We start from the raw sequence: 256,255 nt of genomic DNA on the forward strand, positions 1-256,255 counted from the left end.
TAGATTTTATAGGAAAAACATATAATTGAATACTTTTCTATATATACACATACAAAGGCCTACTCTCATAATCCTATAGCTTTATCCCTCATAGATTAAAAAAAAGTGTTACTGTTACGTTTCTAAAGCACACCCTGTATAAATATGTACATAAGGCTGTTTGCACAACGTCGACACGGTCGTGCGACATTCGTTACCAAATAACTAGTGTACACTCGGTCGAAATCACGACCATTCTAATTCGTTGGTAAAACAAAGACATCAGTATAGTAATATTTCTCACTGAATTATATTTCTATGACCTATGATTTAAATATAATTCTCAGACGACCAATATCAATATTAGGTACTTAGGTATTTTCTATAGCATATACGAGCTGGCAGCATAACTCATGTTAAGTGAATACCGCTGCCCATGAGAACCCGCAACACTAGAGAGACGCATGTGAGAGCCGACTTTTTAAAATCTAAATATGCTCTGTTCTTGAAGGCTTCAATATCGTATCAGTTGGACCCACTGCTGGGCGGTGATTCAACAACGTGCAATCACCTGCCAGCAAACAGTTCCTACAAAACCTTACGATGGACGATCGCCGTTCATCCGGTTACCAGAATAGTCTTTTAATTTCTAATGGCTTGTGCAATGATGGATTTTAGCTGGTGTCAAAATGAAAAATTCTTTAGAATATTTGCAATGTGTCTTCGCAATCCCAAGTCAAGTCTGACAAAAAGACGTTGATAACCTGTTTAATTAGGGAATTTTCTATAATAACAATGAAAATTGTAATCAATATACTTCTTTATTTTGAAGCCTTAAATACTTGTACTTTAGGTACTTCCAACCATTACATCACTTAAAAAAATTTTAAAACTGTATTTCAGTAATAAATACGACAATATATATTTTTTCTCTACAGTTCGCTTATGGTCTCTATATTATTATGTATTTTTTAAATTTTGATTTTTACATTTTGGCGCCAAAATATTTTTTACTTTTATTTATCCACACTAAGGAACATCCTATACAGCTATATTGGTATTATAAACTTTTATTATTATTTTTATCAACATATAAATCGTAGGATATTTAACATTACCACTGATTATATTCGATTTAGATAATGAGTTCTGAATGCAATAATGATACAACTCAGTATAAATTGTGTTACCCAAATAAAGATTTTTTAATGCGGTTAAATGGAAGTATATAATAATAAAAACTACTTAGGTATATACTTATAAAATATTAGGCCATTTTTAAAGTTTTAATCTAAAGGATTTTCTATATAAATATATTCCACATTTCTAGTACTTGTAGTTCTTTATAGATCGTCTAGAATTTCAATCTTGTATAAATAATATAAATCATAGCGGTGATTTTTCTATCAATCTTTTACCTTACGTCTTATACTATACACCACCCAAAGGATTTATAATAGCCGACGTATTGATAAATCCATAACACAAAATAATATGGCATAATAATTAAACAGAGACTGTGTCAAGTGCACGGACTCTATATATAATTTCAGAACAATAATGATCTAAATGTAAGCGTTCTGTATATAATACGTTTCCTATTTTCTTATTAATAGATATTATAACTTCGTCGAAATTTATCCAGCTTATGTAGTAAACGTAGTAAAGGTTCCGCTATTATAAAAAATATTGTCCCTACGTTTAACGGCAGTTGTGTGAAATCATTGTATGTAGGTACACAGACAAACCCACGAGTCCGGCTTAGTCTCTTGTATTCCAGTATAATTCGACATCCAATATAATTCAATCTATTGTTGATAAACAGACGGTGTACACAAACAGCTGTGCGATTATAAAACCGAGCTTTTGGGATAGATGGAAATATCTTTAAGGTATTTTTTCTTAACTTTTATATTCACAGAATTGTTGATAAGATATCTTTAGCCAGTATAATGTTTGCGATTATATAATGTATACATTTTTTTATATATTTGTGAAACATATTAAGAATGTAAACAAAACTAGGGTAACAATATATCATCAATCACCAATCATTATTTATTATCAATATTTTAAATACGAAAGTGTATCTGTCGATTTCGGTGACATTGAATCTTAATAAAATCCAGAGTGACGGTAGATTGAGATTTATTAGAAAAAAGTAGACGAAGTTACAGCAAACATTTAGTAAAATACAAAAATTCTCAACTTAAAGTATATTGGAATTTATAAAAATATACATCGTATTAATTGATATACAATTATCATAATATCACAAATAAATGTGTATTTATTTGTGATGTGTAATTATAGTTTTACATGTGATACCATGCGCATGTTTCTCCTTATTTAGTTATATTTGAAAACTGTGATATCAATAAATCAGTCAATCACTTTATTTTGCTGGATACAGGGTTGGCAAGTAAATTTAACAGTTTTCTATATTCTGTATAATGTTTTCTATAGTACGCGTGCAAATGTTTATTATGTTTTTAAGATCGTTATACATGGGATCACAGTTAACTGTACCTTAGGTTAAATTTACCGATGAATACTCATTATTCTCCTAAATATATTTCATAAAACCGTATCCCTTCAAAGTTTCATCTACAGATAAGATAATAATGACATGCATTGCTACTAATCGAATTTATTAAGTAAATTACATATATACATTCACCCAGTCTTAAAATCTTTTACATTTACAATATTACTAGTAATTGAGACTAATTATTATAAAAGTACTCTATCAGATCAACCTCCACGCGTCTTAACTGTTATGATTCTGTCGTCATTCCATCACCTTCCACTGATGTTATCACACTATCTATCTATATGTCTTGCAGTAAAAAAATAGTAGGTAACAGTAGGTAAATATTTAAGTAGATATAATTAAATTAAAGCCAGTATTACGTAATATAATTTTAACTAGTAGTTTGAAGAAATATTACTGCTGATAAAGATTTAAAACTAAAGATATTGATTTAAAAATAAAAATAGTGAATATTGAAACTGTCCTTTCAATCAGTTTACTTATTAATAACAATATATATTTAGATACGAAGTTTCAAATAACCTCTTTCTTATCGAAATAAATTAAGGTTCTGTAACAGGAACGCACCTTTGTTACCGAAAACCTTGTAAGCGTCAAAAATATTTTTAATCTTTCCGTAATATTACTGCGATGAAACTTAATCATGTAATCTCTAGAACTTTGGAATAAAGATCATATTTCCTCGTTTATAATTTACCATAGACAACATAACGTGGCTTACCTATACAGCCTATGTAATCCGAGGTCTATTGTCAACGCTAATCCACAGACAATATGCTTTTTTTTAATTCGCAGCAAGGTCTTTGTCGATAGATTCGTACCAAATTGTAATTCAATAGGCGTTAAAGTTTTGCTTCTTTCTATTAATATTTGGCGGTTTTCAATAGGATTTTATGGTAAGCATAATAAGTAATTTATTGTGGGCAAAATTTAGGAATTAATCTTCACGGTTTTCAGTTTCAACGGACTGGAAATACCTTACCAATGTAAGGTTAATAATATTCGCAGAAAAGGGAAGTTGCTAGTGACATGGTAGAACCGTTAATAATTAATCATTGTTATTGTTTCAACAAAGCAATTACCATTAAGATTATATGTTACTGTCCTTATGAGATTAAAAACAAAATTTAATTTAAATATGTATAATAATGATAACTTGTAATTATTCTAAAGAAAAGTGGTTGTAATATTAACTTATCTGAGGTATCACTGCTGGCTTGTTCATGCTGACAATACTATAAAAATTAAACTACACAAAGAATTGCTTGCAAATATGACGTGTTAAAAATTACTACTTAGTACTATTTACTCTATGCTACAACAGGTACATATAATTAAAAAAGGTGTAAATAAATACAGAGGGTTTAATAAAAAATAAAATTTCGCATTGACATGTTAATTTAATGACAGCGATCATGAAGCTACTAAGTTTTCGTCCACAGTATAAAAATTAAGACCCATGCCATAATTTTATGTACCTGATAATTATTCTTACATGCATTTCTAATAGTATTCTGACATGCAACATTGCTGTATTGGTAAAATGTGGCAAAATTGGTGGCCAAATTGGTAGCGATATAAATACTATGTCCGATTGACTTCAACGAAGTCTCTGCTGTTGACCATTTGGTGAATACTCCACGATGGACTCATTAAACTTACATCATGCTTATCCTATCATCCTCCACTGTTGCCCCGCCGGTGTCTATAGTTAGCGCACATAGGTACACTATACCATATTAGTTCATTAAAAAAAAACATAGCAGATATACATCTTCAAAATACTAGTTAGTAGTTACAAAATACTTCATATAAGTTACTAATCATAGTAATTATGAACGGTACACATCAAGTCTTTACCTAACAAAGCATCTTGTCAAAAATAAAAAAAACTAACAAAACCAGGAGACGTCACACATACCGTGAATGTTTGGTTAACAGGAAATGTCAGTCTAAGGTATGTAAAAATTAATTCAGTACCTATCTCTTATTTACAAAACTACCGTTTATTATGTGAATTCATTTCTTGTTGGTAACATATATTTTTTTAAATAATTTTTAGCTATATATGGCGATGTGTGGCCCTAAATTACTCATTTAAATGGTTTAAATCTTTTCCCGTGTCTCCACTTGATCGATTATACCACCACTGAATCACCCAGGTACTATTACAATGAAAAGAGGACAGCATTCACAAACCTCCGTTTTGTAAAAAAAAACTCATGTGACTGGCCTTAACTAACCGAATTCAAACTCCTTTGTAATATTTTTAAAAAATTGAACTCATTTGAAAAAGGAATACGATGCTTTGAATGAATTTCCAATTTAAGTTGATCCCTCGTAATCTAAAGACTACGCTTGTCTAGTTTAGAATTGATAGAGCATGAAGGGTCATCGTAAATTGACATTTTTACGCACGTCCATAGATTCAAGCATAGAGAAATAACTTTTTATAGCAATAGAATCAGGGTTTATTCTGCCAAATGTTAAATAGTCATTTCGAATATGTTAGTATAATATAAAAGTAGTATAGTAAAAACTGTCGGATTTGTCTATAATTTAGATTAATTATTAAACTTTTAATGTATAATTATCTAGCGCCTGTTTCAGCTTCGCACGGATATGTTTCAAATCTTCAAATTTATCAGTTTGTTTTATAACATAAAAAATAAATATTATACATATAAATTCTATTGAATCACCCTATCTATTGCTGAAAACTGCATTAAAATTTGTTGCGTAATTGAAAATATATAAGCGAACGGACAGCAGCGGTGTTTTGTTTTATACTATGTAAAGGTACAATAAAAGAACTAAGATATAGCATTCAATTATTATATTATTATTACTATTACTCTGCTCTGATCAATGAATTATTTTTCAAAATTTAAAGCCGTAATTATAAAAAAATTTTTCTTTAAATATACTACGTAACAGATTCGTAAATGAGTTGCTCAATTATTGCTATTGTAGTTAAATTCTTACTACCTATAAAATAGGACCCAGTTTGGTCGATATATTGTTATTGAAATATACAAAATTAGAACAATTAACATATAAACGCAATTTGTTTCAAAACTGCATATATTATAAAACAAACGACTATTTATTTTATATAAAGTATTTAATAAAACAAACAATCGTTTTGAATAAGTTTTATATGAATATTAATAAAAATCACAGTACGCTGCACAATCGATTCCGGTATTTTCAATACTAAAAAAGATTTCATAGCGTAGCTAAGAAAATTAAACTTTAAAGTGAACAGGTAGAATTTAATTTGCTTCCTCTTCCCGTCAGTCATTTACATAGTCGCCATTGATACGTTTTTTATATAATTCAACATCTATGATGTCCGTCTATTTCACTCCATTAACTATTGAAATTGAAATATTCGGTATTAATATAATTATATTAAAATGAGAGTCTCAACCCACCTCCTACTTACTATACCCTGACATCTAACCCCTACCTTATTTCCATAAAAATATGAAGTACAATATTTTTAATATTATTAAGATTGTTAATAAATCTTGCACTTTGAAACTGAGATAAAGCTCTCACTTTCAAAGTCCAAGTTTCAAAGAAATTAAAGACATGTCTTTAATTTCTTTATCTAAAATTCTATATTTTAAAACTTACATCCTGGCTGAATTGTATCCAATTATAATTGTCTAGGCATTACCAAAACAAATTAAAGTGAAAATTGGAAGCTAAAAATTATTATCCTTAGACTATTAGGTATAAGTGTAGTATAAATGTACCTTCCATATATACTCGTACCTATACTGTAATGTAATATTAATTCGTATTAAAAAAAGTGAAATCCTTTAAAGGACCCTTTTAATTTCACAGATTTGCTCCTACAATGAACAATTTAAGGAGCCCTCCTCTCCGCGGGTGTCCCTACAATGTTATTTTACCCTTTTCCGCCCAATTTCCCTGATTACTAAACTGATGAATCAATACTACTTTGACCCCTACTGAGCATGAACTAACCGTGATGAAATATCAAATATGTTACGGATGCTTAGACGGAGATGACTATACTAGTTACAAATGTAACTTATGGTTTGACATATGTAGAAGCATGTGGGAAAAGGAATTGTTAGTAATGGACTAGCAGGCTAACCTTCACTCTGGAAACCATCGTGTTTTCTGGTAGATTCAGTACGATAGGCTGCATTTTGATATATAATCTTCCACTGGTACCCCGGCAGCCTATTCATCAATATAGGCACACCAAAATCATCCAAAAATAATAAAAAATAGTATTTTCCTTACACACGCAGTCGTAAGCGCAAAATATACATGAACATTACTAGTATTCTATTATTTTTCAAAAGAAACAATAGTAGTGTATATACATTCAGCCTGAAACTATTCAAAACATATCTTTTAGGTAAAATCTACTGTCTTTAACACACTACGCGTTCCCTTTCTTCCATCTTGCAATTTCCAGTCATATATATATTTTTAAGATAAGTATATAAAAAAATAAAACCTAAACTCATTACGAACCTAACCTATAACTTAATTCTATAAGTATGTTTGTAACGGTTAAACCCCGCCAGTAGACTCGTATTTCCGAGAACACGTTAACATATTTTTTAGCTTTTGCAAGAAACCAACCCGACCATTTCCTATTTAATCATTAGATAGTTATTCGATTTATCTAAGCGGAAAATGTTACAAGTTTTTTTCTTAATTACCTACAAGGAACCGCTCGTTGCACGTTTATATTGAAAACCGGCTATCTGCAGTTTAACCCAGTGAAACGCTAACTTATAATGGCGTTTCAAAAAACTTCAGTGGTGCTAAGTTCACTTGCATCTCTGCTAATTAAAAGAAAGCTTTCTGTAACGTTTTCTTTATAATTTATTTAAATCTTCACCGACACACTTTAAATAATTTCACATATCTAAAAATATTTTATGCATATATTATTTTATTTTAATGTAAAATAATATATGTATAAAATATGTGTGTATATATGCTCTCGTCTTCCTACTCTTGTCCAATTGACCATTTAGTTAGAATTATAGTACTATTTTCCATATTACTAAAATAAAAATCTCTAAGATTTGACTTTCATTTTATAAAATTGACGGTTCGAATGTTCCGAATTCAATCAAATACATGTAGAAATCGACCGAAATAGTGGACGATTTCCACATTACTAATAATTATATTAAGTCTAATCTTATTATTATTAACTAGCTACTCGCCCCGACTTAGCCCCCTTATTATATACATAAACCTTCCTCTAGAATCACGCTATCTATTAAAAAAACCGCTTCAAAATCCGTTGCGTAGTTTTTTTTATATAAAATCAAATCAGCCAGGATCTAATACAATACATGTGTACTATTATTATGTAGTGACGTAGTATACTATTATTTAATTTAGGTATACTGTTCTAAAACAGTTATACCCATATAATTGTTTTAAACGTTCTAAAGTTTTACAAACATAGGTACCTAATATTTAATTTAATATATTCATAGATACTTTTTATTTAATTATTATCAGTGACTTGTTATTAGTTGTTATAATTTTATTTGAAAAATATTACTTATGACACAGCATCTAGCATGAAAGAAAGGAATATAGTAGACAATATAAAAATGATACTTAAACTAAATTTGTCAATGTACAATTGGAATTTACATTTATTCAAAAATGCCTGAGACATTAGAGAGTTATAAATATGATAATTATTTATTAAGACATGAATTTGTCATTGCATAGATCGTGTAATGAGTAAATACTTTTAAAATCATTCATAAGATAAGTATGTTCAACGTTTGTAACTTGATTTTTATATTTGTATACATAAAGTTATAATAACTGATCTACTGCGAAAAGGAGTCACACTATGAGGTTCCATACATTCATATTGAAGCAGTATCCCTAATTTATTTAAGTATTAATAAATTATTTAGGGGATTTTCTCTAGATACTGTATAGTATAGTATCCCTATGGTCGACCTCTACGCTGACTCCCCTGGAAATCATCCTGCTTAACTCTTATAGAAACTCCTCAATGATCTAACTAGTCTGATTTTATCCTTCAACTATTCACCACTAGTGTACGAGTATGTCAATAATGTGGGCAGTTGATACATTCCATTTTCAATTAATAAATGAACCTACATAAATTTAGTTAATTTTTCTCAATATAGCAAAGTGCGATAAACACTGAGGCTCACAAATAAGATGTTATTTATTAGTATCTAGGTTAAGACGCAGTTATAACAATGTTAATTTAAATTTAAAAGATATTTAAAACTATAAAACTAACATGTTGTTATCAAAAATAGCTGATATCGCATAATTTTCTAATAAATCACACGCACCTTTTGTTGCTCATTTGGTTTAACACTTTCACTAGAAAACTTGTAGATTAAGGTGTTGCTACGAATACCATTATAAAAAACTTCCATTCCCTTTCATCCATTTTAATAATATAATAATCTTCTTAACGTCTAGAAAAATAATTACCTTTTTAAGTAACTCATGTATCTTATTATTATAGTGTATATAGTGAATGTAGTCTTATTGATTGTCATGTGGTAGACCACTACCACGAGAGATCCTGAAGACACAGAAATGGATGTCGAATATTTTACTACTACGACTATTTTTTTATAACGTATGATATTTGACCCGCCTGCGCTAGCGGTATGCGCTGACGGAACACCAGTGGAGGATGATAAGATGACCATGAAGTCAGGTCAGTTGGCTAGCCCATCGTGGCAAATTCATCAAGCAGGAAGGAAGTTAACGTGAGGGTTTCCGGGGGGAGCTGCGTGGTAGTCAACCTGACATGGTGCATTTGCGTTTGCATTTGTAATGACAAACAATCCCCTTTCCCCTACTACGGGCATTATTTCATAGTGTGATGTCCATGTTTGTGTTACCACTTACCATCATATAGGCTATCTCCCTGTAATTCCGAGTACACAAAAATTCCATTTATCTATAACAAAACAACAATAATTACCGCAATTTAGCAAAAGAAAATGAATAAATATGATAATTTCATACTAATAAACTACTATAAATACAATTTTGTGTCCGTCTGTTAGTTATCTTTTCACGACTAACCTATATTAATGAATTTTGATATTAAGATAGCACATCAAACCAACCTCGCTATTATAATTTAAGATCATCCTAACTCACACAGCTAACTGAATAAATACATAGCCAATGTAATCCAATAATGCACATGTGCATACTTCACTTAATAGATTTGCACTTGTGCACATTCATTAAACGCAACATAAGCGTTGTTCCGTTCGTTCGATCTAGTAGAGAAACCATTAATTCATACTTCTATATTGATATTATAAATGCAGAAGTGTGTCTGTCTAACCCTTTTCACGACTAAACGACTCGTTAGATCTTAATGACATTTGGCATAAAGATAAATTTTATCATTCATTCATAATTTAATAGTCGCGCTCTTGTCATTTTCTTCTATTTTCCAACAATCTCTTTAGTTGTTGATATGATACGAAATTTTATTACAAAGTAGAAATAAGTTACATTCGTAAAATAATCTGACAAGGGGATGAAATAAAGGACGAAAATTTGTGCAGACGATGTTTCTAATAATGTTATACTATATATGAAGTTCTTCTATACATAGTTTACTCTTTCGGTTCATCTTTACTATGTCTTTGTCGCTTATATCTTTTAAATTACACAACGGTCTTTAATGCAGTTTTCAGTAATCCATAGTGTTTCAAGAGGGAGATTTATATGTATAATACCTGTTTGTTATAATATTTGAAATCAAAATGTTTGTAATCCTCTCGTGCGAAGCCGGCAGGTCGCTAGTATTTGATAAATCGTGGATTGGATGTAATCACAAAACGCATCGTGGCATTTTGTAATGGCCGTGATGATGTTCTTCTATGTAAACAGCTGTTGATACTTTCCATCGGGTGTTTTACTAAGTCTCAATCTTCATATAAACGCGAAAGTTTGTGAGTATGGATGATGTTTATTACTCTTTCAAAAACTACTGAGCGGATTTTGATGAAATTACATTTATATAGCTTATACATCAGAATAACAAATTGGATATAATTTAAAAAAATAGTATGTAAATTGGGCGAAATATAACAATAAATGTCAAGTAAGTGTCAAGCAGACGAAGTTGTGCGAGTCAGCTAGTTATCTATAAATTCAATGTAAAAATGGAATCCACATTCTTGGGCGTATAGTTATCTATAAATTCAATTAGAAAAAAATGTAAAAATGGAATCCACATTCGGCTTTTTTCCAGGTCGTTCCAATCCACGATTGCCGGCGAAGGACATTCGATTGCCGGCACAGTGCAAACATTTACATATATTCACGAGTATGATTATATTGAGATCAGTATTATCGCCAATTTGCCATGAATACAACGACAATATTTTTACAGAGTATTACGTTTGGAAATCGACGTGATAGGCGTCTCCTAGCAATGGGGCTACTAGTGCACACTATTTTTTGAATGAATTATAATTAATGGTGCATCCAGTCAGGTCACGTCGTGACAACTTCACCAGAAATTTATGTTGGTTTCTAGGTTCCCCCTGGAGTGGAGGTCAATCTGACATGGTTTGCTAGCAATGGAGTCATTAACTAACATTACTAATAATCCCATTGCCTCCCAAGTTATTTTCGTAGATAAGATAAATCGCCTTCCATAAGGCTAAAATTAAATATTATGCTCACCACAAAATTCATACAATTACTCCATTTGGAATTATAGGTGTAAAGATATTTTGTTCTTTATATGTCTTACTAATAGTATGGTTTTAATAGTTTTCTACGGATCCCTAAGGAGATATTAGTATAAAACTGTAGTAAAGAATACCTGCTGTGCCAAACTGCACTAAGTGATTTCTGTTATTTCTCTAACTATATCTAATTAATCAAGATAAATAATTGTTGTTTGTACATTGAACTGGGATCTTTTGGTTTTGATACTTACTATAAATATCTACATTATCCATTTTATAAAATAATAATAAATACAATATAATATAACATAATTATAATGGTTATATTGAATTTATTTTATGTAATTGTTTTTATGGATGATAACATAAAGATACATGTACTTAGACTGTGGCTATCCTCTCATAATTATTGTTTTGGGATATTTCCTTAATTTGAAAAAGATAAAACCTTGTAGTATATTATAATATACATAGATTATATATAAAATAGATTTATACCTTACATGCTGTTACCCGCAACTATGTCTACTTTTTACTAATACAACACACAATACAATCTATTTACATCTTTTCAATACAATAATACAATCTATTTTAATATCAAATATAGTTAAGATTTGTTTGTTCCCTCTCCTATAAGTTACAAATGTTCTGTCATTTAAACGTGTAAAATCGTTTAAATGATAGAACATTTGTAACTTATAGACAAACAAACAGGGAGAATCACTTTTAAATTTGCAATATTAGTATGGACGTATATACATATATTGAGCGTTAAAAATCAAAAACTAACATAACAAAATAAAAAAATCTGACCTTGTTTTTATTAGTCTATAGTAAGCTTAAATTTTGTCGAATAAAAAATAAAAGTACCAAGATGGGTCGAGTTTGATTGACAGATGTTCGGCTATTGAAGCGTGGATGATTATATTTAAAGCGATCGCTTTTGAGATCATGCTTATATACATAAACAAACATTGTAGACAGGTATAGGTATGTACCATATGTATACCACAATAATAATAATATTTTATTTTGCACTTCATGCCGCTCATAAAGATTTAAATTTAGAATGTTGCGTTTTAAAATACTAGCTTTGATTTTATTCAAGCAAAGTTTTTTTTTGTTGGAAACAAGAAGATGTTAATTCTAAGATTGAAGGATTTTGTTTTATCCTTTGTATGCAAGTGGGATGTTAATTAAGTTGGCGGACTTGTTGATGGTAAGTGTTTATCGTCGCTTATATACAGATACAGTTCAACGGACATAACGTCATAATGTGACGTCCTTAGTACTTACTAAACATTCAGGCGATAAAGGAAATATAGAATTGTAGGTAGAATATACATATATGTATGTATATTAGGTACATATAAAAAAATACTAAAATTAAGGCACAATGGAAAGTACAAAATGCAACTCTCAATTTAGTGTTCTAATATATTAAAAAAACTGTAATTCACATATTGCCTAATATGTCATATCTTCATATCCTGTAATTTCACTGCATTATTTCACCCTTTAACACAATCGTACGTTATAACAATTTTTTTTAACAATAAATTGATCCAAATAAATATTTAATACAACCTACTTTAACGGTGATTAACTAGATTACTTAGAAACTTTCGTGTATAATACATATTATTAAGATGTGTGTCTTTATGGTCTTTGTTGGACAATTAGGTGGCGGTAGTTGAAAAAACTGCTAACATCTACTGACACAGCTGAACTGTCAGCTTATTAACTCGGCCAGTGCAACCTAGTCAAAACGGCGCGGCGATCGAGACCTTTATTTGCCATAAAATTATTCGTGTTAAGACCTGATTTATTACATCAATAGTATGGAATCTATCATAAAACACAAAACTAATGAATCACCTAATCTTTCCATATTTAAAAAAGTTTTCATGTAACATATACTAAAAAAATACAATCTAATTTAAAGATTGTTTTTCATTTGAAATCGGTTAAAAACTGTGAAAAACAACACCGCAATTAAATTAAAAATGTAAATAATTTATGGTCATTGAAATGACATTAGCTGTCATACTAATGTGTGATAATTTATGATATATAAAAACAATTTGGAATTTCTGAACGGTGGCCCCGTTATTACGAACTAGGCGTTAAAACAGATATATTAATTGAAATAGATGACTTACTAAACTGTTGATAGAGCTGTGCGAACGGAGATTCTCATGAATGAGGTCCAAGTTCGTTTCTGACTTAAAAAACACAATTGCCAACTTCTTTAATTGCTTTTTATTTATCATTGAATAATATGTAAAAATAGGTAGAGACAATGTATAACAAAATCTAAAATAATCTAATCTTTAACTGTGAATATATTTAACAAAATGTAGAATATAGTATTGAACATACATAAAACTTATCCAATACAATTTATATTATACATAATTATTATATTTGTTCGATTTGAAAGAAGTTTTATTACTTTCTTTTTGGGGTCATTATACAATAAAATTAGGGAAAATAAATATCTTATTGGCTTCATGATGGCGGTAAATAAACAGTCTATATTTTATACTGATGTATAAGCTCTATATTACTGTAAAGTTTCATCAAAATCAGTAGTTGTGTTAAAAAGTAACAAACATACATATATCCATCCATACTCACAACCTTTCACGTTTATAACGTTAGGAAGTGTAAGATAATTTCCTAAATAAAAAATATACCAGTTGAGCTTTTTGCAAGATATTATCTGAACTGAAGTAGCGGTCCAAGAAAACTGTCTGTGGCAAGAAATGTTCTATATGAAAATATATTTTTGACTTTGACTATATTAATAAAACATATTTCCCAAATATCTCAATAGGAAAAGTAGCGACATATCATCCGTCATACCTACCTCGTCTAATATCCCATAATATTCCGTTACCTTTATTGATTTTAAAGCATATTATGTCAATAAATATTAATAAATTTCACGCTTATCCGAGCCCACCACGCTCGTATTTAAAAATATACGCACATCAATGTATGAATTTGCTAAAAGAAATGCAGAGTGATATCCTTTGGACGATGTTATGTAAGATGCCGTCAAGATCCACGCTCATTGGCGCGACGGTTGCCACTTGTAAATACTATAACTAAGTAGAACACCTTATTATTGGTCGCAGCTTCAATTCTCGTACCATACAAATGTTTGTACTCATCTGAGTATGTAATATAATTATTTGTATTGGTTTATAATTTCTAAAATGTATTCAAATATTTTAATCTATCAGTTTGTTATAGCATAGTTTGGTATTAGATGGCGCTATATAACTTGTCCGTTACTCTTTTAATTACGTTTCTTGCGAATTTCCCAATTTCAAATATTATTGGATGAGATAATACATTTATTTAAATATTTTCATATGTAAATAATATAGCATGTTAGTGGTATAATATGCAAAAAATGTAGAAATACAATTAAACTCTAAAACCATCTAATAAGGATATCATATTAAACATTTCTCACAAAATCATTAAAAGATCATCGCTATAACATTAGGGTATTAAATGAGAGGTAATTAAATATTAATTAATAAATTGTGTGTTCTCGTGTATGCCTTTCCATTATAAACACACACAGAAATAGACGGCCAAGTTCATTGATTTCAATAATAAATTAGCCTTATTTGAATAATTTCGCAGTTACACTAGACACTTAGGTATAATAACTATAACTTAGATGAAAGATCGTGTCCGGATGAGGCAACTCTACGAAATATATGAGAAACTAACATTTTAAGACAATCCCTAGCATTATCCTTGTAATGCCATTACAATAAATGTTTTTGTAAATATATATATATTTAAATGAAACAATTTATCAGCAATGTCCACCTGCCCATGCATTTCTTTAATAATTTGAGGTAATCTGAAATAATAACGAATTTCACATATCCTCATTATTACATTACGGAGTTCAACTTCATATAAATAATGTTTTTTGTGCTGCTGTTCATAATACATATTCTATCTTATGTAACTTGACGTAAATAGGGTGGATAAATAAAGTTTTTTAAAGTAATGATATAATTAGTCGGTCTCACGCATGCGCACGAAATAGTAATTTAGTTATTTTCATTCCTGATATATATAATTCCATAGATATAATTACTGTAGACTAATAAATTAAGAAAAATACTTATACGAATTTGGAGATCATAAATAAGATAATTATGAACCGAAAATTTTGTCAACTTGTGTTGTTCATTAGTACAAAAAAAGAATTGAGAGGTAAAAGAATTGTTTGTAATGTCTAGAACAAGTTTAATATTTTGTTTACATCTTATTTTCGTAACTCTATGTTCACTGCCATTTGTCAACATGGCGACCGACGCCATCTTGGATGAATAATGCGTGAAAGCACCAGTTTTGACTATCGAAATTGAATATGTTATTCTTTTCTCACAACATTCATTACTGTAACATACAATTTTCAACCTTACAAATATTATGAATAGAAAATATTATTACTTAACACACGAAGAATGTATCAAGCATAATTTTGACTAATTCAATCTATTATGAGATGGGTTTTCACACACTACATTCATATTATTATATTATAATATTTGAATTTGTTTGTTTTATTGTTTATTTTATAATATATGGACATCATTTGTCTTTATAATTTTATCAACAGCGTTTGACGCTTGAGAAGAGCGTTATTTTCTTAGAAAACAGCTCTTTTAGAAATGTACATATATATAACATAAACTTGAGTTTATACATATGAAACACAAATATTATTTAGTATTTGAATACTAAATAATATTTGTGTTTTCAGCATTTGGTTACTATTTAATATGGTGTACAAAAACATTTTATATCAGTTCAGTTGGCAACGTTTCATATGTAAAATCGTATTCATTTGTTAAAGGTGATTTTTCTTCCCTTACGCACAAATGTATTATTATTTTTTTTCACCGAATCCCACCGTTTATATTCTTTAAGTAAAGCTTTCTATTGCGTTAAATAAGATAAAGTACAACATGCTATTTTAATACCCTTGTTTTTAAGTAAGTGCATACTTTTACAAATACCGGAACATTCTGGGCGCAACATACGATTGTCTTCTGCTTGAACATTAATCTGCTGAATGTAAATTTCTTAACAATTACTGTAATGTTAAGCAATGCATTAATAAATAAATTACACGGAACTATATAAACGTTATAATGTTTGTTACAAATTAATGTATACACCTGTGGATGTAATATAGATAACAATAAAGTTCTATTCATAGAGTGTTATACTTAAACCATTTGTAAATTACGAACCTACTTGTTTTTTATGCTTGTACAAATACAAAATTAATAGAGGTATATATATAATATTATCTTATCTGTGGTAGTTGTAATGACTAACGTTATAGACAATGTTACAAATTTCATAAAGTATAAAAATAGCACGAAATTATTGACAGATATTTTTACATAAACATGTTAAAACATGGTGTATATTATACGCATGTAACTTGTCACACGGTAGGTCGACAAGACAGGCCGCCACTTAACTAAGCTATCGAGCGACGCGTCAAACAGGACGACCTCCCAGCAAATATGGACTTTAACATAGATTAAACTTTCACAGAATAGACAATCGAATAATTATGTCTTATAACAGAGTCTCGCCCAAAACGCCCATAACATCTATGGCTGACCACAACGCTAATGATAAATGATGCTCTATATGTTCTATGTGCGTACCAATAATTTTCTCTGCAATTAATTAACCAATGTGTCATGTAGTTGTATAACTACTAATATTAATTGAATAAAACCATTATAGTTTTGGCTCTTTAGTATTTATTTCCAACCATCTCTTTTGTACTAATGATATAAAGTAAATCTATGATTACATTACAATCGATAATGTTGTTCCAATGTTACTTTACAAAGCTAATATGCAAATTTTATATAAATCGCATCCCCAAGGTAATCTTATCAGATGTCAACAGATGACAGCCAATATTGTCAATTAGATCTATTGATCTAATTGACAATATTGGCTATTGTTTCATAATTCACATATTCATTAGAATAAATGTTAAGATTGAATTTCCAACTTGTATAAATTTGTCGTTACATTTGGAAAAACTAGGTACAAATAAGACTACGTGCGCGGAAGCATAATTTCGGGATAACTTTTATTTTTCGGATTTCTGTAATGCTGTTGGCCGCAGTTGGCCTTTATAGCTTCACTGAACCGATACCGGACGATTACGTATAACGTAATCGTCGCATGCCCACATGTGGGTCACTCCGCAACGAAAACAAATTTACACGTTGGACCGGGTGATCACCCGTGGGCACTTTAATTGAAATAAATCTAAATATACAAAATTAACAATGAAAAAAATGCCCATTCCAATATGAAAAATAAGATTTTTCAATGCGGTCTTCAACGTGTTAATAACAGAGTTTCATTTTTATTCTACAGTGCGATAGGTATTATACCTATAAGCCTGATGTTATTCCCCTGTTAGTTTTTACTCTGTGATCAGTCACTCCATTTATCGCGAGGTTTAAGTTGTTGATAGCGGCGATGATTCATTTGCTGTGCTTTTCTGTTTTTTTCGTTAATGTACCTGCCATTAAGTAGAGTCCTAGCAGGACGGAGTGACAACAAGTTTGAAGATCCACGGATATATGTAGAAACCCATTTTTATAATTTGTCATTACTAGGTATATGCATCATTCGATGCTATTTCAAACTCCTTATAAAAGTAATGTGTAGAATTGTACAACAATCTCGCTGTTATAATCTTAGCATAACTGCGTGGTTACATAAATTTGTTGTACAAATTTCAAGAGCAAATAGTATCTACATGTAAGTACCCCATCTATTAGATATGCAATGATTTAGAATAAAGATTTAAAACCAAAGAATTCTTAATAACAGCATAAATGATCATTTTATTTGTTTGATTAATAAATTAAAAAGAAAATTATGACAGTATATTGTATTATTATCTTGTTTATACATAAGGAACCCAACATATTTGTAGTACACACGCTTGCCCGCATACCCACCTAATCGGCCAAAGTCCCGGTTTAAGTACGACTTAAGTGATCCCAATAAAGGACACTGTTTTATTATTTCGTTTCTGTATTTATCTTTTGAATGTACGTCACATCGTAACTCCGGAACTTCGTACAGAGTGATTTTAAATATAACCTTACGTTGACATTTTTATCTATGTGACGCATAATTTTTACCTGCATGGGGAACTACAGATTATGTTAATATATATTTAACAGACTTTAAAAATTATGAGTATTCAATTATAACTACAATTTTATTTTATTATATGTCAGGCTTGAGCCTGATATACCTTTATTTCATTAGGAGTATTTCAGTAAAATATGGCACGAGGCGCATCTATAGCTGTTTCTCGAATTAGTTTAATTTGTCATAGGTTTTTCCATCAGTGAAAGCCAGTCATCAAATTTATATTTAATAAATTTACACATAAAATGTTTTAGTACCGTTCATATTGAAATCCATGATATTTCGGTTTAAGATATGCTAGTAAACTACTACACCACGACGCTCTCACACTTTTGCATACCTTTCAATATAATTCAATATTTTAAAATAAGAATTTGATTCAAAATTGTATTGAAATTTAAATAAAATTGTTCGAAGTTAAAATATTTTTTGTTAATGTAGCCAGTTATCCAGTAATTTAATGGCAATGCATTAGAAGTAGCTATGGCGGCACAGAGTACTTTGTAATGTTTGTGGAGCTGTTCATGTATATAAGATTATGGTTATTTACTATTCATAAAAATAAATTAAAAAAGTATTTTTAAAATTGGCCAATTACGTTACGTTTCAGTACAGTCTATAGATTCGGTCGGAATTCATCAGCTGCACCATCAGCTTATTTGCCATTTTATATAGTCGTATAGAAAAGTAATGATTCCTTTTAAATAGTAGGTCCTTACATATAAAATTGACGTTTTATCGTACTGGCCACTTTGATCTCAAATATCTCCTCTTTGGTTAGAAATTACAATTTCACATTTATACAGGTCATGCATTTGTTTTTCGAAAACTGTAATCCATATATTTTTTCCATCTTAATTTTTTTCTTAGCGTTACTCAATTTACAAAATGGAAAACAAAATATGCGTTATTTACAAGTACGATTTCCGCCGTGGCACCAGTGCAACAGAAACGGCTCGAAGGTTTAATGATGTGTATGGCGGTGGTGTAGCAAAAGAAAATACAGTGCGTTTTCGCTCTGCGAAAAATTTCGACCTGCAAAACAAGCCCCGTGGGTGGCCAGAGTCCAAAGTAGATGATGAAGAATTGAAGGCCGTTGATCAAAATCCGTTCAGTAGTTTTTGCGTGAAAGAGTAACAAATATCCATCCATACTCACAAAATTTCGCGTTTATTACAATAAGATCTTTATGACTTAATGCTTTCTTTTTAATGGAATGACCCACCTGTGCGATTTACACTGGCTGGGCACCAGTGAAGTATGATAGAATAAGTATGATAAAGTCAGTTGGCTCACCGTGACCAATTCACCAGGAAATTATTGCGATGGTTTACAGGACTTCCACACGTCAACCTGACTTATATGGAGTAATTAGTTCACATTACTAACAATGCCTTTCCCCCCTTTTTCTACGATTGTTATTGAATAGTTAGGGAAGTGATATTTTAAATGTTAATTACAATAATGACTAATAAGTAATATACTCACTTCACATATAACTAACAGCTTCACCTATTGTTTAGATTCAGCATATTATATTTGTTTCCACTTTTTTTCAATAAATCTATGAATTAAGTGTCTCATGACTATTATTTCAAGTTAAATAGTTTACGAATCTAAATCAGTCTTCCGATTGTAAGTAGTTCTGAATAATTTTTAGATATTTTTTTAAGTTTCTTATTGTCCAATTTTATTAGTTTTAATCTTAAATTATTGTCAATTATTAGGCTTACTTTGTTTATGGTAGTTTAGAACTTAAGTGACATCGTCGTCATCGATCTCTTAGTGTATTATTTTTACTAATAAAGTTATAACAGAATAGCAGAGATAGTGGACTCACTGCCCGCTCAGAGTTCGTTTTATCTCGTTAATTATTTTTAAATTTTATTATTATATAAGCAGCAATTGTATTAGTTTTTATTTGAGGCAAATAGCGTATTATTATTATTATGAGTTTGTTTTGTTATCAAACCAAACCAATGTTTATTTGTGTCGACCAATTTTGTACCTTCTGACGTAAGTCAATTCATTCTCTACTTGTTGCATTGTTCAAATAAAAATAAAAGAATATAGGGGATATATTCATTCACTTTTTCTATATCGAGTTCATTACGCATTTATTCTTCTCTCTCACTAACCAATTCATTCATAACCTTTTCGAAGATATTTATAATGATATTATATATCGAGACAACCTATTATCTGCATTTTAACAAATGTCTTCTACCAATTATCTCATAAAGTTCTTCATAAAGATGTCGCTTTATTTGTATAATTTTATTTATTAAACTAAATAAAATTTTAAAATATAAGTAGCCTAAGTTACTCCTATATTAGCTGTCTGCGAGTGAGAATCTTGTCAAAATCGATCTCGCAGTTTCAATTTATACCGCATATACTTTCAAATGCATTTAGTGAATAGCTGTTAATTTGAAATAACAAACAGACACTTTAATTTAATTGGTATGTATTCAGTATCTTATACTAGGATATTTTCTATGTGCGTTCACTAAAATCAGTTGAGCCTTAAACGAATGATTGATCAAGAAACATCTATACATATATCACGTTTAAAATACCCGTATTATCCACATAAAATTAAGTAATAGGTTTCCCGTCTCTGCAACATTTTATTGGTTGGGTGTTTTGTCCATCAATGGGGCCAATATTGAACGCCTGCCCATCAGGTGGTCCATTTGTCCTACACCACGAGAGGAGAAACTAATTATCGAGCATTGATTTACATTACAAATATGTTTGACAAACCGAACCCGGTAGGCGAGACGTGCTCCGAATGGTTCCTACAGCTTCTCTTAAGGCGTAGTAGTTGCGTAGTAATTTTAAAGGCTAAGATCTACAAAAAAGTTAAAATAGAACATTACGTAGATATATAATACTTTAAAAGTACTATGGAAGTCGCACAACTCCTATTTCGTTACATTCTTTATTATTCTTAGAAAATACAGTAGTAAAATTATATTTAAATGTTTACCCTACCATGCACTTCGGCATACAGATTCAATTGAGAAAAACTGGCTAGACTTAACTGAATATCTTGTTTTTTAAGTTATTTTATGTAGGTACTGTTTATTTAGGTACAAAAGATGGAAATAACCCTAAAAACTATGCTTAAAACAAATAATTGCACTTTTAGATACGAGTCGACATGCAAAATCTCATTTAATTAAAAATGCACTTATCAAAACTGTTAAATGGGACAAAATTGTCAGCACACATAAATTGTCTTTTAATAAAGTAATGCCTATCACCAATAATCTTTTCAAATTAATAAGTTGCCATTATCAATTAAACAAATATTATCAATGCATGTTATAATCATCACCTCATTAAAACTCTTTCGCGATTATATTACAAATTATAACTCACCACATTTAAATTGGATATTTGGGTTTATATGACGGTTTTTACACATAAAAAGAACAGTTACATTATTCAGACTTTAGCTTGTAATTAAGTAGTTTTCATCTTGAATTTTTATTAAACAAAGTTAAAAAGCCAAACTTTTATAGGGACCAAATACAGTACCTGATGTGTTTAAGGTTTTAACAGATTTAGGTTACTATATTGGCGCTGCCCTCTTAGATTATGTGGTGTTTTCGTATTCATTACACTGATTATCCTATATATAGGTTGTCCTACATGCTGTTTAAATTACTCTTTACGTACTCAATTCTATATTGATCGTCAAACTATGGTGCATATTTCTAGTTCCCTACAGATATTTCAAAAATAAAATAAAATAAAGTTTCTGTCAATAATCTAGAAGACACACGTCTTTCTCTATCACTTAGCTACTGTTTTTTTAATCCGAAATACATTTTTATACTATACTATACATTTTTATATAATTACATTTTATAAAAATCTAAATACAAATATCACGTGTATGTGTATATTTTATATACTTAGATGGAAGAAGGGGCTTCCATCTATTTTTCAACCTCTTTTTAGTCTTTATGGGAATGAATTTTAAGAAATTCCTTTTGTACCATGTATTATGCAACAACAATTTTACTGCAATTATAAACAAGTATAATTTCAGTAATTTCGACTCAACGATGACGATTCAATTATACCTTTGCAATAATAATATCAAAAAGTTCTATTATTTATTCATTTATACCTATTTAGAAATATAACTTTTCGAAAGGTTTTACAGCTAATATTTCTAAAGATTTGTTCCCAATTTAAGATAATACGAGTATGTAATAAATATAATAATGTCACTTCGACACACAAATATTCACAAACGTGTCCTAATTTATCTCAATCCGAGTTACCCTTGCCCGTTATACCCTGTCAAATAAATCACTCCGCAACAATAAGCTTCTACTTAACAAATTAATTATGCATACAGTAGTTACGGCCCATCCAAATATAAATAACAAAAGACACACGGCTTTTGAAAATTCATTTATTTATTATAATTACATATTTTTTACATTTATTTACATATTTCAAAGGCTGCCGAGTAATGTAGCGTAGTTGTTTATTTTAAAAATTGATTTGTAATAACAAATGTTTAGACTATTTCTTACAATATTAGTTCATATCGCCATGAAATTTAGAACTTATACTGTGTTATATAAAACTTGATTTACACGAATCAAAGTAAATTAGTTTAATAATACAATCGGTTTAAGAAAGTCTACTAGTTTATTGATATTACATTTTCAGCAATTGAAGTAATAGTTATGTTGTAATATTTAAATGTAATAAAAAATGAACCCTATTAGGATTAGTATCAAACAAAAGTAAGAATATGTATTAGTTCTTTAAAAATGTAATTTCACTTCGGTTTTATAATTCATAAAGGCACCAAAATATTCAGAGGAATATATAGCACTAATTAAATATGAGAAATTATATATATTATATAAATCGTATCTTATTTCTTATTGTAATGTGGACAGATATAACATATAATAGTAATAATCAAACATCTGTAAAAATTTTAACTAACGCTACAAATCAGAAAGCCACTTTAAAATTTACTAAACTATATATACATACAATAACAAAAATTTATAATCCTAATAATTTAAATATCACGTTGTTATAATTATACACTGGCACAAATACAATTTTTTATATTTTACAATAAATTAATTTATTTGGTATCGAAAAATGCTTATATTATCACTTTTTTGCATCATATATCTTAAACACAATAATTTGTATTTTTAACGTTGCATAGGATTTATCTCAATCAAATTGTTGTGTTCAAGTGGGATGCCACTACAAAACAGCTATCTATATTTCTGCTCACATTTCTCAATTTGACTTAGAACCTTGCCTATCCTCTCATGTAATATTTTAGCATTTTTCTCTGGCAACGGTGGCAGAATATCTCTTATTACCGCATTATTTTTCCTATGAAATATATCACTAATTTTGGTCTTTATCGACTGCTCGTACAAATTGTTCAAAGCGTCTACAGTCTTTTTTCTAAATACACACAAATTATCTAACATTAGACTATGGTACACGTTATATTTTTTTAATAATCTATAACCATGTAATAAACCAGATTCATTGTCTAAAAATATTAATAAACCGCTGTCCATTTTCCTAGCCAAGTTGTGTGCTGGCCCATCCATTATATTAATGTTCCATTGGTAATTAAATAAATTATTTACAATCCTATCTAAATTTGCTGTTAAATAATCGAAAATTATGAGATCAGACCACTGTGCGAGTTCCACAAAAGATATAATTGTTTTTCTACTCAATGTCATATCAATATGTTCAAAGTTTTCAACGTCGTTTGTGGTTGACTTTAAATTGTTATTCCTCAATTTTTCTATTAATATTTCTTTTGAAGTATCAACTGTCTTATTTTCTTTCAAACACATTTGTAACACATCATTTTTATTCAAATGCCTGTTAGACGGTTTAAAAATATCTGGAATAGTAGCTGGTTCTAAGCTTGGTATATACTGAGTCAGAACAACAGCTCTATTTGTATTCCACTGTGCAGAAGCAATGTCAGTAGCCACATTTCGCCACAGCTTATCTTTGACGTCTACAACTTTGACAACAGAGGGAGCTAAATTGGTCAAGTTTAGTAACTGACCTACATAAAAACTAAATATTTCTCCTTGAATTTGATCTGTGTTTTGTCTGTATCGCACGCAGGCCTGAATACCATCTTTGAATGTTACTAAACGATTTTGCATGCGCCCACAACCTGGCTCTATTTTGATAACTTCACTTTGTTCTACGTACTTTTCCCATATTTCTGCAGTATTTTCGCCATAACCTTGAGGCATCATATCTTCAACTTCTGGACCCCAAAAAATATTGTCATACAAAACAGTATATTCATTAGGAACATAATTTGTTGCATTATTAATAACTTTGTTTATTGAGTGTTTATGATTGGTTACTTTGTTATCTTTCAAAATATCTTTCATATCCTCTGTTAACCCTTTCGGGTAAATATCTTTTTTATATTTATGACTTTCGCCAGTAAATGACACAGGAGCAAACTTGATGTCTTTTGTATTAACTTTATCGTACACGTCAATTTTATTTTCAGTCTTGTAAAAACTATCATCAACTTTTAAGCTATTCAAAGTCCTTGAAGTTACTTCTCTAGTATTATTTAATCTCAATATTTTTCTATCATAATTTGGATTTAAATGTGTTTGGGAAGACCCCATTAAAATAACACCTATTATTAATCCAAAGATAAAGCTAATAATTACACTTAAAAAACAATAATTGTAAAAACTATAATCTTTTTTTATCATATTTCTTCTTGATAGTTCTTCTTTATATTGAAAATTATTATACAAAATATATCTAGGTTTCTTCATAACCAAAAATCTTGACAGATCAATGGGAGAGATTTTAATTCTGTTGACTGTAACTTGTTCCTTTTGTATCTCATCTATAGTTGGTATTCTTTCATTCATGTCTTTTAATAATTTCTTCTCGCCTTTTGTAGAATGCACGTCTGGCTGGTTGTCCATTTTTTTCGTATTTACTTAATGCCCATTTTGGAAATCTGTAACAAAAAGAGGTATCTTTTAGAAAGTGTAAAAATATTTTTTTTTACAAGTAGGTATAGAGTATTTCGTTTAATAAATATACATACATATAGTTATATGTAAAGATTATTTGTAAAGAATTCCAGAAATTAATAGGTATACCGAGTTTTATAGAGATCTAATTTATAAAAAAATCGGTTATAAATAACAAAATAATAAATATTATTAAAGTATAAAATCTATGAATTTTACATTATAATATACCTGTACAATAAAGAAAATTGAGGTGATAAAGAAGGTTGCTCGATAGTACCGCATCGAAGATGATAATTTCCCAACTTCAGAAATTTCAGTGTACAATTTTGTGATCGAATATGAAACAATTCAGAATCATAAACGAAATATGGTGACATCGGTCAATATCAATCCTACGTATCGTGAACAATCTAGTGATGGTAGAACAAGTTGCCGACACCTAGCGACATTGACATCGGTGTCCTCCAGTCAGCCAATAACCATAGCTATGGTTCAACCTAGTAGAAATGTCGGGAAATAGGTAAAAGGTAAATTAATAAAAAAAAAACCTTATTAAATTATTATAAAATTATTTGTGCCCCCCCCCCCCCCCCTCTACCCCCCTCTAACTATATTGTGTATTAAAAACGCTAAAGTTGAAAACACAACTAAATCATAATCTATGGTGTCTTATCCAAACAGATTAGCAAGCGACACATTCTTGATATTTTTTATTTGTTAAACAAAACCATTTCCTTTTTCAAATGTTTCATATAATCATAGTTTTGACAGCGCAATATTAATAAACAAACATACATTAAGATGTCTACCTGATATAGAGCAATTAACAGATTAAATATACAACATAAAAAATGTAGAAGCCATTTTGCGTCAATCACATGTAGGATTAAAGTAACTAGTTTATTCAACTTGCCTCACTTGAGTGCACACTGTTGTTTGCAAATGGAATAAAATATTATGGATTAGTGTTATTAGATATGTTTATTTCCGGCGCTATTAATATATATGGTACTACAAGGGTAAAATCCATGCCTTATTATATAGCCTTATATAGAATTAATAGTAACTAATTAATGAATGCAAAAGTTAATTTCTACGTACCTAATTTAGATTTATAAAAGCCCGGCTTTTCCCCAGCTATATTACTATTACCTATGATTAAAATAGTCCTAACAACTTTACTTGCGTATATAATTAAATCAGGTGTTCATTTTTAGAAACAATCATCTAATCGCATATACCAAATAGGGAAATCTACAAATTAAAAACCAAATATTTTTTAATATTTGGTAGATGAGCGTATTTTATATTGTTAATAATAAAATAAATGATTGGTTGAGAAGCAGTTACGATATACGGATAAACAGTTGAACGCCTGTAGTCAGTCAGCTGCAGAAGTCCGACGACTTAATACCTCTTGAATCCGTCAGTATTAATAATGGAAAGACACAACTCCTCATATATATTTTTTATCATAAAAATCCGGTGACATAATCACCCAAATTATACTAATAAACGTTTAAAGTCACTTGCAATTAGTAAAAAAATGTTAAATTCAATATTTAAAACGGAAGCGCAGCAATAAAACCACAGATATAAGAAATAAATTGGAAAATAACACGGTGTTGTTATAACCCCCAATTATTATGTTAACCGCCACTAATAATTCAATTAGGATCGCCCATGTGTAATCGACTTTACGAGCGTACGCCCATCCGAAACAAAAAAAAACATAAGGAGGAGCACACGATTTGAAATAATGGACACTCGTAATAATTTTTTTATCCATAAACTTACGATTGTGGACTTTATTCGTCGAATTTTATGCAAGCAGTAAGAACCTCGTCAATATTTAGATATTTTCGGTCGAATTCCAGTAAATGCTGTCCACAAATTTTCATAAATTATTTTTTATCAGTGACGGCTGAATTTTTATTACTTTACTTTAATAAGTAAAGTCACTTAAATAGCTACGGTCCTTCAATTCGATTGTATATTTTATGTACATGTAAAAGAGCTATATTTCTAAGCCAATACATACATGGAACAACAAGAAAACTTAATATAAGAAGTAAAAAATTTTTTTAAGATTTTTTTTTTTTGTAAGAAGAAAATAAAATAATAAAACAATTGCGAACCAGTTCTTGTGCAGATTATTTTTAACAAAACTGAAGGCTACGTTTTTGTTAAACAATCTCTTAAATTATTAAAAAATATCACTTGAAATACCTAGTAATAACAAAAAACCACAGCACTTGACGGATCATAACGACGTCTCCATTCTTTTTGACGAAGAGGGGCTCTTAAGACTCGCTTAAGACTAGGTTATTTGATTCATACACTCAACTATAATTTACTAGGGTCTCATTTTAAAATTTATTCATATCAATCAAATTTACGTCGATTGATTAAAACCAATTAGCTCGAGGCCAAATTTAAATTGGTACAAAAAAGGTGGCTATGACCCGCTATAAGCTCAACCCAAACAACGCTTTTTGTCGGGCTCAAGTTTTATATTTTTTGTCCTTTGCCTCGCTACTTTTTTTTATTTGAAACTTGTAAATTTCTGTGGAACACGCTCTATGACATTTTTTTGTTTTGTTCACTCCGGCGACATAATTTAAGTCAGGTAGTAAACAGGAAAATTATCTAGAGGAAGTTCCATCGAAAGGACTTTGCCTACCCTGACACTAATGGGGTATATTTTACCTTTCTTTGCGTTACATTGTAAACTGCAAAAGCCGTGCAAATTTTATACATTAGTTGCAAAAGCAAAATACTATCTGGTATAAGAATAAATTGAGAGATAAAATCGTCTGTCTCAACTACACCGACTGCCAAACCGCTTGCTTTGTGCAGGATACGAGGCATGAGGTCCTTTACAACGGCAACACATGAGTGGTATCATGGGGTGATATCATGATGTCCGTAGTGTTAATGTTATCGACACGACTATAGGCGACGGTTACCGCTTACCATCAGGATGGCCTTAAGCTTGTTTACATAAAAAATTAAAAACATGTATTTTATGGTTTTGGTATAATGGTGTATGCAGATAAATGACTGAACTAATTTTAAAGAAAAGAAAACTAAGTAAATGCTAAATGTTTTTTACTTTTTTAACATAGATTTAAAACGAGCGACCTCAATTCTTTTCTATACTTTAACGAATATCGACCTAAAGGTGACATTGTAAATTGTCATCTGTGTGAGTACCTTTATCTCACCTATTTCTGTCAATGTTTTTAATCGTTTATTTCTGCCGCCAACCAGCTTTATTTGCAAGTGGTTTTCCGGTTTAAAAAGTCAGATATGAGAGGCCTTATACTTTAGCTGTCGGGAATGGCAACGCTTGGTACTTATACTATATTTCACAAAACTTGCCGTCAGGTCAGCCGTAATTTTTTGCCATTCCATCTTTGTTAAAAATATTTTGATTTGTTTCCATACTTTTTTACCACTGTACACACACGTACTTAACTATTTGTATGTACTAACTATGATTGACACTATAATATAAACAAATAGACTGTCTTATAAAATATCTTTAATTTACATTCAAATAATTACTCAAGTATTGGTGATTAAGAATGATGACATTACTTTTCGTTATCAAACACATAATTCAATATGGAAAGTAGGCACTTGACCCCAAAATGACTGTCTATTGATCATAAGTGAAAGTGTTTGTTTAGTTTCCGAGTTTCAGAAAGGCATTTACGGGATAACAAGTCGTACTACAGCAAGTGAGACTTGACGTATGTAGACCTTTAAACTTACACCCGAGCCACAAGTCCCGGTAAGTGCTCGGAGATTCCCTCTCTGCCATACGATGGGCCCGGCACGGTATATGGAATGGAATCCATGGAATACTAATAGTTCGTCTCATCTATATTGGAACTAAGAGATTGGATATATTTGTGTAGAAATAAAAAAAGCTTATTATTAGCACTGATTAATATAAGTAAGCTAAATTACATCAAAACAAATCAATTGAGCACAACTTCATTGGAATTGTACAGTTTGTTACAGAGGTTCTAGCCACCTTCCTTTTCCAACTAAGTTGATCTGAGCTTATGTTACCATAATATTGCAGTGTGACCGAACTTACAAGTTTGCCTACCTACGTGTAAATATTGTGATATTTTTTCCATTCTTTCAATTCGGACGATCTTGTCGGTCATGTAAATATCTATAGGTAAAATGCCGATATTTTTTATCACAAATCATTTACTGTGCAAACTATTAAGAATTTTCTCTCTCCACTACATATATTTTAAATATTTTATGTATTTTTTATGGAATTTCAAATCACCTGGTGAATCTGGTAATTAACATCATCTTATACCTATATCATCATTATGTGACGTACGAAATATCCCTGATGCGTATGAGGGATATCTCGTCTACCGACTAGGGTAAGATAAGATAACACCTCCATACCCTGTGATTTCACTGTTATGCCTCATCCTTTAAAGCTTATGGAGGTGACTTTCTTTATTTGTAAATATGTAGATGTCAAACCTGTTTACATATTTTGTAGAGAATTATAAAGGCAATGTCCAAAATTCACTATTAAAAACAATTTGAATATAAACCATACTTAACTACTGATCTACAGGGGTTATCAAAGAACCTATCACTATACATCAAATATCATCACGACAACAATATTCAAAGGGGCCGACGTATCATACATTACAGGGTCAATCTCTGAACCGAACCTTAGGGTCTAGATTAAGCCCGCATTGTTGATAACAGATCGTAGATATGAAGAAACAGTTCATGTTTTATTGTTTATTGGATGTCTCTGAGATGGGAAAATGATACAACAATGGTTTTGATCTATTGAAGAACGGGCAGTAGATTTACTGAAATGATTGTGCATGCGTTAGAATTTACTGTTTTGTACTATGTAATATGGGTAATGAACTCAAAGAAAACGTAATATACGTTTATGCAATTTTCAGCAATAGATAGAGAAAAAATTATATATATATATATGCAGTTATAGTATAGAACAAGCCGAGAAAATCAAAGATTTGAAATGCATCCGTCCGATACCGAGATGGATCGCTCGTGTTATTTAAAACAAAGTAGGTACCCCGTAGATCTATGGATGTTCGCTAAAATCTAAAACTACTGAACAGAGTTTTATGCTGCATTCATCCACCAACATAGTGATTCTGAGGAAGACTTAGGTGAATAAGTTTTTATGTAAATTCATTGAAATACCCGTACAAAGCCAGGGCAGGCCCTAATTATATATTAACAGAAGGATTTAAATTAATAATAATAACCGGCTAAGGTATCATTTCGTTCACATATTATACTTTTCCGAATTGAAGTAAGATGCAATTAAAGAAAAAAGATAATTTATCTTCTCAATGCAACCTTATATTATTAAATTACAAGAATCATATCTCAAATTCAATGTGTGATATCTCAAATTGAAAAAATAACATTTCAAATCTATATATAAATGCCTACTCGCCCCCCCACTGATAGAAGGCGTGATATTTATGTCCCTTTCACTAGTTCACTGTAAAATAATTTTATTAAGCCAATATTGAATATGGCCATTGTTGGCTCGCCTACGCGTCCGTATCTCGTAAACTATATTTTCGGCTTTGTATTAAGTAGCCGTCTTCTCAGGTTTCAGAAACGAATTTATATAAATTGTCAATTTAGAACTATCATTTATATGTCAGAGATGGAACGTATAATTCAACTGACTAACTAACGGAGAGATATGCAATTTGACGATTTTTTGGTATGATATCTATCTCCCCCAAAAACAGTGTTAATATCGATGATAATTCTTGTAAACAATACGGTTAAATTTGCGAAACATAATAGATACACTTAGATATTCAAGACTGAATCTTTTATTAAAATGTCATGGTAAAAGCACAACTCAATGAAACTATTTCAAATACAAAAACATCATCAAAATAATTTTCAAACTGTCAAAGATATCGCTTCAAAAACTAAAACAGTAGTCGGATTACTAAGATTCAATATTTAAGTCTGTTCAAAACGTAAGATGTTAATTCGATTTCTGAACAGTTTAGGTTTTGAACAGCAGCAATTATCTTTAATATAGCATTTAATAATTGTTTCTGGTATGTTAAATCTTTTGAAATTCTGAAACCCATATGCTTCATTTACACAAAGCATTACATTGTTCGCCACGCTATAAAGACCATTAAAGCCACTGCATCTCTGTCTAAAACGAAACAAAATTGTCATAACCGTAAAATTATGAATTATTATAACAATGATAGTACAGTGAATCTATAAAAAATTGAAAATAATCCTACGTATCAGTTATTTTAAATTTCGAACGTCACGGTGACTGCGCGCATGCGCCCGTTCCTAATTCAAATGATTAATGATAACCGCCACGATCAGCCATAGACTAAAGGTCTTTATTTTTTTAATCTGGCAAGAGTTTATGTCGGCCATTTCTAGCCGTCTGAATTTAATTTGCTCGCGTCATTATACTAGTTAATTTGTTAGTATTGAATTTTATAAATTGAAGATAATTATTAAACGTTTATAATGAATATGGTCTTTTCAAAAACCATAAATAAGGTCTACGGTCAGATCAGAAATAGGTACATCGACGTTCGAATAGTTCAAAGATTTTACAGAAGTAGAAATAGAAAGCGTCACTTTTAATAGAATATTTTTTTATAAAACTTATAGAGTGAGCATAGAAAATATTAAACTATTCCATGTCGTTTCGTCCGATCGGAATCCGAAGAAAGATGTCATGAAGAAGTAAGAAATAAGAAATTAGTGTATATAAATAAATAATTTAATTAAACATGTCTGCAACATTTCAAGACTTGTACAAAATTTACTATCAAAATTATTTCAAAATTTTCATTTTTACATTTATTCAGGTAACATGCCGCTGGCACAACAGTATATTTTGTGACATCCGTAGTGTCAATAATGTAATTACATAGACTACGATTACCAAACTCACCATCACTATTAGGATTAAGGCCTCAGGTAGTATGCCGTTCTAATTACTAATTATACAAAAATATAATTTAACAAATTCTTTATCATTAGAAGAAAAGGGGGAGAAGTTTTATTTTTTTCAATTTTTGGAGCCTTTATAATTTGCCGCACGTGCTTACCGTTCCATGGCGTGTTCCAAGTCCAATGGCGGGTGCGTATAGTGGCACTTTTATCGTCGATGGAAAATTAAAAGCATCTTCATAATAACTGCATATCTTTTATTGCCCTGTCATAACATAGTATAACACTACAATAAATTACAAGAACACTAGGAGTGTTCCTGTAATTTATTATATGTATTGGAGTTAAAGATACTCAAATAATTATCATCATAAATTCAGGTATTCATCATTTTGTTATTCAATAAAAATAGCCTACAACAAGTATATAATAATATGAAACCAACACGGTCATAAGCCTAAGCTATTATGTGTAATATTAGAATAAGGATTAATAACAAAAAAAAACATTGAAAAGAAATTTTACCAATTTCTTTTTAATAATTAGATTTTTAAATGTAACGGTATAAAATTTAGGAAAGGGCACCCATCCCTTGTTACACAATGTTACACTGCTATCCCTCTCTCCCCCCGTAACATATGCCATAATTTGTGGATAACCTCTAAAGTAGTAATGAGAGACATTTTACCTACTTATGCGTCTGCGCAATTGATCTATAAGCCACAATACCGGTCCCAATGTCAATGTTCTGGGTGGAGCCGTGGTCCACGGATGTTTAGATACCATCACTCTTGTTATATGATTTTTAGTATAACTAATGACTCAAAAAGATTTGAACATACACAAGTGGTGTATTGCACTTCGAAATCTCTCATTTTTCTACCAAGTGCCAAAGAATAAGTTTTTATATTGGTACATATTTTTATGTGTCTATATTAACCTACATTCTTGCCAAATCTGAACTACTTTTGGTGATTCCTTAAACATTCGATTCAGTACCTTCCTTTGCTGGTTCGACAAACAATTAATACTCATTTGCGGTTCTTTTTAGTGACACAAACTGAATGAAAAAAATATGTGATATTTATTATGTAGTAAAACACTTTCAAAATATACAGAAATAATATAGTAATATTATACTATGTGACATTAACACTTCTAGTGAGGCGTCAGTTTATCATTATTAACATTTGGTTTCCATTTAATTTAGTTAACAATGTTTTATCTTTTTAAACGACGTTAATCCAATTATACCCATCTTTACAACTTAACGGTAAAAGTAAATATTTCTCATAACAACAAATTTATCTACATAGCTTAATTTTTATATACTTATACTGGTAAACAAATAAAATATATTTATAATTACGACTATGTATACCACTAGGATCTCTCTCAATATATAGATATAGGAACATAGCAAGAAGAATGTATAAATATAAATCACATAATGAAATAATACTCGGACTTTCTTTCGCATTCATATTGGTTAATATACTAACCTCTAACAAGCATTGAGAGATTGAACATTTCACAATCGGCTAAGTAATATAAGTCGTTGCTTAGACGTTTCGCTATATGCCCCATTAATCATTAGTGGCTGGAGTACAGCCATTGTGGATTTTATGACGTCGTAAAAGGAGACAGGAGGAATGCTGGGTGGGCAGATGGGCGTTTAGACTTCGAATTAGACCATCACACATCCTAACGCTGCAACACATAATGACTTTCGACGCTACCGTAAAAGACACATAAATAATATCATAGGTTTAATCCCTAATTAAACTAATAAATTTATTTTAAAATAATGATGAACTTTTTTTAAATTAGCTCATATTTGGTAAGGTTGAATATTTTTTAGACAAAGGCTGTGGTTTTACTCCAGACGTCTACGCAAAAGACAAGAAGATTGCGTTGCTCTTACCTCTTCCTACTATGATACTTATAATAGTAGAGTTCTTATCGATAATATGCCTACTGATTACAATCATAGTTGAGATGAATTTATGAAGATTTATCTATGAAATACTACGTGAAGATTTGAACGTATCTACTTAATTTTGTCTGTTTACCCCTAATTTATTTACAAGACAACAGTAATAGTATTAATAATATTAGTAAAGTAACAAAAATAAAAGTAAGATTTTTGTATATCTTGGACTGATTTTTATAATCTGATCACTCGATAGAAAGTGATAATAATATATAAAAGTAATTATTAAAAAGAAATAAAATAATTATTACATATACATAACGGTGACATTTCTGCATCTATTATTTTACACTATCATTCATACGTCATTTTCAAATCATCAATACACTTATATTTCTCTAAATTTATAAATTATTAATTTTTGTGTTCAAACCGCCCGTCTGCAATGCACCTAACACTAAACTGCAATACTTACCCTAACGTACATGATTAAATTATGGCACAACGCACAATTAGCCTGATCATAACTCACGTATAAATACAAATATATATTTATTACACTTCAAATGAATCAAACGAAATAAGAACATTTTGAACTAAATATCATAATTTAAAATAAAAAATATATATGTAATTTACATGGTAAGGCCATATAAATATATATTTTTGATCATTGACCACTCCTAAGCATATCTTCATGATTACAGTATAATAAAGTGTATCTCCAGAGGGATAAGTATTGTCAAAGATAACTGACTCCATTACAGGGGAGGATGGATTGTTAGTAATAACTTGTAGCATGACGTTCTCGGTGCAAATATTTGTATTCATAAGTATGATCGTATGAGTTCTATGTATATTATGTATACATTTACAAAAAAAATGTCCGAATATTTATATCAGTTGTCTAGAATCCAGAACAAAAATTTTGCTTACCGTGGGACTAGATGGCGCTGTATTAATTGTCCATGCTTATTTATTAACTAGTATTAGCCATATTACTAGCAATATACCTTATGATCCAGGCCGCTCTGGAAATCATTGCAATAAATTCCAAATGAGCTCTTGGCTGACATTAGTAATATATATAACAGTTTGCATTGCATTATAATAGATTATATAGTATTATTTATAGTATTGTACTAAGGTCGATTCATAATCATCAAATGTATGTCAATGTGCTTATTAGACTCATTGGCTGTGGAATAAAACGTATAATTCATCACATATAAAATTAGTATAATTGTTGGTAAGGAATAGTTATATTGTAGGTAATTGTGATGAAATCAAGAATAGATTGTATTTACTGCTATATATCCACTGAATATCTCCATCAGTACTAGACCACCGCAATTGTCAATATTTTAACATAAACATCACATTCAACCAAAATGGCCTTGTAGTTCGTAGTAACAGTACAAAACGTTCAAAATCTCGGATTTGTCATTTCATAGAACACCCGTTATTTTCATGAAATTAATTTACATATACGAAAGCAGGGCTTATACATAACGTGACCATTTGACCATAACCACCATACATTCTTTGGCTCAAAACAGGATATTGGTTTATCTATGTCAATTAATAGGTATTCAATATAAAAGTGCTTTTTTTAAGTTATTTAGATAAAGTTAGCTTAAATATACCAAATAAGTAAACATTTTGTTTAGTTATGTTTGTATTTTTCGGAGGAACGAATTTGCTTGTATATACAGCTGGTGAAGGTTTTAAGTAAGAATGAAACTGTTCACATATCTTTTCATATTACCTTACTTATTAACTTCGAAATGGTCCGCCTCGACTACCTAAATCCTCGAGTAATTTTCGAAAACGGGACAATTTTGCTGTCCCAAAGTTCTTTCCGCGGACACGGGGACTTGTAATGATAAAAAAAGACAGTCTCGTTCAAAACGGGACGTCTGGTCACGTTACTTATGCAAGATGCATGAACTGAATTATTTAGATATTCATGTGATAAGTAGGTAGTTAAAACATATAATGTCGCGCTATACCTACTTAACCGGAATAGGTATTGTAATCAAGGCGCCGTGCCCAGAGATTTGATATTAGAGATTACAATTTAAATCTTTGACCTTGCCGCCACCTGCTCTGCGTGTAACCTTTTCAACTGATAAAGCAGTCAGGTTCTCAGTTCGATTTTTTGTGTATGTTAATTATATAAGTTAGCCAAAACTGTTGTATCCACATGTATTCATATTTATTTATATTATATTATCTATTTATTTACAATAATAGATGTAAAATTGTAAGTTTCTGTTTATACTTTTAGTTAGTAGATGGATAATGCCACACGGCATTAAGTATAATAAAGATTAAAAAACTGAACTTACTAATCTATTATAAAATTAACTTTATATAATTAAAGTTAATTTTATAATCGATATTAAAATCCGTCATTTTTATATATGAAAGAACTATACGTACAATTTTTCGTAAATATCACGTGCAGATGCACACCATCTGTTCGCTATCTACCGAAATTTGTTTTCAAAACTGACCCTTAGTACATTCAAATCCGTTGCAATAAATTACAATTTTTGTTTAAATTTACATGTATTTATTCGATGGTCGTCTTAACAGTTCAAAGCTTTCTATTTTTCTTTAATTTGTAGTAGTTTTAAATATCCGACAAAAACACATTCTTATGAATAATAATTATTTAATCTATAATATAGGTCTGAAATTTGCTCAGCAGCCTATATATCCAAATATCCAAATGTTAAAAAAAAATTGGTTTATTAAATAAAAAGTTTAAATCATATCATTTAAAATAATCATCTCTTAACAAAAAGTACAAAAATGTACCTACGTCAAAATAACTTTGCATATGAGAATTTACGATGAAAAAAAGATCGAGCCACTCAATCGATCACGCTTGACACATTTACGTAGACGACAATACGAAATAATCGTAAAAAAAAGTGACCCGTAAGTCCAACACGTAAGTACTAATATCGAATGCCCCCATTGTTCAAGTTTCAATCCGTTTTATTCAATAGGAGAATTGGATTGTAAATGATTTTGTACCTTGAACTTATGGAATTTAGGTGTGATTATTGTGTGGCGAATTGTTGTATGCTTTTTATACTTTTTTGTCCCGTTTCAGTCCATTTGTCCCGTGATGTTGTATACATGTAGAAACATGCCAGGAGACATGTTGGTTTGATGTGGTTATTAACTTGGTTTTAACGGTCGGGTTGCTTGAAATTTTGTTACAAAACTATTAATTACTCCCTTGGTACCCATGTAACAAACAAAAAAGACATCTGTGTGATATTTATTTCAGAAAGGGTAGACAGATATGCATTTTATAGATTGTTGTCATAATAAATTGCCGGTAATTTACCTTTGTTAGGTAAAATTATAGGTTTGTCCTTTGCCACCACTGTCCAACCAGTGATTTCTGTTCTTACCTAATGGTTAGCTGATAGAGACTACCATAAGGCAAACAGCTCGCTAAATTGTATAATTTTATAAGTTCAATAAAAAAATAAATAAAAAAAAGCCACAAAATGCGCATAGTGCATATTTGTTATATTCATATTTTAAAATTTATAACTATACGTACCAATATTAGGTACAAATATGTCTGCCAGTTTGTTGCCTTTTTATGAATAAATAACTAAATGGACATACTGAAAATTACATGAAGATAATAACAACGACGGACATGGGCTATCTTTTAATGTCAAAAAAAGTAGACAGAATCGGGGGTTGCAACTCCTAATCTATATAAATTCTTGGTGTATGCCAGCGTAAACTTCAATACATTAGTCGTAGCACAGACTGTCCTGACAGTACAGGTACAGTCGCCTGCAAGTAAAAACAGGTAACAATGACTGTAATGTGATCGTAGAGCTTATACCCTGAGGTCAAGTTACAGGTCGATGGCACTATAGAAGTTAACAGGCGGTTAACTTCATATTACTTTTAAATCGAATTGTTTAAACTGTTCTTAGTTACACACATGTAAAAAATTTACAAAAGCAACTACAAATTTTGAAAACTTCTAGCAATATATTGAAATCTCTTTGACAATTGGATATAAAATTTCATCAATTACCGATTAATAAGTGTATCCATAGATTAAAATTACAATGTAGGTGTTCCTTAGTATTCGTTCTATCTTTAATCAGAGACGTTACGTCTCCTCTCACCGGCCGGAGGAAGAGCAAATAGGGTGTGTGGGATTTTTTACTCCTAACTCCACACGATGCGCTTCCGAGCCGCCATTGTCGGAATCTTAATATCATCCTAATCCTAATAAAATGACTGCCAAAAAATCACAATAATTAGTTGTCATTCTATATAGTGTGATATAAAAAAATATTACCCAATCTAGAATCTATCTAAATACCTCATTTCATTTATGAAAGACCAGTAACTTTCTCCCGGCTTCGTTCCAGATATAAAACATGTTACTCGTTATAATGTAGCTTTTTATATTAAATATTTGTGAAATGTGCTAAGTACAAACAAAAAAATCTTACTTATATCTTTAATCGGCAACTAGCTTAGACTACTATTGATAACAATAATGACATCTCCAGTCAAATAGAACAAAACCATTAATACATAATAAGGAAGAGCAGTGGTATACAGTATGTACTAAACTACCTACCATTTTTGGTGGCAGTTTGACTCCTGTTAAATTTTTGATCACTCTCCGTTTAAAGACACATGTAAACCGGCTTTCAATTTTATAGTTTCCCCTTCATAAAAGTCTACGATGTCAATCCGGGGATAAACGTTTGCAATCATTTTATAAGAACATTAGAGATTCTATTTCTAATACCATAGAGTTACTTTTAATTGTTTTCAACTGTATTCAAGATTGAAGTGTACTATAAAAGTATTTAGTTTTGCTATATTAGGCATTTTACAATTTGTCCTTTAGTTTTTTATTACTAAGTGTAGCTTTGTAGCGCGGCTTCACTCGCTAAGTTCTAAGGAAGCGAGTGAACATTCCGCGTTGTTGCAATAGCTTGATAGCTTTACATAAACCATTGGTAGACGTAAATTCCTACATACTTGAAATCTGCATTCTTTATACTCGTAGAATATTGTAGAACTCTCAGCGTATGATAACGTGTAATTAAAGAGATATTGAAAATACACTACATTTTTTATGTAATAGAAAGACAATACTTTTTGTGTTTAAATATTTTGAGCTATTATTGCATACTATAGAGACCTGTAGCACAGCGATTTGCACAGATCTATTGTGCTTGCCCTTTTTAGAGTTCGCTGTCTTTGCCCGACATGGACATGAATTTATTTGATTTAATGAATTTATTTGTAAATTCCTAGAAGCGATGATTTTATCTTCTCAATAGATAGAAGAAAATAATTAACATTTAATTCAATTTTGGAATACCTTTTTTTAACCGTTGTTTTATATATGAGTTTTTAGTTGTTAAAATGTAATTTTTATTGTTATATAAATATAGAGTTTTGCAATAAAAAATATTATTAGATATATTACATGACATAAAAAAAACACGATATGGTAAAACTATAAAAACCAATGAAGCATATTCTAGATGTATACAAATGCCTATTCAACATTATATTATATACGATACGATTTCATCACCAAAAATAAAAAATATATATTTCTAGTATCTTTTTGTAATCATATTATGTTCATTTTATTTCCCTATTGGTGCAATATAAAGCCTCCGCAACCCATAAACTCTAGTAACACGAAATGTATCACTCGGTATGACACCAAGATCTAAAGTCACCGTACCCAGTGATTTCACTGTCATATCTCTCGTTTCAAACAGGAACACGGGTTTGTAAGCTTAGCTGCTTGGTAGTAGAGTTAACATGGGTCATACCGAAGGCTTGCAACGTCCACACTTTTTGTTAGTATTCAATATAATCATTACTATAAAATAGCATACCTATATATGTATTTATTTCATTTGCTTATCTTAAATATGTATTCTATTATTTAATATATGTAAAATATAATATAATACATATACGGGACAGGATAATTATGATTTTCAAGTAAATACACGTGTAGATTTACTGTCTTAGCACTTTAAATTAAGACATACCTTGGTTTCAATATCAAAGTTAATCTGGCTGAAAAGAAACATACAATTACAATAATAAAGACATAGACACGTAGCAGAATTGTATACCTATACTAATGTCAAAAAAGAAAATATTTGTTTTTTCTATACCATTATTTATTGGGTTGTAATGGATAAAATAAAAAAAAATAACGGATTTTTAAAAACATTTCACCTATACAAATTTTTGGAATATTTTGAGCTTAAATTCTTCTTGTATCTAATATTAGTGCATTTACATAATATGAAGGAGTTACAGGTACATTAGTTAATTACGAGTATATTTTATCTGACACATGTTATTGTAACTGTCCACCAAGTCCGTCAGTATGATTATATATATTATTTGGCATGTTATGGAGACGACGTTCTTACGAGAAGAATCCCCTTAATTTCACTCGGCGCAGAAAACTTCACAATATCGTACGATCAACGATTAGTACATAATTATCGTAAAAAACGTTCGTAGAATTTAAATTATTAATTCCATAACCGTACTTGAGATATAAAAAAATATGCAAGATATGAAGTCAAGGGTGAGTGGAGCAGTCAATGGTTCCTTACCATATTACAAATGTAACCAGCTAACAATTATGAAGTACTTATACTATTTAGTAATCACATTCATTTTATATTTGAATGCATTAAGAATGAGAGCGTAGCGGTTTATATGTTGATTATCGCATGCCTCTTACTTGTTATTATTATTATTTATTTGACATAACATTTATTCAAAAGATCAACATACAGGTTTCATTTTCATTTTTAATGTAATGAGTCTGCGTTTGGAATAAGTGGTAGAATAAAAAAAATATGACTATTCAAAGATGCTTATATTGAGTTTATTTGAATAAAGAATATTATTGTGGTTGACTTTTGGTAAATTCACAACTGGTATCTCAGCAGCTTTTACCATTAGCATAGACACGAGTACTAATCCATAATCATTCATTAAGAAAAACAGTACAAAATCATAATAATCAAACACCATACAATTGGAATTAAGTAACCAAAATATATAATATATTTTTTACCAAGGTAGACTTCGTACATAATCGTACGATGTCTATAGTTCATGTATATTGGCAACGATTACCACTTACAATCACGTGGGTCGTTAGTTTGTTTCCCATTTACATAAAAAAAAGAAAAAATCTTTTAAATCCACAGTCGAAGCTTACAACTTCACGGCAGGTGGGTCACACACTGCAATATAAAGTTGCAAGTCATGCTCCATATGGTTCAAAACACATGCCTACGGAATCCTTAAAAAGGGTATATTGGCAATGATGCCTCATACGATAAGTTACGCTGAACATTATATACTCGCATTAGCGCACCGATGGCTAACGCGAGCTGGAAGAAAAAAAGAAAAAAAGTTAAGAAACACAGGTATATGTATGAGCATGAATGATATGGCCTGACGCTTTGTCGTAGCGTTCGCAAAAGAATTTAGAGTTCATTTTTATAATGTGAAGAGAGCCTCGTGCTCTGGTAATTCACTACTAAATTTACTATTTACTCCAAATGTCGAACGTTTCAATCTGAATGATATCAACATTTGTTATTTTCAAATATCTACATCTGTTCAACGAAATGTAAGCATTACAAGTGTTACATTCACCACAACGTTCTTAATACTTATGACTATCTGGTATTTTACAGGTGAAAATAATTATTACAAATATAATAATTGACATACTAGTATTTTTAATTCAAAAATTAAAAAACAATATATGGCCAAATCACCTTAAATTTTTGTTAATACTCGTCAAATGGTTTTTATACTATCCATACCCACTATCTCGACTGGAAATTTTTGGAATACCGCCGACCGGCGGCCAGGGAGATGCTATCTGCTCGCCCTAAACATAGTGGATTCGAATCCAGCCGCGCAACCGGTTCGTAAAATAGATGTCTCTATCTCATTGAAATTGAATATCATTGGGTTTAAAATTTGGTAATTATTGAAAATAAAAATTAAAGGATAGTAATATTACTACTACAGATTTAATGACGACAACTATTATTATAACAATATAATTTCATTACTAAAGAATTTTATGAATGATTTTTTAATTTTCTTATTCGTATGAAACCTGAAAAGCATGATAGCTCTTGTAGATGTCGTTGTATGTTTGTTATATTATATTTGGTAAGCTGAAAGCTCACTTTATATACAGAAACTAAGGATAACACAATATCATATAACAACCGTGTTACCATGCATACGTTGCCATTCTAGAAGACTACGATATCTTGTCTGTGAACCTGTAATTTCACTGCCTAATCTGCACCCTACAACTGAAACACAACTTACAAAGCAAGCTGCTTGGCGGTTGAAACTGAGTTACCCACGTATACGACTTTCTACAGTATACCTCTAGTGAACATGTGTATTCTGTTTAAAGACCACTGTACTAACTTTTAAGTTTTACCTTTATAGGTCCTCTATTACATGAAGTTGCTGCAAATCTAATTCTAACCTATGTACTCATTACGATATGTACTTTTGATATTACAAGATTTACAGACAATTTCCCTTCTCATAATGAGAATGTTCGCTGTTTACAACCAACTAGGTCGTATACATCGCTACTTTTGTGGTCATAAAAAATATATGTTATTATAGATGGTTTCCTACTGAGCGCACAATCTATCCGAAACATCCGGTCAACATCTTCTCAAAGGGCGAATTCCTAAAACGCGGGCACGAGCAAAAACCGCTCAAGTTCTCAGCTAATGACCATGGAATCTTATTGTTTGTCGTGCTACTTATTCTGCGAACGGACGATCGAAACAATTAGAAGTTTTGTATAGAATCGGATGGGGCTTTTTAGAGCACTCGCGAATTAAGAAGCCATGACACGCTTCTATTTATTAAACTTCGATGCAATTTTTATTTATAAGGACTGTAGTGTAATGACGAGGTAAAATACAATGTGAGCACATTTGACCCCTAAAATGTAAAAGTATGTTTCTATGTATATAGATTCGAATGGGTTTTAGAACTCTCCCTAATTAAGAAATATGCGTCTTACTTTTTTTAACATACCATACCGTCACGACCTATATCTCGGATGGGATAGTTAGACCTCTAACTAGTACTATAGTCAATTATGTACTATTTGTTTTTAAAAACAAGAAACGCAATCATATGTATATTAAGTGTACATAAAGATACTGTGAGTATAGTTTGCTTAAATGAGTGTAGAGCGATTTTCAATAGTAGCAATAATATTATCGAAGACGTGTGAAGGTAAACGAATATATCTACCCATAAAAGATTTTATTTACCATCTACCCTCTGCTCTTCAGTTTACCTGTTTTCAAGGCGGTTGAATCATTGTCGAAATATAAGGAACTCGAGAAATATAATTAAAACGTGGTAAGATTACGTGATTTTTCCGCATTCCGATAATTGTACGCATTGTCAATTGTTGGATCTTGGTGAAGTTGACAATCGCACATTTCGCTGGATATATTTTGAATCTAATGTAGCAATGTAGTAAGTAGGTAGTTCTGAAGTCTCATGGATGTATTTTTGGTTTTGTTATAAGTATTTCTTTCACAGGAGAGTCATTCAGAAATATGTACTAACTTTTTTTAATATATGTCGGACAGAGTAGTACACAGGGCCTGTTCAGCGTATTCAGGGTAGTATACCATTAGGCGACAGCGCTCTCTAAACGTTGATTTTAGATAAAGAAATTTAAAACCAAAAATAATTACAATATTTCTATGCAATATCCGTCAACTCTACACATAATATATACACCACAATAGTAATTTATCTCTAATCTTTATGGATACGAGGAGAAAGGCGATGTCGTAAATATACAGTATTTACTGTGCCGATTCTGATAAGACTCCCATTCGCGGACAGATTAGACGAAGGTGAAAGCTTTTTGCGTGTAGACATAATAATAATTTTGAATACATTGTTGCGTCAGCGCTGTTTACAAGAGAATATATTGTTATAAGCTCGCCTTTTATGGTTGCGTAGCCAAATAACCAAAACTAATGTATACTTACTACAGAATACATAGATACATATAGTTATGTATTATATGTCTGTCAGCCCGTCATATAAAAAATAGGCAGATCTCCTGGTATAGAGTTACTAAGAATTGAACAAGGCTCCCGACATTATCACGCATTGTTGTTTTAGTCTATCAGGAAAAAGTATCAATTGCTCAATTTTTAATTATTATTTTATTAACAGCATTATAGCTTAGACATATACTATTCTGATTTACAGATCTCAAAGAATGAAATACCTTAAATAATTTGTAATCTGACTTTCGCCAAAATATATATAATAAGAATATCGATAACAAACCTAAATTGGTTTATCTGATCTGACAAATTTCGTTAAGATCGCGAACTGACATGTCGACATATTAAAGAAAAAATAAATAAAACAAAGATGTATTAAATTTGTGATCTCCCTACTCAAATAAATATTGTACTATGAAATCACTAAGAGTACCGGCAATAGGCTGTGCCCTAGCAATTTGACCTACGATCCATCGTAAAGTCCTATTTCGATTACAAATACCACGCACCACGAACGCCACCGACCATAGACATAATAGACTATAAATTCTATCCACAGACTAAAACACTATGTAAAAAAAACTAATAGAAATAGATTAAATAAAAATCACGTAGTGAAAAAGTTAACACTTCTGATCAACAGTCCTATTAGAAATAAATTTTATTTCACACAATCACATTGCCGTAATATTTACAGGCCAAATACAAATGACAATATTTTAAATCAGTGTTATATTTTTAAGTGACAAATCACCTTAAAAATTACACGATACGCGTAAAATTGTATAGGAATTTGAAATTGGCGACCGCCAAAAACTAGTTTCGCGAGATGGCGCGACACGATAATAAATCTGTATTCGATATGAATTTGTCCATTTTTATCATTCGACTTCCTTTACGTAATTATGCAAGATAACCGAACTATGAGAAAATGGTAATAATAATGATAGCAAAGCCTAAGAAATAATGTATAATTAACATATACTTGTATAAAAAATATATGATTAATTATGATTCTGACTAACAGCGGTTTAAATCCAATCAATTGCAAAATAGAATCAACAAAACGACGGGTCATGACTTAGTGCGACTAATTCATTTTATTTCTTACGTACATTACATTTATTTTTTATTATATATGTAGTTTCATTTTATAATATAGTGTTATATTTTTTTTATAAATTATTATTTAGCATTATTGTTCATTCTTCTCAACTAAATGGGCTCTCCCTCCGTATCCGGCCGTCAATTATAAAAAAACCGTTATTCAAAATACTTATTTTTGTTTAAAAAAGTGATATTAAAATATTTGTACATAGATCACATAGTAAGAAATACGGACGTTAATAATTAAAAATAAAGATAGTTCTCAAAACCTAACACGCTTAACAAGTGTTATTTTATTTTATTACACGCTACTTATATCAATAAATTTTATTGATCAAACAAAAATAAATACAAATTAGGCAATAATGTATAATTTATGACTAAACCGGTTTTATATTACCTATAGAGTATGGCAGTTTATTTATCACCTTGTAAAAAGTTATAGACAATTTTGTAATAATAAAAACCATTAAAATAACTAAATATAAGCTCGTCTCAGAAATAGATATGCTTATACAAAACCAATCAGAATAATATATATGAATCAATAGAAAAACGTGGGTCCTTGCTTAATTTAGGAGGAGGTAATGTTTGTCTTAAAAATATACTTATCAAAATAATAAAATAAAATTGAACATTACACACCAAATATAATATTTATACATGCTAATATTACAATGTTATTATATATAATTTATACATACTGATATTCATAGATTCACATAATTTATGAATATATATATATATAAAATATTAATAAAACACCACTTTTAATCCTGCTGGATTTATCTGTTGCAAAATTCTACTATACAAAATTTATCTAATACAATTTTAAAAATATTACGTAGGTAGGTTACATCCTTTGAGTCTGTAACAACTTAATATTTGTCTATTATTTAATATAAAATCGTGTATATATTTTTCTTATTTCATTTCTCTGTAAACAAACCAAGCAGAAATTTCCTATCCAACACATGTTTACAGAACACGATAGCGGAGTACAAAGAAAATCATCGAAATCCGTCCAGTTTTGGCAAAGATTACGCGTGACATGATAAGAAGAAGTGAGAAGAACTAATACACTCGAAGTGAGAATCTTCTTTATTTAAATCTATTGTAAATTCATCAGTCCATTTTTTCCTATACATAGATTATTCAAGATATATTTTATTTATTCCATATAAGCAATGCAAACCAGATCCAAAAAAATAGTCTGTTAATTGACGTTTACTAAAAAGATCAAAGCTTATTTATTGTTAGGTACGACCATAATTTTGGGCATAGAATTGTAGATCACAGATAAAATATTCCATAATGATTAAGCTATCCGAACAACTATCTTGCTTCATTGTTGCGAAATCACGAACAATGAAGCAAGATAGTTTTTGTCATTCCCAAACGCAACTCGTCCGTGTCAAGGGTTAAAAGATTAAAAATAGCTGTCTATGGTTCAAATACGGCGGGAAAGGTCTTTTGTGAGAAAAATTGTCTCGTGACCCCAAGATTACAAGCTCGTGGGTCAAGATGTCACGAACTTTTTTGTTAGAGGAACGTTTTGTTAGAAAAAATCGGGTATCAAAATGTCACGGGGACTGCAAGATAGATACTACTTAAGAAAAGTACTATTTATAATAATCTATAGAGTAGCAGTTTTCGACTTAAAACTTTAGAACTAATTACAGCGCTACATTTCCGTGATATTTAATATTCTCTTATGTTTAAAACCAATATAAGTACAAGGCCGTACATCTCGATGACCTGCGTATCTTGGCATATTAATATTATAAGTGCGAAAGTGCGTCTGTCTGTCTATTTTTTACCTTATCATGACTAAACCGGTGAACGGTTCAAACTAAAGATTGGTTGTACCATTAAACGGACATAGGCTATATTTTCCTCCAAAAAAAATTATTGAGACAATACCTACATATAAAGTTAAAGCTGAGTTGACCTTCACATTAAACCGTTTGTTCAACTTACCTTGTTACATAGCAAGTTATACATATATAAATTCATTAATTTTAAATGTGATGTGTAAATATTAAGTAAATAGATCAATTTTAAAAGAGCACCGTAGAATTTCATTTCATTTCTGTATACTAAACTGCTAGCCGAATTATGTAGTAAAATGTAAGAAGGTAAATATAGGAATGAACATTTAATTATTTAATATAAATTTATATAAATTAGTTAATCTGAAACAAACAAAATTTATTTTGTTATGAATTAAACAGGCCAAACAAATTTGCCTGATTTACAGGAAGCAAATAGAGCCATGAGTAATAACTAGTGAAGTACCTATATAAGAAAATGTTTAAGTATCCCTTCATAGCCGCCGATATCAAAAAGGAGACGGTTCTACACAGCGGGGCATAAATTTATAGCCTACTCAGCGTATGCCAGAACCTGATTGTGGTATCAAGGTTTCTTTTTACTGAATTCCTTAAAAAAGATTATTTTGAATTCCGTACGTTATTATACCAAATTTAATAAAACTATACTCATACTAGCATAACTAGCACATAAACACCAACAATCTTATATTTTACTAGCGGACCAGTCAGACGTAGAGCCACCAGAATCCAGTGGTGTTGTAAAAATAATTATTGAAATAAGCTCTTTACCTACGAAACATTTTCATGAACCTTTCAGTAGACTAAACTTGGGTGTTTGATACTTCAATTGTCTCGTACTCGAGACAAAAAAATATTGTATTGAACGATAGAAAAATTGTAATAAGCTATAGATATTTTACTGTGGTTTAGTGGTCATCTTCTATATGTTTATATGTATATATAATATTTCACTACCATTATCATCTACCTTTACATGCAGGTCTTCTTTCGTTCTACCTATTGTATAAAGGACCTTACTACAAGATAAAGGGTTTTTTTTTATTGTAATTAGAATAACAAACAAACTGACAACCCACCTGTTGATATCCATGAATGGTAACCATCACCTATGTGATGCTCGTGGTACTAATCAAGATGATCAAGATCCAACCTCCTAACCCTGTAATTTTACTACCCTGTCTCTTCAATTGAAACACATCTTACAAAGCAAACTGCTTGACGGCTGCAATTTGCGAGACCGAGGATGCTGCAGCTTAAAGGATCTTGTTTGTACAGTACATCAGGACAAAATATATTTTCTAAATTTGACTCTGTCTTTATATAAGTGTAGAATTTAAAAAATTACGGAATCTCACGGGAAGGATATATTTTCTAGCCAGATAAATTTATTACAAGCATTGTCAATTCTCATCTATGTATTTACAGTTGTGTATTTGAAGTTATTAGTTTATTCATTCTCCATTACATACCAGTCATTAAAACTAAAGATTTATCTAGACAATGCCCAACTATTTGCGACCCCATTAGGTATTAGAAAGGAGATTGCGAAAGAAACATGATAAATGGTTATTTGTTACGTTCTAAGTATGACTAACTTGGTTTATTCTTGCAAAACATCGCCCTCGGAATGTCTTCAGATAAATAAATCAATTGTTTAACGCAAATACATCTCATTTATATGTCATAACATCCAAATTTCTACGTAGGTTGTCTACGAATTTCAAACGATATAACTAAATAACTGCCAGATTTATTCGTTGTCCAGTCTTCGAATGGATTTTAACAAACATATACCTACATATATACCATTTATTTTATGGCATAATTCATTAGGTATTGTCACCTCAGAAAAATACAAGTGCATGTATTTTCTTGTGTTCAAGATGTAACTTATAAAGGTATTAGGTATATTAATTTTTAAATTTTCGCGTTTATTTACCATAAAATTATTCGTGAAATATAAAAACATATTACGACGATCCCAAATAAATGGGATAAGAAAGAAGCAGATGACGAATATTATTCGTGTTAAAACTGTTTAACTATATAGATCTACTTTATTAACATAAGTATATTAATAATATATATGCTGTTTTTATAGAACTAGATGGTATCTGTTCAATATACTGGGATTTACACAGATAATATGCTAAATAATTAAATTATTTAATTCTCTTGCTATAGTCCTGAAGCATTTAAGGGGTTCAAGATATATGCTCAAAACAGTAGGATGCGGTGATAGCGATTTTCATATACAAATCTCGCTTTACCACTGTTACCGTAGCGAGAAATGGTTTAATTATATTAGTGACTATAAATAGAAAAAATATGTATAATATAAGGCAAGATTTCACATACATTCGTACTTTATTCCCGTTCTCACCGAACAACCGCCCACTGTATCAAAATCACATTTTTAACTTTAATTAACGTACTTAACATATTCTGTGGTAATTAATTTGACAGCATAATTAAGAAGTAATGGTCTAAGATGTTATCTGTTCATTGTTTAACACAAGTGAAGCTTAATAAGTAATTAATTAAAACAAATTTTATAAGATTTAGATTTGTGTTAGTTATCGTAATAGCGGTAGTGTTCATATTTACACAGGTTAGTGGATTCGTTTACTTTATTTGTATTATGTAATGTGTTATTTTATACTTGTAGTGTTTTATTTTTGTAAAGTTTCTGAGCGAAATAAGCAAATGGTTCGTTCATACGTCAAAAATTGACAATACTCAATAGATTACCCCCTTTGAGATAGCAGTTATTAAACCAACATTGTGCTAAAAATATTAAAAACAAACATAAATATCAGAAATTGGACCTCGTATGGACATTTAATGTACTAAAAAATTTAACCTAGGCTGAATACGGATTGTCAGTTTAAATTTCATGTGTTTGTTACAGTATGTGTATTATTTTCCTTATATACGTCCTATTCTATATTATATTTTATTAAACAAAATTAGGTACATATATGCAATATATTTCAATTATGATATTATATCTCTTTCGGTATCTCTCTCCTGGGGAAACAGCTCGATTTGATGTCCTATATTTGAGTGTAAGCTATGCGACATAATTCATCAAAATCAATATTCAGTTTACTAAATATATCGTAATATATCCTCCTACTTTTTAAATCGGTATAAAAAAGGAATTTAAAGTATATTCATATTTTTATATGGAGACAATACCATCTTTCGGGTTGTGTTACCAGGAATCAAACCCGGAACTTCATTAAAGCGAAATAACCTCAACTACTGCGATGCGGCAGCTATTATAAATACATTATTTTATCGATGTACCATGAATTATGAGACTGTACTTGTCTAAGGTTTTATTATCATAATAAATTTCAGGATTAATAATACACAATAATAATAAAACGAATGGGTATAATAATTATAGTTTTTTTTTATTTTACTACAAATGACCATCAGTCCGACACTTCACATGATGGCAAATATGACGATCGGCATTAAAACTACACGTTATTTTTTTAATGTCTCATTCATTCATTCATAATTTAAGAGCCATGCTCTTGTGAGTGGAGCTCTCAATCTTTTTAATGTAGCATAGCATAAATAACAGAGTAGGTACCCACAACATTTTTTTTATACTACGATGGTGGTAAACAAGCATACGGCGTTTCTGATGGTGAACGGTTACCGTAGGCCATGGACGCCTGAAACACTAGGGGTGTCACATGCGCGTTGCCGACCCTAAAGAAACCTTAATATACCCTTCTTGAATACATCTTAGCATGAGACCCCTCATTCAATGTGGACGTCATTTGATGAGGTGGTGAACAGGCAGTTTATGGTTATAAGCACTTTGCTGCCACATTGCCACTCACCATCAGGCTAGTCGTCAGCTAGTTATTTCAGTTACATAATAAAAAAAGCAAAACCGCCTATTACCTTCACCGGATAGCGGCGAGTGCAGATGGAACTCCAAATCATCTGATGGACTTATGGCGCGGATGAAGGCCAACTCCTGCCTAATGGATGAGACTTTAGTCTGAGGGCACCACTAGGGGTTCGAACCTCGATTCAGGCCACCATAAATTCCATCCCCTTTTGAATTGACCGAGGGAGTGATCGGAGTGCAAGTAAACGACTTTGTAGACAGTGACCCATCTGTGCCACCCTCATACTACGTTACTCCTAAAGATTTTTATATTCCACAGATGTTAGCAATATTAATTACTTAAAGATATTATATAGACTTATGTGTTAGATCTACGCCGCAATTTGATACAGTCAATAAAGTATTACTTTTGTATCCATCATTGATAGCTTTCATCCAGGAAATAACTATACATAAGTTACAACGTATTAACGGGGCGAAATAACTGATTTATTTATTATATTAAAGAAACTCTATCATAAAAAATATTATATCATCGCAAAATTGAACGGGATCCTACATTATTTTATACTAATAAAATAAGCATTGTTGTATAGTAATAAAATTTAATAATAGTAATAGTGTTAAATATGGCATTGTAAATAAGTTGCATCCCATGACTTTGCTCCTGTAAATTAATACCTATACTTATTTACACGACTCTCCCAATATTTTCGTTAGTCAACTATATCGGTATTTTAAATTTAATAACAGTGTTTAGGTTAATAGATGAAGCATGTAGGTATTCTGTTTCCGTCATTGAGTTTTGATATTTCATGGCGTATAATAACTAACAATATTGGGGCACTTGATACGAAACGACAAACTAATTAATAACATTATCGAATGAAAAATAGATGGAAAGAGAGGAATAGGAAGACCAAGACACAGCTATATCATCCAAGTTCAAGAAAAAGTTGGAGTCGTGTCATATAAAGATTGATAGAAGATCGTGGAAGGTGGCGTGATCTCCATCGACAAGCTCCATTTCACCGATAGATAAGTCGATATATTCTTTATGCGATTTACTCGGAAAAACTGCGCTTATTTGATAATTCTTTTCCCAATTACATAGTAGGTCTGCTCCCATACTAGCAATTTAAGTCGATTGTTATTGTAAAAAACAAAATATTAAATATTATGTTATAAATAATATTGGTCATTATAAGATATATGAACTATGTAGATATAGTTATAAAATATTTTGACTTTTTTATGGATTATAATGGAATGATGCATGCACCTGCGCTATCGGTTTAAGCTGGCGGGGGGGCAATAGTGGAGGACGATGAGCATAAAGTCGAGTCTGTTAGCCTCTTGGCAAATGGCAATTTACCACGATAGTATCCAGAGGAATCGGCGTGGAGTTCAACTGACATGGTATTTATTGTACGTTGCTAGCAATGGAGTGCTTCCTTCCTTGGTTCTTAGTGTTCTTACTGACTATATTACTTTACTTTGAAATGATTAAGCTAAAATGTATTAAGCTAAAATAATATTAGAAATATGAAGTTGTCTGTGTTTCTTATTTCAAGACAACTGAATAAATCTTAACGAAATTCGATATGAAGATAGATTGTTTCAAGAGAACAGACATAGGCTATCTATAACAAAAAACAAACGATTTCGCCGGCATCAACAAGTGAGAGTTGGATATTGAACAACCCACCCTTAAATATCATTTTTATTATAAAATCTAATAACAATCTATAATCTCATAAAACCAGTGCCACGGTGAACTTTTTATTCCATCTCTATACTAACATTCTAAAGTAATATCATTAACATAAAAGCATACATTTTATCAATATTTGTACATTAAAATTGATTTGATCGGATATTGGAGTAATATAAAACTTGGTATATTCCCACAAGTGACTCCGCAGTGGGTAATAAACTTGTAAACATAATAATAAAGACACCAGCACGACAGACATAAAACAAAATAATAATAAAAAAATGCTACAAACCTTCCATAAAAATTCCAAACGTAATTTATATCAAAAGTTTCATATTATTCCACTGCATGTAAGCACTGTCACAAACACTTTATAAAAAGTACAAAATAGTTTCATAAAATATAATTTAATATTACTATAACACTTTTACCAGCGTCCGTTTAGTAATAAAAAATAAATCACAAAAAACCCTCGTAAAAATTAGTCAATAATATTTAAATCACATTACAGCTTTTATTTTAAAAAGACGTCTATATCCTTATGCATCCAGCGCAAGACTGCCGACTAAACTACAATGCACACTTGAATAAGAGTCACAGCCGTCTCTTTTTAACACTCGTAGCGACAAGTGAGTGAGCAGAACGGATATAATGGCATGCATTATGGTATCGCGTCTCGGTGTACTTTTTTCCGATTTCTTTGAAGGATCTATATATGATCTATAGATCTTTACAGCGCGTGAGTTATGCCTCCATCCACGCAGTGATTCATTGATACGCTGCCATTCCGTTCACTATAAAATTATAGTATTTGATTTTTTAACTATTATGGCTGGACGGCTGTTTAAAATTATGGTAAACAAGTTGTAACTGATATTTGATCAGTGTACAGAATCTCAGGTAGACTATAAAATACGAATTTAGAAATACAGTTTTTCATTAACGATCATTTTATTATATGCAGTAAACGTGAATACGATAATGAAGTGCTATTTTTGAAAAAAAATATTTTATAGCGATTGCTAAAAATCAAAATATAAGTATACTTTCAACTTTTTTATGAAAATAAATTTGTACACAAAATATTGAAGATTTTATGTCATGCAAAAAATATTCTGTGCAAAAAAAAATATTTACCTAAGTCCACCTATCTTGCCTTATCGAAATTTTGCCCATATAGGCTTACTTCCTGTCACACTTCGACCCGTTGGAATGTTTTGTGTTTTCCTCTACTCCACCATATTTAATATTTTACTTATTAGCCTTTTAGTGTCATGCACTTTGAGACATCTGTAGGTATGTATAGTTTTATAGTCGAGTAAACATCAAGTGTACAAGAAATAAAAAAGAAAAACAAACGTAGTTTTAATGACATAATTAGGTTTCGGCTAAAGTACTAGATAGAAGGTAATAAAGGTGTATGAGAGAAAGATAGTGAAATATGAACATGTTTATTTTAAATATAAGTTAATGTTACTCTAAAATAATATTTTAAATATAGATAAACTGTATACGTATGCTACAGTGAGAACAGACATAGATATTTTATATGTTCTCACTGTACATACAAAAAAGGTGTTTCTGTAATTTCTGAACTACGAGCAAAATTTACACAGAAAGCTTGAAGGTACACACATATCGCGTTACTCAGTAAATTTCAGTCTGTTGAAGTCTTGTTTTCCATAGACACCCTTCTCCATCAATGGCCTTCCAACCATATCATCAGAAAAGCACATTATTGAGACTAATATTATAATTTGAAATACATAAACATATAATATACATAAAAGTAATAACATAGATAGTGCCTTAATTGTTTTTTATTTCAATTTAAACAAAAATCGAAGCTTCTATAATAATTGCACTATTGTGAATCTAGATAGTCTTACGAGAAATAATGTAATTTCAAACGATTTGCAAAGAATATATCATTTGATCAGATATCAGTTAGTGTTTAAAAAATAGATTACGTGCGAATGTATACAAACTATAACAAACCTGCTTTGTTACACAAACATTAGGTGTGCCAAAAATAGTAGACTTATCACGGACAACTTCACTGGAAAAAATTGATTTTAATATTTTATATCACTTCTACAATTAGACGAAGTTAACGATGCCATGTTTATGACTGTAAAAAATACAAAATTGACAAACAAGTTGACGGCCCGCCTGATAGAAAGTGCTAACCGTCGCCTATAAACATGAAAAACTAAGAATATCTTCCAGTGAATTATAGTATGACGCCCATGACACCCTTCAAGGGTTGCCACTTTTCTTACATTTCTCAAAAACGTACTGACTATTTTGCTCAAAGCGAAATTAAAATAGCGTAACTGTGTGTGTGTGTTAATTCATAATAGGTATAGTCCGTATAGTCCATATATATTCATGATAAAAAGCTGGAAAAAATTACATATCTAATGGATCTGATTTAGTTTTACATAAAATATTTGCTAGAAAAATTTTAGAGGACTTTATGAATCACTTTGTTGATTTTATATATATTAATATACAGCCTAAATGTGTTACTTCCTATTACTATTATGTACTTTGAATCTTGAAATGTAGATACATTTCAAAGGAAAGCCGAAAAAGCAACCTACAATTCAGGAACCCATTTAAATATAGACTCGAAATTATGTCTAAATAGGTCCAGCCATTTAGGAGAATTACGTGACAATAAACGTATGTAAGATTTAAATATATTAAGATAGCAAACAAAGTAATTGAATGAAGTTATTATTTAGGTAGGATGAAATAAACAACCTCACAGAACTATGAAACTACTACAGGGCTATATGCCCATACTACATCTCTGGAATTTTCAATTTGTGACTAAGTCAAAGTTATTCTTAATTCCCACGTACGAAACTACTTCTTACCATGTGACTGTAAATTTAGGTTATCATAAGACCCCGAGAGAGACCCACATACGTTGTATTCTGTTTATACACATCAGTTCACTGGTCGATCGGTTTTTTCTATATGTTTATATAAGAAATAATTTCCGCCGTGCCGTCTCGCCTCAAGTGTTGTTACTGGACTGTGGGTACGCAGCTAGATTTGAACAGTCACGGTGAAAAGTGTTGAATTTTTAAATACAAATAACTAAGATTGTAATCCCAAACGAGGTAGTCAGCAGCATTCATGCTTAGAGAGTTAGCAATCGAAAAGTCTCTCTTAGGAATTGATCTCGATACTAAAATCTTAATAATATTAAAATTGCGTGTCGCCTGTATAGGATATCGATCGGTTTAAATTGACATGTAATGTAAGTCCACTATAATACGTAAGTGGTAACCATCACCTGTATACATGAACTGCACTGCGGATATGACAACAAGTGACACCCGTGACACCCCTCAGGCGTCGCCATCCTGGAGGACTAAGATGTCATGCCTTATCACCTGTAATTTACCCTTATCTCACTCTTCAGTCGAATCGAAACACTGCTTACAAAGCAAACTGTTTAGTACCTGAAATAGGTATGGGGTCATCTGTGTGGATACGCAAATGACCTTTTACTAAGTGTAAGTCGGTACCCTAAAGTTTTTTAAATTGTTAGTATAAATATATATTTGTAATATTCCTGCATCTTATTATTACTATACACGCAAATTTAGTGAGCATAACTCACTGAAAAGATTTTCATTAAACAGTGACGTGTTTCATTAAAATGCCATAAAAATCATTAATAACACAAAGTCAACGACCGCGTACAATACAGATGGCTTGATTTGTTTTATTTATTTTGCAAGTCTAATTATATCAATGAATTGGGAATGCACAATAATGATTGATGAGTAAGGGCGTACGCACACGATGTGTGTTTTTAAAATTACTTACACTGTAGCATAATAAAAACTTGAACATTTTCACAAAATTAATTAAAATATTTAAGATAAAGAGCGTATTTAGCTGATAGTGGAGTTAAGCAAAATAGAATTTAGAATTTGTTGACTCGTTTTGACACAACAGTACTGACATTAAAAAAATACAAACAAAGTAAACATATGTCATATTAAAAATATTTACTAAAAATATAAACAAAAGGGACTAAACCTACTACCTAAATAGAACATTATGTAGGTAGTAGGAGTAATTCCTTTTTTTATCTCCCATAATATTGTTGGATTGTACTAAAACAATTTGTATTGCACTCGGCTGCATTTGCTTTTTAAAACTGATAATAGATTAAAAAACTACGTCTAAAATTCAAAAGTGCTTAAAAATAAAGTCCTAGTTCAAGCGATTGCATTTGGATTAAAACTAATATCAGACAAACACGGTAGTAAAATTTATCGATTAATAATTTTCATTAAAATCAGTGCATAATTGGTTACATATATCGCTTAAATATTGACCACATAAAATAGTAGAATTTTCGTACATAATTTTTTATTATTACTGATTAATAAATATGAAGCTAGTACAATCTATAGAGGCACTATAATCCTCAAAAATGGTAAAGCGTGAGGGGTACCCACCATATATTCAAAACATATTCTGTGCGGTCTATGGTCTTATTTGTGTTTATAGGCGACGTTTACAACTTTTTGTCAGTGAGGCCATAGCTTGTTTGCTATTTATTGGCAGTAAAATAAAATAATATATTCACAACAACGGTAACTTACTACAAAATATGTGAAACTTATAAAAGTACGATGCAAGACGTTAATTGTCACGGGAAAGGATATAAGCCGTAGGCACTCAATACTCTTTGTATATCCCATAAGCCATATATTCTATAACATGGCATAAAAGTTATATATACTAGCTGTTACGTGCAACTTCGTGTGCTTCTTTTAGATTAAAGATAGCCTATATCAGTCCTATACAACTAGTCTTCAAGTCTTTCTTTAAGTTCAACCTATTTATAGTACCTAGTTGTAACAAGGTAATATGGACTCACTGTACGAAGTGTTTGTCTCCATGTTTGCAATAGTATGAGTGTAATATTCGTATTATTGCGAACATGATATTAATCGTTTATAGTAGTGGTCTAAAAAATTGTACATTTTGGTAGATTATTGATTTTTATGGAATGAAATAAACACTTTAATTTTATTTAAAATTCATTTGTAATTCGATTCACGCCGTGCTGAGAAGTGCTCAGAAATCCATCATATCCACAACAATGTTAATTTGACAACGCTCGTCCGCCGCGAGTATGACTCCAGTCTTATTTCCTGTAAAAATTCTGAATATTACCTGCTGTTTTATTAATAATTATGAGCCTCCAGAGGGATTTGAATATTTCCTGGTACTGAACTTTCTTATATGTTATATAAGTTTAGAATTAATACCGAAAAAATCATTTGGTAGTCGCCTAAGACTGCCATCATATATTGAGACCTTACATTTGAAAAAAACTTTTTACAATACATTTATCAATTATTTATTTATTTTTACTTCGTAATACACTCTATCATAATATCAAGTTTAATTATGATTAATTTAGCCGTTTAGTCATAAAAATATTTGTGTTCATCTGTCACCCAGTTTTATTGCTCAAACTGGGTGACAGATGAACACAATTTCACATTTATAATATTAGTAACGAGATGTAATATTATGTTATCTGTGGTATCGATAAGAATAGCCAAACTGACTTTTCATCAGAATAAGGTCAAAGTAAATTGGGCAGTATTAAATGAATATATGCAATTTATATAGAAAAGCTCTTTTTAAAACATTATATTTGCAATCTTCTGACAAACAACCTCTATGATCACTATTAAATTCTTTAACTACAAACCACCATTTAAAATTAATATATTCGAACAGTAATAATATTAAGAAGCAAGAGAGCTTTTGAATTAAAATTATATAGTAGATTGAAAGAAGTATAAATAAGCAAATATAAAAGATAGATATAAAAGATAGTTTCATTGAAATATTAATCATAATATAAAGAAAAAGAAAAACAGTTATTGTCATTAAGTCGAACAACATAATGTGAGCCCTTACTTTACCAATTAAGCAGAAGCAAACCTGTGCACATTTCAGAATAATTTAGTAGAGTTTATTAAAAATATTAGCCAGACTCGAACTCTTAACCTTCACCTTTCCTAAATTATAATATAATAATGTACTAAAACACTATACCAAATGCTCATAGCAAGTATTAAATTATTAAAATCATAATACAATCTCAGAATATAGAAGCATAAAGTAACATACCATAAAAGTATGGTACATTACTTTATGACTCCACACGCTGTGTGCACGGCTTCTTCCGCTTAACCGAGACGTAATTAATGGAGAGGGATAAAAAGCAGCCTGTGTTTTCCGTCGTAAGTTAAGCCATGAAAGTGGCAAAAATTAACAAACAAAGAAAAATCCCCACTTTTCTTATTAGCGGCCCCTTCGCAAGTAATTAATTCTATTAGGGGAGGGAAGGGAGTTGTTAGTAACGTGGACTAATAACTATGTCAGATTGACCTGTACGCAGATCCCCTGGGACACCATCATGGTAAATCCTTGTAAATTTACCACAATGAGCTAACTGGGACCAAGGGAGGATAATATTATATAATATAAGGGAGGATAAATTATCATATCATATCTAATGGGCTGGCGGAGAGACCATTATATATACATACATTAAAAAATTCCTGGTCTACTATCCACGATGGGCTAACTGACCTGACTTCAATGTTCCTCTAATGCTCCACTAAACCACTACCAGCATTTATCGTTAGCGCAGGCGGCTCCACCAATCAATATTTATCAATTAGAAAGAAACTATAAAGAATTAAACACTTTACTCAATATTGTTGTAGACTAAATATTTTGGATTAAAAATTACTGTGATACGGATAAGAACATAAACAAACTGAACGCCAGAGACCCAATATGTATATGTGTATAATAAGTACTTATTTATTACCAGCCCATACACTACCAGCCTAGATGCATATATAATGATGACCTCCAATGGTCTCCAATGGTCTGTGAGTGAGGCTAACAATGTGTGAAGCCCATGAAGAAGCCACCAGTTTGGTATAAAAACTCTTTTTCCACTATGCCATAACTTCATCGAACAACTACCAAATGCATCAGTTCTATACGCGTTACAAATTTAAAAAAGACGGTGTCGTTATCCACATTTTTAACGGGAAACAAAAACGCAGGTAACACTAAGTCATTGACTAATAAACAAAACAAAAACTGTTTACAATATTGACGACTCTATTTATAGATTGTAAAAATAACTGTTATTTCATAACGGTCCCTATTATTATAACACCCTCTATTGTTGTATGCTTTCTACTCAGAACGGCAAGAAAGCTGGATGTCCATTTTAATATATATATTTAAACAAAGGAATTGTTCCTTTATTTTATTGTGCTTTAACAAATCGCGTTACAGTTAATACATACGGTTATTGACCATTCTACTGTACAATTACTGTAACTGTAATATAAATATTTATACAATGTTTTGTCCATACTTTTATAACCATTTAGAGACTATTAGAATGCATCCGTCTTCTTAAATTATTAATTACTTTTCCCATGAAGCAGTTTAGATTATACTTGTGTCTGCGATTTCATATTTGTATACATTTGTAAATTGTCATATGTTAATGATAATTGAAATATAATAATAAATAAAGCTACTATTCACATATATAACTTGCCGTATATCTTATTAATATTGCTAATATTATAAAAGCGAAAGTTTGTGAGTAAGGATGGATGGATGTTTGTTACTCTTTCGCACAAAAACACTGAACGGATTTTAATGAAACTGTACAGTAATATAACTTATACATCAGAATTACACAAAAGCTATAATTTAAAGAAATATTATGCAGACAGCTAGTGATGAATAAATTACTAAATAAAATTGAAATTTATTTCTTTAAACAGTTGTAACAATTTCAATTGGCCAAGAGTAATTCATGTGAGCACCTGTTGAATTGCCTTAATTGTATGTAGGCATGCAAAAATTTTAATTTTATGAACATTAATAATATTCTTACATGTATTTTAATTATCGATTAAACATTATTATGTCCAATAAAATAAAAATAAAGTAAATTAGTATAATAACTAACAATTTTTATATGAACAAAATGTAATTTAACTCTGCATAAAATGTATTAGAGAAAATATCTAAAATAGTTACTTTTTTCTTGATACTGGCACATTACAGTAACAAAATAGTTTACATACAAATATTATTTAAAAACTCTCTCATAGCAAAGATTTCATTGAATGTCAAAAGCGTTCCTGTACACGACTGTCCATTAGAACTGTTATTTTTCGTCAGTGAGCGATGTCGATAACACTTTAAGTGTCTCACTGTACTTCAGTTAAATACTTTATACTATAACTATACTACTGAACATATATCGCTCCAACTTAACCAAGTAGTAAATACATATATCATTTATTTTTATTCCACAAAAATGTTCTGGATACTATAATATGATTCCAGATCACAGCAAATAGGAAATATTTTGGGCCATTTTTTATAAGCACTATCTATCTATGTACATCAAGATTCAATTGTTTTATTCGTTAGCCCTTAGTTATCGTTCCATCCAACTACTCTGTAAAAGATCTGCCTGAAATATAGAATCAAACTTTATCTATATATATATATGTATTTATACTAATCATGAATTTGTCAGATTAGATAGCCATAGTGATCAATAACAACCAAACCATTTATACAAGTAGATCAGTTAAGTTGTTGATACTCGTATAAAAATATTACACTGAAGGCTGACATTATTATATACTAACTACCTAACTCCAGCCAGTGACTCCATTTATCTGATACCCGTAGGATTTTCATTTAATACCACGGGATACGATCTTTCAAATGACGCATGATCATATACCTACGAGAAAATACCCACCTACAGTGAGTTCATTAATTTAATACTTAACTTACCACACTGAGCTAACTGACGTGACCTCATGCTCATCTTATCATCCTCCACTGCCCCGACAGTGTAAACAGTTAGCGAGTGAACCATTTCATTATCAAAACATAATGAAATGGTACATAAGAAAAAAATCTAACTTTATACAATAATAGTATCTATAATACAATGGTCGTAATGGGGGGAAGGGATTAATAGTGATAGGTCCCTATTATTATATTATAGTCAAATTTGCACTGCAACGCAAATTTAATTTGCATATTTCATATTTTTTTAACAATTTGACATCCAAACTATATTAATCTTCGAGACAAATACAGACAACTAGTCACAACTTGAGTGTTTCCCATGCTAACAATATTATCTATCGTCATACACGGTTTACGACAAAAAAGGGACAAACAAACAGACAAACGGATCATTAACTGGGGACTGAACCATCCCAGCGCATTCTATACTTCGGTATGTCTTAACATTGTAGAGTTAAGGGGAAGCGTTCTCTAATCCATTTAAATTTATTTTACAACTTCATCCGGATTGTATTTCAGTTTTATTTATTTATTTCAATTTACCAACTGCATCATAATTTATCTGACTGCATGTGATACAACGCATTGCAGATTTTTTACTAAATGTTTTGATTGTTATAAAGTTAACAAAATGATACATGAAAACTTATCACACGTGGGAATAGATTCATATTACTTTATACATATGTACCAAGAAGTAAGTAAATATTTTTTCACTCGGAATATGAAAATATAGTATTTTTCATATCATCAACAAAAACAAGAGAACTATGAAAATTGTCAACATGCCTTCATTACTAATAGATGATAATAACACCAAAGACATCACAGAATTACAATGACTCTCTTGCGTTCTCCCTTGTATTGAAGACGTAGATAAATTTAATAAGCACTCGTGTTTACTGAAAATCATTTAAATATTAATTTAAGGTTTTTTTTAAATAGGAAGCTCATAAAAAGTGCATAAAAAAGTCAATAAAAATTAAAGGAAAAACATAAGTGTGCGCTCCTTAACAATCGATGGTCGAAGGCAAGCTTTGTTCGGTAGGTCTTTGAGTTGGTATCTCGCTGATTTATTGTCTACCCGTCTGTTCGTAACGGTAAACACTCTTTGACAAGCGATAGCGATTCTTATTAATGTAGTGACAAAAATATTTCTCAATATGCGACCCTCAATCCGTGATATAAATATATTAAGGTATCTATCAGAAAATAGAATTAAATTATAATTTTACAAACAGGCAATCAAGTTGGGCTTTAGTTTTAAGTCGAATACTTACCTACAAGGCCGTCTTGGTCAACACAAAAAGATATACCCATGAATACTTTATTGTATTGGGATCAAACCAGTCACTATCATAAAATGGGACAGTGGACCAAATTATCGCTACACTACTCGTTACGTAGCGGATGTAGAAGAACTCACTCAATTGTCATTATCCTACCAAAAAAACCCGCATCAAAAATATATCAATTATTACATATTTGAGGAGAAAAGTAAGTTCTATTTTATTTAAAAAATAATTTTATTTTCAGATAATTATAACTTTATAACTAAAATATGAATATAACAACGTCTTCCGCTCATCGCTTAGCTACTCGCTTTACCACCATCTCTGTGACAGCTTCCGTAACTGCCGTGTCCACTAACACGAGTTTTTGTCTGTCCGTTTGTCATAATAGCTGGTTATCTATTTAGTGGCAGCATTTTGGGGTGTGATTCAGATGTTTTAGTATTGTATATTGATTTAAATATAGCTGGCTATACATTATTGCACTATGGCGTGTTTATACTACATAGTATGTTATCTTTTTCTGCAATTAAGGAAAACGGTGCGATAAATATAATGAACAAGATAGACAGTGCAATATTGAACATGACAGTTGATGATAAGTATGAATTTTCAATTTTAGGAAATTGCAAGTCATTACAGAGTCGGCACTATAGATACAAAAACTGTTTGTTGCTTACCAAACAGCTTACTATGCAAGCTATATTAAACATAAACCGAGAGGATAGTTCTGGTCTACTGAGATGCAAGCTTCGTGCCTAGTTCAGTTCATAGAATCACAAATTGTTTATGAAACGTGTATATGATTGTGGCTGAATAATTGTATTATTATTGTATTTGATGAGGTGATATACAGTTATAAGGTAGTTGTAATTTCACTACAATTCTACCTCCTGAATGCCACTGGCGACACATGTTGAGATGATGTCTATGGTGCTGCTCATATAAGCAAAGGTTGTCACTTACCATCCGTTCGACCATCGGCGTTTGCCATGTCTGTTACATAAAAAATTCTATACATAAAATATAAACATGTGGGTGGTCGCTAAATACGGAATATCTGATCCTTTTATTTCATTTTCTAATAGCATATATATAAAATGTTAAAATAGGGTGAGTCGTATGACTTCATTGTTGTCAGTCATATCACTGCGGGTTTTTTGGTGATGACTTCATCATATTTCATTATTTATAGCTGCATTAGAAGCATTGATACACTATGGTTCAAACTTGTTTCTTTTAAATGTTACAAAGAATGATTTTGTTTGCGCCGAGTAACCGGTAGAATTCAATGAAATAAATTGTAAAGGTGATAAATTCAAATATTCATACAAATATGAATAATTCGAAAGTGGAAGTACCTATTTTCTCTACAAGCCGACTATCCTACCAGACATACAACATTTGTATGTGGACAACATTAGAATACATAATATTGGCAGTGAATTGAAATCATATTATTTTTTTATAATAACCAGTCATATTTAAAATTACTTCTCGCTAGTGAATTCATTATAAAAAAGTTAGCAATATATTTAATATAGGTACAAATAGTACTTCTATATAAATATTACTAAATTAAACTCTCAAGTTTTTATGCTATTTAGAGAGATTCGAACTACTGAAGAAATTGAAATAAAACAAAATGGGTACTTTTTTTATTAATTTTTTTGCACAAGTTCGTACAATAAGGGCAGTTTATTTTTTTATGTCGACAGCTATGTAGATTTGTAACTACCTACCTCCTAGCCTATGTAGATTTATAAGGTCTTTTTGGAACCTTAACGATGCACTATATTTACTAAACCAATATTTAAGATGCTTCTATGCACGAAAAATTATAAATTATCCGAAGAATAATTTAACAAATATGTAGACGAGATTCTTATGTAAGGAATTATATTATTTTTAATAAAAGAATAAACGAGAAATGAAGATATTTTTGTAAATCTTTTTTGTAAGTCCCTACGTAAGTATTTTAATGTAGACGTTATACTTAATACAAGCTACAAAAAGCAGTAGAAAGCGCCACATTCAATAAAAACCGTACTTTTTTTGTTTAAACCATACCATTGCACAAACAAACCACTTACCAACAGCAACTTCTCAATCGTAACAACAACTTGAACAAAGATTTGTTTTTATAACCATAAAAACAAACGGAAGGCGTGTCGGCCCTCGTGTTATACAATGCAACTCAATTTAAAAATAACATTATTGTTTCTATTACTTCCAGCAGTTCAATATATACACTCCCATTTTATTATTTTTCCTTTTCTATCTAGTGACGTACAATGAAACAAATACACTGTAATATTCTAGTATATTTTTTTACTTAATGATAATGACAAATAATCTCACGCCGCTTGGTAGAAGGTCATCTATGAAAACATGTTAGAAATAATATCGTTTCGGTAGGTATGTGTCAATTACTATCTTTTTCTGAGGACAAGTATTTTCAAGATATTGTAACAGATTGCAATGTCCTGTAATAAAAATAGAAATAGTACCTACTACCTACATTCACTTCATTATTACCTATACTTATCATTGAAGTGAATCTAGCGTATATCTTGGTTATCTTGGCGAAACTACTGAATAAATAATACTTAATAAATCATATAGTATCGTGTGATCCCAGACTAAGAAGGGTACTATGGTAGACCCATAGTAAATACAATTGATACATATGTACATATACTTAATACTTTTGTGGTAGAAAAACACATACATATTCTTCACATATATGTAATAGGGCAGCTCAATTTAATACGAAACATATTTAAAATAAATACCAATATTAGTATGCATTTTATAGTTTCTATAACTTTAAAAAACGCCTAAACAAAAACCGTATTAACAGAAACAATTGTTCTGAGAACAGTCTTTAGTTACGTTACGATGCATTTATTCTTTCAAATATTTTTTTATCTTTTTAAGTACGCAAAGAGCTTGTTGTGTAGGTACAGTTAGGTCACATTGAAGCAAAACAATTTGTTCGCTGATTTCTTTACAAATATGAGTCAGTTTTTTTATCGGTTTCGATATGGTGGTTTCAAAACTAAAAACAGGCTACGACAATAAGTGTTCCGGTTTCTTGCAACCTAATAAAAATGTCAAAACGTAGCACGTTTGGAAATTGGATTTTGCGAACATTTTCAAGTTATATTACCTACTATGGCGAGATTATGCTAAACAAATTTTGAAAATAATATTGCAATAAAAAAATAAATGTTGAACACAATATTTATTTAAATTTAAAAAATTGTCTTTAAATTCCGCCCTTCAAATTAAAGAATATTTGTTTACTACACAAAAACTTAAATATTTTTTTTTAAATCTAAATATGTCAGTATTTAATACAGGTATACATAGAAAAACACCCAGATAATAACCACAAATATAGTATTATACGGAATAGAATCCGCGACCGCGATCAAAAGGTGATGCAGTCTATCTAAACCACTAGATCATTAGTCACTAATAATAATGTCCAATCCTCCCTTTTTAAGGGACCCGCGTTTAGTGCGACATTAATGGTATGCTATGTTGTACTAGTGTGGTAACAGTATAAAGTGATTATCTCGTCTTGTTACAAGAATGGTAATAAAAAGCGCTTTAACAGTTTTCTTTACTTCTCAATCTGCCACGAGAATCGAACCCGGAACCCCCATTTGCAATGCTATAACTATATTCCATACAACCAACCGCAAATTCACCGCACTCGTCGTATTTTATGAATGCCCATAAGGGACCCGCATTCGCGAGAAAATAATTTTTACGACAACATTACGAGAAACGTACGAATTCAAATTATCGTGCACGGCAGTGGAAGGACAAAGTGTGCTCATTATCTATATATTAATACGTGAAGCAAAAACTAGGAAAATTACGCGGATGGAGGAGTATGAAATTTGGCACAAAGTTTATATGGAGAAGGAATGCAGAAAGCTGATATTATTTATGATCACTTATAAAACACAATAATGAACAAAAAAACACATACATACACTACCATACATTTGGCACGCACATACTCACACACTTACATCTTTGACAATAAAGTTGTAATATAAAATTTTGGATCGAATTTCAACAACTGAATGGCCAAATTGTTGAACAAATTAGTCCAAATTTATACTGACTAATCAAAAATATTCAATCCTGATCAATTTGCCGCCAAATGAAAATACATTACTATAAAATAATTCTTCTCTTATTACAACAGTACACGCTTCAATAATAGTTGAATTTAACAAATCTACCGGTTCTGTAGTTTCAAAATTATTTAAACATGTTGTACGTATATTCTTGAAAAACTACATTTGATACGCTTCATTAGCATTTTTTGTCGTTATTTACTTTCGACTTATTAGTATTTCTAGGATTTATATTCTTGAATAGATGCCCTTTACTCAAAATTGCAATGTTTGATATATGATCGTTAATAATATTTTTTTAATATAAGTGTTTAAATTATTTAAAAAGTTATGATATCTGAATGAAGTTTCACTCTTCACATTATACCTTACTTAAAGGATTTTTAAACATTTTAATACCAATTTCCATTTGTGCATTTTATGAAATAGTGGTTTGCTCCGGTTCTAAATAAACGAGAAAAAACCAGAGACGTTCAAAATCGGTGAGAACCGGTTTTCAGAAACTGACATTAAAGTCCTATATTTAATACAATGTAGTAAAATGACACAATTTTCAAGAAGAAATGCAACAAGCCCTTATGGACAATTATACAAAAAAAAATATACAATACAATGTCATTGTCTCTGGGGTATGGTCTATTGAACTTTTTTACATCACTATTTAGACACAATTGTAAGATATTTTGTTTTTCATTCAATATATTTTACTTAGGTATTATTTAAATTGTCTACTTGTTTGTCACGAAATTTCCGATTTATTATATATACGATTAACCGTATATAAAAAACCGGAGCCAAAATTTGTCTCCGGTACAGCACTATTAAGAAATACATTTATTCATTTCTTGCTTTTTCATTTCTCGAGACAATATAGACTTTATTAGCCTCAGATTATAGCCGATAATGGAGCCAAGGTGTCAGTTTTATTGTTGAAAAACGAAGTAATGCGAGGTTAGAATAATGTGGACTTGTATTATTTAATATAAGAATAAGTTTATTTCATTTTCATTACCATTATCATGAATATATGACATACCATTAACTTTTAACACCGGTATTACATGCTGAACTAATGTAGAACTCCAAATAAATTATAGAAAAAATCTAAAATAGAATTTAATTAATTAAAGGTCATCACAGATAAGATAATATTGGTGATATAGATAATAGCATTACTAGCAAATTAAACTACTACCTAATCTCTGTGACATTATTAACATATTTAGCAATGTAACAATATATAGTAATTTCTAATGACAAATTATGTACAAGTTATTTAACGTTGTATTTTATTTATTTACTATTCCATGAAGATTTCTATAGTATTATTTGCTTTCCATTCTTAATATACAAATAAAATACCGAACTTTTACAAATTTTAGTAACATTAGTAATATTATTACGTTTAATATTATACACATTATGTGGTTATGTCCATATAATATCGCCACTAATATCAGTACCTTAAAATAATGGCCGATAAGCAACCAATCATATAATTGAAATCGGGTTGTTTTTAGGCTGAATAAATAAAACTGTGGAGATCATTCGACAAATTAATGGGAGTACCATATTACTATTTAGGCAGTTAAATATCTAAATGTAGTATGTTTTTTTTTTAAACTATGCTTTTAGCTCCCATTTCCTGATTAAATATTGCATTAATTTGATTTATCTCAGTACTTTTTTTACAATCCCTTATTCAATGTTCAATGAAATTTCACATTACAATTAACGAATATTGAGAGATCTACGCCGCATAAAGTCAGTGTCTATCTGTATATTTAGAATAAAATAGTAAATCTGTTTGTGTGTCAAGGTTTCACATAAAAACTGCTCGAAAAATTAATATGATATTTTCACTGTAAATATGAGTGACAAAATTCTAAGTCATCTATATTTATATATATGTAGTTTAAAATAAAAACATTCACATTTATTTGTTGCGCTGATTTTAGAAATAAAATTTACGTATAAGATCACAGTATATAGTGGGATGCAGTATTTATAGTATGTGTTTATCCAAAATTCTTCGGCCAAACAGCGGGAAATATCATAAATTTAAGGTTTTGCGAAACGATATCGCAAACAAAATGGCACGCTTCCGACTGTAGCTGAATAAACTTTGTTGATTTAATGGCATTTTTGTACCGCTTGGAATTGAATTGAATGCAAACAAACTGACTGGCCACATGATGAAATGTGATGATTGTCGCCTACAGATATGAACCACACTGTGGACATAAAAGTGCACTCATGACTTTCATACTTTTATTCAGTTAAAAATGGTTTCTTCAAATGTCATATTAGGACAACAACTATATATAAGTAATATACTTAATACTAACTATTTCTGTATTTGTATGTTTAACACTTTCTTATTATATTGAATTTATATTAGCGGCTTGCTTACTAGAGCAAAGCGCATTAAGAAATACTGGCCACCAGAAACAAAGGCATCGTCACTTAAATTTAGAAAAAAGATACATTTAAAATTATAATTGCATCCAGAAGTACTCTGCGAATAAATTCGCATTTAAAAATAAGTAAATATTGAAATAATGTAATGATTATTAATAAATACTTTGGAATAAGCGGTTGACCATTAAACAATATTACACTGGTGTTGGGATATTCCTGAGCAAATCTATGATTTTTTTTTATTTAATATATGTATATGTAATCTAACAGTTTAATTTGAAAAAAAAAATTTTGATTTCCTTAGTTTTAGTCAGGCACTAGAAAAATAATATTTTTTTTATGAATCCTTGATACCTTTTTATTATAATTTTGTTCATTATAGAAATTCATTTTAAAAGTCTTTTCTCATATGCAAGCTCGCCTCAATTAAAGTGAAGCATTGTAAGTGTGTAACTATGGAAATTCTTATTTTTTTAAGCATTCATTTTGTTTTATTGACCTCTCTCTAATTTTGACCAATTCTCACCACTCATGCGTTTCCATTCCAGAGGACTATCATGTCATACCTCTTATCATGTAATTTCACTACCTAACCTGCAATCTACTACCGGAACACAGCTTATAAAGCACAATGCTTAGCGACTGAAATAGGTAAAACTGAGGTATTCCACACTAACATTTTCACAACGTATTATAAAAAGGTACGTGAGCTATATGTATTTATTAAAACGCCTAATCCAGTATTCATCATCTCAGCACGAAAGACGTCCCCTCCTGGACATAGACCTCAAACCAGTATTACCTTCACAATTCCGCCAGTCTGAAGAATAATTCTAACTTCCCTATCCCGCATTACTATTTAAATACATTTATTTCGCAGTCTGTCGTACGCGGCACAACTATAAAACGTTGGATCCAGGGACCCTAAAAGCCGTCTCATTCATTCAAAGGCAGTTTTATTTGTCGCAGTAAGTTTCTTTAATGTCATATAAAACCTATTTGAATAATATTTGAGCATTTAAGACTTTGTGCGAATACCATGTTTTGCACGTAGGGGGTCGATATTATTTGATATAAGTTTATGACCGTTTGTAAAGTGGACGATGCAGTAAGTTTTATGCTATTGCTTGATATACATTTTGAAAGTATAGTAACATTTTATAACTTTTTACCTTTACTGAAACTTCCTCATTCATCATCATTAAACTATAGATTAATACATCCCAATTTCTAAACGTCTGCAAGAAAATGACTAAAAATTATGATAATTTTAAAGCTCTATCAACGTCTTATTCTGCCAGAACCCAGTTTTATAACAAGTTTAAAAAGTGAGATTTGGTATTGAAATTATAGTGTCGGAAACATAACAATCTAACCTAGCTCATGAAAGATATCACTGGTATCGTATTTTGTTAAGTCGGCGATGCAGTTCGGAGTAAAAAGGTGAAATAGACTAAATTGGATTTCTATTACCAGGAATCGAAGATAAAAATAATGCTGAACTTTCACATTATATTGATCAAGTGACTTCGCTGTTTGTATTTATTTTAAAATTACTTTCATATTTCTATATTACTTAAAAACATTGTTCAGGTTGCTGAATACTGTCATAATGTTTTTAGTTTACCCTTTAAGATAAACCCTGCGCTAGCTACAATTACCGTCAGTTGGATGAACAAGTCAGCCTATTTGTTAATCACGAAACAATAAACGCAAATTTGTTCTTCTTCTTTTTAAGTTAATGGATATTCTCTCTCCTTAGATTATACAAGCTATCGGCACTCAGTGTACCAATGACTTAATATTACAAAGAATACAAAATAAGCCGCATGACATGTTGCCAACACACATTTTTTTTTAATTTAATGAGATCATTTTAAATGGCCATTTTATTGGTGCAAGTTGAGTTATGGAGGTGTACTCAAACATACATATAGTCAATTAAATTTTGCATTTTGACAGTATAACTAATGAAGATTTTCTGTGGAAACAAAAAAATAAAATAATACACAAAAATTGTTTAATTTACTATTGTTTAATAACTCACATGGTATACCCATGTGAGTTATTAAATTAAACAATTTTGGTGCGAAATAATTCTCTAATCTGTATTACGGGTGTCATATAATAATGTGATGTACACTTACAGCTACACATACAAGTGGAGGTTACATCTTACTTTTAGAAAAGCTCATTCACTATTCTATTTACAAAAAAAAAGTGTATACCCACTCTCTTATTGTATTAATTTACTAATAAAGGCAGAAACATAATATAAAATAATATATAAAATATAAAACATAATAGCAGAGAGGGTGGACTCACTGCCCCCTCTGAGTTATAGACAGTTTTGTTTCGTTCATTACTTTTAAATTTTATTATTACATAAGCAATTGTATTAATTTTTATTTGAGACAATTAAAAAATATTATTAATTATTAGGTGTATATACGACCTCCTTATCAATTACGATTTCAATTTTCAAAGCAATACAATTCTTTTGCTAACGAAAATATTATTTATTGGTTAACATATCATCTGAACACAAAAGATCCCCACCACAATAATTCATATTATTATCAATATTGTTTTTTTTATCACTTTGATTTAGTTGTAAACTACTTTCTTTTATACCAACTTTCCTAAAATCGATCCCCATCATAATCCAAGGGGATCAAAATTATAGCGGTCTGCACTCAGGTTCTTAGCATAAGCCTTTAACCTATAGGTGTATCAGTAAGAGGGAAGATGGCTTTCAGCCACCCTTTAAGTACTGTTTCCTCCTTGGGTTTTTGATTAATGCGCTTAGACTCATTTTCCTATTTTCTTCCGGTAACAGTCAAATGTCATAGGTCTAGTACAGCCATTAGAAAACTTAGAAAAAAAAATGTTAATGCAAAGTATATTCTTGTTATCAAATAATCATAATATTCATTCTACTTTGTCCTGTAGATATTGGTCCCTATACTTACCAAATAAGCGCGAAAAGCAGTACAACCATTTCCCAGCAGCAGTTGGATAAAAAGGCCCACGCGTTCAAAAACTCAAACAATTTCGAACATCTAAATACATGCACAAAACGAATGGCTCGCATTTGTCTCCCTGCGTGCGACGCGACGCCACTTTTATATTTATTTAAAAAAGGAATACATTTTTAAATTAAAAAAAAAGAACCCGCGCCCGATCGTTTTGTTTCTCTTTCGCTTGCCCGCGCTTCAGAGATAAAACGAAACGATACAACCTATCACATACCACAGATTAGAAAAGGACAGAGGCAATCGATTGTTTTTTTTCTCAATGGCCAGTTATGAGAGCTGTCTTTGGTGGAGATCATAAAGAATTTAAAAATGATATTACTAAGACATCTCTGGATATTTTGAATGTTTACTTTGATACGTTGGTTTATTTTTTTCCGTCCTTTCTCATAGAACGGTTTGAAAATTTCTTTGAGACATCCGGGTGTCCTGCTGTAGATAATAATCTTATTTTTATTGAATAAAAAAAGCTATTGATCGTATCAGAGCGATGTTTAAAATGAAGAATGGCAGGATACCGCGTATGAATGTTTTTATTGAAAATAAAAAGTCATATGTAGATGTCTATGGTTTTATTTATCATTCTTAGTCAGTTACTCTATGGTCATACATATTAATTTGTCTCACGACCGTCTACTCAAATATTTATTTTATTTTAGTTAATACCTACTTCATTATATTATTTCTTTCTGTTTATGTTTCGAAACAACTTTATAATACTTACAATCATAAAACCTGGATAAAAAATAGTTGATAACGTATCTATCAGATAAGCTAAAATTTACGTTAAAAAAATCTGAGGGAAACATTTAATCCCCTCCTTTACAATACAAAATTTATAATTCCGATAGAAATAGATAAAATAGTATTATCTAAAGTAAATTCGATAGACTTGGAAAGACAGAAAAGTTAATAAAAAGCTTCTAGAGATGTAAATACAGGCAACAATATTGCTACACCTTGACATTAACGACCTTGATGGTATAGCGGTAACACATTACTTCACCTTCCGAAGGTCGTAGATTCGATCCTCGTACATTTTGTAACATATCATGTGTATTGATCTGCGTGTCTGCTATGTATTAATTCGTTACAAAAAATATGTTATAAATATATATGTTTATCAGATGGTGCGCATTGTAATAGCTGCGGTAAGTTTAAATCAAAAAGGCAGTATATTTACATGGGCATTTATTATTATTTATGATCATATCCCTTATAAAAAAATCGCCTTTTTTATCCGAATATAAGTATGGTATATGTTCTACATATTTTTTGTATATAAAACACATTATGACTAGCAGCGATTATCAAATATAATAATACCTTTATCAAACTTCTAACTTACTGTAACCTGATTTATATTTATGACTAAAACTGTAATACTATGTAAAATAAAACTCTTTATTTAGAACAGTATTAAACTGTAGCAATGGACATTAAATTCATGTTAACTTATGATATAAGAAACTATACAATGGGTAGACTCGAGCCTATTTAGAAAACCCCATGTCTCAAAATGGACTCAACCACGAGGTCCCAATTTGCGCGATGCCGCTTGCATACCGTTGCGCTACCGGAGGTCGACAACTTAAACGTTTGTCCCATATTTTTTGTTAAATAAAAATGTCTTTGGACATTACTCATTTCAATAAAAATAAGAAAAAAAGGAAACCACACTGAAGTGAAGGTTACCCTTTTTGTTACGAGAAGATTTAAAAAGAAAAATGTATACATATAAAAAACATAAAAGCATTCCGCCACCGGTACTCATAAGTCACTGCGGTATATTTAACCGATTTTGACATTAAAAAGGTCATGGCATTTATACTCAACGAGCGGTTGACGGAGTTGCACAAATATGTATCGACACAATTGTAATCAGTTTTATTTTATATGTTTCTTAAGTAATGTGGTAATAAAAATAAAACAGTTTTTAAGGTTTTGTAACCGTGTAATATTGTAACAATATTGGTTATATACATAAAACATTAGTTTCAATTATATTTCTGACAGTATTATATAAGTATGATCGTCTAGAAATTAAAATATTATGAAGTAATGTCATAAAACATGATATTAAAAGTACTAACGAAGTAAAAATGCATGTAAATTGCAAAACTGTGATGTCTGTCTATACTATCCCTATTATACAAAGATAATTTCAGAATAAATGGGGTTATTGGGTTTTTTATTATTAAATTTGTAATTATTATCTTTTTGTATACCTGTTAGATGTATTTCATTACACAGATTAGATTCAAGTGATCTAATTTGTACCTATGATTTATTTTATTATTTTCATACATACAATATGAAAAATAAATTCCTTCTCCAACTTTTCACTGTCGGCTGCCTCGTGACCGTATCGCAGTCGTATCGTGCTCATCCCTTATGGTTAAAACGTCACAAATAGTTTCGTATTATTGATGACTGTACACGTAGAGTAGAGCAAGCATGCAAGAAATATTTTAAAGATAAAGAAGGCATGTCCCGTACTTGACGTTCGGTTGAATTGTTAGTTTATTTATGACTTCTAGAGACTAGCAGTGTATTTCTTATCACTTATTAAAGTAACCCGGACTGCATGCTTACCCCGTAGAGGATACGACCTGGATTATTGATTACTGACTAATTTTGCTAGTCAGCTAAATAAGTCTGCAGCCAGGCTTAGTTTTACATATTTCGGTTGAAAAGTTCGGTTTAGTTACAACACCTTAGTCCTCCAGAATAGCAACCCAAAAGGATTTATCTCACTTTTTAACTGGAACATATCTTACAAAGCAAGTTGCTCAACGGCTAAAATAGAGATTACCTTATTTGCAATATGCAGTAAATATAAGACACAAGTAAATAATTACAGCAAGGCGGCCTTATTGCTGAATGGCGGTGAGAGGAGATAGCTAAATAGACGACTTTGTAGACAGTCTACCTTCGTAAATTATTTTTAGTTGTTCAGCCCATTCAAAGTGGTATCAGAAATTTATGTTGCGTTTTGAAATCCAGTAGTGTTAACATGTTATATGGTACCTACGTCAAACTTAATTATGACATTAATCTTTTAAGTAAAGATTGAAAACTTTGACTTTTTAACTGATCGTATTCCTTCCACGTAATGGGAAGCATGAATATGAAGATGATCTGACTAGATCATCTTCATATTCAAGTATACAGTAAAAAGTGGTCTGTTTGTTACATTTTCACAACTAATCTTAATGAAATTTAACTTAAAATTTGTATTACGCGGTAAAAATTGATCTAGAAAGGGTTGACGTAGGGAATGAAAGTTTTCAAGTCTATTGCTCACCCAACAGGAGCCGAGATAGGGGGAAGGCGCATCGCGTACTCCAGTGCAGTTCCCCCACAGTAGGAGGAGATAGAGGAATTGGCAAAAGGAGGAACTTCCCCCAGTTGAGGAGGGCCCGCGCAACCGTCGCTGGGATCGCGGTCAATGGAGAAGTCGTTCCCGCGACCCTGGCACTATTGCGGCAGAATGGGAGGAATGTCGTGGTGTTTTTTGTGTGGAGACTCACAGTACCCGTCCGGCTAATCCCTGAGACACAATAGTCTCCATGAGGGAATAATAGAATAGAATAGAATATAATAGAAAATCATTTATTCAAATAAACTTACATTGAAGCACTTTTCAATAGTCATTACATTTTTTTTAATCTACCGCTCGTTCGGAAAGCTGTCTTAACACAAGAAGAACGAGCAAGAAACTTGCGTGTTGCTCTTTTAAATAATTTTATTATTACTTTACATTTTTAAGTTTAATTGTTGAATACAAACCACCAATTATCACTAATTCAGTTATATACTCAAATAGAAAAATATTGAATATATAACCAACTGGTTAAACAATTAATAAGAGGATATCAGTCTTAGTGATTAGAGCAGACCAGTCCCTACAAGCAGCACCCGTTCACGAGTATGACGGATGAGCCAGCCATCACTGCGCTCGTCCATATTTTAGGGAGCCCAATGACCCGGCCCACCACGCCGCCACAAGTCTGGACATTTTAGTGAGCATGACTACTGAAAACACTAGACCACGTCAAAGCTACTTACAATTGCCATCTGATAGTTATAGTATTCACATTTTACATAAGAATGCATGCGGCAATCAATACAAAAACCGCTACGCTTTCATATTTCTAAAATCAATCAAATCAAGAAAGCAATGAGAAAATAAAATTATAACGTTGTATGCTAATAAACTAATTATTTACTTGATATGTTGTCATCTATGAATTCGTCTATCCTGTAATAGGCTTTCTTACATAAAAATTGTTTAATATAAGATTTGAATTGCCTCTCTGTCAGATTTAATGCAGATTCTGGTAGTTTATTATAAAATCTTATGCAATTACCATAGAATGAATTACTGATTTTGTGCAGACGGCATTTAGGTAAAATAAGCTTATTTATATTGCGTTAAGTTTCTACTTGTACAGTCTTTGAGTTTTTTAAAACTCTCTAAGTTCTTCCGTGTATACATGATATTTTCATAAATGTATTGTGAAGTAACGCTGAGGATATTTGATTCTTTAAAGCACTGACGTAATGACTCTCCTGAACCCATACCATAAATATAAGACTATGGAAATAACTAAAATATACAAGTTTAATAATAAAAAAGGCGATGAAAGTTGCAGATAAAGTCATGGGTGCCAGCTAGTGTAAAATATTTAAAAATATCTTTGCATCTTTATACTTGTAAATATGCAAATATATTTGTAAATATATAGTATAACCTCAATATTGTAGTAGTTAGTTTTATATCATAAACTAACACATCTGCGCCAAGATTTTTTACACCAACATAAAATTCTTGTTCTGTTTTTTTTGTAATCCTAAGCTCATCGTCACTGTTAAATAAAAAACGTGCTATTTATAACTTATCAATATTTGGACTGTCGAACGTTTCCACTATAATTTTGATGTTAGGAGAGGGTGAGATTCTTTTTATAATAGGGATTAGTGACCATTGCTAGCAATAAATAATATAATAGCACTTTAAGGTTTCCTCCATGTGGTGAAACCGAAGTGGGCAATTCCTGAATAATTCTTCACCCCTAGTAATTCAGACGTGCATAGGCTCCGGTAATCGTTTACCATCATATGGGCCGTATGCTTATTTGCCACCCACCGACTTAGTATAAAAATATTAATAACTAGACTGTAAAAAGTCGTATGCGTCAAACTCAACTATTTCAGCCGCCAAGCAGTTTGCTTTGTAATCTGTGATTCCATATATACTCAGATTAGGCAGTGAAATAACAGGAAAAGAGTTTTGATATCTTAGTCCTCTTGGATGGCCCATGAGTTATATTACGGATGTCATCATGGTGTCCGTAGTTCTATTTGTGTATATAGGCGACGATTACCGAATACCATCTGGTGAACCGTCAACTTGTTTGCCATACCGATTATATAAAAAAAGAATAAAAATTCATCAAGATATACTAACGAACCTGACTTCTTGCCCATTATAGTTGACTACAAGCTCTACTTGGCTTAGACAAGAAGGGCAAAGAAACAGGTGTAAAGAATTGTCAAGAATTATTATAATCATTCGTTGCAAACGAAGCTGCTAGCAAACGACTAGTACTTATAAAGAAGTGTTATGTTTATATATTTAATACTTTTGGACGTGGACGTAATTTGTCCAATATTGTCCACTATTGTAATTTATGTTCGATACAATGCGCGCGGGCAGACCAGTTGGGGCAAACTGAATTAAGGCGAAGTCTTAATCGAATAAGAAAAATATTAAAGGTAATTAAATTAACTATCTATATCTTAAAAAAATAAAAAAAATCTCAGATCAAAAGTATACTAAAAAGAAAAAACTATTCCTACTTTAATACAGTTTAACATATCTATAGTCAAACAAAAGAAGAAAACATTAACACAACGAAAACAAAACCTGGAATATTATTCATACAAAATATAGTAGATTTTCTTATTAATTAAGTAATTTTATCACATTATCAAAATATTGTTAATAATTATTTATCCATTTCAGGAATTAATTTACATTCACTATTAATATACACTATAAATATAAATTAAGTTTTCTTAAATGTAATCATTTATTGCCTAATTGCACTACACTAAGAAAATTGTTAATATCGCCTTAACAAATGTAATTAAAGTTGAAACCACCTCATTTGTAACCGTCTGTCAGTCCGTCACGCGACGTCCGTGCAAAATCACAATTTTTTCATTAACAAACTTGTATTACAGTATAAAAAACATATCTTAGGTATATATTTATACATTATATGTCGTCTTTTAGAATATATATATTCTGTAGAAATTATGTGCTTATAAATTGTATACTATACTGGCTAATCAGAAATTTATTTAATATTCCAAATTTGTATTTACTTTGTAGTCCTTTTATTGTACAGTTTTCTTTATACTTTTATATATATATAAAATAATTATACAATAATACGAAACTAAACACTCTATTTTTAAAAACAACGCGTATGAAATGTCCACCACGAATAATGAATCACGACATATGAAAAATGTTAGTACTTGCACAGATAAGATAATATGTGCTTAAGACGTTAAATGACCATTTTTTTTTGTAGCATGACGGTCTCGGTGGTCTAGCGGTTTAGCACACTGCCTACATGTTACAATCATTTGTACTCATAAGTATGGATGTATATATGCTTGTATGATATTGGTATATTCCGTGTGTATTGTATGTATTTATTTACAAAAAAAATACTGTTTGAAACACAACACAAGCTCAGCTTCACTTGGGACTAGATGCCGTAGTGTCAATTGTTAATTGTTTATTATTATTAAATACACACAAGTAAACCACCTGTGCCTCTTCCCCCGCTCCCTGGTCGTACTCAACGGCACATTCTCTCACTAACACATACTTTACTCGACCCATACGTCTACAAACCGATACCTTACATGTAGGTCTATATAAATCGCAAAATGCCCGTCTCTCAGAACTTGCAAAAATGTATTTAAGTCGGAGCGAGATCTCGAAAAACGAATCATTTCTTGCCTAAAAAGAAAAAGTACTTGAAAAATTTGCTGAACCGTTAAACACACTGTACAATCGACACGGAACTGCGAACAGAAATGACAAACGCGTATGGAGAAGGCACTTGTTGAAGATAAGTAATATTATAATAATGAATATTGAATGTTATTCATTCAATATTCATTATTATAATATTACTTAGTACAAGTAATATTTCTAATGATATGAATGATATGAATGATATAATCTAATGAATATTAGTGATATTTCTTAGTAATCCTTATTCTTATTCTTACTAATATTATAATATTATATCATTTATAATATTAGTATATGTGTGAACCAAATTTTAGACAGTCAGACAGAATTACTTTCGCATTTATAATATTAGTAAGAATAAGGATAAGGATTACTAAGAAATATTACTAATATTCATTAGATTATATCATTCATATCATTTTCTAGATCCTGAGAAAGAACATAGGCTACTTTTAATGCAAAAAAAAATTGTAAGGGGTTAGAACGAGGAGTGAAAGTTTATATGGAAGAGTTGTCATTTTTAAAGCTAGAAGCAAGATATTTCTTTTTTTAAGTTCCTGATTAAATATAAATAAAGAAAAAAGTTGAAAGGAGAACTGAAGCCTTGTACAGAAGTATCGTAATTTTTTAAGCTAACTTGTTTGAAACCTATTTTTTAGGCTTTTATTAAATATAAATAAATATGACAAAAGAACATAACAAAAGTTTGTAAAAACGTTACTATTAAGGAGGTAAAATAAAATATGGGATGATAATTTGTGTGAAAATTCGTCATTTTTGAAACTATAATGATAAAACTTCTGTCTTTGATATTTTTTAATATATTACTAAATATTTTTATTTATTTGGTCAATGTCACTATTACCCGCGGACGAAGTCGCAGGTGCAGCTAGTATAAATATATGGATCATTTTTTATTTTTATATAATAGAAATGGAAAACAAGCTGATGACTTACCCAATGCTAAGCGGTAACCGACGCCTTTAGACATGAACTTGTACATTGAACATGAACTGATGTGACTTGTTACTTATTCTTTACATAATGTAAAACGAAGTTCCGCTGTCTATTTGCTAAAATCTTTTAAACTACGCAACGAATTTTATTGCAGTTTTTAGTAATAGATAGAGTGCTTCTAGAGGAAGGTATATGTATAATACATGTACACCCGAAGCGAATCTGAGCGGTTAGCTAGTTTACAATAAATAAAAAATGTATCATCATATAATATTCTGGGTTTATAGGTAGGTATATAAGTACATACTAGATTGTATGTGCGTATTACATTACACTATGATTAGGCATTTGCCAGAACTAGCTTGAACAATTTTCTGGCGCGGGTATAATGTGCAGCTACGACTGCACTACGATTACATTAAAAAAGATACTTAAGTAGTACGAGATCTCTGACACACTATTCTAATAGTAGAATTCTTTAAGGATTATTTTTTGGGAAAGCGATACCATCAGATTGTATTGCTTACCAAAAAATAATCCGAAAATGAATCATTAACACATGTCACCTATTTTAATTGAAATAATAATTGATATTTTAATTCAGATCCATATTTATTAAATTAATTAAATATATTTTAACAACATCATAGAATCGTTTCAATTGTATATTAATCTGCCTAAATTCGGAAGCATACGTAGGTTACACTAAAATGCTTACTCTAAATATTCGTACTCGTAATGTCCCACCAAATATCTCTGACAATCAAAAGAAACTAACTGCACGCAGGTATCCATCAAAAAACCAATGGAATACCACTGCGAACAGCAAAATGGGCTTAATTATCCGACCCATTGCAATTGTGGTGAACTTGTTTCTGACAAAGGCGAAAAAACTCTTTAAAACACAAATGGCGACCTTAAAACATGGAGGGTAAGTACCAACGCAATTTTGCCGGGTTATAATTACGTTCTGGTACAGGCGTATTACGGTTGGAGGCTCCGCCCAAATGGTATTTTTTGCGTTGAATTATTTCTTACTGGGTGTGGTTTTTGGGGAGTAACGCCTCGATAATTATAAGCTTTGTGGAAATTTCCCTTTGCCCGAAAACTGTTGTTTGAGCTTGATTTTTAAGATTCCATTTTGACTACACGAAACCGGAACCCTGTAACTTTTTCTCCAATTAATGATTGCTTTTCCATTTTCTTCATTGTTTGATTATCTGATTAGAGGCATAACATCTTCTGGAATTGCAACACATGAACGTCACAAAATTACATGATGCCCGTAGTTGCTGTTCATATACATATATAAGCAAACATTACCACTTACCATCAGTTGGACCATCAACTTGTTTACCATTTCAATTACATAAAAACCTGAAGATATTGCAGTTAAACTTTAAAGTATTGTATATTCTACTAAAACACGTGATTACAAAAATTAATTTACATTTCTTTTATGTAACTCCCTAATAAACTATCGACCCACCTGACGTGACTTAATAACCATAATACTTTCATGAGCAATGTTTGAGGTATCATACCATGCTAGGACACCCATTGATATAAGATGTCGTGCTTCCTTACCCTATAATTTCACTACCATATCTCTTCCTTCTACCGACACACGCCTTACTTAGAGCAAGCTGATTGGGAGCTGAAATAGGTCGAGAAGCTGAAACAGATAGAAATTCCCACGCAAACGACTTTGTGCAAAGTATACCTCCATAGTCATAGTATGTAGAGAATTGAGTAATAAAATTTGAAGTCAATTGTAAATAGACACACGACACACCAATTTGTCGATTAGACTTACATAAGAGAAATGTATACTGTATAGCAATCAAAATGTACAACAATCTTCCAAGAGAGATTAAAGAACTGGGATCTCATACTTTATTCAAACGCAAACTAAAGAATTGGCTGTCACTTGGTGATTTTACAGTATCCAAGAATATTTAAGTAACACAAACACCTTCACGTAATTTGCATGCCTGTATGGTAAATATTGCTGATCAATCAATTTCATGTAACATTATATTAATTATAATACTGTACCAAAATGTCGAAAATAAATTATTTCATTTCAATAATTACTATAAGTTATTAATAATACTAAAATTTAAAATCAGTTTTACAATTTATCTCATTGGCTATAACGAATTACAAACAAGGACTTTGTTATTTAAAGACTCGTAATCTAGTGCTTTATACACCAGTTTTTTCGGAAATTTATATCTGGACTTTACAAAAAATTACTCTAATCTATCGATTTATATTGCTTACTAATTCTCTAGTATTAAGAATATCGCTAACTAACATATTGAATGCAAAAGATATCTAGTTTATCTCCAACATGATTACATTTAACTACTTTTAGAAAATGTTGAAATGCCTTTATGCTTTTATTATACCTTTACCACGCGTCTACAACCGACAGTGCTTTTAACTACCCCTTATCACTTTACAGTTAGACTTATCACTTTATAATTAGCTATTTATAATTAACATAGTCCCACTTAATAGATATTAATTTCTTCATTGATATTGAGTTCCGACTTTCCTACATCATTTATGTAACAGCGGCTCATTGTTAAAACTTTGTGTTCTCATACAAAAGACATCAACGTCGTAGCACACCGACGACGTAGATGTCTATTATATGTAAAAGGAAAATATGAAGCAAATTGGTCTTAGATAAAGAGTGCAATGAGTTTTAATCACATATATTTTAAATTTGAACAAATCTAAGTATTGACTATATTAGTAGTTATTTTTAAACTTTTGTTTTCCGCACGATTTATTAATAATTTTATGACAAATAAAGTTTCTTGATGTTTCGATTTGCCGGTTAGTGCAAATATAAATTATAAGCTGACTAAAAGAATGTGACCACGTCTAGTGAAACCTAGAGGAATACACCGGGGTCTACCCCGGTGTATTCCTCTAGGTACTTAGTACATAGTCGTCTGCGTCTTACCTATTTCAGCTGACAAGTATCTTGCTTTATATAAGAAAGTGTAATTACAAGATAAGAGGCATGACATCTTTGTTCTTCAGAATGGCAACGCATCACTTAATGACGTGATAAATAAAAAAATAGTCCTGGACAATTAACAAAGCACCATCTAACAGATTTATGTTCTGTGTACTAGACAACAGATAAAAATTCGCAATATTTTTTTGTAAATATATACATAATATATATAGAAAACACCCAAAATCTATATAAACAATTATACTCATGAATACAAGTGTTAGTACTTGAACCCGCGACCATCGGAATTAAAGCGTGCGCTAAAGCGCTGCACCACCGCAACCGTCATGTTCATATAGACGTACTACTATCAGGTTGGCCGTCAGCTTGTTTGTCATGACGATTTATATAACACAGACGAAGCCGCGAGTTAGAGTTAGTTGTATCCCTAAGACTAAGGATACGATACACTCATCAGATTCCGTCAGAGCACCGCGATATGTCTATTAAAAATAAGCGGCTTAGCGCGGGTTCGATTCCCAACGTACATTCAAAATAAAACTATTGTGTGTACGGCTGCTATGTATATAAGTGATAAGCAGTAGCGATTACAATATTGTAATTTATAGGACAGAGGTCAATAACTTAAAAAAAATATAAATTATTTATGTAAGTTATTATTTTTTGTTTTTCTGTAAATATTGTGGTTTCCTTTGGTTTAATATAAGCATTTATATTTTATTTTACTCGTAATAGCATACTTTGGTCATTATTTCGGTAAAATTTTAGCCAAAAGCGAATTGGTAGCTGAAATAAGAGGGACAGAGGTATCCACAGGTATTGGATTATGTTACAGGAGGAGAGAGTAGAGATATAGCAGTAAAAATTACTGACTACAAGGGCATGATATACTAGTCCTCCGAAATGAGAACGCGTGAGGAGTAGTACGGGCATCATATGATGATGTAATTTCTGTGTTCATGTACATGAAGAGTAACACTTACTACTTGATGGACGATTAATTTGTTTGCTATTTAAGTTACATATTATAAAAAATGTTAAACACGCTATTTGCTGGAGCCTTGGACCAGCCGACTGATCTTTTAATAAATTGGCCGTAAGTGCTCATACGACGTCTTAAGCGCCGACTCGTTGTTTTGTACAACTATAACAAGCTGATACATATATAAAAACTGTTTGTCCGTCTGTCTATTTGTCCGTATTAACTGTTATGATGGATTCTCCACCATTGAGTATCACGGAACAGAACTAAATCTATTTCAAAATGGAAAGACATTTTTTAAATACATTGTCGTGTTTAATAATAGGGGTTATAGAGATATGTTGTATGTGCGACCAGAAATACATACATATATGCGGAGTAATACTTTGTGAAATGTGGTCTGCATGCCTGGGTACCTCTGTCCACGTATCTCAGCCAGCTAGTAAGTGTAAGGCAGTGAAGGTAAGATAAGACGATGATCTGGATCTTTCTAACGATATCGAACTATTTAGCTCGAGACGAGACTTCGTATCGCTTTGTGCATTCTACCAAATATACAAGATATTCATCGTAACGAAGTGGGCGAATTCATCATTCATCTTATCATCCGCTGATGCTCCACCAGCGTTTGTTAGCGCTGGCGGGTTCACCACTCCATATTCATCAATACATTATTATTATTAGAGGACTTTGCGTTGATAAAATCTTCCAAATTGTTTTCTTGTATCTTCCATTACAGACAGAGATCAGTAAATTTTTATTAAATGTATGATGTATATAAATTAAGATATAACTCCAACATGTAGGACTGAAATAGTTCATTATTCAGAGATAACGAAATTATAATTAAAATGCTTCACATTTGTATAAATTCATTATGCATTATTTATATACATTTCCATTGTTCAGATGACAGACAAGAAACACTGCACCGATCTCGATTGTGGTCGCTGATACGAACTGTGCAAGAACTGTAAAAGGTGTATATATAATTGCATAGAATAAGTATAAAAGTAGTAAAATTATCTTGCGTGTTCATGGGCGTAATCAGGGCGGGCAGACGACTGAGTATATGTGTTACATTAACGTTAAAAAAACTATATCCTGTACTAAAAATCTAAGTCGGAAGTACGGCGTGCTTTATACATTGTACGCAGTTTACATTATAATACCCCCCTCCGATCGATCCCCCGTCTAATTCAAACGGTGATCAAAAATACGACGGCCTCAGTCAACGTTCGAATCTAGTGAGGCGCTATAGACTAAAGTCGTATCAATCAGGCAGGAGTTTGCCTTCAGTCACTATAAGTCCTTCCGCGGGTTAAGAGTGTCATCTGCACCGCCTACTATCGTTCGGTGAAGCTATAAAAGCCAGAAGCGTATTATTAGCATCAGAATAGTTCGAAAAAATAAACATAATATCCAATTACAATGTCGATAAAGATCGTAATATGTACGATGTATTTTCTCTATCAAATGTCTTTAATCTATCAAAAATTGTAAATTAACTGAAAGGTGTAGTAACCTTTACTTTTCAATGTTTTCAACTTAGAAATAAACTGTGTCATCTGCTCCTCACACGTTCTCGTTATGTACATAACTACGATACGTATACATCCTGACACAAATATGAGTGACAATCCCTATAAGTACCCCATCGCTGGTTATATTTGAATTCAACGTGGCAGGCCAGTGGTGAATCTATCCTCGTCTATTCACCAAAAATTTACAGAAATAATAAGGTCATATTAATACTACAAATACACATTTAATCCAGTAATTCTTAATCCAAGTCAACATCAGATAGGTCGTCCGTTATCTTCTTAATATCCTCTTCACTCCGCTTCGTTTCTCCCAGCTTGATTGCCTCTTCTTTTTTCTGTCCGTAGAGCCTGAAAATAAATATATATCTTAGTTTTCAAAGGTAATATAAAAAGATAATTAAAAACAGATTCCAAAAAATATCAAATAATGTGACTGATACAACCACGGAGGTTCTAATCCACAGCAGTGCTCAGACTATTGTTGTCAGGCAGGAGTTGGCTTTCAACCGCTCCATAAGTCCATTTGCAGATTCGGAGTGCCTTCTGTACTCTTCGTCCTAACCGATTGATGTGAAATGCTTGCATTGCAATTTCAATGCAATGCAAGCATTAAAATAGTAAAAAATACAAGTGTCTCATCTCACTCATTACAATATTATATGTAGACATACAACGCCACCTTTTGACAGCTTATAATAAAAGCATGTCTTAATATTCACAATAGAGTTGAATGTTTCTACAGCGCCATCTATGAGAGACCTAAAAACCTGTTCATAACCATCTGTGAAATTTTACTGCAAGTGAGGTTAGATGGCAGTGTTGTGTTTAGTATTTGTAACATGTTTTTTAACGAATTGTTTAATTTGACTGTATTAACTTTATATAAAGAAAACGATAGATAGTTGCTTACGGGTTGCATCTTTTAAATAAAAAGTCGTGCAGTCACTGGACTGTAGACTTGTATAGTAATTTACCAACCAATCCCATTATAGTACACTTACTGATTGCGGATATACAAGGAACAGAAGAAAAAAATAAGTTGCTAACGGAAAAAAACTGTGTCAATGAAAATAATTGATTTTAAGGACAATAGAAAAACAGTTTTTAATTATTATACGTTTGTAATATACGTAGTCCACAGGATTGTTAATTTTAAAATTATTCCAATATGCACATCCATATTTCGCGGCCTTAATAATGGTATCTTTAGATTAGTACCTTTTTAAGTCATCTAGAATTTTTTGTGGTAGATTCCCAGGTCTCGGTTGATGGATCTCGTACTCGCCCTTTTCGTTCTTCACGAGTTCGACCATGGATTCTTCCAAGTTTGGAACCTCGCCTGGCCTGGCTATCTCCTTGTTTAGTTTAGGTGGATGTTTCATCTTCTGTGCCCAAGTCTGCAGATATTTGCCACCATCTGACTGTAATCATTGGATTAGAAAATATATATTTATAGTGACGTAAAAAGACCATAAGATATACCATACTTCAATCACAAATAACAATTATATACCTCATTGATAATTGTTAATTCGTTTTATAATGTCATTGACTGTACCATATATTTCATTTGGAGAGAACAATTTAACATAAAGTCACCGTTATAGCTCAAATATTATAGTCTGTAATACCTAATAAAAATAATCACAAATTAGTCGTAAGTAAAGCTTCCAGCGCAAATAAATGTGGGTAATAGTAGGTTGTAGCAGTGTTTTTAAAAGTTACCTTTTCTCTATTCTTGTTGAATTTTGGGGGAGGTAGCGAGGGCGCTTGGCGTTTGGTGTTGCTTGATGAAAACCCTTGACCAGCTGTGAAATAAGTATATACCTATTATTAAAATCCATAAAAAAAATAAAACATTTTTTATGTAACTGGAAACTTTTTCGGTTCAAGCTTATATACGAGTATACATGAGTCCACCATACAGTACCACGGATATGACGTCGTCATGTGACGCCCGTAGTATCATGCGCTGCTATTTCAGAAAGTTAAGGAGACATGCCTCAGCACGGCCTTTTAATTTTAATGCCATAATTTTAGACCTCAAAACACAGCTGTGAAGCAAGCTGCTAAAATAAGAAAGACAGCTCTTGTCTCACCTATTTTAGTGCCTACCCACGCACACGCCTTTGTACAATGTCTACCTAGATTTACTCGGGTGGTCGGTCCGTCTTTATTTTTATTAGTGCTAGAAATAGCAAGCTTTACTTAAGTTTACTGTAGCACTAATCTTGTATTGTATACCTGTAGAACCTTATAAAAATGGAAGGCTTGGTACAAGTAAGTAATAACTATAACTATTGCTTTAATACTTTAATATATTCAAAGAAAATATCTTAATACGAGAAGAAAGAGTATGTATTTGTGTGTAGTGTATTGTGTATTTATATACACTACATACAAATACATAGTCTTTAAAGTTATTATATAATTAGTTTAGTACTATCTTAGTTTAAAAGACTTACTTAGATTTTGTGTTGTCGTCTGCGGCCCCAATTCGAAGACAACTTGAAAATCGGCGTGATTACCGAACGCAAATCCAAATCCAACCCTGGAGTCAGTGCCTGAAATAATATTGATTCCCTATGAAATAATGAAAGTAACTAAATATGTGAAGTTGGTTTGAAATAACATATGTGTATACACTAGAATATGTCGTTTATTTATTATTAATAACCATTTAAGCGTGATTAACTAACAAACATACACTCTTTTACATTCATACCTAAAATTTATTGTGTTTTTTATTACTATTAATAGTTACCTTTCTTTATGGGTGGTATATTTGAATAAGCTACTGATAGTAGAGACGGCAGTTCCTCTGGTATGATCACCGAACTTGACACTGAAAGAAAAATTAAATGGATTATGTAATTATATCTTATTTATGATACAAATATATACAGTACAATTAACCATAGATATTCATGGAATTAAGTATTTTATATATTAACAAGCCGTGACCGCGGTTCAAACCGGCTTATTTTCAATAAAAAAATAGCCTAGGTATATGTTATTCTGATGCCTAAGCTAAATCCGTTTAGTAGGTTTTGTGTGAAAAAATAAGCAGCATCCATACTTACAAACTTTCGCATTTATAATATTATTGTACTTATTTCCAATATGTACTTGTAAAAAGATACCTGACTATATATTGATATAGGTATAATAAGTATGTAGAATGGAACTTATTGTCTTTTTGTAATACATTGTCGAATTCCAAACTCAACAAAATTTGAATAATATATCACATTTTTAGTCATGACAATATTGGAAATAAACAGACAGAGTTACTTTCGAATACATATTACATAAGAATTAAAATACAAATATGTCTTGGCAATCCCTAAAAAGTTTTTAAACATGAACTCTGATCTAAGTTTACGCAACACGGCCTCAAACGGATACGTGTACTGTGTCACATGTTAAGCAATTAAAGCCTCCATGAGCCACACGACGCAAATCTAGAAAATGAGTGTATACCACATAGTAGTCTTAGAAACCTTGAAAATAATACAAGAAGAATTTATTATCTCTATTCATTCTCTATTCATTATCTCTCGAAGAATAAATATATATATATATTTATATAATAGTTATCAACTAATTCGTAAGCTAACCTTCTTGTCTGTTCTTCTATATATATATATATATACATTTTGATTTGATTTGATTTAATAGCAATAAAGAGATTTTTTATTACCACGAAAAACTTCAGTCCTTAACATACAAGAGTGGGTTATATTGTTTTACTACGATTTTACCATCGTTAATCGTCATCGGATAAAAAAATCATTGGGACTATATTAGAGACCACGAAGTGACATATTTTTCAAGTTATTTAAAACCAAACTACCGAACTGATTTACCTGTAAGTTTTTCAAATTAGTTTATAAATGACTATCTATATGTATAGACTATATATACTATATTTTACATACAACCTAATTCCTTAAATGGTTTCCTGGTATATCCTTAAATGGTAGTGTTATGGTGTTTAGTGAAAGATCCCCTTAAGTTAATAAAATATTGCAATAGCTCCGTCAGCGAATATAAAAAGCTATAAATTCTTCAACTTAAAAATCTATATTATTGTGTACATACGTATATTTCTAACTGATTCGGCAAAGTAAAATGACCTTTACTTCTATTGCCATTGGCAACTTATTACAATATCGAAGCCCTAACAACAGTTCACGGTTTTGGGATTATGAAAGCAGCAGTTTTGTCAATATTTTATGTGCTATTGTTGATTCTCACACACTAGACTAACAACTGGCTGATCGGCAGAATCCGCTATGAGGAAACCCATTGGGTACATAAATTTTGGATTGGGCAATAGAGTGGTAATTTGAATTAAAAATATACTGGCCATATACATAACTTATAAATAAGGAGTAAATACCTAGATGACTGCAAACAGGGATGAATGAAAAAGAACAACATATTACGCAGACCCCAAATAAGTGGGATAAGGAAGAAACAGATGATGATGATAATACATAACTTAGAAACCCAGTAAACAATGCATGAAACAAAATAAAAATGCCAAACAATTACGCGAACACATTGTATTATTTAAAAGAAAAAGACTAGTAGTAAAGGACAACCATGACATTTCATGTTAATAATAAAATATGTTTCTTAGTCTTAATAGTCTTATGATTAATAGTCATGAAAATTGATAACCACGCAGTATTTGACAGTCAAAAATAGCATTGTTTAGACTACTACCGCAGTGTATCAATAACGCATATGATGTTGCGTAAAGGAGCTAAACGCAACACCGAAGTAGCTTGTGATTGAAGCGGCCACCCATCTTTCTACCATCAATATACACAAGTTTATTTCTAAATTAAAATACACTAGGTATCTGTTATCGACGCGAGGTTAAGGGTTGTTTGAGTTAGATTAGAAATGAGACCCCATCATTAACAATATCTGATCGATGCGACGCAAATCTGCCTGGGAACTGTCGTGGTGAATTCCTGGTGAACTTGTCATGATAGGCTAACTGACTTGATTTCAGGCTCTTTCTATCATCCTCTGCTGGTGCCCCGTCAGAGAGTATTCCGTTAGCATGCATATAAAACAAGTCTTGTTAGCAGTAGTTTGTAAAGTAATAAACATTGCTTAAAATACAATATTTTTGCAATATTTTTTGTCAATTAGGATCGAATTTGAGTTATCATTATCATCAATCTTGTGAATCAGGAGTTACGAAACCACACATTTTTTTTATGTCTCCAAATTGTACTAAATTCATTACATTGATTGCATTGCTGTAAAATCACTACCACTTCGTCTGGGGATAATCATTTAAATTTCGTAATATGCCTACTCGGTATACAAACATATCATTATTGTCATTAACTAATTGCCATTTAATACAAAAGGTCTATAGGATGTCAAGTTCTTAATTTGTCCTCAACAATGCCACAGCACGGGTTTGCCATTCACTTATGCCTTAACTAGTTTTTATCGCCTACTTCGTCCTCGTGGCCATTTTGATTAACTGGTATTAACAGTAGCTTATCTTCTTCCCTAAATACATGTGTATACAAAATTCAAAGAAAATTAATCTTTAATGCACCAAACTGTAGAAATAAGAGCCCCGCTTTCACATTCATTTCGTTTTAAGAATTCTGTCAATGTCCTTTAATAACTATACATTTATATATATATTCTAAGCTAGTGAAATTTAGGAATTAACTTGTTTTGATAGTATCTTTTTATTAATATAAATTGTCAAGTTCTCTACCTCAATGGTCATGTCTCAGGATAGCTACAAAAAATAATTAAAAGAACATACTAGCACTAACGTAATTTATAAATAATGTTTTAATAAATAATGTTATTTAACGTTAAATTTGTTTACTAATTACATTAAAACAACCCTAGATTTTGTTTCATTTTAAAAATTCAAAATTATATTTTAATTAATAAAGTCGAGCAATGCCAAAAATGCCTGATTTAAATTTACATGTTAATAAATATCATAATTTCTATATACAATATCTAAAAATAAAACAAAACTCCATATAAATGTAAACATTTGTATCAAGTAAACTAAACTATTACGCATGATAAACTCGAAGTCGATTGAAATCATATATGATCTGCAAATTAGAAATTTAAATTAACTGTTATAAAATAAAACTTACCTAAACAAATAAGGAACAGGAAAACGCATAATCTCACATCCATTGCGAATTAATTTTAATATTATGGCTGAATACAATGAAATCACCTTACTTAATCACTTGTAAAAAATATCACAATCACCTTTTACATTCGTCCTTTGTCTTAAATAACATTTTAATACATATTTAAAAAATTGAACAGAACGTCAACTACCGATTTTACCGCCAAACTGACTGCAGTATCGTATACAAACGGGTGTCGTAACTCTCACATAATGATTATGGCTTAAGTGGGGAAACCAAATTGATTAATTTCATATCCTACGCTTAGTGCATACTGGGTACACATTCCTTTGCAATTATTCATTCGTTTTGACTTTTCACTATTCTACTTTTCAGGGCCCAAATATTCAAAATTCAAAATCTTTTCCAAACAAGTCCTAGTAAATGTCTATATTAACAATGAACTCTATGCCATAGTATAACGGCATACATTGCGTTGTCTAAAATTATCGTGTATGCATTACATATGTGTGCGTTTCCATTCACTGCGAAAAGTGAAAGGTTCTCATAACTTATATCAGACTGAGAAGTTAATAAATTTTATGTCTTATTATTAAATAGCTTAGAAGTTACTATTCAATTGTTTTGATGGGTGTATATTACGTTAGAATACAGCATTTGCTCCACCACTTTCTTATTTCGAGAAACCGATAGTAGCCTGAGCGAGACAGTATGGATATTTTCCTATAGGGTAGAGTAGAAAGCTGCAACATATACTCCGATGCCAAATTTTATTAACTGATAACAATTATTTTTCGCAACAGATAGCAAAGAGATCTGGTTTTGATAGTGACAAAATTATTATGAAAAATTTTACTGACTTTTTTCTTATAATATTTTTTTGGAATTAAAATGGTAAACAAGATGTAGTCCCATCTGATAGTACTGTATTATTACATAGCCTTATATGACCCTTCAATCGAAATACATGTCACAAAACAAGCTATTGGGTGCTAAAATAGATAAGACAGAAGTACCAACGCAAACAACCTTATTCAAAGTCCACCTCTGTAAAACTATATTAGTTTTTATGCATAATAGTTAAAAGAAGTATCAAAAACTTATAGAGTAACTGGTTATTGGTCTGATTAAACATAGCATACCTATGTTACGCTGTTTAGATAATCGCAATTAAAGTAAGGAATCATCTCTATAGTCAACATAAACTTGATTTTGGTAATGTTCGACGATTATTTCACACTGAAGAGTTTGCTTTGTAACCTGAATTGGTTTAAAGGATGAACATAGTGTGCATATTAAGGAGACGCAACATATTATCATCAGAAACGCCAACGCATTAGTTGCATGATGACTTTACATGATGACCTGATGTTATTCGTGCTATTTATGTGTATACAGGTTGTAAATAATTTTAGGATTACGATTTAATTTTAAAAAGTATTTGAATATACAAAAGATATAAAAAATATAACAAGTAAATAATATGCTTAAATTTGTAATAGTGGTTTTTATTATTTAAAAAATACAGCTACGTGTAAATTTGTTAGCACTCTAGCTTTAGAAAACTATTTATAAAGGAATAAAATTATATCTATAAATATATATCTATTTATAAATATTTTAATGGTAATGGTAGAGACAGTGAAGTGGCATATATATATACTATAATTTTGTTTTATAGTTTTTTATTAGAAAATACAAAAATAAGAATTCAACATTCATAATATCTTTATTCGTGTAGGTCTATTACATACTCTTATGATGTATCAAATCTACCGTCAATTCGGAATGATTTCGAGATGAGAAGAACTGACAAGAAACTTAGCTGGTATTCTTTTCAATAAAATGTTGTACAGGTTTACAATAATACAGATTCATTTATAAATTTTAATTTGGGAGAATAGTGTCCGCACCATATGCTATTGCGCAAGCAAGAAACATTATGTAGGTACATTAATATTAATATCAATTCGGTTCGATTCCTCAAACGGCGCAAACATTTGTATCAAACATACACAGTTTGATCTGTGTGATGAATCTGTTTGTATCGGTCTAGCTGTATTCTATATATATTATATATTTACCAAAAATATATTAGTATCTGTATCAGTTGTCTAGTACACATAACACAAGCTTACCGTGGAACTAGATGGCATAGTGTTAATTGTCCAGGGTTATTTATTTATTATTAATACTCACCGACGATATAAATATTTATACATATATTATACTAAGTTACGTGTAAGTATAATATAAAATTGTCAAACGATTTTGGGAAATTAAACAACTCAATACAATTATACTATGTATCAGGTGTACTGGAGAATATAACTCACTCATGCCAATGATAGCGAAGTTAGATGAATAATTCTAATTTATCTAATGAATAAACTACATATTTTTTTTATTTATTTATCCAACTTAAGGTAGTCTGGAAGAGATTGCTTAGCAATAAGACCGCCTTTTGTATCAGTTGTTTGGTGCGATAATTGGTGCAATAAAGAGTATAAATAAAATAAAATCGGCGTGATATAATTATAACTAGTAGCTATATAAAGATTAATAAAATTTTGCATTTTTCTGTAACTATCGGACCATCACAATAGTTTCTACTGATGCTTGGGTTCGGATTTCTTATGTTTGTATTATTCTTAATGTGTTTGAGCTTGAACTCTGGAATATGTTATGTATATACGGGTGTATCCGCGGGCACTGCTTGTATATTATAACTTAACATCAAATTAGGAATTAATAATAATAGTCATTTTATTTGCTCGAAAACAGTACATAAGATGATCATGTGTTTTGCCATAGCAATGGCATGCAAAATATTTTTGTTTTAAAATTATACATAAATAATTCACAAAGAGCGATAAAGATATGATCATAACAAGTCTGAGGAAATCATTCATAGCACAGATAAGATTGCTTATACAAACTGGGTACATAGGGCTTAAAAAAATGGCTCCATTTTTTTGAGTTGTTTAAAAGTCATCTTGTGTAAGGATCAGCGTCACAACCATATCTCCCACTTCTGCAGTAGGACTGAAATTTGTTAATGCAGTATTGCACGATCGATTTGTTACTTACCTTGTATAGTACAATCAGCAGTATTAAATTATTTCATAGTTTTGCTAAACATATCATTCTTTACAAAATATTTAGGTGTACAACCAACCATACAACACAACCTTTCTTCTTAAAAAAAAGACTTATAATGGCCCATCTCTTATGAACTCATATTTAACGGCTCATTAGAAACTGTAGGCAATTGTATGAGATGAAGATATATTGCTAACTACTAATTCTGTAAATATGTATGCACTAATACCTAACGAATTTGGACACTCACAGAACTGTAAATGAACTAATTCGGCTAAACGAAAATATATCTATTTAAAACATAATGCCTGATTAGAGAATACGATCCCGACTACTTTTTTCATTTTTACTGATTTACTGAGATTACTGAAAGATAATACCGGGATTATCTTTCAGTAATCCCAGTCACCGGGATCGCGCCCGGGATCAATTTAGACATGCAGTGGCAATAAAAAGTCAGTAAATTATTTTCAATCATTCTATTTTTATTTTGGTAATAGTTAATAATTTCATTTTGATGCTATATCAAACAAAACTATGCTTCTAATTTCGTTGAAAACTAATCTTTAAGAAAATCCACTTTGTTAGACTCACCTAGAGAAACCTAGAAAAATACCCTACGACCATAGAAATGTAAAACAAGTAATAAAAGAACTAGACATGTTTCTAAAAGATATAAAAGATTGCTCGCAGTATAACTTACCTAATTCGTATTTATAAATCTGACTGTACCGTATCAATAATCTCGTGGGAATCATTTAACAAAACAATGTCTAATTACAATTACTGATGTATTGACATATTGTTCTCAGCATTCATTCATAATCCACGACATAGTTAGAACGTCCTTTGGCTACAATTCAACCTTTACTCCTTAAGTATATCATTTAAACGTGTAGATGCAGTTAGTGAAATTGTGAACAAATTATATATTAAAATAAATATGCGAATTCAGTAGAGTAGTTTAGTATTCAGTATTATAATTTCGGAAATTGGCAAAAATGGGACGTAAATTTGTATTCGTGATGATTTTTATTTTCGAATGTAAGTATTAACTCTAACGAGCCAACAAGCTAAACAGTGGTACTGAGAATCTATATATCAGAGTCACAATTTTTGATAATTACAAGCTTCTTAGCGGCGGTTTTTTTAGATATTTGTTTCAGTTTAGTAGGGAATTTGCTGAAATCTGCAGGATAAAGAATCCATTACAGATCATCTTTACCAGACGTTTGAATATTGGAAGAATAATTCTTGCAATTTTAAGCCTAAATAATATCTTTATTTAGGCTTAAAATAGCAAAAAATGTGACGTGACGCAAAGTTATCATAGAAAGAGCCTCTAATATAATTTGTAGAAATAGTACCTAACCCCGTTTGCGTTAATATATCAATCACAATGGACATCAATTACTTATGTATTTGTTCGCAGGTCTTCTGACTGAGAGTATAATCCTGGTGGTACCTGAAGATGTGCCGGCGGGCTTTGCAACTATATTTGGCTTCAGCCCACGACTTAAATTTGGTAGGAGATGGCTATAAACTAATTTTATATGCCTTAATTCCACTCTAAAATAATTTAATATTATAAAGAAAGCGTACGAACTATTGTCCACGTAACTGTAAGTAGTAATATAAATAGCACCATAGACTATACTTCAACATAGACGCTAACAACTATCGCGCTTTGCACTTCCGGAGTACTAAGATATGCCTCCGACTGATGTAATTTCACTGTCATTAGTGTCTCACTCTCCAAATGATACACCAAACCAAGCTCCTTGAGAGCTGAAATGTTGGAGGCTAAATGTAGTACCCAGCAGACTTTATACAAAGTCATGCTCCTAATTATTTGGATTTTTGAGACAACTATATGATAATATAGTTGTCTCAAAAGTTTATTTCATAATTACTATTTACTTTATCATTCATTATAGTGATCTGTGCGTACCTACTGGAAAAAAAAACTTTATTTAATTTTAATTATTATATGTGAAAGTCCACATTTAATTTTTTTATTAGCAAAGGACACATATAACAATAGAAAATCTTTGAAAGGTTGTACTTAACTTAAGTCTATGACTATTGGCATCATTTTAATAATGCTAATATAATAGTGCACTCGACTACACTGACAGCAGTCGTGACACCGGTGTGATATCATATCATGAGCATGAAGTCCGACCAATTAGCCCATTGTTCATCAGGAATTAACAAGATCGAAGGCACACTATTCACTATTAATACTAACAATATGTAACTACACATTACATCATATTAGCCAAATATATCTTAGGTACCTACTTCTTGTTTAATTAAATAGGTAACGACCAACGTGCCGGTTTTGGGTTCCGCTTCGGCAACCACGCTGATTTTCAGCTGATGTACGAGTTTGGACCCCAACTTCTGACAAAGCCTCTGCCTAAAACCTCTCGTAAGTACTTTCATGTAGATCATAAGTTCTCAAACTTAAATCATCTATAGCCCACAATTAGAATGAATTATTGTAGCGTATTTTTATAACTACGTTACAGAAGATATATTACTATTATACATAAACTACATATAAATAACCATAATAGCATATATTACGTACTATTCTATAATATACTATATTATAGAGTGTATTAGAGATCTTCAATAACAAGAGAGTTGTTTCGGAGTTCAAACCTTTTAAACTATCAATAAATTGTCTTTAATAGAAATGTAATACAATTTTATAAATAAATCATTGCAATAAAAACAACTACCACAGTATATTTTAGGATAGTGATACTTTTATATTATTCTATATTAGTCATTGCCACTTTCCATACTTTCCATAGAGTGGACCGACGGCTTGTTTATTCTAGTCGTATTTCAATCTACATACCTATATGTACCTATTTCAAATATGGCTGTATAGAAAAATAACGATTTAAAAGTGCTGAAAAGTAAATTTATTTAAATAAAGCATGAAACAAATTATTTATTTCTAGTTAATTTTAATACTACAAAATAATTTTTGGTAGGGGACAAAATTTCACAAAATAAAAACTCTTTTTAATATATTTCTAGGTATTCGTGCTGCATCGTACAGTCGTATAATAAGAAGACGTCCACTACTCGACTTCCTTCTGAACCTCGGCCTCTTGAAAGAGATTTCGTACAGATACGATATAGTCACTGAGAGCTCAGAAATTGTTGATAACGAGCCAAGATAAGAGTATATTTTACTACATGCAACTCAAATTCTTGCAGCAATTTTTTTTCAGCAAGATTATTACATCCATTTTATTGCACTTGTAACTTATAATTAGATAGTTATTAATAAAGTGAGCATGAATGCTTATATGAAGGGATAACATAGTAAATTTTACTTACTAAAATAAGTGATTACTATATCCTAGTCTATGCAAATAGGTAGACATGAGTAAACAGAGGTTAGAGTTTATAACAAAGCTTCTCGAGACCACTTGAGCTGCGAAGCACCTTGATTTCTGAGAAGTATGATTGAAAGATGATATAAACCAGTGAAATTACAGAATAAGGGATATGACATCTTAGTCGACCAGAATGACCGCGCATGGGCATCACTTGATAACCTGATATCTTTATTATCTGTAGTGTTGTTTGTATACATACAGTCAGTAAACACTTACCATCAAGTGGGCCGTCAGCTTGTTTGTCATTGCAATTACATAAAAAAAATACTTTATACTAGTTATTACGAGTGTGTAAAATAATCCATACTCACTTAAAATACAATACGTCTGCCCGTACCTGTGTCAAGGCTATTTTTGTCAATGCCATCACTTTAATTTTCCACAATTCTAGAATCTGTTTGATCACAACTATTGTTTTAACAAATATTTATGACATTATGTTATTATACTTAAATAAGTGGATTAACAAATATCTACATACGTACTTGTCGATATATATATTTATAACAGTTTCCTTAAAATACAATAGTACTGTATTAGTACTAGATAAATCACGATTGGTGTTAAAATAACATACACGGTACTTATTTGATATAAATTAATTTATTATGATAAAGTTCAGGTAACCTATCGAAAACAAAATTAAAAAAGTAACCAAACTATCTGCACTACACAATTATAATATCGTATTTAATAATATTAGTCTTCGTAAATGGCAATACAATTTTGAACATAAACATAATTAACTACGTAATACAAAAACTCGCGGAGTTGAAACAGGCCACATGGGTAATGGAAACAAATCGATATGTCAGCCAAATACAAAATAATTTCTTATTACTGTTATGTCCAGCTATCCTCCCCTCCCCCTACCCTCCCCGTCGTACCCTAAGTAACCAATCACAAATAAAATAGATGGTTATTATTTATTCCTTAATAATTCGTAAGGTAAAACCATTACCATTCCATCAAACCAGCACGAGAATAGTTGGGCCCCAACATATCTTCTGAAAATTAATCTTATATAAAGACTAATTTTACAGGACAAACATTTTTGTAAGATATCCCAATGGCATTGACGACATATCATCTTGTCTATGATTATGGCATAATTTAAACGTCATAATAATGACAGCTAGTCCTTCAAACAAATAATAGAATTAACTGCAATATTAATAAATTTATGTGTGTCATGGACTCATGGAATTAATTAGTTCTATACACGATAAGGTTTTTGATAGCCAGTTAATGTATTATTGATAGAGTTTTGTACATAAACATATATAATAATAAGAATACGACTTGTGATCAGTAAACGGAATCAATCTACATATGAGAGAATACGTAACAACAAAAAAGTCAGGTTTAATTATTTTAGGACATGGTTAGCAATACTGTATAACAATTTAATTTTCACAAATATTATAAAAACAAAGTTGCATCTATCTCTATATTCGCGACAATCTCAAAAATTTATGCTATCAACAGAGAGATTTCTGTTGTCTGAAACATAAATTTTGCCAAATATGAGTACAATAAGTTTAATGAAGGGAATTATTAGATTCTCGTTATATGTAGAAAAATTCTTAATAGATATCAGTAGTCATAAATGCTTAAGACCTGAGCCATGCTTAAAAAACCAGGAATTGTTAAAATATTACAATAGCTTAGTTTATTATCGTTATTTACATTATCAATTCACACTTCGCACATACAACCTTTCATACATTAAACATTACTACTTATTTGTGACAAATCAGAATAAAAACACTTAGAACTACGATAACATTGACTTACGGACGTTAATCGATTGAGTTAATTTAAAAATCTCCAATTATCAGAGACGAGATATTAACAGCACATATGTATTACAATAAGTGACTTAGTGACTCAATATTGACAATACAGTAAACACTGCAATACTATAAGATACGATAGGATCGCATTTACAAATTTCGAAGCTCATAAAATGCCCTTATTAATACAATTATTTTCAGACCGCCATTTAACTTGACAGAATGAAATTTATTATTATGGTTTACCAAAACAATTTACACTAATTCTTACGTTTCATTTTAAGATTTAAAAATAAAAATCGATGACCAACATTCTTTAATTAAGAATGCGACATGAGACACTTATTCATTATTGGTTGAGTTCTATATTACAAATAACAGGATGTTATTTACGTTCCTTTCAACTCTATTACCGCATTTCGTTACCACCACCGACTCTTCAAAGATACGGAACTGTAGTCGCATACAATCAACCGGATGACTAACCGTATGTATATCAACGGCAATTGGAAAGCATTCCTATACATTTTAGCAAGATTATTTGTACAAAACTATATACATTTCAAGCGTTAAAAATCACATTATTAATGTCGACTTTTTTACAACACTGCACAATTTATTCTTTTAATAGTCCCCGTTGGAAATTAATGTATTTTAGCGTTCATCACTTTTAATACATAACCGTGCAGAAACGACCTAAATAAAGATCAATTTATATATATATCGTTACGCAGTCTTTATGACGCAGTTACAAAAGTCGAATCAGATCGCAGGTCAATCAACATACCATAGTCTATTTGCTATTAGATACATAACAATATACTTCTGGTATAGCATTATTATGCTATTTTGTCGATATTTCAATACCTCCACTGTTATTCCATTGGTCCACCCGTGCAGTATTAGTGTGAAATACGACTCGGAAAATCCAACATGGCGAAGTATACGTTAACACGCTTCGCAACTTTTTGCACTTCTTGAATCTGAATAAATATGGAACAATAGTTTATTTACAGCGACACCTCCTACCTATTAGTAAAATACAAATTAAGCCAAGAATAACCTCCTAATTTGAACATTATATCTATGAAAATATGAAGACCTCGACTAATGTAACTGCATCATTAAAGTAACTTTGGTAGAAATTCGAATATGAGGTAGTGTTATTACAACTTACAATTTTAGTCTGTTATAAGAACATAACTAGAGTTTAAATAAATTTCGCAGCTGTATCTCTTCTGCATGCCAATTTTTTACTCCCACCACATAAATACTGTATACTTCAACCTAGGCAAAATTTCAACAGAAAATCAGCTACATGATATTCATTTGAAAAAATTTAAATGATTGAAAGGAATGGTATTAAAGAATAGATTCGAAAGGCTGTATTGATATCTACAAGTAGCCCTTGCTAAGAGCCACAGTAAGTAGAAAAATATGACACGCAAATATGTTATATGCTTGCGAAATCTATGGTTTAAATCTATGTTTGGTTGCAAGTGTCTGTGTTTTATACGGACTGAATTAATTTAAAACATTGTTTTAAAATATTACAGTCCGGTACATTAAAATAAAACATTTTATAATCCTAAAAATGTTAACCTTATTGACTACACAGCAGAATAGATTTTTCCAAAAATACGAGACAACAGTTTTTCAAAATTGCAGTGTTAATTCATGTATGAGCTTCATCTAGATTCTTATAGTGATTTATTCCTGATTGTCTTAGACCAGTTTTTCCATAGCATGCAAATTTGGTGTGGCATATCCATTAATTCAATTTACATAAAATAATATTTAATTATATAAACCAATTAGCTACAATACCCGTGTCCATTTAAAAATTGTTTAATTAATTAAAACTGCGCTGGTTTCAGAGTTTTCGTTTTTTTAACCACACAAATTGGAAATATATATTTATGTCAAATATAAAGACATGTACAGGCTAATATTTTATATAATATATTGATGGTAGTACTCATTTACAAGTACTGTTCAATAGTTAATCAACTCATTCTGTTCACTCTGTAACCCTGAAGCCAACGCACCAGATCTATACTATAATTAGATTTGTAATATAGATATTAATTTGAACAGATAACGAAGTTAAAAATTTATAAAACCTTTACTTAGGTTTTATAAATTTTTATAATTAAAATTAAACAAGAGAGATGAGTTGAACCATTAGGTATCACGTGAAAAAAGTTGACAACCAAGGCGGTGATGACTCGTTCTAATCCATGTGTATAGGAGCTTAAACGTTTCAATGCTGATCAACATTTATTCGTCACTTATTTCAATAATATAATGACTAAAATATACATAAAGATTATTTTCCTTGACACAATAACAATTTATAATAAGTAAAAATATTTTGTGTTTCCAATATGTCACTATGACAAAGTACTAGTGTTTACTTAACGTATAATTTTTTCATCGATTCAAATTAATATCCATGTTAAGACCAGACTTTAACAATTTTGTGGCAATCACATTATAGTCTAATACTTTTCAATACATAGATACGATACATAAAATTTACTAATAAAATATTGGAATGAATCTAAATGCAATAATTTGTATGGCGGTAATAACATGATTTTTTAAACATATCGATTAATCATGTTTATAGACTTATTAACTCTGATTAAATTCGTTAATAGAGTCTAAAATCTTAAGTCAAAGATATATAAAAGTCAAGGATATAAGAATTATGAATGAATTAAATTTCAATGTATTATGTTTTCTTTGGAATGGACGTTTTTTACCATAGTCTTATCATAATTTTATTTTATAGGTAATAATTTCAATATAATTTGTAACCACAAATATTCTGGTTTCAAATCGTTATTTTAAGAAAATTTTAATTGTTATTTTTAAATATAGATATCGTTACATATTTTTAAGTTAAAATTGACATATATTTGAAATATTTACGTCATTGCACTGGATCTGTCAACAATCTTTGGAAGACAAACAATATAACCAAACAGCGTTTTTATCGCTCATATTATTTGCAAAAAAATTAAGACTTTTATATTTACAAACAATAGCTTAGAGCTAATAGTTTGGAATGTTAATACTGTAACATACTTTTAGATATATAACAAAACAGACAAATAATACAAATTCGAACATATAATAATATAATGCTAAACCCAATTGCAAAGAACTTGTATAATTTGACCATAACAGCGTGGTATATGAATTAGCAACACCAAACTGGAGTAATAAATGTGCAAAGAAGAGAAGTAGCTACATCTCTATTATTTGCTAGAGAGTGATAGCATTACAGTCTGTTCCATTTCGTCAATTATTGATGACATTTTTTTTATAGTAAAACTAGACAAGTACATCCAAAATTACGGTCTCAAATATTGAGCATGCCTCGAAACCAGTAAGCAAGCTGAGCTTTCCTAATAGTTTATGCCCGTAATGCTTTAGGACAGGCTAGAGTCCCAAGTGTGCATGTTTTTATTAGGTGGGTTGCTGTCAACTTTGGGAACCATTTCAAATCGTTTATTCCTTGACATACTTACTCAATATCCTGCAGTAAAACATATAATTTTATCGTGCGAATAAAATCAGAGTTTTACAGTGTCCCTCCCAGATTGCGTGGAGTCAACAAGATGAGTATGTACCATACCCATCTGTTGTGTTAATCCCGACTTATTTACGACATCTATGACATTTGATTGATAGAAAAATATTTTTCATTTCTTTAAAAAAGGCAATGTTTTACACAAAATCTGCACTATATTCTGTTACCACTTAAACCTGTACTTTCATACCTTGGGAAAAAGGGACTGTATTGTGTGATATTCTTAATTCACAGAATCTGTTTGTGCTATATGTTTGTGCTGTTTCTAACAATATATTGCGGTAAAATGTAAGCAGTACGTTTTAGATGACAAAATAATGTATCTATGAAAGCGATGATTATGACACATTATTAATATTATTCTAATTAGATAATTGTTATTTCTTACAATCAAATGTCAAAAACAAGCCATAGACAGAATTATTATACACTAAACGTCACATTCATTCTAAATTCAAATACTGAAATCACAAAACTCGAAGAACACGAACCGTAAAATTAATTGTTTTAAAAAGTCTTTATCACATGTTAGGCTTATACTAGCTCTCCGCCCCGGGTTCTCTTGATGTATTTGGCGGTAAACTCTGCGGACTTTGTGGGAACTGATTCACCATTTTCGTTTGCATCATATTTAATAAAATATCGGAGTATTGCTCGAAAAACGATAGCGCTGTAGTGTTCCCACCGTTGCCTGCTTCTGTAAACCAATTTGTACAGTTTTTATCATAATTACAGTCGATAATATTCTAACACTGATACATAAAGTAGTATTATTTAAACTTTGCATTATTTCTAAAACTCAAGTTCCTTGTTTACAATTACAATTGAGAAAATTAAACTCTCTTAGATAGTTACAAAAATATGTAACTATACTATTATATAGTTACATGAACAAATAAAGCGTCAACTTGTTTGAATTCTCAATACAAATTAAGTTTATTATAAAATTAACATATACAGACAATCACAACAAATACCATCACCTAATTGACTGTAATTGCAATCAATGTGGACATTTTGATTTGATTTGGAGACTTATGTTAATTAGTGAATGAATTTATGAAACAATTAAATTGATTAAAAAACCCTTTTAGATTAATCTAATCAGGATGAGAATATGAATAAATGTTAAGGTAGTGATTTTTTTTACCAATAATTTAGTTATAACTAGATTACAAATAAACCCGTGACAACTTTACCACCACCGTTAGCACGCCACAAAACGTCACGATATTCTCATATAAACTCGAATCTACCTTACTCGGCGGCTCAGTGGCAATTGTGGTGGAAACTACCACAAATTACCTTTCGAGACGAGATGCTCCAACTTCTGTCGGGTGGAATCCACGTTTAAACCTTTGTAATCGCCGTCGTTGGACGAGAGGCTGTTTAGGGCTTCGCCTCCATTTTGTGCATTTCGCGTCACAACGCTACGGAGGACCTTTTGAGTTTCTACTATAGCCGCTTCGAGACCTGTTTATAGTAATTACTTATTAATAATACTTTTACTATATATATCTCGTGGCATATATGCTAATTATTATATATCCTGGTTTACTGCAATATTCCTCAACAGATAAATGCATATATCTATTAATATATAAATAAAACATGTTTTTTATACTATGATGGTGTCAAACAAGCACACGGCACATCCTGTTGATCCAATTATTTAATACACTGGTAGTATAATGATAAGGTGTTTTTTAATTTATTTTTATTTGACTCTAGCAAGTTTTGAGTTGTATTAAGTCATTATTGTCTTAAAAATAAAACAGATTACACTAATACCCGAGATAAATCTAAACTTAAAAAACTAAAAAAAACAATATTTACCGCTGATGTCAGCAGCTGAGTTGGGCTCCCTCTGCAGACTCGTGTACAGCTGGACTACTTTGCATGCGGTTTTCGTCAGTTGTTCAGTCAACGCGGAGCACAGCTGTGATGACGTCACTACAACGATTAACCAAAAATGTGGCATTAATTTGCTAGAAATGTAATCACTTATAAAAATTTCGTAGTATTTGAAAATTTTGCAAAAAAAACACAAAAGGAGTAAGGAAAGGAGTTTACGATTTACAGATTCTACTAAGCCGCCAGGAGCGTAATAAATTACCCTAAATGCACGCTTTTCAATAATTGATTAAGGGCATATTGGTTTCACAATTACTTTGTCACGAATAAAATAGTTTTTAGGCATCATAAACTTAATATTAATACATTTAGTGGCGAGATTAAAAAACTCACTATTAGCCTCCTGAGCGACCTCCTGTTTAGTTCGCTGCCTCGTGTTGGCCGTCAGCCGCGCGGTCACTTCACGCGCCTTCGCTGACAGATCTCGTTCACTGCCGCTACGCCCTGTCAAATAAAATAAATCAATTTAATTATATTTATACAAACTCATGCTCGCTTCTACGTCTGCTATATCTATTTATTATCACTATTATATTTCCATTGCTTCATAAATGATTAACAAAAGAATCTTTTAAATTTTTTACCCAAACAATAAATTAAAAATAATTGTAATTTTTCTTACCTTTTAGATAAATAACAACAAATCTATCTCCATTTTTTAGGAACTCATCATAATTGAATCAATAGTTTGGTTTGTGTCGTAATTTAAATGAAACTTTAAATAGAAACTTACCAATACGCCGCTGATCGACTGAGCCTGCTCTCGGGCGAGGTGGGACTGCAGGTTTCTCCGTTGGCCTCTCCTCAGCCTCTGAGCTGGATTCCTCCTGCCCCCCAGTCGAGAGACTCACTGTGACGTGCATGTTAGTTCATTATGTGCGGTCTTATTAGACGATGTGGACATAGTAACTACCTACTATTACTACTTTCTATTGTGGATTATATTACTAAATAATACTTCTAGTTGACTAGTAAGTTACTACATCTCATATTAAGATTAAATTATTATATTAGGATTAATACAAATTATGAAACTTATTTGCGAGTATTGGAGAGCACGAAATATACTACATTAAACCATAAATAATTTATTAGTTTAAATACAAACTACGAATTTTATTTACGATAGTTGGATGGCATGAAATTGCACCTAATTTTCATTTTTTACGAAATTTATTCCATGCTATTTTTACCACTATACGTATAGCATATATATTACATAATATATATGCAGTACCACGACTAATGTGTATACAATATATAATGTAACACATCTCTAGTTGGAAAAAAACTTATGATCGAACGGTATCTATAATTCGTTGTAATGTGATTGATATACTCCATATCTGACGAAATGGAAAAACTAAAAGAATTTAATAATAATATTATAAACTGATATAACAATATTCATACATACTAAATCAATTTAATCGATTTAGTATGAATATTGAATTCAAATCGAAGAACGTAAGATGTGTTTTGCAGTTCTGTATACTGAACTGAACGGTAGAAAATAAGAATTAGTAGACTAAACATGACGTTCATTAACAGCTAAAATGTCCTACTTGAATAAATGACTTTTGATTTGATTTAAATACATTAATTTAACTCATTGAGTATATTAGAGAGCATGTTTCAAATGTGCATTTAATAAATCTATATGAATAAAAATTACTCTATTCTATTCCTTTACCTTCATTAGTATTAATCTTTAAGAAAGTTAAGTTTTCTAAGGATTTGATAATCGAACCTGCACTATATGCGTTGGCCAGTCCTCGTCTCCGGGCTGTATTCGCAGCTACTTTGTTCATGGAACTGATGGTCGGTCGCATTAGCCCCTGAGACCGATTCGGCTGCGGGCGCGACGGTTGTGGATCGGATTCAGAATCGCTCTATAATGAAAAAAATATAGATACTACTTCTTTTAAAAATATATGTACCTCTGTTATCCTCAAATGTTTATTAATATAGAATGTTCACACCATTAGTTTCCTCTTATGTACAATTGTTCATCACAGTATAAGCAAAGTGTAAATATTAATATATTTATTAAAAAAAAATAGGACAACAGCCCTTACTTAATGGACTTTCGCAAATAACCATAATTTGATATATAATACTTAATATAAACTCCCATGGATTACAACAAGATATATTTAAGTAATATATTGAAGTAATGGCTTGAAAAATAGCGCAGATAGGGCAAAATATAATAATATTATTATGACAAAGACACATGCTTTGTCATAATAATATCATTTAACAAGATTCTAAAATCTAGAATAATTTTATTATTATTTAAAACACCAAATACCTGATTATTTAAAACACCAACACTCGAACTCCGGGTCATGTTGGATTTATTATTATAGCGAGGTGACGGACGGACGAACCCGCTGGGGGATTTAGTCACAGGTGCTGGTTGGGCCGGTTTCGATGTGCCTATAATATTAAGATTGCAGATTGAAAAATTAAGTATTGAAATATCTAGTACTTTTAGTATTAGTAGAAATTGTCTATATTTATATAGTTATTACTGCAACAACTAAACAAAATCTAAGAACACACTATTTCTTTTTCATAGAAATAAGACAGTAAACGCTTCACCACATTAAAGATAATTATTATTAAATAAAAGGCTCTAATTCTCAAAGGTGTTATGAACATATATTTATTTGTGTAATAAAATTATTCATGACAAACTAACAAGATACTGTCCATCATTCATAATAAAAAAATAATTAATAAAGAATAATGTCATGACAAAGTCTGATAACTGTAGATACCGTATTTGCTCGTTTTTAATAAATTTGTTATTTTATTTAATTACATGTGGAATACAATATAATAATTTTTAGCAAATCTATAATATCAATTAATAATAATTGGTTATAAATTAAAATATATTTATTTTTCAATACGAATTGAAAAAGCAATATTTTTTTATTCGTGATTACCAATTTAATGTAAATAATTTCCATGACAATACATTTTCTAATAAATAATTGAAAATTTATTTAAAATAAATTCAACATGCCGCTACAGATTTTTACACAGATGAATTAAGTTAAACAAAAATAATACAAAAAAGCGATAAGTCACCTTCTTATTTGTCACATTAATATCGTTGCCCTAAATAATTTTATAAACGTCCAATTTGCCAGCTCATCTACTGCTCTCTAAAAACTAATTGTCTGTCAGATATGAGAATAATTTTAAATATATCACAATAAAACACATAAAGCTTGCACAATAAGCCCAAATATGCAAAAATTTATTTAAAAATATAGTTTAAATAAATGAAAGAGTAACATGCAAATATATTTCCGTAATTTAGGTTTGAGTTTTTGAAATAATTTTAATGTAGGCATAAAATTGTATTATTAATGCCTTATTTATTTGGTAAAACTGAAAACTTTATTCAGAATACTTTAATATTTTTATATATTGACTTGTGTATAAAATTATTAATATCTAAGAAAGTATTTTAATTTAATATATGTTACATGTATATAAGTTACAATTTCTTTTATATCGTAACAGAGTACGGGACAATCAATAGTCCGAGTAAGTTTGGCAAAAGGTAAAACCTTCAGGGAATCCAAACAGTGGCAGCCTATCAGAACCTACCTTGTGGCATTCTCGGTGCCGGCATAGGTTTGGCAGCGAGGTCGGACAGCGATATAGCCCGCCTCATCCCCGCAGACTCCTCTTCAGGCTCAGACGACATGTGGTTGCGATTGACTGATGGTATACGCATATATAAATAACATGCAAGCTATCTGAATAATTGGTCAATTTGTACTGCTCGATAATTTTTATCCATATGAATAAGAACTATGTTCTGCTGTTCGTCAAATTTATGAGTCTCTCATGAACTCAGTGAATATGCAGGCGGGGGTTAGAAAGAGAGTTCCGTATTCCGTTTAATTGACGAATCGCCAAAGTGACAGACGTACGCGTCTTCACCCCGCAAGAACACTATGCGCGAACTTGATGGGCCATAATTATCATTTTATATTCTAACTCTTTATGTTTCTTTATAGATGTTCATCTATAAAGGAACATTATTTAAATACATGATGCTGATTGTTACAATAACTAATTTCTTAAGATATATATTTTCTCAATTTCACTGAAAAATTATCGAGCACCAAATACATAATGCAATCATCTAATTAATTATCGATAACCAAAAAAAAAATCCACTAGACAAGCTATTTTAATAAAAAATCATAATTTCAAGTGTCAAGTGAAGTTAAACAAAAAACGATTAACTAAAATATTGAAACACTGAATAATATCAAAATGACCATTCCTTCAGATGCAGAACCGGCAAAAGCAAAGACAAAAATATCACTATGTCACTTCACACGTGCACACATGATTGTATAATAATATAACATGCTATAAAAATAAAATAAAGTGACAAGCTATGATTTGTGATGATTTGTGAAGATCAGCCAAAATAAAGCTAGATGAATATAGATAATAAATATTTAATAATAATCATCGCCGATTTAAATGTTTGGCTTCTTCACACAGATCACAAATTTGCTAAAGATAACGTCGAATTTGGAATAATAAAATACATAACGATGTCTAAAAAGCGCAAAACAAAGGGACATCTATTTTTTTATATATATTTGCCAAACATGCTTCCGAACCTTGCGCTGGCGAAAACTTCGATGGAAGGACCGGAGTTTGGAATGGCACCCTCTTAGCTAAACAAGAACCTCTCACGACATTCCCCGAACAAATTATTGGACGAATTTTACTCGTTGATGGGAATATTTTGTTTTCCATACACAATCTCGGAGTAGGCACCCTTATAACCTTCCTAAAAGGTGTTTTTGGACGGTTGAACCCATAAAAAGAAAGTCGTTTTGGTGAATTAGTACAACTGGAACTTGTAGTGGACGACTCGTAATTTTCACTATCTAAATGAACGTCAGTTTTTGGTATTACCATTTCGTTGTATACTCTTTGTTTCAAATTTTTTGGAACATTTAAATCTGTTTTCACAGTATTATTTAGTTTAATTTCCGTTTCACTACAACCAACACCTTCGTTACCAAAATTTTTAGTTACAATGTCACTTTCGTCCAGTACTGTTACCAGGCTACCGATTTGTTCGGAATCCAATATATCAGGCAAGCTTAGGTTACGTTTAATTTCTTTATTTTCAGAATTTACTTTTGTATCTGCATCCGCTTCTTCCAAAGTCAATGACGTAAAATTTGGTACTGTAGTCTGTTTAGTTGCTAATTTTTCAAATTTCCTAGATAATACCTTGACTACACCTTTGCCAACATTTATATTAGCTTTTAAAGGTTTCATACGCCATTCCTTTAATATTTTCTCTTGTAGTATTTTCCTCTCTTCCATTTCTACTAACTTATTTATAATTTCTATTTTACGTTCGATGTATTTATATTTTTTTATCTCATCACTAATTTCAGTTGGAACTATATTCTCTTTAGTATCATTTTGTCGACTATGACATGGTTGAGGTAAATCTCTATCGTGTGAAATTTTCATATTAATTTGATCTTTAATACATTTTCCATAAAATTTATTATCTTGTTCGGCGTAATAATCTAATGAATCTTTGGCATAATCATTGTTGTCTTCCAGAACATCTAAAGAATCCATGCTAACCTGTTTCATTCTTTCTATTCTTTGCAACGCATAAACTTCTAAGCTATCCATTTGTATTTCAGATTTGTTTTCATTTACATCTTTTTCTTTAACAAAAATGTCAAAAGTCTTTTCGGAACTATCAGAAGTATCAATTTTATTGGAATTCTTGTCTTCTTCTTTTTTATTAGCTAAATAATTTTTATTTTGCAAACCATCTAGCTTTGCTTTATATTGGGATGATATGGAAGAACTAAGGTTGGCTTTATCTAACCCTGCTTTGAGCCTATTATTTATTTTTACAGAGGATGTTCTTTTGATAGGTTTAGGAGGTTTGTGTGGAACGAACTCCATTGTAATTTTAACGTTGTTGTTTTTCTGTGACCCCCTCTCAAGGCTCTTAGTAACATTATTATATTTAGTACCGTTAGCTTTATCCTTATTCATTTGATTTTTACTGACTTTTGTTTGAGCGTTTCTGCGTATTTGTTCTTCGAATTTTTCAAGATTTTTCTGGACATGTGAATTCCGTTTTTCCATTAAAGTTTTAAGTGGGTTCGGTTTTGAAGCCGGTTCGAGCACAACTTCGAAACTACAACTCTTAGACTTAATCATAGTATGCCGGTCACAGCCTTCCATTTGACTAACATATTTATGTTTATCTACAAATTGAGGCTGTAGAGACTTGCTAGTATTAGCCCTGTAGTCAGTAGTATTCAGTCTAGGTATTTCATCTAACTTTTTTTTCTCTTTCGTATACTGCTGTACACTATTTCCATCGAAATAATACGCAATATTCTTCGCTGGTGGAGGCTCCTTTGATGCAGAATCATAGAGACTTTTCGACCTAGTCACTGTCTTATGACCTAAAAGTTCTGAAGTTGGAACTTCAAATCCATAAACTTTACTAGCAGGATCTTTCGAGCTAATACTCACTGGAGTGGTATCTTTATAATTAGGGCTCGTACCTTCCATATAATTATTAAACATGTATCCACCAAAGTATGGAACATTGTTAGGACTTGATCCATAACTTTTCGATGTGTTATCGAATTCGTAGCAACTTTTACTGTTTCTTGGAATCCCTATACCTTCATTTCTTTGCTGACGTTTAGGCCTAGTGCCTTCGAATAACATTTCTAAAGGAGCACTCTTCGTACATTCCGAATCATCTGATAAAACGCTTTCCAAGGAATTGCAGTTCGTCCTTGATAGCTGATTATCATTGTCCAAAAACATCTCATCTGATAACACGGATTCTTGGCTACAACTAGACTTTATATATTTTTTCTGATTCAAAAAGAAGCTTGCACTACTGTGTCTATGCTTTTCCAAATACTGTCCATCGGGTTCATTTATATTTTCAAATGAGCAATTTTGGGAATCGTTCAAATTATATCTACTACTATCAAATTTAGCTTGCTGGAAAGCCACTTCATTCCCATACTTTAAAAATATTTCATTAGAAACGCTAGAACAGTTTGAGTTATCACTAAGAACAGATTCATTAGAACGTGTCACACATCTTTTAGTTAACACACTTTGGCATCTATATATATTAGAGTAATTATAATTAATTGAATCTTCGTCCATAATATCATCAAGATTTGAAGGCATATTTCGAGGTAATGTAGAACTTTTCTGACCAATGTACTGTGGTTTGACTGGTACCGCGGGCTTATCACTGCCATATATCTCGTAATTAGAAATAGCACGTCTGGGAGCTTGTAATTTATTATGTTTTCTACAAACTTTTTTAGAATAAAGCTTATTTTTACAACTTGCATCTTGGCTTAAACTACAATCTTCTAAGGAATCAGAAGAAAAATTACCATCATCTTTTTCTTCTACTTCTTTAGTCGGGTGTATATCTAAATCACTCTCCGCATTTGGTCCATAATCATCTAAATCACCATATTTTTTAGTTATTTCTGCTATCATCTTCTCTGTATCTGTTTTTATAGTGTCCACAATACTTTTTCCGTTATCTTTCAAATGTTTGCTATCAAATCCTATAAAGAAACTTAAAGAATTTCTCTTTTTAGGATCTAAAGAATTTGTTTGTGATCTTTGTTCATTCTGATTATAGTTCTGACTTTGTGCAACTTTATCAGTCCATTTACATTCTTCCGAGACCGGTGAAACTGGGCACGATTTGTAATTCTTAAAAATGCTTCTAGCATTAGGTTTAGGTTTCGTTTGAGGTTTATCATCGGGTTTTAAATTTAAATGGAAGTTTCTAGGTGGCACTTTTGGACTTGTTTTATCATCCTGATTTGTAAATAATCTATTGAACACTTTTGATTGAACTGGTTTTTTACCTATATCTATAGTAAATGCCAAAGCTTGTTTCTGAGGCAGTTGTTCTCTAAATACAATAGGCTTTGTTCCATACGGTGTAAAATTCATAGTACGTCTATCATTTTGAGTTTTAGGTATATTTGCATGTGGCGGTATATAAGGCGCTACATTTTCTCTATATTCAGGTATTATTTTGTTTAAGTTCGCAGGAATGGCGTAAGGATTCTTGTTTCGATAATCAATATTCATATTAGGGCATGGATTTAGGCTATCGAAATAATTTGAGTTTAGACTGTCCAGGGTTTCCTCTGGACAGGGGTCAGGGGGTCCTGGTTAGCGTGATGGGGGAAATTTTAAATGTTAGTAGTATATATATGTTATCACATCTAACAAGAAATATATATACTTATTAATATTTTGACCAATGTGTATTATTCAAAGATTAATTTAAAATATTTCTTGTCAGACTATAATATGTAATAGCGAATGTTTATGATGTGTCACACTCAAACTTTAGCAATAATTTAAAATCATCCTGTAATTTATTACTGTAATAATATCACTAGTAATTTTTACCATTATATGGTATGAATAAGAAATTAAAAAAAAAAATTTGTAGTTTAATAAATTACTAAAAAATATTTATCAATAAAATCTACAGACATTATATTCCTACGGCTTAATGGCTCAATCTTTATCTTATGACATTGAATGATTTCAAGTAATTTCGATGAACTTGCGTACATAAATCTGTTGGGATTCAAATAGTACTTAATTAAATTATTTATAAAATCTCTTTCCAATAGAAATAAGAACTCTGTTGTAATTACATTACAGTAATAAATTGTTTGAGTTAATAATTATTCATAACACGCCATTATATCGTAGTGCTCACCATATTGCCTCGTATTGGACGGAACAGCCATAGAGATGGGTCGGGCCCGCCGAGAGCCATCTTTTTCTGGTACGTAAGACAGATCTGTCGTAGACTGGCTACTTTTCAAGTTTGATCGGAATGCAACCTGGTAAAGGGAAAAATTATTTAGTATTAAATGACTGAAATTATCAAATAAACGCCATTTTATTCTATTTTGTGCCATTCCATATAAAAACTAAATCAACTTAAGCGTCGTGGCTTAGTGGATAGGAGTAATTACATCGATTTAAACTGTAAATTCCTACGGACGCAATAGTCAAACGTGAACATACGACCTTCTGGTCCTAAATCTACATCTAACCCTCCTAAGACAGCAATAATAAACCAAATTAATTCGTGAGACGTCGGTAAAATCGGACTGTGCCCCGTTGAAATAAAATATGCCTAGCGATATGGGAATATTAAGTGTTCTATTCATTAACAAGTCGAAAGTTAACAATGTGTCTTAACTAACCCTATATGGGATAATAGTATATAACTAATGTGACTGGAGCGAAATGACTACACAAATATTCAGTAAAAAGCAGGAATAATTAACGTGTATATTTCCTAAGAGAGCTCTCAAAAGTGACATATAAAAAACCTATGGATTAAAATAATACAATTATTTAAAATAAAAGTACGGTAGACACGCTGTCAGTAACAATAACCAATGTTCTTTGTATGTAGTAGGTATATACTCACGCTTTCAAGCTGCCGCCGTGTCTCCAGTATTCGCCTGGTGAGTTCCTCTCGTTTCCGTGCCGCTTCAGGATCCACGTGTTTGCCCGGGGTCCTCGGTGCTGGTGCTGGAGCCGAAGGTCTAGCTGCTGGAACCGGAGCTCGCGACAAGTGTTGTGATGATAGAGATGTGTTGCCTTTAGGTAAAATTGTATTATGAGTACTGAACATAATTGACTTATTCATCGAAAAGTTAGATGCACTGCATTTGAAAACGATTATGAAAAATTACTATGACAATCAAAAATGTGCTTTATAATAAAAGAGTATTGTTTAGAATCGTCTACCCACCTCCAGTTAGTGAAGTCTCCAAATCGGCGCCACTCAAACTGTCGAACGCCGATTTGATATACTTCTCTCGACGACCAGCGGTGTCGATCGACTCGCATGAACCCGATAAGGGATTCCTTTCTGTGTTGTCACCAGATGGAGTTGAAACCTGTAATAATAATTATGATGTCTATAATATATATCCGTTATAATCTCTGAATAGCCATACTTATTTTCTGGGCTAAAATATCCAATTTTATATAGCTGGTAAGTGGCCATAGTAATTCGCTACCATCCATAATAAGCATGTATACATGAAATGGACCATGGCCGTCAAGTAACTCGTAAAAGTTGTACCCAGACACGCATTGCCATTAAAATAGATGAGGCAAAGATGACGCAGATGGCTTTATACAAAATCGTCCAGCTCGATAAAAAAAATACTTACCTCATCGTCATCCGAGTCGTGCCCCGAACCACTGAGCGAGGTCCCACTTGGTGGTAACTCTAGTCTAGGCGACTCCCCTTTCCACCTCTTAGAGCGACGCACTGATTGCCGCAACTCTTCGGCATCCATTGCGTTCACCATAAACTCACTAAAAAAAATATCTCATGACATTTCACACAGCACCATATACCAAGCTAAGCAGAGCCTGTGTTATGGGTATATCTGATATAAACTCATTCCTACATATAATACCAATATTTGTACCGTGCGAGGAATCGAATCCGGGACCATTGGAATCGGATGTACTAAACCGCTAGACCACCGAGGGCCTCATAAATAAATATTCATGTTTTTCAACATAATATACTCAAGTTACAGACCTCAAAACCTGTGAACATGGATTTGCTTGATATCAAAACCGTTTCTAGTCAATAAATAAAAACCGAGAAAGACGCGAGTCAGTGAAACATGCCGATAAAATAAGTAGTTATCCTTTTTCTTTATATAATATTTTATATAAGAAGATATAACAATGACTATTTCAGACATCAATGGTTGACAATTAACAAGTACTATTAAAACTTGCCTTGTTATAGCAAAACAGAAAAGCAGTAAATAAATAAATACTTTTAGGGCATTCTGAGCAAATAAAGTTAATAAACAGACCTTGGGGTGTTGGCCTCATTGTTTCCCGGATAATAAGTAGGTCGGTTACCACGTTCAGAAGATGAGGTTCTCTCACCGTCCGATATGTCCTCAATGTCACCATCGTGCTCCGTCGACTCCTGATCCTGGAAAATGAGAGCCCTTTAAAGTAAATCATTTATACAGGATTGAAAAGTATTATTTTTGACTGAACTACATTTTTTGTGTATATCCTTTTTAAATTACAAACAAATATTCATGAATTCGTATAAACAAAAGATCACTAATTTTAGAAAACGAAATTATTAGATAATATACTATGCCTGAAAATTATTTTTAATATTTGTACATATTATATTTACTTATACTTTTTATTTATTATATATATAATATAATAGCAAATAATGCCATATAAACTATTATATTACAATGGCTGATGTTTGTAACGTCTTGCATTTACTATGATGGTGACAAAAAAATATGCAATAATAGTTCTATGGTCAAGGTAAAAAAACATTATAATAAAAGGCTGAATAGCGTTTCACATAACCTACTCCAATAGCTGTATTTTCACCAACAAACACATACAGCTCCCCCTCACTTTCACAAAAACAAAACACATGTAATATATTATACATCAGAATAAATACATATTATTTTAATGACATTATTATGTTATTGGAGATCTTTGAGGGAGGCCTATGTCCAGCAGTGGACGTCTTGAGGGCTGCGATGATGATGATGATTATTTTATTGCATCATCATCACCGCAGCCCGGAATTTAATTTAATTTAAATATATAATAACCCTGTACAATTCACAGAGCGCCATCTAGATGAGTAGAGCTTGTGTCATAGGTACTAGGCAACAGATAAAAATACTTAAAATCATTTATTTTTGTAAATACATGTACATATATTATGTATGTATTTACAATAACAAACACCCCGACCAAATCAAACAATTATACTCGTAAATACAAATGTTTGCATACTGTAAGGTATCAAACCCGCAACCATGTAATAGGTATACTAAACTGCTAGAGTACCTAGGGCATCAGGCCTATATCAGGCTTATGTTTTAAACTAGCATATAGGCAAGTTATATAATCTAAATGTATATATATACACAACGGTCACCTTTTATTATTACTGGTATTAAAAGGAGGACAAGATATCTCAATTTGAAATTAGTCCATCTCACTCTCAAATTTTATAATCTCTGTATCATTTAAACGTGTAAGTGAAATAAAGAGTTATAATACATATATATAAGTACGGACCATAAAAAACAGAAAAAAACAAAATATCGAACCTCGTACTTAAAACTGCCGAGCGACGAGTCGTCCGTATGGTGCCGAGTTCTACCATCACCCGTTCGGGTATTGGACAAAATAGTTACCTGGTGCCATGAGAAAACAACAAAACATAAGCACGCCACAAATAAAACGAGCAGGCAATTCAAAAACTTTAATAATACATACTGGGATATGGATATCGCTTCTGAAATTGAAACAAAATGCCATTAATGTAATGGACATGCCATTACAGACTCTTTGGCTGACAATATACATCGAATATAAATATGTATGGAGATGAGATTTCTTACTTCTTGCTTAGTAAATGTTCAGTCCTTCTTAACATAATATCCTCGGTAAAATAATACCGTATATATGAAAAAAAAATTCAAAATATCTACAGAAGCGTTATCCTAGTACACCAAAATCGTAATTACTACAGATTTACTTACGTATTAAGGTTTAAACATTCAATAATAAAAAAGTGTTATTAATTTAAAATACTACTAAAATATGAAATTATATTTTAATCGAAAATTGAAAAATATTATGTGCTTGCACAATACGTAAATCTTATACATTCACAAAGCAGAGTTGATATGTTATACTTTAAGACAAATCACTAATCATTCTAAACATTCAATTGTATTTATTTTTACATTAATAACACTTTTATTATTATAAGCATAAAGTGCATGAAAACGAAAATATACTTTATTTACAGTGAACAAAAGGTTCATTATTAGTATGAATATATACTCTTATATATAGGGTCATATATATCATTTCGTGAATAAAATAGGATAGATGCAAAAATTCATAGCAATATATTATTAGTATACAAGAAATTATTAAAAGTGCATCAAGTTTCCTAAATTGATAAATTAGTTTATCTATGACCCTATATAGTCAATAATCTAATAACTTCTTAAATAATAAATCTGAGTATGATGCAGACTCAGATAAAAAAAAACCAGTACACAAAACAGTAACATAACAAATTAATATTAAAGTAAAAATGTAATTAGTGATGAAATTATATGATGTAGGTACTTTACATATCACGATTATAATAAATATTGAAGATTGATAAAAAAATATTATTGGAAATGAATGATATTTGGTGTTGATTAATGTGCCCAAAGCTTCATGCACCAGTTGTATACTACAAAGAACGTGAAACATAGAGACAGTCCACTCGTTATGAAGTCGTGTCCACAGCCTACATGCATCATATGCTATACTTTTCGAACTAAAATCATAGATTGTGTACCCTATCCCCGAGAATGTAATGAGAAAGCATTCAGTAGTGCCTCGCTACAGAAATAAAATTGACCAAAAAAACGTCATAGAAATATTACTGTCAAGGGACTAATTAAATTTATTTGTTTTTTATTGCCTATTTCATATGGGTATCTCAAAACAAAAGTAACATTAAATTCTTTAATGATGGGATCATTCTATTCTATCGGGCTCCTCAGACTGATTATTGGATCAGTCTGAGTGTAACACTAGGGATTCGAACCTCCTGAAGTTTTGAGGTGAACCGAAACTGTTGTAATTTATATCCGTCGAAATGGGACAGGCGATCTATCGAAGGGCTGGAAGATAGATATGGATGACAGTAAACTAAATTATTTGAATTCATCGACATGATTGAATGAGACACAAATGCGTGCATGTAAAAATAAAAAAAATACAAGCTAAGCCCCTTATTCTTAAAAACATCACAGTTAAAATAAGCCTATTGCAGTATTTTTTTATTTAAAAGACAAAACTAACAATTCTTAGCGGTTTCAAAACTCAGGAGAGCACAGTTTTGAATGTCTCTTGTAATTGCAAACTTTAAACATTCTTCGGATAAATAGCACAGGATCTCCCTCCCAAATTTGAATTTCTCAACTGGGTTTATTCTCTGTAAATTGGAATAATTTGGGGAAATAAATATTAGAAGTAGACTGCACTCAGATAGATTGATGTTGTACAGAAAACAGCAGCCATGTTGTATCATCCTCAAGGATCTGCATACATTCATAGATGTACGTGAATCTTGAGTGCAACAAGAACGATGTAGTACTTGCAGGATTCAATTTTTATGAATAAGAGGGTTGGCTCTTAATAGTGACAATTTGAGCAAAGTAGCACATACAATTAGGAGAATTAACTAAAAATATACTCAAGCAATGATAACTGAAGAAAATCAGATGACGCGTATATCATAAAATAATGACAATATCTCCTCATTAAGAATCGTAAAGAAGCTTTATCCTGTTAAAATTTATAATTCTCAACAGGTAGTTTTTCTCCAAAAATCTCTAATTTAAATTCTATAAGTAATAAATAAATATATTCACAAATTAAAACCATATTAAGTAAAATTACAAAAAGAAGTGTTTTTGTATATATATTTTTTTATTCATGTTTTAAATACATATAAAATTTACCAAAAGTCCTGCGCTTACGATTCTCATCAAGGTCCGTTTTTTAACTTAAAATAATGCTGAAAATATGCAAACGATGAATTAAGCGTAAAAGTGGACACTCAGACAAACAAATGAAAAAATAAATTGCAACTAAAACCTTCTCGGCTCTCGGAGATACCATGAGTATGTCATATGTCTTTCTCATGGTGTTATCAAAATGGCGGAATAGGGCTTCCAATCTGGGTAACTGCGTCAGGTTGAGGGACCTCGGCCTCTAGCGTAATGCCAAAAGCAATAAAAAATTTAAATGACTGAAGATTTTGTTTTTAAGACTTCCCTTTTCATTAAATATTCCTTTTCAGAATATAAATCAGCTAGTTTTCTCTTAAAAATAAATGCTACTATTATAATAATTCAACCAATACACGTGTATATTTAGAATTATATGGTCGCGGGGGAAAAAACAAAATACAACAAAAAATAGAACCAGGGAACAGTCATATATGAAATAAAATAAATACACCAAACCTTGTTATATACAATAGTTTCTTTAAAGTTACTATATCTGATCGGAACGATCCTTTGGTTTATATATTTACAAAATAAATATATTATTTACATCATGAAACCGTCACCAAAAAAGAAACCAAAACCACATTGTGAGTGATTAGACAACACATTAGAGAGGAAAGGTAATTATAAAAAATATAAGAGTGTGCTCAAATATTCTAATTACTTTGCATATTTGAATTATTTACCCAGTAAAAACAAATCATTAAAATATTGTATGGTACAATAAGATTTGGAGAAGTATCTTCATGATGGCAGAAAGAGTCACGATTTCCTGCTTCAAACTTGATTTATTGTCGGCGTAATATACTTTATGCTATTGATTACAGCTTACTTTTAAAAGCGGAGGCTTGACCTTAGGCTAATTCTCTTTTGGAAATAGCAAGACTTTAAGCTATGAAAAACAACGATAATGAATAATTCAAAAGTAATTATACACAAGATATTAATATGATTATTGGAATCATATTAATATCGAAAAGAAAAAGAAAGTGCAATACATTTTAAAGTAACTACTATTAAAAAATGAAATCATACGTACAAAAAAGTATACTAAGAATATCAGTTATAAGGTTCAAAATCGTATTTAGAATATTTGAGCACAATCCTGAATCACCACCATTATACACAAATTTACATACCTGTTTCACGTTTGTTTGATCTCTTCTTTTTTCTATATATCTAGTGTCAGTACCGCTGTCTAAAGAACTATCTTTGGAACCGTCTGAGTCCACGCGTTTGTCTATTTAAAACATTGAAAATGGTTAATTGAAATATGGGTAAATGCTGAAGTATGTACATGGAATAAATAACTAATTACATATAACAAAATGATAAAAAAAGTGACAAAAGAAATATTTATTTTGCAATTATCAGCCAACATTGACTGTTGTTGCCAACAACAATTGGTCCACCATTACTTTTATAAATATGTCATATTTTTTTGTCTTGGTTTTGAGGACTTTAGGAAAATATACAATCATTCCTGGTTTTTATTAAACATTATTTCGGAAATATACTGAATAACGCAGACATTACGGAACTGTGTCAAGGAATATTAGTAATATATATCAACGCGGAAGTATGTGAATATGGATATGGATGGACGTTTGTAACCATTTCACGCAAAAAGTACAGAATAACCGTTTTTTACTACATGCATATATTAATATAAATACGGTACATACGCTAAAATAACATATTTTACAATTTTTGTCTGTCTGTTTGATCAGGCTACAGACTACTTTTAGTTAAAAAATTATTTTAGAAAATTGTTTTATTTAAAAAAAACTATTTTATTTCAGAAAAAAAAGTTAAATCCCAGGCGGACGAAGTCGCGTGTACGGCGAGTGGTAAATAATTTTTGTAATTACCTGGCTGTACCCTGGTGGCCCACTTGCCGCGGGGCGGGTGCGCGGGGGCGGCGGGGGCGGAGGGCGCGGCGGGGCCGGCGGGGGGCGCGGCCGGCACGGCGTCGCCCAGGCTCTTCTTGGCCCACGTCGGCAACTTCCCGATGCGTAACCTGCAAGTTATTATAGGAAATTCCTTTAAACTCACTTCTCAGAGGAAGAGATCCGCAATTTCACATGCTATTGTATAAATGCTATAATCTATATTAATATATTATATTACATAGTACACATTATACGTACATAAGCAACTAGCGGTCCCTCCCAGCTTCACATATTTTTAACACTTCACATTGGCTTAAGACTATGGCTTTTATTAGTGGGGACTAATATGTTTTATAGAAATAAATATAGCCCATGTTACTTAAGGATAACATAGTATCCTAATGGTGATAGATTTCTTTAATTGGTCCAGTAGTTTTTAAGTTTATTCGTAACAAACAAACAAAAATATAAATTTTCAAGTCTTTCTTCTTTATCACCTTTATCAGTTTTATATCTTTATTTTTGTATCAAATTATAGTGCCATTTTTTACCATTTTTAAAATTGTCACATATTTCACTTTTATTTTTTCACTGTTACCTTTCGCACCTAATTTACAAGTTTTTATTATTTTCAAACACTACTATTTCAAAAATTCTTACGATTCTTTAATGTAAAACCTCAAAGTCCGACACGAAAATATATTCATTATAAATCACTCACGTATAATCTGGAACAATGGGAGTTCCGTACACGGTTTGTTCAGGCATGTCACGGGGCGGAGACCCGAAGTGTGAATCACTTTCGCTATCCAACGCCGCCATGCCGTTGGCTGGTCCCGACACTTTCCTGTGCAATAATTCATTTTGTTATTATAAGTTGTAATACCATGTGCTTGGCTTTAATATAAAATACTAGCCCGCGCCCGCGGCTTTGTCCGGGTAGAATAGACGACGACTGACGAATTTTCATACAAACTTCCACACGCTCTGTTTTAATTTACTGTTGATTATTGTTTTTTTATTTTAAGGGTATTTTTTACAAACTTTGAATCTCATATTTATTTATAGAATAGTTAATTATCAGCCTAAAAAATAAGTTTCATGCTTCTAAGTTTACGAATGACGATACTTCTTTGCAATCTTTTATTTTACCATCAAAAATTTGAAAATTATCACGAAGATCGGTTCACACTACCAACTTCGTCAGGAAATTTAATATTACATAAACAAACAGAACTACTACTACTGTGAGGAGCGGTATTGCTTTAAGTTTTAAGCATGCACCATTATTAGAAGACTTGTATAATGAAATGATACTAACTTGCCCTGCCGGATTGCTTGCTGTGCGAGTCGGGCTCGCATGGTGACCACCATGTCATGTGGCACTCTCCACACGAAGATGCAACCGTCTCCTGACGCTGACACCAAATGTTGGCAGTCCGGGGTGAACCTGTGACAGAGTAATCATAGTGAGTGCTTAATCCTAAATCTACTTACTTGGCTTACACATTTTTTACTTAATTCTATATAATTATTGAAGCCCCTTTTAAAGATCAATTAAAGTCTGCTGGAAAAATTATATTTTTAAAAAAAATCTGTGGTTTGAATTGTGTATTTTTATACCATATATATGAATCTCGGTTATTGTAAATATGTACAAGCTCATTTGAAAATAATAAGTCAGTTGTCAGCTCGAAAAAATCCGAACTGAACATAGATTTAACATATCATAATAGTTTGTAATAGACATGAATAAAGATATTTTAACTTGATGTGATATGGATAAGGGATTGTAGTGTCAAATTATTGTTATATCACCACAAACCTGAGTCCAGTAACAATCTCCGAATGCCCATACATGGTAGCCATACACTCGCCAGAATAATAATCGTACACGCTGAGTATCTTGTCCGTACTCGATGTCGCCAGGTATATACCGCTGCTATCTAGTGCCACCTAGTATAATGTAAACAAATATCTATTTTAGTGATATAATATTAGAGTAAACCTTACTAATATTATAAATGCGAAAATTTGTGAGTATAGATTTTGATGAAACTTTACAGTAAAGTAGCTTATAAATCATAATAACATATATATCCTGTAATTTCAATATCTCATCCTTCAAACTAAACCAGCAACAAGTTGCTTTATGGCAGCAGTAGGTCTGCGACCTGTCTTGTTTCTAAGGAAACAAAGCTATAGATCCAAGCGCCGCTGAGTGAGGTTATTAATCACCTTGATGAGTGTGCCATCTTCTGCGGTGGTCCCTCGGAAGGTCTTGGTATGCCGTCCCTGCGCCGCACTGTATACGCGAACGTTGCGATCCTATACATAAGTTTTACATAAATAAATACATTTTCTAACATAACAGTACCTTTTTTTAATTTGACACAGTAATTATATACGTACAATTAGAAAAAATCACAAGATCTTACTACGTTTTATTTATCTTTATTGAGTTTCCAATATTTCGGCACTGTTCCAACCGAATTGTTTTCAATAATAGCAACAAACGATGACATGTAGACGAATATGTTTAACCATAAAAGATTTTATTTACCATCTACCCGTTGCTCTTCAGTTTAACCCTGATAATAGCGGTTGAAACACTGCCGAAATATCGGGAACTCAATAAAATTAATAAACGTGGAAAGATCCGTGATTTTATCAGTCACACAAATAGTACCAATAATATATATTTATAGTGATATTTACCGTAGATATTATAATTTAATTATTGGTATAAATCAATACTGAATACACAATTTGTCACCACTCTACCATTACATACAAATTACAAAGAAGTAGTAATTAAATAAAGGTTACATTAAACACTGACCTGGCAGGCCGTAAGTATATGTCTGCCGCCCGCATCCACCTCCATATCATACAGAGTGGTTCGACCGGACACGTTCTGTCCTCGAGCAAATTGATAGCTACCATCTTGATTCTGAAACAAAAGTACACATATTATATTAGTAATACTCTATTACATTAAATAAACGTAAATTTTAGAAAATATTACAGAATAACTCCACTAAGAAATTACAGGATAAAAGGGTTTATGCCTTATGCCGGTCCTTTGGAATAGCAATGTAGTGGTATCATGGATATTAGAGTTGAAGTGAAAGGCATTAAGTTTTACGACCACATACATTACAGGTCTTATAGGAGATTGGTAATAACTATGTCCAAGACGTAATATTGCCAATTAAAAAGTTGTCATATTCAATTGATGACTTAAGCACCGGATGTTACATAACAATGTGATGATCGTTCATGTATATGGGCGATTGTTACCATCAGATGGGCCGTCAGTTTGTTTACCATTCCAATTTCAAACTTCAATAAAATCACAGAATTTGTTATTAAACTATAAAAAATTGTATAGTACAATATTACACTCAGTATCACATTGCTAAAATATTATTATCAATAAACATTCCATTAAAAAAATAAAGCAACTCATGACTACAGTATTCTTTATCGTAACCTAGTCAATAGCCAATCTAAATTATAACTTATACTAAATTATACACTCACCGTTCGTATCTGTCTAAAGAGTATAGTCTTATCTGCTCCACAAGAAACCATTTGTAGCTGTCTGTCCGTACTCAGAAATCGGACTGCGGTTATAGATGACGAGTGCTCGTCTAAAGTTTGCAATAATTGATAATCCTGTAAAAAATATATATATATATATATATATATATATTAAAATAGTGGAACTTTAAAACTATATTCATAGAAAAATATTAATTATTTATACATGTTTTGCAGTACAAATTACAACAACGGATAAGTTGTTGTTTCCGCGCCATAGTTACTCATCAGCTATTTATTACTACTGGAACTGACTCAGACTCAGTGGTTCAGTAATTCGAATATTAAGGTAAATAAACACTATCCAATCTTTTTTATTGCACCAAATTGGGACCTAAGTTTCATAAACATAGGTCAAATAGTTTCGGAGTTTACCCATATATACGGTAAATGTTGTACGGAACGGTACGTCGACAAACGAGTCCCTTAATTAAACCTAATCTCGGGTCACAAGTCCCCGAAACTTCTTAGTTACTCACTTTGCCACACTATTTACTTGTCACCCGCAAGGTGAATCCGTGGCATGCAAGTTCTGTCTCTCCAACACGAGATTTATATATGTATAATAATTAATAAATTCGAAAGTAAGTTTGTCTTTCTACTTGTTACCTTTTCACGACTAAAGCCTGAATGATATTTAACAGGAATATACATTGTATCATGGGGACGAAGATAATTTATCTTATATTTAAAAAATCCGACTAAATCACTAGAAACGACTATTAGTGTAATCTGTTAGAAGGTATAGACGTGCGTCATAGCGGTACGCACCTGGTCGACGCGGAACACGTGTATGAGGCGGTCCCTGGAGGCGGAGGCGAGCAGGCGGGGCCGGGCCGAGTACTCGAGGCAGAGCACCTCTGCGTCGTGCGCCTCCAGCGTGTGCAGCGGGCCGCCGCCGCCGCCGCCGTCCGCGCGGTGCACGTGCACGTTGCCCGCGCGGTCGCCCGCCGCCACGTGCGCGCCGTCCGGGGACACGCGCACGCATCTACGTACACCGACACGCATTAACACTGCGTCTCATTCGAGTTGGCGACTTCGTTATGAGAACGGCGATTAATTGATACTATACAACCATTGTGATGGAAATGCTATGTATTTAAAGAGTTACAATGATTATTTAAAAGAGGAACACGCAAGTTTCTCGCTCGTTCTTCTTGTGATGACACAGCTTTCCGAATGAGCGGTAGATTAAAATAATAATAACTATTCGAAAGTTTTATTATTTTAATCTACCGCTCATTTGGCGTAACCAGATTAGGTTTAAACCGAAGAACACATATATGAAGAATAATAAGTTCACGATATTATTAGATACGCAAACATACCTAACTCCAGTCTTGTCGTCGTAAGATTTCGACTTGTCTTTATCGCTAGTTGCTGTCAGGTCTACATCCTTCAGGAACTTTAATTCAGGATCGACATATATCACTTTGGACAGCTCCTGGAATACAAAAATTTTAATGCGTCACGAATTCATGTAATAAGGAAACTTTTTAATTTTATTTTCACCCTAAGACCTTTAGAGAGACTGTGAGATCAGAATAGGATAGGATTTGTCACAATACAGCTTGTTTAGATTAATGCGGACACTTTATGAATGTCTTATATCTAACCAATTGTGTAGTGGTGATTTTTTTTGTCAACACAAAAAAAATCCTACTAATATAGTCATATATAAATGTAGTCCTAATATACAATAGTGAATTTACCACGATGGGCTAACTGACCTGACCTCATGCTCATCTTATCATCCTCCACTAGTGCTCCGCCAGCGTAAACCGTTAGCGCAAGCGAATGAACCATACCATTATCATGTATTAAAAACAACTCACGTTGCTATAGATGTTGGAGGCGGAGGAAAGGTTCCAGGCGCGAACAGTGTCGTCGCTAGAGCACGTGAGGAACGTTCCCGGCGGCAGTGGCCCGCCGCTCGGCGCTACGTCCACGCCCCAGATGCACGCCGAGTGGTATAACGCCGAGTGGCATTTACCCACCTGTAAAACCACAAGGAAAAGTGATAACCAGATTTACATGTAAGTCTATTCTTTTAATGTATAATATCAAATATAGAATGATATGGCCATAGGAGTAGCCATATCATTCTATATTTGATATTCTACATGATCGGTTATTATGAAAAATTTAAAGATCATTTTCATGTTTTAAAATTGTATTTTGTACATGATATACATGTAAATGTACATATACATATACGTTTTATACATGATAGATATCTAGTAATTACGTGATGCGTGATTATTAAAACGTCATTTAATATCTAAGACATTTTTGAAAGTCTAATTTATACATAAATATATTATTACTAGATATTAGTACTCCTAAAATAATACAAAACAAAAATAACCATGTACCTAAAACATTGATATTATATTTGCAAATAACTGTTTTGTTTGCAAATTATGTAAATCAGTGAAACTGTACCTTATTTGTGACCTTACCATGATCTAAAATGTGTTAACAGCATTATGAACCAAAGAATCTTTTGACCAATGGGATGTACCTTCATAGAGATTTCAATCAAATTTTGTGACATATTAAATAGACTTTCTATTAAAAAACAAATCTTAAACTGTTGATAATACTTCTCTAACTCACCCTTTTAATATCTCTGACGTCCCACACATATAAACTATGATCGTTGTACACACACGTGAGCTTGTGGTTCCGCTCATCGTATGTTAACGCTACAGCGTCTGGGTATCGCGCATTCTGTGGTTGTGTAAACATATGGCTGGAAAAAAATACAATATCACTTATTTTCACTTTTACATTACTTGTAGTCTCATCTGATTGAATGGTAAATAAGAGCAGTTTAGCACAGCACTGGTGTTCTTTTGAGAAGGCTGACCCCGATTTCGAGGAGGTGGGTTAGATTCCTCGCACAATACAAACATTTTGTATTCAATCATTATGATTGTTTATATTGTTGTGTTATATATTTTGAAAAAATCTATATATTTGCATCAATTCTCTAGTACCTATAATATAGCCTCCGCTTAGCCTGCGACTAGATGGCGCTGTGTGAATTGTCTTGAGATAATTTTTTTGTTTTATTCTTTGATCTCTTGAAACCTTATTTATCACAAAGCATTGTGTATATTGTAATGTGTATATTGTAATGTTTTTAAGAAATTTAGATGTTCTTAACACTATTGTAAAAGGTCGAAACTAGTACAGGTAGTTAGTACAAAGTATAGTATTACTAGAAGTATATTAAATGGGATGATTTCAAATGAGGATGTGAGATTTAGACACTAAATTTGGTATATGAAAGTACCTGATGGAGGAACCCTGAGCGACGTCGACTCCGAGATAGTGCGTCCGAGGTAGTGTTGTGATATACTGCAGCGCCGTTGGCGAAAAACACCGCACGATGCCCTCCGCGCATCCCACGAAGATATACTCGTTACCGATAGCCATACAGTTGGCCGACGTCGTCTGATACATAAACATACATTGATACATACATATATATTCGTATGAAGTCGTCTGACATACTTATATATTACTGTATCCATTAAGCATATATTTTGTGTTCTGTTTATATTTTATTTATTCATTAAAAAATGCACTAACCCTAAGCTCGACCCATTTGTCGAGCAAGCGACGGCCGTTGAATTCGCAAAGCAAGCCGCCGCGTGTGATGGCATACGTGCTGTCGGCCGAAGCACCGCGTCCACAAACCACATCGCAGAACTCGTTATCCTTCTGCTCGCCAAGGATCGCAGACCGCCCCATCAGGGGTACCGGCTCTTTGAACTGTAAACCACAATAAGAAATAAACCGCCTGATTCGTGCAACATTTTCTGTAACACACTTACTTGACATTATTCTATTGCGGCCAATTTACATAATATCTTTTTAAATTATACCCTATGTGTTAATCTGATTATAAGCTATATTATTGTAGAGTTTCATCCATATTCATTCAGTACTCTTTGCATGAAAGAATAAAAAACATTAATACATCGATCTATACTCACAAACTTTCGAGTTTATAATATAGGTAAGATAGTGAAATCAATGATTTTTATTACAAGTAGATTTTCAATTAATAGTGTACGCTTTGAACAAGAATGGTAAACAGAACCTAATAATAAGGTTCATTGCCTATATACAAGAACAATACATTACGTGGTGGCGGTACCACGGTACAACTAATGCGTTGTCATCCCATAGAACTAAAATATCATGCCGCTGTATCGTGTAAATTCACTGTCATGTGTCATTCTATAATCGAAACACATGTGTAAAATAGTTTGTCATTTAAAATAGGTGAGACAGAAATAAATGTGTTTAAGTTGATAGTATAATGTAAATATATAGAACTCTAAAATAATATTACGGAGGAATAAAAAATAATAATGTAGTAATAAAGCGTAATATAGCATTGCAATATTTTTAAAACTAACTAGCAAAAAAATCGCGAGAAGTAAAGACCCATATAAATGAATTAATCGATCCAATACATGTGATAATATAATGTAATAATTTACCTTTGCATTCCTAGAGTACTCAAGATACCAGAACTTGACATGTCTAAACCCTACAGTGACGAAGTAATTTCCATTTTCAGAGAAACTCACTGCCTTCACTCTGGACGAGACCTGTAAGTGGAAATTTTATTTTATTAAGAATATGTTGTATTTTTTACGTATCATAACCTGGCGACTGGCAATGGGAAAAAATGATAGCTTATTTGAACTAACATGGCAAATATCTTCTACAGACTATATTAAACATATATTTTATTTTTTTAGCACTGTTAAGATGATATTGGTAATGGAAGAAAGTTGATTGTTCATCTAATACAAATAGATAAACAGAGAATGTACTGAAGCAGTCATAAGTACTGGGGCAATTACACACTGCAATTTCTGAAGACGGTGATTTTGTACCTTTACCCTGCCTTTTACCCTACAAGCCAAAAACGTAATATTAAAGTAATATGATAATGGTACTTATACAATAGTCTACTACTTATTCAGATTATAACATGTACTGATACAATAATGTTTTCTTCAGGCTTACTTACAGAAATCACTTCAGCCACTAAGGTGGTAAATGATAGCTAAGAATATACTGGGTTACATACAATATACTTAATAAAAATGGGATATAATTTATGGCATTTTTACCTTATTGCTGGCCAGTTTGAGATTGGCGCGCCAGTCCCATACATTGACTATCATGTCATGTTGCGACCCAACTGACACTAGATATTTCGATGACGTCGAGAATGCCTGAAAATATAATAATAAAAAATATATAAAATTATATGACGTCGCTATCGTCGTTGAAATAGAAATACTATTATGTCAGAGCGTTTTTAAAAATTGGCAAAAAGAGGAACAAACTTTATAATTTGCTCTGAAAGTAAGATCTTTGACTGTTCCATCATTGAAAAGGAGATAAACGAATAAGATAAAAAAACATTTGCTCTAAAAAAAAGTTCAGCATATTCTAATGTAAATTTACTTAATAGGTGTCTTATGTAAGACAATTGTACATATAATATACTAATGATAAAAGAACTCACCACACAACTGACGCCATGGGTGTGTCCTGGAAACTCTGCTATCTGCACGGCCCCGGAAGCGGTTGGATCCTGAAATATAGTATACTTAATTTTAATACTATGTTGGCGACCTCTTTTTATAATATTTTCTTACATATGTAAGACACACACTTTTGACACATGTTTTTATAGACATTTTAGACATTTACATTTTTTATTTTCTATTATTTTTTAAATTTTCATTACAAATTTGCTTCTTAAAATAATAGAAATAGATGAAATTGAGGTAATCACAGATACTAGTGATGACTAATTATTAATTTTTGATAGCATTATTATGACAAATACAAAAAGTATTTGTATTTGTTGGTAGAATATAGGATATTTTTGTGTTATATAAATAATTTATTTAAGGTATTATCAAATGCCTTCACAAAGGTTCTCGACTACATGGTACTATACCACTAATATATCTAATATATTATAAACCAACAGGCAAATAAACATTGCAATAACAAAACAAGCTATTACCTATTTAACGATAGATGGCGCTACCATACCAGTAAACAACAAGAATAGTAACAAGTACTCAACAATAGATGGCGGTAGGCGTATTCATTGTCAATTGTATATTAAAAACGTTTATAAAAAAAAACAATGTAAAGGTAGATTATTCAAATTAAACTAAATAAACTGGTTATAAAAAACATTAAGGGCAATTTCTTTGTATAAATAGTTTTATGAGGGCACAAACAAATGGCCTGAATCTTAAACATATCAAATAATATTTATTATTAATTATAAAATTCACATTTCTATAATTTTATGTTATAGATGATAAACATATAACATAAATTTTAAAGTTAATAATTAAAAACTAATGTAAACATAGGTAATTAATAAATAAATGTCACCCACGTGTAGATCCCACACTCGCACAGCGGGCGCGTGTCCACACTCCCCAGTCGCAAGGTACCGCCCATCGGGAGAGAACGCAACGCACGTCACGCTTTTGCGTGACGCATTCAGCACGTGGGACTGTCTGTTTTTCCTGACGTTGTACAACACCACCGTGCATCTGAAAATATTATAAAATGTATTTAACGTATAATACTGATAGCAACATTTTATTGGTAAGGCAATTGATCGATATTATAAAACAGCATAGTATGCCACACAAGTTAGATGATAACGATTACTGGGATTGGTAAATTTAAAGAAAAGTGCACAAGAATTTTCATATTTTATGCAACTTTTCACACCAGAGTTCAACATTGACTTGACGGATTATTTTAAATATAAGGGGCAGCATACAACACACTTTTTTTTATGTATGATAATGGTATAGTATACCCGCCTACACTAACGGTGTACGCTGGCTGGCTGTACCAGTGGAACGCGATAAGATGAACAAGAGGTCAGGTTTATTGGAGGAAGAATTAGCCCATGGTGACGAAATTAAGTCATATGAAATCGCCAGAAATGTATCACAATGGTTTTCAGAGGGAAAAGCATGGAGGTCAACCTGATATGGTTTATTGCTAGCAATGGGATCGTTAGTCCACATTACTAACAATCCCCATACAACACTTAGTTCTGAACTAATTAGAAAAGTTTGTTTTCGAACAATGACTTAACGAAGTTAAATTAGATAAGTTTATCAAGGGTGCAAGAGATAACAAAATCCTGTATTTAATAAAACAAGAAAAAAATCTCTATTGTTTATCGAGTAAATGCGACCTATCCTGCTTTTGAACAACACTAATATATCCAAAGATGCTCTCCACAAACACAAAATTAGAGTTGTTTTATTAGAGTATAAATGACTAGGTAAATTGGTGAGACTTTACGCGAACTTATTCCATCACTCCTTCCATACAAATCTACTGAAATTTTAGGAATCACTTAATAGCTAATCTCTTAATATAATATTAACATACTATGAATCAATTCAGTGCTCGTTGGCCTCAACGATAATTCAACCCCAAACCTCATTCAAGAATCGACCACATAGTCCAACACATAATAACTCCCACATAGTTAAAAAGCAGTGACAATATGTAAATGCATGTGTAAGTAAAATGCGCGTGGGTTAAAAGAAGTTTAAACCTTCGACTGTTAGCATGGGAAGAGTTTGGTGGCACCATACTGAGGAGCGAAGCGTTTCTCAAATTGAGGGGTATGAATGTTTTTAATTTAAAACACTGGACGTCCATGACATCGTGATGATCATATCATCATCATAAGATTTTAACATAGACAATAAACAATTTCAAACAAATAAGATGTCAAGATGACATTGTTCTAATATTAGCGATTGCACAAGTTTCATGGCTATGAGGTCACTAAACTACAATCACTGCATTACATAGTAAATCCATTGGACTGCCCGTGATAAAGATCTTTCAAAAGCTTTCATTACTGTTGATAATAATTATTGACAATGTCATAAAGATTACGCCATAATTGATACATTGTGTACATATAAACTAATTGTATACATATAAATACTGATTTAAAATCTCTTATCTTTTATCTTATAAACTACTAACAATATTTTCATGTATTTGGTGAATTCTGAACTAATGAATTAGTCTGTTCAAAAGACACCAATTATATAGGATAAGAAAAGGCAGAGACATCTCATATATTCATTCATCTTCATATATTGAAAATCTGTCAACATGTATTACGAACAGATCATATTGATCAATTAACAGAGTATATTATATCAAAATATTTTCCACAATACGCAAGTGCTATTTATTATAAACAAAATGTATAATTAAATTAATATATTAAATTGTATATATTTAACATATTAAACTACATAATTAGACCGTTATCCGCCATACGCTACGCTTGTCACTGAATACATCACACCCCGCAACCGTATCTCTAACGAGGCTGATACCTTATTCGTATGTATGACGAACTGTCGGACGGTCTCACGGCTACAAATACCATGGTGTACATATAACTGTCGTGTTTTGTCTATTGTACTTACTAATCATCGGGTTAAGCTTGTTAGCTTGTATGTCTTGCATTTCAATCGATTGGTTTTACAAGACGCCGTGCTGTGATATGAATTTTTAAGAGCTCTTTTTACGGATAAATAGAAAGAATTTATTTCGCAAATTTATCAATTGACACATTTACACCAAATTCTATCACTCTATGGTCAGGGAATTAATCGACTCAGCTTGGAATCGAAACTGTAATGTATGGCTTTTGAAGTTATCAAACCGTAACCATTTTCTATCAGACAGATCGTCGCGTGGTTTGCCGTTCATAATAGCAAAAAACCTACCTATACATATATTTTACGTTTCGTAATACAGCCTACAACGGGACATCAAGACAAAAACCTAGTGGACAGGGCGACGACCGACAATCACGTTCAACTGTACTTCACTTCCGTTTCCGCGAAACATTTATAGTCTCTGATTTGTACTCGGTCTGTCTGTTATGTCTATTATTAGTAACTAGCCGTTACCTGTCACTTGCTTGGCTCACGTGCTTAGAGTCCGATTGTTTTAATATCATATGCGGGGTAGACGGACGGGTCAGTTTGGACTGAAATTGTAAAAGGGCCTGATAAATTCTGGTTTTCTTGCCTTTCCATTACAATTAGACAACTTTAGTCAGGCAGTTTTTAATATTTTAGAACCTAAGTACAGTAGATACACAGATCACTATATTTACCATCGTTGAAATATTAATTGGTTTTATTAATACCAACTAGTCAACAATAAAATAGCACTAATGTTTTTTTATTATGCACATTTTATATATACAAAAGTTGTCCTATTATAAGAAACAGTATCTATTGTTATTTAAAAAAAAAAAGAACATTAGCTGTATGTGGTCGTATTTTTTTACTGTGCAAAGAAACGTTTGTGATGCAAGTGTAACAACTTTTTAGATGGAATCTATATTTGAATGAATGTCCAAAACACAAGTATAGATTTATTTCTAAACGTGGTAATTTATTGATCGCTCAAGCTCACTCTATATTCCACATTATTTCTATACAACCTCTTTAGTCTGTGCTAAGATATCAAATCCGTTAATATTAAGACTTAGCCGACTTCAATTAAAATTGAAAAACAAAATGTATGGGTATCGATTTAAAGGTGTGCCGCGCCGCGCCCTCCGCCGCACCCGCGCCGTCTGCCGTCTGCCGTCTACCGCAATCAATACTATTACAAAACCCTATAGCCGTTATGCTATGCACCCTGCACATAGGATGCACATCATATTTATATTACGGTTTATCTATAAAGTAGTAAATACTAAGTCTGTAGAAGAGATATAGAAACGCAAATACTCGAATTTACAGAGGTCTTATTGGTTTTTGCTATTTGCCATGGAGGCCCAAGGAGCATGGAAGCTAAATTATTTTTTGACTAGTATTTCAGCGCGGCTATTCGAGATACTTGTGACTTGAAAGCTGCTAGCTATTTTGCCCTAAAAGTAGGTATGGCTATTGAAAGAGGCAACGTTACCACTATCTTGGGTACATTGCAACGCGGAACGTTGGATTTCAATGTTTTTTTTTGTGTGAATAGATGTAATTGTATGTGACATAAATAAAAAATATTATGTTCAGCCTAAGGATGTTCCATAGGTTGATAGGCCTGCTGATAGGCACTATGATAAATGTAATAATTTACTATTTATTATATTTGAAATATACTAAACTGATAACACTACTCATCAGATACGTGTACTAGTGTTAATTTATTCAGTCCTATGTCACTACCGGTTTAGTAATATTTGTATTGTAAACATTATGTTTATTATGAAACGTGTCTTATCTGTTAAGTTGATAGATTCGCGCTCGTTAGCGAACGAGGCCAAGTCCTTTGTTATAACAAATACATATTGTAAGTACATTACATTATTCTAATTTCTTAATAGCAATAACATTTTGTATTTGTTACAATACAGTGTCGTCTCATAACAAATAAAACTTTCACAATCATATAAAGATAGATAAGTTTATTACCTAAATAAATCACAGAAAAAACTTTGTTCCGATTCCGATTAATCTAATGAATGTATATGAAATGAATATATATAATATTCATTTCTATCATAATATATCTTCCCATTAGTAAAACATTAAACTACACAAATATGCAATAACGTAGAAAAAAATCTATTGTAACAAAAATTTTACCGGCATAATAGTCACATAACGGATTCCATAAAATAGAAACATAATTATAATAATTATTAAAAATCCCGTAATTTGATATGATGAAAACGTCATTGAAGACATATACGTGGTTATTAAAATTTTGCACTTCATTTTCAAAATATGTACACAAATACCTAGTTGCTTTAGTAAACCAAAAATTAGTATAGACAACTAAATTCATAGTCCCTAATAGTTGAAGAAGAATACATAACTAGATTGCTTTTAGCAATAAGGCCGCCTTATTGTAACGATACATGTGTCTTTTATTATATTGTTTGTGCTTCTTCACTGTACGTTCAAATAAAGTATATTCTATCTATCTATCTACTATAATACTCTAGAAACAATATCATATTTTTTTAAATTCCAATTCAAACTTCCTGCCTTTCAACGGACTGTCGGCAATAGCACACATCATAGCTCATCATAAATATTAACCCTGTCATACTAACATCATGAATGGACGAAACCCATAACGGGAACGTATCAGTACTAAATAATGACGCAACCCCGGTCATTGTGTTCGTTTCTGTTTGACAGGTTGCGGTAGTAGTTGACATAATGATCATAATTCAATTTTATGTTGATTTTTAATGAACTTGGCTTAGCGCAGTCATATTTGCACGTTTAAAAGTCATAGCACGGGAGACTGTATGTAATCTTCTGTAGACTGTATGTAACCTATTTTAACCTATATAAAAATGATTGCTAAAGTATATTATTAGGGGAGTTTATCAACGTAATAGAACCCAAAACAATGGTTGTTAGAATGTGTATCTGAGTTTATGCGACCTAATCTCAGAACAGTATTACTGATTTGGATGCGATTTATACTAATGTACTGGTATAAACTTCATTTAAAATTTAATATTTGTTTTCAAATCCAATCGGTTTACAAACAAAAACGTCATGAAGGTAAAAAGTGCGGGTCCTTCTATTTATAAAAAAAAAATGCATTGTGTCTCACAATTAACAGTTAGAAAATGCACACAGTCACATATTTTTTTATAGGTATTGCGATCTTAAGGAAGTATAACTATTTGATACGTAAATTGTGGCTCTGATACCATCATGAAAAGCACGATCATTCTGTCAAGAATGTACGACTGAAGAAGTAATAATAATAATATATTTATTTGTCAGAATATGGTATGTACAATGGTGGTAATTATACATAATATAGGTTTCATCATATTCTGCTATTTCCAGCGTACAAATATTAATACTGTAATCCAAGCAGTAAAATACATTGAAATGGTAGCTCGATTATTTTCTACTCTTTGAATACACGGCGGCGTTGATTTTTAACTCGATCGAACAAAGGACATATTCAATGGATTTTGCCCTTATGCCATTATCAAAGGATTACTTCACAGATATAGAGTATATTCAGTTTTCTATATTTTTTATTCAATTTCTGTACTACAGTATCGTGTAATTTGCATTATCAAGAATACGTTTTGCTGTCTTTTAGAATTGATGTCGCTATAATTGCGTGTGCATGTGCAAAATCTGTTTACGTAGTACATTCGATGGGGAATTGGTGATTATAGGGAGGTTGAGGAAGTTCTTGCCGATTCATATCATAATTAATTATATACCTAGTTATTTTAATTTTAGAGCCTTTCGCCTATTACCAAAGGAAAAATAGAATGAATTGATAACAAAAAAAAAAACAGAGAGCAATATTAATATTTATTATGTGCCATCTATTGTTATTCCTTTAATATTCATGAGTATTAAAGGAATAACACTGTGATCAATTATATAACGAATTCTGGCACAGCGCTGGTTTATTGTGCGTCAATGCATGAGTTTATGGTCGCTATAGCGATGGTCCAATAATAATAAATTAATAATAAGTTATAGAACTGTAGTAGAATTGAAATAAACTCTACTGAAATTAATATAATTTGAGCATTTTTTAACAGGCTCTTTTTTTAATTTACTGATCCAATCAATAAGAACGAGCAAGAAATTTGAACTTTTTTTACCAAACAGTGTAATACTATAAACGTCAACATAATAAAATTGAATTAAGTAAACAAATGTAATATTTTTCAAATTTGCCATTAGATAAAATTGCAATATTGAATTGCACGTCTGCCAGACAGATCAAGTACTCGCAGTATCAAATTAAAGCGGGATGCGCTACGACCGGAAAATTGGATGTCTCTCGCCGTGAAATGTATATCTAGTATTGACTCTACTGAAATGGCACTAAGCATCAAAATCACTAAGGCTGAATTGGTTACAGCCATCTTACTTGAGAGGTTCCCATAGTTATGCAATACAAACAAAATTGCCGTGATGAATCATTATAACTGTTGTTTCGAATGATAAATTTTTATTTACAGGTTAGAGTCCTTAAATAAATAAATGCAAAATTGTAATCACTTTTTGTCAACAGAAAATTGCGAGTCTTATCAGTTATTTTATTGCGAATTAATATTGTAGCGAACGCCTTGATGCATTTTTAATTAGTTTTTAAATTTTATAATTCAATTTTTAGGCATTTTTTTAAGAATCTATTAAGTATCGCTATCGTATTAGTCGCATATTTCAATTATCTTCGTATTTTTTTTTAGGTTTTGAGGGTTGTTGAGGGTTTCTCAAAAACCCTCGACTTAGACTAAAATGACGAAAACAGCTCGTCGTCGCAATCGTAAAATCGTAAGCTCGCATTTCCACTGTTTATTTTCATGTCGTAACCCAGTGACCTGACTTCACGTGACCAATGTACATTGTTTGCAACTAATTGAAATTCCTGACTGCAGTGATAGACAATCTATGGTATTTATCAATATAAATATCCTTTATAAATAGATATTTAGTCTAAAAACAGATTTATATTCGTAGGTTGGTTAATCCGTGAATAGTTCCGGAGACCACATTTGTAGTATAGATAATAAATTAAAAGTAATAAAAATAGTACTTCTTATGCTAATTCCTATATCGTATGTGCTATTCGAAATATTGGTTCATCTTTGACCACAACCCAAGTAGACTCTCTATCTCAATCAACTTAAAGTAAAATTTATGTGATTTGTACTCACCCTGCGGGATAAGCGACGATCTCTGTGTTGGGATCACAGTCAAGAGCCGCATTACTACCCACTGTCAGCCCGAGCACGCTCTCCAATTTGATCTGTAGACAAAAGATGCAAAATATTAGCAAAAGTGTTCAACAGCTATTCATTTATTATATTCTTTTATTTACTTATATTCTTTTAAAATTACAAAGGTACTTATATTATTATTATATTTAAATAAAATCTGGAAAAACATACGTATATTTTTAATTATGACATAAAAACATTTTTAATATTAAAAATATAATAAATATTTTTATACGTTCTATAAGAGCAGACCTCTTAGATAATATGAAAAATTATTTTATTATTGATTGGTTGTTAGATTAAATATAACGAATATACTTTAATTCAGACTAATTACAAATGACCCCTATGTACGTACAATTCAGGAAACAACACTCGTATATTATTTAACGTTTTGTTTAAATAGTATAGCCTTGTAACACTATCTCAAACAAGGCTTACAGTTTACATAGAGATTAACGTTTTTGGGTTAGATACTTGATTTCTTGTGTGCTTTGCGTAAGGTTTCTTCGCAATTTCGATAAGTGCCTATGCATTCAAACAGAATGAGGCACCTTTAATTGCACTTGGAATATTTTAGCAAACAGCGTTTAATTTGGTAGGGCGTCTTTATTAATTAAGATAAAATGCTTACTAATAAGATAAAGAGATATGTCTTTTCTGAATGCCCCATCATTGCTTAGGCGAAAGTAACGACTATTTAATACCCAAATTAAATTATATAGATTTATTGATTTATAAGTAAACAAAGAATAAAAGACATTTTTCGAAAAATTAATTATTAATTATTAGTAGATAGTCCCATTACTACAGGTTAATTAATACCATTTCAGGTCAATCTCTGCGGGGAAACCATCGTTGTGATTTCTTGATAAATTCTCCACCATACGCTAACTAACCTTACTTCATGAACATCTTATCCTCTACTCCCTAACCAGAGTATACCGTTACATCAGGCACGTACAACATTCCGTATTCACCCATTAAAGAAAGTAGCAGTATTTGTACTTGAAATAAAAATGCATGAATTAATTGCAAAAATGGTAGGTGAAAAGAACATGGAAATTACACGAAAATACGATGAATTAATGGCCGGTAAAAGAATTTGATTGAGATGTATCGGAAATTCTCTTACTGCCAATCATATACAAAAGTATTTTTATTACATAAAACCAACGTTCCTTATACAATTTTAAACTTGCTGGCAAATTTTCCATGGTCGAAATATTACAAATTTATTCTAAAACTTTTAATCTACAGTCAGAGATCTAACTGGTCCAACTGGTCGTCCTTGTGAAGGATGCGTACGCATACCAATCTGCAGACTAAAGGAAATTATGACTCTAAAGACTGCTAGTAAAGGCTCTATCATATTGAAACAGCATGAGAAACTATTTGATAATTTCAAGTTCAGAACGGAAATAGAGATATAGCAATGAATCATTACAAATATTGACACGTTATTCATATACGAATATGAGTGCACATACACTCATAGTCGTTCGCTCTAAATTGCTTAAGATTAAAGAACTGCATAGATATAAGACTACTACTAGGTATTGCACTAACTATTATTAAATTATGAGAATATCTATTTTAGTATCATTCCAATGTTACAGTTATAATTAAGATACTAACAACTTGCAACGCGATGGAGGATTCACTGAGGTAGACTTTGTATAGTCTTCTTTGTGGGTACCTCAGTCATATCAGCCGTCAAGCAGCTCGCTTTGAAATACGTATTGCGATTGAAAGGTGAGATAAGACAGTTAAATTACATGATAAGACACATGACAAGTTTGTCTTAGGGAATGAATGAAATCCGGGAAACATGATTGGTATCACGGGCATCACATGATAACGTGATGTCCGCAGTGCTTTTCATGAACTTATATATCACCTATATACCGCTTATATCAGGTAAACCGTAAACTTTATGCCTTTTTAATTGCACAAAAAATTACGGCTTGGCTCCACACGGCGGCGATTATTGTAGGTGTATATTTTTTTTATGGTCGGTTAAGAATTTTTTAGTTCATTCGTTACAAAATTATAATCACATCTGTTCTTTTTTCAATGGATATAAATACTTGGCCCAGAATGAATGAGGAATCATTATGTGTAACGAAAATAAAATCCAAGGTCGTCGACACCCTAACCGGTTGTCCTCGCGAAGGATACGCTCTCGCCTCGTTACACAGACTAGCTGGGGACAGAGGCCCGTAACCTTGGTACGGAAGGTCGTTTTTTTTTTAACAATATCTTAGGCTATTAATTTTACCCATAACCATAACTTTGACATGCCAAGTCGTCAAGTGCCTGCACTTTAGAATTTCATGACAAGATGAGGACCCACATATAAGAACATACATAGACAGGAAAACACTCTACAAAGCAAGCTACTTATCAGCAGAATTAAATGGGAACTGTTAACGAGAGATCTGCATGAAAGAAGAGGACATGACCTACAGAAACAAACCTATTAAACATAGTCCAAGGGTTCAACAAATAGTTATGTAAATAAATCAGCTAGCCATTAATCTTAAATTGAAATTTCCTTTCATTTTTTTGCTTGTATTTAATTAATCAAACAAACTAGAACTCTCTACTAAAATTAATATTCGTACCGTAGCTCTCACTTTCACTAAAATCGATCGACATCTAAAGTTTAATTTCGGAGATAATGAAACAACTATAACGGTATCAATACAATCTTTGTTATTTTATAATTACCACAGACAAGTTATTAAACATCGATGTTACTAACATACTAAATTACGCAACATCTGTATGTATGTACCCTTACATCTCTCATCTCATCTTTGCATAACGAAGTGTGCTTCAATATTAGTTTATCGGTTTACCAATGGGCAAAGATTTGTCCAGAAAATGACCTGTTGCTATCATATTAAAAATAACAATAAGTACATTTGATACAACAGTAAAGTACAAACCATGTTAAAATATTTAACGAGAGAATAAAAAATATACACACGTAAAACTACTTATATATTGAGAACCATGAATAATACAAACAAAGATTTGTATTAATTATATGGAACCCTTTAGATGTGGGGTCTATTCGTACTTGACCAGTTAATTCATGCATTCATCAATAGACCGATATAAGGCCTTTCACTTTGTTGACTTTAAATTGAAATATGTTTGCGCTCACAAATTAATTATGTGCCGATCCTATATATGTAACTAATAAACTATCTACTGACTGACGGTAAACTCATCGTCATATTGTAATATTTTATCTGCGTTATAACGAACATAGTTAAAATCTGAAAGGAACTAAATTGAATGTACACCAAAAATTATTAACAAGGTTCATGGTGATTTCCACAACACACTAATAATATACAAATACAACAAATTCAAAGAAATAAAAGAACATTATTATATGTGTGCAAACTGGACGACAAAAAATAAAAGCAAATAATAATCACGATCTAAGTATACCTACCTATTCATTACCTCTCATTGAAATATCTACAAATCTTTTGGAAGTGTGTTAAAAATATTAATAGGCTAACAGTCGTAGATTATTTAATTGATTTATATTATTTTGTTTAATTCCGCTACCATTTAATTCGTATTTGTAAATTAAATACTATTTGATCTCCGAACAGTCAAGTCAACAGCCTCGTTCAAAGGCAAAACACGTGTTGCAATTTGGGCGTAGACTCAATAACGGTCGAAATTTGATCACCAATAGAGAGAAGGTCGTAACGCTTCCAGTAGTGATGGTCAGGTTTCCGCACTGAATATTTGTGGTCTCACACATGCTAATGGTAGCGTAATTTAACAAAGTAATATAAATCCATTAAGCAATGAAATGGGACTTCCCCAAAATAACACTAAATTCGATAAAAAAATGTTGTAGGCTTTGCATACAGTTACCTGCGTGAATATTTCTGTCTCAGCGATTTTAGCCGCCGAGGAATTGTCTCTGAAAGTTGTGTTCTAGTTTGAAAGGATTGCAATGATACAGGTACGGAGGAATGACTCTTCCGTAATGCAAGGCAAAAGCGACTTGTTCTTCATGCCTACAAGCGAGTTATCACCAGGTTGGCCATTAATTTGTTTAAAAATCCTGTTATATAAAAAAATATACAAAATGTGGAATACGACCTATATGAGTAAGCGACGGATACGCAGCCGTAGTTCTAAATACTAATCTAATTAAACGAAAGTTATTTTTAAGATTCGTCTTAAATGTAGTGTATTAAGTAACATTACAACTGTATAAAATGGATAATATTTTGATGAACTTGTAAAATTAAATAAGTTCAAATAATTTATTGTTTTTTTCTGATGAATAAATACACACATATAAAGAAAACACAGGAAGAAATTTGACGATAAATGGATGACATATTAACATAGGATTAGAGACTGACAAGCTGCGCCTTTTTCTCCCAATGCTACAATATTCATAGAACATATTATTACCCTTCTAATATAACATATATTTCAATCATCTCTGTACATGTAATTACTCATGTGTCTACACTAAAATGTCCCCGCCATCGTATATGTCGAAATACCTCGTCAAAATATTTCAACACAAATATTCATAAGGTGCACCCACGCTGATCAGCTGTTACGGTAGCTTGAGATTAGGCTCCAGGTGACACAGTTTCAACTTGTTACATATAGAAGTAACAAATAAATCTGACGTGAACTAATTCCAGCATAGATAAGGTCTTGCGTGGTCTATTGCATCCTACAGATTTTATGACTTTAGGTCATCAAAATAACACTACAGCTTTAACCAATAAAAGAACCAGGAGTTTAATGAAAATCTATATTAAAAAATATACGTACCGAAATGTGACAACGTGTGTTATATATCATGTTATCTGCAATTAAATTTTAAATATTTGTTGTTTAAAGTCTAATTAAATTTAAACTAGATAAATAATGGAATAAGTTAAGTATAAATCAAGTATATTTTTTCTGCAGAAAGGACATATATTTTATTTTTGAAGTACAACTGTTAAAATAAAATTTAAGCACATTGTAATACTTACAGTACAGTATTACGTAGTAATAATCTTATAAGGTTCTTTATAGTTTTAGTTCACTTCAACTGATCATTCTTTACAGATTCCGTTTATTAATGTCGCGTAGTTACACAGTTTCACTTCCAACATGTAGATTATCAGTTTAACATATAAAAAACATAAATAGCAATAGCAGCGAGTGACACAAACAAAATCCACCGCCAGTCAGTTCATTACACAATATAACAATATATATAATGATCTAATAAAAATAATGGTGCCATAATCTGCAACCTGCTTGTCCATTATGGCTATGGTATGTGCGTTGGCGTTAGGCTCAGTTAGTTAACTACTGATTTGCAGTCAGGTCTCACCACACTTCGATGGAAAGCTTAGCATTTACATATAACAATAGATATTTAAATTCAGAATATTTACTAAATACTATCTGCCCGGTTCGCACTGGGTATACATGTTTTATACATATAAACCTTCCTCTTGTATCACTATTTATCAATTGCTAAAAGCAGTATTAAAATCCGTTGCATAGTAGAATAGAAAATAATTTATTCAAATGATTTTCATAGTTTAAAAAATCTACCCGTACAGACAGCATAAGCGACATAATTTTATGCTACGTAAAGATGCTGAATTCTTATTTTTCATTACGATCTATGAAATTTGGGAGAGTCGACAGTCGTTTTTGTAAAAAGGATAAACATGCTGAGACGAAATAAAGGAAAAAAAGGTGGAGAACTACAGTCTATTTTTAATGTATGAGTTGTCACTTGCACGTTCTATGGATTTCTTGCATGAATGCTAACGAATTAGTAAAATTTTTGTGACGCATAAATCGTGTTATAATTTTGTGTAAATACTCATATTCCTCCGCCTGTTTGACTAAACTTGTATAAAAAAAGTACAATTCCAATTTGAAAATACAATTTTACTACAGATAATTGTAATAGTTTATATTGTCCCAAAAATAATATCTAAAATATATGTAACTAAGAAACGAATTCTGAATTTAATTTAGGTAAAGCAACATGCCCATCACTGCGCCGTGGAGGTCGTTCAGTGATAAATCTTACACTATGGCAAGAATGACGCTAATTCAATTCAAACCTGCCCAGTATAAATTAGACACGCTAAATACGTTCCTCTCGCTTTTACACAAGTTCGCTTTCAATTTCCGTACAAACACGACCATCTGAAGGACGTTTTATGGTGTGTTCTATTATATAGAAGATATGGTGTGATTTGTGAATATAGAGAGAGACACAGGAAATAATATATAACAATAATTCCTCCTATACAAAAAGTTTTTTATTTTTCCTATTACAAACAAGATATACAGTTAAGGTTTAGTTCGTTATTTCCAGTGATTTATTGTAGGTATACACAAATAAACGTCTTTAATGAATGAGTAATGAATGCAAGTAATTTTACAATAAGATACCAAAAGATTCCAATCAATTTAAAAATTATGTTAATTCGTATTTTTTTTCGAGCAAAGCCTATTATTTAAAGGACAGACGTGCATGGAAATAGTTGTTCATGTACGGGATTTCCAGACATTGACGACACCTATACAAAGTAAACAATGTTAACTAGTATAAAAAAAATAAAAAGAAATTCAGTCTATTTTTTTTTTCAAACTCTTTTTAAATGAATCTGCATACTGAACTGGACGATAGAGAAAGAGTATTAATAGAAAAACTTAACGTACAAAGCCGCTAAGAGGTACTACATAAATAAATTATTATTGAGATGATTTGATTTGTAACATTTAATTAATAATGAAATGTAAGAATACTAGATTCTATAAATAATACCAGTTAAAACTAAAATTGTGTAAGACATAACTGGAGAAAAAATTTGATAAATAAGATTATGTATGTAACCTAGATACGTGACTGACTATATTATCAAATCACATATTTACACACGACTGAAGAGTAAATTCAATTACACTCACGTTGTTATTACAAATAATTGAAACCTTTAGTTGCTTCGCAATTACATAATTTAAAAGTCGACCTCAAAAAAATGATTGACGGTTTAGCAAAATCACGCGTACACTATTGTAATGTTATATAAACCGTAAAGAAGCTTTATAAGCATTGGTATGAATACGTTTCAAATCGTATTGTAAGTTTGCTAGGTCTATTCGGTAATTCAACTCAGATAAAAATACAAATAGATTTATGTATATATTTTATTTAATGTTTTGTAGCATAATGGTGAATATTCTCACCTCTATAACGTTATAATGCGCTGAGATCTGTCGTACCCTACTTAATTGTTCATTGTAGTAATGAGTTGGTATCTGGAGATTAGGATACAGGTGAAATATTGTAGTGCTGCCCAATTAGTAATTATTAATGTTATTTTATATAGTGCTACATGAACTATTTTACTAGAGATGAATCCGAACTCTTAACCCTATTGCTGTCTGGTTTTCTATCTTTCTATCTTGTGAATACCACTCTGCATAAATATACACTATACTATATGTTATTTGTATCTGCCATACACATCATGACTTATAAATGTATAAACAAAATAACTACACAAAAATGACTTTTTAATCACTTCGTTACAAGTTTGTAATAAACTTCAATTGCAGATAAATCACAATTAAATCTCGAAATTTGACAATGTAATTTCCTTAGTCAAAATAATTTTTGAATCAAAATAAAATATATATATAATTGACGGAAAATCCCTAATTGAAAACGTTCAATTATCAGTTAGTTCTACTACTCACTCAAGAGAAAAACTCAATGGTAATTGTTATATGTTTGTATAAAACAAGAGGCAGCCTTTATAATTGTAGGCAACAAGGATATGAACTGTACGAGGAGACCAGAAGATACGATTTTTAGTCTTCAATACGACAATATTTTCATCCACGACAAGGTATGTGATTTCGATTTAGGTTAGAGAGCTTAATTGAGCCAATATACAAAATTTTGAACTTCTTGGTACGTAGCCAACCAATTCCTACCATCAAGCAACATCTTAACGAGTTTATGGGCAGTGCGTAAAGATTTAAAATCCTTATAACGAACTACTTAAAAACAAAAAACATGGAGACTTTTCTCTCTCAAATAGCAAAAAAGAGGTCTACTAATATGTGTAAAGGAAACTGTTCCTGTTACCATTTTGTAATCTTGTCAGTTCTTCTTAGCTCGAAAACACTTCGAACTCGGTATATTTTACAATCCATAAGATTTTGTAATAGACCTAAATGAATAAAGATATTTTGATGTGATTGATATTATTTGAGGTAGGCCTTTTTTGCCATTCCATAAAAAATACCATGAAGATTGCAAATGGGCGAATAGCAAAGCGCTGTGCAAATTAATACCAAATTATCAATAAATCAATATACTTAGATATTCATCACCATCAAATCCGGTAAGTGCACATGACATCAGCGTTATCTATGTTATAACGTTAATGCTATTAATATTATCTATGCTCGTTGGAGTTAACGTCACAAAATTCCTTAACGGTATCCACAATCACAACTTGCACAAATAGACAGATAATTTATCTCCTTTGTACCTACGAAGCGGTATCAAATGAAATAAAATCAAAATATCTTTATTAATGTAGGTCTATTGCATACTCTTTGATATGTCAAAAACTACCATAAGTTCGGAGAGCATTTGTGATAAGAAGAACTGACAACAAACCCAGCTCTTATTCTTTTCAAATGTGCTTGTAAGTACATGTTTACAAAAATAATATACATTTTTAAATTCAAAATTAAGTAGATTTCGATTTGATCAGAAACAGCCTCCAATGCAACCCTAAACTATTTAATTAACTCACCCACTCATCTTTGCATATAATAAAAGTGTAACTGATCGATATCTGTACATGAAACATATATGACAACTATTATTGAACTTTATCGGCGTAATATTATAAGAACCCAAAAAAATCTAACAACGAATTTTAGACTATTATTCTGTGCGTTTGTGCTCGCTAATTTTAGATACGGCTAATTAATTTAGGTGCGGGTTTACTAATGTAATGTGATAACCTTCATTTAAATGTTGTATTTGTTTCATTCCAATCGGTTTACAAACAAAATAGTCGAATATCGGATACGAAGTCGCGGGCTTATCTGGTACTTTAATAACATCAATAACATTGTAAGCGCAGTCATATATAATAGGACCGCCCACATCTGCGAATTTTAACAATTCATGATAGTTTATGGGCGACAATTTGTCTCGAGTGAGCTCATTGTAAGTTACAAAAATAACTACAACCTCATGCTTTTCCGACCTAAATTATTCGTTGATAGATATGCGATTACACCTCGTACCATCTGAATACAACATTGAAAGACCAAATCAAAGGTGTTCTCTTTAAAAAATAAAGGTTTTTAAAGATCAAACATCGCCCAATTTACAATAACAAGTTGTTCATACACACGAAACAAATTGTGGGTCACTGGTCACTTTATGTTGAGTTTAATCACAGGTAACCCAATACAGAATCAATGATTAATCATAGCAAACGTCACCTCTATTCAGCAAAAATGGTTGGATTTGTTTGTGCTCGTAATGTATATGAATATAAGATTACATACACATTGCAAGTCATCTTATGCTATAAGTAAATAATTTAGATTTGCTTTAAATTCCGTGCTTTGATCATCTTGGATTCTACCTATTCTCGGTCATTTCAATTTAGAAAAGTTCTTCAGTTTTCTGTCTCGCCTTTCTCCCTGACATTACACTTAAGTAGCTAATATACGTGTTAATACACGTGCCTTTAAGATTTGAGATTAAAAAAATCCAGAATTCTGAGCTTGGAGTAGGTATTCAGTTCAAGATAATTATTTTTTGAGTAGTGTTCACATCACATATACATTTTTCTCTTTAATATTACGATAACTACTATAACGACATCTATAGGAACTGATCTCACAGTTGTTCGTTAAGAATTAATCAGTTGTTTAATTAATTTTAATAATTAATAGTAAAAACTTAATTACTGTAATAACACCTGAAAAATATTCCGTTAAACAACAGTTACGCTTCGTTAGTTACATTAACCGAGATAAAGTGCTGGAAGTGGTGTAAATGCTGAATTCTATCACGTTCAGGAGTTCACTCACCTCGTACGCCGGTGTGTGTAGACTATCCTTGATGACTGGCGCGCTGTTCCTCGGTCCGATAAACGCCATATTCTCATTTTAAAACATAAAAATAACGCTAATTAGCGCGAACAACGAGAACCAATATCGGTACTCGAAATTGAAATCACTACTCGTCGAACACCTGTTATGGTAAGCCCGTTTACAATTTTGAATTGAACTTAATGCACTGTCACATAAGAACGAGATTTTCACTATTTTTGAATGTTATTTATATCACATGCACACTTCCGTAACGACTACAACTGATGCAACACAAGGTCAGTAGAATTATCGTTGTTCACGTAACACATAGGTACCTACTTACGTTATTTGTAATGCTAAACACGTTATTTTTTGTGAGTACGTTTTGGTTGAGGTGCAAACTATGTTTATTGAGGTGTTAGTTATGGGATATACTTATTGTTTACGTTCTTTAACTGTGCCAATCGTATCGTAAATCATAGTTTATTTAAAATGCAATTTACTCAATTTTTCAAATATACTTTTATTAGACACAAAGGATGTATGACACAGGAAGGATTATTTCAATAGTGTATACCTAAAAAAATGTACCTTATTTTTAACTACATAATATCGAATTCTTTATTCACTTATTAATTTTTCATTATCTAACGCGAAACCTAAACCTAATCTTTATCACATTACTTCTATTTTTTGTACGTACAATATCAGGGTATTTAAACAAATTTTTAGCTAATTTACTTAAATACTTAGATAACGGTCAAATAATATACGAATATATTAGGGCCAAAATTTCAACTCTATGTATACATTTAGGTACAATTATAATAAATCAAAAACAATAGCATATTCTACTAACATATGCTTAATTAAGTTTTCTTCAACACATTTACTTAATCATCTTGTTTCATTCTCACCTAATATGTATATTTATAAAGTCGACTGTATTATATATGTTATCGACATGATTATTGGTCATAAAAATGACTAAATTTTTCTAAATTCTATTCTATTCTATTCTATTCTATTCTTACATAATTATTTTATGTTGATCATTGGAATTATACATTGTAGTGGTATTTTGTTTGTAATGCGGATTGTGATTGTTTAGCGGTGTGAGTAATCTGAGGATAAGGAATAAATGTGTTGATCTGTGTATTGTTTCTTTTATCAGAAGTGGTAACGAACTACCCGCATAAAAAAAAAAAAAAAAAATGCCTCGTGGCCGGAAAAGAAAATCTCGACGGGATACTTCCTCCAGTTCCAGTCGATCATCATCATCATCATCATCTTCAGAAACAAGGGAAGTAAGGAAAAGGCGTAAACGCGATAAAGGAGCACCAACCGTGAGTCAAAATGCAATTTTATCATCAGTAATTCCTCAATTCGACCCATTAGTTGACGATATAGATATGTGGATAAACGTAGTAGAATCAAATTCAAATGCTTTCGGATGGTCTGATCAAATGATAAAGTACCAAGCTCTGCAAAAATTAAATGGTACTGCTAAAATGTGGTTAGATTCCTTTCAAAAGAATGAGACAAAATGGACTTCTTGGAAATGGCGGCAGTGGCGTAATATGTTATCAGATACGTTCCAAATTAAACGTAATATGTTTACCGCACTAAAACAATTAGTAGATGCAAAACCGTTACCGGGCCAATCTTTATATGAGTTTTATTTCGAACAAAAAAGTAAAATAGATCGTTTACATTTAGGATTTCGGGAACAAGATATAGTGTCCATAATAGTAGGTACAATCGGTGATACAAATATTAGAATAGTAGCCGAATCGGGTAATTTTAAATATTGCGATGATTTGGCATCCTTTTTGCATGGAAAAAATTATTCTCAAATAGAAAAGCCCTTAAATACAAAAAGTTGTTTAACAAATAAACCGAGTAGTAGTCGTCGATTTCAGGAGCATTCTAACTTAAACGAGAAGTTTGATAGTGATAATGTAGAAGCAATTTCTAGTAGTAACAATACGGATAATAAAATAATATGTTATCGATGCGGTAAAGAAGGTCATGTTAGAAGAAATTGTAATGCCAATGTGCGTTGTACATTTTGTAATAAGCAAGGTCATGTAGAAAATATCTGTTTTACAAAAAAGAAAGTAAAGGGGGAGGAAAGAGAAAACAATCTTGAAGTAAAAATTATAGTAGCTCAGGGAACCAAACAAAAATTTTATAAAAATGTTTTAATAAACAATATTGATTGCGAAGCATTTTTTGACATGGGTAGCGATTGCTCATTAATATCAACACGGTTATTAAATAAATTACACGTTAAACCATTTCGGCTAAATTCGGCAATTAATCTAGTCGGTTTTGCGACCAACTCATCTGTTCAAGTAAGCGAAGCCGTAGCTGTAAATGTTAAAGTTGATACGGTTGAATTATTTATAACCTTTTATATCATCGATAGCATGAGTAGTTGTGACATTCTTATAGGACGAAATTTCACGGAAGATTCTAGTATAATGTATGTACGTATTAATGATACCTTAACGTTTAAACAAGTACAAGAGTTAAATATATTAACATTAGATAAATATCAATTAAATAATGTACTCCCGGAATATGAACATACAATTAATAACATTTTATCAAAATACCCTGAATGTTTTTCACAAAAATTATCCAATCTTGGGAAAACCACACGTGTCGAGCTAGATATTGAATTAAGTTCATCTAAAGCAATTTATCGTAGGCCTTATAGAATTTCGGAGAGTGAACGAAAAATAATGCGCGAAATGACGGATGAATTATTACAAGACGGTATAATACCACTTACTATGCATATGCGTACGCATGGTTGAGTTATGGGATAATAATGTGGGGAAACAGTACCGATGCACCTACTCTCTTTACCTTACAAAAGAAACTAATTAGAATACTGGTAAATATTGACAATCGTAAAAGCTGTAAACCATATTTCCAAAAACATAATATTCTTACTTTGACTTGCATTTATATTTTAGAAACCAGTAAATTCGTCCGAAAATACCCCAATTTCTATAAAACACGCGAAGAAAGGTGTGAAAAATATAATTTACGACACAGAAACAGGCTCCTTCTTCCATCCTCCACGTTAGCACTACATTCAAGTGGTCCTCTGGTGTCATCCATAAACATATATAACCACCTACCACTTTCTTTAAAAGAGATAAAAAATGATAAAATATTTATAAGAAATCTCAAGACATTATTGATTAAAAAATGTTATTATACAATTTTAGAATATAAAAATGACATATTGAATTAAATATTATACAATTTTAGTAATTAAATATATACAATCTCAAATTATTAATTATTATTACTATTTTTTTATTATTATTATATATTATAAAAAAAAAAAAAAAAAAATATTCGTCCTCCTCTCCTCTCTTCCGCTTGCTGTGCCCAACAGGGTCCATAATTAACCTACCTTGAAATGTACCTGTCTATCTATTTACTGTAAAATTATGGAATGCAAAGCTTAAATGAATAAATAAATAAATAAATAAATAATACAAAACAGTAGTTCTCCCTATGCAAGCCCAGCTCTCCTTGTAAATAAATCGTCAGGATCTAAACGTTTATGTATAGATTATAGGGAGCTAAATAAAATTACAGTTAAAGAAAAATATCCAATGCCACTAATAGAAGACCTCATTGACAGACTTCATGGGTGTAAATATTTTACATTATTAGATTTAAAAAGCGGGTACTATCAGATTACGGTTAAACCAGGGTCAATACATAAAACTGCATTTATTACCCCTGATGGACATTTTGAATTTTTGAGAATGCCCTTTGGCTTATGTAACGGACCAGCTGTGTTTCAAAGGTTAATGGATACTGTTTTAGGAAATTTACGCTTTGGTAAGGTAATCTGTTACATGGACGATTTACTTATAGCTACCGAGACGTATGAGGAAAATTTAGGTTCTTTAGAACAAGTATTAGATCTTTTTCAATTAAATGGACTTACAATAAATTTAGAAAAATGTAAATTTTTGCAGACGGTAGTTACATTCTTGGGATACGAAATATCGGAGGCAGGAGTTCGGCCAAGCTCTAAAAAAATTAAAGCAATTAATGAGTACCCAATCCCCACCTCAATTCATCAAGTTAGACAATTTTTGGGATTAATAAATTACTTCAGAAAATTTATAGAAGATTGTGCAGTTTTGTGTAAACCTTTAACTAATTTATTAAAAAAGGATGTCGTCTGGCAATGGGGTCCGCTACAAATACAAGCTGTAAATACTTTAAAAAATAAATTAATAGAGAACGCAGTATTACAAATTTTCGATCCTAAATTACCTATCACATTATATACTGATGCCAGTCGAGATGGCATAGGATGTATACTCATGCAAACAGTAAACAATTCGTTAACTGAAAATGTAGAAAAACCAATTTATTTTTACAGTAGACAGACAACTGTTGAGGAAAAACAATATCATTCTTTCGAGCTCGAATTATTAGCTATAGTGATAGGACTTCAAAAATTCCGTCACTATTTGTTAGGGAATAGTTTTAAAATAATTACAGACTGTAATGCCGTTCGATATGCTCTAACGAAAAAAGACATTATTCCACGCATTAGTAGATGGGTTTTACAAACCCAAGAGTTCTCTTTTGATATCGCGCATAGAGCGGGTTCCCAAATGAAACACGTGGATGCATTAAGCCGTAATCCTATAAAAGATATAATTGCTCAAGAGAATATAGAAGTTATGTCTATAAACGAAAGCGATTGGTTATTAGCCGTGCAATTGCAAGACACAAATATTAGCAATATTAGGGATATTTTAATGTCAGGTGAGGCCGAGGCAAACAAACAATTATTTAATGAATACGAAGTTTTAGGTAATAAAGTATATCGGAGAACAGAATACGGCAGACGTTGGTTAGTACCCACACAATGTATTTGGCAGATAATTCGAGCCAACCATGATGATGTAGGTCATTTTGCTGTTGATAAAACTATAGACAGAATACGTTCAAAATATTGGTTTCCGCGTTTAAAAAAGACCGTTTCCAAATATATAAAAAATTGTTTGAACTGTATATACTACAAAAGCGAGCATGGAAAAAAGCCAGGACTTTTGTATTCAATTCCTAAATACGCTAGACCATTCCATACATTACATTTAGATCACTTAGGACCCTTTATTAAGTCCACTAAACAAAATAGCTATTTGTTGGTAGCAGTCGATTCCTTTACTAAATTTGTATTTATATCGGCCGTTAAAAATACAAAGACTAAGGGAGTAGTAAGCGAATTAAATAAAATATTCAAAATATTTGGCAATCCTAAACGGGTGATATGTGACGCCGGTAGCGCATTTACTTCAAAAGCATTTACAAAATATTGTCTCGAACGTAATATTAGGAGACACATAATCGCCACTGCCATGCCACGCTCCAACGGACAAGTAGAGAGATATAATAGAACTATATTAGAAGCATTGCGTAGTATGGGAGCAGACGGAGACAACAATAAATGGGACCAACATGTGACGAATATCCAACAAGGAATCAACAGCACAATTAATAAAACTTCCGCTGCGGTTCCAAGCGAAGTGTTCTTTGGATATAGAATTCGCATGGATAATGATAAAATTGACAACGATCTTGAGGAAAATACAGTGGATGTTACAGCATTGAGGTTGAAAGTAGATGAAAATATAAAACTAAATGCGGAAAAGCAGAAAAATACTTTTGATTCAAAGCGTAAAAAAGCACCCATTTACAAAATAGGTGATTTAGTAGTGATTAAAACACCAAACTGTTCGAATGAAGGACAGAGCACCAAATTAATGCCGTTATTTAAGGGTCCATTTCAGATTGATGAAGTTTTAGGTAAAGACAGGTATAGAATTAGCGATATGAGGGGATCAGAAAGAAGCTCAAAACATTACAATGGAGTAAGTTGTGCAGAAAACATGAAACCATGGATTCAGATCGGAGAAAATAGGGATATGTAAGGCGGATGTTATCGCTTCATAAAGGTAATGTTACACATTTATTTATGTAAGATAAGGTGCTCACCAAACCTCCAGCATTTATTATACATTAATTGTTTAGAGCTTATCGTTTCTACCTATTTTATAAATATTGATAAAAGCTCGTGATTGCTCGTGAACAAGTGAGTAACCAGAACGTTGCTCAAATGGATTGGATTCCCGGGCAATCATGAGTTGAAAGAGTCCATGTAATAACGCTGATGCTTGCGATTGTTGTCGAAGTGTAATGGGGTAACCGGAACGTTACTTAGCTTAAACACTTCGCTGTCAGTCGGAAGTTCAGTTTTCACACCATGACTAATCTCTAAGACCTATTACAATTATGCTAATGTATTTACTCGTGTATATTCCAGGGACGTTCGAGGACGAACGCGCGCGCAGGACGGCCGGATGTTATCGACATGATTATTGGTCATAAAAATGACTAAATTCTCCCCACTACAACTTCCGTCGCTGCGTGAGCGCGGTAGAGGGCGCACCCGAGGGAGCACTGCGTTCGGCATTCATTCTAAAAACGTTGAGGTCGACAGATCTCCGAATAGTTCTCCATTTATTAAAATAATATATATTATATTTATACGTTGGAATAATCTTACCTTAAAATTAAGTTAGAATATATTACATAATTATTTTATGTTGATCATTGGAATTATACATTGTAGTGGTATTTTGTTTGTAATGCGGATTGTGATTGTTTAGCGGTGTGAGTAATCTGAGGATAAGGAATAAATGTGTTGATCTGTGTATTGTTTCTTTTATATAGTAAAACGTAATGTTGATGCTAATTGGCATATTTACTGACATCGTTTGACTTTTCGGTATCATAATTGTATCTCTTTACTGTTCCTTTATGGTCATTGCAGTAACATTTTCGGGAAATAGCCATGCAAACAAACTATAAAACCATATTAACACAATATCTGCACATTCTAAGGGCTCCGACCCTACCTACAGATTGTTGATCAGACATACACCTGTTGACTTTCGCCGGAGAAACTGCTTATAATTGGAGATTGCTTTCACGCTGCGCCGGCGCAGGCCTCTCGCAAATGCGGTTTCTGTACTACTACGTCCCGGATTATGTTTTTGTACCTGGAGATAAATAGATCTACAACATTTGAAACTATTTTATACCACATGTTAACTAATGCTTAATGTCATTAAAAACTAATCATACACGTGATTATTTCTTAATATAGTAATAGAAAAAGAGTAGATAATAAAAACACATTACATAATAAATTATAATAACCCATGAGGAAAATAATCAAATTCGATATTGCATGAGGCATTAAATACCTAACTCATATAAAACAAAGCCAAATTTCAGTGAATTCTAGAAAATTATGTATTCAGAATGCCCGGACCTGTGATTTTAGGGTTTATCTATTTTTTTATCATATGAAGCCGATGACTATAAATCGAATACATATTAGTGTAAAAATTATATTAGTGTTTTGTGCTTTGATAACCTAAAACGGCGAGCCTTGGTTACCCAAGTACTGGTAATGTAGTGCGACTACATTATCTCAATTGGGTACGTCCATGTTATCTATTACTGATCTTAATGAAATCATAACTAATAGCCTATAATGCCACACACGAGCCTATTACGTACAAGTGGCATATTTAATGTAATTATATTATTTATAATAAGTAATTTGATAAATAAAAAAACGTACTATACATTTTTATGTATAGTATTTTTATGTACAGCATCGTCTAAGATACCCACCCTATCACACAGATGCAATTAACATCTTAAATATTGCAAATAATTAATACAAGTATTATTGTTGGAGAAGAAATATACTATTGAAAAACCTCGTTCCTCCTACAAATAAAATAATAGAAAATATACATACTGCGCAGACAGACGCGGCATGACACCTTTTAAAATAATTCTTAGTGAAAAGAGGAACGAGGCATTAAGTTTAATAGCGTCTATTCTCGAAGCTATATTTCGCTCAGGCTCGCAACTCTCAGCTTTCATTGTTTTAAAGTATCGAACTTAGCGAAGAATGAAGGCAGCGCTTTCAGCACTTTAGTATTTTCAAGTTGCTGCCAAACTTCACCCGACTAGTCTCACTTTACCGCAACAATGTACGTTTAGAATTTACATAGTGCAGATAACTTTGTTTGTTATCAACGAGATATATCACAAAATATACAACTGTTGAGGTACTGAAAAGGAGCTAAACAGCGAACTTGTAAGTGCGTATATCATCATTATATATTAATACGTGAAACAAAAACATTGTACCCCTTTTAAAGAAAATACCGCGAATGGATGGAGTATGAAAGCTTACACTAATATATACAATAATATAAATCTTTATATAGTTCAGAAAATATTGCCTTTTTTGATTTTGATCAAAAATACTATAAATCAATAAAAAAAATACACACACTACCATCACATTACGCGACTAATAAGAAAACATCAATTGACGAAGGAATTGAAGTTTGTTTGTGCTGTTATCAACATATTCTATATATTATATTATTCATGAAGCAAGTCTTTGACAGTAAACTTAATAATGTTCAAACTTATAATTTAAATTAATAATGGTCGAATTTCGAACACTGGAAGACCACTAATATAGTTAAAGATGAATATAAAGGATCTCAGAGGTCTTGCAGAGCTAATAGTTTTGAATTTGGATTTAATATATAGTATCATATAACGCGATTATATACGACACATAGTTTATTCTGTACTAAGAAGAAACACAAATCTTTGGGGGGAAAGGGATTGTTAGTAATATGGATTGATAACCCCATTGCTAGCAATGTAACATGTCAGGTCGACCTCCACGCGGTTCCCCCTGGAAACCATCGTGTTAAATTCCTGGCGAATTTGTCACGATAATAACGACCTTATGCTCATCTTGTCATTTTCCAGTGTAAACCGTTAGCGCAGGCGGGTGCACCATTCCATTATCATCCACAAAAAAAAAACACAAATACTTTCACATAATAACGATCACGATTTTCCAATACAAGTTTATCACTACATCAATGTATTAACCTTATCATAAGAACCATCACAAAATAAGTTCCTCTGTAATAAGTATGTATATAAGGAGAGAAATGAGAGAGAAAGACATAGCGTCCAACAAAAGATTGTAATAAAGAGAAAGGGAGACGAAACATAAGAGAGAGCCACGGGTGGCACAGGATACCCGGAGGTGTTTACATTTCTAAGTGCAATAACCATTACTAATACAATAAATCAACAGCTTATTTAGCACCACTAGTATTTTTATAGCATATCATAGAGTCAGTGTGAAATTATAAACACAAGACTTTAAATTATACAAGATTTAATACAATAGAGGTTAAACTAAAATCTATACAATTGAATAAAAAGCGTCTGTTTGTAATTTTAAATAGGTTTTCACTAAATGTATATAGGTAGTATAAAAGTATACACGGCACTTCAAAACAATACATTTTAAAAATTTTGTCTAACTATCTGTTTGTTCTACTGTTATTTGAAAAATTATATTTATTTTAATTAATAAAATAATTAAATTTGGCCGAAGTCGCAGGCAGCGCAGCTAATCTTAAAATAAGATAATATAAAAATGCATAAATATTTTCATAAATTGTCAAATTGACGCAACTTTGATTCAACTTATTTGATAATGTAATATTGCGTTAGATATGTTCAAGTCGGTAAAATCAAAGAATGGAAGTGCCATAAGAAGCAGATCCAGTTTTAGACATCTCATAATTATCTCCTTTCTTGTATGGGTGAAATTCTAAAGCCTGTGCACAGATCAGATGAAGATATAACAATAATAATTATTATTTTTATTTTCCATCCAATATTTACATTTTACATTGTTCCCTGGTATATAAACTAAGTAGAAACCTGTATATAAATACTCTTATTTTATTACCGGACCTCTATATAATGTTCAAAATCGGTTCGACAGTTTACATCTGTACGATTAAATTCAATGAATGATTACACACTACTTTGAACTTCACTCTACCTTTGAAATCGCTACTTTATGTAATCTTTATTGCACAGGTAATAAAATAATTTATATACGATGTGAGCAAAGGCATACTTATTCCAAAAAAATGTTCTCCCTCAGTCAACCCAAAACAGTGACATTGTTTGTGTAATCCTGCAAAAAATAAATACAAAGACAAAGGGTTTTTAAATCGGTTAAATTTAATAATTTAATCCTAAAAAGGATTCTTACTTAATAATATAAAAAGATAAACGGAGTGATACACATTTAAAAAATCTTCTAAGTGCGTCAATTCAGGAGTGTTCCAAATAAGAGAATAAGTCCTTCAGTAAAATTAAAATACAATCCCTATGTTTAAAATTAGACTTTCAACATCGTAACAGAAAAGCTGTTCATATACATGTTTACTTGCTGGGTTTTTACTAAATACGTTTTTCAACTAACCATTGTCTAGACAATACCATAACACCAATATATTATAGCTGGCAATACGCCACGACCTCAAAAATGGGGCGCGTTCTCTCACGATTGCCCCCCGGCGTATGACATTTGGTCGGACCTCTATTACGGTTCAAATCGCGAACATTTCGCAATGCCGCATATTTGGTGAATTGTTTATCAAAGACATACTCAAGATTTATTAAAGTTATTGAAATACTAAATCTACGCAATTAGATTATCTCATATGAAGTTATAAGTACTGACGTTATGCCTGGATTACTTTTGTTGTTAGATATATATTGTTGACAATGCTCTATACATATTCTTCAGTGATCTTCACGCTATCTGAATGCTAAACTTCATCTAAATCGGTCCAACTGTCTAGACGACATAACAGTTTCACTTTCTCGCTCATTTTATGATTTCTCTCTTGACATCTTTTTTATTCAAAATATTTATCTATAATGTATATCTCCACACTAAATTATAAAATAGAAATTTGAAAAATGACATTTAAGTAATAAAACCGACTGTAAATATATTGAATTTATTTCCCTTCATCGGTTTTTTTCTCATAAAAGATATCCTATGTACGTTCTCCATATCTATGTAGCTTCACGCCCAGTTTCATTACGAACCATTCCACCTTAGTTTACTATCTCACGAATATGAAATAGCAATAAACAAAGAAAGAGATACTTTCGTATTCTATCTATATTCGTATTATAATTAGTATGATGAGTAGCTGCTCCCGTGCGTAGCACTGTGAGAAAAATGTAATCCCGTCCATCACGCAAACAAAATCGCGAGTAAAATGTTAGTTTGTTTAACAAAAACCACATCTCTTTTTCTCGATGCAACGCAGACGCAACTTTCATCTAATACTTCCTATTCGATTCAACATATTGTTTCCGCCACCGTGATCTGTCGGAAGAGACTTTTTTCTAGCAGTATATTGCGGTTGGAACCGGTTTATAAACCTTGTTGAAATTGACAGTTAATTCCATATACAGATACAAGAGTATTATTTGAACATCTCTGTAGTCCCTATGGCGGTGCTATGGTGTGTGATGTAAGCCTGCAATTCGTACATATATATAAGATGTTACTATATATAATACCGAACATATCTTTTCTGTTTAAAATTATTAGTTTGATATTCAAAACATCATCATTTTAAAATACTGGTTTTACTCCCGAATTCGTCTGTTTTTATGAGACAAAATATAAATTATTTATGAGATAATACATCTTTATGAAAAATTTCATTCGTTTCCTGTCAGCCTAAGTCGTAAAAATGTAACAAATATACAGACAAACTTATGTTATTAAATATTAAGTATGGACATAATCATAATCAATTAACACTGATCAAACAAATCAAATTGTTTTCTTAAACCACCAACTATATAAAAACATCATAATAAATACATAAATGTTCGGAGTTAATTCAAACGCAATAATATTAGGCCAAAGAATTTTGTCAGGTAATAAAATTCAATAGAACCAATGACAATAAAACTATATATTTATGAACAAAACGAATACGGAAATCAGAACAAGTACAAAGCTATTTCCATAGACATTTTTGTAGGCATTTATAGCCGTACAACATTCTGAATACGGAGCGATCGCTAGATGGCGCGCGGAAGACACCATGTTAGAAGCGGAAATACTTTTTACGCGGGAAATAATGTTGCCATATTTGTTAAGATACAGACAGGACGGCCATCTTAGAATTGTAAACGGTAATCCATGAATATTTCCATTTAGTTAATCTACTCTACAATACAGTTTACTGTGTACGAATTATTTGTAGTACCTACTTGATGCTTTATGCTAATTAAATGAAAATCAAAAGTATGTCATTCATTTTAAATATATTAATACCTACTATACTTAAATTAACTATATAGTAAGTAATACTTTTAATGTTATTATATTAATTTGATTTGATAAAGAAATTCACGTGGTTAATATATGTAGGTCAATTACATATGACTTATTCTGAAGTCTTTATTCCTATTGTTAGTATAATATATTTCAGATACACCACCAGTCTCCTAAATTTTATAAATAAATTTACAAACAATGCCGTTACCAAAGGCATATAAAAGCTATTATTTTAGTTCAACATAGTTCGTATCCTTCGTCGAATACTTGAAGCAATAATTGTTAGACACAAAGTTATTTTATTTCAATAAATTCATATACTAAAAATTAAAAATAATATAGCAAGCACATTAAATTCCTATACATAGTTATAATTTATTACTCCAAAAAAAGTAAGATAAATTTAAAAGTTTATATTAATTAATCATCGGTGTAAAATTAGGATCAATTGCATCTTCTCTAACCTCAGGTCACGCCTCCAACTGTATAATCTCGACGTTGCTAAACTTAAGTATGAACTCACATCCTCATTCTGAAACTATTTAACGTATGATCTTGAAGTTATTGCGACCCACACGGCGGCCACGGTCATATTGCGTAGAATTTTCTAGATGTTTCTCGAGTATTGTGCATGTATATTCAATGATACACCCACAGATCTGTTTTGGTGTATATTTACGATGGAAATATACAACGAAAAGACAAGTTTTTCTCTTTCTGCTGTAGAGTAAATTGAAAATTAATAGTATAATTGAAACATACAATATGACGAATCAAGTCTCGCTCGACTCTCAGTAAAAGAGGAATTGTTTAATATGATTCTATGAATTATACATAACATTTGAAGCCTATATTTTTAAAGACGAATTCTAAAACAAACGCTTAATATGATTGTATAAGAGCATGTAACTTATTAAAATAATTACAAAACAAAGTTCTTTACCACTGAACTAAAGCATACAAGAACCCATTCGGCTATTTGTCACCAATTAACATAATAAAATAAGTATTTGCAATTGCCATTGTCTACCGTACTGCAGTGTGCTTTAACAACAGTATTATGCATGCGCATATGCTAATTGACGATTACGTATCAACTGGTAATATTTAGGTGTGAAATAATAATAATACGTGGTACGCAATACTATGTTTTATTCATTCTTAAAAATAAAGCGCAAGAGCGTGTTAACAGTACATTAAGAGGGTTCCGTTGCAATATTGTAATTTGTAGACTACTCTTACACTATCATAGTATTAATGCATGAAGAAAATTCTTCTATTGAACCTTATAAAATTAAGTAATAATAATAATAACACATACTACTCTGCGTTTGAGTAAACACACCCAACCAAGTCAGACTCAATCGATACAGAGATATAGCAGAAAGACAAAGATGATTTGTCGAGTGTTTAATACTCTTTCCCACTATTCATATCAAACATTACGCCAGTAAGAAGTCTTTGAGACAATAGAAGATCAGCGTTTAAACTTTAATATGAATTATTTTGACACTGGAAAACACTAGTATCTGTAAATATACCAGGTATACTCGGTATCACATATGTTTCATTTCCCAACATACATAGGTACAAGTTAGTTAAAGTTAACGAAAGTATAAGGATATCGTGTTCATTTTTGTAACGCACCCCTACAACGAAAAGTCACTTGTACTACGATAATCACACAATTCATTTTACCGCACATTTATTCATTCATTCATCATTAGCCTGTGTCTATCCACTGTTGATATAGGCCTTTCCCAAAGACCGCAATTTACTGAACATATATCGCTGAGCTTCTTCTATTCCATAAAAATTACATATTCTCTTTTATTTTTAAATTCTAAATACAAAAGTGAGAGATATGATATCTCGACTCTATATTTTGTACATATAAATATAATACCTGAATATTTGTCCGATTTCATTTTTTATTAAGTTCATGCTTAACAATTCATAATAACTAGTAGTTAAAGTACCTAGTAGGTACTTTAACTACTAGTTTATATAAATTGGAAAAATTACTATTTCTTTAATTTATTTATGAGTTCAACAAATACTTTTTTGGTAATTCATAAATAATATTATAGATTTCTTATCCTTAGGATCAAGCAGGATATGAACCACAATATCAGTAAAAACTATTTCTAACTACAGATCCTTCTCAACTTTCAAACTCAAAAATAGAAAGAAAAAAATTTGTTCAAGAACAAAATTTATTAGATATTTAGATGTTTTTTTATTAGCAAGGGGCTAATAGGAGAAGTCCTAAAGCTGTAACGTCTTTGGGGCTTTTCCTATTCTTAGTATTATTTGTACAGCTAAACTACTGAAAAAGGTCAAAGTGTGGTCAGACATTCCTGCAAGCCTGTGTTATGAAAGAATTTGTATTCATTAATTGTGAAAGCATTACGCAATACTCATGAAAATCACAAATAGGAGTGTCGACTGTAACAAATTAGTACATAATGATGATAGAAATAGTTTGTGTAGAGGGTTTTTTTTATTACGTTAATCAAATTTCCAATTTATATAGTATATCAGTACCCGACTACTTTTAATTAATCATTTTATTGATTTTTATATAAAGAATGGTAATATAGCGATACACTACTAATTTCTCGGTTTCTTATATTCTAAGGGCGCTACGTCCTATCAGATACAGTAGTCATAAGTCTGGTTAAACAAAATAACCTTCTACGTACACTGTGATTATCTGTAACCATAGACAAACAAACACCACTTACATCACAGAGTAATTTACAAAATTTTAAAAATTACTTTCGTTAGAAGTTACTTTGAAAATAACAATTTATTTTTAACAGACCTAAAAGGATCTTCTCTATACAACAAGTTTTTTTCACGTCTGCTTCGTAATTTTGCATAACATAAGTGACTAGTCCGTTTACCGAATAAGTGGTAAAACAGAAAAAATATGACTATTAAAAATTTTATGTTGCTTATTTGATAAAATACTTTTTTATTTATCTTTCTGCTAAACCATGAAATATCAACCAATACCATAATACCATATACAACCCAGATAAATTAAGAACCTTAATTTTTCACCCGTCTCAATTAGATCTCGCAGCATACAGGTATTAACCCACTTACTTATCTCACTTTCGGTTACGAAGATCTCTGCAGTTTCGCGTACAATACGTAGTTGCGTCACTATTGCATTGTACACTGTAATTATACGTATAGAATTTGAACAGTGTACAGCAATTTATTGGATAGTTCGGTTAGGTGTTAATTGACGTAGCTTAAAGACCATTTATTCGAATTGAATTCTATGTAATGTAATCATGTTATGTAAATCGAGTAACAATTATTTAATAAAATCTATTCATCATCATATCAACGAATTTATTATATCATATCACACACAAGCACAGCCACGAAAATCCGACAATAATACAACTTATACTTACATATTACTATGAAGTAAACACTGCTTTAGATTAGTAAAGATATCTATATCATTATGCAAATGGAAACTGATCGTTATTCATAACACATTATTCCAAGGACAATTTACAAGGCTCTACGAGACGAGATGTAATACACTTAAACAAAAAAATATAATATATTAATAAACATTATGTTTATTACGAATCACACAAGCATACCGAATTCTGTAAATAAAAGTGACAAGCGCTGAATGTTTTGTATGAGAGTAGTTAAAGTAAAATGTCTACAGCAAAATAAACGAAATTTTTAACAATACGATAACCTGATTCAATGAAAAAAATATGTATTTTAAGTAATTCATATGAAGTATTAAATGTATTATGAAAATTTTAATTTTATATAAGATTAGCTATATTCGACACGGTTATACGGCAAAAAAGGTTAATAAGGTTTAAAAATAAAGAAAATATTCAATATAAAAATTATAATCAAATTTCGTGATGGTGTGATATTAATAACTACAAATTTAATTTTCAGAAACTAAGATTCTATTGAAATTCTATTAAGAGAAATGAACTGTATTAAACTTTATAGATGTAAAATATCATCAAGACAAAACTAAACAATATCCATAATATTGAAGTCAATAAAATAAACTGCGTTGTTCTACAAACACATCATTATCATGTTAATGAGGTACGTAATATTCAAGTTACCGAATAACTAGCACTTTTTTGTTGATGTCGGTTCAGACGCGAGCAATGAGCGTCTACGATGATAAATACAATGTTTTTGCTCGCTCTTTGATAACAATTATATAACTACTTATATATAATTTTAAACAAACCAGATGAGGAATAATACATTTTCGGGACTACCTATTCTAGAGCCATCTAGTCAAAGTAATCAAATTTCATAATATTGGTACTGCTAATAAACATAAAAATACCTAGACTTTCAAACCTAGATAATCAAAACGCTTTTTCATATATTTATTGATTGCCGAAACCGCCAAACAAAGATTACATTATACAAATTTATTGAATTTTTCCCATTCTGCCGAGAAGCCGTAAAAAATAAAAGGAAATCACTTTCGAAGATTTTCTTTTCAATCCCAAAAAAGTATCCTGAACTAAGTGTCAGCACGTAATCTGTCATCCTTACTGTCTCCATCTATCATTTTTATACGTCGCTCTGAATTCAGAAAGTCAATAATTACTGTTACTAGCGAGGATATTGATATTAATATGTTAACTCATATGATTTATGCAAAACCATATTAATTTCCTCCAGCAACTAGTCATAAAACTCATAAAGGAACATTAACAAGAAGTGAGTAAGTAAGTATATACAAATATGAATGAAACCGTAGTAAGTTTTAACTTCTCATTGTTGAGCACGGATCTCTCCCGATAATAGGAGTCTATTGGCCTATTTTGCTACGTTAGGGTTATTTACCCGTTTTCCTATTTCGACCTAGTTGAGCTCTTAGGGCATACAAGATAGCATTTAAAAATATAGCGGGAGGCTACCTATGCGTCTCAAATAAAAAATAATAATATTGTAACAATTGTAACTACTAGCAGTCTTATCGGCGAATCATTGACAAAACTTAATTTTACTTAATTATCTTCCTTCTAATCTTTTCTAATGGATGTATACAGCACTAAAACGAAAAATCCATACGTACAACACAGAATTAAAAAAGTCAACGCAACGAAAGTGGCACCGCAATGTGCCGTCATGGTATTAAGAGAGCAGAGCAAATTAAGATAAGTGGACCAAGCGTTAGGTCATCGTCATTTAGATCATATCTAACGACCTCCCCAGAGAGGTACTTAACTTTACACGGTTGTTTTACCCAGGTTTGATTCTAAGCCAATAGATATTTTGCAAAAAAGGAACTTTTATATACAAAAAAAAATATAATCTTATCAATATTATAAACGCGAAAGTTTGTGACTATGGATGAATATTTGTTACTCTTTCAGACAAAAACTACTGAACTGATTTTGATTAAACTTTACAGTAATATATCTTATACATCGAAATAACATACATATAAATTTCATGCGAAACCGCAGGCACAGCTAGTACTGGATAAACCTATAAATAGATTAGAATGAATATCTATAAGATAACCAACACCTATTTTTCATTATTTCCAATGAGAACCATAAAAATTACAAAATAAATTGCATAATTATTTGAAAGCAAGCTTAGTAATTGAGATTATTTAGGGAACTTGGTAGACTTAGTATTAAAGAAGTAATTAAGAGACTAGGAATTGAGACACGGCTGAGAAGTTCACAACAGGAAGACAGTCTGCATTGTATGCAAACACATTACATCCTTAGAATTAACAAACACGTTCTAATCAATGCAAAGGTTTATAGAACACATTTGATTAAATTGCAAATAGCTAGTCCAAGTTGTATGAGCCCGATTCAGAAGCAGTAAATACTTAGATTTCTTTATTGTGAATACATACATAATATACATAGGAAACATCCAGACCGATACAAACAATCATACTCATGACTACAAATATTTACCGTACGAGGAATCGAACCCGTGATCATCGGATATAAAGTGGTGTGCTAAACCATTAGACCACCGAGGCCGTCAAAATTAAGTACACATATAAAGTATAAGCATAAGTGAACAAAAAATGTTCTTTTCCTTAGCATTTTGTAATTGTACCGTGACAAACTCCGCCTACGAATGACACTGTCTAAGGAGATCAGGCAGATCAGATTACGTGGGTAACGCATACCCTGGCAATACAAACTCTCGCTTTTGCATTCGTAATAACAATTATACTCCATTTATGTATGATACCGGTAATAATTTAAACGTAATAGCCGATTATTCAATTCATTGGTAAGTAATTACCGTTATTATGATTTCTAATTAGTTATGATTTATGCAAATAAAAATAAATTGTCAAATTCACGTAAAGACATAACTGATTACTAGTGTTTTGTCAGGATATCAGGATCAATAATCAGGATAACTTTTGCTTGAAAATTTTTGTTTCAATATAAATGTAATAATGTGATAAAAATACTCCATAAAAATATTAACAAAATTGATAGATTCCGGCTTAATTATACAATTTCTTACATTGTTTTAGCCGTTGCTTTTATAATATTATATACCCGTAAGAAGCCGGGATGGGCAACTAGTCGTATAGTGCATTAGACATCTTAATGCAAAAATAAATAGATCTCTCTGACCACCCGCTTGACCAATTTGCGTGACTGTGACTTTTTAATATAGTCATATATTAAAATCATCTGCAAATAACACCTTTTCAATTGCAAACCATCTAGGTCAAGGCTTTGATATACAATGACTCGACCTACGCATTAAAACAGTTAATGATGAATAGCAAAACTAGAAATTACCGATTCCGATCAAATAAGTAGTCAGTTTAGACTGTTTGTGTATGAGTAAATTCTACAGAATAATTCTACTGAAAGCTTTATTGCATTAACTACATTTCAAACTGGATTTTAATTAACTTTGTATTATCTTTTGAACAAGGCTCTAAAAGATTTAATAGATATAAATTACTGTCAACTTGCAGAATCATTAAACAAAATTGGGAATATAAGAATTTATATCTCTATAAACAAATTGAATCGTCATGAATTTATAGTGTGAACAACACGGCATATGCCTTATCGATAATACAAAATTGAAGAATATATCGCGTAACATACAAGTATAAAGCCTCCGTTTAGGAGTTTCATAAAAAAAGTACGTTTATGTCTATAAAAAATATTGAGTAAAATTATCATACTCAATAATTGAATCTTTGTCCCCCTTCGATCGATCCTCCGTCCAATTCAAACGGGGATCGAAATTAGGATGGCATAGCGAAATCATTAACAAACACATGTTAAGGCAAAGGTTACAGCGGATGATGAAATTCGGCTACCCTACATATTATCTATTTAGATCTGTTTTGTTGTAATTCCATCAGTCACAGGTCCATTTAACAATACGGACCAACAAAACATTGTTACCTTGAATAATAAATAAACTTATGATTGGAAACTTACATATAGACACATAATAAACGCGGATTACTTGAGGACACGGTGATGTCATTCTGTCATACATAGTACGAGATCTTACAATATAAACGTTTATGGTACATAAAACTACACTTTGTTTCAGCATGTAAATTAGCAGAAATAGTAACTAATAAGATTTATTGCACAACAAATTCTTCTTGTCTTTGGGGGCTCGTTACCTATATCATAAGACATTAATAATATATCAAGGCTTATGTATATTTTCGCAGATTATGAGACCAAAAAACGGATTACAGAATTAGAAAGTTAATAATTAATATGGGATGTTCTTACAATATATTTTGTTTAGGTCTTTAAAACATGAAAATAACCTGTAACATGTATATTTACGACTAATTAATTCTTGTTACGAATAACAAATACGTTGATTCACAAACATTTATTTACAAAATTCTAGTGTAAAAAATTCTTGATATTCCCAATTTGAAAAGCGATTCTCGCTCTGTTTTCATGGCATTGGATCTGGATCTACAATACAGATGTAGAAACTGCGCGTTAGAATGAACATCTCAATAGGAATAAAGAATCTGTTATCTGTATCAATGTTTGGTCATGATTACACTATACGGATTATACTTTATTTACCTAAACTATACTATAACTACATATATTAAAAGGTATTGTGAATGTACTTACTTACCTATTGCAGTACATCTCATTATATATTATTTTTATCTTAAGAAATATTCAATACCTTTACTTGCAAAATATATTGGACTAGAACTTTCCTTGTTGCATTTTAACAGAAGAAACATCACAGAGCTTGAAGAAAAATATTTGCTATTACTATTCTAAATACATTAAAGTAAACCAAAGTAACATTTTCTGTAATGTTTTAGGGATATTTTGACCCACAAAAACCAGTACAGCTATTAGTATGGGACAAGTCGAATATAAACATATAACACTTTTGCCAGTTCTAAGTAAGGTGTTTGAAAAGATAATGTTAAATCAAATGTTACAACACTTCAGGGATAACCGACTGCTTCACAGTCAACAATATGGTTTCACCGCCGGCAAGTCTACCACTGACGCAGGTGTAGCGCTGATAACACATATTTTCCAATCATGGGAGAAGTCACAGGATGCACTCGGAGTTTTTTGTGACCTATCAAAGGCATTTGATTGCGTGGATCATAAAACACTTCTGTACAAGCTCGAACATTATGGTATAAAAGATAATGATCTAAAATTAATGAGAACTTATTTAGAGGATAGGGTCCAAACTGTAGATATTGACGGTATAAAATCTAAGGGAGCTAATATTGGGATGGGCGTTTCACAAGGGTCAATCTTAGGCCCCTTTCTCTTTTTAATTTACATAAATGACCTTCCCTTTATGGTAGAGAAAATTGCAGATATAGTGCTGTTTGCGGATGATACTTCGTTAGTGTTTAAAATTGGACGTCAAACTAATCAATTAGACGATGTAAATTGTGCTATGTCTGCTATATTAAATTGGTTTACATGTAATAACCTATTATTAAATTCCAGCAAAACAAAGTGTATAAAATTTACACTTCCTAATGTAAGACCAATAAATACACAGTTATTGCTTAATGACGAAATAGTAAATTTTGTTAATGATACAGTTTTTTTAGGTATAACAGTGGACTCGAAATTACAATGGGGGCCCCATATTTCAAAATTGGCCAATAGACTCAGTTCAGCTGCATATGCAATTAGAAGAATTAGGCAATTAACAGACGTGGCGACGGCTAAACTTGTATACTTTAGTTATTTCCATAGCATTATGTCATATGGTATACTACTATGGGGTAAGGCAACCGATATAAATACTATATTTATTTTACAAAAGAGAGCCATACGTTCTATTTATGGTATGGGTTCAAGAGAGTCATTACGTCAGTGTTTTAAAGATTCAAATATCCTCACCGTTACTTCACAATACATTTATGAGAATATCATGTATACACGGAAGAATTTAGACAGTTTTAGAAAACTTAAAGACTGTACAAATAGAAACTTACGCAATAAAAATAAGCTAATTTTACCTAAATGCCGCCTGCACAAAGTCAGTAATTCATTCTATGGTAATTGCGTAAGATTTTATAATAAACTGCCAGAATCTGCACTAAATATGACAGAGAGGCAATTCAAATCTTATATTAAACAATTTTTATGTAAGAAAGCCTATTACAGGATAGACGAATTCATAGAAGACAACATATCAAGTAAATAATTAGTTTATTAGCATACAACGTTATAATTTGTTTATCTCATTGCTTTCTTGATTCAATTATTTTAGAAATATGAAAGCGTAGCGGGTTTTGTATTAATTGCCGCATGCATTCTTATGTGAAATGTGAATACTATAAACATCAGATGGCAATTGTGAGTAGCTATGACGTGGTCTGGTGTTTTGAGTAGTCATGCTCACTAAAATGTCCAGACTTGTGGCGGCGTGGTGGGCCGGGTCATTGGGCTCCCTAAAATATGGTCGAGCGCAGTGATGGCTGGCTCATCCGTCATACTCGTGAACGGGTGCTGCTTGTAGGGACTGGTCTGCTCTAATCACTATGACTGATTTCCTCTTATTAATTGTTTAACCAGTTGGTTATGTATTCAATATTTTTTTCTTTTTGAGTATTTAATTGAATTAGTGCTAATCGGTGGTTTGTATTCACACACTTAAACTTAAATTGTAAGTAAGAATAAATTATTTAAAAGAGCAACACACAAGTTTCTTGCTTGTTCTTCTTGTGATGAGACAGCATTCCGAATGAGCGGTAGATTAAAAAAAAAAAAAAATGTTATGACTATTCAAAAGTGCTTCAATGTAAGTTTATTTGAATAAATGATTTCTATTCTATTCTATTCTATTCTAGAAATAATGTACAATCCGTTCAGAATCAAAAAAATCAACGTAATAGATAAGAAATCAATTAAATACAATAAAATAGAGTTCAATTTCGGCCCTATTCGAAATCGGTTTAAACAAACCAATTACTTACTCTACTGGGGATCAATGATAAATTAACACGTTCTCATTTAATTTTAATAAATGCAATACTTCATGGATCGCTTTAGGCGTACATTGCTTCCTACTATTTGTAACTGGGCTTAGTTCAGAATACTTGTGACCATAGATGGCTGGACCGGATTCCTAATGCTCGTATATTGTTAATTAAGGCAGACAATGACGTTTGTTTGTGTTGTATTTATAACCTAACTTTGTAAAATTGCGTAGTATTACCAAAAGGCATTTCAAGGCATTCGAGCATACGATCTGCCTTATGGTAAACATTTATGGGAGCACATGAACTCTTGTAATACTACTGATACAATTGGCGTTTGCTGATCCTTGTAACATGAGCGTATCGCTTGAGTCATATTTATAGCATAGCACCTTTTAATATGACCGCCATAGCAACGCATTATCATTTCACTTCTATGTAGAGGATATATCTTAGTCTTAGGCTAAGAGGTTTGGTAGTATTTAGTATTTCCAGTGTTCCTTTCTTTCGACGTAGTTTTTGTGTTTAGTTCTTTAAGTCGCCTCTTACGACATTTAGGAATTGTGGTATACATATTTTTATTCCATCACCAAACGCATAATTGCTATTGTCACATTACAACTGCATATATTACATATTTTACTACAGTAGGTAAACACTAAAACAGTACCAGCCATATTTCTCCCTCACATTGGAACACATACTTTCCAATAAGTTACATACAGTTATATATGATACTAGTTAATACGCGTAACTTTGTCTATGGCATATTTTTACGGTTTTTTTAACATTTCTCATTGCAGTTCCGCTCCTATCGGTCGTAGCGTGATTTTATATAGTCTATGATACTCCCAAACATTTTATTGGGTAGAGAATTTTCAAAATCAGTTGAGTAGATCCAGAGATTACAGCCTTACAAACGTTACCACCTAATATTAATGTATATTATAGATAAGTTATGTATAAATGAGAAAAGCAGACGACTTTATACAAGCTTCTCTCAGGTCAAGTATTCTTCAATTGTCTGTTTAAAGACAAATAAATAGTTAATAGATGCACGTGCCCTTGCATATGCCAAAACCCCGGCCTACTAGATGCACAAATGTAGTGGCAACCATGAACTCAATATGTTACCGAATTATTTATTATTTGATAGGCGAATCAGTAAGGCGGTATAAAGGACGACCCTTTATACCCGGGTTCGAATTTTATTTTAAATGCTCTTTAAAGGATGTTTTTGTTGAAAGCCGATATATAAAATCCAACCGGTAATTAACTGGCTTGACTTCGTATGTGAAAAATAAGTATCAAAACTTATAGCTTCTATTTCCAAATAGCATGCGCCTTTTCTATCCAAATATTTAAGAGGTTTCAATATTTCTTTTTGCAATCTACCTATTCCCTTGATCCCTTATTCTTTTTGTCAAAGACTAGCCTGATTTTAATTTTAATAATTAAACTGTAAAACATAATAGACATCATAGACAAGATTTAGCAGTAGGTAATAATAAAATTCATTATCAAAGGTCAATGTGTGATCTTATTACATAAATACAGTTATCAAGAAATAAAAGTGATACAAAGAAGAAACATAGCAATTTTTGGCATAAGCATTAGCTGAGTAGTATCCAGGCTGACAAAATACAACAACATATGATATTACTTACATAAATAGTAAATAATATTTTTACTTTATGAAAACCTCAAATTGCTTTGTAATAATAAATAGGTTACATTGGTATAATAATAAGTATTTCATTTTTAAATTATAGTTTAATCAAGTTGTTAAATATAAATGTTCAGTTTTATAGATCTAAAAAACCGTTATAAACTTCAATCATTAGTGATGGTCAGTTCAAATATATCATGTCACATATATGTCAAAAAATAACATTGAACATTTATTTCAAATACAGCTGCGAACTAATATTAAAAAAAAATTAAATTATTGTCAATATAAAATCAATCAACCAGCTATATATTCTATACATAGATTATAAAGTTACTACCTTGTACCCGATAAATTGATTTGTACTCATATAATTTCACTTCAGATATGTTTATTATTGGAAAATTTACCTAGGCGTGAAAATTGGTTACGGTTCCGAAATGGAATTTTCTTTAAGTAACTATTATTTCTGTGTATTGCAACATAGATTTATTTATTATTTCTATTTTATTGATTAGGAAATACATGTCCTTTAGGTAATAACATTTTATTCACATTTCTGTAAGTAACTAAGAAATCGATGTATTTGATACACTCAAAAGCGTTTGTGATTAGATATTCAGATGTAAAAGTTTTTTGATCATATTTTAATGATTTACAACTACATATTTCACTTACATTTTCCCCATTTAAATATAACGCACACATCTGAATACTTTAACATCCAAAATCTCCAACAAAATAACCCATAACATAACACCTCAAATCGCACTCTAAAATTCTATTCCGACAAACATACAAATAGAGCTGGCACAAAACGTTTCCGACTTTTCAGAATAAAATCGCCACAGATAACACAAATTTCAAGATCGATTCCAATTTCGAACTACTCTCGGAACGAGAGAAATTATATTGCACGTGCTAGAGCGAGTGCCGCGCGCGGCGCTAACACCATCACTGGCTGGATTGGTTCATGGTTCGTGTGGGAGAGGCATGTTTAAATTAATCGGCGGATGTCTGCATTTGGCTGTTGAAGGTGCCGTATGAGTGATATAATTTGTTTTTAATGTACTACCTGTAATATGCTCGCATTAAAATAAAAACAAAACAAACTTTGAAGAGGTTTCGAGAACATAAAATAAAGTTCAGGATCGTTAATTTGAAAGGAATTCTTATTTTATCTAAATAATATAATTAAAAATGAAAATATAACATAAAGAACAGTGTAAAGTCTTGATAATGTTGCCTAGATTGCACTCCCATAATTGCCACGGAGAACTTTATGCTTTACCGTTGAATACCGGCGTGGTATACTTAAGGCTAGGTTATTTAAGTTTGTTAACGATGTTAATATAAATAGAAAGTTGGGAAACAATTAAAATTTTACCATGTGGTTTTTTTGTATATCAATAATCATATTATTAACTATCAAGATTTAATTATCAAGTTATTTCAGAGTTAGTTTCATATTTTTGTGTAAATAATGAACTTTGGAGAAAAGTAAATAAATGACAATTAATTCAGCACCAGCTTAAGTTGCTATAATTTTTCATTTATTAAAGTCAATAAACAGCATATTAATTAATAAGTCACTGTCCATATTTTCACGACTAGCGTGCACTTACGTAATTACATTTTTTATACTGTCTACACAAATTAATTTTTGCCGCCTAGTTTTTTAGTTTTTCTAATCGAGTTACCACGCGTGTCGTATGTTTCCACAGTGTAAAAACCGCTGTAAAATTTATTAAGATTTCCACACGATAACACATAAGCCATGTTTAATTTACGATCATGTCAATAGTGTCATACTACTCGTATACCAATTTTCATAAATCTCTTAATAGGTTTAATGAGAAAAAGTAACATGTAAACACACAAACACACACACTTTCTCATTTCCCATGTCAGTCGTCTTTTTCTAGTAAAGACTACATGGCAATTTGCGCTGTGTGAATAATGATTTTTAGGGTTCTGTAAGGGCGAGACCATTATTGGATGTTTGTAGAAATAACAGTTATATGGGTGAAGTACGAAGTATGAGAAATCCATTTTCCTTTACAGATTGCCTTAAGCAATTTGAATTCTATGAAATATAGTATTGTACTTATTATAAAATACACTTACTTGTTTTTGTTCATATGCATACCTTGTTTTGGAGAAGGGCACAAACAATTGCAAAACAGTTTTTTTTATAAACAAATGTTTATAATAATGTAATCGATAGGAACGATTTATTATTATAATTAATAACAAACTAATATTAAGTAAGTACTGTGCATGTTAGAAGATGTAGAAGTAAGTTTTTGTATAAATAACCCAAACAACAAGCTGTTATAAAGTAAGATTTGGATAAAGTTAATAGGTCCATTTAATTGAAAATTTACAAAGTGTCCAGAAAGATTTATTATTCAATAAATTTCAAACTTTTATAAAGGAACATTCACAAAATTAATTCTAAGTCTACGTTGCGGGATTTCGTGAGTAAACGTAGGTACGAACGCAAAAAAATAATTCATATGCATGTTGAAGTTTAAATAAAAAATCGAAAATGTATAAATGAATAATTTGTACATTTGTGTTAAAAATATATGTAACGCTGCATGTGTATAGAACTATGAGAACATTTGATATGTTCTCATAGTTCTATACACTTGCATGACGCACATTTTTTTTCTGATAACCATAGAATAATTGACAAAAACTGTAAATTCGTCATTATAGTCCGTGGAAAGGCTAATTGACACTAATTATGTCTTTCCACCAACATGGTTATAGGAACTTGACAAGATACTTAGACCAAGTTAGACTTTGTAAAATGTCGTCTGTATGGTTACCATCATTTAAGACATGCAAGTCAACTTAGTCTAGCAATGAAGGAAAAGGCAACACATGATCGCTAGCGGTATATCCGTAGTGCTTAGCAAATAAGTATATAGGCGGATAATTACCACTTACTATTAGGTGAACTGTCTCCTTCTTTACCAAATTGCGTAACAAAAATCATCCCACAATATTTATGGCAACTATAAAATCTAAAACTTCGTGGTGATAACCGCATCTATATAAGTATATATTAGACTATAAATATTTTTAATTATTTCAACAAATAATTGTCTCCGTAATCACGACATCGTATAACAAAGTCGTATTCGTATCTGCTATCGCAAATTCGGAATGCAATTGGTTGCACGCAAACGTTCTGCGCCTGTACTAAGTGGGTCAGTTTCTATGCGCTGGCGCAGCACTTATGACAATTCGAACAATTTAAATTATATACTCAATCGTTTGTGCACCTTTAAATTGCGAAGCTACTGGACACAAATGTACATTTTATACTACAGAATATTGATACCCAATTATTAAGTGTCCATCCCTACAATCAAGTAACATACGAGTATAAGTTTCGAAATCAACCGGTCTAGTATAAAAACTAATTCCTATACAATAACATCGGATTGCTGCATTGCCCATTATTTTGCATTATATAAAGAACTAAGTGACATTGTTGTCAAATTATTCTATGTAATCTAGATTACGTTTAAAAATAAATTAATACAAAATCGAATTCTATTGAAATTTGACCTGCTGTTCAGTTTGGATGATGATATCGCGTAACATACAAAATAAATACCATAGAATGAAGAATGTAAACATAGACGAACTAAGTAGATCACATGACAAACATTTTCCCATTAAAATTTCTCAATTTAATGTGTCATTTGAGCAATGACATCATATTATTACTTACACGCCTTGAGAAAAAACATCAACGAGTGCTATTTATATCATTTCTAGGAAATTAGGTTTTTAAGTAATTTAAATAGGATGCAATAAACCAAAACTTGTTTTTCATGACAGCATTGTTATGTAAACATTAATGTGAAGGTTTGTGGCCCGCGGCCTATACTTCTAAAGAGCTCGCTTCCATTCAATTTCATAGTTTGTAGTCTTGTGTATAGAGTTCATTTTATTATCTTGTCACATCAGTTCATTTTATCGGATTGTTGATAGCGATGCGGCTGTGTCGAGTCGTAGGCACGGACCACAGTTGGATGACAACTGACAACCGTAACTGTACAACTAAAGACACCGTATTTTTCTTGGAAAAGCCGAGTAATTAGAGGTAACAAGTTGTGAAAACATTTAATAATAGCATGATAATTTGAAGAAATATATTTTCAAAATGAAATCTATTTAAATATGAAAAATATTAGTTTATCCAACAATACCCTAAAGAAGTTAGATATTTAAACGTTTTATTTTATTCGTCTAATTTTTTATTCTATAATAAAGTGGTTATAAATGAATAACCGTGCACAATTAACACAGCGCCATCAATCCCACGGAAAGCAGAACTTGTGTTATGGGTACTAGCACAGATAATATAATATTACATACAGATACCCCATCCCATACAAGAAAATGGTTCCTTCCTAACTCGGGCTATTCTTCGGGCTATTTTATTTCGCCGCCGTAGGCGCTAGATGTTGCTATATCTGAAGCAGTTCGGATTACTAGTGGGTGATTAGTAATAAAGCATGAAAATAGATGGCAGAGAATTCGGTCTACATGACATCTGTTTTGCAAAGATACGTACATAATAGATATATAACTGTATCGAACTCCTGATTGGGTACAATCGAAAATTCAATGTAGGTATAATATTGTTCGCTGACAGTCTACAGACACGGCTAATGTACCTATGTATCTATGTACTATGTTACAGTTACTTTTTTACATGCCTACTTTTTTTCTCCCGACGAAGATATGTCGTAACGCGTCTGCACTAAAATCGGGCTATCGGTTAAGGAGCAATAGCTCCTTAACGAATAGCCCGATTTTAATACGGTTTTTTTTATTTAAATTGTTATGTGATAGTGATAGATTTTAGCTATAATCAATTAATGTGCATATGGGTACCTCATATAATTTTCAGTATATAATTATTTCTCAATATGTAGTTAATTACGGTAAACTGGCAATTTGTAAAACTGAAAATAATATCTGCAAACCATCAATCTGTTATATGTAGGTTCTTTCAGGGATACTACATCGGTGCTAATGACATGTAGGTACTTATTTTGATGTTATTATTAGAACCTTGATATCTACAAACTACGCCTTTACTGCTAGTTTTTTGGTATTTATGTAAGTTGTTATTCAGTTGAAATTAAGCTGCGAAATTACAGGATATTTGGACATAACATCTATGTTCTCCGGAATGATAACGTATGCGGGATATAGCGGGCACGACATGATGACGTAATGCTGTTTAATAATATATACGTAATATTATGTACGTCGGATAGCGTCGTGGTTGGATGGATCGTCAGCTTATTTACCATTTCAGTTCATAATAGTAGGTAGTAACTTTTGACAATATGGATGAAGGAGGGTAACGGTGATGATGATGAGATCAATAATGACTGTTGACGATAGTGACGGTGGTATTTATTTATGACCACCATAAAATTCATCATTGGCAGTATTCTCAACATTATCATCATTGTTCATCATGATGATTGAGATCAAATTAATTAATTGATTAAAAAAGTAGCAAGTATTAGGTAGGTACTAAGTCCTTATATGACTTAAATACAAGGTTCTGGGATGCTGTGATATACTACAGTCTCTAGATTTTGTTTCTTATTAGTACTCCACAACCAAAGTCTATAGACAGAGAAATATAGATTTACACAAAGTTTTTTGATGTAAATGGGAATTATTATACACATTGCATTAAAAAATATATATGATTACCATCTAATACAAAATCATTATGTAGTAAATAATTCCTGACATTTTAAATCGAATGAGGTGAAACTAACATTGCATGAACACAACACTTGAAGATCATAATTTTTATTTCAGGTAATAAAACACTTTAAAATAATTTATTAATCACAGAATAAACAATTGTTAATAATTTACAATAATATTTCTTTCACTGCTTGTCTGTTATACCACTAAAACTTCAAACACTTCTGTTATTTTTATATTATATTCCAAATAAATCAATATCAAGACATAATATTTCATCTAAATCATTTCATAATTAATTCCTGGTACACAAAATATTCCTGGATTTGTTGATGAAGCAATATAATAATAATCATGAGCTTAAATCATAAACTTATTTGCAGTCGGTTACACATAATATAATTACTTGGAATTTCTTCTCATCACTAGTCCGTTGCTTTCTTACTTATTTAATTATATTATTAATTGCATTGTGATTAATAAATTACAGATTTTTCTTCTGCTTTTTTCTCTTATTTTTACTTGCATTATTATTTTATACAGTAAAATGTTCATATATATATATATATATATTTCTTATTCTTTTGAACTCCTGTTCTTTACAGTAAAAATGTTATTTATCTTCATCTGAATGACTAGGAGATTTAGAATATCATCTCTTATTTGTTTAAACTTTGTTCAGTATTAAGTTGTTGATGTCAGGAAAATCTGAAAACAATATCATATACCATGTTACATTTTCATGAACTTACATGAATGAATTTACATGAAAGTAACTATACTGTAACCTTATTAGCACAATAAACATATTATTCATACATCATATTCATTCAGTTCTAATAAAATATAAAAATAATACTACTGTTTAGTACTTTATTTTGATTAATAATTTTCAGTATTTTCTCAATCAATCAAAAATTATAAAATCAGTGTTAGTTTTTTGAAGTTACATTCATAACAATAATAAAAACATAATAATACCACATTAAAGCGGTCACCAAGTACCTATGTTTATTATATTTTAATATGAAAGATACACACGCATGCATATGCAAGTTTTTAACAACTTATAGTTATACCTGGTATGAGATAATCCTCAAAGACACGATAGTTTACTAAATATTTGTAGTAGTCCTTAGACACATTTAAATTATTGAGTTTGACAAAAAACAAAAAATAAGAAGTTCAATGAACTCTGAACAGGAACAATTCAAAAGTTGAAGTACCTACTTAACTTAAATGATGAAAAAAGAGAAAAAATCCAATGCTAGTGAAAATATGTTTTAAGCATTTGACTTAAAGTCGTTTATCCTATTCTTTTATTCCTATATTTTATATTTTTAACATTTCATTTATGTTGCCAGTACTCGTTGTCATTTCGATATAATAAAAAAATATGGACCAACCTACGATTTTAAATCGATATTTTTATTTGTGATGAAATCTAATAATATAAATTATGAATAACCTACCCTCGAATGGAGATATTAAAAAACTAATTATCATGAATAGTAGGTACTAGGATCAGTAATATATCATAGTATTATGAATGATTATCGTTTCAAAACCTTGTACAATTTAGTAAGGTTGAAAATATCCTTCTACAAAAGCAAAATTCGAGTATTTGTAAAGTTTCTTATGAGTATTTTTAAAAATTCGAGGATCCTCACATTTAGCTACCAATGTCAGTAATTTAGATACCATATAACACTTGTTTATTGAGGTTTCATAAAGGTATAGCTGACCTTATATACTCTATACCACATTCAATTCTCATTCATTAAATTACAATAAGTAGGTATTTATTTTTTTTAATAGAAGAACTATGTCACTAATGTCATTAATTGCTATAATTACCAGGGTGACCGCGTGGAGGTTGATATAATAGAGTACACTTGTATCAGATCAATCTAATTAATATTTCCCTCTTCAAGTTTCGAAGTTATCAGCGAACAGATAAATATATAGTACTTGCATACCTGTCAAAATCTCTCTATTTTGCCGTCGTCGAGTAAAAATTATGCATTGCAATTCGTTCCAAATAAGAGTATAATACAAAATGATGAAATTTTACTGTTTGCAAAGACTAATTAAAAGCACCATCGAATAATGCGTTGTAATATCTTGTTATCGATTATTCGAAAAAATCGATAAATCTATGCATTTATTTTTAATATGGCAACACTTTCTAAATAAGTATTACTGGAATAATATGGTTTTCTTGTTTAGCTGTTTTATATTTACTTAAACTTTTTTTATGTTTAATTTATCATAATAATATAGTAAGTACTTATTATTTGAAAATATAAAATAAACATTTAAAATACGGTGATACAAATGAAAACAGCGCCATCTATGAAAGTATTTTGGAAACAATAAGCCCCAATTAGCAATGATTAAATTGTAAACAAATACAGGGCAACAACAAAATGAGTAAATATATGAAAATTACTTTTCAAAACGCATTATTTCATTTTAACATCTATATATGACTTTTTAAAAATAGATTAAACCTTTTTAAAAACATAGTTTTGGGTTTTAAACGATTACAAAACAATGTTGAATTCCATTCGATACCAATGACGCCATCTAAATCCGTTTTTCGAACTAAAAATGGCTACTATGCCATTGATCCCCACTGGTACTAGGTAGAGACTACATATAGATGAATATAGAGATGAATACAAATATTTGTACTGTGCGAGGAATCGAACCCGCGACCATTGGAAGTAAAGCGGCGTGCTAAACCGCTAGACCACCGTACCGACCACCGGTCGTCATAAATGCAGCCCACAATTTGCCTTTCATTCTCAACTTTGTCATTTACACAGGCACTGGTTCCGGTATACGCGGTTCCGAGAACACTTCACGACGACCGACATTTCAACTCTAGAACCCTTGTGCCTGCCAAAGGCAAGCCAAAGAATACATAAGAGCAGCCTGTTTAACGTTGAGATTTTTCTTGTATCTTTTCACTGTTTATAAAACAAAAGTAAAAAGATTACCTTACGCTACGTCCGTATACTGCGATATATTTCAGGAACTATTTAAAAATATTTATTTTTAAACAGTACAAGAATGTTTTTACTATTTCTCTAATAAACAAACTAGTTATTAATATATCAATAATTTTATAACATTGATATTATAATAATAAATTTAATTATAGACTATTTTAGAAAAGTACTAGATTATACAGCATATATTCAACGGCCTCAATGGTCTAGTGGTTTAGCACACCGCCTTACATCCGATGGTCGCGGGTTCGATTACTCGGGCGGTATAAACATTTGTATTCTCGAGTATGATGGTTTGTATTGGTCTAGAGATACTTTCTAGTTTGTATATTAAGTATGTATTTACATAAGTTGTCTTGTACCCATAACACCAGGTCTGCTTAGCTTGGTACTAGATGGCGCTGCGTAAATTGTACTACTGAGATATTATTATTAGATATTTTGGATTCAATTAATGCTACATTTTGCAACAAATAATACACATTGTTTAAATTGTTCTTATAATTATTAATACTTAATATAATATTACAAAAAATTAGCAACTCACCCGATCTGAGATGGCTTCCTCCATTTTACCCCGTTTTAAACTAGGCGCGCGTATCACATTTGTCGCTGGCGCCACCACGCTGGGAGGCGGCGCGTTCCCAGCATTGCCAATCGACACCGGTATGTAACCGGCCTCCATTCTGTCTTGTACTACATAGGTCCGCTACTCGGCAATAGATGGCGGTGTTTCGCAAAAATTAAAAACTAATCGATTCTTTCATTGCGATACATTAAACATATTCTCACTATTATTTTCCAAAATAACACTCTTCAATTCACTATATGGACGTATATGTACTAGAGGCATCGGCCGTATTCAGGAACTGATGAGATGAGCATTAACACTTTGAGCATTATTAACTGAATGGAATCAAACGAACTCCGAACGATACACTAAATGCACTACACGATCACTTATCTTTCAAACAATATACAATATCACAATCAAATCACTGTAAATCAAACGAGCATCACACCACCCTCGATGTTTTCCGATTTCTTTGTTTTCCTGAGTGAGGACGTCTATTCACTCACTCACTCTCAGCACCTGTGAACGAGACAAACAATCATGAGGTTAAATTGACTAAACATTAACTGAAGCTGCTTTCGAGTAGTGACAAGTTTTGCATCATTAAACAAAATAGGTTGATACAAATCGTTTTAATTCAACGTCAAGGTCGCAAATGTGAGGTCACTGGATTATTATTTATACACAAAGCTATTTAAATAAATCAGTGCTATTGTAATATGCATTTGCATACGTACGTCGTATTATTTTGTGATAAAGGCAGATACGAATATATCCCCCTACCTACATTTTATCTAGATTCATATTAATTTATGTAGAAAAAAGGAAGTTTACCGTCTATTTATTTTATTTTTATTTATTTATTTATTAAAGGTACAATATAAAGGTTACATTATATCCTTCAAATATAAGGTAAATGCACTGCTAATTATATAGGAAAAAAATCTGTACTTTACAATACGACAGTCTACTCATTTTCTACAATATGACAGTGACACAGAAATATAATATTAATTGTTGAGTATTAATTAATTTTACACAAATTTAAATCTTATTTTTAAATACATAATAATAATATTTACGTAGTATCATATTATTCAAATAATAAGATATCCCAAAGAGGGGTTATTGGTTTTTTTTTTTTTTGGGAGTGTTATGAAGACTGGTGTACAATTTCAAATTCGTCCATTAAATATAATATCCCAATTAATACAAAGTCGAAATTAAACTCTGTTACGGAAACGAAAATATTATTAGTATTTATTTAGTACGTATTACTCGCTGTCACGATAATGATAATCTTATCTTTATATCTACGTACATGGTGGTATGGTAGTTAACGACGCAGCCTGTAGTATACGCACGTTTCGAGTATATAGGTACGTACAGCACTGATCACGAATATAGTCACTTATTGGTATAAAAGTAACTATATTACAAAAATAATTAAGTTTCTTTTATATAACAAAAATATATAAAAATATTTTATACCTTTAATGAGTAAATGTCTACTACATCATCTACAAATTAATGCACGCGACTATACCTACCGCTCAAGGAAAACAGACGTAGTTTCAAGGTTATTATAATAAGTATGAAAACGTCAATATCATATTAAGATCATACTACCAGAGGGCCAATCATGTGCATAGATTATATAACTCTGTGGTAACAGGTCTTGTTCCGTTTAATGTTTTTGACATTCACAGGTATATAATCATGACCAGATTCGATAAGTACCTTAACTCTCAAACATATTGTGCCACAAATAGAAATAAATCCTGATGAAATAGGCTTTGGCGAAGTAATAGATAGAGAAGACTAAATAGGTACTGGGGATGGCTGATCTATGAGCATAGAAAAACTCAAATATTAATTACGCAATTTACTAAATATTTTAAAATAATAAAGGCTTCCATGTACAAAGAGGGACACACATAATTTGGCCCAGACTGTAGACGGAATAGATACTGTATTAAATTGAACCTATTTTCGTAATCCTGTCCGTCTCCGAACTCCGAAGAACGAGGCCAACATATGAGTGAATCCTGTTTATGGTAAAAATAATCGCCAAAATCCATCCAGACGATATCGCGAAGCATTCAAAAGCAATCAAATTAAAAATCTCTTGAAAAGTTTGGATTAAAAATCAAATAGGAAGTTGCAAATGAAATTCAGCTACATAATAGTTGACAATGACATACATTTCACGTATATTATCAACCCACTTGATAGGTAAGCGTGCGTATAGAAACAGTAACCAAGTAACCAAACCAGTCGCGGAATTTCGCCAACGCGCTACGCCTATTGTTAGCGAGAGTAATACATGCTCGGTATGCAAATATAAATGTTATGCAACCGCTTCAGGCGCGGTGAAATGGTACCAAGTAAAAATAACTACGTAGACTTTGTACAAAGTTGTCTGGGAAGACAGGGGTACCCACTGTCTCGCCTATTTCTGTCGCCAAGATCCTTGGTAAGTGCTATTGGTTGATGACACTACAGGACATGGACACGTGACTCCGAAACGCACCGCGGCCATAAACAATGATATGATGTCTGATGCTGTTCATGTATATATAAGAGACGTCTACCACTTACTTTAAAGGTTAGCCGTCAGATTAAGATTTCAGTTACATAAAAGACAATAGTGTCATATTTGATGATTATTTGTACAACTTCAATGCTACCCCACTTTCAGTGTTGTACAATTGCTGGCTCTGGGATCATATTGTAAGATAATATAGCAATTATGACATCTGATCGTAGTTCGGACAATAGCAACTCGATACCAATTCAATCGTTAACAAATCGATTATTCGAGCTCGTCCATGCATACAGAGAATCCATTATGACTGGATTATGCTCCACCTATTTGATGACAAATAAGTCGTCATTGGATTGCAGATATGATGCAGGAAACTATGTTTATACTTAATTTATTTTTACTCCAAAAATATATTATTAGTTTATAAACTTGAAACTAATATAATATAGTTATGAAGCGCAAATCTTCAAAGTTTATCTGAATATGGAGAGTAATTTCCAGAACTAATTCTATTTCATGTCAGAACGGGTCACTATTGACATATAAAACACTAGTAACCTGTTCCAGCTTCATCTGGGTTTTTATTAAGTTTGTGAGTTTTGTATATATTAACATAGTAAGTCATTTTGAAACCATTGCCTTACAAACAGTGAACGAACTTTTTAAATTGGAAGTGTTAAACTTTTTGAGTTTATTCAGTACAAATATACCAAATATCAAAACTTTCCATTTATAGTATAATAAGTATAGATAATACCTAATCTAACTACAAAGTTTAAAATGTTTAAATCATCGATTAGGATATCTTCACTACTATCAATCGATTTAAAATCAGATAACTCTCAATACCATTGTTGTTGTGTTTTCTTCTAAATAGATTTGTTTTAAGTTTCATATAGTAGTTCTGTAACGATCTCTTTTATTTATCTTACATACATCCGTAACCTACAATGATCAAAATATAGTACAGGACAAACGATGCATCCTACCAGTAGCTATAACTCTTCAAAATTCTATCTCATCAAAAATAAATGATATATTATAGGGACTTATGACGAGAATAATCAACTGCAGACGAACTGCCAACGGAAATTGTCGCCGCAGTACGCTCTGTTTAGCGTGCAGATGCCGAGACATTGTTGTTAGGGTTCCTGGCACAAAATGTATGTGTATCTTTATTGTTGTTTATGATTGTTTAAGTGCAGCAATATTAGTTTCTTTTATTTATTCATCCGAAACAATATAAATTGCTTAGGATAATATACAAGTACTAAAACAATTAAATAATTTCATTCCATTCGTTCCGTAATTATCTCCAGTTGAACTTTCTGGTTTTCTATATTATTTACATAAAGACCTAAATTTATATATATAGAATATTCTGTAAGTATACTATACTAGATATATACTACACTAGAGTATAATACTCCGTTTTCGCACGGGTATATATACTATACACTCTTCGTTATTGAAGCTTTATATAAAACTGTCATACATGAGTTTGTTGTATTGTCAATAATTTCCACAACGTACACGATATAATTTTATTTTTCACATACTTGTATTTTAATACCTAACATTAAAAAAAAATCTATAAATTATCCCAATTTAAGATTCTAATGGCAAAATAATTTTTCAATTCGGTCCAGTAGTTAGGAATAGAAGTTTAGGAGCCTATTCAATGAAAACAAGCAATGAAATCTTCCTCTTTATAATATTAGTATAGATATACATTACCGTCTATGTATATATGAATATAACTGATTATTTAAGAATTAAACTGTTCAAATGAGTCACAAAATAACCTACTTCTTTGGAACTAAAATAAATAATTCAACACGACCAAGTTAAACCAATAAAATTTTAGTAAAGTTGGCAAAATCGTTTAAGACTTGTTTAAAGTTTTATGAAAAATATTTAAGGTTATGCATTTAAAACTGACTCAATATACATATTAGAGAACCCGCAATCAAGTATCCGTTTTCCGCTTCACTATTTTTTGTACGCAGTTTCTCACGAGGCAATTTAGCACACTCTGAATACCAATGAACTTCTATAAAAAAAAAGCATTTTACATAAATAAGTTATAATCACTGTGATAGTCATGGAAATTCCACAAAGTTTCGTTTACGTTTGTCTTAGAATCATGTATGATAAACACATAAATATAAAGAGTTAACATAATTATGGAGTGTGTGTAATAACCCGAAATTTAAAGATAATATTCATGAAACTGGCCATATGTCCCCTTAAGAATAAGAAAATTATACATTACAAGTAACATTTTGTTTCAGAAATAACAATATGCATATTGCATATACAAGTGCCCATCTGGCATAAATATAACACATTAAATTTAAATGTAACACGGAAAATACTGTTGAACTGAGAACCTCCACTTTTTGACAATTGATGGAAACATAATGACTGCAGGTTCATGAACGATTTATGTTCTTATCATGTTCATGACGTAACAGCATTAGAACTAAGGCTTAAACCGTATAGAATAAAAAGTAACCACTTTCTTGTACATACTGGCCCTTTATATAAGTATGACAATATCACAAAAACAAACATAAATTATCCAAAATATACTTTTATTATATCTTATAGAGTACATCAAATTGATACGGTATACTTTTTTAATATAGTACTATTTTTGACTAGGCGATACTGCATTATAAGTTTATAACACTGTATTATATATATCATTCACTATTCTGAATTATTTTGTCTACTGTATAATTATTATATATATTATTATATATGGCTTCCTTTTTGTAATCTCACCCGTCTAACACTATTTCCAATAGATTTGTAACCCAGTTTTCAAATACAGCCTTATCGAGATAAAATTATGCAACTAAGCAAAACCGACAATGTGATATGACTGTGACAAGGATTGTCTCATCATCAGGCCAGTTGGTCTGATGATGAAGCTGGAAGTGCCTATAGAAACTCAACCAGTTCGTTTTATTACAGTTTTCTTTATGATTACTTGAGATACAAGTTCTACTACTAAACATACATGAGTCCATATAATAATTATTTTAATCATACAAAAATATTAGGTACTATAACTAGTAATAATGTAGGCGAGTAAACTTTCATTCAATGTTTGTTTTTATCTTGTGTATTTCTGTGACTTCTAATATTTCTTGAAATTCCTACTACATTCTTATCAAGATAATTTCAAACAAAGACATGTAGGCCACTAAAGATAAGCAAACCTTTCTAGGCAGACATGGGTCTATGTATCTGTTATGTCAGGGCTGTATAATAATATTTTTAGGATTCCGTACATCAAAAGGGACGGCCCTCTGTTCCCTTAACGACAAAAACGTCACACTAAAATTTATAGTGAGAAAATTCCATACAAGGATTTAGATTACATCATGTTCGATTGTAGAATATTTAATACAAATATTTATGTACATTTTGTACATCTTGTACACCAATATTATAAATGGGTAAATTTGTGAGGTAGGAAAAGGAAATCTCTAGATCTACTCAACCGATTTGGAAAATTATTTTACCAATAGAAATCCACGTTCTTTGTGAATGTGTGACTATATAACATCGCGCTACGACCTATAGGAGCGGAGCTTCAATGAATAATGTTGCAAAAAGAAAATGTGACCAGACAAAGATGCGCGGGTAAGATATACATATTTGTAGAGCGATCGATTTGCCTCAGGAATCGGAACTTTTCAACTTCATATTTTAAGCCGAGTCAAAAGTCGCCTATTAAAACTGTATTCGATTCGAATATTCATCGAGAATCGATTAAGTCGAACGAATCGCCCAAATCAATTTGTTCACGGACAATTTGTTGCAGTTTTATTGTGCGGGTCGACGGGTCGTGCTCTAGTAAGTAATGATTGCAATTAGCGGTACACGCATTGTTTTATTTAAATGTTTATTAAACGATTAATATAATATACAAACACACATGATCTAGCTGAAGAGAATCTTTTATACCGAACGTGTAAGCAGCATACTTATACCTAGTCTACCTACTGTTAACACATCTTTAGACAGAATGATAAATTCTAATGTTTAACATTTTACAAAAAGCATATTTTCAAAAGCACATTCATTGATTGTCAACAGTGTTTTATTTCAGCTAAACAAAAAACTATGCAAAAGAAAGCTACACAAAACCACTTCTCTATTGCAATATTTAGTCAGACTCAAAATTCTCACACTTTTTTATTTCATATTAATTAAACTAATTTTCACTTAGGGAATATAACTGGATGTCCTTCATACAGGTCATTATAATGACCTAGTAACGACAGCAGTGACATAATGTTATGTTGAGACTTAAATATTATATCTGTTTCTTCTTTTTTAATATACTCTGTTTTTTTGTAATTTATATTGTCTTATAAAATGTGTATGCGTGTATATATATCTGTTGATGTAAATAAATTTATTATTATTATATAAAAAAAAAAGAAAAAATTATATAATAGGTTATGTACATATATATTATTATAGTCTACTTATCTATCCCTCATCCCTTAATGTTTTAACCCAGTGCAATAAACTAATCTCCTTAAAAACAACAGTCGCTTATCGACTTTGATAAATCGTTATAGAGTACTAATTGAGAAACCTGATCTCCCATCTGTATAATAGAAGAAGTTTACATTTGACTCGGACCTATCTATATCAGGATAGGTCAGTCTAGACTCTAGACGTCTCCGGATATCTCATTTGCTTTCAAGTAGTAAGGCGATAATACGAACACAAAATTGACAATTTAAAATGATATAGCTGGTCGTCGCACGTCGGGTACAACGATACCCAACAACTTAACCCCTTATTTTAGTTCGTGACTAACTCCGGTTGGCGTAAAGCCAATTGAGTTTAAAGTCTTTATTCAATTATTTTATTACATTTTGAACTTATTGGCTCTGTAAATATGATTCAAAATTGCAGTAATAACTTTCTAATTAAGTTATATGTACTACTTAATTGAGTGGTAGAGAGCGAAAGTTACATTCATTGTTTGCCTGAAAGGATTAAATTTATAGACTGAGTAGATTCAGCCCGGGGCTTTGTGTCCACAATTATAATTCACCGAACAGGTAATCTGTGTCCTTCTTCAAACCAAATACTATTTACTATACCAATATTCATTATAATTGGTTACTACGGCAAATATAATAAAAAATATATAAACTCACTTTCACATGTTTTATAGTATAGCGCTGTGCAATTCACAATAACTAACATTGTTTATGGGTAATGGAAAAGGCAATACTATAGAGCAGGGGTGGCAAACCAATGGCACGCGATACAATATTTTGGGCACGCCATCAATAAAAAAAAGTTTGCATTTTAGTTAGAAATACCCACACATTTCTAACTAAAATGCAAACTTTTTCATTTCCCTAATATAAATAAAAACTTTATTATGCACATTAATTATAAGTACAAAAGAACATTATGCATTGATATATTACACTTAGCAAAAGACAGCCTTATTGCTTAAAGCAATCAAAGTAGTAAGTCAAAATTATTAGGTACATGTATTAAACGCGATGACTACGAACAGGGATGAATGGAAGAGTAAAACATATTACGCCGACCCCAAATAAACGGGATAAGGAAGAAGCAGATGATGATAAGGATGTATTAAAGGTTTCTGTAAAAAATGGCACGTCGATATTAAAGGTTCTCCATGTCTGTAAGGCATGTTCAAACCACGCCCAATACAATAATGCGATGTACCGCAGAGGTCGTTGCCCAAACTGTTTTGACAAATTTTAATACCTTCCAACACTGCATGTTTCGAGGTCGATGGAAGATTAAGAAATTCACGGATTTCTTAGTAGCTGCAGAACAATTTGACATAAACAGTTGTAATGGATAACTTTGATGGACCTCGGAATCTCTAAGCTCAGTAAAGCTATGTATAGTTCTACTGGAGATTCTTAGATAAAAGAAGCTGTGCCTCCCGTTTCACCTGACGTGTAATAACACATATAAAATATATAATCAAGTTCTTAATTGGAAATACTATAATAAAGTTATATTATATAAAATGTTTATAAGGGTACAAAGTTTACAAAACAATAATCGTCAACGTACTATTCCTAATCTTATGAGTTTGTCTATTTATTGCAGAGGTTTATATATTTATCAATTATATAAACTAGTATAAAATACAGTTAAGAGATAACCTGAACGTTCGCTATTCCATGAATCCTTTTGATTAATATATAACCACATATTGATAAAAACCATCCAATGAGTATTAATATAAATTCCACTGAAGTCAACTGCTTATTAAAACCATACAATAAATAAAAGATAGTTTTATTCAATTTCATTAGCAGGACAGCTGTTGCAAATTAGAAATCGTAAACTTCATGCAAAATGGTGACGCTGTCAGTAGCCGAGTGAAATATGAATATTAACAAATGAAGCTTAAGCCACTTGGGGAATAAACATCTCTCGTATCCTCATCATCATGTCCCTTTAATAACCAAGTTATGGATAGTAGTGTTGCATGACTTGCCTGGATAGGTACAGTCACCAGCAATAATACGTAGTGTGTAAGTGACATTATTGTCAACTCCAAATATTTTATATACCCACGAAAGTCTGTCATCATTTGTTACGAACTTAATGTACCGAGGTAGATTATCACAGATGTATGTCGATGATATTTCAGCCGCTTACCAGCTTTATAAGCTATGTAGTTTGAAGGTACGTTATGACAATGAACTTACAGGGTTTAGAATATATTTCATCTCAGTTCCACGAAATAGCAACTCATGATGAGTAGCACGTCACTCGTCAGACGTGATGTCCGTGCTATTCATGTATATACGCGAAGGTTAGCAGTCAACATCAGGGGACATTTTCAGTTTCAATTTTTTCAGTTTTGTACTTACAGTTTTGCTTTTCAATTTATCTACAGTGGTGTATCAATATCAGAGGATATATCAGGAATAGATATATATAGGAAATATCAATAGGTAAAACAATAAAAAAGTCGAGCATACCACCTTTTTACAGTCATCATGGTAGGTATGAAAATTTCACATTTAGCAATTTTAGCGCAGTGAACCTTCCACGTATACTTAAGTAATTTTGCAATTGACCTCCCACGTCATACCGCTGTCAGTGACCTTTACTCCATCGACATTCGGTTAAACTTTTTTATATCCATATACACGTTTTCATGTTTCCGATCCATTTTTGACTCATTGACTATCACAACAAGGTTGAAAACGCCTATATGCCATAGCCATTTACTTTTACAGAATAATCTTACAGGAACTATCTGGATTTTGAAACTACGAGTTACCCGTTTTTGTGCCCTTCAAGAGTTAATTTTAACATTATCATTGAGAAATATTTACAAGTAGATATACTTACTTATTATTCCACTAAAAGTAACTGTATATAATCAATTAAAAAAATTCGGCAAGAAAAAAAATATCCTATCCACATGCCCCTATCCGTGTGCCATACGGTCTTAACCAATTTTCGTTTAAAATTAGTAACAATAATTAGTAAAATATTGAATTTAAATTGTACAATTTATATTATATTATTAAATATTATTAATTTAGATGGTGGTAGTACTTCTGACTGGTATTATTCTGTGGCCGTACCAGATCTGTACATTTGTGGCAACGAATAAACATTCTAGTGGCGAGTACTGTGTGCCGACACAAAGACAGGATGCTGGCCGATGAATTCTTAATGCAACCGATGTTGGTAAACTATTCATATGTGATTGTTATCCAAACAGAAAACGAAACGGTGGTGTACTTACTAACAACAGTGCAGGAACTAGGAACAGAAACACATTAAGGAAAACATGACTGCATTTTCTACAGTAGTATTTAAAATATCTTACTCCATACTAATATTATTAAGACGAAGGTTTGTCTATGTCTATATCAAAAGACTGAACTGAGCTTAAAGGAATAAGATTTGAAAATAGATACTACTACTATGGACATAGAATATATTTTCTCTCAAAAAAATCCGAAATAGGGACTAAAATTTTGCGCAGGCGAAGTTGTTAGTAACAGTTTAATATTATGTATTTTTGTAAATTAAGTCAAAATCTAAGATCCGTTCAACATGAAAGTTTAGTCATGAAAATATAACAAACAGACAGACACATATTCTCGTTCTCCTGTCTGTCTGTCGGTTCAGTAGTTTTGGCGTAAAAGAGCGACAAACAGCAGAGTTACTTTCGCATTTGTAATATTACAAATGCGAAAGTAACTCTGCCTGTTTGTAAAGAAGTAAAGATAATATGATCAACACTACAGACATCACGTTGTCATATGATGCCTGTAATACCACACATGCGTTGCCATTCCAAAGGACTAAATTGTCATGCCCTCTTATCCTGTAATTTCACTGACTAATATCATGCAACCGAAACACAGCATGCAAAGTAAGCAAGCAGATTACTGAATTAAGAGAGACCTACTATTTACCAATAACTATATTAAGCGATATTACACCATCGTACAGTTTGGTCACAATCAAATAGACGAAACACGTTTCTATCAATAACAACTTTTGGTGAAACCATGCAAACGTTCATTGCGTAAGTGAAAGTTCTCGTTTTGTTTGTTTGTCTTCAATTGTAGAATTATTATCTAATTTTAAATTATCAAGAAGCAACGTTTCAATAATGGGAGGGACCGGGAGTGTTTCAAGTCAGAGAGTTCTCCATCTGACTTGAAAATAACTAATATATGTATAGTATCTTAGTAATTTTATGTATACGGTATAGTTTACTACAGATTGTTTGTAATAAGACCGTAGAAGTCTACACTAATAATTAAATTGACGCCCTTGGTGGTCTAGCGGTTTAGCACACTGTTTTACTTCCAATGGTGGCGGAATTAATTCCTCCCATAGTACATTTATATTCATGAGTATGATTGTTCGTATTAGTTTGGGTGTAATCAATGTATTTACAAAAATAACAAAAAAAAAATTATCAGCCGTATACAACCCATAACACGGACTCTGCTTACCTTTGAATTACTCGGATTGTGTAATACGTCCATCACACTTATTATAAAAAAAAGAAAGTAATCCTGTATCACTTCACTGGACTGTTCTGGAATGGCAAATAAATGACCTGATGATAAGTGGTAGATGTGGTAAATATACATAAGCACCGTGAATTTTACGTCATCATGAAGCCCATGGTATATGCCACACGTAATCATGCATTGCCAAACCGAAGAACTAAGGTGTTATCATGCCTCCTTAGCCTGTAATTTCACTACCATATCTAACTTTTTAACCGAAACATATTTCGTCGGCAGTAGAAAGCTGCAAGCAGACGACTTTGTACAAAGTATACCTTAATAAATAAATGTTGATAAGCGTCGTTTGTTAGTTAGTAACTAACAAACGACGCTTCACTCCTGACGCTTTTACAGAATTCATAAAAGGAATAACGTCATATTTCATTTCAGTATCAATAGGCACACAACAATAGACTCTTTATAGAAAAAAGGCGCATTCGAAAATATTTCTCCGCTTTCATTTCAAATAACACCGTAATAGAAATTAGTTCCACTGTGACATTGTTACGATGAATCAAAACACTGAAACTCTAACCTTTAATACAAAGGAGTAGGGTCTGTAATAGTGTTGATCGTGCACCGGTTGATAAATCACACAAATTACTCAGTTTCCTGTACAATGAGCTAAATACAAAAACAGTATTAGCTGTATGCAAATCTTGTATGAGGATGTATAGGAAACAGAGTGGAGAAGGCATTAGGTAATTCACAACAAACATATCAAATTTTACTACGTTCCCTGAAAAAATAGAATTATTTACTAAATTTATACAAGGCATAATTCTAAAAGAACCACAAGAGTCGTGGGTAACATCTAGTAATTATGGGATCGGATTTATTTGTAGTCAGATTATAATTTGGGACGTTGCAAACAAAACAAATTACGATTATGACAGATCTCTTTGTGCTAATGTAGTAAATAGAACCATCAATTAAACAAACGCTTTGTTCAATTCTAAAGTATGAAGGTACACAATCAAGTGCATGCGTGACAAAGAGACTAGATTTCAAATAAAACGACGCAGTTGCTGATTGTTATTTTGTCTTACTGTTCTAGTATAAAATACAATTCTATGACACATCCACTCAATTTCCAAACTTATGTGAATACATGAGTTTTCCTGCCTTACAGCCTTTACAATTGGATTCGCAACGGTTCTGTAACTTGTTGGGTAATAGATAGCAATTAGTTAACTACCGCATGTACAATGCTGCGTCTGTTGACTAAAAGCATCTCAAGACGAATTTCAAAATATTAGCAGCTCACGTGGGAATTTGTAAAATGAGACAAGTACAAAATTATAATACAACCTCAAATTTAGTAATATGTTTTTAAAACTTGTGATTGTTTTAGACTAAGTATCATTTTTACAACTACTTGCATTCATTCATTCGAAAATCTTTTCAGGATGAATAAGGTGCATTTGATGCAGTTCTTTAGACGAGGCGCCGAATGCTTCAAAACAGTTATTGCAAAAGACAATAACTATAAATTAATACATAGCTTCCCGTGCAATAACAGTACCAATCATGAAATCTCTGTGCTTGTACAAACTATTTGAGTCCAAACTTAGCTGTAATTGTTTAATGCTTTTGATCTGCTGAAAGTGGTCTGAGTGAAAGCATTAGTGGCATATGTTTCACATATGGAGTACTCAATCCTCATGATGCGAAGCTCGGAAGCTTCGAACCAGGCCGAGGTCGGTATTGTTGTTTCCTACTATTTGTTTGGGCCATCCCTTTGAACTTTTTTTTAGTCCACAGACTATCAACTAAATTTAATTGTAAATATTATTGTTATATATACTACCTATATTATTTCAATTTGTACACATACAATTGCTACTTTTACGAAATATGAATTTTATTATGATGATATAAACTAAATATATCTTATTCTATCTTTCCTCGGTGGTGGTGGTAAACCACTGTTTAGCACGTTGTCTTATTTCCGATGATTACGGGTTCTATTCCTCGCACGGCACAAGCATTTATATGCATGAGTAATGATTGTTCATATCGGCCTGGGGCTGTTTTCTATGTATCATATTTATGTATTTACGAAAAAAATATATCTATGTATTTGTATTAGTTTTCATAAGCTTTAACTAGCTTAACTTGGGTCTATATGGCGCTATTTGAATTATTATGTCGTATGTAAACTAAGTCATCTCTTTAAATCACATAAAAAGTGATAAGTGACAAGATCTATTTGATGTGACCACAAAATTAAGTCAAAATTATTTTGAAGACATTAAAACGTGGTTTCCCACGGAGAAGCGACTGCGCGTGTCAGTATGTTTGTAGGCGACAGTCTACGTAACTACGGGAGTTGGAACCGTTACATTCTGTTTGCAAATGGTTTGTATGCAGTGTGTAGTAATTAACAGGTATCTATCGACACAAATGTAAAACTGTTAACGGTTAATGTCCAATGAACAAAACATAAGATTGCTTCACAAATGAAAGCTACTTTAAAACTGACAAAATTAGTATGTAACGAACAAGAATAGACTCTATGTACACGATATATTTTTTTATTATTATTGTATGACAATTGATTAACACGTAAATAAATCATAAACTTTCTGCGTCTATAATAGACTAGCGGCTCACCCCGGCTACACACAGGTATTTAACAAAATTTTCAACAATTATACATTTTAAAACCCACACACAGATACACCATTCGACATTGTTGTCCTCTATAAAACTGTAGTACGTCACTTTGCTGTATTGACAATAATTTCCTCAACATACGCGATTTAAGGATTACTATTCGTATTTTTTTCATTGGATTACATTATCCTAGTTTTCTAAAGGATCTCTAACGTTTTTTGAAAATATTCTATCGCCCATTAGGAGTAATATAGGATACTAATAGTACAAGCGTCCTTAAGCATCCTTAAGCGAGAAGGAGGCATTAATTTAACACATGAAACGGTGCTGTAGAATCTATAGGTAAGATATTAATTAAATGAGCGACTTCACTACTGTTGGCTATAAGGAACTAGTCTCATTGATGAGTTCTATAGCCCAAACTGTTTTATCAATTACCCTAGAATTTTAAAACATCATATATTTTTATGATTAACTTCAAATTTATCAGTTTTAGACGCTTACATTTCCAAATTCCTATATAACTTGGAAACGTAAGCGTCTAAAACTTAGCATATTTATATTGCGATTCTAGTTCTGGCTGAATAAAAACCTCTTTATTACGCGTTGCTTAGGTAAAAAGTTCTTAGTTATATTTTGACTGAATAAAAGATATTTCGTTAGTTTATCTCTGCACTGAATAATGCGGAGATAAAATAAACTTTATTTACATCTGAAGAATATTTCTCTGTATTAATTATATATTTTTTCAATCGCTAATTACATTCTCGTATGTTGTTGCCTGTGAGACTGGTCCCTTATTAGAAAGAGACCCAATTTTATAGTTGAATTGAAGGTCACGTGGGTAAATGTTATAATACCACGAAACCATAAAATTTAACGACTTCGCAAGATACGAGGCAAAGTGGTTCTAGGTACAAAATAAACAGAAGCCATACAAGGGATAATTACCTTAAAATTTCCTTCCTAAAATTTATTTCCTAAATACTTAGTATTACGTTTCAGCAAAATAATCGTTATGTTTATATGGTATACAACTGTAATTCGCGAATTCGCGACATTAAAGATTCGGACATTATTTACATACTATACTTATGAGTAGTGTATTGTTTCGTTTATATATGAATTTTGGAATGATGCACCAACACACAACGTGTTAACATTCGAAGCTGAAGGTGGCACCAGTGGAAGATAATAGGATGAGCATTAAATCAGGTCAGTCAGCTCATGGTGCGGAATTCACCAGTAATTAGTCACAATAGTTAATACGTGAAACCGATGAGATAAACCTGACATGGTATATTACTAGCAATAGGCTTATTATTATTAGTACCCATTACTGAAAACGTCCTCACCCTCAATGATATACAAACAAGTTACTTAGCGTTTTGGCAAAAGAAGGTTTCTTAGGATCTTATAATCATTATTATGCAAATTTGGTCGATCCCCTGTCCCATATCAATTGGGATTAAAATTACGACGGCCTAAGCCGAAGTTCAAACCTTTAGCGGTGCCTCATGTTAAAGTCATAGATTTAATAAATCTCCCGCAGGCTTGGGAGTACCATCGGCAATCGCTACTATTTTTGACCGGTGTAGCCGTAACGGCCAGCTGTGGCCAACGACATTCGATAAAAAAAATAGGTAAATATGTGCTTTTTGATGTGCTACAACCATTACTGCGAAAATGATGCTTGTCTTTTAGTGATTCACCACGGGTATCTAATCAATATTAAATAGAAGACACACTAAATGTACCGCCTGTGACGTAAACTCAAGGAAATTAAATATAACCAATATTTTAAGAAAAAACGCTTCCATGTTAATTTTCCTGTAATCCGTTTTTAGACCCCATCATCAGAGTCAAGCATCAGTTAGTAAAGAGTCATATGAATTCAGTCTAAAACTCTCTAAGGTTACATTGTTTTATTATAAAGTCCCCATAGTGACTTTGGTTTAACTATGATGTAGCCAGAGGACGAAAGTGATTGTTAGTATTGAATCTAGTGGCCTCATTTCTAGCTAACCGTATCACCTATCACCAGTGTGTTTAAGGTCACAAGAGAAAAATAATGAAGTCAAGTCAATTAGATCATCGGCAGCGGGACGAATTCATAACGACGGTTTCCAATAGAGATCGCGTGGAAGACGACCGAAAGAGGCACTTTGCTAGCAATGAGACCATTACTTCAATCACTAACAATCCCTTACCTCTCCCCCTAAGCCCTCATTAATCTCCGTCAACGTTATGTTGGAGAATGTCTGTGGTTAGACAACAATTAGCTAGCTCATATTTCGAAAAGCATGTTGCGATTCTGTGGCTAGAGATATCCTAACGGTAAATCTTTCATTAGTTACGTGTTAATGGTGGTTCTCATCACCGAACAGTTAGATAGGCATTAAATATTTACGAGTCTAATGTGAAAAACGCAATTTAAATAAACCTGATATGATAATCAGCTTTGACTGATAAGCAAATGGTTATTATCTAAATGTGACGCAACAATGGACTGTGACGCAGTCTTTATATTATATTCAATTCTTTATTTTAATAGTTTTAGATATGCCTAGGGAATCTTTTATAGTATAATATATATATATATAGTATTAAACTTGTAGAACTCAATACTTGATCTGATAAAGTTATTTTGCAATTATTTGCCAAAAGATTAACTTTTTATTTCAATTTCAAAATAGGGATCTATACACAAATCAACAACTAAAGGGATTGATGGAAGATCATGGAAAATGGCCAGAGCTCCACCGACAAGTGGCTCTTTAATTATGTATGAATGAAATCAATATAAGTAAACAAGAAAATGTGACAACACATGTTCATAATTTCAATTGAATTCAGTAATGTTACTATTTATAATAAATACACATACCAAGTAACAGAAAATAAAATTGCAATTATTATTCTGGTATAATTGATCTATAACTGATCCAGTTACATGGTTTTATGATTCCAGAATGCAAACAATGATCAAATGTATAATGTATGTACATTCAAAAATATGTAAATGTATTTCTAATCTCTTAATAACATTGATTTGGTTGATGACTTTAATTTGTTTTGAACAAACATGTGTTGTAGACAAAGTATGTTATCTTTCTAAATTTATATTATAAAATGTTAAAAATCTTATCTTGGTTTAATTATCCGGATTAAAAGTTATTCAAATACCATAGACAACAACTAATCTTAAGTTAGTGGAGTGTCCACAATATTTACAAATGTATCTTTAAAATTCATATAGTTTTTGTGTGAAAGAGTAAGAAACATCCATTCATGCACACAACAAACTTCTGCATTTATAATATTAGTAAGACAAGATAGTATACACACAAAATAATTACTAACTGCTTAATATTTGCTCACATGTTCCAATACCTTTTAGCAGCTTTAATAAACTTATTCATTTATCTACTAACAAAATAAAGAAATAAATTATCAATTACTTAAATTTACCATAAAGTATTAAATAATAAATTACTCATGAATGGGATTTCATGGTTAAATCTACAACTTATTTACTAAAATTAGTATTAAATTAAATATAATAACAAGTATTGGTAGGTGTGTTTTGTATACAGATGATGATAGAATGGTGCTTCTACCTACAGTAATGCTGGCATAAGAATGAAGTTAAGTTAGCACATGATGATGTTATCCAAAATATCATGTGGAAGTGAACCTGATAAGATGCACTGGAAACTATGTGGTCACTAAACACCATAATTAACACTCTCCCTACCCCCCAAATTGTAATTTATTGACTTTAAAACTATTATATACCATGTTGCAATCAAATAAATGTATTTAATGTAATTATTACAACATAATCAGTCAAATTATAATTCAGACATCATATATAAGTGTGTGTGAATTATAAGGAAACTATGTTTTTACTGGTACATACAATTTGTAAATAATAAGAGGAAATACTTAAAACTTAATACCTACTTCACTCTAATATTCAATAATGCATTGTACTCAAGAGTATTAAATAGAAGTGATATTTTTTTCTTATTTATTTTTTATTTTCACATAAAAATTAAATATACAAATAATTTCATTTTATACACCTTCACACACTACTCTGCACATTTATCTCAAGGATGTAGAGTTCTTTTACATAATATTATTTACTTTTGTGTTATTGGTACATAACATAAAAGTATCCTGGGACACTTCATTATGAACATTTCCAAAACACTAAAGCTCTCAGCTTTATAATAATGAAATAATTAAACAATGCAGCATTAAAACAACGGGGATTTTAGCGAATTAGGTACTTTCACCGGTTCAGCTGTAAGATACAATAGAGCGATAGTAATCTCATCTCATGAAACTGTCATAGGCACAATATTAAAATTAAGCATATATATAAACAACAAATCAATGAGGGAAATCACGTTTCTTTATGAAGATACCACTTACCATATGTTATTACCTTTCCCTAAGGTCAGCATTGCAATTAAGTCACAGTAAACAGTATTATTGGGACAAAAAATAGCTAAATAACTTATGTCACTTGTCCAAGCATATTCCTCAACGTATTGAACACAACCACAAAATATTCACTGGTACAATAATGTTCACTATATGGTTATGAATAATTCTAAAATACACATGTACGAATATAGCACAGAAACAATTTGAGCAAATTAATATTTAAATAAAAGAGTCTATTCCCAAAATTGAAGTAACAGGACTAAAGGGTAGAGTATTTTCAAAAGTCAAGTCAATTTTAGAAAAGCCTATAGATTTTTACAGTATGCAACAAATTTCAGTCGTTCCGCGTTCGTTGGCGTTTAGCACAGACTAATGACATTTTAGTTTCTATTTCGTTCACTTCAAGTTTACGTTCATTCCGTTCTCTTCCTTGTTGTATAACTCTGTGCTAGTATTACTAGATTAGGCAACATTTCACCAGTTTGGCCAATTTGGGTGACCAAAGATAAAAGAAAATAATTGTTAAAATATCGATTCTGAATATTAATCGATTGAATCCTATGATTGTTATAAATAACATTAATAAATAATAATAAAATAACATAAATAAGTATATGACTAAATGAAAAGAACATTAGTAATAAAATAATATAATAATGACCTAGCACACATTTTGTTAGGAATGTACCAGCGTCGAACAATGGACTGTCTAGATACCTCTTATCATTGAGTTTCCTCAAATCAGGGGTATCTACTTGTTCTTTATCCTTTATGACTTAACAATTTACTATTTGTAATGTAGATTGTTAAGTCATTTCTTTTCTAACCTCTTCAAAGGCAAAGAGAATATTTTAAAGTATTATATGCTATTATATGCTACTGGACATCCTCAACTCTTGAGATATCGTGTCTTCCGGTTAATGCGCTCACAAAATGGTTGCGTTATAATATATGTATGTAAATCGCGTATCACGATGTCTGTCCGATATAAACTCTGGATCTATTTCTTTTATGAATCTTAATTGATTGCTTACAATTAGGTTCAACTTCGACAGTAGAAGCAGTAAATAGCACTGATTATGTTTTATTGCTAATATAAAGTTTTTTTTAATGGGACAAGTGAGTTTAACAAGTATTTGATTGATTTGATTACCCTACGTACATACGTTATATTTAACTTGATAGTTGGCTGTAGGGGGCCTATCGAATTTAACCAAGTCAGGTAGTAGTAAATGTATAAAAGTGGTTTGTATTAGATAAATAGTTAATAAGTTTCATTATTTAGTTTACGCATTCTTTGTACTACAAAATTCCTGTCAAGGATCTTTATTTAGTTCGCTGTTAATAACAAAGAATATTATTATAATGCTTGCGTGAAAATACGGTTATTCTGCATTTGTAATTTATATTTGAATATTACTACTAAAATAAAAAATGTGTTTGAAATTTGTCTAACCTTGTTTAACCTTGTCTAATATAAAAAAATATATATTGGATTGGATTGTTTATAATTATATTATATTATTGGCTTGGATTATTTATAATTGTATGATAAATAATCCAAGAGAAATGTAAAAAATATTTTGTTTCTTAAATCAGGGATTATTGTGTGTTTGTAATAAATGTTTTTTTACAATTTATACAATAAAATTTATATCAATTTATTTTTTTTATGACAAGAGTCAGTTTATTATATATTTCAAGCAAAATTAATTATAATATCTTAGTAATATCATTTAAAGTATATGTAGTATATTTGATTTTCTAAAATACGTATATAGTGAGCGTTAGCCGATGGATGTTATTTTTAGCACTTTATACATAGCAACTTCTAGTAACACTGATATATTGTCAAAACGATACTTAGAATGAAAAAATTGACATACGAAAAATACAAATAATAAAATCATATTTCTTTTTATAAAATAGTTAATATTTACACCATAATTCCATTAATAATGTTAATGATACAATTTCTTTATATTCACATCGAATTGTAACGTAAGTTCATTTTATAATGTAAAATCCATAAATTTTCATCATTGCCAAATACGTTTCATTTCTAAGATACTTAATGTTTCGGTAATATCTGATGCAGTAGTCAGTAAATCTAATTCTAAACTAAACATGTAATTTCATATGATATGTCTCATAATGTTAAAGATCAGTATCATGTAAATTTTTTTTAACTTTTTGATTTGAATAAGTTTGACCTTTTGTAGAACTTTTGTTCAAACATCCACATTAGTAGTTTCACTAAAATTACACTTATTATATTGAATAAATAATTTTAGACGGTGGCGTAGCACAGGCTTAAGACCAGAGTGTGTCATACGTCCTCTAGTGTCACTTTATTTTGATTTTATAGTTGGGTCTAAAAATGGACAATCAGGCCGAAGAGTTATTAAAAAATGAACCACAAATGGAATTTAAAAAGCCAGTTCTAATAGGTCGTATTGGTAAATTACCTAAAAAAGCGAAAAACGAACCTGAAAAAAGCAATATAGAGAAAAAAGATGAAGAGTCATCAGAAAATAATTCTGAGTCTAAAACAAAAAGTAACTTGCCTCCAGCTGTATTACTAAAGGAATTGTCTATGACAATACCATATAAAGAACCAAAATGGTCAGGTCTATGTCCTGATGGTAAGTTACAAAATATCTTTTATTTTAACTTTTTTGTCTGCTCTTTATGAAAAGATAGTGTATGTGTATTGATGTGATACAATATATCTTTACACAAAATTCCTAAGATCTGATCAGATTAGATATATGTAGAATTATAGAAAAGTACAGAAATATCTCCTTTGGAAAGTATACACTATATCATGTGATCTCCACAAAACAATTACTCTTAAAGTCTAGGTAGCAAACTTTGAAAGATAGCAAGCAGAATAGATTTATGTAGGTCACAGTGCTACAGTAGCACCTGACAATAGCTTAAATCCCAAAAAAATTTATGGAGAAACATCATACAGATAAAAAGATACACTTTCAAATTTATAAATGCTTTTATCTTTTAAATAAAATAGATTTGCTTGTCTGCACTGCAACTTACATTCAGAATTTTGAAAAAATTATAGCTGTTGTAGTTGTAGATGAGTACTTTCGCTTAAGTTTGTTCTGGAGATTAATAAATAACTTAATTTTTCTTTCAGGTTCCGATTATGCTTTAGAAGTATTAAAATCTGGGGTTATTGTGGAAAAAAATGAATTGACAAAGAAAGCCTATTATGTCTTTGGGCGGTTAGCAAACTGTGACATTGTTATGGCTAATCCCACTATATCAAGGTATATTTTGGCCGTACAAATACTTTTTTCTCTTGTTTATCTGCAATCAACCTAATTGAAGATCATTGTCAATATTACTAAAATTATTATATTAATCATTGCAGTCATTTTGTGATGGACTTGCTTGTGACTTCATGTGCATCTAATAATCTTTCACTGGTGGCCTAATCAGAATACTATAATATTCCTGGTGGAGTCAAGTGTACTATTCATACATTAAAAATAGTTCATTCAATCCCAATAGCAGCTGTTGGTGTATGTATTAGTGGACTGATTTCTGCAAATAATTAATTTCATATGAAATGGTTCTTTTTTAAACAAAATCAGAATGTCCATCTGTGATTCTGATTTCAATATATAAATACATAACATTGAAATTTTTTCAAATGGATATGTTTAATGACAAGTATATATATGTATAGTTGTATTGTATAAAATATAATCTATTATTTCTTTTTATCACCTAATTAAAAATCCTATAAAATTGATTGTAAATGTTTGCAGACATCATGCTGTTCTCCAATACAAAGCATTTGCAGAAGAAGGTGAGCCACCATCAGGATGGTATATCTATGATCTGGGCAGCACACATGGAACATTTTTAAATAAAGACAGATTAAAGCCAAATCATTATACCAGGGTACGAGTTGGACACCAGATCAAGTTTGGAAATAGTACACGAACTTATATCATGCTGGTACAGTTATATTTCTTATAGATGAAGTCAAACTAACCACTTGTTTATTATAGATAAGCTTTCTTTACTTATATTTGTTTAGTCTCTAATGTTTATTTATATTTTTGAAGGGTCCAGACTTCGACTGTGAAGGTGAATCTGAATTAACAGTCACAGAAATAAAAAAGAGAGCAGAAACAATGAAGTTAGAACGAGACAGAATGTTACAGGCGGCAATTGAACAAAGGGAGAAGGATAGACTTGAAGAGGAAAGGAAAAGAGAAGAACAGGGTGTTGATTGGGGAATGGGTAAGAAAATATAAAATTAATTATTTTAAGTTGTTATACATCATTATTATTGATGAAAAGTGTCAAAAGAAGTTATTTACTTATTGCATCATCTCTTCCCATCCATCCCATTCCTTTGATTGTTTGTATTGGTCTAGATGTTTTATAACTTATTACAAAAAATATTCTATTAGTTGTTTAATACAAATACAAGCTCTGCTTAGCTTGTGACTATATGACGGCATGTGAATTGTCCAGGGTCATTTATATTAGATGTTAACATGTCAAAATATAAATATTATAAATCGTTATTATAATATATTATTATTATGATTTAAGTTCTATCTTAAAAACCTACATCTTCAAATGTTTTTGTGTAGTAACCAGTTTTTATATATCCATACCCATTCATTTAGTACATGCTACCAGGCTATTAGGCAGCAGAAATGGGTGATACTGACATATATATTTTTATCTAAGGTGAGGATGCAGAAGATGAGCCTGACTTAGCTGAGAATCCTTATGCAGTAACAGCCAATGAGGAATTATATCTTGAGGACCCAAAGAAAACACTCAGGGGCTATTTTGAGAGGGAGGGTCACGAGCTGAACTATGACTGTCAAGAAAGAGGCATTGGACAGTTCATGTGCAGGTATCATAGCTGATTAAAAATATTTAAACAATTGAATACAACTTCATCTATACATTCCAAATTTCATTTATGTGAAATTGGTGATTAGTCAACAACTAAATAATAAAAATTGTCTATATTAAATTACTACTAAAGAAAATTGAAGTGTTTGTTTGTAATATCAAATTAACAACCTTTCAAAGTATAAAGGCATATGAAACATATCATACCTAAACAAAAAAATTAATTTGTCAGCCTCGGTGGTCTAGTGGTTTATCACACCGCTTTACTATCCGATGGTCGCGGGTACGATTCCTCGCACGGTACAAACATTTATATTCATGAGTATGATTGTTTGTATAGGTCTGGGTGTTTCTATGTATAATATATGTATTTATTTACAAAAAAAATCATCCATGTCCAGCTTGGGACTAGATTGCGTTGTGTGAATTGTCCTGAGATATTATTATTATTAATTATCTGTTTATCACTGAAACCGCTGGCCCGTTTTTGACGGGACTCACTTGCAGATAATTATTATTATAAGAAATAAATTAGACGATCTTTTTTTTTGAAATCTTATTTATTATAATAAAATAAAAACTCGCGGTTTACAGCTAGTAATATAAGAGCCTAGTAGATAATAATTTGTCGCCTCCCCTTGTCCGCACATTAATAATGAATCCACACACATAACTTATGGGCCCTAATCAAATAATTCATCTTGAACACAGAGTGGAATTGCCAATGGACGATGCTCGTGGCAATCCAGTTGTTGCTGAAGTGATCCACCGTGGCAAGAAGAAGGAGGCGGTTATCGCATGCGCACTGGAAGCCTGCAGGATACTGGATCGAGCTGGTCTATTGAGACAGTCCAAACATGGTGAGCAAATTTAACTGGATGTCTGTAACCACAATTTTGGCCCTATGGGGCTAGACTAGCTATTACATAGGGATATATTTACAATACATATAATATAGTAAATTTACAATAATAATAATAACGAAAGAATAATTCTACTAATATTTATGAATGATTATAATGTAATACTATATTATTTACAATTAAGTAAACTACAAACTTCTAAGACTACTAAACTTTACGCAATACAAAAGTACATTTAGGGGGTGTTTACTACTAAATAATAACAAAATAAGTTTGTAACTAAATACCATAATATATATCTACACAATTAATACATAATATAATTATTCTCCACATTTAATTATTGTATTACTAGCTACTCGCCCCGGCTTCGCACGGGTGTACATGTATTATATATATAAACCTTCCTCTTGAATCACTCTATTAAAAAAAACCGATTCAAAATAAAAAAAAAATTTAAGCATACATAGGGACAGACAGCGACATCTACTTTGTTTTATACTATGTAATGAAGAATAATAACTAACATTTTTTTGTTAACGATCAGAATCTCGCAGACGTAAAGAGCGTGATTGGAGCGCCGACGATTACTACGATTCTGATGACGACACTTTCCTCGACCGCACCGGAAGCGTAGAACGCAAGAGGAAGCTGCGAATGGAGAAACATGGCGCCGTTGATAAAGAACAGGACAAACCACTCACATACGATGACTTGGTAAGTGAGAAATATGTGTAATTCATTGTTAGCTTAAATTAAATGTACAAACAATTTGCCGGTATTACAATTTTTATAACCAATTTAAACTAGCATCTTATACAAGTGTAAGTAAATGAATAAATGTAACGCTGCCGTGAAGTCATGAACCATGAAAAATGTGCCTAAACGATGATACCTTTGACCCAGGCGTCATCGGCTATAACTAGTCAGTTAACAATTTTTTATGTCATTGGAATGTCGATAGCTAACAGCCCACCTGATGTTAAATAGCAGCCGTTGGCTGTGTACATAATCATCATCATCATCATGACTTCACATTAAAATGTCACATCTACGGTTCATTCTCCTCGTGCATTGCGCTATGATGTCATGTCTTCTCTGTAATTTCACTGCCTTATCTTATCACTTAAAAGTCTGTAAGAGAAGTGATTAAGTTTACAAACAACTGCAAATGCGTAAAACGCCGTTTATGGTTAGAAGAAATGTATAATGTTTCATGTTTTATTTCAGCTTAAACAAATAAAAGAAACAGAAGAGAAGATAGCCGCAGAAGAAGCCCGACTGGAGCGTCTCCGTGCTTCCGCGAAACCTGTACAACAGACAGACGGTGAAGCGGACGCTCTTGATGTGTTCATGAGTTCCCTGAAGCAAGGACCCAGTATCGCTCAGAGAGCTGATATATCTAACGCCAAAGTATGTCATTTGATATGCTAGAATAGTTTTTAACACCAGTCCGTAATATACAATAAAATGAAAACGGGGGTTGTTGTTATGGACTAATGACCTAATTCTTGAATAACTGATAAACCATTTTGATAAATTCGTGATGAATTTGTCATGATGTGCTAACTGACCTAATCTTATGTTCATTTTATTATACTCAGCTAAACTTATGGTTATTGAATTACTGACTACTACTACTTTTGCTTGTCTGACCAGAATATATTGATTTACTTTATAAAAGATACTTTAAGTATTATACCAAGTATTGTTACACTCTTATTGTTAACTAGCTTTTCTCACGGTATTACCTGTGTGGAAAAAAATATTCTGCACACTTGAAAATTTTCAGTAATCTATTTTTAACATCGAGGTATTTTTGTATGTTATATAATAAACCTACAATCCAAGTTTTATCTTTGTTAGTAGTTATGTGACGTGCGTTGATAGTCGTTTACTCCATATATTTATAGATCAAGAGCATGTGAGGGTTCTAAATAAGCATTAATTGTATGGATACATACATGAGGTGTATATTTCTATATTGCTAAGGTATGAAATTGATTTTATAGATGAACATACAGAAACTGAAAGCGGAGTTGACGAAAACTCACCGTTTAGCGGATCTAGCTCGGCCGGCACACATGCCGCCGTTGTTGAAGAAAGACAGCAAAATAGCTGTCAAAGTTGGGAGCAATTCCGTTGTCTATGGTAAAAGGTGAGTTATAGCGCCATTTTAATATTCTACAACTGATCTGATGCCGTAATGGAAATTATATAGACACTGACACAAAGCTGATGTCATTACATGAATATCAACAATCCTACCAATGCTGTGCATTGAATCCTGTAAACTTATATAGCTTTCTCAATATAATATGTATTGTATTCCCCCGAGAAGTATACTGAGATTCATAGACATTTTATAGATAGATATTTATGAAATGATGAAATCATAATGTTTGTTGTAGACTTACAAACATCAGATTCATTTTTCATATATACTATCCAGGTCATTTTGGTCATATTTTCTATTCTTTACAGAATAAGATTAAAAGAAGATAGTGAAATGCGCCCGAAGGTAAGACAAGAAGTTAAAAAGGAAGAAACCGAATTTGTTGAAGAAATGGATTCTGATGAAGAGGTAGAACAACCTAAAGAAGAAAATAAAACGCTAGAAAAAGTTTCCAAATCAAGTGTGGCTGAAACAATTAGTAATAGCAGTAAGAGCGAAAAAGGGAAATATGAAAAAACAAAAACATATGGCCCAATGCGACCCCCAGATGATTATGTAATTCCAGAAAATTACTTTGATCAAGAAACTGATAGAGACCTTCCAGAAATAATGGAGAAGGAAGATGTTTAAATTATAAGGAATAAATTATATTATAAAATTTTGTGCGTTTTAATCTACTCAATTTGTCTGTGTCTTGTCCCCAGATACAATATCATTGTTTTACTATTGTATACGTATGTCAGTCTGTAAGGTATATATTATAATTTGGACCATTAACGTCTGTTATATTTATTTGGATAAATAAATATAACAAACGTTAGAAATTAACATTAAAAAAACACAAAACGATTACTCCTTTGATTTCATCTTAAACATTCAGTTTAATTCTAGAATTAGCAAATGCAAAATACATGTTGCAACCTATATTGCAACATGTGTTTCACCGTACATCATCAGACAATGAATAGAAGTCGGATATAGATTGGACTAGTGTTGACAGATCTGATCGGCGAGTCACAGTTTAGTCGTCTATCTGTAAGGCTGAATTAAAACGATACTGTAAAAGTGAAAATGGCAATTAAATACTGTGACCAGTTTTAAAGAGCTAGAACCCAGGGTCATTATGGAATTTAATTAGAGTTTGTATCAGAGTTGCTATAAAAAATCATTCATTCAGGACTGATATTATATAGAACCGTCAACCCTGATCAGTCTGTACTTTATGTTGGGTTCAAAAGTACTTGTATCCAGAGCCGTAAAATATTGACAAATAAAAAAAATATATATGTTTTTGTCTTCCTAAAGCGTCAGAATAGTTTAAAATAAATTGAATTATAATAATTTTAATACATTTGTTAGTATCATTATTAATTTTATTGATTATCTCAATAAAATTAATCTTATTAACTTTCAAATAAACAAAATTATGTTTAATATCGTCTATTAAGTTTGCAGACAGACATAACCTACAAATCAAAACACCGACTTGAGTCCTTGTGTTTTGTTGGTTAAAATGGATAATATTGTCACTGGGGATGACAGTGTTGAAATCGTGAGTACATCAACTGGATTTTGTGTATTGTCTTTTAAAATAAAATTATATTTCCAACGATGCTCGAACTCGAACTCTGAAGACGCTAATACTTCAACAACGCATGACGCGAAAATTTGTTAGTTGCTTTGGTCAGTTTTTCTAAGCTATACTTACAATGCTCATACTTGTTTTCCTAAATATTTTATAAATAAAATTGATACGCATAAAATATTATATATTGTTAATCAGGTCTTATCACAGAGAAAGTTTTTACCTGAAATAGTAATTTACTGGGATAAATGTAGGCTACATACTTATATATAATACTTATATATATTCCCAATGTTATATGAATACCAAATTTGATAGTCACTGCTTTAGCTATTACAGTATCATGTGGTAATAATGAAACACAGTTTCTAAGTTCAATTTATAATATTATTTATTAAGTAATTAAGGATTTATTGTGCCAAGCATGACCTTATATTTATACTTCATACATAAAATTTACACCACAATAGATTCCAAGCCTACTGCTTTAAGGTGCATCTGAGTTGGTACATCACTAGCATTGCTACCAGCTACCAGCTAATAAGCTCCTATTACAATTAATCTCTAGCCCTAAATATGAAACAGTAACTGTAATGATTTATTTTTTTATACCCTAATTTGTGTCACACATTAGGTGAAGACCTCCCTCTCACACATCTCTATGCTTAGCTTGGTCCGGCCATATCTTACCAGGAAATTGGTCTGAATCAACCCATCTTCACTTTGGTATACAACTTTATTGGTGCCCATGTCTTGGTGTACAATATGTGACCAGTTTGGACCACCTCTCAGAAGGCATCCTGGCCACATGACAAGCCCACTCCCACTTCAGTTGCCGCTGTCATTCAGATCAGTTATTTGATTAATTAATTACTAAAATCATATTCTGTTAAAAAAGTTAGGTCTTTATTTGTATAATTTCAGGATTGGGGAAATGAACGATTAAGCAGAGCCCAACGTGCTGTTGAAGCGAATATTTACGATGTTGACTCATGGTCACTGCTTATTAGAGAAGCACAGACTAGGCCTATTAATGATGTTCGATCTATGTATGAGAAACTCATTACTGCATTTCCTACAACGGGCCGCTACTGGAAAATATACATTGAGCAGGAGGTTAGTATGAATATACAAAGTCCCTGTGATACACAATTTGGCATCTGAGATCATGTATTTATCACTACACATAACTTGACCAACCCAACTTATTGCCTTAAGTACTGATTATTTGAATACTGGAACAGATAGTCATAGACAAATTGGTTTACACTTTCTTACGTTACTTTAGGTATGGGCCCATCTACAAATTACGTCACACCATAGGGGGAGAAGGTTGACAAAGTATAACATTGTATAACAAGATATTGGAGGAGTCATTCTCCAAATTTAAGTAATAAATCATTTAATCAGGATCCCCTCCCATCTTACACTGAGTATAGTATTATTTTTATGAAACAAAAAACATTTCACATTACATTATAAGTATAAAAAGCTTGTATAGGACTTACTTCATACATTATTATATAGAGAGCAGACATAACCATGTGATGTTAAAAGTAAAAATACATTTTACTCAACTTAGTTATATCAAAAAATGATATTAATTATAACTTTTTACAGATGAAGGCGAGACTCTTTGAAAAAGTGGAAAAGGTTAGTATGTAACATCATAAGTTGTTTAGTCGTAAATTATATGTGTGATATTAAAATTAAAAAATCAATCTTGTCTATGAGATAAGTAAAGACAGATTCTATGAATCTCTGTGTATTTAGAAGTAAGATGAAATAAATAAACAATATGAAACTACATCTTTTTTTTCGGTTAGGGTGTCTGTGTTCAGACATGTTGGAGGTGATTTTCTGCAAGCAGCAAGTAGTTTGTTTGAATAAAGGATTTTTCATTACAATTATTTTGTTATGGGTAATAATGAATTAATTTAAATTAAAAAAATGGTATATAATTTTTAAAATTAATAAATTACACTATATGATGATTATGTTTAAAATGCTGCTCATGAAGATCACTTTTGAAATGTAAATAATCCCTGCATAAAATAGTTAGAAACATTACAAGTTATCACATGTATTATAATAAACTAGATTTAATGTTTATTTAAAAAGATTGTTATCAATCAACCCTGACTCCAGCTGTAAGGATTTATACTAGTTTTTCAAGTATGCTGTATAATTATGAAGTAGTGTACTGTTTATTTTCGGCTGAATGTAAAAAGAATAATATAATTAATCACAAAAGTAAAATTCATTATAGTTCATTTATTAGTAGTAGCAATTATCTTTAATAAATATTTATATGTTTATAAATTATTTAGACATTATAATATATTGTATATAAATTTTAATTTATAATATCTGAGAAAAAAATATATTATATGATATGAGGGCGTGAATCATATAATATTAATCCGAAAAGGTAAGTGTAATTCATTAATATAATGTACTTACTTGTATTTAGTTAATATCGTTCAGTGTTCTAAATCAATAAGTTACATAGGAACGGAATTGTCATAAGTAAATTAATTTTACTGTAGAATCCGGAACGAACTGAATATAAAATAATGATAAGAAATAATATATAGCCAATGTATGTCTGCTTTTTTACATAGATGTTGTTTTGCATATGGCAATTTTATTGGCTAAAATTAGATTTTACATTCTAAAACCATTGGAATCTATATAGGAAGAATAGGTCTTAGTTGTGTTAAGGTAATCATTTCATATTAAAATTCAGAATAATCATTATTGCCATCAATAATTATTTAAAATAATATCTTTGCAGAACCTTATAATTAATTAAACTTGAAATATTGTGATAACATTTAAAAAAGATTCTTTCATATTATACACCCAACTGTACCTATGTTAGCGGAATCTCACATATATGAAACTGCAATTATTTGGTGCAGAGGCCAGACCACAGCCGGTTATTAATTAAAGACTAGTCATAAATATCTGATAGTTAAGAAAACAAAATAATTTTTGTTCTATACATTTTCCTCTACGGTAGAATAACGTAATATGGCGATGAAATAACATAACCACAAGAGTAAATAGCATCTTTACTATATTATTTTACTCCGGGTTCTTACTTTATCTTACCGCATTACGTTCCATTTAGATTTCTACAGCCCGCACCTCCCTACCGTATTAGTACCATATCGCACTTAGGTACCTCATGGTTGGAGGTAGGTATATATATGTATATTCATAATATTAATTTAAACCTTCGTCAGTGTACAATTGCACGCAGTCCTGACTTCCTAACCAGCGTCATCTGTATATCAGGAGCCATTTTCATTAAATTTAATTATAAATTAAATTCTAAAAAGATTAAATTTTACATGTAAAATTGTTAGTTAACTGAATCATTTAATTTAGCATTTGTTATCGTTTACAGTATTTAAGAAAATTCAGGTATTCAAACTTAAATCGTGATCAAGTAAAATCAGTCCGTTAGAGATTTGGAAAGTTCGCTTTTTTACTCTTTTAAACATATTTTTGATGTACATGGAATCTGGAATGTTAAATAAAGTGATAGTTCAATTCCTTAATAGTGGCAACCGTCGTATGTATGCATGAATAATATCACGGATATTACGTCGTCATGTAACGCGATACACACTACCTTACACTACACTACCTTATTCGTTATCATTCCAAAGAACTAAAGTGCCCTGCCACCATATCCTTATACATATATTATTTTGCCTACCATATCTCACCTTTTAAATTAAAATACAGGCAAAGGTACCCGCGTATATGACATTGTACAATGGCTATGTTATTGAAATCTACACAAAGAGAGCACCCTCTATAAATTAGTTTCATCTTGCAGTATTGTAGTTGAATAGGTATTGTGCATCATGCTTCTAATGAAACAGAAACTTAACTGAAAAAGTGTTGGTACTGGATTAGTAACGGAGGTGCAGGTTCGAACTACGCTTTTTCTATATCCGACGATCTACTTAGGAAACTGATAATAATCCAATTTGCAATACATTCAATTATATCGTTGCACTTATAATTTGCGAATAATGCTACATTTGCGGAATCAATTTAAATTTATATCTATGCTTTACAGATTCGCAGGTATTATTATTATATGGCATTTTTAATTAGTTTCTACAATTGATGTTGTACTGATTACGTGTATGTGGTTATCCAGCTGTTTCAGCGGTGTCTCATGAAGATCCTTAACATTGAACTATGGCGGCTATACTTGAACTATGTGAAGGAGACCAAGTGTATGTTACCGACTTACAAGTAAGTAATGTCATATTTTTTATGTAATTGGAATAGCAAACAAATTAATAATAATAAGAACTTAACCCTGGACAATCCGAACAGCGCCTCCTACTCCCAAGTTAAGTAGTAGAGATTGTGGTATGGGCATATATATTTATAGATACATAGATATTTTTGTAAATACATAATGTACGTCCAAACACCCAGACCGATATAAACAATTGTCCTCGTAAATACAAAAGTTTGAACCCTGCGAGGAATCGATCCCGCGACCATCGGAAGTAAAGTGGTGTGCTAAACGGCTAGGCCACAGGCTGTCAAAAAATTGACGCCGGAACAAATGAATACATCCATGTAAACAAGCGACGGACAAGAACATTACGAATTGCTTGCAACCTTTGACACAGTTTTTGCTTGACGGTGTGACTCCTGAAAAGACCTAATTTATTAGTTCTACTGTAAATATAATATATTTATTTTTTTACATCTAAAAGTGTCAAAGCAACTGTACTTGATACTGTTTGTAAAGTCAAGTAGCTAAAGTGCCGACTATCGCCTATAAAAGCATTTATAAAGACAATTACTAATGGATATAGTTAGTAATTAAGTGTGTGAATTGTACAGGATTATTATTATTATTTCGCTTTTTAGTTCTCTTTAAATATGTTTATATGTGTTATATTTAATAGATGTTGTGGATATAAATTTACGGATAGGTTTTGGATATGATTATTATACCGGATATGGATGCCGATATGAAATTATTTAGGATTATCCGTTAGTAAAATACAAATAGCTAATAAAATAGCTAATAAAATGGTTACATAACGTGTTTCAATTACCCTTTGCCCCTATCCGATATTATCGAAACCCTATCGTGATATTATCCGATAACGAAACTTTATTTCTGATTCTGTTACGGTTACGAATATTTTTTTATATCGGATATCCGATAGTTTCGGTTACGGTTACGGAACTCCCTAACACCCCTGGTATCTATCATTTATTTTATAACAACAAGTTTGAAGTGTACATTTAAAACGCGTTGTAAAATTTGTAATTTTTTTATATTTTAGGGAGAAAATGGCTCAAGCTTACGATTTCGCACTCGACAAAATAGGGCTCGATATACACGCGTACCCAATATGGAACGACTACGTCACCTTCCTAAAGAGTGTCGATGCCGTAGGCTCCTACGCTGAGAATCAGAAGATATCTGCAGTCAGAAAGGTTTGTGATTGAACATCAAGGTTCTTTTTATGAAATTAGAAAGTGAATGGTCCCATCTGATAGAAATTAGTAACCGTGTATGATTTTGTTACATAGATGCAGTAGTTTTGACATCAAAGCGCAACACACAGAGTTACTTTCGATTTTACAATATTCAATTGAAGCGTCTGTAATTTCTAAGCTAAAAAGCTTTTCACTAAATGCATATGAAGGCGTATGCGGTAATTACATATAAAAATAATTTAAGAAAATTGTGTCTGTCTGTTCTACAAGCTACTTTTATTTTATTAAAAAAGGTTAAATTCTACACGGACAAAGACGCGGGTAATAACTGGTATTACTAAAAAATAGACAATATATTTTGTTTCAGGTCTACCAAAGAGCAGTTATAACCCCAATAATAGGTATAGAGACGCTATGGAAAGATTATATAGCTTTTGAGCAGAGTATCAACAGTATTATTGGTGAGTTTGTCTCCCTATGTAACTGACTTGTCATAGATATCAAGAAAATATTTGTTTAAGAAAACAAGAAAATATTAATTCCATTATATTACATAAAAAAAGTCTCAGTCAAGTATACATTGGATTATTTTTTTGCCATTAACAGCTGAACGGATGGCAATGGAACGTTCGAGAGAGTACATGAACGCTCGACGCGTGGCTAAAGAGTTGGAGACTGTGACACGAGGTCTAAACAGAAACATGCCGTCTACGCCTCCCACTGTCGACAGAGAAGAAATGAAACAGGTTCGATTTGATACATCCATACATCTTCTTTACATAGTGTAAAATGAAGTTGCTGTCACTGTCTGTTCGCAATCTTTTAAATTACGCAACAGATTTTAACTGTTTTAGCAATAGATAGAGTTATTCAAGAGGAAGATATATAATGTATAATACATGTACATTCGTGCGAAGCCGGGCGGGTAAATAGTTATAAATAAATCAATACCAATTCTCCAGTTTATTAAATAGTAGAGTTATTAATATACTATTTTTGTTGTAGTATTGGATGTTTTGGGCCCATTTTCCCATACCCTCAATCCTTTGCCCCATGACACTCCGGTTGTGAAAACACTAATAACAAACCAATTTATCCGGGAGACGATAGTCGTCTTGCCTTTTGCCCCTTCAGATAAAATATATTCAGCAACCAAAATATGGGCACGTTAAGTATTGCGTTCACCACGTGACAGTTGACAATGATTGACTACCCCATCATGACTAACAGGCGTGGTATACTGTTGTACTTATTTCTATACCTTTATAACTAGGTGGAGCTGTGGAAGAAGTATATAACATGGGAACGGTCAAATCCTCTTCGTTCAGAAGACACAGCCCTAGTAGCTCGCAGAGTAATGTTCGCCATAGAACAATGTCTCCTCTGCTTAGCTCACCATCCTGACGTGTGGCACCAGGCGGCGCAGTTCTTGGATCATTCATCTAAGCTGCTGCAGGAGAAAGGGGTGAGTTGATTGATCACCAGGATTTTGAACACTTATAACATGTCAGTTGTCGCAGTGTTATGAAAAACAAATATCTACGTTGGGAATGGTTAATAGATAGCAAATTGACTATCTATTAACCATTCCCAACATAACTTTAAAACTCACATAACTCGGTGAGTGTTCTGAAGAATTGTTCGGATTAATAGCAGTTTCTAAGTTTCACCACGTACCACCCGCCAGAAACTAAAATACCATCCTGATCTGGATCTAGATGAATGCCGCTCCACAGTGCGATTTTTTTTTGCCACGGTCGACCACATTGTAGAATTACATCCGGGCAATGATATTTTCGAACCGATACTATATAGAAACCTTCTAGGAAACAGGCTTATTCCTTCTTAAAAGGTCGATAACGCACTTGCCTTTTCCCTGGTGTCACGGGTGCTCATGGGTGGCGGTAATTACATTCCATCAGCTGAGCCGCAAGCTAGTTTGTCCCCTGTGCTACAAAAAAAGCTCTCTAAAAACAGATAATTTCTGATCTGTGTGTTTTCTGTTTATATTTACAAAAAATTGTAAGACAGTTGAGTTTTCAATTTTCAATATAGTTGGTACCAATATTACAAACTCTGCTTAGTTTGACACTACATGACACTGTATGAATTGTCCTGGGTAATTATTATTATTATTATCTAGGATTCGAACGCAGCGCGTCTATTCTCCGAGGAGGCCGCTGCGGTTTACGAGAGAGCAACGAGTGGTCCACTCAAGCAATCTACGTTGCTGCACTTTGCACACGCCGACTATGAAGAAAGCAGACTGCATTACAATAAGGTTGGTTAATATATATTTATCTTTACTCATACCTGTGGCGGAGACGTATAGGAAAAGAGGTTTTTTTTTATTGGGGTGTTTGGGCTATATTCAAGTGCTAAAACCTGTAAAACTGCGACCTATATATGAAGATCTATTTGCTCGCCCTTGTTCAAAGTTCGCTACCTAGACCAGTGAGGGACAAGAATTGAAGGTTATTCTTAGGAGCTATGGTTTTTATCTCCTCAGATAGCGTGTATACTTTCCAAAAGTAGATATTTCGTTTATGCATGAGTGGGCATTCATGCATAAACAAAATGTATAGTGGCGTTTCCTCTTCTGCTTGGCAAAATCTGCAGATTGATGTTAAGCTAAGGGACAGAGGATTATGGCAAATGCAGACTGGGAGTTACGTCACTAGGAAGTGGCTTAGCATGGACTGTATATATTATAAAGACGAGATTATATGATTTATAATATTATAATATTATTTACGAGCTCTCAGTCCACTATTAATCGATCACCTTTATCATTGTATAACATTTTCAGGTGCACCAAGTGTATACAAGATATTTAGATATGGAAGATATAGATCCAACGCTAGCTTACGTGCAGTACATGAAGTTCGCGCGGAGAGCTGAAGGCATCAAGTCAGCCCGGACAGTGTTTAAACGAGCCAGAGAGGATGCCCGGTAAGATTGAATAAATTATTACACAGCTCTTATATACTCTACATTTTATGTGTCAGACTAGAGAACCTAACGTCATATCCTGGGGTAATTGCCATTTATTTATACAGTTATACAGTATTTTAAATAAAAAACGAAATCACGCTGCATATTTTATTTTGGCGGTTCCCGACATTTCACAATACAGACTCATTCTGTGCACAGAGTACGTTATACACAAACGTGGTAGAGAAACTAGAACAAAGACTATATATACTAAAATTAGTTTCCTTTCTACGTAATTACCATGATAAATATACTGCAGGCTCGCCTGATGGTAGAGACATCATATATAAACATCACTACGAACATCACGTTATCATGTGACACCGTGATACCACTCTTACGTTGGTTTTGTGACGTCACATCTCAATTTTAGTTTTAAAATACTAAAATTTGATCAGTTGTGACAGGGGACGGGGAGGTTTAAAAGTTAGTTAGCTGATAAACTGGCCCATAGCCCGGAATTTCATTGACTGATGATAACTTAATAAATTAATGGTGATAGACATACAGCTGCTATATATTAGTCTGTCTGTCCCAGGTCCCGCTACCACGTGTTCGTGGCTGCAGCGCTCATGGAGTACTACTGCTCTAAAGACAAGAACATTGCATTTCGTATCTTTGAACTTGGACTCAAGAAGTTCTCACACATACCAGAGTATGTGCTATGCTATATTGATTACTTGTCGCATTTGAACGGTGAGTATCATCATCATCTGCTAGTTCTTCCTTATCCCATTTATTTTGGAGTAGGTTATGGTATTTTATCTCGAAAAAGAAATGGATTTCTATATATTCTAATATGCTAAACAAGGTGACAACCAAAATCTTCTATTTATCATATCTTTTAGTATTAAAAAATCACCACAATGGTAAACCAAATTCTGCAATAAGTTGTAGAATTTGGTTTACCATTGTGGTGTTTTGAATTTGTCTTATCATCCGAATATGTGCTCCCGGGCAGTGACCTGCATTGGCATGATTTGAAAGTCCTAAACAAATTGCGTACCCACGTGGGTCGCTGCATGCACAACCTGCTGAAATGGGATATCACTTGGCTTGCGATCGTATCGTGCATCTATCGTATCATTTAAATCCAGCTTCTTACACGAAGAAGATCAAAGCAACCGATTATGTCATTGAAGTTGCTAAGCTCTGGTCTAAATATATTTGGATTTAGATATTATGACTAGAAGAATTGTAGAATTTATCATAAACCTTTGTGGGATAATTTATTCATAATAAATCATGTTAATCACTACCATGGTTGTATTAAAAATTATATTAATTTCTCTAGAGGACAACAACACTCGGGTGCTATTCGAGAGAGTTCTCTCGTCAGGCAGTCTCAAACCGGAGAGTTCAGTGGACATATGGAACAGGTTCCTCGAGTTCGAATCCAACATTGGTGATCTGGTCTCCATCGTGAAAGTCGAGAAACGACGACAAGCTGTGTTGGAGAAGGTAAAGTCTAATTTGAATTTCAAGAATCGCATTCGTCTATGATAGTGCTATTTCCCACAGAGATATTTTGAAATCTTTTTTTCGTGCTTACTTCGTTAGATAGTAACCATTAGCTGTGGAATGGTTCGCTTTTCTAGACTAAGTAGTTTCGGCTGTGTTGAATATATCGAAAAATTATCTACTATTAATTGGAATAATTTCAATGTTAATATATTTATGTAATGATTTGTCAATCATTACATTAATATTTTTTTTGTCTCATTCTAAAACTGGATTTTATAATCATAAATAAAATGTCTATCTTGATGATTTATTAAACTTACAATTCTGTAATAGTATACTTTTATTTTATTTATATAGATAAAAGAATTTGAAGGCAAAGAGACCGCTCAACTGGTGGACAGGTACAAGTTCTTGGATCTGTATCCTTGCAGCATTGCGGAGCTCAAATCTATTGGATATACTGAGGTATGATATTATATTAAATTTATAATAATAATAATTTTTGATACAAAAATACATTTTTGATTTTACTGTAGTTCTACACTAGGCTCGCAGGCCTGTATTGTAGAATAGTAATTACTCTGATTTCAGGTAGCGTCAATGTCCAATAAATCTTGGGCGCTCGGTGGACCTCTCGCGGGGATATCCCCAGAACTAGCGGCTGTTATATTAGGACAAAAGTATGTATAATTTTTATATTTTGTTTGATTTTATATTTATATTGACGTCTCGATTCCTCGCACGGTGCAAACGTGGTGTATGATTGTTTGTATCGGTCTGGGTGTTTTCCATGTATATTATCAGAGATAACATAATATCAATATTATGTATGTATTTTAAAAAAAAGTATAAGTTATTATATATATTTTTTGTAAATACATAAATTATAAGTCTTATTATATCAGTTGTCTAGTACCCATAACATAGGCTCTGCTTACCGTGCGACTAGATGGCGCTGTGTTAATTGTCCAGGGTTGTTTATTTATATATTTTATACTGCCAGCAAAAAGATAATTGCACATTTGTGTACTAATTACTAATATTACCACTTTTTATAGAGACAACGATCCAAATAAGGATATCGCTCGGCCGGACACCAATCAGATGATACCATACAAGCCGAAAGTGAACCCATTACCAGGGGAACATCCTATATCCGGTGAGTAAGCAGTGATTTATATTAAAAACTAAGTTTGTATGAAAAAGTCTATGAACGTAAAGAAATCAAGATAGTTATCTATACTATGTAATATTATCTTATCTGAGTCTGTACTAATATTATAAAGTGAGTTTTTTATGACTTAATTTAAATTTAACTTAATTTTAATCGTTCATATTACTCATCCAAATTCGAAAATTCTTTTAGTGTTGAATAGCCCATTAATCAAAGAAAGCTATAAGCTATAGAAAATTACGCCACAACACATATAATATAGGAGTGAATTACTCCAATGAAAATTTCGGAAGCGGGCACTTGGGCAAAGCCGGAAAGGATCACTAGTGTTATTATAAGAACTATGCACATACAAACAAATTTAAAAACAGACGTAATCAATAAATTAACTATTAGCAGAACCACGCATCCTACGCAATGTATAAATTAATATAAAAAAATATATTGTTATTATGCAATTTAAATTTATATATAAACAAGAATTATGCTTTGAATAATTGTTTTACAAAACTAAAAAATAAATAAATGATCAGGGGACACCCGGGTTTGAACCGGGGACCTCTCGATCTGCAGTCGAATGCTCTACCACTGAGCTATATCCCCTACAATAGAAACATCGAAATTAAGGTCCTTTTTCTGTATAACATCTCTGACTAAAGTAATTCAGTTACGAATTCAAATAAATTATGCATTTATTATTATAGTATAAATAATTTTCTAAATGAAAGATTACTTCTATTCCTAGATAAGTGATTTAAAAGTCTTAAACGTTTTACATGTCATATATAAAAAAAATAACCATACTTCATGTTCTAGGAGGGACATTCCCAATGCCGCCGGCGTGCGCCCACGTCTGCACCCTGATGCCGCCACCTACCAGCTTTCGTGGGCCCTTCGTCGCCGTGGATCGTCTCATACAACTTTTCAACAGAATCTCCTTGCCTGACAAACGTGAGTAATTCGCATGGATTTACAGAGGTACTTTCATATGAATATACATGCAAATGTGACATTGTCTGTCTGTCACCTATTCACACTGTAATCATAGTATATTATTTGTACTTTATTCTAGTTTAGTTTTAATTCAGTAGACTAAATTAAAACTAAACTAGAATAGAGTAAACAATATATTTGTATACCTATATGTAATCTATATATATTCAAAGTTAAATTAAGTCCGCCTTTTGTATCATAATTTATTGGTCAAGAGAATTTAAATAAAGAAATAATTTGTATAAATATCTTTGGCATAGTACACAGGGTTATTGCCGTGAAAAAAAATACTAATTGTCTACAAACAAAGTTTTGAGCAACAGCTGATAGTCCATATTTTTAGTCGATAGTAGCATTGAGAGTGCGGAAGAATTGAAACGGTTGACTTAACTATTCAAGTACAAATCTTTTCTTGAACTAACAAATATAGAAGATGTAATTTATTATGTCCATTGCAGCTCCAGCACCGACCCAGGAGAACGGATGCGACACGAAGCTATTCGATCTGGCGCGCTCTGTACACTGGATCGTGGATGACGAGGGTATTACCACTGTAGCTAATAAGGTAATCAATTATTGTTTTTTATTACTACAAAAAAATCCCTCCAGGTACTTAAATATCTGATTCATAAATGAAATCTTGATGTTAAGTAATAAATAAATTTAATTATTAACAAATAATATAATAATAATATTGCTAATAATTTTAATTGCTCTTTTATAGACGCGTCGACGGAAGGCCGGTGAAGATTCGGATGATGACGAATTGGGCGTAGCACCGCCTGTGAACGATATCTATCGGCAGCGACAACAGAAGAGAGTAAAATAAATGTCACCAACAAAATCATCTAGAAGAAATATTATCAGCATTAAATTATAGCTCTTTTACTGTTTTAAAGAAAGATACAAGTTGTTATTTCGGTTGTTCTATATTACCATATTATTTATTCTATATACCATCTATAATAGACAATGACTAACAGACTTTGAGTAGCAATTTATATGTTAAATCGAAATTTGCGCTAACTCAAATAGCCACCGTAAAGCCGAATTATTGAAACGTATCGCTGGTATTGCCATTTTGCGTCAGAGACAGTGTGTTGTTTTTTTTGTGGATGATAATGGAATGGTGCACCCGCCTGCGCTAACGGTTTACGCTGGCGGGGCACCAGTGGAGGATGATAAGATGAGCCTGAGGTCAGGTCAGTTAGCCCATCGTGACAAATTGCAGGAATTTAACAGATGGACAGGGGAACCGCGTGGAGGTGTGACATGGTACATTTAGAAATTATTATATCCTAAGATGCTGTACCTAGAACAAATGGTGTCACGTGCCTGGTTTTTCAGATTATCAAGAGCTGTTTAAACAAAATCTACTATTTTTTTTTTATTTTTAATCATGATAAATGAGTCATCTTACCAAATTAGAGTAGAGTAAATTTCAAAAGTAACTGAATTAATTTTATTACTTTTTTACAATCCATAGAGTTTACTTGCATGTTGATCTTAATAAACCTATCAAGTCATAAATAAGTCAGGATCGAAAGTTCCGACTGTAATGACAATTATTATCTTTTATCAGTTGGGACATGTTTTAGTATTTTATGATTAAGTGTATAATTATACTTTGTATATTTAGTTATGTATTTGATTGCGAACAGAATGATATTCATCTAATAAAATTTAAGAATTTTCCAGCTGAGTTTTATTTCACACATAATTTGACCAAAATTCACAGATCTTGCTATAGCTATCTAGTACTTCCTTGTTTGATTCAACTTAAGACCTCCGTGGTTTTGTACACTGTCTGTCTAATACCGTCGCTCACAAACTATGTTAAGTTTTAAGTTCATGAGTATGAATGAAAGCATAACATAGTTTGTGAGCGACGTACAAGTATTCTTCAGTTTAGTACCTTTCATCTTCTTATGCATGTCTTATTTTTTAACACAATCATATCGTACAGTTCGGCTAGCTACTGTAGACGAGAAGAACTGACAAACTCAAGTTTCAAGTTCAATATTTAAAATAAAAGATCCCATTTTGAACAACGAACGTTGTCACCCAAATAATCGTTAACAGAGGCTTTATTCAATAATGATTTCTTAATATTTTTGTATTTAATTAAAAAGTAGATCCAAAATATCTTTTGGTATATTATAAAATTTAATGCCTATTCCCACAAAAAACCTAATAACTTTACCTGAACGGAATTTGGGAACTTCAAGTTCACACTTATATATATCCAAAACATTGTGAAATACAGTGAAAATAGACTACAAGTTTTGGATAAATGCGAAACCAAAGTATACCAGAGGGTGAAAGGTCTTCACATGTGTGTTACATATACATAATAATAATATTTTTATTGCTCTAAAATAGCTGCAATACTAAGTTACTATTATCACAGCTATTATTAAGAAATAAGGCAGGGTATTTTCACAATCCACCCGAAAGACAGTAAATATTAGTGCTATACTAATATTTATTGTCTTTCGGGTGGTATACGGTAGATAGACTTTTCGTAAACGTTTTTTAGAAAAATATTATTGTTATAACTGAAATAGAAAGGCTTTTGTAAAGAAAGCTCCACAAAGCAAATTATCACTCATACTACTAGAATCATAGTGAATACTGACTTACTAAATTATTTGAATGAAAGAATGAAAATTTACCATTACTTGACAATGACAGTAATTTGTCAAAATTGACACTGACAGCTTAACATTTTATAACCCGGCCCTGCCTGGCTGGTACATATTTTTCAAGAATCATTATTTTGGCCCGAAAATGGCCTCGTTATTAAATGTTTTGCTCCGTAAATCTGCTTCTGGGCAGACTAAATTGTTACTTAATAATCTACCAGCGGTTTATAATGTAAAGTGAGTGTTTCAGTCGACTATAAATGACATAGTTTTTAATTTCCGTCGTGAAGTTCATTACGTAATTTTGTTATTTGCTGCAATATATTGTTTTGTATAAATTTGGTTTTTAAAACACTCTTTATCTCATTATTATTATTCACTAAATACTTTCTTATCTTCCTAGTTAATAGGATAGATATGGTTTTCAGTTTTTCAACGCCTAATGAAACAGCTACTCATTAGAGTGCCAAAATATCTGTAATATTGACTTCAAGTTTTTTCTGACTTTTGTATATAAATAAACTAACAATAAGCCTATTGTTTGTTTATATTATATGTACACTTTTTAAACCATAGTAGTACTTGGCATCAAATTAATTGGTAGGTATTATATATTTGATTAAGAATTGTCATCATAATTATACATCCCAAATGAAGTGTGTTTTTGTAAATTATTAATTACTCTCAATACATGTAATTAAACTATATATCAAGTCCTGCTCTTTATATTTAGAAAATATTTATTTAAATTAGCTTGCAGTTTATCAAAATAGATTGTCGATGCTTTTAAATGTATGGTACAAACAATAGATACAAATATTTGCATGACATGATCAAATATTCTCTAAATTACAAATCTATAACGACATAAAATCATATTATTTATATATATAACTACACTAATGCAAATAATATAAAATATAAATGTGACATTTTCTACTAGTCAACTATAGATAGTGCACAGAATAATAGTAATAATAGATATGCCTATACATAAAATTTATTTGTATGTTTTAAATAATTATTAAATAACAAATGTGAAAGAGAAGTCTACAATTAGCTTTAGATTAGCAAATTAATACTGATCATGGTATTCTAACATAGATTGATTTAACTTAAACAGTCAATATTGTATGAATTACATGCCGGATGCAGACTTTGTTTTTTTCTGCTCAAACATGCCCCATATAATGGTAGGTAATATAGCATGCAGTAAACATATATTCTTTATACTTATAAGACTCATTTTTTAGATGGATGCCGGATGCAGACTTTGTGAGGAAAAGTTATTGATTTAGAGTCGCTGTAGGTAGAGCTCAATGTAGTCTTTTTTCAAGAGTTCGATATGTACCCTGATGAAGTTACATCACTGCTCAAACATGCCCCATATAATGGTAGGTAATGTAGCATGCAATAAACATATATTCTTTATACATGTGGACTGATTACCCCATTCCTAACAATTATAATACTCATTTTTTAGTAATTTGCATGATGGGCTAACTGACCTGACCTCAATCCACATACTTTCTACTGAAATGTGTGAGAGTGTGTATCCAGGCAAATTACTTTCTAGAATGGTAAAATTATTATTGTCATACATTAATACTCAATTGTTTTTAGGCATAATCACGCCATCTGAGAAACAAGTACGCAATATGGTGTTGAACTTCGGTCCGCAGCACCCTGCTGCTCACGGAGTGCTTCGTTTGGTGCTTGAGCTTGATGGAGAGGTATTATATTATAATAAAAAGATCCTCTAAGCATTATCTTTTAATTATCCTTAATCGATATAGCTGTTCCAAGTATTATTCATGCTCTATATCTTTTTACATTTTTTTTTTTTACATACCACTTAGGTGGCAAACAACCATACGGGTCACATGCGCGTACATTGGGCCGTGGGCATCATGTCAAACAATTCTTCAAAACATAATCCTTTGTATATTCCGTAGAACATACAAAGGAATGCGAAGTCTCGCCTCAAGCTAAGTGATTCGATGCCGTATGAGACATTGGGATCATTGACAATTCTCATAGTACGTCTCTGAACCGTGTCAGATGCCCTAATGTCTCACGATATTATTACTTTACTTTTATAGACAGTTCGTGCAGCGGATCCTCACATCGGACTGCTCCACCGTGGCACAGAGAAGCTTATTGAGTACAAGACATACACACAAGCGCTGCCATACTTCGATCGACTAGACTACGTTTCCATGATGTGCAATGAGCAGTGCTACAGTTTGGCGGTAGAGAAGTTGCTTAACATCGATGTGCCTCTGCGTGCCAAGTACATTAGATGTATGTTTATTTTTTGTTATTTTTATCAACTTTGGGAGATCGGCAATCAAGCTGATATATGATAGTGTAACTGTTCCAAAATCAGTTGTACATATTATCTCTGTCGCAACTGTTTCAGCTTGATTTATAAGCTAGAGCAGTTTGGTTTATAAGCTGTGTTTAAGTCATAGAATGAAATGTGACAGTGAAATTACAGGGTAACATAATGGAGAATAGAATAGACATCTCTGATTACTTGAATTTGTGATATTCATGATGTCATTGTGATATGCATGGATTGTCCTATATCATCAGTTGGGCTTATAGAAGAGATATATATATATATATTGCCGCATGGTGTTAAGTCCGCCATATGTACTTTCAATTATGTGCATTAAACTTTTAATAAATAAATAAATATAGTCTCTAGAAGTACCTAAAACAGACAATACAGACAATCATACTCATGAACACTAATCTTCGAGGAATCGAACCCGCTGTCGGAAGTGAGATGGCGTGCTAAACCTCTAAACTGTATGTTTCTGTTGTATCATTTTCAGTGTAACTAATTTTTTAGGTCTGTTTGCGGAGTTAACTCGCATACTAAATCATATTATGGCCATCGGCACCCACGCGCTCGACGTAGGCGCACTCACGCCATTCTTCTGGTTGTTCGAGGAGCGAGAGAAGATGATGGAGTTCTATGAGAGAGTCAGCGGCGCTAGGATGCACGCCGCTTACATTAGACCTGGAGGAGTAGCTATTGTAAGTTTACCTTTTCTGTTGTAGTTTTACTTTTATATCTGTATTCAGGTAAATAGAAAATAAGCAATGAAGTTAAGGCACATGCCTCCCCTATTTCAGCTGCCAAGCACCTGAAATATGTAAGCTGTGTTTTGGTTGTACATAAAATTACAGGATAAGAGGCATGAGTGGTATTATGGGCATAAATTGATAACGTTAGTGCAGTTCATATAAATAGGCGACAGTTACCGACTTACCATAGTGGGTTGTAAAGTTTTTAGCCAATCCAATTATATAAAAAATAAGACAAAGAAATATACACTGTTACAATAGACACTGTCGGCCTCTGTACTGTACTGTACTGTACTCTGGCCACTGTATTTACGAAAAAAAAACATCTATATATTTGTATCAGTTGTCTAGTATCCATAACACAAGCTTTAGGTAGCTTAATTTGGGTCTAGATGTGTGAAATGTCCTAAGATTAATTAATTTATGTAATACATTAATTTATAACTATATAAATTGATGGTGTTCCGCCAGGATATGCCATTAGGTCTCATGGACGACATCTACGAATTCAGCAGCAAGTTCGCAGAGCGCATCGACGAGGTGGAAGACGTGCTGACCACCAACCGTCTGTGGGTGCAGCGAACCAAGGATATTGGTATAGTCACCGCACAGGACGCCCTCAATTATGGATTCAGGTATTTACTTCTCTAACTTACAGTCATAGGTAATAACATAATAGATTATGTAAATGATAGGGACACAGTATGACCACGCGTAATTGTGCATAGGACTGCTTGAACTGGGAAATACACACACACTGAATATACTTTTAAAAACGTTAATTTGAGTTGATGTAAGTTTTAAATCTGTGACATTATAGCTCCTACACAAATGTACCGATTTTTTTAAATTTTTTTCGTTACTTGTTGTACAATAATACATGTATAAAAAACAAGTCACCTGGCCATTTGTCTGCTTGCCATAGCAGAGAATGGCCGGGTAACTTGTTATATTGGTATCTTTCTACTTTCTATAAATTTATAATGTATCTATCTTACATTATAAATTTATATTTAAATATATATATGACTAACCACTCTCATTAGTTAGTAAACAAAATATATGTATATTTAAAATATGCACAAAATTAACAATAATACTATATATATGTATATATAAAAAATATACAGAATCAAATAATACAAATATTCTTAATATAGTTAAATATGTCCGTAACTCAACGTCACTCAACAGATAATTAGTTTCCTTTAAATATGGATTAATTTAAAAAATTAAGCGGTTATTTGTGATGATTAATGATTAATCTAGCTATGATTTATTAGTTTCTTTTATTTCGGGATTCCTTAAAAATTTATTACCTTTACAATACAGCGGCGTGATGCTCCGCGGGTCGGGCATCAAGTGGGATCTCCGCAAATCGCAGCCGTACGATGCCTACCATCTGCTCGACTTCGACGTGCCAATCGGCACCAACGGGGACTGCTACGATAGGTAATATAGTTAAGACACTCATTCAGACACAGTTTAACACTCGCATATAACACGTTATAATGAGTTTTAGGCCACATGCACTCTTATTGATATAATTATATTTTTTACTAGCTGTACTTGCGACTTCGTCCTTGTGGAATTTAACAAAAGTGTTAACTATTTTTCTAAAACAAAATATTTTTCTAAATTAAAAGTAGTACTCCTTATTACATTAGCTACCTACCAATAAAAATTCCGTCAAAATGGGTCCAGCCATTTCAGAGATTAGCCGTAACAAACAGACAGACAGACAAAAATTGTAAAAAATATTCATATGCATGTAGTAAAAAAATGTTATTTAATATTACAAACAGACACTCAAATTTTATTTACATGTATATATTTTGCACTGGGTATATGCTTGATTCCGCTTAACGTGATGGTCAGAGTAAAACCTAACAATCCTAAGATGGAGAGTTGTATCCTATAATACTTACCAACTTGAAGAGACCCTTATATTTGTTTGGAAATGCAAAAGCAAGAAATGAATTAATCTAATAAAGAGTTTGCAGGCTGAAGCGAACAACTTTATCACATACAAAATATTTAAATATATTTTTTAATGTAATTATATATATACATAACTTAATAATAATATATAATACAATCATATAATAATAATGTACATATATCAATGGAATGGTGATTGAACCTGCGACAACAGTGTACCTTAATATTACTTGATTGTTATTTACACGATTTTAAGAGCCAGTAAAATTTATTTGGCGGTACTGCATAAAACTACTTTACTACAATTAATGCTTTTTGACAGACTCTCCTTTTTAAATTTAAAATATGCTGATGTGATGGCCATGCAGATGTTTTTTGTTTTTGTCGATACTGAGGGCCATTAAGTCATAGTATGTAATATTATCCTATCTGTGATCATAGCTTTCTTACCATTACTTTTATTTGCAGTTTATATGACATATCTGTCATTAAAACTTGTAGTACACACATCAAAACTTTAACAAATCTCAGTTAACATTAACATAATTAGATACCTGTGTCGAGCTGAGGAGATGCGTCAGTCACTCCGCATCATCGAGCAGTGCCTCAACCAAATGCCGGCTGGAGAGATCAAGACAGATGATTCCAAGTTAACACCGCCTTCTAGAGAAGAAATGAAGGTGCAATAACATTTATATCTTATGCTACATTTGATGCATTAAAAGGGAAAATTAAATTACCCAAAACAATAATAATTATACCCTTTCATATCATATATAAGTTCCCCCAAACATCAATGTTATGTCATTTTAATTTATGAGATTTTGTGTGACAATTCTTATAATTTTTTTTCTGCAATAAACTCTGAAACTACCTAACGAATATTCATTTCACTGTGTGTAATTTGGCCTAACTTAAAAACTAAGTTAGTTTTTATTGATCTTAATACTAGATTAATAACGACGTCATTATATTTCACAGACATCAATGGAAGCACTGATCCACCATTTCAAGCTGTTCACACAAGGTTACCAAGTTCCACCAGGGTCCACCTACACAGCCGTGGAGGCGCCTAAGGGAGAATTTGGCATCTATCTTGTCTCTGATGGTGGTTCTAAACCTTACAGGTAACAAATTATTTGACTAATTAATTTTAAATAACTTGCTGTTATTTTCAAATTCATCGAAATGATTTTGTTATAAAATATGACCATCATTATCTCAAGTTTCATAAATATATATTCAGATGTTTAATTGTGAAATGTAACACACAAACAGATAGGTACAGCTCCTAATTATAATATTAGTATAGATATATCTAACACGCTATATACTTCTGAACTAATCAAAGTATTGTGAGTATACAAGACAGCTACAGGAAATATGTGAGATAAACTCACTGAACTCAACTTTAAACAAAGGCTCTCTCATTAGGAAAAATAATTAAATATTATAAAGTAATATATTTTTTCAGGTGCAAAATCAAGGCGCCTGGCTTCGCTCATCTTGCTGCTTTAGAGAAAATCGGTAAAGGGCTAATGTTGGCTGATATTGTCGCTATTATCGGCACCCTTGACGTTGTCTTCGGTGAGATCGATCGGTAAATTATTTATTGTGATAGAACAATTTTAGCTTTTAAGTGTATCTCAGGATTGTAAATTGACAAAAAATGTATTTGTACAGTGCGTAAGCTAAATAAAGGAAAAATAAAGTATGTTCAAAACTAATATTACTGATTTTTTATTACATTTCGAATTTGTGTGATATAAATTGTCTTTTTAAATATAAGTCATAATATTTGTTTATACACTATACTTTATCGTCTTTATTCATTTAAAGCTCTAAAAAAATTATTTTTTTGGCAGTACAATTGTTTTTTTTTTACTTTTTTTAGCTTTGACATGTTACTAAGATATTTGAAATAATGTTAAAAACAAACTGATTTTACATTTACATTCCATTTTTTATATAGGAAATAGATGATATCTATATAGATATCTGTTATGTGGGAAATTAAATTGTTACACAAAACAACAGTACTCGATGTTTGTAATATAGATAAGTCATTACAAAAGATACATTATGAATAGGTACTTTTTGATACAATCAAATGTTAACGAAAATGGACAAAAAAGTTTTATATAATTGATAATGTAATATACTCCGACAATAATACAATTTGACAGCTATTATATGACTGACAGATTCATGAGTTAATATTACTCTATGATTTTGCCCTCCAAAACACAATCTCTGAATGAATGTCCAATTGATTGATCTATAACAGTCAAGTCAAGCAAAGCAAAGCGAGGCTAGCGAATAGTCTTCTGTTGTTTTTGTTTTGTTTACATATTTTACCACAAAAACAAAGCGGAAAATGTTATTTTATTCATTTTTCAAATCCTTGGTTGGAAAAGACGTTGTAGTAGAACTAAAAAATGATCTCAGCATATGCGGCACGTTACATTCTGTGGATCAATATTTGAATATAAAGTTGTCGGATATTAGCGTTATAGATTCAGACAAATATCCACATATGCTATCAGTGAAGAACTGTTTTATTCGTGGCTCCGTCGTTCGTTATGTTCAACTACCAGCTGATGAAGTTGATACCCAATTATTGCAAGATGCTGCAAGGAAAGAGGCTACCGTTTCAACAAGATAAACCTAACCTCAAATTGAGTATTGGCTCTCAAATCGGTTCCGGTCACGAAAGAAGTGGTTGTAAATACTAATTATAAGTTTTGGAATAATATACGATGTGAATTGAATATTGCTCCTTTTTTAACTATTACAGTATAATACCTTGTACTCTTTAGAATATTTATTGTGTACATCCACTGAAATAATGCATCCTTGAAATTGATCGATTTTCCTTGATAACCCTTGTAATGTTGTATTTCAATACATGCTTAAAACAATTCCATAGCTTTACATCCATATATTGAAACCAAATGTATGCATTTGGTGAAAAATGAATGGACTAAGTATAATTTATTATAAAAAAATATATTGAGATCTTTACCTACTATGTATACGTAGAATAGGTAAAATATTTTTTAATATATACTTCATATTTTTTTTATTATGTGAATTGATTTTGGGGTTTTTGTTACCAACCTCATTATATCAAAGAAATATTACATAAGTAATTACTGAGAGGGATCTATTCATGGAATTGCTTATATGAGTGCACAAACAAGTGCAATCTCAGAAAGAGCATCGAGTACTCTGAATAATACCCACATCAAATTAAGTTTTAATAAATAGTTCCTCTGCTATATTCCTATTACATTCCATCAAAGGGTGGTGGACGTTTTCAACTTTTTTATACATAACACATTTTTATCAGTAAGTTAAAGTCTAATTAAAAAAGCAGGAGACATCTTTATGTGGAAAACAGAGATGACTATTCAAAAGAAAATATTACTATAATTTGTGGAAAAATAATTTTTGTGATCAAAGATATATGTATGAATGGACCTTCTAATATAAGGGTCTTTTGTTTAATGGGTTGTAATGGTGACCCATTCTGGAATATAAGATGGTAATGGTATATAATAGGTAAGTAATGTAATGGTATATAATAGATAAAGTATATAATTTATCAAGATATAAAGTAGTAGAGAATTCAAATTGTTCTTTTTTTTATTTTCAACAATCCACACAGCGCCATCTAGTCCCAAGATAAACAGAAGTTGTGTTTGCAAGATCATCAATCCCACTGTGGTCTTAATATGTGACTATCATAACATTCCATAAGAATGACTGTATGTTTACCACTATAATTAATACAAATATGTTGTTTAAATGTGAGGATGGTTATTTCAATACCTTTTTATTTTACAATATATAATATAAATGATTAAGTGTGCCTGTCTGTTTTTACAAATGGCTAAATTATATTTAATGAAATTAGACATAAAAATAGATTGTATTGCATATCCGTCCTAGCCTAAACAATTTACTTTACTCTTTACCTAGAGGCTAGACATCGTTTATCTGATAAATAACAAAGTTGTCAGTAACAACTAGTATTCAATATAATCTTTTCTTTGTTGATGCCGATGTCGATAAATAGTTGTTTTAGCGAATATCCCTACTATATTCTAGTAGGGATATCCGCTAAAACAACTATAATATAGAATATAGTACAAATAATTTATCCCAATAGAGGGCACCATAGTATTAAAGTTTATTTCTACTTTAAGTTCAACAAATCACGTTTCCTCTTTATATGTAGACTCTATATTTTATTTATTTAGTAGCTTATTTATTGCATTTCCTCTGTAAGTGGGGCTTTACACTTTGTTCTGGCGTAAATTATCATTGTGTTTATTTTTGAAAGCATTGTAGTCGCAAGCTTTTGTCTAAACAAATTTTGTCTATTGGTATTCATTGGTCTGTGCCACAAAGCAAAGCAGTATTTTTCTAAGTCTGCCATTCATCAATATCATAAAAACTTATGACAACGTTCGAATTTGAATTGACAGATAGATACGATCTCTTCTAACCCATTAGTGATTTTATAAGTCAAAATGTGACAAACATATAGGGTTTCGGAGTAATTCAAACCTGTGCTGTAATCTGTAAGTAATCTATGCCTTGTTGTAGACTACTCTATGCTCATCACACAGTCACGCACAATTCATCACATCAATTCTTGTAACTAGTAAATTAATAGTATCTGCTTAAATCCTATTTTCCCACGGGTTATGCGAGGCGCTTATGTTTTAATGAATGACAAAATTGCCATCATTATAGTATTCCTATATTGCAATACTAGTATGTGATTAGAAATGTAAATATTTAATTGAAATTATCGCACAAAATGGACGTGAAAAGTTGTGTCCGTGGGTGTGAGATGAAGTGACTACGTTTATTTGGTTCTGTTTGGTGATACTTGTGTCCTTTTAATGTTTTTTTATTTCTTGAAGAACAGTGCCATTTGGAACTATATAATTTAGGCTGTATACTATCTGGCTATACCCCGTCATCATTGTTTTTCTAAAAAGTAAGTGGTCTTTTTGTATTTTGAAATAGAATTTTTGGAGCGAAGTTGCAAAGGAACGGTGTTAGTAAATATAATTTTTCTTAGTTATATTATAAATAAGAAAGTTAAATTGACAATTACGCGTTTAATAGCCGTGATTGCTTAAATATTGACCATTAAATTTGGCGTTTAAATAATATTCGCGATAAGGACATAACTTACTTTTAACTCGATTAATTAAGACTATTCGGCGATTGTGGGTAGGATGTGGTTATATAAATTCTTAATGAAAATAATAATTAGATACTAAACAAAAACAGTTTATTAATATGTGTTATTAATAAGTAATTAAAACAGTTAACATAATTGATGTCAATCTACAATTAATAATAAAATTCATTTATACTGTTTCTGATTTCAATAAAATCTACAGACAAAATATGTAATTATACCGTTTTCTATTTAAAATTCTAAATTACCTTAGTTTGCAATTATTAATTTATACAATAATACCTAATAATTTATTAGACTTACTTGGTGTCATGCATTTTATTAGACCTATAACATTAGTGTATTTTATTGACTGTTACAGCTCATGGTTAATTAATCACACACATACACACATAAAATATTTGAATAGATTCCTTTAACCAAAACATAATTAGCTTAATGATGGTGGGTCATACAAATTAAATCTTATTTTGATTGTGTATAGTTTATTGGATTGAATTAGATCATCAGGTTATAATAGCTTATCTATCTATATCTAGTTTACAACATAATTATGTGTCACCTTATTAAATATATTTTGAGATAAGAGATAAAAGTATATCATTATTATGTAGCTTTTACCTTCTACTTAAATGCAATATTAGCATCTCTGATACTGAACTAATGTTATTTTCACTTGCTTCGACTTTTATGATACAAACATAGCCAAATGTGCTGTCATAGATAAACTGCACCTTTCAAAAATTAATCTTATTTTTACATAATTATCCTGGTCATTGGTTTGATGTCATAAAAATAGCCTATGCCTTTTGCCATGTTATACACACTTACAGTATACAGTATATTAATTCTTCAAAAATTGTTAAACTGTTATAGTGTCAAAAAAGTAGCAAACAAAGTTACAGTCATGTTTATGATATTATCAAAAAGTGTTTCATAATGGAACATAACTTACCTAAAAATATAAGAAAACCATGCTTCCTGATGTCCAGTAGGATGACAGAGTTAACCTCATGGTATTTACATCAAATATGGGGCATTTTTTTTATGTAAATGAAATGGCTGGCACACATGATGGAAATGGCAACCATGAAAATGACCACAGATATTATGTGATGACTGTAAGATCATCAAGTGATTGATAAATCACATTCATGTTTTTTTACATACTTCAGCTCCTGTAACATATGAAAAGGTGAAGATGAAAACATGGCCCACTGTCATTGCAAAATTACTAAGAATTAACAGTGGTTTCCATGGATGGGCATATTGCTGACAACTTGACATGGTGCCTTCTTTGTTTTACTGCTTCTAATAGTTTTTATTAGTAGCAGTCCTCCCATGACTGAGAATAATGATCAGAATACATATATCTATACACAGTTTTTCTAAATAATGAAAGTAAATGTGTATGTATGTCTATTAATTGTTATGTTACAATTACCAACATAGGTATGAGACAATAGCAAGCTTACTCCCACACTTTCATTTTCATTTCTCATTATACCAACTTTGTTTAATTATGTGACAATTTAAAGAATAATTTTAATTATGAAATAGTCTTTTTGATGAGTAACAGTATTTAATTAAAAGTATTATATATTTGAAAATGGAATTTTTTAGTTGATAATATTTGTATTTGACATATTAACAATTCCTTCAATAATTATATTTAGCATATCTACCAGCAGTGTTTAGTTGTGGTCTATTTGTTTTTGTTTTTAGTTTATTGTATAGTCTATATTGGTTAGTTGGATTATCCTTAATACTGATGTGTTGTCAAATCCTGTGGTAAATCCAATTTACCAATAAACATGGGTATGTAAATGTGGGTATATTTTCTGTAGAATTAATTTTATATTAAAAGCACATTTTTAATTGAATTTTGTACTGAAGGGCTTTAAGAAAAGACATGCATTTTAATTTTGAACTAATATTGTTGTTGAAGTAGAGGCCAATATTATTTATGTGAACTAATAAATATTTTTATATTACTGGTATGGCAAATAATCTGCTGTCCTACCTGATGAAAAGTATAACTACTACCTACAGACAATTTATCATAAACTATATTATTTTAAAAATTTGCATGCATTTTGTAGTTATATGTTATAAGTGTGTATGGGACTTTAATGACCTTACTATGTACATACATATATTATCCTCTTTTGTGAGTATTCATTCAAACAAAAACAAATCTGCTTATAATCTGTATATATATAGTTATATACAGATTATAAGCAGATTTGTTTTTGTTTCATCACTATATCTTCATTTTCTTAAATGTATATAAATATAAAGACAAGGAGAATCTGTTATTCCATAAATTTGAAACATACAGTCCAAAAAGATGTTACTTTTTATCTCACATTTTTCTTTTATAATAATAAAGCCTATAATAATCTAAAGGTCATATCTGTTTCTATAACCAAGTCAGCTTAGGCTGAAGTTTAGCACACAAACTTGAACAGTAATAGTAAGAATTAACTACAATATTTTCCAGAAAGAACTGCATGGTGGTCGATCTGACATAATACATTGATAGTAACGGGGCCAACAATCTCCCTATAATAATAATACCACATGAAAATTCTTTAATAAACCCCACAGTCATCGTTACACTATGGTTCATAATTAAAAAAAAAATGCATCTTGGCAATGAAGTTATCATTTCCATATATGAAAGAATACCGATGGCAATGACCCTTTATCATTAGTGGTGCAAATAGGCTAATGACAAAGATAATTACAATAATAATTAAAACACATATTCTTCATTGCAATAAATACTTTTGATTTGAAAATATGGAGATGGCGATCACGCGATTTACAGACAATAGATCGTTTAAAAAAAATATAAAACATATATACAATCTTAATCATAACCACTTAAGAACGTAAACTTATAGTAAAAATTATTATAGCAAATTTTATATGTATAAAAAAAATAAACAACTAAGAATTAAAGAAATGTATATGTACTAAAGTAAAATTATATCGTTTTATCTATTCATAGAATTACAAAAAACGATATGACAGCGGTGGGATTCGAACCCACGCCCTTTCGGACTGGTGCCTAAAACCAGCGCCTTAGACCGCTCGGCCACGCTGCCTGTTATTACATGTCCTGAAATTAGCGTATACTACGGTAGCAATAAAAAATATTAATGATTATCTAATGTATATAAACAAAAACAATCAAATTAGAAACAAATTACTTCTGAAATTGTACTCTTTTACTTATTAAATATTTTTATAACTGCTTTACGTAAATTGATTATATTTTCAACATATACAAATCATATCAGCGCAAGTAAACAGAAACTATTATGTTTTTACAAAAAATAATAAATTACTTATCACATAATTATATTGAAAATATTTTTAGGGTTCAATACGATAAAGGTTTCGTAAGCTAATGTAGGTATTCTAAAATCTGGAGAAGGCTCCTAAGGGTAGCTATAAATAACGTATGGATGTCATATAGTCGATGATGTTTCGAATCGATTCTAGTCTATTCCAAAAGTTAGCTTACTGCTCGAAAATTTTAATACTTACGGAACCTAACTCTTCATGAGTCATACTTGTAGAGTCGAGTAACACCATTTTAATTTCGAATATACCTCGACAAAGTGTGAGTTCTATCATTTGCCGGTTATGTAATAAAAGTAAATCTCAAAGTTAAAACTACTGACCTAATTTCATATTTATAGCATTACTGCTACCTCGGAAATGATGAGTCAGTTCATTCGCGTATTCGGTAACTGAATTTAACGCAATTAGTATGCACCTGGAAGGTTTTAAAATATCTTAAGGCCTTTGCAGATGACGGGTTTTTTTACGTGACATGAGAAACAAATTTTATAAATTATTAAGTTTAAACTTATGGTACGTGGTGGGCCGGGTCGGTGTGCTCCCTCTAATATGATTGAGTGCAACGATGGCTGGCTCATCCGTCTACTAGTGAACGGGTGCTGCTTTTGGGGACTGGTCTATTCGGGTTACGAACACTGTATTCTCCCAAAATTGAATTTAAAAATGAATCTGTATTATTGTAAACATGTATCTATAAAATTTATTTGAAAAGAATACGAGCTGAGTTTTTGTCAGTTCTTCTCATCTCGAAATCATTCCGAACTGACGGTAGATTAGACATAATTATCATAAGAGTCCGTAGTAGACATATATACATGAATATTTTGATTTTTTTTTTAAATTGACTATCAACCTGATTTTAAGTAGCCATCGTTTATATCGACACGTGACGCGAGTGGTTCACGCGTTGCCATTAGGGAGGAATTTACTGCCACATCTCACCCTTCTCTAACCGATACACAGCTTTTGACGCAGACTATTTTGTACAAGGTTCGATATAATTATGGAGGGCTACATTTTTCCTATAAAGTATACATGCACTTTTATGCCATCTATTCAGCTGGACAAAAAAAGTACGGCGAGGATAATCCTTTCATGCAGGGAGGTTTCCCATTCAATTTGCGTTTCCATTCCTTTTCAATCGTTGGTTGGGTACAACTAGTTGCAAGTGTATCTAAAAAGTATTCTTTAACCTATTGTAATAAAAGAGGAGATTATATTCAATTGTTTTTTGTAAAACACAAAATGATATTTTACTCAGTGGTTTATCGACTTTGAAAATATTTTTGTTTACCTAAAGTGTATAATTTATTGTCGTATTTATTTATTTGTAAGAAGAGCACCTTCTCTCATATATAACATATCTATAATGCTATATATTAATGTCAAAACACTTGTACAAATCTAGTAGACTAACTATTATATTGTTTAAATTCAAATATGAATGTTGTTCACACTTATATTTATTAAATATACAACTAGCTGACCCAGATATCGGTATTAATAAATAGGGATTGATGATAGAAGGCTTGTAAATTTAAAATAAAAAAAATGGAGCTGGATCTATAACACATAGAAGTATGAAAAATAGTTTACGTCCTACCGAATACCTTACCTTAATCTACCGAATATATATACGTAATTTCATGAAGCCCTTTAGGAGTTTGTCACAAATACGTGTGACAGGAGAATTTTATATATTCCATAGTTATCGATTAGTAGACTAGTGTAGCGTACTGCTATTCAATTTGAAATTTTATATTTGATATTACTTATGTTATTAAAATAAAGGTGAGTTCAAATTTCACCTTTCTAAACTTAGAAGTTTTGGGTGTGCGTTGATATAGTCGATCGATTTTATATGTGTATAGGTATTATAAATGCTATATTTGGTTGTAGGGCGTAGAAGGTCATTATTCGTTTATTTTGAAGCTTCACCGGTATGATTGAGTGTTGAGAGGCTGCCCGTCGCGCCGTCTGCGATAAGGCTTTACGATCAATACTATTCGGTACACGTGAACTTAATAGTCGGCTGGTTTTAGTTGTAATTTTGTAGTGAATAAGTTGACAATTTTGGTTAATATTACCCAACTGACTGCGTGAAGGTTATATTTTACGTAGTACTTGTTTATAATGTTATTATTATATTTATAGTGATGTTCAGTGCTTTTAATTAAGAATATATTGTTGGTTTTGTCTTGAATGTGATTTTTGTTCAACCTAGTGAGACAGTGATACTGGATACGTTCAATGTGGGTATAGTATTATACATTCAACATTTTTTTATCGTACGTTTGTGCAGAAGTCTCTAATTTTAAAAGTTCAAGTTTGAAAAGAAAATTCAGTAGTAAAGTCAAGTTAAATTATTTTTTAGGCTTACTTTATCTGTGACATCTATTTCGTCAGCTCTTCTGAACCCAAAGCATGACGGTAACAGAAAAGTAGTACTTACTAGAATGTTTAATGTTTTTTTAACAGAAGAATAGGGAATTCTTCAACCGTTTTACAGTGGCGAGACACCATGATGAGCATGAAGTTGTGTCAGTCAGCCTATTGATCGTGGCAAATTCACCAGTAATATAGCTGTGGGGCCACTAACTAGTCGTCATCTCTTCCGCTTATATTAATTATGTAACAACTAATAAACGGTAGTGTGCGCTTTTTTTTATAATATTTCTTTTTTTCATTGGTATAGCGATAGTATATATGTATGTATATTATATTATCATCGCGTTGCATTTATACTATTATTTTTATCTTGTGTGAGATAAAATGGACGTTTCTGTGTACATATCTCTTTACTGTAATATGGTACATATAATCTAGCATTCTGGCTTTGACTGATAAAAATATCGAGTGTTGTTCTGGAGTATAGTCGATTTGAACTCAACTGTAACTAAAGTGCAAATAAACTTTTCTTATCTGTGAAATAAAAGATTAATATTGCTGCGATAGGGTATATATCTTCGAATACCCTAGATATGAGTATATATTCGATACGATTTACAATCTAAAACATTTGAAAGCATTTTTTCTAAATATTTTATATTTTAGTAAGAACACTTACTAAAATATTAACATACGATTTTATTTATGCCATTCTCATATGTATTGCAATATAATATCCCAGGACAATTGACACCGAGCACTAGAAGGTAATCTTGACCCAAACTAAGAAGAGCTTGTGTTATGGTATTAGACAACTGATAGATATACTTAAATACATTTCCTTTGTAAATGCCTACATAATATACATAGAAAACACCCAGACCGATACAAATAATTATACTCTTGAATATAGATGTTTGTACAGTGCGAGGAATCGAAACCGCGACCATCGGAGATAAGGCGGTGTGCTAAACCGTTTAGCCACCGAGATCGTCAAGTCTGACTGTTCTTTCTGACTAATCATACAATCAAAATACAATGGTGACATCACACCCAGGCTGGCCGTTCATGTAATATCTTGTTTTGCATCTCAGTCATTCCTATTTATTATCATATTCTTTTTATTCTAATGAGTATGACTGTAGTTTGACGGTCCATTTGATGTTAACAGTCGCTTATTGACGTAGTAAACATCACGGACATCACCGTAATGTTAACTGGGCCGCCCATAGCAACCACTACATTGTCAACTAAAGCAACACTACCTGATGAATTAGTAAAAGATAATTATGTTATGTATATTTATTTTCATACTAGCTGACCCGACAGATGTTAAAATAAAAGAAAAAATATTTCCAATCCTTACATTATTGCACACATGCATATATACACATACATATACACAATAATGATACATACAATAATATCAATTGCAAAAAAATACATTACAATATGTTCTCTCGTACCTATGAACAGCATTGTACATAGTAAGCAAACATTAAAGAAAACTTAAGGATCATATTAACTTTTCTAATGTTCCACACAACTTTCTTACTCTTTTCTTTAATAAGTAATAACAAACACTACAAAAAAGAATCCGAAATGATTCCGAGACCAAGGGAAATAGGGTTACATTTTTATACCATATACTCCAATACTATTTATTATATTTAACATAATATTTATCATAATACATAATAACATACAATACATAATATTTATTATGTATTGGAGATAAATAATAAATATTTCCATGTTATATAGAGTTACTAATGTTTATTGCAATAATGCGGTTTGTCGGTTTTCACATAATGGTATTAGTTTTATACATTCATTCGTATACACAGTCATTTCTGACTTTGAATAGACAACATGTGCCATTTATGTACTGTATGTTTAAAAAAAAATATTGAATATTTCAAATTACAATAAACATGCCCTATGTCTCGTTTCTTTTATACAAAGTTAAAGCTAATATATTTAAGTATATATATAGACAAAAACCTATGGACATTTTACGCAAAAACGGAATGAATAGACTTCATAGACAACTAGGGAACACTTTTTTTAAAGCTGTATTCACGATATAACGTAATGAACCGGCCAACTTTGTAGCAACTCGTGCCACTGTTTTGTATTCCGTTCCTACGCTGCCTGCTAGGTGTTAACAGTTCCATTTTTAAAAAGTTAGTTAGGGTTGTCAGTTTTATACCCTCTTTTTAAAACGTGATATCTTTTACTTTTTTTTTATGTAATACACTTTCATATGCATTTAGTAAAGAGCTATTAATTTGAAATTACAAAAAATACTTCATATTTATCAAACAATTTAAGTACGTACGTACAATTAAGTATACATATTTGCATATAGTAAATTTATTGAATTGTACTCATATAAACAGTTAATTATTTTAAAAGGATTAAGTATTAAGGAAATAAGTACCTAAGGCTATTAATAAAAATATTTTCTATTTGATTGCTGTGTACATAGTAGCTTATTATAAAAAAAGTTCCGTACACACACTTAAATTGAAATGTTTATAACTTCTTATCATATTATGTGTTGTAAAAGTTCGTTAGTGTTTTTTTTATTTTTGTGGATCTTTTAAGAATATAAGTTTGATACAAGTCGCCAAATTGCGAAAAATTATAGTCTTATATAGTATACCTTAATTACCTTCACACGTAAAAAAATAGATTGGTGTAATTTTTAACACACACTTTGGTCATTGAGATTTAATTTGTTTCAGCTGCGATCGAAAATCTAAATTATATATTTAACTAGTTGTGCGCGCTAACTCGTACGCATTGTGAAAAACAAGCAGAGAGTGTGTATATTGTGTAAAAACCAAAACAATCTTATTAATGTTATAAACGCGAAAGTTTGACGTAGGAATGGATGGATATATAGATGTTTGAGATTTTAGACAAAAACTACGGATTTTGATGAGACTTTACAGTACTATAGATAGATAGATAGATAGATTATAAAGAGAATTATACATAGGCTATAATTTAAAATGATATTATGTAAGTTTGGCGGAGTTTCTAGGGTCAGTTAGTTTTTTTTACACATATATGTAACTTAATTTTTTAATTGTACATTGATTGTAAATTACGTAGATACTATAATACATTATTGAAAATTAAATCTAATTAATCTATAAATTAGCATGTACAGCAGTATATATTTAACAGACAAAACTTCTAAAAATATTTAGTGTATCAAATAATTCTGTATAAAAAAAACATATATAGACCCTGTCTTTTACGATTTAATTTTACTATCTGTGTTAATAATAAGTTTGTTTACAATTATTACATAAAAGTATCCCTTTTGCGTTTCGTTTACATACGAGATAAACGACCATGTACCTCACACGAAGTCTGCTCTTATGCAAACACTAGTTAATATTCAACCGGTACGTCATACGGTTGTGCGTTGAATATTTTACTACTATTACGGTGTTTGTAGTAGTTAAAAGCATTTATAACGTGCAAGATTGTTGGATGCAACGTTGATTGATTTAAAAAACAAATTACTATATGGTATAATTGATACTTTTTTTAAATTAACATATTGTTTAATCATCTAGGTGTTGATTAACATTGTAGGAAATACGAACCTATGTCATGCATAACTTAATTGCTATATTTTTATACAACACTAGGTAATTCAAATATCGAAGGCCTCAGTGGTCTAGCGGTTTAGCACATCGCTTTGCTGCCAATGATCGCTGGTTCGATCGGTCTGGGTGTTTTCTACGCATTTTATGGATGTACAAAAAATTTGATATTTACAAAAAAATAAAAATTTAGTATTTATATCATTTGTCTAGTAGCCATAACACAAGCTCTGCTGACCGTAGCGATGTGATATAGCGCTGTGTTAATTTATTGATTTATTATGTTATCTAGTGAAATAGATTACAAAACAGGTGTGAAACAATTATCTAAATATTTCAGAGTAGAATACAATAAATTTGAAATAATACGAGTTCTCTTTAGTAATCATCTTTAGGCGCATCCCGATACGAAAACCTATCTTCATCTATTCAGCCTATATTTAACATAATATTTTTATAATATACTAATTTATGATGCGAAATGCGAAGACATAGCTAATTTGACAAAAGTATTTCGTAATAATGTTGTGGATTATGGTATCTCATATTGTAAAAATTACTACGATTAATCAAACTACTTCAAAAGGAAGGAATGATTCAAAACGGTTTTATATTTTTAGCATCCATTGTCACGATACCTTCTGATTATGTATTTATTTCTGTTATTTTTGCAATCTATTCTTCTACTACGGTTTTCTTTTACATTTACAATGGTTATCCTGCAAGCGATCTTTTTTATTTTTTTATAGCACAAAATAATTTATATCATTTGTGATGGAACTCTGCTCAGAAATATAATCTGTTAAGGAATACTAATTTCAAATGGCGTGAATTGTCCTGCTTAGAATTGCAGTTTGTCTTAATCCACTTCATTAGTTATTCCAGTCAGTAAATACTACCTCCAAGGGACTTCCCACTGCCTAATACTGACTTCCTATTGCGTAACATTGTTAGAATCACTGCTGTGTATTAATTATATTTCGTCGCTTTATTCTTTAGATATGAATTTTACCATTTAGTCTCCTCCCGTGGGTTTATCACCACACACGCCGTAAGATTTTTTTTGTACTCTTGTTTCTTCCTCACTAGCCTAGATAATTTACTCATTACCTTTTCGTGTGTCGGCGTTTTTTAAAATATACGTTATTACGATGTCGAAACGATCGCCAGATCATGAAACGATAGAGTGGTGCCAGAATATGATAAAGAAATTAAAGAAGAAAGAAACTCTACAGTCAAGTCAGCGCTTCAGATTCAGGGCAAGGACCAAGTAAGTTTTTTTACTTACTTATATACACAATTAAAAACTTCTTCGAATATTCTAATGGTAATTTAGTTTTATAAGGTTTTAAACAACACTAATTCAGTAATTTAGACAATATTTTATATAAAATCTGGAGGCTAACCTAGACTTTAGCACGGTGGTATAAGTATAAATAATACATACTACAAGTGTTATAAATATGTATATATATATATATGTCTGTTTGCTTACAAATACGAATATACAAATTATATCTTTTAAATTACACTACGGATTTTAATGCACTTTTAAAAGCGATTCAAGAGAAATATTTATATGTATAATACATGCGCGTTATATTATTTATAAAACAAGCCGAGAAATTTAAAGATTTGTAAAGTATCCGTGCGAAGTCGCGACGGGATGCTAGTATATTATAAATAATACAATGCATTTATATTTAAAATACCGATATAATAACAGAAAGGTAATTTAGTACTGATAGTATTTACTAAGAGTGTTTTATATAATTTTAGGTTTAAATCTGGAAATAGAGGAGTTTTCAGCTTCGCAGCCTGTATTTGATATAGAAACAGTATCTCAAAATGAAATAGATACTGAAGCATACCCAGTTACACACCCTGATCTGGAAACAGCTGCATTGGATTCAAGCATTCTATTAGCTAACACTCCGGAATTTGGACAAATAATTCACGAATCTCGAAAGTCTCTCAAAATTATGGCTGCCATTGCTGACAAAGGCGTGCCAACACCTAAGACAGAGGTACTTGCTAAAAGTTACCTCATTCCAGAAAATTGTACCTTTCTGCAAGCGCCGGCTGTAAATCCGGAGATACCAGAGGATGACCTTTTGTCAACAACAGTTGGGAATAGGTATTACCGCAGTTAACAGAGGTCTAGACGTACTGATAAACAATGGAAGTAATATCGAGGCCATTAAAGCCATTAGCAACGGTTGTCGCATTCTATGTGATTTGCATTATCAAAATACTGAAACGAGGGATAGAATTATAAAAAATTCTCTGGATAAATCTCTTTCAAAAATCTTACAAAATTCTGAAAGAGACAGTACTTTGTTCGGAACCGATGTATCAGACAAAATAAACGCTTTACAACTTATCTCGAGGCCTACGACATTAAGTGCATAACCATCAGCTACTCGGTTCAGTAACCGGAGAAATAGTTCAGAGCCATACCACTCAAGCAGGGGGGAGCGAGGCTATAACAATCAGATCAACCACCGAGCACCTCCTTCGTCGAACCAGTGAACTTATTAAATTAGGTACATGCAGAAAAAAAAAATATTATTATGATTGTTAGATTGCTAGGATTACTGTCAACGTAACCGTGCTGAAATGGGTCAGACAAGGTATTGGTATGTCAAAAGGGTTGTACAAGGTACCAACAAAAATCAGAAATGACAGAGAGACAATAATAGAAACTACAATATTGATTAAATTTGGGAGCCATAAAGGTTTTGTAAACCAAAGATGGATCAGTCCATTACACAGTTAAATTTTTAAAAGTATTAGCACCTAAGGCCAATGCTTATGACCGTTTCATACTTTATCACAAATCTCTGAATAAATGTATACCCAAATTTCATTTTAAAATGGCAAATCATAGAACGGCGTCAAAAATAATAAAAAAAAATTGTTTCCTTACCACTATTGATCATAAAGAAGCCTGTTTATAAATGCTAGTTCATGAATTCTTTCGTAAATACTGATATATCTGAATACTGTCCTTTGAACATAATATTTATCTACTTTATACTTCATTCCAGGAATCTCATCTGTGAAGCATTTCTCAATCGTAATATCACAGTCGAGTCGGTGAATCACATGTCAGCATCACTTTTTGATGTAAAAGAAAACAATATAATGTATCGTATAAACTTTGGTAGAAAAGTTGCAAAAATAATAATTTTAATACATTTGAAAGTACAGTAGATCTGGTTATTTCATTTTTCATTATTGAAGTGTTGCACTTCAATACCAACTTTTATTTAGATAAAACAAATCCTGACAAAACCTGACATCCTACAGAGTAGGGTATATTGTAGGTGATTGTGAATTCACAGGGACATCTAATTTATTAAAAAAATATTTCAAATTTCATGAGTCAATCCCATGACTAACAGCCGGAATTACATAGCATCGTGATCGTATGTTGTTAAAAATATATCCCTATTAACTTAGTCGTTTTGGGGTTAATTGTCTAAATGCGAATCCCAGTGCTGTCATTATAAATAACCCCTAAATATTATAAGCGGATCTCGCCTGCACGGCCTCGACAGACATAATCAGGGATGCCAACGGTATGAGAATCCATGAAGTGACCTTCTATACAAGGACAATTTCATCTTCGTACAAGTTTGTACAACATTTTGATCTACGAAAATCCGTCAAAATATTTTCCGTACAACCTTGGGCTGAATTCCTTGGTACAACCCTGGGTATAATCTCGTGTACGCTACGCGCAGTATTTCCTAACTCGGCGTCCCTATGGACATCGATTTCTGACTAGTGTTGTGTCCTAATCGATATAATCTATTATCGATTATTTATTTTTGATATTCAGTTGTTTTCGTTCGACCGTAAATCATTTGCTTGGTACTGGTTTCGTGACCGATTAATTTTATAACACCTTTTTGTTACTGACCTCCATTAAGTATACAAAATGATAGTTGATTATGAAAATTCTTTATATTGATTATTGTCGATGTTATAAGTAAGTAAAATGATATGGTCTTGAAAATTTATACCTTTTTTAACATCTAGCCAAATCATTAATAAATCGTTTATAATCATTACGTACGACGTTTATAGATGTACAATGTCCAGAATATTGTAAGGTAATTTTTTTTAATCATTAGGTATTTCTTTATATTTTTTTGTTTAGACAATAACATATGACTGTAACGTAAGACGTATGGGTAACAACACTAATGAATTACATAACCAATAGTGTGCACTGCTAAAGCAGTGCTCTTCTTATTTAACGGCATGTCTGATGTCAGAACTGAAATTACAGCGCCATATAGTCTCAAACTAAGTTGAGTTATCTGTAGGTATATAGACAACTGCTAGAAATAATATTTTTTTTGTAAATGCAGACATTGCGTTTGGGTGTTTTGTTGTTTTTATAATATATATAAATATATTATTCATAGAAAACACTCAGACCCAATACAAATAATCATACTAATGAATTCAAGTGTCTGTACCGTACGAGGTTTCGAACTTGCGACCACTGGAATCAAGATGGTGTGCTAAACCGCTAGACCATAATAGCCGATAAAATTTCAGATTGTACATAGCAAAATTTTTATTTAATTTGTTTACAAATCCCATCTATTTCAATTATTTATAGAGATAACCTATACCCTAAATTGTTACGAGATGAAAATTTTTTTTTTGGTTAAAAATTAAATAAATAAAAATTATATAAGATACATCTAATAATAAACTAGATTATAACTCAAACATAGTTATTACTTTTATACATCTCATAAATTAGGCTATAAATACGGAGTTGATACTAAAATTGGAATTATTTTGGACTTATACACAAGACATCACTCACTAGCCTGTTACATAAGCCGACAGTTAGTTCTGCTAAAAGCGGCTCGCTCTCATTTGTTCTACTGTCGGATGACGGAACTCGAATGAACGATTACTCGCAATCGGGCAATCAGATAGTTCGATATTTGTGGCGTCGAAATGTGTTCATTTCGGTCTGCGAGGAATGAACCGATACCGTATATTATAACTCGAGTAGTAATAACAGCGGTTGAAGACTCCTAAATCTTGAATCAGTTCCTGGATTATGTGTGTAGAGCAATATATGTTTTAAACGTTATTAGAAAAAGTCTGTATTAAAATGAGGACAGATTGGCACACATATAGTGCATTATGTGTTTTGTACAGAAGAGTACAAAAAACATTTTCATTCTTAATCTTATTATTAATATTATAAATGCGAAAATTTGTAAGTATGGATGTTTGTTTTCACTTATTCACGCAAAAACTACTGAACGGTATTTGATGAAATTTTACAGTAATATAGCTTATGCATCAGAATAACATAGACTATATTTTTTATTGCTATTTATATATTTAAATTTGAAGCGGGGGAAATCGCGGGCACAGCTAGTTTAATATAAAGTGAAGACATAAAGTAACATATCACAGAAAAGCGATGTCTTTATCTGTGATGTTGGTTAAAAGACATATTATAAAGATGTTTATTAAAAAGAAAGTAATCATATTGAGAATGGAATCGATAATAGTTATTAATGAAGAGTCCATAGTGTAACGAAATTACGCGATCCCAAAATCAATAATTATTACAAATAAATTATGGCATTATTAAATTACTTTGCTTGTAATCGTTCCTAATTTATTAATTGGACGAAAATTATGAATTAAGATACATTAGTTATACACCTCGACCACATGAAAGTCTAATCATTCTTATGTTATCACGTGCACTCAAGTACGGATTCGAATCGAACTCAGTTTCGAGTTATCTCCCTTGAACTATAGATTTTTTATGTGATGAAAGTTTTCACATCCATAACCTTTAATATAGGAAGGAAACATTGACGTCAACAGCATGTTCTCGGTTACGACAAACCCAGTAACTTTTATATCTATTATTAGATCCAATTCGAGTTTTTATCGCGTACAGAGTACGTGAGGCGAATAGATACTGTGAGAGGGCTAGAATTTTATATTCTACGTTATCTTTATTAGTATTAGTATATTGCTTAAATATTAGTTTCATTAATAAAATCCCTTAAATGTTACCTACTAATTAACCGTTTCAATCTATACATCTATACATATAAATAAAATTGGAGTGTCTGTTTGTAATATTGAAATAACCGTTTTTTACTACATGCATATGAATATGAATACGGTACATACACCAAAATAACATTTTATACAATTTTTGTCTGTCGTAAACGTAATGACTAAGTTCTAATAGATATATGATTAATTAATATTGTTTATAAAGAAATATATATGTATATTTAAAGACCTATAAAAGTATATAAGTATGTGAGAGTATGCATGCTGTTAGATCAATCTTATTTATATATCTTTTAAGTAATTATGTGCGTGCGCCTATATAACAATTTATACTAATTGTGTTGATGTTGTACGAAAATAATTATTTGCCTAGGTGTTTTGCATAAAGATCATAATTAATCCTTATTTATATAAATACGTTATTAATTTTATACAAAATAGTACTTCATTTGATTTCAGCGAAAACTTTAGAGATATAAATATGTGCATCGTTATGAATTAATGTCGTAATGTTGTAAATATTCAGCAATATTTTCTACTATTATTCAGTTACAGTTAGTTAAGCTTACTGTTATCATACTATACAGCTAATAGATATATGATTAATTAATATTGTTTATAAAGAAATATATTGACCACTTTGTCACAGTTCACGAACATATCGGTAGTACATATTGCCAGCTTAATGTAATACTGTATTGACTCATAAATTAAATTTCTTTGAAATTAGACTTTAAAGTTAATAATCTGGAGTGAATTTCTCAATATTTGTAATTTTTGAGTTAATACAGTATCGTATTAAGTGTCTGTTATAATCGAGTATAAAACTATTTTATTGTATGATGTGTGTGAAATGTCCTATCTGTTAGTCAAATTTATTTACATATATACTAAATTTCATTTAAGTTACTTATTAAGCGTGGTGGAGTAACAATTAATTAATGCCACTTTATGCCATGATATCATTTCGCAGAATAAATGATATTAAGTTAATAACAATCTGGGTAGCTATCAGTAAATATCAATCCAATAAGATTGTTACTTATCTAATAAAGACTATTGTATCATAATATTTCCTCTATCCCTAAGGAGGGTAAATTTTACGTGCTATCACTCTAAATGATATTAACTTTGGCGATAAATACTGGAAGATACAAGCTTGTGAATCCTTTAGTTTTTCTGTGATATGTCATAAACAATGTCATAGGGCTATATATATATGTAGTTATTTAATATCTAAAAACTATAATAAATAATATGTATATATAATCAAAAAGGAATTCTTTTAATATATGAATTCGTACACTTCAGAAATGGCTTCCATGATTTCGATGAAGATTAGCACTTCTATCACATCTATCTTGCACCAACAGGATTATATCCAATGAATACAATGTAAATACTGTAGCATGCGTGTAGTAGGTATAGCAAAGCTTTGTGGTTTAGATACGGGTCTATGTTATGGCGCCATTTTTATCTAATTAATAGAATGGGTTTAAGCATTTTGTGTTGTAATGCTATCTCGAGATGTAACGGTCTTTGTAATTATGATTATGTCGGTCCGTCTGTTGAACCCACATGTGATAACCACAACTCCTATAAATAAACTCTACATGACAGTAATTGCGTGTCTTATAGCTTGCAAGATAAGATACAGTTTACATTAATCAGACATCACATTTTTCGTTCTCATAGCCGCATGTGTACGCATGTTTTTTGTTCCCTTTTATAGCAAGACATAGAATTATGTATGTATTAGTGAGTACATAACATTTTATAATATTCGGTAAAAAAAATTATTATTAATATTAGATTTAAATAAAAATAGCCATTTGATAGATTACACACAACTTATTGGCCTGAATTGGAGTTCTTTACTGTTTTCATCTAGATTGAATATGAATAATATAATAATAATTTATATAATAATAATAATAATTTCGTAATATAAATTAATTACCACCTACAAACTGCAAATGCTGCAAAAATTTCTAATTACTGCGGTATTTATACTCTATTTTTGTAATATTATTAAATATATTTATTAATCTTTTGGCGTTTCTAAGGGAAATGTAATTCATCTGTTTGTTTTTAATTTCCATTTTCCGCCTCCCAAGCTTATAAGCTTACAAGCTTACTAAGATTCTCAGGTCACGATCTCTTAAGTCGAAGGTATAAGATATCTGAACTTTACAATTCTCAAAAAGGATCTTTTAGAATTTAAGAAATATTTATATAGTTAATTAAAACCTTATTTTAGATTAATTATTAAAAAAAGTATTTGAGTCCGGTATTTTATTGGATAATAAATGGATAATAATGGATTTACTAATTAATGGATTGGATGACTGTTCGACGGCCAAACCGTCACTTATTGATTTATTCGCGACTAGGTTCATATGACCGGGAAAACTTGATTCATCAGGATGTCTTGGCCATCTCGAATACTACTTGTAAACCACTTTTTATGATTGTTTAGTTGCACCATTAAGTTGCCAAGAAGTGATAGACAAGTTCACATGCATGTACGATTATAATAGGGTTATATAATTTGCACGTATAGTATATAAAACCTTTTGTTTAACCCAGTCTTAATGCATAATTCAGCTGTAATAAAAATTAAAAACGCGGGAAATGAGCGCTCTTGTACGCCTTAATGGAATTGAGGACTTCCATTCAGCTTTGTATCCACCATCCATTTCAGAACGCGTTCTTTTTATAGACATCAAAT

The 256,255-nt window shown here is 31.4% G+C and overlaps 8 protein-coding genes and 2 non-coding genes across 11 annotated transcripts; 5 read left to right on the forward strand and 5 right to left on the reverse strand.

The window, feature by feature from the left end:
* Window positions 1-22,991: 22,991 nt before the first annotated feature.
* On the reverse strand, window positions 22,992-53,777 carry LOC131850639 (extracellular serine/threonine protein kinase four-jointed). The gene is made up of 2 exons (XM_059200942.1): window positions 53,528-53,777; window positions 22,992-25,564 (listed from the first exon to the last, which is right to left on the reverse strand). Exon 2 carries the CDS (start codon window positions 25,527-25,529, stop codon window positions 23,802-23,804), a length of 1,728 nt encoding a protein of 575 aa, XP_059056925.1. The 5' UTR covers window positions 25,530-25,564; window positions 53,528-53,777; the 3' UTR covers window positions 22,992-23,801.
* A 33,077-nt stretch (window positions 53,778-86,854) lies between these two features.
* Window positions 86,855-92,983, reverse strand: LOC131850898 (uncharacterized). The gene is made up of 6 exons (XM_059201286.1): window positions 92,786-92,983; window positions 89,386-89,466; window positions 89,087-89,185; window positions 88,347-88,429; window positions 87,840-88,042; window positions 86,855-86,969 (listed from the first exon to the last, which is right to left on the reverse strand). The coding sequence occupies exons 1-6, from the start codon at window positions 92,826-92,828 to the stop codon at window positions 86,861-86,863; spliced, it is 618 nt and encodes a 205-aa protein (XP_059057269.1). The 5' UTR covers window positions 92,829-92,983; the 3' UTR covers window positions 86,855-86,860.
* A 3,908-nt stretch (window positions 92,984-96,891) lies between these two features.
* Window positions 96,892-99,169, forward strand: LOC131850486 (uncharacterized). Its single transcript, XM_059200722.1, has 4 exons — window positions 96,892-96,934; window positions 97,323-97,415; window positions 98,214-98,324; window positions 98,948-99,169. The coding sequence occupies exons 1-4, from the start codon at window positions 96,892-96,894 to the stop codon at window positions 99,091-99,093; spliced, it is 393 nt and encodes a 130-aa protein (XP_059056705.1). The 3' UTR covers window positions 99,094-99,169.
* A 5,117-nt stretch (window positions 99,170-104,286) lies between these two features.
* LOC131850286 (mitogen-activated protein kinase-binding protein 1) lies at window positions 104,287-203,738 on the reverse strand. The gene is made up of 36 exons (XM_059200499.1): window positions 203,475-203,738; window positions 184,749-185,294; window positions 140,682-140,773; window positions 133,338-133,497; window positions 132,441-132,509; window positions 132,040-132,144; window positions 131,398-131,508; window positions 130,478-130,660; window positions 130,179-130,339; window positions 129,497-129,632; window positions 128,713-128,874; window positions 128,206-128,321; window positions 127,649-127,865; window positions 126,818-126,952; window positions 126,114-126,224; window positions 125,510-125,599; window positions 125,097-125,227; window positions 124,593-124,721; window positions 123,993-124,118; window positions 123,251-123,399; window positions 122,519-122,619; window positions 121,465-121,581; window positions 118,902-118,988; window positions 117,609-117,733; window positions 116,943-117,090; window positions 116,516-116,663; window positions 116,189-116,361; window positions 115,463-115,589; window positions 110,257-110,370; window positions 108,941-109,068; window positions 108,377-108,518; window positions 107,360-107,476; window positions 106,960-107,070; window positions 106,549-106,665; window positions 106,018-106,185; window positions 104,287-105,409 (listed from the first exon to the last, which is right to left on the reverse strand). The coding sequence occupies exons 2-36, from the start codon at window positions 184,884-184,886 to the stop codon at window positions 105,252-105,254; spliced, it is 4,602 nt and encodes a 1,533-aa protein (XP_059056482.1). The 5' UTR covers window positions 184,887-185,294; window positions 203,475-203,738; the 3' UTR covers window positions 104,287-105,251.
* A 1,612-nt stretch (window positions 203,739-205,350) lies between these two features.
* On the forward strand, window positions 205,351-212,072 carry LOC131850429 (kanadaptin). 2 transcript variants are annotated; one of them, XM_059200651.1, is made up of 11 exons: window positions 205,351-205,490; window positions 205,784-206,134; window positions 206,647-206,779; window positions 207,284-207,476; window positions 207,587-207,764; window positions 208,224-208,395; window positions 209,109-209,257; window positions 209,808-209,977; window positions 210,491-210,673; window positions 211,273-211,418; window positions 211,745-212,072. In XM_059200651.1, exons 2-11 carry the CDS (start codon window positions 205,870-205,872, stop codon window positions 212,064-212,066), a joined length of 1,911 nt encoding a protein of 636 aa, XP_059056634.1. In that variant the 5' UTR covers window positions 205,351-205,490; window positions 205,784-205,869; the 3' UTR covers window positions 212,067-212,072. The 2 variants fall into 2 exon arrangements, with proteins under 2 accessions (XP_059056634.1, XP_059056627.1); XM_059200644.1 differs by having other exon boundaries at window positions 205,858-206,134.
* A 701-nt stretch (window positions 212,073-212,773) lies between these two features.
* On the forward strand, window positions 212,774-226,134 carry LOC131850418 (protein suppressor of forked). The gene is made up of 19 exons (XM_059200633.1): window positions 212,774-212,790; window positions 212,885-212,988; window positions 213,946-214,137; window positions 214,642-214,674; window positions 217,205-217,302; window positions 218,361-218,514; window positions 218,885-218,978; window positions 219,124-219,263; window positions 219,791-219,982; window positions 220,661-220,798; window positions 221,327-221,469; window positions 222,050-222,207; window positions 222,806-222,972; window positions 223,333-223,440; window positions 223,567-223,655; window positions 224,034-224,134; window positions 224,966-225,100; window positions 225,601-225,707; window positions 225,867-226,134. Exons 2-19 carry the CDS (start codon window positions 212,950-212,952, stop codon window positions 225,969-225,971), a joined length of 2,193 nt encoding a protein of 730 aa, XP_059056616.1. The 5' UTR covers window positions 212,774-212,790; window positions 212,885-212,949; the 3' UTR covers window positions 225,972-226,134.
* On the reverse strand, window positions 224,681-224,752 carry Trnac-gca (transfer RNA cysteine (anticodon GCA)). The gene has a single exon. It is a non-coding gene; the product is annotated as a tRNA-Cys (tRNA).
* A 3,000-nt stretch (window positions 226,135-229,134) lies between the features above and the next one.
* On the forward strand, window positions 229,135-234,697 carry LOC131850999 (NADH dehydrogenase [ubiquinone] iron-sulfur protein 2, mitochondrial). Its single transcript, XM_059201426.1, has 9 exons — window positions 229,135-229,181; window positions 229,411-229,520; window positions 229,890-230,091; window positions 230,648-230,835; window positions 231,358-231,521; window positions 232,219-232,338; window positions 233,378-233,507; window positions 233,809-233,954; window positions 234,302-234,697. Exons 2-9 carry the CDS (start codon window positions 229,446-229,448, stop codon window positions 234,429-234,431), a joined length of 1,155 nt encoding a protein of 384 aa, XP_059057409.1. The 5' UTR covers window positions 229,135-229,181; window positions 229,411-229,445; the 3' UTR covers window positions 234,432-234,697.
* A 409-nt stretch (window positions 234,698-235,106) lies between these two features.
* On the forward strand, window positions 235,107-235,810 carry LOC131850815 (U6 snRNA-associated Sm-like protein LSm2). Its single transcript, XM_059201183.1, has one exon. The coding sequence runs from the start codon at window positions 235,205-235,207 to the stop codon at window positions 235,490-235,492; it is 288 nt and encodes a 95-aa protein (XP_059057166.1). The 5' UTR covers window positions 235,107-235,204; the 3' UTR covers window positions 235,493-235,810.
* A 5,274-nt stretch (window positions 235,811-241,084) lies between these two features.
* Trnal-uag (transfer RNA leucine (anticodon UAG)) lies at window positions 241,085-241,164 on the reverse strand. The gene has a single exon. It is a non-coding gene; the product is annotated as a tRNA-Leu (tRNA).
* Window positions 241,165-256,255: the final 15,091 nt, after the last annotated feature.

The sequence above is a fragment of the Achroia grisella genome, unplaced genomic scaffold, assembly GCF_030625045.1.
Source record: "Achroia grisella isolate CSIRO2021 unplaced genomic scaffold, CSIRO_AGI_Agris_v1 utg114, whole genome shotgun sequence".
Classification (NCBI taxonomy): Eukaryota; Metazoa; Arthropoda; class Insecta; order Lepidoptera; family Pyralidae; genus Achroia; species Achroia grisella.

What these genes read in the sequence shown, in the direction of transcription:
- LOC131850639 (XM_059200942.1), bottom strand. Translation starts at nt 25,529, where the DNA reads ATGGACAACCAGCCAGACGTGCATTCTACAAAAGGCGAGAAGAAATTA.
- LOC131850898 (XM_059201286.1), bottom strand. Translation starts at nt 92,828, where the DNA reads ATGGATGTGAGATTATGCGTTTTCCTGTTCCTTATTTGTTTAG. An exon ending in CCTGTTCCTTATTTGTTTAG is followed by an intron (nt 89,467 to 92,785) that starts GTAAGTTTTATT and finishes TTTTTCTTTCAG; the next exon opens with TGTCAAGTTCGGTGATCATA. An exon ending in GACGACAACACAAAATCTAA is followed by an intron (nt 88,430 to 89,086) that starts GTAAGTCTTTTA and finishes CTTATTTCACAG; the next exon opens with CTGGTCAAGGGTTTTCATCA.
- LOC131850486 (XM_059200722.1), top strand. Translation starts at nt 96,892, where the DNA reads ATGGGACGTAAATTTGTATTCGTGATGATTTTTATTTTCGAAT. An exon ending in GATGATTTTTATTTTCGAAT is followed by an intron (nt 96,935 to 97,322) that starts GTAAGTATTAAC and finishes ATTTGTTCGCAG; the next exon opens with GTCTTCTGACTGAGAGTATA. An exon ending in CAGCCCACGACTTAAATTTG is followed by an intron (nt 97,416 to 98,213) that starts GTAGGAGATGGC and finishes TTAATTAAATAG; the next exon opens with GTAACGACCAACGTGCCGGT.
- LOC131850286 (XM_059200499.1), bottom strand. Translation starts at nt 184,886, where the DNA reads ATGGAGGCCGGTTACATACCGGTGTCGATTGGCAATGCTGGGAACGCG. An exon ending in TCGGCAGTTTTAAGTACGAG is followed by an intron (nt 117,734 to 118,901) that starts GTTCGATATTTT and finishes CTCATTTTCCAG; the next exon opens with GATCAGGAGTCGACGGAGCA. An exon ending in TTGGTGTTTTAAATAATCAG is followed by an intron (nt 108,519 to 108,940) that starts GTATTTGGTGTT and finishes TTTTCATTATAG; the next exon opens with AGCGATTCTGAATCCGATCC.
- LOC131850429 (XM_059200651.1), top strand. Translation starts at nt 205,870, where the DNA reads ATGGACAATCAGGCCGAAGAGTTATTAAAAAATGAACCACAAATGGAA. An exon ending in ATTGAGACAGTCCAAACATG is followed by an intron (nt 209,258 to 209,807) that starts GTGAGCAAATTT and finishes GTTAACGATCAG; the next exon opens with AATCTCGCAGACGTAAAGAG. An exon ending in TCCGTTGTCTATGGTAAAAG is followed by an intron (nt 211,419 to 211,744) that starts GTGAGTTATAGC and finishes TATTCTTTACAG; the next exon opens with AATAAGATTAAAAGAAGATA.
- LOC131850418 (XM_059200633.1), top strand. Translation starts at nt 212,950, where the DNA reads ATGGATAATATTGTCACTGGGGATGACAGTGTTGAAATC. An exon ending in AGATATCTGCAGTCAGAAAG is followed by an intron (nt 218,515 to 218,884) that starts GTTTGTGATTGA and finishes ATTTTGTTTCAG; the next exon opens with GTCTACCAAAGAGCAGTTAT. An exon ending in TTACCACTGTAGCTAATAAG is followed by an intron (nt 225,708 to 225,866) that starts GTAATCAATTAT and finishes GCTCTTTTATAG; the next exon opens with ACGCGTCGACGGAAGGCCGG.
- LOC131850999 (XM_059201426.1), top strand. Translation starts at nt 229,446, where the DNA reads ATGGTGTTGAACTTCGGTCCGCAGCACCCTGCTGCTCACGGAGTGCTT. An exon ending in GACCTGGAGGAGTAGCTATT is followed by an intron (nt 230,836 to 231,357) that starts GTAAGTTTACCT and finishes GTGTTCCGCCAG; the next exon opens with GATATGCCATTAGGTCTCAT. An exon ending in CTTCTAGAGAAGAAATGAAG is followed by an intron (nt 233,508 to 233,808) that starts GTGCAATAACAT and finishes TATATTTCACAG; the next exon opens with ACATCAATGGAAGCACTGAT.
- LOC131850815 (XM_059201183.1), top strand. Translation starts at nt 235,205, where the DNA reads ATGTTATTTTATTCATTTTTCAAATCCTTGGTTGGAAAAGACGTTGTA.